General features: G+C 37.4%; 1 protein-coding gene and 1 long non-coding RNA gene across 6 annotated transcripts; one reads left to right on the top strand and one right to left on the bottom strand.

Moving 5' to 3' along the window:
• Nucleotides 1-20,042: 20,042 nt before the first annotated feature.
• FTO (FTO alpha-ketoglutarate dependent dioxygenase) lies at nucleotides 20,043-235,563 on the bottom strand. 3 transcript variants are annotated; one of them, XM_084215061.1, is made up of 9 exons: nucleotides 235,453-235,563; nucleotides 199,634-199,711; nucleotides 194,127-194,784; nucleotides 187,732-187,875; nucleotides 181,619-181,698; nucleotides 181,153-181,296; nucleotides 175,875-175,994; nucleotides 142,960-143,084; nucleotides 20,043-20,589 (listed from the first exon to the last, which is right to left on the bottom strand). In XM_084215061.1, exons 1-9 carry the CDS (start codon nucleotides 235,489-235,491, stop codon nucleotides 20,436-20,438), a joined length of 1,542 nt encoding a protein of 513 aa, XP_084071187.1. In that variant the 5' UTR covers nucleotides 235,492-235,563; the 3' UTR covers nucleotides 20,043-20,435. The 3 variants fall into 3 exon arrangements, with proteins under 3 accessions (XP_084071187.1, XP_084071188.1, XP_084071189.1); XM_084215062.1 differs by lacking the exon at nucleotides 235,453-235,563 and adding an exon at nucleotides 206,202-206,420; XM_084215063.1 differs by lacking the exons at nucleotides 20,043-20,589; nucleotides 142,960-143,084 and adding an exon at nucleotides 156,157-156,258.
• Nucleotides 235,564-235,655: 92 nt separating this feature from the next.
• Nucleotides 235,656-241,895, top strand: LOC311159277. 3 transcript variants are annotated; one of them, XR_014616504.1, is made up of 5 exons: nucleotides 235,656-235,718; nucleotides 239,064-239,136; nucleotides 239,792-239,883; nucleotides 240,658-240,802; nucleotides 241,699-241,895. It is a non-coding gene; the product is annotated as an uncharacterized lncRNA (long non-coding RNA). The 3 variants fall into 3 exon arrangements; XR_014616505.1 differs by lacking the exon at nucleotides 235,656-235,718 and adding an exon at nucleotides 236,231-236,349; XR_014616506.1 differs by lacking the exon at nucleotides 235,656-235,718 and adding an exon at nucleotides 237,220-237,340.
• The last annotated feature ends 46,463 nt before the right edge of the window (nucleotides 241,896-288,358 follow it).

Here is a 288,358-nt window from a genome sequence, read left to right on the forward strand (position 1 = left end):
TATCTGGAAAACATTCTTGTTAATCCCATAGCACCTTCACTCCTATGTCATTGACTGGTTTTTTGCCCACTCTACATGTCTTGACAGGGTGAATGAGCTTATACAGAAGTTTGTGCTGTCACAGCTTGGATTTAAGGTCTGGTATCACTGAATGGTGGGGGCTGGAGCCACCTGGTCCAAACCCCATTGTCAAGCAAAGCCACATGGAGCCAGTCACCCAGGGGCACTCGGGTGTTGTACTGGACCTTGTACAGTTCTTCAGCCAAAAGGAAGGTGAACTCATCTGAGCCTCCTGGAAAGGGAATGGTTATCAGGCAGAGCAGATCAGCAGAATGCATGAGTTATAAAAAGAGCACATCTGGTATGCACTTAAAATGAACATTTCCTCATCAGTATGTGACAGTGACCACTCACACTGCAGTCACCTGGAAGTGTGGAACCACAACAAGCCCTCAATGATCAACAGAGCCCACTAAGCCGCAGCAACAAAGCTTCAGACTTGCACCTGTAGACATCCTTGGGTGCTGAAAACTGTTTGCACTACTTTTTCCCTACTGTTACAAGTGCCTGTCACCTTTAAAGAATTCAACTCATTTTTAAATCTAGTTATTTTCTTGACTGGATGTTTTAAAGTTCCTTTGACTCCAACAGAAGTGAACAGCTTGGATTCTGCCTCCCCCATATTCAGTGCAGGACTAAACTGACAGTCCTGCCTCGATCTGTTGTGCTGGTCAAATGAAAAACAGGAAAGGAAGAAAACCTATCTGTATTTGAAACACTTATTCCTTTCACATGTTCTTTTCAGTTACATGTTGTGTTGCACAACCCTCTATTTCCAGGCCATCTTGGATGTTTTCTGTTTCCACTCTGTATGCAATATAACCATGTTGGAACTACACTGGAGCCCACCAGGATTGAGAGCCAGGTACTTCTCATAATAGGAGGTCAAACTAAATGAAAGTCAGAGCCCCACCAGTTCTCACAGCTGAATTCCAACATTGGATATGACATGGCCAAGGGGAAAATATTGGATTTATTTTTATGAGTTAGTCATAACCCTAATGCCCTTAAGAGGTACTGTGAGAAGTGAATCCATTCATAAGGCCAACAAGGTCAGTTTTAACTTGTAAAAATAAATCCAATATTTTTCACTATGTCTTATTAGGTTTGTACAATGCAGCAACCACTGTGGTTTGTTTTTAAAACGTCACGTCCCACAATAGCTCAGATTGCTTTTTAGCATGATTCCCCTTTCCCATGTTCCTCAGCTCCCAAGGTCTGCATTGTCTCTTTCACTGCCTTTGTGCATCAAAACACATCCTGTTACTGAAAGTGTTCTTGATTTTTACGTTCAGCCCCTGCTCTAACACAAGTCCATTGTCACATCCCTGGCGTTTCTCTCAGCTGATCCCATGCAGCCTCAGCCTTCCCTGACCTGTCTTGGTGCCTCCTTGCCAACTGAACTGAAACCATCAGAAATCCAGAGCAGCATTTGGAATTTGTTGGTTAGACTGCTCTGACAAATAGTCTAATAGCCTAAATTTGATAACTTCTTTTTCTTCCCTCCTTAAGGCTCCAATAGCTTACAGGAGGATGGAATAGCTGAGATGTGACGTGGAATACTTGGCCCAGCCCAGGAAATTTGCCATTTCAGACCATGAGAAGTCCTGCAGACCACAGGGCTGTCTCAATTTGAACAGACAGCAAGAGCCCATTGCACATCTCCTTTTTCTCCCTGGTAGCCACACCACAATCCACAAACAGCAGGAAAAGGCAGCACTTTGTGCCCAGTGCAGTTTGAAGAGCTGAGCCTCAGAAAGCCAAGAGGAGATCACAGGAGTAGGACAGCAAGGGTCTCAGAGGTGGTGAGAGGAGCAGTGAGATACTCACCCCTTCCAAACATAGATATTATTTGAAATAATAAATATTATTTCAGGGGTGATGCTAATACATCAAGAAACCAAAGGAAAGCAGCACGTTAAAGATTATGGACAGAGCAGAACAGTTTGCTCTCAATATAATTCAAACGTTTTGGCCAGCTTCCACTTCTGGGCAGAAGCTTTAGGGGCATTCATAAAAACCTAATTAGAAAATAACATCTCTCATGAATTATTAGCTCTTCTCATATCTGGTTGTAATAGATTAAAGTCACAAAACCGGCAAAATATACTAAATCAATTAAAGAGAAAATTTTTATGTCAATCACAGTCTATTGCTTCTTCTTAAAACACTGAAAAAGAAATGGTTTATGCCAAGAAGCCTCTCTATAAAATATCTGCTTTTCCCCTACAGGAGTGTTCAGAAGTTTCCAAAAGCCATGAAACTTGTTTTTTCTCTCCTCCTTATCACTAAGCAAAACAAACCAAGTGGAAAACAGTTATAGGAACTAAAAACCTGTCTCTTTTTTTGGTTTTGCCCATGTATCCTTCTGTATGTTCCCATTCACTTAAGTACGATGAGCATGTATTTTTACTGGTGAAGACAGAGCAGAATTTGGCTTTGGTTTATCCAGGTCATGCAACCAAAATTTGCTCACCCTTTATCCAAATCCTGAACAAGATTCCTTCCCAGTAACAATTTTCACTCCCTTTGTAATGGGGATATAATGGGAACAATGGAAATGATTTCACCAACGATTGCCCAAGGTGCAAAGGAAAACCAGACCCTCAGCTGTGTCTCAGTGAGAAAAGGCTGTGCACAAACCCAGCAGCTCTCCCTGCTCCCACACAGCCCCCAGAAGTGGCACAGCCACGTCTTCATCATTTCAAACCTCCAGCTCCCCGCTCGAGTAGCAGCCCCACATCATACAGTGCAATTTGAAATCTTGGCAGTTGGCTTTCAATAATTCCCTGTTAGATTACTGTCTGTGGAAGAGCATATAACACAACTGCTACAAATGCTGGGAGCAAAATCTTCAATAACAACTTAGCGCATATGATAACTTTCCCAATTTCCTGCATCTACACCACCTATCTCTTTACTCTGGTCTGTAGCAGCTTGTTTCTTTATTGAACATCTGCCTTGGGATCCCCTGTCATAAAAAGTAATAAACACATCAATCCAAAAGAAAGAGTATTGCATGGCCCAAAACTACTTAACCAATCAAATTGGCAGCTGGTAGCATGAAACTAAAGGGATAAAACTCCGAGGTGCTTTTAATACAGTATATTTCTAATGATATTACACACCTGCTGCCATTTTGCACACCTAGCTGCCTGAGTGCTTCTAATGAGTTAATTATAGTTTCTAGCACCAATTATAGATTTCAACCTTTGTGAAAAGACAAAGCAATGGGATTAATTTGTAAATCTGCTATCTCACTGATATTTGACAGCTATTGCTTTGATTCTCCTTCCTACAAAATACAGATGGATTGTCTTGGGAAAAAAAAAGCATTCTTTAAGCAAATAATAATAAAAGAGCACAATAAAAATGCCTTGTAGCTTATTATCTACAGACCCCACAACTTGTAACTGTGACTGTAATTATAGCTGTTCGAGTTTCCCCTGCAGGTTTTGCTAAACAAACAAATGAAAAAGATACCCAAAAGGAAAAACCAAAGCAATTTGTGCTCTCCAGTTATCATTATATAAATATCCATAGATTACTTGCATAGAGAGAAGATCAGATCTAATCTTTCACCAGAGTTTCTTGTAAATTGGAAATTACATTTACTTCAGGTGTATACTGTTTGCCCAGTTCATATCCAGCTGTAAATTAGAGCAGTTTTGCCTTTTGGGAGAAAAAGCTCACTTTTGAAACGTGTCTTATTGACTGTGTATAGATTACCAGCAGCTGATCCATGGAGTAGATTTGAAGGTAGGACTGCCTACAGGCAACTTTCGTTATTGATTGTAGATTGATATCCAGTTGATTTTTTAAAAAAGCAAAATAAAATAAAGATGCAATGTAATTGCCAACTTTTTTGTAGGAATAAGAGAAACAGGGTGCCCAGGGAAGTGATGGAGTCACCATTCCTGTAGATATTTAAAAGCTCTGTGGACATGGAACTTAATGACATGGGTTAGTGGGGGGCTTTACAGTACTGGGGATACTGGTGGACTCAGTCCTAAAAGTCTTTCCCTCTCCAAATAAGTCCATGATCCTTTGATTACCTCAGACAATACTGCTGTTTGACAAGCTATTTGTTCTTCATCCTAACACCCACATTAGCAGGCCTGGGTCACCTTTCTTTCCAGTGCTCCCCTTTGTTCAGGAAGGTGAAGAGGGGAGGAAGGCTGTGGCCAGCTGGTACCTGAGCCTTCAGCACCTGCAGAGCCACAGAGGTTCTTGGGATGCTCCTGGATAACACTGGGGTGTGCATTAATGTGCAGCCTGCCACACATGTCCCTTAGCAAGAAAACAATGCTCATTTTGGGTGCAACATGCTGAACAGTTGACTACAGGGTTTGCCCTCAAAGCTCTCTCCCAGTAAAAGCCACAGGTAGCTCCCTGAGCCACAATGCCCATGAGTTCCCACCTGCTATGGAGTTCAGGCTCATAATTTCACACCTGTGTAGGTGAGGTGATTCCTAGTAGGACTGAGGGTCCCAAAACAGCCTTTTCCTTAGAGGCATGAATAACACCCTTCTTCCATTCTCATAAAAGCACCAGAAACTTAGTCTGTTATTCGATTCATTTTGGTTTAAATTGGTCCTTGTCTGAGCACATAGCACAATTGCAGACACACTTCTTTAGGAAACCACATGAAATGATTTATTCCTATGAAAAACCTCTGCTCAAAAAGTTACAAAGCTGAGATAGCAAGGAATAGCTTGGATCCAGCAAAGCACTTACACATTTTCCCAATTGAAACTCATGCAATTTAAATCTAAATATACCCCCAAGTGCACTGGTGGTTTGGGACTGAAAAGCTCAATGCCCAATCCAATTCTACTCAGTGTCACACTGACTATTAAAATCAAACATGAGTTAAGAATGTGCATCCATTGTGGATAATTGCTGGAAGCTTATGGGAAACTGTTGTACAGCCAAAGCATTTTAAATAACATTACCCTAGTTTTATTAGTGTAAAACAGAGAAAGCCCTGGTTTTCTCAGGTTTACCAGAAAGAGGTTGTGTGAACAGCAGAACTAATGAAGACTAATTTCCCATAAATTCAAATTCCTGTCTCCAGGATCCTGCCCCTATGCCCTCACCACAGCAGCTCTGCTGTCTCCCTGTTGTTCAGTGTTCCCTCTAACAGGAACAGCCTTGCTGTGGCTGACTGACCACAGGGACAGAGATGGGCACATCCTGCTGGCTCCTCCTCGGAAGGGACACTGCTGTCTGTCACTCTTGTTCTATTCCAAACTTCACAAAACAATTTCAGAACTTCAGTCGTTGAGACTTTGTGTATTTTTATTTCACATTTGATTAAAGTTAGCCATAAATTCAACAGCCATAAGGACAAAGAGTTAAGAAGCACCAGAGCAAACAGAGCTCCCCAGCCAAGGGTACAAAGCCTTGCTCCTACAGATGGAGGAGTCCTGATGAAAAGTCTCCATGCCTGAATTTGATCCTTCTATTAATCACAAAGCATATTCAATTATTTACTCTGCCAAAGGCAAGACACTGTGCAAAACACCATATTAAACTCAGAAACATGGAGAAGCACTCCCACTTACCCTTCTGCTTTCAGGCATGTCCATCAGCTCCTTCCAGGCTCCCTGAGTTCTTCCCTATCACATTCCCAGCTCCCTTCTGTGCCACAGACTCTGACCACTCTCCTGGAAAGCTGGGAAATAAATGAAGTTTTCACCTGTGCTCCCATTTCCTGCCATCTCAGACTTGCTCCAGCTGTGGATACCCATGTCCACTGTGGTTTGGGCCTACAGAGGGGTGGCCTCTTGTGCATCAATCAGTTGCAATTTTCCATAGCAAAGAAATCTGTTCCTGCCTATTTGATGCCATTACTTTGATTCCTACCTAAGCTCAGCTTATATGATAACCACCTTCATGGCTTAGAAAAGGCAAATTGAGGACATGAGGAGACTACTAAAGCAAAAAAATAACCCAAAATACCTTTATTGCAGATATTTCCCAGATATCACTTAATTTTATCTCTAGAAGAAACTAATAAAGCATGTTCACCATTTGTAGAGTGCATAATATGATTAACTACTCCTTCCTAGCTGGCACATCTCAGGTTTCCTGTAACAGCAATATTCAAATGAAAGAATTTAAGAGGAGAAATTGCTGTAGCAGCAAAGATTATACACTGGCACACAGCTTGTGAGATAGCTATGTATTTTTTCACTGCTGGTCAGTTCACTTGTATCCCAAATATTCGATTTTGACCTTTGAATAAAAGACTTCACTCCTTGATACTAGTACTTCTTATGCAACTCCGTAACATACACCCCAGTAAATACACAGCATTTGAAATATATATATAAAGTATTTTATATCTCATTCCTCAGGAAAACCCACTAGTAGGTAACTGATAATTAGTCACAGCTGCTTCATATTTGGATGTTTGTGGCTGTTCACTGGTGTTTGAGGGTTTTTTTCTTTCTGGCTGCATTTTCTCTAAACTGCTGGCAGGGCCACTTGCTTGAGGAGGGTGGAAGTGAAGTGCAGCCTTTCCCTTCAGAGTACATTATTCAGTGATGGGCAGGCAAAATTACTTCACTGGTGTTTATCTGCCCTCCTAATGGACACAAGGTCTAAACCCCTTTCCCTGTATGACTTTCCTGTGCTTAAGTACCTGAGTTCCCTGGCTAGAGTTTATCTGCTTTTTAGCACTGGGCATGGCACAAGGATTTATGTCGCTCTGTGTGACCATACCAGTCATCCATCACTATTAATTACAAAAAAAATCTTTCTCCTTGTGTTTAAAAGCCCTTTGAATCAGCTTCCATTGTGGAGCTGTATCACAGATGGTCAAATGTTGGTGAACAAGGAGAAGGCAAACATTCTCGAAAACATCTTTGTGATCCATCTAGGCTGCTGTGTCAGTGAGAAAGTCAAGGGATTTAGGTGACTAAAGATGGCTTTCCTCAGCCAAATTTAGCTGAAAGTTACACAAGCAAGTTACCTCATCTCTCTCCAGAGTCAATGAGAAGAGATAGACTTTTTCAGTGACAGTTCATGCTAGCATGAAATAAATACCGAAGGCAGGTGGAATGATTAACCCTCTGGAGATGCTGCTTGCTAGTCATTCATTATGGAAACCATCTCAGAATATGGAGCTAATCATCAAAAAATCTTTGCTAAGATAAGATGAATGCTCATTTTCCCAGTGGTTCTAAAATTACAACCTTGTATGTAAAAAAGAAAAAAAAAAAAGATAAAAATATCTGAGGAGAATTTATAAATTTCTGAACACAGTTATGCCACTTTGAAAACAAAAGCATTATTTTCTTCTACTGAAGATGGGGAAGTCATACTAAGAGTGAACATGACAGATAGTTGTGTCTGCCAAAAAAGAAACAGCACAGGCTACCACTTTGCTTCGTCTAGAGAATTTCCTTTAAAATGGTTACACCAAGGTAAAAAGAAATTACTTAATTTCTTTTCATAATAAGAAACAAAAAAGTATGTTTAAACTGTGGCAAGTCCTTCCTAATGAGGGATCTGTTTGTACATATTTTGCATTTTTCTAACTACCAAACCCATCCTTATCCCTACAAATCCAGTGGGACCAAATTCATCCCATATGCCAAGAGCAGCCCTCTGCATGGCTCTTGCTAGCTGTCTGACTGGGAAGGAGTTAAAATCCTAATTTTTCTATTGCATTTCACTTTAAAGATAACCCTCTTTTATTACAGCCTGGCTCAAACCCTTGGCTTGCACTGACACTGCTCAGCAGAGCGTTTGCTTTTCTCTTTACATCACATTTTAGCCAATGCTGTGTTTTATAAGATAAAATGATAAATGGCCTGACTTAAATGACCGCAGGGTATCTACTTTCCTGCTACTCTATTTAAAAGGTTTCTGTGAACATTTTACACACCTTATTGTGTGACTGTGGCTGTCTAATAGCAAAGGAAACAATAGCCTCTGATGTCCACAGAGGCAGGGCATACCACACAGGTGCCATGTTTTACAGCACCACTATATCTTGTCATTCAGAAGTGCTCCCTGAACAAATTGCCTGTCATATTTAAAGATAAAATCTGACAGTGCCAGAGCTGACAAGTAGTCCTCAACCCTGACATACAACACGGAGCTGAATTTTGCTAGATTCACTGTAGATGGATTTGTCTTTAGAGATTCACAGCAAAGCTAACTGCTGGCAGAGCAGCAAAAATTATTTCAAAATATTGCTAAGTGTCAGACTTTATTAAACGGTTGCTTTAAAAAATGGGGCAAAAGCTTCTGTGTTAGGTTTAGAAAAGAACGATACAGAAATGTTTTTGCATATTTTACTTCTCCATAAAATAATGATTTACAGTATTTCTAAATAATAGAAAATCCTGCAGTACATTTCAGGATTGCTCCTTAGCAATGGGATTTTCATTTACACTACAGGAACTTGTATTCCTTTCTCTTTTGCCCTGTGAGGCTCTGAAAGGTACACACAGTAAAGGAGAATTTGGAAGGAGTGACACAGTGTTCAGCAAAGCCCATCCACTGCTCAGGTGGTGACTGGGGGCAATCAGAGGCTGCCCTGGGAAGCAAACGCTGATGTTTACCCCTGGCAACACCCAGGGAACAGAGGATGGAGGCTACAGAGCTGCAGCACAAGTGGCACTGCCAGATGGGCAGAGGCAGGGCAGGTGCTCCACAGATATGTTGAAATCCCAGCCTGCAACTACTTTCAGATCAGCCTCTTTCTGTTCTCTTTTGGGGTTCTGAGGGGTAAAGAGCCACATACAGATTCATCTGCTTCTGCAGCTCTTTGTAACCATTTTATGGCTCCATTAGATACCTCTACAGTTAAATCCCTCCCTGGCCACAGAATGAAAACTTTTGAATGTACAGCTGGAGAGAGTTTTCTCTTCCTGTTTATTAACCACAAACGAGAAGCTAAATGTTTGCTCTCAAAGGGGAATAAAAAGGCACAAAACATTACCTGCAGTTCAACATGCCACCTTGTGTTAAACCATCTCACAGAGACAACCTCAATGTCGAGATGATTTTCACCCCACTGCCAGCTGAGTGCTGAACGATGCAAAGGGGATGTGCCAGCGCCAGTGCCTGGCTGCCCAACCCTGCCACCCCACTGCAGCTGCCAGAACCACGAGCTGCAGCCAAATAAACTGAGAACATGCCAGTGGGAAAACGAGGCAGGACACAGGGGTAGGTGAGGTCAGCAGGTGAGGGCAGGCAGGGGAGCAGAGCAGACAGCCAAGTGCCATCAGCAGTCCCAGGAGAGCTGTCACAGCCACCAGAGGCAGTGACTCTCAAAATCACAGAATGGCTGCAGTTGGAGGGGAGCTTAGAGACGTTCCAACCCCCTGCCCTGGAGAGGGACACCTTCCCTAGAACCCACCTGAACTGGCCTCAAACACTTCCAGTGCTGGGACATTCCCAGCTTCTCTGGGCAACCTATTCCAGTGTCTCATCACTGCCAGAGTTATGGTCCTTCAAGGAAAGGGACCCTCACCCCTGGGTCAAGCCAGCAGGGAGTGCAAGTACCTATAAAAACCTGGGGAAGACACCAGGGGGGTAAGAGGGAGAACTGTGCCCTCTCCCACAGTGGGTGACAGCAGGAAGGTGAGAGCAGGGGGCTGCAGCCGCCCTTCTGAAGGGGTTCAGGTGCTGCCATGCAACTTGAACTTCTGATGAGCCAGGGCTGATGTAAGGGTCTGGGCCAGGAGGATTCTGCAAGTGTCCAAAATGGATGATTGACATCAGTTAAGTCAGGATCAATGACTGGAGAGCCTACTGCTACATCTTGCATCTAAAACTGACATGTGCAGAGGGCTGTGGAATTACAAAATAGGAAATTAAGTGGTTAGAGACAGGCAAAATCTCAGCTACAGCCCCCACCTCCAATTTATTTTTCAGCCACAGACCTGCCATGAAAATCCAGATTTGAGTTTAAGAATAGTGGATGAAAATGCCTTTCTGTGAATCAGTAGTCTGGGAATCAGAGGGGCAAACTCACTCACCCTGCTCTTGTTCAGACACACACGAGCTCTGGGTGGCTCTAATGCCCTCTAACCTCTGGGATCTCCTGTCCCTGCCACAGGATTGCTGCCCACCATGGTGTCCTCCTGTGACTCTGGGGCAGCTTTGCTGCTAGAGTGTGCACAGTCCTGCACAGTGTGGGGAAATAAGATGTGTGAGCATGAGAGGGAGAGAGCTCAGGTGTGGACACAGCTCAGTGTCTGCAATGACATCACCCCTGCCCAGCCCTACCCCAGCCCCGAGCTGAGACCTGTGCCATGGGACACAGCAAAGAAACACCCAGGTATGGATGAATTCTGAATTCTAATTGCAGCTCTACCTTGATTTTGGCAGCCCCTTCTGAGTGCCTCTTTTACTGTACAGCTCAGCTGGGTCCCTGAACTTCAACCACAGGAGCACAAAAATATCTGCTGCTGTCACCAGCTGCACTTAGTCCAAGAAGAAAATAACCCAGACTTTACTAGGGTGAGCCACACAGGGATGCTTCTCACTGTCTGCAACAGAACAGCCCCTTAGAAGAGTTTCCTTTTCTCTCTCACAGAACTTTCCTATAGCATGGACATGTCTACAAGTCATTACACTACAAAAATCTCCCCAAGTGCTCCATCATCCTGTTTCCTACAAGGCATGACTTTGCCTTAGAAACGGTGTTAGCAAAAGATGTAATTGTCATTCTCCTGGGCTGCATCAAATCTTATTTAAGGATGGAACTCCTCTCAATTTCTCTTAGAGGCACTTTACCCCAGAGAGAACCAATCCATTATTGGAAGGAGATGTTCTGACCCCATTAGCTGGGCAGATGTGTGTTTGAACTGCAGACCTCTGAGCATCCTCAGTCCTGAGCTAGCTCAGGCAATGCTGGTGGAGGGGATGCATCCTCAGAGATCCCTTTGCATCCTGCTCTGCACCAGGCAAGGGCTGAATGCACACTGCAATAGGCACCTGAGAGATCACCATGTCCAGCAGTTCATTGAAAAGAGGGGATTTAAGGGTATGCAGATAAATATAAAATGCTGGGAAGCGCAACTTTGGATGTATGCTATGTTTTAAAAAAAGCATTGGAGAGAAATTCCTTATGATTTATAATCCTCATATTGGCATGTACAAAAAATCTGTGTGTTATATTGAAATTTTTTTTAAACTGCTCTGTTCCAAACTTGCTTAATGCATATTTGACTCTGGCCCCCTGAGAATACCAGAAAATGCATAATACAAGCATTTGCAACCTTTAAAAGTGGAAATGTCATAACTTGGTCTTAGTTAGTCATTTGTGGCCCTGACTCTAATGAAAGTGCTGTTGTCCAATATGCTTTGCTCTTCATTGATTTTTCTTCTATCAGCTGGGAGTTCTGGTAAAAGAACAACAGATCTAATAATATCAGTAAAGCAAAGAAAGTAAGGAACAGTGAGCTCTTCAGTATCTACTGGTCAAGCCACAATCAATTTCCAGATTTGAACTTTTATTTTTAAAATATGTGTTTAATACAAGATCTTGTTCTAAGTCTATCAAAGCTCGTATAGTTTCAAGTTCCTGAATGACTGCTTTATCAAGTAGCCCAGACTTAGGCCCCAGAGGTTAAGCAATAGAGGAGAAACAAAAATAACTTATAAGTTTCTGCAGCTAGTTGAACCCAGCAACAGCTCCTTAAACCACTTTTACATTCCTACAGTTTGACATGCCATAAAGCCACGAGATACATTGAAAAGCTATGAATTTGCTAAGGAGGGTTTTACTTCCTCTAGTTGTTAGAGGCCATTAATTTTATTACATCTTAGCAAAATACTTGTAAACAGAAAATATGAAGCCTTATGAAAAGCGCCCTTTATTTTCACCCTAATAATTCACATGCAACTAGGAATATGGTAACAGAAACCTAATTAATGAAGAGCTGCTAGTTCCAAAATCTTAGAGATAATTAAGCAGCAAGTTTCATACAGACCATGAAATGCCTGAAATGGAATGAAGCATAACTGTGCAAAGAAGGCATCATATATATGACATGAAAACTTGCACATATGTCTTTAGCAGATAAAACCATTCTAAACACTCTAAAATCATACTCTGGATGCACTGAAAAGGGGTGAAAAGACAACAAGTCTGTCTCCTCAAGGAGAATTTAAGTTCTCATGACAGATTTCCTATAGAAAGAATGGAATTAGGCTAAAATTCAAAATTCAACAAACAGTGAATCCTGATTAGTCTCTGCCTCAATTAAGATCAGCTGCTCCTGAATGGAGATGCTGGGAGAGCCCCTTAACCCCAACAGAAGCTGTTGTTCTTGGGTTTCCTTGTGCTTGAGTCCCTGCAGCAGAGGCCCTGATTATTGCATCTTCTTTTTTTCTGAAAGGTCACTACTGCCACGTGTTTTACCTATTTTTAGGAAAAGTTAAGAAAAAGTATGCTCTGAGAGTAAAAAAAGGGGAAAAAAGGAACAGTTCAAGGCACTCTAGATCCCAGGGACACTCACCCTAGTCTTTCTTGACATGTATAAGATATATGACAATGGATTGTAAGAAATGTTTCAGCCTAACACAGGTTTTGCAAATGGGTCTCCATACAGCTTTTACTTAAATCAATTAAACCTTTTCTAAAGCCAAGGAAAGAAAGTTCTAGGCTGAAAAATCAAATTTCTCATCTCTTGGATGCCTTGCTGACTCTGAGCTGGAGTGTGTGTTAATAATGCTCTCTGTCGACTCTTTAACTTGGAGACTCCATTCCATCCTGGCCAATTTTATTCACATTTCCATCACCTCTTGGCTGGAATCTACTAATGCAGAACAGTTTGCACACAGAGCCTTTGGCCTTAAGGGAGCTCCAGGAATTACAGAACACTGCAGTGCACCTCAGCCACGTGGCCATGGGCACATCAAACCACTCTGCTGATCTCTACAGCAGCTCCTGCCAGAGATCACAGGGCAGCTGCAGTCTCAGTCCTGGCCTTGCTCTCCCACTCCAGTCTGGGATAGCATGGACACAGCTTTCCACTGGGAGAGAGACACAGAATGACCATTCCTCTGACACAGCAGAACCCTTCACAGAATCTGATGTGGGTGTATATAAACCTGAGAAAAGAAACTCTTTAGACACAACAGACGTCCCAAACCTCACTACCTCTCAGTCTATGTACAAGACATGTTTCTTTGGCATTGCCTTGTTATAATGACTACACATGTTCTAAACTGCAAGCTCCACTGCAGGAAACATGGAACAAACAGTTTACACTCTCAAACAGGCTGATGGGTGGTGGTGGCACTGAGTTCCTACCACTCACACACAGAGTGTAACAGTCTGTGTCAGACATGGGAAGGGTAAGGCTGCTCTGCCAGGAGAATGTGTTCTAAACCTAGCAGAGCCATACTTTTTGCTGAAAGAAACACTATTACAGGGAGTAGAAATCAGTCAGACTCATTTATGATATGAGTCTTACCAAAGGCACAGAAATTATTCTGCCTTCCTTGCTAGATTTGCAATATAACCAGTATTTATTTCTATCAATTCAAGAATAAAAACAAACCCTCCACCATCTATTTTATCTATTTACCACTTTTAACTTGCCAGCATAGGCAGATGAGGATAACTATGCACTTGGACTTGACACACAGTCCAAGTTGTGAGCAATGTGCCACTGAGGAGTAAACTCAGCATCTTTGAGTGTGCTGCTTTGATGAAGTTTATCTCTCACTATTTGGCATATAGAGAGCTTACAGAAACCAATTTTGTCACCTATGCACCTGAAATTCCATGCACTGCAACTATGAGGTATAGAAAACATGAACTAACACCTTCTGAAAGGCAAATGACAGACAAACAGATTCTTAAAGCTGTTTATTTGATAAATGTCAGTAAATTAGTAAATACATAACACAAACTACATATCACTGTATAGCTTGCAGAGTTCTATAAATAGGTCTTAATAAAAAGTAGCAGTACCAAATGAAAAAGTAGTCAAAATAACCTAATGAATTGGTTTGAAAAGAAATGTACTTGAGGAAATATCTGATACATAATTCTAAAGTTTTCTCACTTAAAGGTCACATCAGCCTAACAAAGAACAAAACTTGTTGATAACATTACTGCTAATACTGAGACAAAAGGGAAAGAAGGGGCATCAGTCAATAGAAGAGAAAGAACAGCAATAAAAGAATTGTGGAATTCTTTGATGTTGGATAATCATTTATTAGGATGTTCATCAAAATAGCTGGTAACACAGTGCTCTCAGTAAAGTACTACCAGACTTCCAAAGAAGTACCAGACCAAAGTGCTAACAGGTGCATAACCAGCATTCCAGTTTGCTTCAGCAACTCACCTTCACCTTGGAAAAACAGCACAAATACCAACAGGGTATTGTCTCAAGAGAAACAGGTATTTTCTTAAGAGTTTCCTAATACAGCAGCTGTACCACCTTGTGGGGCATGCAGTGGAAATACTTAAAACAGATCTAGAAGAGGAGGGATATTATTAGATTGCATCATATTCTCCATGGAATAATTTAATTCCTATAAAATCTGTCTTTCCCATTGAGAGCTCAGAGACTTGGAATGTAACAAAAGATTCACTGGAAAGTTTTAATCAAACCTGAGGCAACCTGAAAGGTCTCTATTATATGAGATATATTGTTGTATGTTATGCAATTAAATGTTGTGCTAAATATGACATGAGTAGGACAGATTCCAGCTCAACTTTCAGATATAACTTTGGAGGACAGCAAGTTCCATGAGAGCATCTTTACTCTGTAAAGTGAGCTGATTTCTGGAAGTGATAGAGATATGCCAGCGACAGAGGTTACATAACGCTCGTTCCAGGGCTGGCACTCAGATCCCAGCTGCACTTTTGACCTCTGCCTCAGTTTCTCTGTGTAAAGCATCCTGGTATTTTTAGATAAAGAGCCACTTTTACAATAACAATACAATTAGATAAATCAGTGAAGCTGTTGAGGAAAGGGACCCTGGAAAATTTCTTTTCATATGTTACACCTTGAGGGTTACAGTGAACTAGGAAAAGCTAAAAACTTGTGACAATAAAAGAGGTGATTTCACTGCATTTGTTTTTTCTTTTTTCTTTTTTTTTTTAATGCAAACATTCATCTTCCACAAGAAACAAAGCTTCTCAAGACATACTGGAGAGCAAAATGCTCAAGTCATACATGCTTAGTTTCAAAGTTATGTTGCTATTCCAAGAGAGAAATCAATGTATACTATATTAAAAGCAATCATCACAGTCCTTCAAATGATTGGAGAGCTTAACTTTGAATGCAATTCAACCTAATAGAGGCTTTAATGGCTTTTGACAGATTGTTCCACTGATCAAGGGACATATATGAAAATAACTGCCTACCAAGCCCTGATTTGATTTTAAGAAAAGAAAACTGAAGGTTAATGGTAAACAGAAGTTGATTGTTCACATTTTCACTGAAATAGCTCTATCTGACCTGTTCTTAGAAGCAGTGGAATAAAGGATAATGGGAATCTTATACACCTGACTTTTTACTTTAGCCTGTAATCAAGGGGACTAATCAGACCAAGATGTGTTGGCACGAAAGCAAGTATTTGACGATAGGGAGGGGGAGGAGAACAACTTTTGTGACCAAATTCTTGATCATCATGGACAAGTCCTGTAAAACCAGTGGAGATTTAGGGGATGTAAACCAAAGCATAATACATCCTTTTGGATTATGAATGTTATCTCCCAAGCAACAAGAAGAGAAACAGGAGTTCCCATGATATGTGAAGTGCTCGTGCCTAAATATCAGCATTTTAATGTGCTAATTTTATTGGGTTTTTCTTGGCTTTTATTTTACGTGCTATGCAGCCAGTTCTGTAGCCTTTCTATGTACAGCCTTTTTATAATTGTATAAATTATCTTCCCTTGTTCAATGAATGCCCTCAGGCTAAGATGAAGAGGACAGATGAATGTCAATGAAGGTGCAAGCCCAGCCACACTGAAGGTGAAGAGCCAGTTTGGACAGGACAGAGAGCAGAGCTTCTGTTCAGGATTGCCTCTGCCTGTACAGGTGGGGTGAGCCAGGACAGGGAAGGATGGCAGTCCTACAGAACAATCAGCGCTGGTGGTTTGGCCAGAGTCCTCCATCACTCCCTGGCAGCTCCCATCCTCCAAGGGCAGATTATTGCAGTCCTGAACTTTTCACTCTTATAGCGAGTGCAGTGGGCATCTGTTTTTGATGAGGAACCTCATGCAGACAGAATTCTTCTTGTCTGGCCCTTCCCTGTGTCAGATCACCATCCTGGTGGGACAGGACAGAAGATGAGCTGCAGCACCTCAGCACTTTGAATCTCAAACGAGAAGCAGAATGTTTGGAGGTACTCAGTCTGTAGCAGGACAGAGGCGGAGGCTGAAGCTGGGGATGAGAGTTTCTCATCCCTGCTGCTACAGTGGAATAACCATTCTTCCCAACTCTGCCATCTTGGTGTGAGCTGAGTGGTCAGATCCCAGCAGAAAGCTGAGGACTGGCTGCCAGGGGCAGGAAGGGGTTTAGGGAGCCAACATTAACTTTGCACCAGGTGGAAACAATTAAGGGAGAGATCCTGACCTGCACTGTACAAGTTTGAGCTCAATGGCTCCCATATGAGTCCTGTTAATGAAATTGTGGCCTTGAAAAATCACATCCCTTGGGTCTCCTGTGCATCCCAGCTCGTCTCTCTTGCCCTGCTCTCAGCCCAGCTCAGACATAAGCCTAAGCCTGGCCTGGTTCAATATCCAACAGCCCAAACTCCACTGCAGGGCACAGGACTAACAGAACAGCACCTCTATAACTGAGAAAGGAGCAATGCCAGCTCTTTACACACTACAATATTTTAGTCACCTTTCATGATGGATTTTTATAATATTTTGATTTCTGTGCTGTGACATGAATGGAATCCCTGAATCTGCCCAACTGCATTAAGCAGTCCAGCATGATTTTATATTGCATCTTGTACCATTACCAGTGAATCTAAAACCATATTCAGATGATAATAAATTTGTTATGGTGCATGTTACCCATCCTGCAGAGTTTTCAGCCAGTGATTACTCATGGCATTCTTATTTACCCTTTAAATAATCAGAACCTTCTGTAAAGCTTAGAACATAAGTATTATGCCTTAAAAATCTACTGTATTGAGATTAATTTTATTTATTTACATAACCTTTTCAACAGAAGAAAAGACCTATGGGATCAAATATTTTCATATACACAGATATGAACAAAGCATTATAAAAACATCTCTAATTACATTGCATAACACAGCAGTTTTCTATCAAATACTTAAAAACAGTCTGTATCTTTCATCCCCCAAATTACAGAAACAATAGAAGTTTTTCATTTTCTGCCAACATTTTCTTTCTATCAGTGTAAAACCAACTCTGTATCAGATTTATAAAAGAAAGCCCTTGCCTTGAGCATTTCATTTGTACCGGTTCCATGTTTAGTCAGTAGCTTTTGTAAAATTGATGAATATTGTCTAAAGGCAAGTGCAGACAGGCAAACAGATCTGTATCTTCTGCAATCCATTTAGCCTGACACACACGTGCAAGTGAACTATTTTACCTCAATTCAGTCCTGGCTGATGAAAAGTAAATGTAAGCAAAATCGTGAACTTCACCATTTTAAAAGAGCCACTGAATTTAATGTCAGAAGTTAATTTATGCTCTCACCTCTTCCTTGAAAAAACCTGACCTTGGTCTTCATGCTTCTAAAGCATCCAGGCTTGGCAAACAATTGCTATACACAGAACATTAATTGGAGACTGTGTCTTCCAGCTCTTTCAAAAAGGAAATGGGTTATCTAATGCTGGAATATAAATGGATTGCTAAAGAATCATTGAAACAAGCTAAATGATAACTACTTCAAAAAAATAAAGAAACCTTCAAAGTATTTTTCAGCTTCTAACACATAATCTAAACACAGCAATTATTTATAGTTGATCTCTCAGGTTTTTTTATATATATACACCTTTAACTGTGTTCTCCTTTTGGGGTACCCTTTGGCATTTACTGTGTGCTTCAAATAGTTCCACCACCTTACTCATGTTATTGCTATCAACTCCTGAGGGCTTTGGAGATATGAAATCTTCTCATACTTCTGCATTTCAACTGAACACAATCAGGTTATACTGATTTAGATGATGCAAGACTGGAATGCAACACAGACCCCTAAACCACTTGATTATTGGTATTTTGGCAGTCTTATTCCAAAGGTGTTCATTTGTCCAAATCATTGCTAACCATGGCTTAGATAAGTGCTATCTGACTGCACTGAGACAAACACTAGTTCAGCTCATTCACTGCCTTAAATCTTCATGCATAGGCAAGACCTGGGAACATGTATTCCATAAATTCTGTTATTACTGCCAGCAGTCTCCTAATAGATTTGGGATTGTTTTGGTTTGGTTTTATTTTTGCTGCTGCTGGAAATAATTATTTGCCAATCATTTTTTTAATAGCTTTGCCTCCACTTCAGCTACAAACTACATCATTGATGTGCCTTCTGTCCCCTTTGTGGTGGTCAGATTTCTTTCAATAGCTGGATCCCCATGGGTTTTAGCAGTGCTTAATTAAACACAAAGTAATCATAACACAACAGCATAAATAAACAGTCCCCCTAAACATTGTGCTAACACTGTTACAACATTAGCTTGTCTGAATTCATATTGCTCATTTCCAAAGCAATATCTGTTTCTGAGAACTGCCTTTTCAGGAGCAGAATTCCCACATCTTCAGCGAGCTTTTCTCTAAGCGATCTCCAAAGCAAACAGTGTTTAGTGTGGCACTAATCCAAATATGCCACTGCTAAAGCCAGCTTTAACTAGCGCAGGGAAGAGAAAGCTATGCCCACAGCAGTGCTTCCAAATGTTATGAAATTATGGCACAAGAGACAACAGATAAACGTGTGGATCATGGTAATATTATCAAACCTAGTTTAAGTAATAACTTATTCTTCAGAGAGTCTTTACATTCCACAGGATAACAAAAAGTTTTCGCAGAAGCCCAGCACTACGATGGAAACACTAGATTCAGGTATTTATACTTTTGCTGGCACAGCTTTACCTAAAGTCTTATGAGGTACAACCTCTACTTGAAATAATTGTCCTGGCAAAAGCTGATAGGTGTGGACAGAGTTTTATACCACTAAAACTCAATTTTTACTGGCACAGCTTCCTTAGCTCCAGGGAGGTCTGGCATATGTTATACTGTCAAAAGCACAATTTTCAGGAGTACAAGCCTCATCCACACACACAGCACTTTGCCAGTACAGAAGCTGGTGTGTTCTGGGTGAGCTCAGCCTCAGCAGAGACTTTAAACACCACATTAACACAAGAGGCATATTCATTTCTTGGTGGCAATGTCAAACTCTGAACTTTACTGGCTTCTTTGGTAATACAGTCTGAGTGCTTTTCCACCATAATGATTTTCTGCTTTTTTATGGCAAAGTTGGACACCAGTCCAACCAGTTCAGATAAAATAGCAATTTACCAAATCAAAATTTTCTATCTCATTCAGGAGAACCCTGTATCATCCCACACATAATTGTTCTTTTTATAGCACGTTACTACAAAACATCACAAACAGCTTTATTTCTCATAGCTTTTGGGTTTGTGCTCATAGATCTCACTTGATGCTGCAATACCAGTATCACACAATCTAAATCTAGTTTCTCAGGGAACCAAACAACCCAAATGGAAGGTCTTACTTAGGTCCACGATGCCTTTAGGCAATGCACCGGGAAACCTGACCTTAGAATAGGATTCACAACATGCAGAAACAAAGCAGTGATTAGGAACTGAATTCTGAACTCCAGGGAGCCCAGGGGGTGCAGATTCACATCAGAAATCTCTCTTAGTAGTACTCTGTTGCCATGAGGCAAAACAGTAAGAAAGTCTTGGGATCTATGTTAGAACGCTCCTACAGAATTCCTTATCTGAAAAAATTCTCTGTGCAGGCTGTGGAGTCTCCCTCACTGGGGACATTCCAGAACTGTCTGGACACAACCCTGTGCCTGTGCTCTGGGAGGGAGGTTGGCCCAGATGATCCCACTGTGGTCCCCTCAAACTTGACCCATTCTGTGATTCTGTGAAATACAGATATTTCTGGGCTGTAGGGAACTAGAGTGGAGGAGGAGGGAACTAAGGCTGGTGTTCTGGACTTCAGGTCTTAAAAAACACACACTTCCATAAATTTGGGGCTGGTCTTTTTTATTGTGAAACAGTAACTAAGCTACTGTGTAAAGACTGGTAAAATCTGCATTGACACATAAAATAACATACAATCAAGAAATCATAAAGCTCAAAGGATTTATGATAACGACAAAGCTTCTCCCCAGATGACCAGCATCAATAATTCTAGGCTGGAAGGTCACTTGCTATTCTATCCATTGAACAAGATTTTGTAGATAAGCAATTACTTCTTCTAGATCATATGGCAGAGGCATATTACATTCATCATCATCTGTCCAAAAGGGATGGCATTCTGGTCTCTGGTCTTCTGGCAAGCTCTCTGCTGCATCTGACTGGCATCTGAAAAGACAGGTAAGCAGATAAACCACTTAAGTAAAACTGCATCTAGAAACTGAATACTCAGCAAGGATACATTTGAGCATTAATTTAAAGAGAAAGATGATAAAAAAAAGAAATACGACATCTTCTGACACTGAGTGGATTGCACATTTCCAGTGAAGTTGATTTCTGTTGTAGGCTTTGTATTTTCTATAGGGATTTCTCAAAAAGCCAATCACAGAGAAAACTCAGTTAGTGTTCCTTTATATGGTGAATTATTTTTTCATTATCTCAGCTGTTATTTAAAGTATGTGATTAAATCATTATCAGATTTAAATGTTTGCTGGTTTCCAATGTATTACTAGATTATTGAGAGAGATTAAACTGAATTTACTGCATTAAGGTCAGGGGGGATAGATTAAACAACATTAAAGAAGGCAGACTAGCTTTGTAGATTCTGGAGATTTACAAGTGTATCAACCTGCTTAGCACTGAAAAAGGCAATATAAAAAGAGAAAATTCTATAAAGAAAAATGGAAATGGAGGTTAATAACAACTTCCAATGATGAATGGGTGGGCAAAACTTCAATAAAATTAAATTAAGAGGCTAGTGTATGTTAGTCTCCAGAGAAAATGTTTAAATTACAATGTTTTTTATTAAATGGATTATTCATCAATACTAGTGAAGTCTAATTATAATATTCAACTGAACTGCAGCCTGCAGAGGAAAGTTTTATAAGTGGCAACCATCACATCTCTAAAGATTAGACTAATACATGCCACATCAAAAACATTGTCACAGCTCAAGGAGGATTTCTTCCCCCCTCTTTTCCCTTCCCCTCAAATAATCTGCACATTGCTGATTAATTAGTTAATATTTGCAATGGGGGAAAAAAAGAAAAATGCTGAGAATTACCTTAATTTTGGTACATACTGCAGGTCTATATAGCTCTTTAAAGAGATAACAACCAAACTGCAGAAATGCACTTTTATCTCTTGTATGACATTTTAAAAAATTTGTCTTCTATAAAGCACATAATTTTTGTAAGAACTTCAAAATTGTTTTAAACATATATTCCTCTTCCACCTCAGCAGAATGAACTCCAAGAACACTGACACACTCAACTTCCTTGTCCACGCCATTGACCTTCTGGAAGAGACTGTTGCCAAGTGAAAGATGCCTTCTTCTCCTGGGAATTATTAATAGCAGTGCAATCCCCATGAGAAAACATACTTCAGCTTTACACCCATGTTGGTGGGTGGTTAATTGCTGCACCAGCATCCTGGGCACTCAATCCATCGTACATTACACTACAAGGACAGTATTAACACAGAGCATTCCAATATATCTTCAGCTCTCCACATCAGCCCCTGATAATAGCATCTGTTAACATGCACTAAGTACTATTATGTAGCACATCACTTCATAAATAATAAGATTAGCCGACCTCAGGGCCCTGGGAAGAGTAATGTGTTTAAATGTTCTCATTATTTATTTAAAACAAGAATTAAAGGAACAGAAGCTACTTGTGACAATCCTCTTAGCATAAATATTAAACTGTTTGCATTGATAAGCTGCACTGTACAGAATAACAGAGGATTTGTTTTGCTGGCTGCTTTATAATAGTTGTTATAGCAAATGCAGTTTAGTGTGTGAGTTCTGAGAGGTACTTAACTGATTGTGCCATCGTGTTCTGAAGACATTTTCCAAATTATATAAAGGAACAGGAGAAAATTAATATGCAGGGGAAGCTGAAACTAATTACAGCATAACTCTATAAGGCTTTTAAAAGCTTGCTTTATTTTCTGTCTTGGCACAAAATAATACACTCAGTTTGGTGGGTAGTATAAGACACTCCAGTTTAAGCATTTCCATCTTAAAGTGGATAAATTAACCATGTAGTGATTACTGCAGATGACAAATCACAAAGCTCAGCCAGTAAATACTGCAGGCATGTTATGTGAGCTGCAAAACTCAGCGAATAATAATAATAATAATAATAATAATAATAAACAACATTTTCTCTCTCCCATATCTATTAACAACAGTTTTCACCGAGAGAAAGAACCTTTAGCTTCCTCAGCATTTCAGAGTCCTCTTTTTACCTGCCGTTTTATCCCCTTGTTCTCTTACACAGCTTTTCCCGCTTTTCCCTCACATGTGGGTGTTTGTGCTGCTGTAAATGTGGTGGCAGTCACAGTGATGCTGTGCTTGGACAGCCCAAGAGCCACTACTTGCTACTTTCCCTTTTCTATATTTGCACCAGCAGAGCCATTGCTGAGAAGTCTCCCCACAACCAAGCACGTGCCTGAACTTCCAGGAGATCATGCAACCCTTCCATGGGAGGGATGAGAGGAATGGAAGTGTGCCAGGTCCTCAGACTTGCTGTGCCAGTCTGATGACAGAAATGCATCAGTGTGCTATGAAAGTATAAAAAAGGGAAAGCAGTGCCACAGCGCTCCAAGTTAGTGATCCCATGGTGCTTTGGTCCTGTTGGATTTCTACAGCTTTGCTCCATACTAGCAAGAGCAACAGGGAATGATACATTCTTTTAATTTGTCAATTCTTTTTGACCAAAATTCTGCTGACATCAAAAACAGCTTAAATTTTTCATATTCAAAGCTATGGGGCTGGTTCTAGGCAGTCACCACTGCACCTGGCAGTTCAATAAGCAATCCACCTGAATAGCTCCCACACTCTGGAACATGGTCAAAAATGTCCTTGCTCACTCAGAACTAGGGTGCAAAACCAGACCTTTCTAGATGAGCATATTTCTGATTAAAAAAAAAATCTACAGGAGAAATTGTTCCTACAATGGTCTTTAATTTGTAGCAGTGGAACAGAGCTGAAGATCTTGCCAAAAGCAGAGCAACATTTTAAACTGAAGCACGACAATTGAAGACATCTAAATGATTGCACAGAATGATTTAAAACTCTTTGTATCTGACAGTTAAAATGAGTTAGCAACAATACCTCCTGATAAATAAATAAAAAAAAAAGGCTGCAAACATTGAGCTGTGGTGGCAGTGAGAAAGTATGAAGAGTTACAATATTTTAAGTTAATGAAAACATTCCATATCAATTTAAAACTGTTATTTGAGTTACTAGAGTCAAAACTCCAAAAGAAAATAGAACTGCCTATTATACGTAAAAACTGTGTAAAGAGTGGAAATCACACAAACTTTGAAATACAGAATAGATTCCTTCAATACTTTATCTGCAGCAGGAGAACAGGAAAACTGCTGTGATATATTTCAGAGCAATTTAGCTGCAATGCCTTGACAGTAAGTGTTCAATAACATATTATAGAAAGAACTGTTTGTTTATGGAATGCACAAAACTCCACGGCCCCTACTTTCTTCCTAAACAATCAAGACTTGTGACAGTTTCAATTTGAAAATTCCATTTTTAGTTACTGTTGAAGAGCACGTTCTCACCACCTCTACCCTCTAAAGTTCTCAGATTTTTCATAACCTTTTTCTCTGTTTTTGACAAACGGACTTTGCTCATTAATATTTATTTATATTTATTAATATGTTCACCTAAGTGATGACAAGCATTTGTTTTTATGTTTGACTATTTGCATAACAGCAGATGATGCTTTCCCTGGAAGGTGGCTGGTATCTCCATGGGCAGGTGTGCATCCACTGAGACAGACACTTGCCTGGTCATGGTTCCCTGGGCTGCACTGATTTTTGATCATCAGGGTGTCATCTGAGGACACTGATCACAATGCTAAAATTAACCAAGCTAGCTAAAGTGTGTGTTAATTATGAGTATGCAAGCAGTCAATAAAAGGTTAATGCAAAAGTCAAGGGATAAATTTATTTCAGTATTGCATCACTCTACTGACTAAATGACTAACATTATGCTTTGTTTTTAATCGATATATTTTACAGTAATGCGTGAGTCATTGATTTGAAAAAATGTCTTTTTTCTAACAGTTAAGTTTTGCAACTACTAAGCATCAAGTGTCAATATACTTAAACCACTCTTTCTTCAGAGCTGATACCTTTTTGTTCCATTGTCAGGAACAGGAAGGCAGAGAAAGCAAGAGGCAGCCTCAGGTTCTGCGTGATTAATGCAAGTGATTAATGCAAATAAGAATTATTACCCAGGAACCTAAATAAGGCACTGTGAATTAGAGTCCCTGGATTCTCTTGCACTGTTTGTCTACTCCACAGGAGCATAGTCAAATCAGATCAATAGGGGTCAGCCAGTGGTTCAGACTGCACAGGCATATGAGAGTGAGGAGAGGATATGAACAGCCCTGTTTCTGAGATAGTACTGATTTATTTACCTATGCTCAGCAGTTCATAGACCAATGGAGATGACATGGAAATTCATAGGGTAAGATGAGGAAAAAGGGTCTGGCTGATTTCCCCATGCACTGACACGGTCAGAAGGGGAGGATGGGATATTTGCCCTGCAGGTGCAAAAGCACACACTCACCCATACCTGCTTACTCCAGCACTCCTGAAATTTTATGTTTTTCATATGGGGAGCTATTTTCGCCCTCCATTCATACTGAAATGAAGGTGTTACTCTACTGTTATTAAAAACTTCAGGGTAACTTTTAAAACCAGGCAAAAGAAGCATTTGGATCACTTTGCTAAGACAAATGCACTCCTAAAACTCAGGCTGATATTCCCCAGAATGGCACAGCTCTGCTAACATGGGAGCCTGCTGTTCTGAGTAAGAGGAACAGCAGCAACTTCTTTAGACACCATCTTCCACTCTTAAAACTCACAATGACTTTGCACATATGAGTCTGATCAAATATGGGTTATTCATGTTACAGAGCTCTGCTGTGGAACAAAAATCCTACCAGTATAAGTGCCTGGGACAAAGGGATTTGCCTTTAGGTTTGGATTTTTTCATCCTTGTCCCTCAAACAATTACTCCACATGGAAATTATTGTGTAAACTATGTGTAGTTACTCTAACCTCAGTGTTGGGACAATCCCATGTCATTTCAGGATGACACTCTAGGTTCCAGAGAATATACAAGACAGAGAGTACTCCAGCCTGGATCACCTGTATCCAAGGGAAACCAGCCCTGTGCTCTCCCAGAGCTTTTTCTGGAGAATTAATCCAAGACATGAGATCTGCATTGGGAGTTGAAACTTAATTTGTTTATAGTCCAAAAATATTGAAAGCTTGACTTCTGATTTAGCTTATTGTAGAAGAAATAGCATGCATAGAATCAGTATTTCAGCTGGAACTTCACCAAAGGTGTTTTGTAGGGTGTTTGGAAAAAGGGTTGACTAATGCTCCATCATGACACAGGGTTAGGGTGGAATACTTTCTGACCTCTTTGTTTAAACTCTGTAAAACATAAAGAAGCTAATAATTAAAAATCCTTCACTTGGTATGAACTTTTTTAGTTTGCATCCCAAAGACTATTAAAAAAACAGAGGATGATGAAAATATGAATATACTGAAATATAATTTTTATCATTAAAAAATGGACATTTTGAAAGTTATTGAGTCCGATCTAGAGAAAAGATTTTCTAAGTTTTTTAAATTAACCAATCAGAAAATTCCCAACTTTGACAGAAATCGCTTCTTTCCGTTTTTCCCTGCTTGTCCCTCCTGTGACTCTGCACAAGTAAAACCTTCCCAGGTTTACTCTACCTTTTAAGAATAAAAAAACCACAAATTAAATCAATATTTGACTTTGCAAACTAGATTTTAGAAGTGCTGGTCCCAAATAGGCAGTGAAATGAAGTGGCCAGATGGAAAGAGAGAAGTGCTTCATTCTTTTGGACATCTAATCCCCAGTGCATTCCCAGGAAGTCTGTCCCATTTACAATAAGTCATCCCTGATGTCCTTTCATGTGCTGTAACTACAGTGTGCCCAGCCAGAAATAATGGCTGAGACCAGGACTACATTTATAGAAGGGACAAAAAGAGTTTGTTTTCAGGTAAGAAACTTGAAAACAGAATGCCAGTTTTAGGAAAGGGATGGAGGCAATACCAGTTAAATATTTATCTAAGGAAAAAAAAAAAGTACCAGCTGCACAAAGATGCAAGAACAACTACATCTGCTGGCACATCAGATGATCTCTGCCTGCTTCTCCCACAAGTTGATTATGGCTCATGTCACTGGTGCTTTTGGCCCTGGCCACAAAACCAACCTTTACAGCCACTGACTCAAGAGCTTTACACCTTCAAAATAAACCATTCCATTGGAAATGAGGACACTGCTGCAATATCCTGAGGCATCACTGGAGACAAAGTGGGATAGCCTGAAAACAGCCAGCCCTGTGTGCACTTTGACAACGTGAATCTGTGGCAGAATCCATCTTTAACACTGGCCTGCAGAGTGCATTTTGCTGTTCCACAGAAAAGCAGGGAAGAGATCAATGAACCTGACACTAAAGAGGGTGAAACAACCCTGTTGCATCAGCTTGAAAATGTCAGAGTTTCTATTATTACTCAAATAGCAAACCAGGTAAATAGGAGAAAAACCCTCCAGATGTTGAAATAAGAGCAACCAAAACAATAGTGGAGTCCAACCTAAAGACTTTTCAAGTGGTGCACCAGTGTCCTTCACATGCATTTGTAGAAAGAAATGAAACTCAAAATCATTTTAAAAAACATTTTGCTTTTTCTTAACTGTAAAGAACTTAAAATACTCCCTCCCCACAATATTAATTAAAATCTGCCAAAATGTGCATCAGTCTTTCTAAACTATTTAGGTCAGAAACTGAGGAAAAGGATAAAGGTTTGTTTCAGCTACAGAGTGGGGATTCTAAAGCCCTGCAACCTCAGAAACATTCCAGCTCTGGGTGGAAAGAATGAAAGAAAAGAGGAAACAAGAATTTCAGAGACAGTAATCTCTACTGTGGGGTAATTAATAAACAGAAATCTACCCAACTTGTGATGAGTTTATCAGTGACCTTCCTCACCATGTCCACCAGCTCTCCCCTACAAAGGGCAGTGCCAGAGATGGCCCTGCAGCACAGAACAGTCCTGGCATCCATGCATGGTGTGAGTTTGACTTCCCCAGACACAGCTTTTCCCCTCCTTTGTGTCCAACAGACCCAGAAACCGTCTGTGAGAAAATCAGTGCACCTCCTATTCCCACAGGAGAATGTCTGTGTGGGGCAGCCTCAATTCCATGTTTGTTTGATTTTTTAATTAAGAAACATCACTACTCGCTATAAAGTGTAGGGGGTAGGGAAATCCCCCAGAGAAACACTGAATAAATAACATGGCATTTGCTGAAAGATGAAGTTTAATCCAATTTAACTTATAGGTCTAAAAACTGCTCCCTTTCAGTCCTGTTTCTCAGATGCTTTTGTTTCCTGTTTTTAGAATAATATGTCTACAAGGAATGTATCCTGACTGTATGAGAAGCACGTTTATACATATTTATATGCACACCCCTTCACACCAATACTTGCAAAAAATCCCATTAGTCCAGAAGAGACAGCATTTAGGAGGAAATTTTCAGCACCACAGACATAGATTTAGTTACATACTTTTCATGATCAGCAACGGGAAGGGAGTTATTCCCACCGCGTTAAGAATATTTGGCTTTGACTTCAAACAACGTACAAATATATCAACCTCAATATAATTTATATTCTCTCAGAAGGAACCTAAAATTCTCTAAGCCTTTGCTGAGACATCTGATGTTCCAGTCCCCTCTGTTGCAATGTATGATCGGCTGTTTTATTTCACTTGCAATCCTTGCTTCCCTATGATTTTTTCAGACAAAGAAACAAAATGTCTGCTATATGCTGAGTATAAACACAGCTGACTTGTTTTCCCCAAAGTATCGATTTTATGCACTTTTAAAATAACTATTTTCATTCTGTTTGCATAATCAGCTGGGGCATTGTTCCTCTACATTTGCAGAAACACAGATGGAATTGCTGATTTGGAGCCTTTGGAGAGATTTTATAGTATTCTCCAGAATCTAAGCTTCTATTAAAATAAGGTTTCAAGCACTTCTGGTTGTGAAGATAGCCTGGACAATGTAATTTGATGCATGGTTATCTTGTTGAGTCCACAACCAGACAGACAGACGCAATAGCACCAAGGGAGCTGTGAATTTCCCCCACTTATTTTATTGGGTGTTTACTTGGGGCCAGATGCTCCCCTCTGTTGTGCAGAACAGCGTTAAATGACTGAAAAAAGAGAGGAAAAGGAAATGGAAATAAAAACCAACAAAGAGGAGAAAAGGAAATCCCCACAGCCCACTTCCCAGGGGGCTACAGATGCCCTCCCTTGCCAGTATTAGACTGCTGGAAGATCTGGGGCTGAGCCATGCATATGGCACATTTTTTTGAAAGACACTGTATTTTCCAAGATAATGTCATCTGAGAAGTTAATGATGCTTCCAGCATCATTTAGTCTTCCACTTTATCTTTTGTATTTTTTTCTATGTGAAAGTCATCTAGGTAAGCAAAAATATAAACACAGGAACTTTTAAAACGACACGGAAGGAGGATGGCCCTCCCATTTAATGCCACCTCATTTAAAATAAGCAATCCCATTTTCCAAAGAACTTCAGGTTCCGGAGGCTCTGCCCTTCTGCAAGAAAGCTAAAACATTTTCCTTGTTGAGTGTATGATTTTCCATAAGGCACCTTTTCATGTTAATAAAGATCAACTGCTGTATGACAAATCCCTGTTATATAAGGAAAGTAAAATCAAAGGAAACATGACTGAATGCAACTAACAGCAACCACCTTACTTGATCCTTCAATCAGTCTGGAGAGAAAGGGTCTGTATGTTAGCATCAAAGCAATGTAATCCCTCCTGCACCCTCCTGCTGGCTGCAAATACAACCCACCCCCAAAATCCCCCAGCTTCCATCAGGACCAAAGCAAGGGTGACCCACAAGGGCAGCACTTGGGAGCTGGATGGAACTGCAGACCTTAGACAATTGTAGTAAGCACTGTGCAAGGACTCCAAGTATGATTTTAAACAGAACAGTCTTTGTGCATGTCAGGCTCCTAAGGGAGGGTGACACCAAACGGAGATCCTGCCCCAGGAACCACCTGGATCCTCTCAGGCTCTTCCTAAGATGCCCCACTTGCCTGCTTCGCTCCATTTCAGTGAATTTGCACATTTCAATAGCCAAAAGGAAGCCATGACAGATGGATAATAAGCACCAAACAACTCCAAGAGTCTCTCAAGACTGAAATTAAAATCCTGTTTATCACCATAATCTGAGGCACAAATACATGTATGCACATAAAGACATCTCTCTCTTTACACATATATACACTCACACACACATGTAAGAGGAGTTTATACCACCTCTTCTATCAAGAGCTATGGCCTTGAACTCCTAAGAGGCTTAGGAAACAAAGAAACAAACAAAACTAAAGGTTTATTGTGCTGCAGAAAGACATTGTCTTCCCTGTGTTGTGCACCTTGGCTGTAGCCTGCAACCAGAACGTTTATAACATATATTGGAACTCCTACTGTAAGAGCAATGCAATCCTGTGGGCTGAAACACACTTTCTTTAAGGTCAACATGAGGTGAAATGGATGCAGGAGGGAACAAATAATAAGGAAATGAGAAAACAGATACAAGAAAGGCAGAGAGGCCCAAGAAGAGTTGGAGTTTAGGAATAAAAAAAGAAAGCCTCATGTAACTAATCACATTTTAACCACTGCAGAATTTCTCCGTGGCTGCTGCTTTATTCAGTGATATTTTCGATAAGTCACTGTAAAAATATTCCACCAAAAAAAAATCCAGTGCTGGCAGACAAATAGACTTGATATCCCAGGAAATGCTACAGTACATCCAGTCACAAAAAAAAAAAAATAATATGGCAACAATGTGCTCAACAAGCTGCTTCTCTACAAGTGGAGTAAATCTTCCTGACTACCAAGCAAGACCTCAGAATTTTTTCTATTACCATTTGGATATTAAATAACTGCAAACATTATATAGAGATTTGAAATATCCTTTTCTACTTTCTCTTGTAAATTATTATCATTGCCCAAATACAATGTGAAGAAATATATTTCTTTACTTACTTTCAAGTTCATTATCACTGTACCTCAAAATTTTTGAATCAAGGTAATCTGCAATATTTTTTAAGACCAACTAAAATTCCAGTACAGACTGGATGTTGATTTAAAGTTACTAGACTGGAATATGCTTTAATTTATGGAATATGATTGCATTCAATCAATTTAAACACAAGATAAAGTACATGCATCTAATGCTGGCCTACATTGACAGCCATTATTTTCAGATGTGCTTACAAAAAGTGAAAGATTCTGATCTATAACATCCTATCAGTGGACTTGAATTCTCTCAGCACCATGAAGACTTATTCACCAAAATGCTGCAAGCAGGCAAAACCTAAAATGTCTATTGCAACAAATGCATACAGCTCTTCATCTTACTTCTGCAGTTGAAAGATCTTTCTGACTGCAATATCAATGACTTTAAACCACAGACTAAGACTTTAGACCTTCTGGTGGTGCCAACTCACTTGTTTTATATGCTATGATATATAGTCCTGGCTTTGAGCTCTCTCTATCACTACTGAGGCTTTTGATGCTTTGTTCTCTTTTTACTTTAGGATGGAAAATAACAAATAATGCTGAGTTCTCTTCTTACTCTTGAATTCTTCTGATGTCTATCTTCAGAACTCTTCTAACATCCAATTTATGTCATTCTTTTTCTTTCCTATGCTGTGAATTTGAAACGAAAGAAGGTAACATAATATCCTAAGATCTATGGGCAACTGAAATGGCCTTCAGAGTAAGCTTCAGAGTTACTCATAAAACTATCTTGCCTCCACAGAAAGTAAAAAATTGCTTCTCAACAGATAATGCAGCTACTCCTGAAATTCTTCTTGAAGTTTTGCCACAGGGAACAGTCCAATCATAATAAAGTATGTGCTGCTAATGCCTTAGGAGTAGTTCAGATGGGTTATTTTGTTAGTATTTGAAAGGCAAAATTCAAATTCATTTATGTGCTTCCCCTTGACTTATTCTTTACCATGAAATGGCAACAAAACCCAAAGTTTGCTAGCAAGAGAGGCTAACATCTGCTCTGCTGATTGACCTGCAAGGCTACTCATGTTATCATATATTCATCCTAAAACACCATATCAGAATTCCAAAGACCTCTCATATTAGTTAATTAAAGACCTGATTCCATCTTCTCTCAGTTCTGAGCAAAATGCATAGTCACACATGTAAATCTCATTTAGCCCAGTGGAACTTTCAAATATATTTTGGGTTCAGCACAGGTTGGAAAGCTCCACCATATCAATCTACTATACAATGTGGACACCTTTTTCTCTGCTGAAATGCTATTACTCCAGCCTGTCATAATGCCAAGAAATGAATGTAAACTTTAAGGGTTTTGAATTCTGGAAATTACAGACTGTTGGAGTGCTACTATCATGACAAGGGGGATGGAATGCTCCTGGGATCTACAGGCTCTGCAGCAGATCATCAAGCAATAGAAAATCTGGTACAGCACTCATTTGACAGATAACATGAATATAAAAAGCATGACAATCAGTACACTTTTTCTGGAAAACAAACATTGATGGGCAAACAAAATGAGAATAACAAGGCACAGCCTTGATCCCAGCCTTTTAGAAGTAGGTTGAAGAAAACAGAGAAAAGAGTCTGTGGAGACAGGTGAAAAACACATGATAATGATTTATTCAATTTGCTTCACTTATCAGATTTAAAACTAATAGATTGAGAGAAAGTATCTTATATGGAAGAGCTCTCTTGTCTAGAAGTGAAGGCTGAAATTTAAAAAAGAACTCAGAGAAATTTGAATACGCCTGTTTTTTACAGTGAAGTCAATCACATGCTGGGAAAAACTGTTAAAGGAACAGAACTTTCCTAATTTCTGAAATCTTCCAATCAAGAAAAGATTCCTGCCTGGAAAGCACGCAGTTACACAGCTAGCACAGGCATAAAGGAACAAAATTTAGTAGCTTGTGATAGAAGTCAAAACAACTGACGTACAAATCCCAAATACAATGATGCTCCAACTTTTATATATCCATCCTTTCATAAGCTTACTTTGAATAGCACTTTCAAAGCTCCTTGTAATAGATCTTGCTATAAAATGATACATTCTAAGTGGAAAAGATACTCCAGGAGAATGAAAGAAGACAGAAGAGTTCTCTTTTCAAAGCCCCAAAAGAATCAGTTTAGCCTTTGAACCCAACCCCACCATGGAGAGAAAAACCCTTATGCAGCTGAAAAAAACCTTTTAGGAAGCATCAAATTCCCCATTCCCTTGCAGTTGTTATGGACAGGTTTGAGTCTAATGTTTAATATACATAGGCTTAAGTGAAAAGAGAATTGACCAAAATGTACGTACACACACATAAATTTAATATTACATTTTGTGATGCAATTTATGAAAAAAATTGAAATATATGAATACATAACTAAGCAGCATGTTTATATCTTCATTTACTTATTTTTTCTAAAGATATCATAGAATCACCAAAAATACAAGGTCACATTGGATCAAAGGACATCATCTTGCTTGTTCAGAATGTCATTATGGAAGAAGCAGGAAAAGCAGCTGTATTACAAGTTGCCTTTCCAGCTCTCACAAACAAACTATTAATGGAGAAAGCCAGTCCTTGATGGTACATTACAGGACCAAGGTCACCTGGGAAGCCATAAAGCCTCCCTGGGTACCCACAAGACCAACTCGATTAGTCCCAGTAACCTTCTGCCCTTGCCAGGGGACTGATGGAAAAACCAGTTTTTCAGGAGGCTCTGAGCTGGTGGTCAGACTCTTTAGAGGCAGTTACACAGAGGAAGTGCCTGAGATTCACCTGCAGCACTAAGGCACACTCACTACTGTCTCCTGCAATTACCAGGAGCGTTATAATCATGTTGATATCACAAGTTCTCTAAACATGAAGGCAGTCTAAACTCAGAGCCCATGTCAAGACTTCTGTCAGCTAAAGAGGAGCACAACTTTGGCACAGAAATTTGGGAGGAAGTGGTCTTGGAAATAACCTGTAAATAACATGCCAGACACTTTAAAGCATTGTCTTTACAGTACAGACTAAACTCATGCTTTCAATATGTGGCTAAATTACAAGCTCTGTGTGTTTTCCCTGTGCTGAGTCCTTTCTTATATTCCCACGAGAGCAAGAAGCAGTTTGACTTATTAAAACCTAATTAGCTCACTACAGAAAACAAATTACACATATAATATAAAATGTATTAGAACCCAGTGCAGTTTCCTTCTATATTATTCCTTCTTTCCTTTATTATGATTGAGTAATCAACTGCATTAGAAGTTGATTGAATGGTCAATAGAATGGTCACTGCTGGTGATCATTTCACTGCATCAACAACTGGTTACTGTAAACTTGCAGACTGCCAGAACCTCATAACAGAAGGTGATATGGAAAAGAGGGGGGAATTTCTAGGTTGTAACCAGTTCTTCCACACCAATATTTGATTTCAGATTCTCTTTATTACATCCCATGTGCTAGTGAATAATGAGGTTCTTTCTGTATTTACCAAAAGCCCTTTAGTAAGATATTTTGTTTGTCATGAATCTATGAAAAGCCCTTTAAAGTTCTTCCTATGTTGGTCATGGTAAAAATATGGTATTTTCACTATAATTGTCTCAGTAGAATTTTACAAATTTGGGCACAAACAAAGAATAAATGGATGTGGTTTATTTTATGAGTTTTGGGAGTTTATTTGTGAGAAAAAACAAATACTGAATAATGATGAGAGACTACACACCTCCTTTTATGGACTTTCTGTGCAACTTCTGACTCTGTCCCCAAATTTGAGTATGATCTGGGACATCTCATTTAACTTTATGGTGCTGCAGTGTTCTAAACTGTAAAGAACAAACAGCTCCATATCAATAACTGATTAGAGGATGTTGGTTATGTTTAATTGTTTGGCTTTCTGTTCTTTAAAGCAGTCTGCACTTTAAAGTGTTCATTGGATGTATCTCTAAAGATAAACCAGCTGTGAGTTCAGGAAATCAGAACCAATGAAAATGTCATTAATGTTACTTATGGAGTTTATAAATGTTTTATCTATACTAGTTAAAGCTGTCACCTGAAAGGAAACGCTGTTTTGCACATTCCCATAAAATTCTTTTATTTAAAGCCCTATACAATTAATTCAAAGTTCTAATTATATATGAACAAGGGCACTTATTTCAGTTTTATTCTAAAACAGTATAAAATTAGGACAGCTTTTAATTTTGGTAATTAAAAAAATTTATTTCTGAAAATTTGAATTTTGAGCATTCAAATAAGCATAGATGTAATTTCTGGAATAATTCCTCTTATTTCATAACTACTATGGATATAAAAAGGGCATTTCTCTGACAAAGGCTAGAATAACTGAAGTAATACCATTTGCTCAAATTCTCTGCAAAGCTGAAGTGAAGCAACAGCTTTATATATGTCTCTATGCCTTTTTAAAATAATTTTTTCTATTGCCAAGAGAGTTTTCTTTCATTTTTCTCCCAAGTATTTAACTGGGTTTCATTTAAGGAATTCCTTAAAACCTCTCTGCCTAACTTTAAATATACCAAATGCTGTAATTAAAGCATATCAACTGCTCCAGTAGATAGTACTTACCTGTAAGCTCATCTCCTTCTAGGACATATTTAACTACTTTCTATGCCCTCATCACTGCTCTGTCCAAACACCAAACCCCCTTCTGATGTCACAATAACGTGCTCTCAATGCATGTGAAATCAGCACCTGAGCTAGTGAGGAAAAATAGAAATCCTAGGCACACTATACTTTCTAAAAAAGGACTTTTAAAGCTTATTTTAAATAATTTATGATGTTTCTGCTTATCCACAATCTCTTCTGGTGAGAATGAGCACAGTGACACCACATTGTCTATCAGAGCTACTCACAGGCACAGTTTTGGTTCATAGCATGATGCAAAGGATGTTTGCAGCAACTGGCCAATGATAAATTCAAATATACCAGTCTAAAGTATTTCTGAGAATTTATCACATCATATATTATGTATATGAATCTCTGTTTGATATTTCCCATTACACTTTTTATTTGCATTGAAAGAGTCTAATTTCTTCATTAGAAACAAAAACTATTGGGACGTGTGATCATTTTACAGGTAACATATAATCATATTTCAGATTTACATTTCCTAGAGGGGAAGAGATGCATAGCCCAAATTTCATGCTAGCTCTACACTGCCTCAATCTGACTGATTTATCTTCAAACATCTATATCAGTTTTACATCAGCATAATTGAATGGTCAGTCTTATTTACACCTAAAGACAGCAGTGAGCCCACAGCCTTTCTTTTCATGAGTCAAATACCTTGTCCAAAGATTCAGTAAAAGTTCATACTTTCAACTCCACGTGTGTTTATGCAGATGCATGACACACACATTTTAAACAGTTATGCAAATGACAAGAACTGATGCCATTTAATCTGGGTTGAGTTTTTAACCCCCCAAAAAGGCAAGGACAAGTGGACTGTTTAATGCAGTCCCATCAGAGTACAGCATGATCTAGACTTATAAGAAATTTCAATTAGTTATTCATTGCTTTCAGGTACTGTAGCCACTATAGAAATTCCACTTTAATTCCATCTGACTTCAATTGTGTTCAAATTACAGTAAAAAGGAAGAAGACAACAAGCTGTAAATATGAAAAGAGACAGAAAATCATTGAGAATCATGCCTTTATGAATATTTGATGAAGAAAGGTTAGATCTACTGCTGGTAAATTACTAGAAATTATGTCCATCATGTGACTCTGTCAGCAAAGGTTAATACAAATAGGTTTGGATTTAGTTGAGATGACAAGGAGGATTAAAAAAGATTTGTCCTGTCCTTGCTGCAATTAGTTTTTCTCCTATTATTATTGTAACGGAGTTTATTGTAAGGATTATGGTAACAGAACTCCCGCTCAATGAAATAATTTTGTTTTTCATAATACTGTGCCACTTTGGCAATAAATTTTTCATTTCTCCTAATTTACTTCTTTATTGTGCATTTGCTGAAGTGGAGATGCAATCATTAACCCATTTCTTGCTGTATTAAGTCTCACTTTGACTGAAGGGGAATTTTGGATGTCTTCCCATGGGCTGCACTCCTGCCCTTCTCCACTGCAGAGCAAGGGAGGAGGTGGTGATAAGGTGGCACATCATACACAACCCTTTAGACAAAACTGGTGATGACATCTGATCTTGCCTGCACTAACAGCTCTTCTGAGCTCGTGGTGATGGAGAATGGGAAACCTGGAAGCTGTTACTGTACATGCAGGCACACAAATAAAGAGGAGGAGGTCTCAAAAATCTCACCCTTCCTCTTATATTGCAACTGATTCAAAGCACAAGCTAAAGGAGATATTTTCTATAGAAATAAGCTGTTCATAAAACTATCAAGCAGCTACGCAAAAGAAATCAGAAGCTTAAGCAAAGTTTCCTACCAAGATGCATTGCAAATTTTAGCTTACATTCAAATGTTACCTTTGGTCCTGTTTGCTGTATTTATATTGCTTTAAATACACAATTTTGCTCCTCTGGAGTTGGTAGCTTCTTTGTCCTCTTTTCAGTTTGAATATACACTTTTAAGATTCCATGAGTAGCAGAAATTTAATTCACCATTTTCTATGTCCGATGAAAATAAAACTTTCTCGGTAATTCTTCTGATAAAAACATAAATTAAGACTCCAGAAGTACACAGTATATTTGAAGGGTCCACAGAATTGCTGGAAAGTGTTAAAAGTGGCTAGTAAATGACTAATTGGAATTGGCATGTGCAGCACAATTGAAGGCAAGCAGTCATCCTTTGGTGGTGTCCACTGAGAGTTACATATACTTCTTCCACACTTAGCACCACGTGAAAGAAGGGAATTTAACACATCAGGAAGCTCGCTGGATTATCAGAACATCTGATCAATACCATTGACAACAATTCTGCCTAAAAGCACTGGGGCAACCCTAAGTAAGCTATGGGAAAGGCATTCAGGGCCTTTGCCAGTGCATTCCCTCTGACCCAGCATTCCCACCTCATCCCCGAGAGGCAGCGGGACTCCCTTTCCCCAGCTCTCCCACCTAACTGCTTTCCAGCTGCCTGCTTTCATAAATGCACCCTTCACAGCAGCCCTGACCCAGCTAAAACCAAAACAAAGACAGACCCAAAAACCCCAGCAGTGCCACTCTGAAGCACAAGGAACAGGGATTCAGGTCACAGGGATGCAGCCCTGCCGCAGCCACCCTTCCGATCAGCGGCAGAGATTGGACTCGTGTAAATCTCAGCAACGTTCTCAGCACCGTGGGACTCAGTGGGATACAAATGGCTTCTTCATGTACCAGCCTTGCTCAGAGAGATTTGAGTTACCTGTGGAGCAACTTTCCCACTCCCTGACATACACCTGGTGGTCCTGAAAGACATCGTGACAAATATCCGCTCGCCAGATTTAATGCTCTAAAAAGCACCCAGATTTTATTGCTCCAGTTGAAGTTAACTCTCAAAGACAGAAGACAGGGATGCATGTGTCTCCAAGTACCTCAGGTAGCATTAGGGAAATGAAGTGCAATGGAAAAAAAACATTAAACTCATAGTATATGCAACATATCAAGTCAGACTGCTGTTCCCATGTACTGATAATGGCCACCTATCTTTGAAAAAAAAAAAAGAAGAAAAAAAGAAAAAGAGGAAAAAGAAAAAGAAATAGAAAACTTGTAAGAAAGGAAAAAAAAACCATCTCAAAGTAGAAATGTACTACAGGAGTCATGGATCAGTTTATAAGCTTTTAAACATGTTGACTGCTATTAAAAAAATTCAGAAAGGAGTACAACAAAGAGTCACAGCTATAAGCTAAAATATGCACATAACCACTGGAAAAAGAATTGTGTGTCACTGGGCAGGAAAAATGAATTTCTCATGTTATCACTGACTTAATTATGCGTTTAGCCCTGACACCAGGCAGCCTGTGAGAATAATTTTATGTATCTTTGGATGGCAATCCATAGAGTGAGGGTTATTTTAAGGATATGATCCACATTCCTGAAATGCATCAGTCACTGAATTTTGTAACTTTTAACTAAAGATGTGAATATTGCTCCATGACTGTCCAATTTGTCACTTTTTCAATGACTACCAAATGATTCCTCAGAGACACAGTTCCTTAAGTCTATCTTTTTACAGTCGTATCAAAGTAAAAATAAAACAACCTCAGGTCTTCAGCTTTAAAGACAACATAATGAGATCAGAGATTCTGCCTGAAAAGAAATTAACTTATGGCTGATTAATGAAAGTAACCTTAAATAGTAGGCATCCTGCCAAGAATAGGATACTATAACAAATGGGTAGGAAATAACAGGCACCTTTCAAGGGGCTAGGGCACAGCAGCCTAGAAATCTGAGCAAGCTGCTTTCAAATTTGATCCCAGCAACCTGGAATGACCAAGTAAGTCATATCTTTTATAATGTCCTTCATGAATTTCCCCCTTCCATGTATTCTATAATGACGTAGATAATGGATTCAATTAGTTCTTGATAAAAAAAATGCTACAGTATGATAAAAGCGCTGCATGTTGATGCAGGAAAAAAGCAGAAATAATATTTATTAATAATAAAAAAATCTTCTCAGCCTTATGAACCCTAATGATCCAAAACCTCATGATTTGCTCCATTTTACATCAGCAGAATGTTTTGTCTATTGCTGCAATTCATGTTAACTATCTTCAACTCAATTACTATTGGTCCCTGTTCTCTTTGTCTAGCATAAGATCAAGGTCCAAAGAGATGAGCTTCCAAAAGACACTTCACTGGTCTTTCTGACTTTTATTTGCTACCTCTTCCAGCCTCAAATGTGCTTGGTTTCATGTTCATACAGCTGGTTTTTTACACATTTCCCTCAGGTTGTAATTATATTTTAGTACATCAGCCACTCCCCCGTCCAGCTAAAAAATGTGCCTTAATATTTTATTCCACAGGACTGCTGACTTTCCTTTGCCGTAAGTGTTGAGTCCTCAAACAGATGAAAACCAGTTTGTTTGGGTTTTTTTCTGTTTCATTACCTTTGCCTATGATCAGCTTGTTTAACCTTGGTTATTAAAATTAAATTGTCTCAGAAAATAAAAGTGAGAGGCTGAACACTGCTGTTCCTTGGTGCTGTACTTTCTTCCCCTTAAGCTTAAGGATACTTATTTAATCTACTTACTTAAGTTAGCAATTAATGTTTCTAGGTGCATAAACTATATAGCATGATTAGCTCGTTCATGCCACCTTTTAAAAGCTGGTGACCTTCTTTTTAACCTTTAAAAAGAGTGGAAAGACCTTCAAAAAGGACCTTCTTTTCTACCTTCAAAAAGAGTGAAAGCACAGTTGTGGAAATAATTTTAATGGAAAATTGGAGATCAATATAAAATCTAGACATCTGGATCTTGTCAAGCCCAAACTGTTAACAATCTCACCATGTTTGCACACCCTGGTTCTGAATCATTCACCAGGCACTCATTGTCAGACGTGGGTCTCAACAGAACTCCTGATTCTCTTACACACAGCCTGTGTGAGCAGGCCTGGAATGTTCAGCAATGAAGCACATGTAATACAGACATGAGTGTATACATAGAACTATTCAGCACTTCCACAGGAGGATAGATGCTCTAGCTGCTGTCTGAAATCAGTGAAACTATCTATCACCACAGAAACTGCTAAAAGGTGATTAGAAATTGATTTCCCTGCAATCAATTAAATCATTTGAATATGGCCAGGTGAGGACAGTAATTTCACTCGTCTGAAGGAATGGCCAATGTGTTATTCTACAAATCAGGGGGCTTCACCAGTGGCTGTCAGAGGAACTCAAGAGTTTGATATTGTCAGAGGGGTTGTATTCAGCTCTCAAGATTGCTCAAGTGTGGCTTTGTATTTGATAGCTGAAGAAGAAACCAGGCAACCATACATTGCTTTTAATGTGCTTTCTTTAAACCTAATGCTGCGCACACAAATCTGATACAGCTTGTAATACTATGACATGCTGACAGCGAGCTTTTTCTCATCAATCTTATATTAGCTTCATTGCTTAATTTCCTGTGTAAATGTATACTGTGCACTTTTGTAAGTGCATTCATTACATTCCCCATCTTATGAAAAGCAGTGACTTAGTTGTATTTCACCTGTAAAGAACCTAAGACACTAAACAACCAAATGTTTTGTGCTTGTGACCAAAGGTAGGATTTATTTGACAGATACCTACAACTGCAGGAAAAAGTAAGGTTATCCCAGGTTGAATGGACACCTAGGAAGGCAAAACAAAAATTTGGCAGCTTGGGGCTCAGAGCAAAGAGGTTAATAGTTTGCATGACAAAAACCAACAATGTACCATAGAGATTCTCGCAAGGAAGCATTGGAGCCAGGCTCTTCAGAGAAGACAAGGGGTAACAGATCAAAACTGAAACAAGAGATATTTTAACCAGATATTTAAAAAATAATTCTTCCCATGAAGACAGCCAAGTAGTAGAACAGGTTGCCCAAAGAAGCTGCACTGTCTCCATCTTTGAAAGTTTTCAAGCTCTGACTGGCTAAAGCCCTGAGCAATCTGATCTGACCTCATTGATAATAATGCTTAGAGCAAGAGGTTAGTCTGTACAGCTCCTGAAATCTCTTTCAATTTCACTTACTCTATACATCTGTGAACTAAAGTTTTTGACCTCTTTTCATTAAAGATATTTTAAATGCAGATTGTGTCTTTCCAGAGATGCAATCTGTTTCCATAATAATATGCAACTGAAACATTCTTACGTTGAAGGTAAAAATGTTGACTTACTTCCAACTTCCCAAGGAAGGATGGGCAAGAAAGAAAGAAAGAAAGAAAAAACCCAAACCTTTATTGACATAAACCAACACAGACTGGCTTAAGTTTTCCCAAGTATTAACATTATAATTAGGGAACAAGAGGTTTTGTTCCAACTTTGGGTTTCTCACAACATCCTGCCTCAACAGGATCTCTTGGAATTTGCAACTACTTTAGGCACAAATTGTTCTTCCAAAGAGATGTTGACTTTTGTGGTCTATTAAACAAGTAATACAAAACTGTACAGTGACGCAAGTGCTTCAGGCTAAGCTGTACATAAAACAGCTCCTTTCCCCTGGGGACTCTCTAGAAGTATAGACAAGATTAAAACTAAATTTCAGTGTTTTAGCAATAAGTGGTCAGGAAGAAAAAGCAATTCATACAAGTTTGCTCATTGTTTCATTTCCAGGTGAGAAATTATTTGCCTACCTACAGAGAGACTGAGTAATTGCCAAGGGAAAACTAGAAACAGTCCAGTCTTTTGGGGTGCATGAAATCAACATGCAGTTATACACCTTTGGATCCTTCTTCCAAAGTATCTCCCATTTACAGAAGGTTGCTAGAGTAGCCCTGGCCAAAAATTCTGAAAAATCTACATTTCTGTCTGCAGGGCAAAAGGGACAGAACCACACAAGTGCACCAGCAATCACAGCAAGGGTCATTTTAGCCTGCTACAGCCTCCAAGAAATCCTAATGGATTTATAGCTGGCTTCAGATGGAGGGAAAAGAAGGGAAGTTAGAAAGAAAGAAATCTTCACAACACAGTGTTTCACAGAGCAGAAATTCCACTGAGGCTTTTGTTTATTTACCTTTAGATTGTGCTGTTGTGCACTTTTTTCCTCATTGGTGTGGAATGACCTACCAAACTCTCTTCTGGAAGGGCAAGTTCACCAATACTATAAGCTACCCACAGCAGTGAAAATTCTGTCTTATCTGTAGAAAAGTTTTCTGTGTCCTGTTTTGGCAGACATGCTAGGTACAAGGATAGTCACAATTTGCATTTGAAGTGTACAGGTTCTATAGGAAATCAAATTGCAGAATATGAAGTATTTATATTAGGATGGTTCTATTCTATGTGAAAATTAGTCTGGAAATTGCTGATGCACTGACAGCAACAAAGGGCTCAGAAGAGGATGATGTCCCAAGTTCTTAGACATGCTTTGGCCAATTATGTTTGCTACCAGTGGTCCCCATATGTTGAGAAAGCTGTCCCATATGTGAAGGGTGGATATGGTTAACAAGAAAGATTTGTGAAGCTTTCATTTACTTTTTTCAAATATACATCTTTCAGTTTGCAATGCCTCATATTAATGTATATGGTCTTATTCAGACAAGACACCCATTCACTTGGACAGTGTTGAGTTTTATGTAGGAAGCATGTTCACAATTCATTTATCTTAAATGGTAAACAGTAATTTTGGGGAGAAATCCGGCATGATTAATCCATTAATCTTTCCCCAAAATGCTGGATTACCTTTGTGTTTTAATGTAGACCTCACTTCAAACTCTTCTTTTCTTTCAAAGAACTGCAATCACTTGTGCCAGTTTCAGCAATAATAAGTGTTATTTCTTCTAAAATACCCTATTTTAATCAATGTTAATCAAATAAAGATATGTAAGTTCAGACTTCTATATTACAAATGTAGTAAATTCAATCTCTGGAAAAGACCAAGAAGTTGTGTTTTGTGAAATATCTTTGTATACTCCAGTCAGCAAAGATTTAAACTGGTAAACACATTATACACCAAAATTTCAACTTTAAAATAAGTCCTTTCCACTGGAAGCTCAGTTTGACAACTCCTGAAATGTTATTTAGAGGTTATAATTGTTCAGTTGATCACCACCTATGCTTCAGAAATCAAAACAGTAGCATTGAATTTTTGACAACTGCAATATAATATTAGGCGTGTGCTGAAGTTAACTCTTGTAGGATTCAAAAAGGGAAAAAATACTTTCTTTTTAAGTCTTTGACAATTAAAAGTTTTTCTACAGAACAAAAATAACTCTACTTATAATGTAACTTCCATGTTTCAGCTTCTATTTCTCCCAGCTCAAAGCACTTTATAACATTGGTCCAGATAGTTCATGCTTTATGCTTGGAAGCACTTTCATTAACTATTTATGTAGGTACAGAAAGCAAGATTTGGTCCATGATAAATAATAAATCTTCAATAGATTTAGCTGGGATCTTTTCAATGAAGCATGTTTTCACCAGAAATCCTAATTTCTTGAAATCATAGAAATTGATGGAATGGGTTGGTTCCAATTTATTAGATGTTTCAAAGATATTTTGGAAAGACATTTCCAATGGTAAAAAAACCCTCATTCTAATATATTTGAAACAAGTAACTTACATTTAACTAAATATATCCAAAAGATCTCTCAAAAGTCATACATATTTTTGGAACAAAAAATACTTTCATAACCTGAGCTAAAGTGTGTTTTGAACTGAAGGTTATGGTAAATTTTTAAGAATTTGACTTTTTGTCCTTACAGAAACTGTCTCAAGTACTGACATTTTCCCCAGGATTTACAGCTTCCCTTTGTATCAGTATTCCTCACTACTATTTATATTTTCTGTAGAAATTATTTAATTACTTAAGATTACAGAGTAATTGGATCTCAGGACAGTGGGAAACAAACCTATTCTGTTTTCTGGAAAAACATGGAAACTGTACTGCTCTATATTTCTGTGAGCATAAATGAATAAAGCCTAACTCCCAATCCAAAGGTGTGATCCCATTTCCCTAAGCATCCCTGAGCTAGCCAGGATACTCTGAACAGTCTATCCAACAGAGCCCAGAATAAAGTGTGTTTCTCTGATCTGGCCAATTAAACTGGGCTCCCAACGAGGTGATGGACATGGTGTAGTTGTGCTTCACCAAAACCTCCTGCAGCTCATTTAAAGCCATCCAGGGAACAAGTATCTAAGGTGGATTTACTGCAAACATTCAGTCTGATCAGCCCACCCAGATGAAATAAGAAGGGACACATGGAGCTTCTCTTTCATCGTTTCAATGATGGTAGGAACTGGACAGAGCCCATTCTGGCTGAGTGCTCTCTAATCACTGTAAGTGCTCAGAACCTAAGAAAAGGAGCAGACTGCAGCTAAGGAAAACCTCCAAGCCAAACATGGTACAGAAAGGAAGAATATCACATGGATGCCAAGACTGTGCAGTTGAGAAAGGCTGATCAGAAGGAGGAACAAGTCCTAGCCTGTCCCACGTCTGCAGGCTGCTGCCTTGGTCCTTCAGCCTCCTGTGGGCCTGTCAGGCAAATATTTGTGTTCCTACTGATTCCCCACCAAATACAAACTTCAGTTCTAGATCTGCTCTGAGACAAAGCCTCCTAGGATATTACCAGCCACCTAAGAGATTGCCAGGATCTCCCACAACAGCTACCCCAAAGTAAAGCAGTCATTTGGGTATTTGGGTAAACAAACAGAAAAAAATTAATGGTTCTGGACCAGAAGAGAAACAAAGATGATTCCTGTAACAAGGTAATCCTTTCTACCCTGTCTTGCACAATTCCAGAACCTGACTAGCAACTCTTCATATATGATACATATTCATATCTAAATCATAAATATTATGACAGCAAACACAAGAACCTATTATTTGCACATAAATGGATTCTGGAAAAAAATGAAGAAAAAAGGTTGTATAACATTTCTGAGAGATGGCTTAAAGAACAAGAACTTAAAGAACTTGTACTTTGTGATTTAATTCTAGCATTTATGCAGTTACAAATAACCTGAGGCACTACAAATTGCCATGGTAAGGTATCAAAAAGGCTGAGTCAGGACCAACTGCTGCCATCAAAGACCCTGAAAAGCAATCAGAACAGAGTCATCTGTCCACTGGATGTTGTTTTGGTGCTAGCTCATTTATTAGGGTGAAGGGAACCCAACAAAATCAGTGATTCTGCCAAGGTAAAGTTAAGGGTTTGGCTTAAATTAACAAAGCATGCCAGTAGATATATAAACTTAACTAAACATAAAAGTCTCAACTGAGCTAGAATTTTCAAAGAGCTCAGGTAGAGAAGTTTTCATTTTATATACAAAAGGGAGGAAAAAGCAGTGATTTTGTCATGGTGAGAATTTCTGAGCCCCTCCTTCACAAGGGCAGCAAAGAACCCACTGGCATTTGCTGGGAGACCACCCACAGCACCTATAGTATATTGGAAATGTCAAGAGTGAGCTGCATGTGAAAATAAAGAATGTAAGCCCTATTTCCTATGGAACACCTCAATATGGCATGCATAATGTCTTAAAATTTTCCACTGAAATATTGGCTGCTACCCTGGTCCAATCTGGATTGTCACTCAAATGTCAGGACAGAAAGAGAAAATGCTGGGCTGGGTTTTTTTCCCTTGCTTTAGACTTACCAATAATTTTACTGTCAGTCACCACCTTTTTCTTGCCTCTAATGGTATTCCCTAAAAATCTGAGAGGTGGCATGAGCAATTCTGAGAGCAGCACTCAGCCCACCCCAGGGTGGACAAGCAGCTGAGGTCATTACACTTGTGTGACCTTGTGGCAGCTGGTCCCCAGGTTGGAGTGATCAGACTCCCACTTCCAACATAGAAACTCATTTCTGGAATTGCAGAATAAGGTACTACATGCTATACTGCTGTCACAATGGCATAAAGAAAGGATTCTTCTCTAAAAAAATAAAAACAAAGACAAAGAGCTGACAAACAAGGGCACATGCAGCTGCACAAATGTAGCCAGACAGTGCAATTCTTGGGAAGTCAAAATATTGCTACTGAATCATTTTCCCGAGAAAAATCTTCAGAGAGACAGTGGTGAGATGCTTTTATCACATATTAATAGTAGGTTATGCAGAAAACACCACAAGGTAAAGCTGCAAGGCACAAATATGACATTGTATTATGAAAAGTCCTGGTTTACATTATTTTCCAGTGGAGAGAAAACCAAACCACAAACCGTGAAAATGAGAGATGCAGGTCATCTGTGTTAATTTGCTGCTCTGACTCAAACCTCTAGATTTTAACACAGAAATGCAAAGCACAACTTTCCAACATTCCCTGGTAAGCAGCTGCTTTATGAATAACTGGAAGAAAACCTTTATGCTTGGTCACACCACCAGCAGGAGACAACTGGCTTTCCTCATGTAATACAGGGAATTGCAGCCAGTACTTCATTAAAACACAAGACACTTTGGCAGACATGGATGCTGAACATTGCTTACTGTTCACATCTGTGGGTAAATGACAGCAGGCTGAAACTGTTGCCTTCCACTAAAGAGCAAGTACATGATCCAGTGCAGTTAATCAATAAGATAATGGAATGAATCAATAGCAAAGATTTTTAGGAGGTCTTAATTAAACAAACACTTGCAGATACAAATGATGTCTTCAATCTATTGATGGTGCCAGGGTGAGGGGTTAAACACGAACAAAACCATCAACTTTATTTTACCAGCATCTATTTCTCTGAACTACCACATAGCATTTTGTCCTTTGCATTGGCCCATCACTGCGTCCCTATTCATTTTTACCACCACATTACACAGGCAAATTAGCACATAATAAAGAAAAAGAGACAAACTGAAAACCCCCCTGAACAATTCAAGATGCGATGACAAAGTAGATAATTCACTGCTCTTTCTTCTCTTTGAAAGGTGTGACTACCTAGTCAGAAGTTCCAATAAAGCCACTTTCCAGCTGCAAGGTGCACAATTAGAATAATTAAAGAATACCTAAATTGATAGACCCATTAATGCAGGAGATCTCCATGGGCCTCCTGCACAAACATGATAAGTCGATATTTTTGATTCTCCCAATGGTTCTGTGCCAGGCACTGTTTTAAAGAGACATCAATCTATGATGTCAGCATTTATCTAATGAACCTTCAAAAATCAATGTCAAGATGGCCTGCTACACGTCTGCACCCAATTTGTCCTTTCCCCGAGGGACAAGAGGTAAAACAAAAACATTGTTTTGCATTCTGCTGTAAGGGAAGGATTCTTTTTAATATTCTGCAGTATCATGGGAGGCATTCTTTTTAACAGATATCTTGGATGAAATCAAGCACAAATTAGGCAAACATTGTATCTATGAACCATTTATTGATAATGAAGGATACGTGCCCCTACTAGAGAGGAAGAGAAAACTAAGTGGGGGGGGGGAAAGAGAGACCAAGAGAGAAAAAGAAAGACAGGGATAGAACCACCAGAATCCCAACTCTGTTGGCTTCCAACCAGCAGGTTGAGGTGCCTGGTGCCTGGCACCACAATTTCTTCCCTGCCTTGGTCACTGTGTGCTCAGGTTCATACTGCATCTCTCTGAGCTGGGTTTCTCCCACATTTTGTCTGACATTCCAATACCACCTTCTCTAACACGTCCATGGGGAGACCATCCCTTAGATTTTTTGGGATTCCTTCTGCCAACCTTGTGCCCAAATCAACTGTCTTGTGAGTGTGTGGTTCCCATCAACCCTGGCTGGAATGGGGGGAATCCTGGGCGACATCCTCAGACTGAATCAGGCGGTGAAGGTCAGAAAGATGCAGGAGCAGCAATGGTGGAGCCCTGATGGGATTGCTGTGGCATGCCTCTTCCAGCCCCAGTGTTCCTGGACCTGTAGGCTCCTTGCCTGTCCCAAGCCCAAGCCTGAAGGCAGTTTGGCACTGGGATAGAGGTCCTCACAGCCACAGGTGGCACAGATTGAAGAGGTTTTTCAGGGAAGCAGCAGGCTGCTGTGGGCAGGCAGGCTTGTGGAGAGGTGAAGCAGGGCAGAACAGGTGTGGACAGGTAAGGCAAGCAGGGACAAAGCAGGGTGGATTGCAGGAAGAGGGGATGCAGGCAGGGTGAGAACAGGAGCAAAAAGGGCACGAACAAATGGAAAAGTGAACCAAAAACCAGATGGGACCCACTTATGACTCATTTAATTGCTTTTTAATATGCTAAGGTTCCTCCCACAGTCCTATCCCTAGAGGATGACCATTGCCTAGTCAGGAGAATTGTCCCCCAGCAGCTGGAATTTCCCCACCTCTCAGGAGAGTCACTGCAGCCCAGTGGGGGCAGTTTTCTCTGCCCTGGTTGGCTGTCAGGCAAAATCCCCAGAGAGACAGAGCTTCCCTCCATTTCCTAAAGGGGTCCTGCTCAGAGACTGGAATTTTGGCCATCTCCACCCTGCCACACATGCCAGCTGACCTCTCCACGTGCCATGTGTTAGGGCTCTCAGCATGTGCTCTACAGCTCCTCTAGCAACTTTCTACCTGCTGTCAGAAAATGGATTCTTAACCCACAGCTTGAGAAATAAAATCAGACAGTGTTGAGGCATAAATAAAAATAAAAGTAGTTTCTCACAAATTGTAAGAGAAGAGAAAAATGCCTGTGACCACCCTACCTGGTCTTGACAATGGTAATGGATGGAGGGAAACTTGACTTGGCTGTAGACAACAAGAATAGATTTCCAAAGACAATAGGTATTCCAATCCCTGCTATATTATGTGTATATATATATATATATATATATATATATATATATATATATATATATATATATATATAAACAATAGGTATTCCAAAGAGAAAAGGAAATTATGTGGTTTAAGGCCCTCTAAAATTGCCTTTGTCAGACTTGCAGTACAATGACAACCAGGTGATTGTTTTTTAAATTACTCTAATCAGGGTTCTTAAGGATAACAAGATTGCCTTAGCTATTAATATAATTCTTTTCCTTGTTGACAGTAGTACATTCCTTGGTAGAATTCTTGTTTACACCTGAGAGCCAGGGTGTTCAATCCCCTGCATGGCTATTAGCTAGGAGAGCCATTTAGCTCTGCTGAAGCAGTTCTTTTAGCTAGCTATTTTTTTTTTGTTAGTGTTTAGACTCAACTCATCCTCACTATTCTGTCCACAAAATTCCCTGAAACGGATATTTTGACACTGTATCAGACAGAAAGTTGAGGTCTAAGTTAGCCTCTCCCTCTCTCCTGTTTGAATAATCAACTGGTCTCTCTAGCTGCTCCGAGGTAGGGCTGCCTCCAGCTTGTAACTGGAGGTGACAGGTACTCTCCAGCAGATGGGCTGTCTTGTAATCTTTTCCTTTATTCACAAGCAACTCTGTCTCTTCCTTCTGTTCAGACTATTTACTCTTGTTGGTAGCATGTAAACAGTTAGCTATGCCTTAGACAGTTCAAAGATGTGCTGTGTGGGTGAATTAGTTGTTGCAGGATGCCTGTCTGCCTGCCTGCACACACTTCTTTCAAACACTGCCATTTGCAGATTTCTGCCCAATTAACTGATGATGATGGAGCCCAGTCCTGAGCTCCTTGCCCACAGAAACCTCCCCTGAATTCAGGAAAAGCTCTCAGGAAGCAGAAAACTGAGAATTACTCAGAAGATGCCACAGTTTCTCCACACTAAAATGCTGCATTCCAAATATTTAGTACACTTGCAAAACATTTACACTCTTATCTAAATACAAAGCATGCAATTTAATTCCTTTCATAACGCTTGTGTTGCTCGATGACTTGGAATGAATTCAGGTTTTTTTTTCACATATAAAAATTATACAGAATTTTTTCTTCAATGCATGTATTCTAAGCAACTAGGGCAGCACTGACAAACAGGACAGCTTCTGCAAACTACTGATGTCTCATGACATGTTCACTAATATTTCATAATGGCTTTTTTCCTTGCCTGTCTGCTGTAGAAGAGCTGCTGATTTGTCTTTACTCACAGATAACACAGTGGGGCCAAGTTTTCCATTTGATGTAATCACATGAGAACTGCATTTGATTGCTGATATCTTGGCAAATGGTTTTTGTATTTTAATACCAACAATGTTCAACTCATCTTTTGGGAAAACTAACTCCCCATGTAATGAAGTTTCCCTCCACATAAACGTACACTCTTGCATGTTTATGAAATGCTCCTTTTTAAATTCTTCTTTATGCAAGTCAAATTTTCAAATCTGCTCAATTGTGCCAATCTGTACTTTTTGATACATACCCTCATGAACCTTCCAAGGGAATCTGTTTTTACTGCATTTAATGTACCATGCTTCTTTTATTAAATGCAACTCAGTTTTCAAAAAGTATGCAAAATAATTAAAAGATACTATTCAGTTCTTCAAAGAGATTTCTATAGATACATAAAATTATAACAGCATGGGAACACAGCACTTGCTGCGCAAAATGGACCTCCAGTTAAATGAGTAATAAATCAGGAGCCATCTCATACATTAGGGTCACAAGAGAAGAAATTTTCCTATGCTTTATAGCACCTACATTTATTCTTATTTTTAGAAGGTTATGTCAAGTTTCCAAATTTTATCTAAACGTGTCATTCTGGTCTGCTAATAAATAAATAAAAATAAATAAATTAAAAATGTAATAGATAAAAGTCAGTAGACACATTATGCACATTTTACTGGTTACATTCTTAGGTGATACAGCAAGCTTCTCCTTCATCCTTGGGTATTGCCCAGTGAAACTATTTTATTGATATTTGGGGTTTTCATCTCCTGGGGGATGCCACTAAAGGCCTGTGCCTCCATGGCACTTTGGCAGGTCAACTTATTAATAAAGACTTCTGTGGAAAGACTGAGTGGGACTTGAGCATAAGTCAAGTGAAATCACACATTCTTTAAAGAAACTCTTTCAAAAGGCATGTTGTACTCAACACCCATCCAGAGTAATTGCTGAAGATATGATTTGCCCAAAAGTCCTCATTTTACAAATGGTGGCACATGCAGGCAACAAAATAAATCACCCTTAAATGTCTTTATGAACCTATGCCTCAGCAATGACAGTACAAAAACTGATCAGCATTGACAGTACATGATCCCTAGTATTATGGCAGAATATTCATTAATAGCTCAGAATTCTTTAGGAAGCAGTAAGATACTCCTTCACAATCTATCAAGAACTGAGTGGTCTCCATCTTTCTTGAGAGATATTTGAAAAGCAGATCAAGACTTAAAACATTATGGTGTTTCAACTTTAATATACATGATTTACATTCTTGTTGAAAAGGTTAAACTAAAGCTATAGCCAGACTCAGCATGTGTGCCATGGTCTCTGGAAGCATGTTATAAATGCAATCTAAAATCAATAGGAAGAAACAATTACAGCATCTGAATACCATTTGGGTGAAATAAGCTGATGCTGGTGAAGCAACCCGCAAATGTCTGTCAATACCTTCAACAAAGTATTCCACAGCGTTTGCACAAAGAGGGGTTGAGTAAATATCAATACAGCAACTCCAACTACAAACAGTAAAAATGATAAAATCAATATTATAAAATAAAAAGGTTAGCACACAGATGAACACCGTGATGTAGACAGTGCTGTGTTAGGAGTGTTGCTAAGTTCCTGCACCTCAGTAAAGGAACAGGCAATTACTGCATTTGTCCAGTGCTCTGATTAATCAAGAAATCAAAGTATACAAATGGTATGCAAACATGAGACCATAGGCATTCATATGAAAATGTATTTATGTCCTACAGCAGGAGGAATCACATATCTACTGCACCTGCTAGTCCTGTGCACTGTCAAGAATCCATCTAACTGGCCCACAACATGCCAGCTCTGTCTGCTTAATGGGAAGACCCTCAAGGACTTCACATTTGTCCATAGAAAAGGCTTGAGTGAGAAAAAAAACCAAACCATTATTGCAAAATATTTACATTAAAGCATCAAATCCCAGTAAATTCTTTAAAGACCCAGCAACTAAAAGGGTAAAACTGCAAGTGACAGCCCATCTGCAAGATGCTGTCTGTGGCTCTGACCTGCATTTAAAACAGGGCTGCTTAGCCTTTAGAGCACCTAAAGTTGGCTCTGCTGTTTGCATTTCATAGAAACTACTTTTGAAAGTAAACAAGAACCTTTAGTGAATTATTTAGCATACAAATAAACCAGCAAAGAAGCCTAAGTAGGCCAATATGAACTAACTCGATTGAAATATTCATCTGTAAATAACTTTTCAATCTGCTGCTTTCACGTACAAATACTACATGGAACATTAGACACAACTAGCTTCTAGGGATATTTAGGCTCACTGGAGAGCAATTTTTATGTCTACTGGCATCTGTGGGTAGTGATATGGACTGACTGTTAATATAACCAACATAAAATTTATGTGAACACTCACTGCAATAGCAACACACTGTCAGACAGCTGGTGGTTGATGCGTAGCACATGCGGATTTTATATGCACTGTGTAAACTAACCTTTGCAGAAAAGATTTAGCAGGTTTATTAGTTTAGGAAATCGCTGTAATTATGGATAATTCATAATGGCCCCTTATCCATTCTGTAGCAATAGCTGCTTTAATTTCTACTGTGTTTCTTTGAGCCATAAATAAGTGCGCTGATATCTTCTGCACAGATGTGGTATTCAACCTGTTCAAGTTGGTTGAGTTCTGCTTGTGTTTTAATGCCAAAAAATAGTAGATAAGCCCATAAAAGGCACTTTGCTTGAAATAAATTAGCAAAAAATGAAGCTTGAAAGTTCTGAAACTCTACTAGCAGCTTCTTTAAGAGAGGAGAGAGTAAAACTCCGAATTTTTCCACAAAAAACGGAGTGAACTACATGGTCAGAGATCTGACCTGAGATAGAACACCAGATTTGCATAATTAATCACTGGAAAAAGAGATATGTCTGTGACCCACGTGTATTATTTACAATCTACTCAGTTTGTAATGGAGGGTTTGACCTCTGTGAGCCCTTCTCATAACACTGTGACTTTCCTGCTTCTGTGCACAGCTCCAGCCTTCTGTGCAGTAGAACACGTGTGGTGTTTCTGAACTTCAATTCCCACTAAAAATTCCTGCAAAACAATTCCTTGTGTTCCCATTGCTTATTTAGTGGACAGCACTTTTCCTGAATTTTCAGCTATCCCATGTCCTACTAGCTGGGAACCATCACATCTCTCTGACCAAACCTCCACAAATCCAGCTTTCCTTCCATTCCTTCCCTTTGGACACAGGCATTCTTAGAGGAAACATTTCACAGATAACTCCTTTACTTATCAGGAACTATAGCAAGCCTATAGTAGGCATATAGTAACCACAAGGCCTATAGTAGCCAACATATCAAATCTGCTAGTTTTACAAAAAAACCAAAACAAACCAAAACCAAACAAATCTGCTACAATTGTCACTTGTGACCCCATTGGTATCTTCTTTAGACAATGACTATAGACCCACCTAAATAAAAAAATATGATTTGAGGTGACTTTCAGAAGATGCTTAAGATGGTTGATAAAGCAGCTTGAAGTATCAAAGGAATCAGCAAGCATAGAAACAAATACAATCTCTAGATTCTCCTGATTCCAATTTATGCTTCTTCCTTTCTGGAAGAACCCTAGATTACCATGGACAGTAAAGAATTTGGATACTGAGCTTTGCAGCAGATGACTAAGCACAATGGCTCAAGGTGTTATTTCCTTGTGTACAAAAGACAAAAATGTGGAGTGCTATGGAAAACTATCCAGCCTTGAAAGGCTGCTGCCACAAAATTACTAACACATTGCCTTTCCAGGGAGGGTGCAGCCTACATTTTTTTCTTCATTTAGATTTTATAGTAACCTTGAAAGTGACATTAAATGACATAATTTCACACAGAATCATGGTAGTCAGTGGAGCACAGTAAACATGCCATGCTTGGGATCAAGTCAGTCAAAGATGAGATGCTTCTCCTGGATTGTACTGTTTTCCCATCAGCTCAACTTACACTGTGCCTGAAGAATGTGTAGCAGCCAAAGCACTGGACCTATGAGTTTAGTATGGACCTTCTAAATAGATTCACTTTTTTTTTACAGAATAAAATACAAAAGTGTAAGTAGTCTGCTTGCAATCACCAAGGAAATACAGAAGAATCACAGTTAACAAAGGGAGATGTAGCAATCACCACACATATTGAATTTCAGGTTATCTAAGCCTATCATTTTCAACCTCTTGATGACAAATCACCACACCATTCTACTCATTTCCAGACCAGGCTGAAGTGGTATTCATTGTGAGATCCCGACTTCAGTAATAAAAATATCTTGGATAAGCAATGTTTCCAATCCATTGAATTAATACACTCAATTTTTTCATAAATGCATGGAATACAATATAAAAAAAATGTCTTCCAATACCCTCTGCAAATCCATGAGTTAGTAAAGGACAACTACTGCTTTAACACCATCGAAAACATAAGCACTGCAGTAATTATGTACCTTCTGGGTAGAGGCACTACAAAAAGAGAAGTAAAACATGAAGAAAACAAACTTTTTTTAAAGGAATTCCTAGGCAGTGACAGGAAACAACTCTATTTTCCTCACCCAAATCAGAGCTAAGATGAGAAAATGGAAATGGGAGAGAGGAACTCCAAAGTTAGAAGTTTTGCTGTCAATGCAAGACACCTTTTGGCAGTATCCTCTTGCTCTCTGAGTTCTGACTAATATGTTTTGAATGAGATAAAAGCTCCTGCATTAGCATTCAGTTCAACCAACAAGAGAACTGACTATAGAATGGAATTGCTTTGCCAATGGCATATTGCACATAAGCCGAGTGAAACCGCAAATCTCCGTGCCAGAGGAAAATCTGAAATTCCCACTGCTTTTTTTAATATTGCATTTATTCTATCAAATAATGGCCAAATAATTCCAAATTGCAAAACTCAATCTGATTCGTAGAACTGAGCTGAAACAGTTGGTTTTTGGTCAACAGAACATTGGGCTGTTTTCTTTGTGGTGATGTTCAGCTTGGTGGGACTTGTGGCAGGTGAGCCTGACCTTCACGTTCACACCATTGCTGACATCCCTGGTGGGATGAGTTGACATCTGCCATAATTTATTCAGCAGTCATTTAACTCCTGCAGGCCATTGCACAGCTTTATATTATAAAGTCCAAAAAACATCAAAGATATAGTATTTTTGCCAAGAAGCTGAAAAAGCCAAACAAAATGTCAGTTTGATCTACCCTTCTAGAAGGTGATTTCAAGTGCCACAAAATTACTTTTTTTAAAAATAATCAAAAACTTGAACTTAAGATCAAATTCAAAAATTAAAAAGATCTTGTTTGAATAAAACAGAGACATTTATCACAAGAAGCTTTAGCTTTGTAAAAATTGCACTTTTTGGTGAAGAAGTATTTGACCTTAATTTTGATTAGCTCAAATGATTGTGACTCAGCAAAAATATGGTAAAATTGCCAGTTAGGTACTGCTGTGCTAATTCTTACCACAAAACTTTCAGAGTATTTGCTACATCTTTATTAAACAATTCCTATACTTGAATAGGACATGAATCTTGATTTCTTTAAAAAGGCTTTACTGTTCAAGATTGAATGGAAATATAAACCCTACCTGCTCAAAAATAGAAGCTGAAGACACATTAGAAATGGTCTTAAAGAAGCCAAAAGTGTCTCTCTGGGGGTGAGGCCAGGCCTGAACAGGGAGGATGACACCATCTCAGCAACAGTTGTGAGACAAACTAACGTTTGTTTAATCCAAATTTCTAAACTTCTTTTTCTCCTGAGATATTTCTTACAGTTAAACTGTTCTCTAGGTACTCCAAATTTCTGTAGCAACTAGAAAAAAATCAGAAAAAAGCCTTACACTAGGCTAAAGTGGCTATAGATGGTTCTTAACAAATGCAACACTTGTTATAGCCTTGGATAAGGAGGAAGCATGTAAATCAAATGAACAACTTGTCCAGGCTGGCAGGGCACAAGAGGAGACCTGCAAGCCATGGAAGGCTTGTCTGAACAGGTACCCTATCACAAGGGGTGGGCAGAAGGAAAGAAAAGAACCAACCAAACAGCAAAGGATAAAACAGTGCAGGAATGCTGGGGATAAGATCCAGCAGGGTAGAGAGATTTTGACTGAAGCCTAAAAAGCATTCTGTGATTGAGGAAAAAAAAAAAACATGGAAAAAAAATAATCCTGAGCATGTGGGATGTAAGGAAATGCATGGTTGACAGGTTTTTTAGTCCCTCTTCCAAGGATCAAAATTACTTCAGAGACTGCCTACAAAGGGAAGTTCCTTAAAAGTGGAAACCAGTGGCTAGACTGAGAAGAAAAGGAGAAAAGCAGAGATTATAAAGTAAACAAAATAGAAACTCAAGCACATCATCTGTCTTTGGCTGTAACTCACTTCTTTCCTGAGAAATAAACTTCAAATTATCAAACATGAATAATGAAATAGAAGTCACAAAAGAGTGACTGAATTCAGAAGTGGCCATCAAGGTTAGATTACATCCCTTTGTCTTAAACAAACAAACCAAAAAAGCAATAGAACTACCATTAGCTTTCTATGAAATATTTTTTAAACTGCAAATCACTTTTTTTTCTTTACAAAAAGAAATGCATTTGCAGTAGGAGTTAACACAGTTTTGAACATAAGAAACAGCAAACAGTTTGGCACTGATTTTTAGCACTTATGGTTGACTGTAAAAGCTAAAGTACAGTATTTTTAAAAGCAGAATGTATTTAAGTCACAAAGTCTTCATTGTATTTGCAGATGGGGACCTCTATTGGTATAAAATAATTACCAAAAAAATGATGCCTGGAAACAGACCCATTGGCTCCCACAAAAATCACAATGGCCAAATTCTCATTTTCATTACACCAACGTTAACATATACCCACTTCAATTAAAACTGCAGGAATCAGCCCAATCGAATGCAACTAATATGAGAATTTGGTCCAGCTGTGAAAGACATCAAGTATTCTTAAGGAAAAGAAGCTACAAAGAAGAGCTAATATACTTTGAAGTGAACCTTCTCACGCTCATGCCTGGGGCCCTTGTGTGCCTGTGCCTTGTGTGTATTTTTACTGCAGCCCCCACGTTACCAGGCAGGGCTCTGCCTTTGGACTGACACCTCTCCGTGCTGGGCAGGATTTGCAGCCCTTCCTGACTATCTATTTGTCACTGCAGGTGAGTGGTAGCACTCAGGCTGATCCCCAGCCACTTTCACAGTTACTTATCTGTCTTTATGGATTCTTCCTGTGTGTCAAGTTGGTGCATAACAGCATTACTGTCAGGGTGACAAAATTGTCCCCAGAGTGTCACAAATGACTCCCCGGCCTTATGGCTGCGAGCAGGTAGCAACACATCGACACTGCCTTCCTCAGCTCATCTCTCTCCAGCCCTGCCTCTTATTCTGAACACACATTCCCCTCCATGGATGGAAACCTCAGCTAAGAATTCAGGCAGTTCTAATTTTGGTGCTTTAAAATTGCCACCAAAAAAAAAAAAAAAGAGAGCAGAGTTTGCTTTCAGGGTGAAATATTTTCCTCTGGAAAGTCTGTTCATTTGCTGTATTAAATAGCAGACTTTTGGGGAAAGAATATGCTGCAGAATTCCTGTTTTCTAAATAGAGAAACCATGATTTCAAATTCAAAATAGTGGCTAAAAATCTGCACACACTGATTTTTGCTGAATTCTATATGCTTTCCATGCTCTTAATTTTTTCACGCGTTTTATTGTCAATGAAAGCCTGGGGGTTTTTTCCTATAATTCTGCTGCATTTTTTACTTAATTGTATTCTGCACACAGCAACACCTTTTTTAAAATAACATGTTCTCCAGTTCTACATTGGGTGTTTATCTGTGATAAATTTAAAATCTCATTTGACAAGTGCCGGTATAAAACCCTTTTTTCCCCCCCTTCATAATGTAAAACCATTCCAAGGAGAAAAAAAAAAGCATCAAGTTAAAACAATTTATATATCATTTGAAGAAGGCTGAGAATCTTGATAAATATAGAGGAAAAAAAAATGCAGCAGCAGCAAAGCTTGTTCAATAATCTAAAAACTACTTAATGGTCACATAGTACAATCTAAGATTTTGGTGATTCTTATATGGACTGTGGTTTATGAAAATAAGCTGCTTCAAGTCCACTGTACTTTAATTCTTCAAAAGACCCTCAAGGTAACTTTTTCCAGACACTGACAGTGGGCAGGACTGTGTGAAGGAGAGTCCCTGTGTTTCTGTCCCTTCATCACCTTGCTATATCAGCTCATCTCTCTGTGCCTCGGTTTCCCCAGCTGTGAACTGAAGATTGTTACACCAAATTTTCCTATAAAAATGCCCAAAAAACTGCAGAGTAGTGAAACCAGTCAACATTAAAAATACACTGAGATAAAACAAAAGCTTTTTTTTTTAGGGGGGGGGGAAACAAACATTTAGAGAACGAGCCAGGGTGTGTGTGTGTGTGTGTGTGTGTGTGTGTGAAATGCATGGTCAGGCAGTGCTGCCTTGAGAAATGCAGCTGGACCAAGGGCAGCTGACCCCCAGTGACACTGCCACAGCCGAGGACAGGAGTGCTCCCACCAACACGTGTCTGCCTGTCCCTGCACACCCTCCCCACCCCTCGGACCATTTGTCCTTCACCTGACAAACACACATTGTCTGAGTTCTCAGATAGGTTCAATATGATTCCTGACACTGGAAAAACAAAGCTAAAAGCAATTTAGAAATACCTGCCCACGAAGTCAAAAGGCAAAATATCTAAAGCTTCTCCTGGAATCTCTGACCTCAGAGGCTGACATGGTTTGATGGGAAATTTAATGTAATAGTCTGAGAAAGCCAAAAGGCCTATTGTCAGCAATGAAGTCTGAAAGTTAGCAGAATTAATATAACTGTACAATGGAAGTGCCCTCGAGGGACAAGGCTGCAGAACCAGGGCAGAGGGAAAAATGACTTTTGAAGTCATTTCACTATGACATTCTGTCATCACCGCTAAACGGAAATAAAAAAATCATCTGAATCACCACATGCTTCGGTGTGTGCCCCTTCCTTATCTAATATAAAGTAATAACACTGACGTCCCGTGCCCCACCTAAGCTGGGAAGGGGCTCTGCAGGGACTTCAGGAGCTCCATTTTGAATTGCTAAATGCAATAAGAATAAATGCAAGTGGGAGTCTGTTTAGCAGAGAATGATGTCTGGTCTGTAGCCCATCAAAGCCCAATAAATCTCAATGCTTCAACAAGAGATGAAAATGGTTATCTCATCATTTCAGTGCCAGGGTGAAATTTTCTCTGAGCCAGAGTATTTTTACAGATGATTTATGTCTGGGAAGGATAGTTGTTTAACAAAATGGCAGATAATGATAAATAGAAAGCAAATAGAAACAGCAGCAAGGGAGTGGTTCTTAGTTGCAGCAGCGGAATAAACAATATACTTACATAAAGTATATGTCATATATAAGTGCCATTATTCTAAATCCTATGACTTATACGTTACTTGGAACATCGCATAAAAGAGCTGGTAATATGATTTACAGGATAGGAAATTTAACATGTATGCAAGGCAAATAAGTATCAAAATTCTTCTTTCTGTTACATTTCTGTTAATCCCACTTCACTGAAATTACTCTGGATTTACAATTGTATAATAAACAACAAGTGTCTATGTGTTCAGTGGATTTAATACGTTATTTTATTAAAAGGAGAAGGATCAAAAGGTGGGCTAATTTTGATGTTGTTACAAATTTATTTTTAACCACAATACTTATCTTGTCTGTGGGCTAAAATACAAATACTGCTACAGAAAAAGGAAAGGCTGATACACACACTACCTGGACATGTTTTTAATAAAGTCATCTGAAAACAAAACTTTTTTTTCTCTTAAGATCTGGGTTTGGATGACATGATAAAACAAATATTCATGGAGTTAATGATGAGAAGAAAATGCAGCACAAAGCATAATGCCTGTTTGAGTTTTTTTGAATTACAGATACTGCAAACAATGTCAAATTGGAGACGGAGATTTGAGGTCAGGGTGCTCGTTTTCAGTTTCTTTTCCTTTTTCTGCATTTTTCCTGTGGCTGTACACAAAGGGAAAAAAAAATCTAATTACAGTTTTAAATGCCCAAAATGCCATGTCCACCAAAAGCCCGATGCTCATTAGTACTAGTAATTAACTTTACAACTGTCAACACAAACACCACACAGGCTGACAGATAGATAGTAGCTCTGAGGGTGCTAATAAATCCGGAAATAACAACTTGACACGCAGATGCACAAAAGGATGCAGGTGATAAAGAAATGTTGACATCAAATCTAATTATCTTGGAAACGGCCAAGTCCTGCACAATCCCCAGTAATGCACTGTTATTGCTGGTGATGAGCCCCACTGGAACGGCTCTTAACCACAGCCTACAACGCAGCTTTTACAGCCCCTTGTCATATCTAGTGAGGACAATATCAAAAAGGAAATTATGAGTGTCATGACCCCTCCAAGTCAAAAATCTAGTGATGAATATAGGCTCAGCAAGGCATAGCAGATTACCCCCTTACGAGTTTTAAAGCCAGGATGATATATGACATTTTTATCAGGCACTTTCTCAGGAATGTCACCAAGAGGGAAAATAAAGGCCCTGAAAAGAGACGACTAGGTGAATTATGCAACTGTAATTGCCGATCATAACCTGATATGAGCTGAAATTGCTCTGTTTTCATATTGAGATAGCATAAAATAGTCGGGAAATGCAATGGCTTCTTAATGTGGCCTAGATGAGTCTAATATTCTGATCATTTTTCACTCAGCTGCTAGGTAAATAGTGCTTCTTTAACACAACCACCGTGGCCCAGGGCAATCTGGGGGCCCAATTTTACACTTGAATTGAGAAAATATGTGTAAACTACAATTTTTCATATTTTCTGCATACATAAGAAGATGAAACATCTTTATCATGTGTATTGTCTGGCTGAGCTTATACAAAATATTAGTTTATCTCTCCTACTTTGGTTTATTCCATAAGCAAAACACATAGATCTAAAGGACAGGCAATATTCTATATACAAAATAGGTCCATCTTTTATGCAGCCTTGCATGAAGAATTCAACCATTTTGTTTTTGAAAAGCTGGCAATTAGCAAGTGGAGATTTTGCAAAATAAATTACTATATACTAAAATCCTCACACTTTTCTGCAGATTGGTGTTTAAAAAAAAAGAAAATAAAAGGCCATAGAAATATTAATCTGTACAACATGAGATACCAGTTTAAACAATAACCTCTAGGAGAAAAGGAAGGTGAAGGGCATTTCTTTATTACCATGCCATAAGATAAATTTATTTTATCATAAATCTGCTGCATTAAGGGGTTCATAAAATAGATTTGCTTAAAAACCAAAACTGAGTTAAAATAAAAAACCCCAAATCAACCACAAAATCCAATGAAACAAAAAGCATGCTACTACCCATTCTCAGATAATAATCAGCAATAATACCTGGGGCAGAAAGGTCATAAACCATACTTCCAAGACAGGAATAATTCATTGTACTACTATGTGTTTAAGAATTAGTTTGATAGAGTCACTATCTAGACTGTGAGATATTGTCTATCAATCTGACCTTCTAAAAATGAGCCCACAGACTCCCAGTTAGATCAAAACCTCTGCTTTTATGATAAGCAGTGTCTTTCTTACGATGAATTTTAGGACCAGGCTTAGGATGAGTGCAGCATAATTTGCAAAATATGGAAGTGAAACAACAAAAATTCTTAAATAATTAGGTCTTTAAATTTCTGGACAGATTTTTCTGACAAAGGAACTGAAAAAAGCAACCTCATTTTGTTTGCTTGCTTAAGAGTCAGTTCAGAAATAAACAGGTGCAAAGGAGGTTAAAAGATTGAAATGTCTTTGTTTGCATTTCTGTTATCTGTTCTTGGTTGCTATATATCCACCTTATCAAGGTGCTCCAACACTAATTGCAGAGCAGCACTGACTAGCAGCAATAACCAGCACTTGGAAAAATCCCGTGTGATCCTGGTGACTGCAGATAAGAGCCCCTTAACAAACTTGGGTATATCTGCATCAACTTACTTCCTAGCCCCTTCTACATTTTATGCTTCCTAGAGGCTGATATTTTGTACTAAATATCATAGCAAAGTGATACCTCACTCTACAGAGAGGCTTCAAGCACAGATGATTTCCAAAGGCTTGAGGGTGTGGGATATTTGGAACTGAAAATAACACTGAACACTGTGATACTTCAGTAATCACACAAGTCTTTGTAAAATACTTGACTGGAAACCAGAAGAGGATTGAAATATAGTTCCTAGCAATTAATACTGTGTGATCCTAAATGTAGAGTTGTTCAGATCTCAAAAGAATTTAAAACTGTAGACCCATCCATATTTATTACATTACCACTAACCCTATTATGAACAGTCTTTATGTAATTAACATACCAGCAGGGAATTTAAGAGGTAACTTGGCATTAATTTTCAATCCCTATTCTCCATGAATTTGGTACTCAATTGTAGTGATAAATAGGAGACACATGGTTATGATTACGCATTTTCTGTAATGATTATGCACCACAGTAGAAAAGACCTCATAATGCTGCACAGGCTCACAGTTAGCAAGAAAACCCATTTACTGCTGGATTTTCATTCTCTTCCAGTAATTCAGAAAGCCCAGTGACCACTCTCCATTTTTTCTCCTTTTTCACAAGACCTGTTTAGAGATGACTTTTCCCACACTCACTGGCACTTGGCAGAAAAATAACTTCCAGCCTTCATCACCCCCTGCTCGAGCCAGCCCCGTTGCAGGTGTGTTTATTCCATCTCCCTGTCTCTGTATCCCCCTTCCGGAGAGCGGGCGCAGGGGCTGCAGCCGCTGCTGTTGCTAAGCAACTCAGCCCCAGCACTGCATCACCAAGTACAGATTGCTCCCATCATTTTCAGCCTCACAAATTTGGGAGCTGGTATAATTATAGGAAGTAGTAGGGATAACAAAACCATTATCCATAGAGCGGTAAGTTAGCAGATGGATCATAAGAGCTAAAAAAAAAAGCTACTGTAACAAGAACACTGAACAATTATTGTAGTATTATTTTCAACCATTTAAAAAAAATAATTACAGCCTTCACAAAGAAGTTTATATAGTCACTAGGTGTGTATAAAGTATTTCTGAATTATGATGATTTTTTGTGGGTCTTTCTGTGCAGGAGAACACCACAATATCAGTGCTGCCGAAAGCTAGCACAAGATCTATTAGTAATCAAATTTCAGCCCAGATTTTATGGTTAGTCTAACCGAGTTAATTTCTCTAATGTTAGCAATTCATGGAAGAGGTCTCTTGTGGCAGCACAAACCTGGGATCCACAGCAGCTGTCAGAAGAGACTCTAAGGAATTCCTTATTAGCCGGAATGCAACCAGGCAGAAAACTCATTACACAGTGCTAAATATACTTAATCACATCTATTAGAGAAAAATGAACTTGATAATTACAACAAATAACTAAAGAGCAAAAAGTGTTCATGGAAAAACCCACACCAGGATGTGTAAGAAGAGGGGCTGCCTACTGTCTGTGTGGGAGAAAGCCTTGCTGGAAACTCTTCTGATTCTGATGGAAAATTATTACACCACAATGTACAAATGATTTAGGTTCCCCTTGAAAGTGAAGCATTTACATTTAATAGCTTGCATAAATGTAACATAATAAGTAAATTAATTGCTTAGATTTTAAAAATTAATTTGGAAAGCTCTTCTGAGAGTTGAGACAACAACATCTGAACATGCTTTTTTGGGGAAAGGAAGTCTGCTACAGACATTCACCACAAAATTGGTAATTTCACAATAGCTGGTGTTCATTGCAGTACATAATGCAAATGCTCGAATTCTTTCCTTGTTCTGCAGCTTTTATTTTGCTTCAAGTGGGGTGATGTGGTCCCCAATTTTCCCCATCAGGCTACTTGTATTTTAAAACTGCCAGTTTTAAACTAAAGCTATCAGATACTGACCTCACAATGTAATTATGGGCTGAAGTCAAACATAAGCATCACATAAAATACACAGGCACTCCAAGCAGACCTGGATACCATCTGCCAAAAGCTCCCTTGCTCTGTCATCCAGAAGTATCCAGAGTCTGTCTGAGTTGTGTTTAGTCAGTGCACATGAAGTGTGGGCACTCTCAAGTTGCAGCAATTGCAAATCCTGATGCACAGACACTTGGAGAGCACCACAAAGCAATGACTGCAGCTTCATCTCTTTAGAACAAGTCTAATACCCAGACTTCTTTCACTACATACCAAATTCCACTCACATCTTATGAAAAGCAGTTAACCTTTAAGCAAATCCATGAACTTGGAGTCTTTTTGAGCACAAACTTTATTTAACATTCTTTCCCAACTATATATATATATCTATATCTCCTTAATTCAACATAATTGAAATAAAGAAATCAGGCATATTGAAATCATCAAATAAAATCTGAGAAGGGATACTCCAAGGTTTTCATGTAATTTTGACTTTATTGGAAGAGGACAGCTAAGAAATGCATGAAGCAAGCCATCTGGGTTTTCTTTTTCTATTCAGCCATAGAACATTTTTACCTTTATTTCTATTTAAAACCCTGGATAGCATCTAGCAAAAATAAGACCAATTCTGCACAGTTGTATCCAAATAAAGAGAGATGCAAAGGTGACAGAAAGCCCTCACCTAAAGGCTGTCAAAGACATAGAAAACCTCAACACTTTGCAAGCCAAAGTGAAGGACTCAGGTAAGTCCCAAGTGAAAGGTCTACTCTGCCAGCTTCCTCTCTTCACCTCATTCCTTTCCTCCAGCTGTCATGAAGAGAGGCAAGAAACTGCAGAATTCCATTTCCTAGGAACATAACTTAAAATGGTGGAAATTAGGAAAAAGGATTTGATTCATTGTGTGGCCCAACAGCAGTGAAAGATCCAAAGACTGCATGACAAAAAATTAAGAGCAGATGGACAAGACTTTGAACTGATAGAAGAAAACATTTTTTACTGCTCCCTTGCACTTGTTTTCCTTTGTTTTAGCTGATTCTACCTTCTCTTGGTCATTTCTGCTGTCTCTGTATCATGTCAGAACCAGTATTTTACAACTAAAACAAGGCAGTAGCTACAAAGCTCAGGCAGTAGCCATTTCTCAGAAGTTAAGAACCACATATACACAATTTTAAAATATGCTCTTTTCAATGAGCTACACTTAGGGACTGATGTTATTTAAAGGAAAAATGTAAAAGCCATTCTAGAAGAGTCTAAAAATTGAACATTTTCTGAAATTTTTTTAGTTCTAAAGTTTACAGATCAGAAAATGCTCTTGTGGAAAGAAGCAAATGAGCCTGGCAAAAATTACTGACTTTATAAAGTCTATTATTTTACCTATAAATCTAAAGAGTGAACCTCACTACAGATAATGTGTGGTATTCCTCTGTGTGAACAAAGGTATCACAGAACTCATATAATTGCTTCCTCAGTTCTGTACATCTATTAAATAATTTGTTTTTCTTAGTACAAACTGAAATTCTAATTTTAGGTTGTCAGTCATAACTTGGCATATACATCACACCATGCTGAAATCAGAATTAATACACACACACCTGAATTGAATTACGGGCACAGAATGGTACATGAATTTTTAAGTCATTTTAACAAATTTCTACTGCATTTCAACAGATTTAACTCCCACTTAGTTATGCCAATGCAATAAATGCCCAGTAAGTTTGAGATGTGGAAAAACAGTTTTTGCCTTCAAGCATCCTCTCTCCATTCTTTATGCTTTCGGGATGAGGCACAGTTCACAGTGGATTGCTGAATTAGGTGAACCTTTCACCTGAATTTTCATAGCTGTTTCTATAGTCTTATGGCTGAGATACTCTTTACCCTAGAAAGTTAAGTTGGCAACACAAATATAACATTAACTGCTGTGAACTGAAAGAGAGCTATGGTAGCAGTGGTAAGACAGAAAAATGAAACAAGTTTTAAAGGGCATAAAAGGCCATGATCTTCCTTTATGTGCACAGAAAAGGGCTACAACCAAATTTTGTTCAAAAAGTAGAAATTACTGATTGCCCCTTTCGGAATATCAGCCTTCCTGTCCATGGTTGGGAGTTTGGACAATAAAATCTGGTTCTGTAACATTTCTCATTTACACAGCATGAGCTCTGAGCACAGACAATCCACACCTATAGTTGTGCACTGCAGTGACAAAGACAGAGGTTTAATATCCTTTTATAACAATCATGTTCAGGAAGGCTAAACACAATGAGAACATCATCAAATGCCAGAATTCTGCTCTTAGTGTTTGGGGGATAAAGGTACATTGCAATCTTTTCTGTCCTGCCATTCAACAAATAATAATAAGCCTTCCTCACTTTAAACAGAAAATGTTTCCAATTTATTATAAAAGTTCATTAGCATTTACTGAGAAGTGAATTAATAGAAATGGAAAGCTTGCTTTAGAATTAGTGTGTTAATAGTATATGAACTGCAGATATTTCCTTTTAAATCCAGATTATTCTTTCAGGGATATAAACTCCCATTCCTATTTAATTCCCTGTTGAGGGCCTTATAGATTTTTTTTTTCTCCCAGGGAAGTTTTTTCCATTCTAAATACAGAAAAAAAGAAATCTGTGGAGATGTTTACAGAGCAAGTTTATGTTGAGAATAAAGAGCAGTTTGAAAGCCAACAGAGAGTGATGAGCAGTGACAAACACAGGAACAGAGGAATCATTCCTTTTGCAGTCTTCATGGACAGTCCAAGGATGCCACGGGCACTAACTTTTGCTAAGCAAAGAATGTTGTGATAGCATCAAAGGCAGAAAATCTGATTAAAATGTCTAAAACAGAGCTTTGTTGTTCCAAAGTGTGGAAAATCTCATAGCTCCAGACGTCCCTAACTCGGTTACGAAGCTTTCCTTTGTTTTTTCCTATTTTCCGACACAGGGCTGCACCAAACACCCTTGAAAAATACGGAGGAGTTAGGAACAACGCTGACAAGCAGAGCAAGCAGGAGCAGCACAGTGTGGTGGCAGCTGCAGCAGCACGGGGCTGGCAGGGGATGGAGCACATGGCTGGCACTTAGCAAACAACAGAGACAACCACTCCAGACCACGGACGGGGGATCGCTCCGCGGGGCTCCGCCGCAAGAAGTGACAAGAAGAACTGCGTCTATGACTTTCTCTAATGTTCATAACTCAAAACCCACGACCTTGATCACTTTAGCAGATGGTTTTGCTCTGCTGTAGTTGCAATTAAACAGAGTGTGCCAAAGTGAAGAGCAAATTACCCGTGCTATCTATCCCAGTTAAAAAAATCTGCAGTCTTCCAGTATCTAGTGGGACAATGTCCAAAATTTTTCAGCCACAGCCCATGCTGGATTGCCATTATATTTTATGTCAGTCAGTACTTCAGAGAGTCCAAGACCCTTGGCATATGTTCTTAGTTAACAAAATGGAAAATTAAACTTTGTAGCAACCCCCTGCCACTCCCAAAATAAAAGAAAAATTCTATTTACATCAATGAGCAGGAAGTCTGATCTTTCAGTGCCAGCCAAAAAGCCTGCAATATAAGGATTTTGGCTGAATAAAGGAATTTAAAGTAAGCAAACTAGCCTAAACTCACAATCCTGCATTTCAGGTGCTGAGGAATATTAATAAGGAATATGAATTTTTAAATAAACTCTGATATTGACAAGCAGAAGTTTATTACTTTTACAGTGCTTTAATGCCTGCTCAAAAATGACCTGATTTTTTGAACACATTATCCTCATGGAAGAAGTGCTCCTGAATTTCTTCAACACACAGAAAATACCACGATCATAAACCCAGTGTTTGTACAAACAAGTAAAAAAATTGTATTGCAATGAAACAGGAAGAGGTACCTAAAGACTGTGGCATTTTCACTAATTAATGACTGTATAAGACCTCATGAAGCCTGAGGGGTTGAAAAAGACAATGTCTGAATATGAGACCTAGTCTTTGGTTCCCAGCTACCAGAACAAGTTTTCTCTGGGCTATACTGAAAAGGAAACATGAGCAGCATCTGCTCCTTGGTTCTCCAGCACTGATGGATTTGGAATAGCAATGCACAGTAGTTTCTACAAACTAAATGCATGAAAACTGCAATGAGTAGACTGAAAAAATCATATTTGAGAGTAGATCTGAATATGAAGAAGATATGTAGATAAACTACCTCGCTGGCAAACTCGTGTCAGGTTTTTTACAGTCCAGATGGTATAGGGCAAACCAAAAGGGGGCATTTATGTCAGAGCCTGTACAACAGGAACAAGGATGCTGATATGGTTTCTTTTTTATATAGAGCTGGGTAAAGAGATCAGAGAACACTGGAACGTTAGCCAAAACAAGTTATCCAGCTGCACTGTGTTTCATCACATATCAATTTTTACTGAAAGAAACCCATACAAATTTAATCAGTTCTTCATATGGTAATATTTAACATTTTTCCCCAAGTTGTTTGATATTATTGTTTTAAAAGTTCCTTTTCCCCCGTCCTCGAAACGTGATGTGTGATAGTGGTGAACACAGGAAAAACATCTAAAACATCCATCCCTGGCAAGACTGAAAGCCTCATTTACAGTAGACTCAGTAATAAATGCACTGGCGTCTGTGTCAATTGACTGTCTCAATGAAGAACAGGTCACCATGGGGAGCAGTGCAGGCAGCCTCCACATTTGAACTCCCACATCCCCATCCCATGCATGTTTGTAGCATCAGTAGAAATTAAATTACCCTAATAAACCTTTCTGCCTCCCCCCTCCCCAAGAAACAGGATTATTTTCCTGATATCATAAACCACATGGGTTTTCCTTCTTTTTTTTTTTTTTTTGAAGGCTATCATATAGCATTTGTATAGCACTTTTAATTATTTGAAAATATATAATAGAGTGGAGACATGAATCCCACTTATATAAATGCCTATTAAAAGGCTATTTATTCTCTCAGTAACCATAAAACGTAAAACACCTCTTAAAAGAATATAATTCCTTTGTTTCTAAGCCAAACACATATAATAAGACAGCTTGCTCCTTTTAAGTAAATAAAAATGATTTGTATTAAATAAAATGAAATATTGTAGGCACTATATAATTTAACAATAAGACACATCAAAGTATGCATTCCTGCGAGCTAACCCATGCCTCAGAGGTGTTGCAAGCCAAATTCTTTAAACGATCCAAGAAACATGTTGTTACAGAAAAGCAAAAACCACAGCACGTCACAAACTATTGGTCAGATGAGATGTAAAACCAAGCTCCTAACCATCTGTGGTCACTAAAATCCCCTGGCAATTACTGTGCCCGGAGAATGTTGATTTTGCCCAAACTGGAATGTTTTTAGTGCACAAGTCTTATGGTCTATTGCTAATTTCTGCAGGGAGAAGTACCCCCTGTCTGCTCTGCACACTGCTGTGTCCAGTCCTCCAATGGTTGCAAGGACTCTTGCATGTGAACACATTTATCTGGATCTCTACAAGCTCTCAGTTACAGCCCACTAAAATGGGTGAAACTAATGGGATTTCTTGGAGGTACTTGATAGTGACATTTGATCCATAGTTTGTAACACAGTTTCAAATTTCTCAACTATAAGTATAAATAACATGATTATGATGTATATAAATCCAAATAAGATGATTCAAAAAAATGTTAATTATTGAGAAAACACGAAACCCCTTGACAGAACACAAAGTATTTTTAAAAACACAGCAAAAATAACCATCACAGAAAAGTTTATTGTTTGTATCAGTTTCATATGGATTTGCACCACCACATTGCCCATATTCCCCATACAGGATCTGCTCCGTAGTTTTGATTGCTCTATTTTTAAAAAACTTTTCAGTGGAAGCACTGTAAGCTGAATCAGAAAGCTGATGAGTCAGTACAGTTCACTGAAAAGGAGTTTCCTCTCCAAGAGAAACATTAACATGCAGTGTAGCTTAGGTTCTAGCTGTGCCAACTGTCTTGTAGAAAAAAAAAAAAAAACAACAAAAAAACCAAAACTTCTGTCTCTAGCAACAGCAGCAATTTCTTTAAGAAAAATACACCACACAGTAAGGAAATGGACTTCAATCCTACTGGCTTGTATCACCTGTGAGGAGTGAGTGAATGGTGGCCTGAAGTGACGCATGAATCAAAGCTGAGTTGCGAGTTAAGAGAACACTGACACTATTCCATAAAAAGAAACCTCCCCAAAACAGGACAGAACTAGAGATCTACTGCACCTGAAGCCTCCAGCACTTCAGCTCAGACAGCCTCTGTGGCCATGGAGCTGCAGTTGCTGGGACATCCACCCTACAGCCGGTCCCAAAGTGCTGGAGATGGGAAAGTCCCTGCTTGCCACAACAGTTGCACACTCCACCCGCAGAAGGTCCCAGTAACAACCACAACCATTTACTCTGTGATGCTTGAAAAGCTTTTTAATAATAAAACAACCCTAACTGAAAAGTAATGAAGCACGTGGGAGTTTTTCCAAGTAACTGTGACCCCAAAACATTCTACTTTGTTGATTAAAATACACCTGCCAGGTGAGTAGGAAAAGCAGACACCAGCACATCATCCTTTTCATTCTATTGTTACAGAAACAGCAGAAAGCGCATTAATGCGTTTCAAACATTTCTGTCAAAAAAGCCACGTTAAATAATAAATTTGAGGTGATTTTTTTCTTACTGTTATGTCAACAAAAAAAATGACTGTGTTTATGAAATTCTTTCTTGTAATGTTAATTAATAGTTCTGGACTTTTGCTGCTATCTTGCAAATTAACCTGCACCTGCAGCTTCCTGTGGCTACAGACTTCACCACCAAAAGTCATATGGTGCTAAAATAATATTTAATAAACACTTTTTTTATTAACCTGTCTTCCATCCACAGTATTATTACAGTCAATAAATGTTACAATAACATTATTATGCGGCCTAAAAATTGTTATTAATTTGCATTTGATCAACTCCATGTGTCCAGAAGCCTTACAGGAGTGCTAAGTGCTTCTAGAACAGAGCTGAAGCTCTTCTGAAGCAGATTCGCACCCATTCAACAACAAAAGGCTATGCCCATTGAACAAACAGCAGCCAAATCCTCCTTAATTTCATTGCTCCAGGCGTGCTGGTGAACTATTCACACTGATTGGCATCGTTCAGTTTTCAATAAAGGATTTGCTGAAGTGACAGATACTTGTGGAAATAAACTGCCAACAGATTTGCTATGTCAGTAATTAAGTATGTAAAGCTACAGATGTTGAACAATAGTGCCTTCCACGAAGATGTATGCCATAATATCAAAAAAGTAACCTGGCATCTGGTTTCTTTATTTAAGTACTTTTCTTAGGGTTTGGATCTTAATTTTTTACAGTTGACAGCAATGTTATTTGAGCCAGTCAGTGGCATCTGGTTGCTGAGGGGGGTGGAAAATAAGGAAAAAAAAATGGGGAAAAAAAAGCAGCTCTGTGCACTTTAATTAATTGTGGAGAGATTACATGGTCTTCCAACCGTGTAGTTTGTCATCAGAGCACATTACAGATTTATATTAGATGTTTCTCCACAGTGTCAAGAATAATTAAAAAGGGATAGGAAATGATGCCAGCTAGCAATGCTTTACATCAGCGGTGAAAGTTTTATATTTATTACAGCCAAATAATTTTAAAAGAAGATGTCAATTTTGTAGTTATACTGCGCAAGGAATAAATATTAGGTGGGTAAAGCAGCCAATACATTTCAGCTGCTTGAATAATGAGAGGTTCATGTTTAATCTATCAGACCTACCAGAATTGGTGTGACATGTCAGTTATTAATGAAGCAGCATCCCCTTTTCTCATAAAAACATCCTCTCAATACAATAACTAACATATGCTTTTCTTTTCTTCCTAAAAGGAGCTCTGCCCAATTTCTCCTTTCGATTCGTGTAAGAACAGACATGCCTACTGTACACAAATTCTTTTGCTCAATTAATTTGCAATACCTTTGGTCTTGGGCTGTGCTAATAGAACAGTGCTTATGTGTACTCAAGCTCTCAATTCACTCATCATAAAGGGCCACATTTCTCTCCTCCCCTGTGCACAGACTCCTTTGTACTTGCAGATGAGAGAGGAGTATGGACCTAAAGGCAGTTTGCAGCCTAAGGAGCAATCTCCACCCAAATACTATGGGTTTCATTTCTGTCCTCATATAGGCTCATTCACAAACTGCATTTCCCAAATCCCCCCAGTATGTTTGTATTTATTTCATGCAGTTTGACTAATGGAGTTTCTGCTGCTTTAAGCGTTCTGTATTAAGAAACCAGTGCAAACAAGTAGCTTCCTTTTGCTATGAAACAGCTTTCAACCTCTGAGCTCAAATGGAGATTTTCTGTCGCATATCAACGCCAAAATGAATTACTAAAACCAGCTGTAAACTGCCCCCTTTACCTCTGTTCTATTTTTTTTTTCTGAAGCACAATAAGAAAATAACTTCAGAGAAATTACTACACATAATTGTGATCAAATGACTTGGCCCTTGCTGTTGTTTTTGCTGAGCCCAAAAGAGGAAACAAGCTTTCATGAGTACAGTGGCAGCTTTCCCATTCAGTTAATCTCTTTCATTAAGTTACATTTTATAAAGGTAAAAATGCAAGAATTCACATCCTACATCTACAGCACCATCCAATTATGGTCAGAGCTCATGAATCAAAGAGCTGACCTGGAGGAGGATGGAGCATCACTCCATACAAGGTAGGCAGTGAGCCCCAGCAGACAGAGCTCTGGACTGAAATTCCCATGCTTTCAGTCCAGAATTCTCTCCTTGGCATGCCCCGGAACTCACCAGATTGCCTTGAGTAAGTCTCTCTTTCCTTTATGGTTGTGACAACAGAAAGGACCAATAATTTCATTTCCTTTCATTTCAGATATTTGGGCATCTTGTTCATCACCATACGTTATTACCCCAATTAGAGATGAAGTTCTATATGTTATTGTAATGTGCATAGATTTTGAAAAAATACAGTTAAACCCAGTTTTTCATTCTTTAATTGCTCTGACTTCATTTGGGATGTTTAACCATGCAATAGAGCATTGCTGGGTTAAGACACCACACAACTTTTCTGCTTATCGAAGCTGCTGTGCCATGTTTCAGAATTGTTCCCTAGCAATGGACACCACACCACCTGCTTTTGCTTGGTTTTGTTTTCTGCTGAATGATCACTTCATTTACACTAGAAAACATGGCAATGACAATTCCATAATGTTTTGTATCTATAATGAGTCCATTTGAAAAACTTAACCAGTGTGCAATTTGCCTAAGTGGTGGTTCCCTAAACATTGCAAAGCTTTGCAATGGAAATTTCTATTTACTGCTGGCTTTTAAGCACCTTTTTAACTGTGGTTTTTCCTGTGTATTACCAAAATGTTTGGGAAACTACCTGTCTAGATGCCCTTCCTCTCTTTTTAATATGACCACAGCGGCAAACTGCTGCAGCTGCTCACAGAAGAAGCCCCCAGGAGAACCAAAACCAGTCAGTGAGTGAGATCTCTTTCTCTGAAGCCAGACCATTGGCATTTTTTTTGGCACTCCCTTCTCCCTAAGAGACGAGGAAATATTCTGGGCAAAGTCAGGTAATGGCTGTGAAGAATTCTCAAGAGACTTGCTCTGATTATTTCTAGGCTGATAAGGAATTTGATTGGATTTGGAGAGAGAAGATGGGAAGAAACTGTTGGTCTTATCAAATAGGATCAGATTTATTTTAAGATTATTTGGAGCACTGAGAGCAAGCTATAGTAAATAAAATATGAACACAAAAAAAAGGAGGAGGAAATTGTTCACAGCGACCTACTGCATTACATACTGCATTTCATTTAGCTGATGTCTCGCAAGTGCCAGTCAAAACAAAACAAAGTTCCAGCTTCTCTCACATTTCTCTACACTTTTTCTACATGTGCCACTGACAATTCAAAGCCTCTTCAGTCTTCAGAGAATTCATAAAAATATTCCAATGGATTTGAGAGGTGCTAAAGAGGCAAAGAGTAGACATTTTCCTTTGTGCCTAGACTCAAATGTCCTTTTATTTTGAAATAAAGAATAAGTTCTCCAATCTCAGTACAACTCCTTTGTCATGAGAGACCACCTGATAAAAACCCACTTCCAAGAGGAAAAATTCAGCTGTTTACAACTGACAAAGCTTTTGCTTCTGAATCAGTGTATGGCTTGTGCCAATATAAATATCCAAATAGTACTTTCTGGAGAATTAAACCTGGACCTCGGAGTCTCCTGAACTACAGCTCAGCAACAGCAATACATCTAAAATTAATGCTTAACACACTGACTTACCATTTCAGATTCAGGGACTCAAATATCATGAATGTGTCTGGGAAAATAATCTCCCCATCACGTTACTTTGTCCTCTGAGCTACTTTTGCCCTCCCTCTCTCTCCAGCTCAGTGACAGACAGACAGCAAGGGCCATTAGTAGAGATATGACTGGTACAGTAGCTCCTGCATACTTTGATGATCAGCTTTGATCATCTTGCATCATATTCATTAGAGAACTTTTACCCTTTCCATTCTGTAGAGGGTGGATATCTCCATTAAAAGTCGTCTTCTCTGATTACCATCAGTACTGGGGAATTCATGATGTGCAATGTGGCTTTCAGATCTCAGACACACAGAGATGACAATGTTTGAATTTAATGCTTCGATTGCATCAATATACAACTGCTTTATGGTCAAATCAATCCACTGATTAACAATATTTTATCATTGACTTGAAATTTTGCCCAGGCAGAGCACAAGCAAGCCATATTAATATTTGCTCTGATTTATCCTACCCTAATCAACACTCAGCTGTCACCTATTTTAACTACTGAATATTTAATAACTAGTATTAAAATAAAAGAGCATTATCAAAGTTTTGGACATCTTCCAAAGCATATTAATTTCTTATAACACCCAACCAGCTTCTCTAAAAACACGCAGAAGCCATTAGTTTGCATGAAATCAATGAAACAGATACAGCACAATAATGGATATTTCTTAAATTATTTCCCACAGCAATGGCTACCTTATTTCCACCTTCTCTTTGCCTTTGTAAGGAGAATAATGTAGAAAAAAAAAAAAATCACATCTTCAGGTTCCTAGTTGGGTTTATATTATACATAATGACATTAAGTAATTATTCCATTTCCATCCCACTCTGCTAAACATTAGTCTTAGATAAAGACAAATCATGATTTAAAACTACTTTTGGGATATTTTGAGGGAGACACTTTGGGTGTGGAAACATTCCCAAGCCACAGACATATTTAAAAGGGCCCTGTAAGAAAGCCAACACAGTTTTCAGAATTAAGGTATTAAACACGTTGTAACTTGTGCTACAAAGGGATGGTGAATATTAGCAGGATGGTCAATAGGGTAAGAAACAAATCTTACTTACAAATCTGCTTTCTTTTACACTTGTACGTTCTCTAAACAACAGATGAATTCATTTACAAAAATATTTACAACTTAATTTAGACTGAAAAAATCTAAATATAATCAATGTTGTTGACATTTTCACTGAAATGAAACAAATTAATCAAAGTATTTTAATTATATAAATTAAAATCATTCATGCAACTGCCAAAAAAATGAGATTTCTTAACTAAAACCATTACACCAGAAATTAAAAACCTCTTTCACACAGATGTTTTCCAGGAGTTAAAAACATGCCTGGGCTGGCTACTGCTACTGGATACCCAACTTCTCAAAGCTAAACTAAATCCACTGGACTTTCAGAAGAGTATTTTTCAGCTCTTTTCCAAGAAGTGGTTATTACAACAAATCAAGTGAAATGTATTTTTAATAATGATAATGCATTAGATATTACCAGAGGTCTTCACCAAGAGCGTTTTTTCTTGATAAAGGATACTTTTTTCCAGAACAGAGTTAACACCACTGGTGTTACCATGGGTGATCATGCTATCCCTACCTGCTCCTACCTCCAGCCAGGGCAGATTTAGGTACACACAACTGAAGTTCAACTGAGATGATTTTAAAGTCTCCTTAGGATCTGAAATCATAAGCAATACACTAATGATCCTGTAAAACTATAGATTTTTGGGGGTAGAAAAGTGGAAAATGCCTTTCTTTTTCAATCCATCATATAAAATGGCAACGCATCCTGAATTTTTTGTGTGTACACCCATCAAAATCGATGGGAAGACTTTAGTGGGATTTGACCTGGATGTTCATCACCTTTTATATCTATATTTTTATAAATTATTTTCCTTCTTTTACTGTTCTCTGCACCGCACCACAGTTGCCAATACCCTAGTTTTTATGCTAGGTGGTTTAACATATGTTAAGAGTTTTCTAAAATACTTCGAGATCCTTGGGGATAAAAGGTGCTACATAAATTTATTTATATATTTATATATTTATTTATTTGTAATTTTAAACAACAAAATTGTGTGGCCCCTATCACACATGAACATCTAGATGTTTGCAGACAGCATTTTTGTTGTTGGGCACGACTTATAACTTTGTCTCCTTGAAGAAGACACACTAAAAAGCCAAAATTTCAGTTAAAAAAACCCAAATAAAAAGAAATTCAAAAACATAACCCCACAACCCACACATTTAGATTTCAGTCTGAAAACCTGATGGACCCTTACTGAATTCCCAGTAAATCCTGTTCTAGACACTTATGAAGAAATACACAGATACAAAGGTAAATACTAATTATGCATTATAATGTTTAAAGAGGGTTTATGCTGGATTTCAAAATAGGCACTTCAGAAGTAAACAGCATTATATTGTATTCCTTGATTTCAAATAGTCCAAACATTTTAGCATTGGATGTGCCTTTCCACTCACAGCCTTTGCAGTGCACCTCTTGACCTTTCAGCACTCAAGAGTGGGGCTGAGATAACTAAAATCTGGGAAAGGCAGTAAAACACCGAGCACATAATAAATTAAAGACTTGGAAAATTGTGGTAATAAGCCCTTTGGGGTAAGTCTCTTTTAAAGCAGTAGCACTGTTTAACACTACTGGAACAATTCTTGTTTTATTTAAAACTTGTGTTAAGGAGCTTCACCTACTGCTTAGATACAAAATGTGTTTCTGTTACAGTGATGTAATTCTGTTTCAGTGAGTTTCTGGTTTATTTCATGATGTCTTTAGATCTTTGTCTAAATAAAAAGACAACAGTTTGGTGAAATGCTTAGTCCCATATACAAAGAAAGGCAAGTTACTCCTTGCACGGAACACTTTTCAAGGCACGAGGTTTAAGTAAGAAAACCATATGAATCAGTTGACTAAAATGAAAATTAACTTTGGCAAGGAGTCTTCTGGGATATCTTGTTTGTGCAAAGCCATCTATGAATGGGAACCACAGTTTCGGTCTAGATCTCATCTACATTCATTTTCAAAAGTGAATGCTAGCTGGAGAGAAGACTGCTCTCACAGAAAGGAAGATCAACCAGCACCTGGAACTGCATGATGGAACTACCATGGTAATGAGAAAAAACCAGAAATTACAAGGAATACCTGACACCTATTAATAATATTTGCGTGAAGCCCTTAGGGAATCTAAGTCATGAAAAAGACTTTTTCATGGAAATTTAGGAATGCAGAGATGGTGGTCATGTGCATGCACAAACTCTGGGGGATTCTGCTTTAAACTATGGAATTTGAGAAAAACTGAGGCACTGGAAACCCGAGACTATTCCTTAGGTCTTTGACATCTATCTGAGGGGAGGCAGGAGACATACATCTGGGGAAAAGACCCAACCAAAAAGCTCCAATACTGAAGCCATTGTTTACATGCACTTAATGGAGGAGTTGTAGTTACTGCTACAAACCTGCAATGGATAAGCAACCAGCAATTTTGCAACACATGAAAATCAGAAATTAATAACTGTTAAATAACTTATAAAAAACCAGTCCCAGGTGACTGTCTAGTCTATACTTCTGCAATGGGGCAGCACTGATGTAATTATCAGCATTCATGTTCTCAGAACAACTGATGTGAAAACATGCTAAAGGTGTCAGTTGACAAATGATAGCAAACATAGATCAAAATGAAGCAAGCAAATTGGCAGGAAAAATGAGTGACTGAATTGCCTGAGGGATCACACAGGTGTTAGATATATGACCATGTGAACAGAAATGCATACAAGCATTCACACAGAGCATCTTTTTACCAAGAATATTTTTTATCTCTTCACCATTATAAAACTGTCAACTCATATACATTTATTAGCACTCTAAAGGAAAAAAGCAGAATGACTCATTGCTATTTATTAGTTTGATATGTTAACTAGCAAAAGAGAAAAAAGTCCAGATATATTAAGTATGTGGAGACTGCCTACTCTTAATAACTCTAGGAAATCTTTGATCTATGTTAATCTCATGTTATTGTAGTAAGCATGAAGGACCATCATTCATCTCATATGAGCAAGGCACTCTTGCGTGTCATGATAGATTTTATCAAGAAGAAAATTAAGTCAAAGGTGGCTGTCAAGGCACTTGGGTTTTGAGTGAGTGGAGAACCTCAGAATGGGATTTTTAACTTGAAGAATTTGATGGAGGAAGGAAAGAAATTTAATTAACCACTTTACATACACAGTACTTCATTGATCATCAAAAAGCTTCCTTCATCTAAATTTGCACAGGAAAAATTCTCACCCAGGTAGTACTCCAGGTAGAGGGAACATTGCAGTTCAATGCACCAATGAAACAATGGAGTAGTTTGGGGTTGGCAAAGATGTTCTTTCATTATTCCTATTAAATGTTATGGAGAGATGGGATTTGAGCACAGCAGTAAATGCAGGGCACAAGAATGTTGACAGGATATTAGAAGGAATCCTGTGGTGGTAAAGTCAATGCAATTCTCATCACTCCACAGAAACAGGCCTATGGTATTTTCTGAGCAGTGAGTACAAATAATATTCACTTTGGCTTTTAGCACAGCAGCGACTGGCAATAATACAAAAATTCTTTCTAAAATAAAAGTCATAAAATGGTATATTCTTCTTTTTTAGTTTGGCCGGCTATGCTAAAAAACACCCAAGATGTTAAAATTAGAGGTTCATTTTTCCTTTCACTTGAGTATCACTTTGGGGCTTTTTCAGTAGCCAGTGTTGCTTTACAAGATGACACAGGAACGTTTTCCCTGACAAGCAGCAGACACTGAAGGCATTCCACTCCTGCTGAAGTTAACCAGAAAAGCACCTCGCTGATCACTGCTGGGAGGAGTTACTGTCCTCACTGTCTGCCACAGATTCAGTACAGGTCAGGTGAGCCTTAGACTGTGACTCAGTTCACCTGCCAGTGCTCTTTAGTGCTGCTGGCACACTTGTTCCAGGGCAGCTTCCAAGAACTGTTTGCACCAGGACTTTAGAAAGCAGCTGTGCAGGTATTCTGAATGTTAGTGAACAATTGGAGCTCGTTGATTGCTCCAGGAAAGCAACTAAAGCAGGGCTGCAAAGATCTAGAATTCTGACTGCTTATTTAGCACCAAGTGAACACAAATATTTATACCACTGTCTTCTGAACTCATCGCTAAATGACACTGCTACCAAAATATCAGCGATGCAAGTTACCCTGACATTGTACTAAGTTCCTCCAACTGGAACAGCAAAGCCATTTGGACACTCAATTCTGCTATAGAATATGTTAAGCCTGCACAATTTTGGTTTTTGAGGCTTAGGTCTGAATATCTATATTAGAACTAGTAATTTTTAGCTTCTTTTACCTAATGTATTTCAAGATTTGAAATTATTAAAAGAGAAACTGTACCTAGACAGAGGAGCTGACATCCCATTGGTAAGGGACTGCTTTCAGCTCTGTGTTAAGCTTCAAGAGAATGTGATGGGCAGACAGCTCTCTGTACCTGCTGCACAAGAACAAGCCTCAGCTGCAGCCACTGTCTGCACAGAGGACAGTGCACAGTAAGCTTCCCATCACACCACCCTGTACATGCTCTCCCCAAAGTCACAAGTACCAGACGATTCGCATAAGAGAAAGAATATGTGTTGAAATGATGATGAAACTAGAGGCTCACACACATATTGTGTTCATGCTACTAACATAGCCTAAAATTACATTAACTAGGAAAATAGGTCTTTATTTACCTGTGGATGCTTGAAGACTTTTTTGCCTTCTCCACCCATGTTAAAAAAGCCCAAACACATCAATTCTCCTCTTCATTTTCCCACACTAATGCATTATTGACTACAATGTACCAAACTTGCACTTACAGTCTAACCCACTATTACAGCACCTTGTATCAGTACTTTAAACATTGCTTAACAAGAAAAATGTGTCAATATACAATGAAAGCCTTCATTTGTGCTTTCAAATTGAGGAAACTGCCGCAAGCTATGTTGTAAATTACCCCCAAGAATGTTTAACTGGGCAAAATAAAGAACAAATTTTAGTGACATCAGACGTGACTTGATTAATAATTAGCAACATTTAACAATATATTAATTTTATCTCCTTTCTATTCAAGTGACCCTTTCAGTCCTGAGCAATGTTTGCTACCATAAATCATGTCTCAGATTTGTCAACGAGCTTGGAGTAGCTTTGTTATTTGGGAAAAATTACAAAGTGAACTCCTGATTCAAAAATGTTTTGATTATGTGGAACAGGGTAGGTGTGAGCTGCCTGATCTCAGCTTCACTCCAGTCTCTCTCAAAACTGAAAAAGAACTACAATTAGTGTCTATGCAGAAGTCCATCACTTCAATAACTGATGCCACTGACTGGTGGGGCCACACCAAACTGACCCAAACCAGGTCCTAATGCCAAGTTAGCACTCTGCCTAAAGCAGCTGTCAAGAAATGATAGATTGGACAAATCTGATTGCTCTATCAAAACATTCATCTCAAATCTTGATTAGCAAACCTATTGAATTATGATTAATTCACGAGAATGCTGCTGACAGATAAGGTACTTTATCTGACAATGTGTAGTAGCTGCTTTGCCTGAAGCAAAAAAAGCTCTGAAGCTGCTGGTAAAATAAACAGTATCAACTACAACACACTGCAAAGGATAATGAGGCTACACACACCTTTTAATTTAATAAAGGCTGATCTATGGGGATTTAGTTTCAGCCACAAAAAAATAAGGAAGGGAGCATAAGGGCCAGGAAATGACCAAAGTGGCAGGAGAGGAGATAAAACTGTCAGATTGAAAGTATAGAGATGCATGGGATGGGTTACAGGGACTTTTGGGGCAGCTAAGATGAATCACAAAATCCCAAATTCCTGGCTTTGAGAAAAAATCTGATTCCAAAATTATGGCATATAGCCTTGGTTTTACTGTCGTCTAGGAGAGTGTGACACTTATATGAGACGTGACATTGTTTACTTTACAGTTCCAGTGAATAAAGCAAGGGGTGAAAAACTGAAAACTGTATTCAGCACATGGAAGTAGGAGAGACTTGCTTCAGTGTTACTAAAATTATATTGAAATTATATCTTGCATTATTTTTAATTTTTCATAAAATTAAATAAAAAAGAAAAATCTATTATTGCTTTGAAACTTTTAGAAACCATCTACAACAACAGCATTTTTACAATTAATGAAAATAAAACGTCATGGATTCATCAAGCTTCTTTCAATGGCACCTCTGCACACTCCCTATGAATTTTTTCCCAGGTTCAGTATATCATAACAGATGTTCCATTACAGGCTACAGTGAAAACCTACCAGTTTCAACACCATTTCACTGTCCTGATACCTGCATGTGCACAGGGCAGGTCATTAGAAAGCTCCACATTATTTGAATTTGTTGCACAGTCAGTGAAAAATAGGTATTGAAATACTTGGTTCTGACTTAATGAAGAATCCACCTTCTCCAAGTCACTTGTTAGCTTATCCTGACCTAATAATTTTACAAAAACCCTAATGCACTATAATTATGTTTCTCCCCAGCCAGTATTAACCTTTCTGTGACTCTTTCTTCTTTATTCTCTCTCACACATATTTATTTATTTTACCTAGCCTCTGTTAATCAATGTGAACTGCAGATGGGGTCAAGGAAAGCTACTTCCTCCTTTGATAGCCTCCAATGCTTTCACTCCTGGGGATAAAAATGCTTTAAATGGAGTTATATTCTAGGAAAATCAATATATGATTACTGCAAAGATTTGTATCGATTGCCCTGTTGCATTGCAAAAAGGCAAAAGAAAAATTGCATGGCATATTCCCTTCATTTTCTACTCCAGAGAACTTGCTGCAAATATCTTGAGCGAGTAAGAAGTATTGGAACTTTATTTAATAACCTAAACTTTTCTTTGTTTAACCCTGCTACTTGAAAAAAAAAAAATCCCCACTGACATCTCTTTTCTAATGCCTAAAACCAGAGAGCTCCTTGCAACCCTGAAACACAAATGCACTGCAGCAAACAGCCAGCTTGCAATAACTTCACCCATTTTGCATATTTCATAATAACAAAAAACCCCTCCAAACCCCAAATTCCTATTTTCACTGCTTTACCAGAATTGTTCATGCTCCTTCCTAGCACAGACACCACACCAAATATTCAGGCTGGATCGTGTTTTCACAGACTATAGTGGTGGAGGAGCTGGGTTTCCTGACCTGGTTTCATTTGTCTTGGTGTAACCCGAGTTAGACTTGTTTTTCCCCACAAAAGTCCTAAGAACTGGAACTATGTTCAAGTTCAAAGAGGATCTTATTAAAATTCCTTACAGGAATATAAATTTTTTTTTAACACATCCTTTTTTTGCAAGAATGGCCTAAATGCTTTCAGCAAATTGTTTTCAGACAATGGTCTCTGTAATCTTGTTTCTTGTAGTGTGTATTTTTCATTTCCATTATGTGGAACACTATCCAAATAGGATACTGCTTTGTCTGTTTGAATGGATAATTAAAAGTTGTTAACTAAAGTAACACACCACAATATTTCAAAGTCACTTTGAATGAGTTCTCTGTTCATCAGTTTCCTGAAATGTACCATTATTTATTTACCTCTTAGTAAGATGCTCAGCGATCTAGTGCCAGAAAGCAATATGGAAGGACTAACAATGATGTTTCTATCAGTGAACACAGATGCAAACACAGAACTATAATTGAAGGTACTGAATTTTTACCAAAAGGTGCAAGTATGTTCATGCAATTTCTGGGAATCTTGTGAAGAAATAATAGGAACTTAAAATTTATAACTATCAAATTCTTTGCTTTTATTTCCCTAACTCCACTTGCAAATCAGTTAATCTAGTTCTAGTACTCTAATATTTAAAAAGGAGTTGCTAGTCAACATCTTCTGCTTTCTGTTCCTCTCCTGAACCCTACTATATTTCAGTTTTGAAGAAATAAAAATATCATACTAGATCCTCCTGTTACTTATATTCTTCTGTTTCAGGAATACTGCAAATTTTTTCAATTTCAATTACATTAAAAGGTATTTAATGGCATGCTCCATTACTTATCTTGTAGAATCCTTCAGGCTTTTCCCATGTTGCTCATTTTCATTATTAATAAATTACTGACACTAAATTTCTTTTTTTAACACTTTGCAACTTTTCCTCCAAAGTAGGTGCTAAACAAACTACAAATTAATGCTAAACATTCTCATTAATGGACAAAGTGACATCATGTACATAAAGAAAGGGCAATACTAAACTACATCTGACTCACAAGACTAATTTTCAGGAATTTTCCTTCTACGGATATGCATGTGCAAAAACCAAATAAACTCTGTTCTGGGTGAAGAGTTTCTAACAGCTCAGTAATTTTGATGTCTGGCCATTTAACTGCTCTGGTGGGAGACAATAAAACCAAGGAATATAGTTTGTTCCCAGATTATGATTTATGTTAATTTCTAGGTGAATGAAGGGTCCCAACTAGTCTATTTCTATAATTGTACTTTTGACATTTCTCAAAAAGTGCCTGGGGAAGAAGACAGGCACACCTTTTTATGGAATGTATACATATAAGGAGAGTAAATACATACATGGAACTTGAACTCCTGTGAAAACCTGTCTCCTTTAACCAGATTGTTAAATACAAGGTCTTAACTGCTGAGCTTTTCAGAAATTTGATTCCCTTTTTTTTTTTTTTTGTTTAAATTTGTTTTCCAATTCTTTTTTCCTGCTAGGCAATCTTACTCCGCGCCAGCCTCGTGCACTGCTGCTGTATCCAGGAGCAGAGATGCCACACAATGCCCAACATTCCCTCTGCTCTTCTGTGTAAAACAGGTTACAGACTAGACATTTGGATGAAATAGTCTGATTTTTTTTGGATAGGTGTTCTGCTTGCAGAGTAATACATGGAACATGCACTTACAGTCACAAAGCTAAGGGAAAGAACACAATTCCTACTATGACATATAAAATATATACATATATATATATGTACAGGAAGCACGACATGCCCTGTTCTGCAAAATGAATTACAATGCATAGTGTAATTCACATATGCAGAAACTTGCTCCTGATAGAATAAAGTAAAACATAATTTTCTGTTTTATTTTTAATAATTCTACTATTACCTATTAAAAAGTAAACAAAATAATTTAAACTGGATAATGTGTATCCAGAATGACTGGCTGTCAAAACATCCCTTAGATCTATAGATGACTTTTGCTGAAACAAATGGAAAATTAGATAACATTCTAGGCTTTTTTTTTTCTCAAATTACCTTTCCTGTCAATTTATGTCAGATTCAGTATGTTGTTATACAGGAGAAAATTAATTACCAGCAAAAGAGCAAAGGTTCTTTTTATTTTTATATAATTCTAAAAATTCTAGCCAAGTATTTACAATCAAATTTAAAAGTGTGCTACTACATACCACTAGTTAACCTCCACATTAAAACTTCAATGATCAAATAATTTAAGGTTGTCTTTTTAATAGGACATTAAATCTTTACTGAAATTAAACCCCTGCCTAATGCACATGGGTACACTGTATAAAAGAGACACTATAAGGTACACATATCAGACATTTAGTGCAGCTTTGGATTTCCTTGAGCAGAGACAAGCAAAGCTCCAAGCTATCCATCTAAACAAGACTGTTAGTTCTGAATTACACACTCTTACCTACCTAACAAAAATAATGCCATGAAGAAGAAAAATAGCCTCAGTCCAGCTTTGCAGCTACTCCCCAAACTCCTTTGAGAATCAATCATTAGCTAGTGTTAAATGCCTTTGTTCCACCGACTTCAGTAGAACTAAAGCAGTTGACAGTGGGTGATGCCCTAGACTGACATACAAACTAACTCTGCTTTCTCATAAGGACAAGATGTCTATGAAAAAGCAAGATGGTACAAAATGTGGAGCAGAGCTTCCCTCTGAATCCTCTGAACCAGGTGGGGATCTGTAAGAAAAAGGTCCTCCTCAAGCCCCTTCCCTATGTTATTGCACATTCTAAAAAAAGTAGCAATTATTCAGTTAGGCAAATATAACTATGTCTTAATTTGGAGATTTTCATGCTTTGCCATCAAACTATGGCAAATGGCAGAGCTTTCCCCCGAGTTTTCAAACGGTATCGATGGTCACCCACCAACGCACTCCAGCCCCAGAGCACAGCAGGCACTGCGTGTTCTGAACATGACTCTGCAGAGCAGGGAACTCTCTGTCATTTGGTGACCACCAAGGACTGACCACAACACTCAGAGGATGGTAATGCTTGTTAAAGTCAATGTGAAGTGCTGCAGCCCACAAAACAAAGTCAGTGGGTACGTGGAGGCTCTCCCAGACAGGAGGGCACCACTGGATGGTCAGTGAATGCCAGATTACCATCTCTGTGAGAAGGGGTGTTGGGCTCTCCCAGAATTAAAGTTTAACTTTAATTAAAACCAATTAAAGATATCATTCAAAATCTGGGGTAATCACGATCAGGCAACCTAGCAAAATACTGAGGGCACTACCAAATAATTCCATAATAAAGGCCTAGATTTAAAAATTGCAGTAATGCGTATGTATAAACACGTACACACACACACACTTCTTTTAGTACTGACTCATAAAAGGATTAGGTTAAAATTGAATATAGAATCAAATACATGAAAATCTAGACCCCCATTTGCTATATACATATGTAATTGCTATTCTTGTGTAATCTATGAGTAAAAATCTGGTTCTGTTGCATTCAAAAACAGAATTTCTTCAATGTACAAAACTGCATAGTTTATTAAATAAACACAAACTGGGATATAATGGCATACATTTGTTTTCATTACAAGTAGTAATGCAATATTTCTCTGAGGCTTACTACATTAGCATTTCTCTCCATGTTCCAAATGCCTTTGAACTTTCTGAAAAGCTACATCTGTTAGCTCCCTCGTATACAGCCGAAACTTACCAAGTGAATTAACTTTTAATATAAATTGCTTTGTTCACTATTAAGATTGATGTTGGACACACTGTACTGTAAGTTGCAAACTGCAATTACAATTCACTGCAATTATCTCTGGTTGTTAATAGCACAAGATAGCATGTCACTTTCTACCAAGTGTATAATTTATCATCTGGTTGGGGTTTTTTTTGGTTTTTCCCTTCATGAACTCTTGTGGTATTCCAAATGTATAATCTTGTTGTATTTATTTCCCAGTGGTCCAACAAAATGCACAGCAAGTGCTGACTAGAACAAACTAAAAGGCAGTGCTATTGACAAGCCGTCACTTGAGCAGTAATGAACACTCTGCCTTTACTTTCACCTCACCAAACTAACAGCTTTAATTTATGATAAAGCAAACGAGAGACAACCTCCAGTTTTATTATACCCTCAGTGCTGTTTCAAATCAAGTAATTAGAAGGTCAAGAGGCAGGTCTAGAAAGCCAAACACAAATGCAAGCCCTCTGCACTGACATTTTTAAAAAATCTTGGCTGTTCAAAGAGCATTTTATCCATCCCTCTTCTGCAGAGCAGTGCGAGGCAGTTTTTACCACCGTAACCAATCTGAAACAGTGTAGTTCAATTCTTTGCTGAGTAATTCAGCCCATATGTTCAGAGAGATACCTAGCAGACTATGTCCCTTCTCTGGGCTTCTCTTTAAAAGAAAGGTACAGGTGAGCTTTATAAACATGCTTTTCCGACAGAAACTTTCCCTTTAAAGTGGCTTTTAAAGTCTTTTCAAAAGTACAAGAAATTTCACAGGATACCATAAAAAAAAGTGAAATATTTGAAGCAAACAAGAAAAAATAAATCTATGTTAGAGAGCTAAATTCTCTAAAAGTTTACTTGTAACTTGACAAGTAAACTATTCCTAGAACTGCTGAAGAACTAGTTTTTCTTGAATGTTTAGACCAACTAGAATAAAAGCACATAACTATATTTGGTCTTTGCAGTATTGTTATATAAATATTTACAACTAGAGAGATATAATTATGCTAATGCCCCATGTCTCCATTTTCATTATATGATATAATCTTGAATTTAAATTTCAGTCAAAAGTACCTCATAATACCTTAGAAGCTATTGAAAAGTGTTCCTCAGCTGTGTACAATGAAACCTACACAATTAGGCATTCTTATTAGGCAACTGTATGCCTTAAGCTACATCAAAGGATACTCCAATGTATTATTATAGCTCTGTTATATGGTGATTGGAAAATTACTTCCCATTAAGAAACTGTTTTTGCTGAGCCTTTGATGAGTTGTCTTAGACTACCTTCACAATTTCAGGTAAATCACTGAACTCCAGCCAGGTCTGAATAAAAGGCAACAGCTGTTTAACACAAATCAACAGTTCTAGGAAAAGATAAATTGGGATCCAACTGAAAAAGTCTGGGGAATGAGTCTGAGTGCACCTATCTGCACGGCCATCGGGACCAAGGCTCGTCCGTTCCTAGAGTGCTTGTGGAATATATGCTAGGAATCTTCACAATGCCTCAAAGGCAGAACTTTGGTCTCATCCAAAATATTGTTGTTCCTCCAGCAGTGGAAAAACAACTCCCACTGACAATGCCACACCAGGGTCAGAATGGAGGGCACCACTGCAGACTTGTGCCACACTAACTCTTGCACCATGTTTTTCTGTAACTCAAGTCTTGTAACACTATCAAGCCATTTAGATCGTATTCCCTTACCTAAATAGGATGGTAGAATCCATACAAAAAAAGTTTAACTGCCTAAATTCAGAATTACAGTTCTCAACTTCCAGTATTACTTTTATGTAGCACAGACATTAGATGAGTTTAAGAACAAAAACCACACCCAAATTAAGGCAAAAGTTTCACAAGCGCTTGCCTGAGAAAACACTAAGATTTTACAAATATTTGTGCATCATGGGAGGTTTTAGCCTCTAGCATATGTTATATTTTGGTAAGTATGTCTTACATATTTAATGGGTTTTTTTAGGATTCTGTTGTATCATTTTTCTAAAAGTAATTTTTGCTCTATCATTGCATGTTCACGTGGCAAGTGCAATTATGCTTAATGACATAAGTGGTGTAAATGTGTGATTATATAATTAGAACATGTAGCTATGCTGTGAAGGTCCTTGTGGAACAGAAGATTCCTCAGAAGATACTGTACACAGACCTGAGAGAATTCACATAACTCACTGAACTGCACTTTAGTTTTTACAGACAACACAAAAGAAATAATTTCAGAAGTTCTCTTAAAAGAGCTGTTCAGACAAGAATCCTTTACTCAAACCATTATAAGCAGCTTCCACTTTCCCCCTTCAACAGTTGTCAATATTTAAATTTAAACCTTTCTTGTGCTGTCAGGGATGGAAAAGTCTTGAATGGCTGCAGTGAAAGCAGAAATGGTGCTAAATGGACATTCTGGTGAATAAGGACTTCCTTCTCTTTCCACATCTTTATTACCAGTCCTTCATAGCTGGTGCAGTTACGTGTAATTCACTCTGAATTCAATTTGGTCTAAATGTCCAAATATACTGTATATATTCAATTATATACAGCCAAGTAACATCACACCAATATCTCTACAGAAGTGCTGAGCAGCACTCAGCACTGTCAAATTGTATCCTGGCTCATATGAAAGCTCTGAAGCTATTTTACCACAGTGAATCCCTTGTCACTGTACTGTTTTGCCCTGGCAATGGTCTTCAGAGTCTATTTCCTCAAGCTGGTGTTTACAGCATGAGGTTAAATTTATTTCTCTCTATTCTGTGCATTCCCATCATACATTTTCCACCACACAGATGCTGCCTTCTTCCTACTGCACTGGTCAACAGCACCTGCAAAGATCACTTTGCTTGTCATCTTTTCCCACGAGAAACTCCAATTCTGAAGCTTCCACTTTCCAGGTACCCTCAGGGTGAGCATATTCTTTCCTAAGATGCAATTAAAACTGATGGCATCCCTTTTGCTGTCCCCTTGCCTGCTCCCACCTAACATTTACTACCTCCCTTATTCAAGCAGAGCACATTCACCAAATGGTGAATACAGAAAAACTGTAAACCTTGCAAGGAAGCTTAAAAAACTAAGCACACGATATATGCACCCAAAAATTCAAAGTGCAATGAAAGAATATCAGATGTCTCTGCTGCTCAGCATATTTTTAGATTGACATAGTCTATGTGTAGCAGGCAAAATCTGACTCAAATTGTGAACTTTGACAGGTGCCAGTAGATTAGTGTGCTTGTGTATGTGTGAGAAAATAAGAGACTGAATGTTTGACTTAAACATATTAGGAACTCTTCTTTGTAGCATTACCTGCTGAAACGCCATCCAAACTCACAAGATTCAAACCAGATAATATTCAGTGTTAAGCATTTCTTTAGCAAACCTTTGATGGGTTCTCAAATTTATGACCTTTTGACAAAAGGAGCTTATGAGGATCATTATGAGATTATGATTAAAAAAAAATATAAATAATTGATTCCTTGGTTCAGATGCAGCCATTGCAAGGCAAGACAGCATTTATCTTCAAACTACTGTTCAAAGATTGTTAAACAGTAGAGGAAGTACTGAGGATATAAGGAAATCTGTGAATCAGTGAAAGATGTTGGTATGCAAGAGTGAAGCTATACCAGCTGGGCTCTGCTTCAGCTGGTTACCAGAGGGCCAGGAAGAAATTAGTCTCAGCCATCAGTTGAAAGAACACCTGGACATTAACCTGGGGCACCAATTCCCTTATGAACAAGGTAATCTTTGTTTCCTCACCAATACTTCTAGAAACTAAATAATGACTTGTAAAAAAAAAAAAAAAACAACCAAAAAACTCTTAGTCCCAAGTGTCCTTAAATCACTTCAATAAAGAAAATAAAAAAAAAGTATTTATGAAAAGGGCAGGGGAAAACACAGCAGGCTTTGCTCTCACTTTAAGATGCAAGTGAAGTAAACTGCAGTAGCTTCTCTCACCTTCTTGACAAAGGCATGCAAACATGGGGCTGTACCTAATTTATCCTTTAATTATTCTTATTTAATTCTCTAATGAAGAGTTGATGCTTTCCTCAAGGACTTGGCTCATTGGATGAAAATGAAGCACAAGGTAATGAACTTATTTTTGTATAGACAGAACCTCTACACTGAAGATGACACAAGCCCTCATAATAAAAGCCATACTGTATTTTGGCTAGTGGCTTGTACTTTCTCTTCTTTGGCAAACTTGCCTTAGGATGCAGAATGAGGACACAGTTTGTGCCTGCCTGTATAGATCATCCCAAAGAAATGAGTATTGCACAATTTCCATAGACATTTACAAAATCACACATATGGCTAAGTAGAAACTACTAGTGGTGCTTGAATCATATTCTGTTAGGCAGCACTGATATTCAGACTGCCAAATACCACCCAATTCCAAATACAGCACTAAACCTCTGCTTTAAAACTCCAGCAGACTCTGCCCATCAGAAACCTTCACAAGAAAAAGCCAAAGATTTAAACTAAATCATTACCTCTCCCCCATAAGAAAGAGCTTTTTTTAAAAAAAAGCTCAATGTATTTTACAGAAGAAAAATGTTCTTGTAACAAGATACTTGATTGCTTTCCAATAAAAAATGAAGAACATGTTATATTATTTATTTTATAAAAAAATTATATTTTTCTTTTGGTTTCTATTATCCTGTGTTGAAGGGAAAAAAAATAGAATTATTTCTACTGCCAAACTGGTATACACAGAGAAAAATGTATTTGCTACTCACATTGGAAACAAAGACGAAAAAAATAATTGTCTTCAATGATAAAATTCCATACTTAAATTATTTTTATGAAACTCTCAATACATTTTGGAAGCAAATCCACATTCCACCACAAAGTTGGCATGATCCTGCTCACCATTTCTTTTTCCTCTAGTATTTTTGCTAGGGGCACACATCACTTTTTCAATGCTTCAATCTTTCTCTGGGCAGCCAGCAGCATCCTGGCAAGCATTTGAAGATGGACATTCTGTCCACTCAGTTTTTATCAACAAATTATTGCAGCAAAACTTTACATCAGTGATGACAGGTACCCTGCTACTAGAGAAGGAGGAAACCTAGAAAATGTTCCCCAATAAAGACTGGGGAAGGGAAGGCAGGAAGGAGACAAATACCCTGCAAGCTGAAGAAGCTACAAAAGCTCAGAGATGTGAACTGGCAGCTGGAAATGGGCTAAGTGCTTCTTACTCGTTCTGTTAGAGTGCTTCTCCCTGGCCATGGAGCTTCCTGAGTGAAATGGGGGTTACTAAAGCTGTAAAAATCTTAGAATTATATCTTTTTCAGCAGCAGATTCCAAACGAATAGAATTCGTTTTGCACAATCATATTTTCTATTAACTGATTTTTTTAAATTTTTTTTTTTTTACCTCTGATGTGTGCAATAAAATGCACAGAGTATTTCTTTTCCAAGGAGATAATGTTGTCCCCTCATTAGTGTCAGTATAAGGTCAGTCTTTGACTGTTATAATTCAAAATTAAATAACAGTGACTGCTAACAGTTGATGGGGGTCTCATAGATATATTGGGATGATATCAAATGCTATTCCTACCCATACAAGTACATGTCAAATAAGGAAACACATTTTGCATAAGAGATTTCCAAAGGTAGCCTATATCTTAATGTGCACTTTTATGCCAATTTTCTTTGATGTTTTGCATTAGTGATTACCACTGTTTTTCAGATGACAAGGAACAGAACTGAAATACTGTTTTCTCCCACAGCAGATTTTCTTTCTCTGGTAATGAAATACAAATCCTACTCCAGCCAGATATTGGTGCCTTCCATTTTTGGGTCAGCCTTCATCTGCATGTTATACACACACTAAAGATGTATATTTTATCTCTCAATCAGTTCTTATAAGTACATGAAAGGCACATCCCAGAAATTCTTTGCTACAGCTTCTGATTCATGATGTATCTTACGGAAGACGTATTTTAGGTTGTCTGTCCTTTGATTTCCCACAGAAACTAATAAATAATCAACAAAAATATGATTAAAGATGTTGCTTGAACTCTCAGCCAAAATGAATACTAGCTAGTTGAAAATCTTTCTGATCCAAATCTGTTTATCTTAGAATTCTAACTCAGATTTTAAAAAGCCTGATGAATGGTAGGGCTAAGTTTTGACATGATCTTTTCATATACAAAATATCTCTTGAAATAAGAGGGAAAGGTTATGAAACTTGAAATTGTAAAGGGATGAAATAGAGCTTAATAAGCTAGAAAAATATTTATTTACCATTGCAATCCTCTCTTTAAAAAAAAAACCAACTACAAAAATCTTTGGAATCTTATTATACAGATACCTGATGCATTCCAATAAACACTGCTCTAAGTCTTTGCTTCAGTAGCTAAAAATCACAGCCAAAAGTAGATATTAGATTAAAAGTATTCTAACTTATGTCTAACTTCTGTATCAAAAGGTGAGAAATGACTAAAATTAGAGCTGCAAACTGAGTATTTCCTGTAATTCAATTCTCTGTAAGTCCATCTGTTTATCCAAAAGTCTATCCCAAATTTCTCAAACATATTCAACAAATTTGGCCGTGGGCTTAGACTGAATTTGAGAACATACACGAGACTTTTTCCTTGCCTTTAAAAGTATAGGCAGAATAAAAAAGATCTGGTTAAAAAATATAATTTCTCAAAAAAAAATATGACCTCTAGCCTCTTGAAAGAAATATTTACTTTCAAGTAGGCAAACTTGAGATATTTTCATAAACCAATTATTGGTATCTGCAAATGCTCAAGATCTGACATACAAATCTTATATTTTGTCATGAAAGAATAGTTTTAGAGGAACAACAAAGTAAATAGAAATGGAAGCACCAAAAAAATTGATTATTTGTCAGAAGCAAAGAGTGCTAATTAAAACTTTCCATTGTTTTCTTACAAAAATCCGGCTAATTGACTAGTAACTATTAAAAAAATTTGGTTTACAGCTCAATATGATAACTACTGTACTTGACAGAAATGCATTTTGTCAATTCTACATAATACATCCTTGTTTAGCCTATTTTATATATTTTACTACTTTGGAAACAATTACTAACTATTTAAATATTTAGTAAAAGTGATAAAAATATTATTTAGATCTACCTTTAGGAAAAATTGAAAATTTATAATATGATAATTTCTTGAATAGTTGTTTTTTAATTAAAATAAAAATTACTGCATCGGATATATTATGAAAAAAAACCCTAATTCATTTGTCTTTCACATCCAGCAAGCATTTCAAACCTGCAGCTCAAGTCCTCTTACATACCAATATATATAAAGGTTGGAATAGGAAAAGAAGCTTTCCTGCATTTTCAACTCTCAATTGGTTTCTCAGCTTTGAATGAATTAGTCAGTGAACCATAATGAAGGGAAAACTCTCTCTGCACGCTGCCACTGCTGCCAAAAGCCAGCTTAGCAGTTTGGCAGCCTTGCTCCAGGTGTTTAACTCCTTCAGCCATCTGACTTCAACACTTGAGCTGTAAACAAGTGTGCTGCTTCATTTCTGGGTTTCACCGATCCTAAGACCTGTGCAGCCTCATGCTGATTTCCACATATTCATTTTAAAGCAGAATGATGCATATATAAATATCAGTGTCTATTCATTTCTTTAGACTGATTTTCTTTTTACTTACTCTAACTTCTATATAACATATTTAAACTTGCTTTTATATTTATTAAGAACAACACAGACCCTTACTTCTCTGCATTTTTTTTTCTAGTACGTTTTCAACAGGACCTGAAGAGGACAAACAAAAAAATGATTTCTTGTAGCTTTCTCAGCCAGCCCTGCCCAGCCCTTTTAGCAGGTAGTTCTCCCAAATAAATTTTACAATTGAGGTGAAGAAGTCTCCTCAACTTCACAATTTCAATAACAAGAAAATTTCATTTCTTCAAAGCATCTGCAGTAATTAAACAAACACAAGCCCAAGCAGATCAACACAATGCCTCTTTCCTCAAAGGCATGTGGATGCAGCATGGAAATTCATGTCCAAAGCACAGGAAACCCATATGCAGCTACTTAGTCCTCCAGTGAGACAGCTCAGCTCATGGTAATGAGTGTTAGCAGCTTAAAAATCTTGATGATAAAAAGCAGATGCCCAGAAAAAGTTTAATTTGATTTAGCAGAGAGATGCATAGGAGAGGCTAGATGCCTGACACAGGGGCTGGGTCTGTGCTAGCCTGAGCTGCCAAACACTGACCTGCAGGCAGTCAGAGCACACCGGGACGCGCTCGCAGGGCAGAGAACGTCCCCGGTTCTTTGCACGGGACTTCAGGTGGCAGCCGCTGAGTGACAAAGCTTGCACACAATCAAGGGACCTAGTCATCTTTCAGCTCTTGTTTATCCTGACAGAAAATCAAAGTACTTTAAGTTCACAAGCAGGGATAATGCAGCGCTCCCAATAACTCCATTTTACCAACATTATTGTATTCTTAGCACCCTTTCCATTTGTCTCAAAGCAACTGTATTCTCAAAAAAGCAGCTTGCAGAGCCAGTGTAGGCAGTGTCCAAGAGAACACAAAGATTAAACTGACCCTCATGCAGGAAACCTCTCAGTGTGCCACTCCAGTAATATACTCTGAAATACACAGAGCTGATTTTTTTACAAAAAGGACATAAGCATTTCTATTTATCACATTACTGAAATGCTCTCTCATCCCCCTCTTCTGTGGGGGATTTTTTCTTTATAGTCTACAGGCAATACACAAAATGATTTTACAGACTTTCAAAGAAATTTTGTAGGGGAAATAGGAGGATTCAGGTAAGCAGAACAAATATACCTTTACAGCAAATAGTTGATACTCTTGACACATTTTCATTCAGTATGTAATTTATGGGAATAACAGCATTGAAATACTGTCACAATATTATCTGCCCTAGCAAAAAAAAAAAAAAAAAGAAAAAGAAAAGATCTAGAATTACTGAAAGATGATCAGACATTTGGCCTTAAATGAAGGAACACAAACAAGTTTAATATCTCCTGCTGAAAGAATGCTCATACTCGAGTATCTCAACCCAGCCTCAATGCACTAACACATCTCACTAAAAATCCTTTGATTATTGGTGGTGTTTCCAGCATCCATTAAACATAATCTGTTAGTGTAGTGCAAACATACCATTTAGCTTGTAAGTAAATGTGATTTTAAATATACCTTCTGCATGGAGGCTGGAGACATCCACTCTCCTGTCTGTACAAGCTGCTCTGCACAGTTAGCTGACTAGTGCTTTCTCACATTTCATGAAGAGACTCCTCCACACTCACTGAGGGAATTCCTGAAAGGACTATGAAATTTCAGCCAGAGCCCCCAAACCAGAGCACAAACCACAGAAAGACTCAGCCCTTTTCAAGACATCAAACAGCTCCTAGTCTATAATTTAAAAAGCAATTAAAAATTACAGAAGGCACAATGTCTGTGTATGCGATCACAACAACTGCTCTGTGGGTTGTTTCATCCCAAACCTGTGTAAACTAAATTTTAAGGAAGTATTTCTCTCTCCATGGAAGTCCTTAGTGCATATTTCATATCACTTATGGCATTTAAGAGGACAACATAAACAACATTAGGTGTCTCAGTACAAGCAGTGCAGACCTGAGTGTCACACACACTGGCACATGCAAGCACAAAGTAACTTCTGTGAATTACAAAAAAGCAAAATGATTTCTTAGCAGAGAACACAAAGACCTGAAAGAAATTGATTAAAAATATTTTTCTTTTTCTATTCAGCAACTAAGGGGATAGGAAAATGTATATTGTCAGTTTTCTATATAACAGTACAGGTCTTTTATGAACCATTATTTTAACAGCTTTACCCCAAGTACTCTATACTTGCAAATATTGAAAATGCCATCCCACCACACACAACAGTTGTAGGTAGAGACGAGTGAAAACAGTCAGCTGAAAATAAAGCTGTTGCATATGTGCAAATTAGCACAGAGTTAATTGGAGTTCTGTTATAGATAGAGGGAGCTGAAGGCATGTCTTACTGTGCATCAGTGATGAGTTTCAATGATTGGTCCTATAAATCAAAATCAAACTAAGCTTCACCTACCTATTATCTGTTCATAAGGAGTAAAAAACCATTTTTTTTCAGTACAGAATACTCACAGCAACAGACTTTAAGATACAACTGAACTTAATGAATATACAAATATATTTACTGATTCTACATAGTAACATAATTTCTGCCTATGCTCCTCCATCTTCTCTTGAAAAAATAATTCTGGGATACTCTAATAAATACTTACACATCAGAATATATAAAATACATTAAATGCCAACAGAAAGGGCCAAGAATGCAAAGTAGTGATGCCAGTTTTTGTGAGCAGCCACCTTATCAAGTGTTCCATAAACACAATAATTAGCTGGTGTTGGCTGGTATCTGCATGAAGAGAAAACAATGAAACCAAGTATCTAGAATTTGAATTCTAAACTTGAACAGTCCCAATACCCATTTCTACATAATTGATCTCTAGCGTGCATCTAATTTTCCAGAAGATTATTAGTCATTTGATCTGAGATGTGATACACACACTCTCTACGATTCTGGACAGTGTTTGAACCTCTGCACCTGCTACAAGCAAAATCTCTATAAAACTCCTGAATGAAATCCCAGCCCCTGCTGTTGTTAATAGCAACATTCTCACAGACATCCATGGATTTCTTCATGTCAGGAAACTCAAATGATGGAAATATTAATAAAATTGTCAAATTCCAATGAAAACTAAAAAACAAGCCTAATCCCTGAATCCTACTGCCTGTTTTGAAGGTAAAAGCCTTGAGCAGCAGATAGGGAGAGTAAAAAAACATGGGAACTGCATCAACACAAATTCTCAAGCAAAGGCCCTGAATGGATTTAGACATCTTAAATCTCATTATTATTCACTCTCAAGTCAATACTACTACTAAGACACCATAGTACCCATTTTGTTTAATGCAATCCATGGTATTTCCACTGCATACTGTCCTTCAAAAATGTCTGAAGTGTTTCTAAACACTCAAAGCTAAAAAAAAGACTAATTATTGCATTTATAGAAACTGTTTAATAACTATCTTAGCAAAGAGGAAAAGGCAGAAAAAGAAAGAGTTGGTCATCTGTGACGAGCAGTAATCACACACTCCCTCAGCCACAGCCACTCCTATCTCCAAATATGAACTATTTGTCTTCAAGAATTCTTCTTCACCTCTATGAGCATATTTAACTGTTTGACTTGTTCTGCAAGTTGTTTTAAATTGTTTTAATGTGAAAAAAATGGCGATAATAAAATTATCCTCCAGATCTCACAACTGTGTTGACAGTTGCAATAAGAGAAAGATCACATGAAAGTGCATTTTCACCAACCATGGACAAACCCTTGGAAATTGGGCATGTTGTCACTAGAAGTGAAAGCTGACTGAAGTATTACATTCATGCTTATAAATGGCTATAGCAAAATGACAATTATCATTCATTCCAATTCAGAGCCATCCAGAGAAAAGAAAAATATCTAGCATATAACCTTAGTAAAAACCACAATACATTCATGCTCCTGTGCTATGATGCCAAGGTAAATATTTTTCCTCAAATTTTACATCCCTGTGTGGATTTGGTGGGGATCATTCTATCATCCAAATTAATGCCATTACAGTCAAATTTTTTAGAGACACAACAGAGTTCTTCATTACCAAAGTACCTCAGATGATGCAGCATAATGCAACAACCCCTGTGTTCCTACAGAACCTGGTGTTCCCTTGCCTCTTCTGGAGGTGGATTTGGGGCAAATGGATTTGCACAGGTGGATGCTGAGTCTCAATGGAGTCTTTTTTCCTGAGACACTTTACCCTTTAGCTCTGCTTGACTTTCTGTGACACATTTCAGAGCTGTCCTAGATGGGTTCAGAGCACAATTCTATCAGTTTTAAAGAGAACCCACACACCAGATTCTTTGGATCTTCTTGATTTAGTCTAACATTTCCTTGCTAGCTTTCTGAAGTAGGCTAAGCTAAGGAAATGCACATCCTCCTCATTCTCTAGACTCTGAATAACCCCATGAAACATTTTCTGAAAGACACAGTGACTCTGATGTGCTGCTGATTTTAAATGAAGACCGCATTCCTATGGCTATGGCAAGCACACAAGTTTCCAAAAGGCACATTTATTTCAGATCTTATCTTGAAGAATGAACAGAATTTTGACTGACTCGAGGCCTGTGCCAACAGCAGCTAGCACTGAGCGTGGAGCTGAGACCCTGGGGAGTGAAAGGCAAGCGGGGGGAACTCAAGGTGACTAACTGCCCACTTTGTACTGCCAGCCAGCACATCCCAAAAATAGGGCACTGCACTGGCTGGGGAAGGATCCTCTTACAGCAGACAGAGGATATTACTAGCACAGTGTATCTCAGCTACTATTTGTCCCTACAAAATAATACTTTGGGCCAAGCACTCAAAGACAGTTAAGGCCATCCTTGGTTTTGGGCCAGGAGGTTTAACCCCAGAAGTCACTGCTACCACACAATTTGTGGTGTAAACTAGAAGGTTGTCAAAACATTTCAATGTGCTTACAAATCAAATAAATTGCTTCATTTGCAACTTTACTGGAAGTGCAGAAGCATAAGGCTACTGATTTTTATCATGTACTTCCACAGTTGTGGAAGCAGAATTTCCAACAGAAGAAACTTCATTTAAATCTTGCCCTTCCTTAAGGCAGGTGAAACAAAGTGTACAATAAGGCCAGTGACCATATCCCTACTACCCTTCAGAAGTATAAAGAGACTCTTGTACACTAAAATACCCACTCCTCCCAAATATATATGTATAAATTACACATAGATATGCACACACATATGTACATAAACACTGTATATATATTTAGTTAAAGACAAGTTTAGCTAATGTGATTTTGATTGCTTTATCAAATGTTGATATCAGACAACAATTTTAGTTTGGTTTCATCAGTTAGAATTTAGACTTACCTAGTCTGAAGGAGTGTGTACTCCATTCTTTACAAGGCACATTTTATTTTGATCCTGCATGTGCTAAATGCCAGCAGTCACTCTGAGGAATATCGCTGTGGTCCTTTTCTCTTATGCTGATGGCTTTTAAAGCTACACTCAGCTCTGCTATGGAAAAAGGTTTCATAGACCAAATGAGCTGCCTTTATCCAAACACGAACTATCCTATAATAATAATTTTTTTATTTGAGATGCCAATACACTAGTACAAAGTCTAGAAACATGTTCCTAAATCTGTGTAACCAAGACTGCGCTACCTCAAGACCTTGCAATCCCCCCAGCTGTGGGCTGGATGTAAAGGACAGTGTGTGCCAGCCCCCAGCTCCTGCTCTGTCAGGATCCCCAGGAGGAGCTCTCAGGGCTTGGGGAGAGCAGGACCCCCAAAGGAGCCCAGAGAACACTGGCAGCCTTCAGGCTCTCAAGGAGATAAGAAAATAAACGCTCATTTCAGACCTTTCTTCTTCTTCCCTGCCCTTCTCCCCCATTCACAATGATGGCAAATTTACACTTTTTGCTTGCAAACACCATCTTTAGTGCAATGGGAATCCAAAGAGAAGTTTTCTAAATGCCCCAAACCTGAGAACAACATCTCCATGTTTAACAGTGCTGATTCTACTTCCAGCCATGTTAAACTCTCATCTTAAAGACTTCAAGTTATTAGAAGCTTAATGTAATAATCACAAAGAAACAATTATTATACAATTAGAAAGACATGTGTCAACTGTGTTTATACTTTTTAAGAAACTATTTGTAAATTAAATGCTATGCTTTGAGTTCAGACAACGCCCAGTAGATTATGTCTGTGTCCTTCAAATCCTGCCTTTATAAGTACAATGCACAGCTTTTACATTTTATCACTCTTATAAAACATTCAACAAGATTTTCTTTCAAAACCAACACTTTTTGGAACGGAGTAAGAGCAAAAAAAGGACACCTTCTTAGCTGACATCATAGCACTACCTAAATAAAATGGATACCAAGGCTCACATTAACATGATAAACATTAGAAACACAGATTTTGATTATTTCAGGAGTCTTAAAAGGTTTTTCTGAAGAGTGAGACATAAAATAAAAGAAATAAAAATGTAAAATAACCCTTTTCTGTGCTATAAATCACTAAGCTGCTTTTCCAAAATCCATTAATAACAACAGTGATTGTATTTCATGTTACAGTTATCTACAAAAAACCATTCTTAATTGCTCTTAAGGCATCATGTTTTATTTTAGCCAGGTTCACATTTTATTATAGAAGACTAATGGGGCATAGACTCCAAGCAGAACTTATATGGACCAGTCAACTATAAAGAGGGTATAAAAATAGTTATGGAGGCAAAATAAAAATTAAAAACTACAGCTAAGCTTTCAGATTTACAGGTCTAATAAAATGTGTCATAAACTTTTGCTTTCATTCCAAAGCTTTGTTGCAGGAACACGCAGGATCTTTTCCCATTTCAAAAGTGTATGTTCAAAAGTTAAATCTTTCTATTTCCATTTTTAGTTTATAGTCTTGCTTGGGTACATGTAATTTCTTAAAATTCATTGCTATTTCATTAAATATCCCTGCTGATCAGAATGCAAGAGTGATAAGCAGGAGAACCATTACAGGATAATAATAATAACTTAATGGCATTTCTTGTTAATGAGGTAATAACAAGAGGCCTTCAGGCTTTCTGCTTCAAAGTTTATTTAACCAAACTACTTTAATTTTATCTTATTAACCAGACCCCTCAAGTTGTCATTGCCCTAATAACAATTCTAATACCTACTGGATTAATTTATTAAATTAGCTAAGGAAAAAAAAAAATAAACTACACTTAAGAACTTTAAAAACCTCATGGTATTAGACTGAGATGAACTTGTCTGGATGTAACACTGAGTTTGTACTGATTTGAGACCATAGGTGTTGCTCTGCTGTTTGCAGCAAGATCTCCCAGGAAAGACTGAGATCCTCATCCTCTACCCCATTTAATTATTTTCTAGATTAAAGAAATTACCACTTGTGTCCTTATAAATTCCAGCTCATTTATGTCATCCTGCCTACTTACATTTGCTTATTAGTTGCAGCTGGATACCATTCCATTCTTTTTCCAGACCTAACTGCATTGATGCAGCTCAACTCTATATTTCCTAATTTTTAATCTGCTCTTGTAGTGTTCAAGGTCTATACTTAATTCCAGTGCTGGTTTGTTTTCATGGTAAAGCCACATCTTCAAATGGCCCACACATCTTACCTGCCCAAGAGCTGCAGAAATAACACTGCCTGGCATGACAACAATAAATAAGGGAGGCAATATAAGATTTTATCTTTTTTTTACCTACAAGAGTAAATGACTGCATATGAATTTTTTGGAACGATCTGGTGGCAAAGAGACAAAGGGATCTGACTGAAAGCATCACGCTAACAAGGTGCACAGTCACCCAATGGGCTTTGTTCAAGTTTAACTATAAACTCATTATAGCCATGGGAGTCCCATCTCTTGTTCAGAGTGAGCAGCTCTTAAGGACAGTGAGTTTCATGTTCTGTTTTGGCAGGTTGCATTCTGCTAAATATAACAAATTTTCAGGCTGAAGGAGCTATGAAAATCTGTATCACATGAACTGAGTGTTTCTCTAATTGTTCTGCTCCATTTCTGGCTGTACTAGAATTAACCAAGGCAAATTATTCATGTGGAAATATTCTCATTTCCTAGGTGAACAGCAAGTCCTCCACAGAGAAAACTGCTTCATTATGCACATAGGCAAACTGACGTGTGCAGAACTGTATGTGCAATAGATAGCTCCATTTCCCCAGATATCAGCAGCTAACAGGTTTAGTTTTAATTCCCCGTCATACTTGTCTGCCACAAACACTTTTAAATAGAGGAATCTTGAACTGGCTCAGGTTTGTTCCCAGCAGGCATACTTGTAAAGATAAAAAGACTAAGAATTTTTTTCCCCCCTGCTTACTCCCTATTTTGGTAGTTTCTAACAAGAAGGGCCAAGGAAGGAATGGAATGTTTAGCCCAGCACCACAGACTGATCTTGCAGAAAAAAACCCACAAGAGCAGTCAAGCAAAGTAACTCTGTTCCTATTTCTGGGTTTAAATTTTCATGCCAGGTTGTCTTTAATGTCTGGTTCTCAAAGTTTGCCTACTCTTAATCCTTCTTGCTAAAAAATTTGTTTTGTTTTTTTTTTCATCCTACAGCTTCTGGCAGCAAGTGGTATGTAAATGTTCAGTAGCCCATCTGAACCCTGTTTCAGAACAAAACAATTTCAGTTTCTAAGTGTCTGAATTACTTTAACTAAATCTGAGGATTTACCTATTGAAGCTTGAGCAGCTCCCTTTCAACTCTGAATGAAGGAAGAATTATGAGACTGGAGTTATTCAATGAGAGCTATCTGTCCTGGCACTTAATCAAAGGGATTAGGATTTGGAAAGAAAAGCCTACAGGTGATCCTCCAGGAAGCATACCAAGCAGTTATCAAAAACATACAAGTTCAAAGCAGCTCAATTTTCATATGTTAAAAGTATTTGGATGAAGCCTCAGGCTTGTTTCTAGGTAAAGAATTGTGTTAAAGCTGTTTGTACTTGCATACTTAGTAGACAAGGGAATGAAATAGCATGTGGTGAAGCAGTACTAGGTCCATCTAACCCTGATGTAACACAATAAATCAATCTTGTTCTGTTAGTGAAACATGATCCGATACTGAGTCCAAGTTTCTGTGCTCTTTTCCCACTCTGGCAGTTGTAACAGACACTCATTTACCTCTTCAGCAAAGGAAGTTGTCATAGCACAAAAGGAAAGATGTTACACGCCACATCAAGTGCTTTAATAATTGTTATTAATCATGTAACTGTTCTCAGCCTCCACTCAATACATTGAGTTTAAAATATATTCAGTATCTTTGTAAGACTATTTTTTAAATTCTAATAATCAGAGATCTGTCTTATTCAACTGGAGGTGTTAGTCATCAAAGCTAACATTAATTCACAACTACAATGATGTTTATTCACCACAAGCATTAAATCACACTGGCATAAAAGGGCAGGTTAGGGACCTGTTCTGTCACATTGCCAAAAGAGGGAATGCTTGAGTAGCAAGGCTGGACCAGCTGTGGATCCAGGATAAAGTACTTTGAGGTTCTAAGCCTCCCCACCACATCTCTGAGATGGCTTTCCTTGCCAAGCACAGGCAGTTACTTTTTACATGGAACACATGGAGGCATGGGTGTCCAGAAGGAGACAGAAATAGAAAGAATCCACTGTACATACTAAGTTCCTACTGAAAACCTCCATAAATCATACAGGCAGTCACCATGTGAGCTAACACTGAATCATTCTCTGCAGAGTTTACCCAGGCTGCAAATACCATGAGAGGTGCAGAGAGCAGAGTTATCCCCAGCAGCAGCAGCTGAGGGTCCTTGGCACCAGTGGTCTGGAAATTGAGACAGTTCCTACAGTACTGAGAGCATGGCTTTGGGCCACAAAAAATTCTTACAACTCAAGAGGTTTTAAAAATGTATATATACATCTCCCTAGACAGATATTTATACATCTGTATATATACATCTCTCTATGTGTATTTATACACCTATATATATATTTCTATAAATCATTATCTCAACTCAAGGGCAAGTGCTTCACAGCCCAGTCCACAGGGAAGGAGAATGGCACTGAAAGGGAAAAGATTATTTCCATGGAGAAAGAAAAGAAAGAAAAGAGAAAGAAAAGAGAAAGAAAAGAGAAAGAAAAAAGAAAGAAAAAAGAAAGAAAAAAGAAAGAAAAAAGAAAGAAAAAAGAAAGAAAAAAGAAAGAAAAAAGAAAGAGGGAATATGTGCAGCATCCCAGCTTCCAGTCTTTACCTGACAAAACTTACAAAACTTGTTTGTGTTTCTTTTCTGTTAATATCATGTCCCATCCTCTGTACATACCATAGGTATAATCACAGAATATTCTGAGTTGGAAGGCACCCACAAGGATCTTTGAATCCAACTCTTAACTGAAGAACAGGCAACCAATTAACTGAAGTGTGCACATAGGAAATAAAGAGTTCTGCATCCATCAATTTCTCTGGCAAACTCATGAAGAAAAGTTAGGGTATCTAACTGGGCCAGCTCAGTTAGCACAAAAGCAAAAGATAAAAATTCCGTGAAATGACAAAATGTGGGAGTTACACAGTGTACGTAGGAAAAATATTTTTAAAGTAGATGTTAACTCTATATGCTCACAAAAATCTGATTTGTCAATATTTACAAAACTACTTGGTAATAATTTTTAACCAAGATTTGGACTGCGGGCTTCTTCTGAAGTCCCAGGCTTAGTTAATTAGAACAAATAAGGGAAAACAAACTAAGTGTTTGGAGAACATTACTCTGAGTGGATCATTACAGACTGTTCAGAATAAATGCATTCCTCACTCCTGAAATACAAACCTTGTCACAAACAAACTGTAGCAGAGCTACTGGGCACAAATGAGAAACAATACCTTAATACTGACTCTCTGGGGCTTCCTATCAGCTTTTATTGGTAGTTTGCAAATTACCTGGTTAAACACTCTTCAGAGACAACCTTGAATTCCTTACTTGGGCCAAATTCACACTTCAGAGCAACAAGATTTAGACTAAAAGCACTTAATAATGAGGAACTGGAATAAATTTAAATCTATATTCTGATTCTGTCTCCATAGAGTCTCACATGTTTATGTTCATGTCTGTAGAATCAGGACCTCAAATGTTCATAGGTAAAAAGTAAGAACAAAAACGTGCAACAGTTTTGTTGTGTCTCCTTCACAGTTACTCTTTAAAAAGGCAGAGTTACTGAACAGGAACATATATTGAAATAATAAAAGTCTGCTAACTATACATAGTTTATTTTGAACTTATGCTCATTTAAGTTAAACTAAGGGAGTAAGGGAGCTTCAAGGCATTTCATTATGAAAAAGCCGTGTGCTAGAATACAGAACAAATTTAATATTTTTAGCCTGCTGATAGACAAAAGAGCTATTCTAAATAAATTCCAAAGTCTTTAAAGATCCCAGTTATTTTAGAGAATTGCCAGGTACCCTAATTCATTCCCATATTTCACTTGGGACTTACACCTGTACCAATAGATACTACTCACAATCCTGACATTGTGCTAGACACCACGAAAACAAAGAACAGGAATCAGCTATGAAGAATCTAGAGTCAAAAAAATAAAACCAAAAAAAACCACAAAAACCCAAAAAAACCCCGGACAAATAGGGCAGGAGGAATTCTGTGTTATGATTACAGCAGGGCAGAGACATTAAGTACCTTCCCTAAGTACCTATAAAAAAGCAGAGAAAGCTGGAATTGAATCCATCTCTCTTATCTCTCTTTCCATAGCATAGAAAACAACCCTATCAAAATCAACAATAGCTGAGGGCACTCAGCACTTTGTAAGATCAGCCAGCAAGAAGTTAATCTTTCTTTAAAATAAAGCTATTGGAAGCCAAATATCAGTGTCATTCATAACTGTGCAGCCTCACAAAGATTCCTTATTTCAGTGGAGATCCTTGGAGAGGAATTTGACTCTGGAAAGAGTCAGTTATTGAAACTGATAAGTTTGGCAAGGAATTTTAACTAACTTCAATGGAGTTCCTTTGGATTTACACCAGCATAACAGTGTACTTGTCCTGGTACAGCTATACCAGTTAGCTCTCATAAAAATAGAAAGGGCTGTTACCATCACAACATAAACACTGGAATACATCTTGTGTACGCTACTTAAAAAGAAAAAAAAAAAAGATGTATTGCATGATTGCTAGAATTCTATTTTTATGTCTTTTTGCCAAAAAGAAAATATGGTTTTAATATAAGTTTACATCTGCATGGTATTACATGCATGTAAAACAGATGTAACCCAATTACATTTTCATTTAAATTGCTAAATAGCTACTTAAGTAAAAAGCTAAAATAACATACAAACAACAGTTACTATAATAACAAGTGTTCTTAGAATTAAATGAAAGGGATCAAAGCTACAGCACACAAAATTTGAGCTGGTCTTTGAAAAAGATACAGTGACATAACAGCACTGTATTGATTTACTCAGTAATTTAATGTCTCTACAACTCAGCCAGAAGACACATCTCAGTTTAGCAGAGACACATGGAGGAAAATTCAGGGAGTTTATACAGAGACTTTGGGTCTAATAAAGATTAGACATACTCTACTTGAGTTAATGTAGCAAAATCCCAAATTGGAAATTAGAATACCAGTGCAATGCATTCAACTTGATTATAGTTTTAGGCAGACTTGTCTGAACTGGCTGGACTCAGGAATCACATCCTAACATTTAACCTGAGAGTGCTTTTTTAAAAATTTTTAGCAGAGAACTGCAGTCTTCAGAATAGATACCATATTTACTATTATTTCTATGTATGCAAACATAAATTTACTAGACATAAATCTGAGTGACCAATAATAACAATAATAATATGGTGAGTACAGTGGAAAGATTAGAATCAACTCTGCTTGATTATTTAATGAAGCGAAAATAAATCTGATTTTCATTCAAACTTATTTACCAGAAAGGGCTAAAATTTCAAAGCCTGGACACAAAAGGGTGACTTGCATTGTTAAGGCACATCTAAGAATATGTGAGATAGTCTGGAAAAGGAAATACAAATACAGCATTTTGTACTCCTACTGTCACTCTCAGGAACTTAAGATAGTGGTAATGTTTTGTATTAAAATACTTGCATTGCAAATACCTGTGACTTCCACTGGAGTACCACTTGAGGGGAAAAGCAATCACACATTTTTATCTGCAATAAAACCTATCTTTTAATTACCTTATTTGTTCACACTTTTATAGAGTTTGCCATCTGCATGCTTTTCCACCCAAGGTACTTGTACAGACTTGTATAGGTGGATAATAAGATTATGAAATTTGTATCTACTGCCATGAACCAGCTCTTATGTTGGTTTTGTGTGTACACCCACCCTTTCCTAGAGACTGTTCTCTGTATCCTATTACAAGTCTATGTACTTGTTAGGCTGCACATGACTAATGAAAGTTCAACAAGCTGATAAGCAGAGCTTGGTAGGAACATGCCAAAGCAGGCCTTTTTTTTTTTTTTTCCTAACAAATTATTTTTCTATTAAAGAAGCAGTTAAGAATAGTAATAAAATCAGAAAACCATAGAGTGCTTTGGGTTAGAAGTGACTTCAAGGATCATCTTGTTCCAATCCCCTGCATCCTTCCAGCATCCCAGGTGGTTCAAAGCCCCACCAGCCTGGCCTTGAGCACCTCCAGAGACTGGGCAGCCACAGCTTCTCTGGGAATCTGCTCCAGTGCCTCATCCCCCTCACAGGGGGGATCTCTTCCTAACATCTAAACACCCAGATGTCACTGGAAAGTGCTTTTGTGTGCGAGCTGGCTCTGCTGGCCCTGCAGCAGCAGCAATCTAACCAGAGTGACTTGAGGTGGCCACTCCCTGCCCAGTCACCCCCTTGTCCTTTTTGTTGTTTTAGTCCTGAACTAGAGCAAACTCCAAGGAGTAACACAACTGCTACAACATGTGTTTCATCTGCCAGCAGTCTGAGTGCAGGACAAGGTAAGTAAAAGCACAAGGTATTCAACCCTCCCACTAACCCAAAACCAGATGTAATTTGCAAGAGAAACTTGGGGGTTGTTAAAATGATAAGAGACACATTTGAAACAACTTCAGTTCCAAGGTCAACAGAAGTTCAGATTGCTCAGCATTTAATTACAGGTACTCAGAATGTGTTGAGCTCAGGACCCTCAAGTGAAATTCCCATTTAGGGTCCTCAAAATCTTCTATTTTATTAATAGCCTACTCTTCTCTTGCTTTTATGCATCCAGAAATGACTACCAGAAGTTTAATATTAACAGAAAACTACTTAATGAATAATAAACATTTTGATTCTGTACAAAAATGTGACCTTGAAACCAAAAGTTGAAACCAAAACATGTGCTTCGAGGTGCAAACCAATTTTGGGGGAATATGCAAAGGCAGGAAGCAGATCTGAGTGCTCCCTGTGGCTGCTGTTCATCAGAAGGAGACAGGACTACTGGAAAGTCCCATTATTATTGTCAGGGTGCCTTAAAAAGATAGATCTAATAACATCACCTATATTACATGCAAACAGTTTTTAGGGGGGTTTTTGTTGGGTTTTTTTTGGTCTCCTCCTGCATCCTTTATGCTCCTTTACCTAGAACAAAGAGGAGTCACAGTGATGACAGCAGGCTGCAGAAATTCCTGGCTTCCAAGGACCTCTCCTTTTGTGCACTGAGGCTGAGTACATATAGGCTGAAGTACATTTTTACATGTTTCAGTATGGGATCTAGATCATCTGGAAAAAGACAGATCTTGCAAAATCACAGCTTATTCTTTGCCCATTTTAAAGAAATTATCTTCATTAAAAGAAACATGGATTAACTTGCCAGGCAGAGGTTATTCTGGTGTTCTCTTCTGTGCAGTCTGATAGAATAAATCAGCTTTATAAAAACTTCCATTTTCACATAATATGAGGCCCTGTATTACTATTTTTGGAAAACTTGTGATCTGAATGAAAAAAAGAACTGTGTGTTTTTTCCATTGGAAAAAAATCAACAGGAGTTACTTTATTGTGAAAGGTTCAGTGTATGCAGTCACAGGCATTAGAACACTGACACTTCTAAAGGAAGAATCAGCCTCTGACCCTATTTTGAAGTGCCAATACCACTTTAGTGCTTGCATTTTAAAATATTTATTTCCTTCATAGATATTTTATGTGGAGATCTCAGTCCCTCAGCAGCAAACATTCTTATTCTCACATTAGCAGAAGCCCAAGACTAACATGATGCTTTAATCTGAAAGGCTTTCCTTTGTGAAAATCAGACTGTCTTCTCCTGTCTTAAATGCATAAAATCATGTCTGCATTTGGTAATGGACAGATGTAGAACCATAAACATGAAAAAGCAAATTCTTCAGCACAAAGCTGAAGAAAAACATTTTTGTATTCTTGTCTCTGGGAGGGAAATGAATTGTATTTATGCTGTGAGATAATTTACATCAATTTCCAACTTAGCTCTATTTCCTCTATGAATATATAGTTCTGCAACTTCTTTTTTTGGAGGGGGCCATGTAGAACACTGATTATCAGGAAGTCAAGAAATTGACCCTGTGAAGAATTATTTAAAATTTGTTTTTCAGTTTCCAAGTGAGTTTCACACTTTCAAGTGAGTTTCTGCCCCTCACAAACAATAATTACATTTCTGAATGCTGCCAGAGGTGAAGCCAACAGTTCTTCACAGAACTCTGGTAACCTTGCATCACTAAGTGCCAGCATGGTGGAGCTGCTGGGTTTTTGTTCTCTAGAATCTCCTACACAATTGAAGTCAATACTGCCTGACAGGATAAATAACAACCAGATAAACACTCCAGCCCCTGACACAAACTGCCTTTCCTAACACAAGGCATCCTCAAGATAGGCATATGCTTTTGTTCATTAATGGTCAGTATACTCCAATAGTGTGGCCTTTTGATCATATTTTATGTCAACTAAGAATTGTATGAATTTTCCTATCATGTTCAAGTCCTTTCTTTCCCCCACCTAAATTTCTTTTTTGTTTCAGTCATCTTTTCACTCCTTGTCAGCAAAATCCTCCCAAAACATTTTTATTACTATGAGTAAAAAAAAGGTATTTTAGGTCTCAAGTTCCTTTTCAATGTTTCCTACCAATTTTATTCCTCTTACACACACTGAATATCCACTTGTTACCTTTGTGTCAAGTTTCTATCAACTTCCTTTCTGATCACCTCTGCTTGGACCACCTTTGTTTCCACAGAAATCACTTTAACTAAATGGTATAATAATTGCTTTGAAAATGTTTAGAGCCTTCACTATTTCCATGCACCTTCATTCTCTTTTATTGCCCTTAATCTTGCTGGGCCCAAAATCCTAAAAATGTGTTGTGTCTGAGTATTTAAGATTAATTTGACACTCATTTGATATTTTCTTCCACAGTTTGATATTGTCATCTAGCAGGTCCTTGTCCCATTCTTGGTCCACTCCTCTTCTCAAGTGACCAGTTCCTTCATATGGAATGCACTTAACTTTTGCTTTCCAACATAACAAACACTTTGCTGTATATTGATTTGACCCCACTGTCAAACTCACATCATGCCGCTGACAACTATGCAAATTTCTTATCAAATTAAAAACTTCAAATGACTGATCCATCTTTTACAACCCCTTAAGTCCCTGCGTTTCCATGTTGGGTTAGGTAATTCAGAAAATTACTTCAAGACACACAAAATTTAGAAATATAAAATGTGCCACATGTAATGTTCTCTAGTAATTTATTTGGAAGCATACTTAGGCAATTTTAAGCTGATCAAGCTGTTTCTAAGAAAATGAAGAAATTTGTCTTCCTTCTTGGTGAAATTCAATATTGCAAGAGATACTTGTACTCTTGCTCATAAGACATAAGATGTTCACCACCTCTGTCTTTCCTGTCCTTGCTCTATCCTGTGTTTTATTTTGATATCATGCAAGTCAATTGGTTTGATAAAGTAAAACATGTGACTTTTTACCAAACTGATAGAAACCTACTCTATAGACTTCTATCCTATGTAGAAAGTGGCTACACTCAGGAGAAAATGCTTCCAGAGAAATGCCAGACCCAAGTCAAGGAAGACATAATACCACCTTTGTCAATTTTCCTCTATTGGATGAGATAAAGTACCAAACTAAGTTTACCTATTTTCATTTAGATTTCTGGAACCTGTGAGGATGGAAAAGGAATCCCAGGAATTTTTTCTTTGACTGATTTGCATGTTACCCCAAACAAGCAGGTACTTTTTTTTCCTCCATGTACGGCACAATGGAGAAGATGATCAAATCCGAAACTATTAAACTTAAGAATTCACTCATACACATAAATTTCACTTGATTCTTTAAATATAAATCTGTTGAAACAAACCTCCTTCTAAAAGGCTAAAAGAAATGTTTTTTTATTTAGTAGCACATGGAAATAAGCCTAGTAATTTCAAAGACATAAGATGGAGAGAGTAGCAGGGATAAAATGAAAAGAATATAAGTGCAGAGAGATCCTTCTGGGACCCTTAAAGTTTTACGAGAATAGCCCTAATGAAAGATCTCTGAATGTGCAAATGTAAATTAATTGAAGAAATTGAATCTTTACCTGCATAAATTTGTTGAATGTAACAATTAAAATCTATTTAAATGTTAATGATCTAAAATTTAAAATGTGCCCCCCATTAACAGCAATGAAACCCTTTACAGTTTAATCAATATTAATGAAAGAAAAATGTTAAGGTAACAAAACCTGGTGCATTAGAAGCTGTTGGGGAACAGGATATTTTTTTTAATTAAGTTTTCAATAATCATACAGATTATAGCATAGCAACAGATAGACGCATACTGTCTAAAAGAATATCTGCAATGAATAAATTCAAGAAGAGACAAATAATGGAAGGTCATTAATCAATTAGACTGTGCCACCTCACATACACTAAACTAAAATTTGATATGAGAAATTGAACAAGTAACTCTTGAGGAGCTGAAGAAGAAAGATTGAGTTAAGCCATTCATCACTATATAAAATACATGTGTCATGTGTGCATATCATCAGCAGGAAAGTCACTGCACCCAAAATTGCTGAGCAGGAATCCTCTAAGGCAACAAAATGAGTAAAAGGTGGAGTAGCTGGATCTGTATACAGCATACATTTGCCTAATGTTATGCCATTAAGGACCATGCAAAATATTTTATCTTTATATGAAGCAAAGTGTTTACCCCAAAATTTAGTAACTAACTACATATGGCAATCAGAGCAAATAAGAAAGCAATAATGAATGTTAACACATTTCCATGCTTTGCAGATGACTAAGATCTTAAATATATAATTTTTAAAAGTTATTGAAAGAAAATCTTTAGTAACTAAAATTTAACAACAGTTGCTATCTTAATAAAAGACTGCTTTGTGACAGAAATATACAGAATTGCTGCACAGAAGTTTTTGGAAGTCGCTATAAAATTTTTGATTGCTGATGGTCTGGCACTAAAATGAAATGATATTCACTGTATGCAAACAAGCCTCCTGAATGACATATTAATATGAAATTCTATATAATTCTTCAGTGGCCTGTTTAAAGGAGGAGTCTTGTTAGAACAGCTCCTGAATTCAGCTGCATTTCTTCTATATCCAATGTATGCCAGACAGAATATAACCTCAGTTTAGAACAGATACTCATGAAGTTTCTTTACATGTACACTGATATCTCAACACCAGTATTCTGAATAGAAAAGGGATCATAAATGTCTTCAACCTTTCACCTAAGGCAGGTAAATAAACTCTGATCTGACTTCAGTTCCACCTTGTATTCTTAATGACACAATTTTAGATCTGAAGAGCAGATACTAGACTTGTAATACTTTGTGAAAACAACCATTATTAATCCTGTGTCTGACATTTCACTTCACAAAAATGGTACTGGCTCTTTTAGACAAATTAGAAGTCAAAACCACACTCAAACTAGGAAGAAAAATGAACTAATTTATATGAATATGGTAGAGTTTGGATACGATTAGGTGGCAAAGCTTGAAGAACTAAACACTTTTGGTCCCTGCCTCAAAGCAGATACAATACAATTGAGAAAGACAAAAAAAAAAAAGGAAATGATGCATAGAGGACTCTGTTTGAAAAATTAATTAATTTCATGAATGAACAAAAAACCACAATCCAACTGAACCCCCAATTTACCTAGGGAATTAGGCTTTTACTCTTTTCTTATAAAAGCAACAAGCTATCAAAAGGAGATAGAACTTTTGGTTTGGGGGGATTTTTGGTTTTGGTGGTTTGTCTTGGGTTTTTTTGGGAGGGAGTGGGGTGGGCTGTGGTTTTAATCTTTAGTATGTAGAGCCACAGCTCAGAAAAGAATGGCAAGGATGTTAAAAGTCCACATAAATTAAAAACTACTGCATAAATTCAGGGAGAACAAGTATCTATGCAGGACCATTAAAGATACCACCTTTGCACCAGAAATTCTGTCAGCCACAAATTGTCGGGGCTAGGTCAATATTCAGAGAGAAAATCACTTATTCATTCTTTTTTTTTTCTTTTCTCTTGCTGTGTGCTATTGTCCCTCCCTGTGTGGCACTGAGCTAGAAAGGTTTTTGGTCTGACCTGGCTTGGTGTCGCTCACCACGGGGGAAAGAGACCAGCACAACAGATTATTACAGAAACTTCACAGCATTCTTCTTCCCCCACTCTTCTAATTGATAGACATATACTTTGCATTATTGTCTTAAAGCCACAAATGGAGACATTATTAAAACAACAAACAAGGATGCTACTTAAAAATTATTAATCTTGACTGGCATGATTGTGATATTCAGAATAGAAGTACTTGGTATTCAGGCCATGCATGCACCACGATGCTCTGAAAGGAGGCACTGCTGGGAGCAGCTATGGACACTAATGAGCTACAGCTGAAGTGTAAAGATGCAGAATTGTTCCTGGTATATGTGAGCTGGGGAAGGAAGTTCATACAATGAAGAAGGTTTCTCTCCTGAAGGGGGAGGTGGAGTCTCTAACTTGCAATTTATATGTAGGAGACATTCCCAAAATTAGTGTCTGGCTTATGTAAATCTCTCATTCTCAACCCATGGCGCTCCCTCCTCTCTACCACAAGACAGAGTTATCTGTAACAATAATTTATCTACAATTCAACTGTAGAATTGCTGAATCCTTCCTTGAATCATACATGCACGAGCTTAGATTAATAAACTATTCAATTTACTTGCCAATACTTATCAAAACTCTGTAATGATAAAAAAGGACAGAGAATAGAACCTAAAAATTGTTCCTAAGTTTTGTAACTGTTTGTAAAAAAGAATTTTTAACTCATAATAAAGGATAAATTCTGTTCTTTTAATTATCAACATTTATCTCTGGGACAAGAACATCAGGTATATAATATAGAAGATTCTTTTAATATAGAGGACAGATGGCAACTTCACTCCTGGGACTTCCTTAGACTGCCCCAGAAAAAAAAACCAACCAAAACAACCAACAGCCCAAAATAAAACCAACACCAAAACCCCCATAATTTTAAAAGGCTTTGAATATTCCCAAAGGAATGATAGTCTGGTTATGGGAAAGCTGAACTGTCTTGTTTGCAAAGCAAATAATAAAATATTTGAGGACTGAAGAGAAACTCCTAGAGATGCTAATTTAGAAAATTCACTTTAAAGAATACTTCCTTGCCATTTAAGAATAAAAATTTAGAATTCACTCACACACTTTCAAATTTCACTTGGTTATTTATAATAAATATTTTGAAACAAACCATCTGGAAAACAGAATTATGTTAGCAAAATTTAAGATAGAACAACATATAAATGCAGTCTGGAAGCCAGGGATGCTTAGGAAAGGTGGTGCTTGTTTTGCAACATAAACTAACAAAACCAAAGAAGACTACACAATTCTTCAAAAAAACACTTCTGCCTAAAACCATACATGCATCCATCTATGCATGTGACTTTTCATAGGCATGTTCCATACTTCATTTGCAGGGTGTTAATTTTGTAAGCATATTTTCTCCTTGAGTGTTAATACTCTTTATGTCCTGCTGGGTAAACAGCCAGAACCAAACTGGTGTTCTGAACTGTCCCTGACAAGATTTAGCCTTCCTACACCTGGTTTTCAGCAGAGTAAAACCATTTACTTTCAAAATTTTAAATTTCTCATTTAACAAGAAAATAAAAAAACAAATAAAAACCAAACAAAAACAAAGAAGTCTGAATAAAATAAGAAATATCATATTAGCTTAAGGAAACTGGAGGCTGTCCTTTTTGCAATGAAGCTGATTGAATATCCTGCAATTGCAGAGTAATGTGATTATTACTGAGGGTTTACTCTTCCCTAAAAAATCCTGGAATCTACTTGACTAAATCAGGCTCATCTCCATTTCTGGTGCTTTGGGCCACAAATGATCATTTCTGCCTCTCCCGTTTTTCTTTACATTGGCTTAAAAACCACAAAGCAGTAAGTTTCTTTTTTTTTTTTTCCTTAACCTTTTAAGGGGAAAAAAAGGTTAAATGTAAAGAATGAAATAATGCAAATATTTTTCCTCCTTGATTTTAGACCAAAGTTTCAAAACAGCAGTATTTTATATTGCAAGAAGTGTCCTTTAAATAATTAAAGGATTCGGCTCCTTCCCTAAGTTAAAAAATATATAGAACAAGCACAGCCATCAATACAGGATTTGCCCCTCTCTGAATTAATCCAATTATTCAAATGTCAGTTATAACTGTCAGAGAGCAGTTCCTTGGGCTGGACCAAACTGTTAAAAATTAAAACTGTTTTACCTCGTTTAGTCTCTCTGCCTTTTTAATGTAAAATCCACGGTCTTGACAAAAAGTTGTGGGATTTGACACCCAATGCAACACAACCCTATTTCTGTCATACATGCATAATTCACTTTGGAAATTTGCACTTGCTTTAAAACATTACTAAAATATACATGTAACATATGCTAATTCAGCCGCACTGGCTTGCAAGCTCCAGCCACTAGGTTATATGTAAACTTTGCCAAGTGCATACACTGTACATAAAGGGATTATAAATGAAAGAAAAGATCACTGTCCCTAGCTCTCAGTTTCCAGCCTTGGCCAAACTGACAGCCCCAAATCCCAGCAACATCTAACATGCCCTTCCTGTGGAGAAGACAGCCTGTTCTCAGAGTCTTAATTACATCCCAGCTGACTGCCCAGCGTTGCCAAAATCAGGCAACAAACGATGCACCTTCACTTGCAATATGGTCTGCTAAACAGACTCCCAGTCACACAGAAAGAAACTTTCACAACAAGGAGAAATAAAGGCAGGAGCGAGAGGGCGAGGGAGAGGGCGAGCAGCAGCCCGGAGACAGCAGAAGCCTCCCGGCAGAGTCCTGGGGGAGCGCGAGCAGCAGCACGCAACAAACACGGCCATCCCCGGCTGCCAGCAGCCTCGCAGCCCAAGGTGCCCCATGCCAAGGACTGCTGTTCTCCAAGATGGGCCACTGTTCCTCAGACTGGCTAGATTAATGATTGCTAGGGAAGGCTAACCAACCCCTCACTGCTCAGGCCATTATAATTACAGAAGAACAGCATGCCGCATTCTGCAATCGCAAATGGTATCATATGTTTTCCTGGCCGGCTTGCACGAGGAGCTTTATTTACACAGATGAAGTGTGAGAGGACGTGGATTTAAAGCAGAAGTATTTTACAATTAACAGAATTGTGTGTATTGGTGGATACCCAGCAAACAAAGTTGCGCCGAGATCTGGTTTAGTTTGCAGGGCAATAAAGATCAAAGTGTCTGTGGGGGAAAAGGCTCACCCATCCTCACCGAGCCTCATGGTTGTACAGAACATGCAGCATTGAAAAAGTCCTATACCCTCAATGAAATGAATTTGACCCTACAGAAGTCTAATAAAGCAGTTCCACTAAGACCACAAGACTGTTTTAGAATCTGTAAAAAAAGAAACCTCCCTCTTACTAAATGTGCTAAGGAAATGTAGAGATTATTTCCTAGTAATACAGTGAATATTAATATCAAAATTACACTAATTAGATTCCAAAAGACAGACTTCATACTATTTTTCACAAAATTTTACTATATGCAAGTATATAATTACATTCTAGAAATAGGATATTTGCACTATGATTTTTAATTAATATATAGCTTACAATAGTAAAAAATATTTTTGGGTTACTCCAAGTACCAAGGAATCTACTCCACTGATAAAGCTTGGTAGTTCTATCTGTAGATATACTTATTTTTAAAATTAATATCCTTCTCAAATACAGATATGTACAAATACAGCCTAATACAGCATTTATATAAAAAGATATCTAGTCCACCAGTTTAATACTTCTTCAATCTAATTCTCATTGTTTGAACTTTTATCTGATGGACCATCTATTTCCAATATTTTTGTGAATTATGTTTTTAAATCTATGAACCTGATTTTGGGAACCTTTCTAAAGGAGGTGGAGTGAAAGAAACCCAAGAGGTCATCCTATACTGAGTAGATGACCGCACACAGGACTGCAAAAAAATTTGGCTTTTCAGTACAATAAATATCTACAAAATCTTTTCACTTGACAGTTCTACACTGAAGGACAAGTATCCTTCAGGGGCCACACAAAGGACTATACCCTGCAGCCTTTATAGCAATGCAGGAAATTCATAGTGCTCCTGAACCTTGCATTAAGCAGAGCTTTCTTTTACAGAGCCTGAGACATAGAGTTTAAGAAATAACAGAGGGTGAGGCTTTTTGCTTACTTTAGTTCGTTAGTTTGGTTTTAAATACAGGCCTCTAGGAAGTGAGAGAAAAACCTGCTCTGTACATATTTTTATACTCATAAAATACATTCCAATTACCTCAAGAATACCAGTAATACAACAGACAATTATTAAAGTGAAACTGCTAAAAAAACAAACAACACAAACACATACCACAGCCCCCCAAAATAGTGAATAAACCACTATGTGCAAACTACCTTCCCAAAAGCACACCTAGCACTGAAGGATGATTTTGCTAGCTCACATTTAAATCTTGATAATATACTATTGGACACATGTATTTTTTTTTTTTTGAACACATGGTGTCACATACTTTTAACTCCAGCCCCACTGCTCTTTGCACAACAGAGTAAAATAACTCAACACACACAATCTTTTTAAACCTTCTGCATGCCAAAACACCAGGGTTATTTCCCCAGACTTCCCACAGCACAGAGCAGGAGCTGGTGAATGAGTCAGCCTCAGAACAAGGTGCTGTGGAGGCTTGGAACTGAATATTATCCATCGATCAGCAGCTCCCACTGCTCACTGCAGCCCGCCAGGCTCAGGGGGAGCAGAGCACCAGCAGGGCTCCAAGGGGATGCCATGGCTGCTTTCCTGCAAACTTCCATCCTGACAGCTGTGCAAGGCGTTTTTATTGGATGGCTGCAGAGGCAGGAACAGCATGGGGCTGCTCTCCACAACCCATTGATACAGATTTGGTAAATATGTTGGCTGCTGTGGAACGTGAGGGTAAGAAAGCAGGTACATCAACCCAAGAACTCATTTTCACAGAATTTATCTTGTAGGTTTCAATATATTATAATGGTAGGAGTAAAAGGTCAAAATAGGAAATGGGAGGCAAAGGCAGGATGTCACAGAAACACCATCACAACATAGTAATAAAATTAAGGAAATAAATGTAGATTTGTAACTGGCAAGTAAGTGTTTGCACTATTCCATACTCCAATGCTAGTGAAATATTTCTTGTGTTCAGAGAAGACTGCTTACTATCTAGACATTTGGATAGATACTATACAGAAGTTAGCAGACACATATTTTATTTAGATTTGTAAATAAAGATGCATGTAACCATCCCTGGCTGTTGTTACTGATGTTCAGTATTTTGATGCTGCAAAAGCTGATTTGTTGAACATCCTATTTCTGTGAGTAGCCCTAAAGGCCTGGCTATAATGTGTGCTTAAAACAGAGTAAATTCAACTCCAAATATGATGGATTTGGCATCAATCAAACAAAACAAAACAATCATTTCTTTATTTGAAAAAGAAACAGTACCATTGGCTGAAGATGCCACTAAACCTACTGCACTTTACTTGTGCAGCCACACATCTCTCACCTAAAACCACTGCTTAGGTGGGCACAAGGGGGACACCAAAGCTGCACTGGGGATGCAAATTCCCAGACATTAAAAGATGTAAGGAATTAAGAAATTATTATGACCAGGTAAAAAACTGTGAGACTTCCCTGGAGATGCCTGTCTCTTCTGTAGACTGTGGAAATAAGCACACAGCTTTCTGCTGAGTCACTCTCAAGCTCAGTATTAGTCTCTACTGCAAAAATATAACAGAAAAGATGAGCTGTATCCAAGCTTTTTCTGGCATGAACAGAATTGACATTGGAAATCCAAGCCTATATGACCAAATCCTATTCCAAAGAGAAAACAGACTGTATTTTTATTGGCTGCTGTTAGTTGTAAAGGACAGATAACACCTAGCAATCAGCAGAAGTTCTCTAGAACTCTGTTTATATGTGGTAGGAACAGTATTTGTGAATGGAAAAACAACAGTTCTTTAAAGCAAAATAAACTGCACCAGATACACCACCTGTCACGCACAAAAAAAGATGTAAACAAGGTAGTTCATGGTTATCCACTACTTCCAGGACTAAAGTAAATCACAACATTATTCCAGCCAGCAGATGCAAGAAGCCATTAAAAGCAAGCTAAAAATATGGTTTTATACAATAGTTTATAGTAAAGCTTTCAGGTATTATTTAAAAATAGAATAGAATTTCAACTACTGATCTATCTAGAAGGGAATACATCTTGATCTTGTTTTAAAGAAACCTTTTTTGAAGGAAATAAATGACATTTTGCCACCTATGATTGACCATATATATCATCACCCAAAGTCCTGAACTCAGAAATTGCATCCACTGGTTTAGATCAACAAATTGCAGCCTCGGCATCTACTGGCATTATTAGTTGCTTTTAGCAGAAGGAAGTCAATTAAAGTATCTTTAGGGTGGAAAGACAGTGTTTAGGTGCTTTAAAGAAACATCTTCCTTGCAACCCAGCAAGAAAAACTATACTGAAATATGAACTACCAAATTTCCTAGCATTTATACCTTTACTAACTTATTGTGCAGAAAAGTCAGAAAGGTTCAAAACATAACTCTCTGACCTGGAAATAAGGAGCACAACCAAGTGATGAAGACAGTGATGAACTTGTAAAAGGTCACTAGGAATCAAAAGCTTTATAAATTATCACCTGTTATGTAAAAGATTTTGAAATTAACAACATAACTAGGTAATCTGAGAATTCCTAAAGAGGAGGAAGAGAAAATTATTATTAATAATAATTATAATAGTTGTATTTTGGCTTGCTGTGCCCTTTTAGATGATGAACAATAAAGATCCCGTAGAAGCTTCACAACACTGGAAATACAGGGCTGAAAGTATGCAACAGAGGGTGGTGCAGAGCCTTGAGCTGACAGGACAGACTCGAAGCCATGGCAGCAGCTCTGCCTGACTTCTGCTGAAAGAACTGAACACTAGTGTTGGGTTCTTCCTTCCAGCAGAAAAAAATCATAGGAAGGAAGTAGTACAGGAAGGCTGCTGAAGCAAAGCATTCCAATAAGAAACAGAAAGAAGAACTTTTAAGGTGTGAGGCTAATTAGCAATTGACTCAATTTCCAGAGAAATGGTAGATTCCCATTTCCCACTATCCTCAAACCAATGGACACCATTCTGAAAAATGCATTTAAACCCAAAGAAAAACCAACTCAGGGCTCAATTCAGGGATAGCCAAGGGAAACACAACTCCTTAAAATATACAGGAGCTCAAACCAGATGGCCTAAATGTCCCTTCTGGACTTAAAATCTGTGACAGAAAAAGAACATTGAACAAATAGAGAAGATAGAAAATAAACTACAAATCTTCCTTTAAAATGTTTGGTCCTTCAGACAGAACTGAACTCTACCCTGTAATCTGAGCCCTTCTAACTCTACCAATGGCATGCAATTTTTTTTATGTGCTATTTGAAAACGTATTAAATTTTCAATCAAAGTATTTGCTTAAATTAAGTGTAGATGCAATCACAAAGGCAAAATTTATCTTCATTGCTAAATGGTAGAGACTTTAACAGGGCATTCCTTTCAGATGAAGGAAATACATCCTCTTACTACAGTTTTCTATTACTGCAAACCTTGAATTCAGCTCTGAACATCCACTGAATTGTGCTTTTGAAGAATGCACAAGATGAATGTCATATTCACTCAGCATCCATAAATCAGCTTGAATAATTTAATACCTGTTGAAATTTTCTTCCAATTTATTACATGAAATAATAACATGAGAAGTAATTACAATAAAGAAAAAAAGTTCAGGTGCAACAGCGTTAGTTCAACATCTAGGATCAAGTGTCAGTGGAGATTAACAAATTTCATTCATTTTATCTCCAGCACTGGAGACACGCAGCTCCCAGCTTTAATAGTCAGGAATGTCTGTTAGTTAAATGACTTTGTAAAGGCAGTCAAGTGAGGGCAGACAGCGACAGTTTAATTAGGGAGCTTGCTATAACTCTATCTGGGAGCTGTAGGCACTGGACTAGAACAAGTGTAAAACTGACTCAATACTGAGTAGCAACCCCTGCCCCCCAGCCAACAAAAACCCTCCGACACAAAAAAAACCCAAGAAGATACTTTTCACGGCAGGTTCTCTCATTTATTCTGGCGTCAGGTTGGCTACAGGTGAACGGGAGCAACGTAACCGCTGCAGCAGAAGAAAGGTGAGGTTAAGAGAGCAATCATTTATCTTGTATTGATTTCTGGACACTATGTCCTAGATACATTCCAAGATAGAATGACAGCTTTCTGTTTTGTGTCGGTAAGAGAAGAAAATGACTAGCACCAGTACCCATTGTTTTCCTATCATATTTCCTTTTAGAAACATGCCACACTTAGATTTTTATTCAGACAAGGAAATCCAAACAAGTTTATCACAGAAAAGGAGGGTTAGGGGATGGTTAATCAGCCATTTGTCTTTGCTGCTGGATAGTTGGGAGTCACAGGGTCAAAACCGAGCACAATTGGACCATTTGGTTTTATCTCAGGTAACCCTACATCTCTGGTAATTGAACCCATTTCACTCGGTCAGAGTTCCTGTCACTCATATTCAATGTCTGTCATTACTGAGAAATGCTTCATGACATATTACACTGACAGAACCACCACTGCAAGGCTGGAAAGAATCCCCAGGCACCAGAAGTAGAAGACAATGGAAGCTTCTTTCAGACCAGTGATGTTTAACATTTTATGTGCTGACATTGTGACTGTAACCACAATATAACGAAAGCCTAGCAAATGGAAGATCAAAAAAAATCCATAGTTTATCTGCTTCAGGGACTAGCAGGCAACATCAGAAATAAAATGAACTGGCAGCTCCAAGGTTACTTGCACATAACACTAAAATCCTTTGAAAAAGCTGCATGTATAAACACACACTTAATTCTAGACCTCAATATGGCACTGATTTCATTTTGGATAGACTTTACAACTACTACACCTCCCTTAACGATGAGCATCCAAACCCTTCTCTTTCTGCTACTGCTTTTTTACTTATAAGCTGCAAACAGTAATGGGAGCACAACTTGCACACCTTCTGTTTCACTGAAGACGATGGAAACAGCCAAGCTTTCCTAACCTCTGAAACACTCCTGTAGACAGAAATTCTAAATTCAAAACTGCCAGCTACCCTCTCACTTCTCAGCTTTACATTCCTTACAAGTGATCCCCTAAGTTATTTTCTCTGTAGATAAACTACTTCACTTTGCTAGGTCATTGCTGCAGCATCTGACAGGCACACCACTCACCTCTGCCACACTTGAATTCATCAGATACATTCAAGCCAGCTTCTTTGGGCCACACAAATTATTTGCAGGATCGGATCTTTCTCAGGCTCAGAATCCTACAATTGTATTAACTGAACAGAATGTTTTCTATTAGCACATTGCTTAGAATTCAGGGGATGGAAAGTTGAGAGACTTGAATTGGGTGATAGGGGAAAGAAAAAAAGAAGGCAACAAAAAACATTGAAAATTTCATTGTCATCTTGATGGGTTTTGCTCAATTTTGCCTTCTTATAAGAATGTAGAAGAAGGGTATTAACAAATCATTTAACTGCATCTCTTCAAGTAACTGATGTGAAAATTGATTTAACATTTCATTTTTAAGAACCACCTTTAAACTAAAAGTTACTAGATTTCAAAGACCCTTTGATAAGTACCCAGCCCACATGTTAAGACTGCATTACCTATACAACTGATTATTTGTAATAGTCTATTAAACTGCTTAATGATACCCTGACCAACCAGCAGAGAGGAATAATTTCTTTCCCTCCTGAGTGCCCTGAACAAAAAATAAACAGGATTAAATTCTGCTCCCAAATTTGGTAGAAGCCCAGAATTTCAGCTGAGATTATTATATTAAACACTTATTGCTTGAAGGCTGAAGCAAAAACTAAAGGAACATCAATAATGTGAACAGTTAGATTCCATCCTAAGATTATAATGAATTTCACACAGAATAATGGAAAAATATCCCTAAACTAAATCTTTCATATTTTATTAAATCAATTTTGATTAATTCTTAGGATTAAACTGAATTTTTGCACTGCTCTGATGCAGTATGTGAGTGAATATTTTAAATAAAGGGTTGCTTGGAATTCTGAGATCAATAAGGAACTTTAGCATTATTCACTATCAGCTACAGAAATTGGAATGGAAAAGATAAAGTCATCTTGAACTATGAAATTGCAGTATGAAGAGCTGAGAAGATACTGCCTGAAGTTCATGAAAGTTCTAATATCAAGTGCATTACTTCTAAAGCAACCATTATTTTCACTTTAAGAATAAACTGTATTTCATTGTGAAGTACAAAAAAATCTTAAATAGATTTAGAAACTACAATTCACAGCAGTAAAAGCAGTTAAGATGTCCAATAAGAAATATATTACAAACAGTAGCACAATAATTCAGCCATTAATAAATCTGGCACAATAACCATTATCTTGTCATAAAGTAAGATAATATATCACCAATCCCTCCATGCTGGACTTTATACTGTATTTATATGCTAAAAGCCTTCTTAGAAGCAGATGCTTCAATTCAAAGCTCCAAAACCCCACTGATATGTACTGGTGCTATTCAGCTATTTCTCAATACTTCTATACATAAAGCAGGGAGCAGGTTTGGGAGCGCTGTGGCCAAAGAATCAAAATGAATGATATTCAGGTTATAGCTTAGCAGGGAAAAAGAGTGTTGCAACAATTTTTCTAATGCTGAAATACCATTTCACCAAATGTTCCTGTCAAGGCATGGTTTAATTACCTTGGCACCCACGCCACTTATAATCACCTGTCATTAGCAACAAGGCTTGCATCTGTTTACACGTCTGTCAGAAATGCCAGCCCAGCTCGTGTCTAAGGAAAACACAACTTTTGCTGGTGCTTGACCCCAGATGTGGAAAGCTCACCACAAACTTACTTACAGCCAGGGCAAAACATGTCACAAATTTCAGCTGTAAAGATGCTACAATGCTTTTGCCATAATGCTTTCCCAGCATGGATTTTGTAAACATGACGCTTCTCTCTTTTTCACTGTCACATATATTGGCAATTTCATCTAGAAATTTTAAAATGTACAATAAGGTAGAATACAAAGTTTAACCTACACCAAAAAGAACTTTCTGGAGGTACAGAGCAGTTACACTTTTGCTCTGATTCTTAAGTTATTTAAAAATCAGAAGGAAGGACAAGACAAGACCAATTCTGAATGATATTCTGGCAAACCCTCCTGACTAGAAGGACTCCTTGTGTATCAATTCCACAAACATACCTGGAAGTCAGGCGTGCACACACATGGATGTTGGGTGGTAGGTCAGTAACATCCCAAATTGAGGGGCAGGGTCTATTTTGATAGCTTTTATCATTCTAGGACTAAAACTCCCGAGGCAAAATAAATGTAGTTTCCATTTGTGTCCTGTGCAACTGGAGCACTCGCTCAAAGCTATTCTGGCTAGTTGGCAAATACCTTTAAAACAAGTAAATCACAAAAGCAATTTTATGGCTCAGTCCTGCAAATACTCTCTGCTGCAGTACTTGCTCTTTAAAAGCCCAGCAGGTCAGCTGTGAATCCAGAAGTGTTCTAAAGGATCAAAACTCTTAATAGGTGTCAGCACTCCAGGGCAATGCCCCACACAGAAGGGATGCACACCTGCCCTTTTCTTCATATAAGCACATGTATGGCACCCCAGGTGTCACTGCATTCTCACTCCTGCTTCAAGGACTGCAGACAGCTTTTTGTGTACACTATTTCTAGCAAGTTAAAGGACCTTAAACAAGTCCTTCAGCTGCTAAAGAGAGAAATTTTAGTGTACAATATTTTCACATCTTTATAATGCTGAAAATAAAAGCGTGCAGGTACTACAGCTATGGGGAATACTACAATTTAAATACACTTTCTATCCGTGTAAGACACATGAAACAAAGCCAAGAACTCTTTGGCTTTACATCTAGTGAAATCCAAACTGTTCTGAAGGATTATAAATGGTTACTGTTTGTCTTGGCTCCTACCTATATCAGATTCAGACTGAAGAATCTTAGTGAATTATAAAGGATAAAGTGGATATTTCTAAATTACAAGACTGCAATTCCAGTGGCTCAGTGTATCAGTTTTCTGTTTCATCTAAGTTTGCTGTGGAGAAAATTGTGGTATCTGACAACAAAGGATCGAAAACATTTACTTTCATGAGCCAAAAGCTTCTTGCCTCAATTATTTTGAAGATTAAACCCCCCACCCTCTCCAACCAAACAGATGAAGATCAGTTACATTTTGTTAATGACTCCAAGGGACATAGGCTACTAACAGAACAGTTAGAACAGGATTTAAAGAGCATACAATCAGAAAAGAATATGATTAAATTAATCCAATGCTGAGTTTTAATCCTGGAGTCACATCTGTGGTTTGTATACAAGTTTTTGATTTGTACTATTAGAAGTTCAGGGAAAGTGAGAACTGCCATTGCATCTTCTGATTGATGGGAAGGCATAACACTTAGGAACAACAGCCTATCACCTGCTGAAATGCAGCACCCTTTGTTTACTTTGGGCTTTTTATGTGACATAACAACTTCTTGGCCAGATAGCCAGGCCAGGTTAGTGGCATGTTAGCACTGCTCACATCCAGAGCACAAGGAGAATGCAGCACAGACCAGTAATGCCAGCTTGTGTTTCACCCAGAGTCAATCACCAGGGCTGGATTAACCAGGAGGAAAGACAATCAGTACACATCAGAATGAAAATTCCTTCCTCTAGGTTTGTACCAAACCCCTAACTGAATAAGCAACACCACAACCACAACTTCAGCTGAAACACAAAGCTCACAGTACTATTAACACTGATTTCCTACTGTTTGCTGGACAGTGAGAATAATAAAATTTGTGTTTGACAACCTGAAACCAGTTAGAAGTGTTCCAGAGACCAGGGTAACCAATGCTGAGGATCCCCGCTTCACAGAACCCCACACAAGTCAACCATGACTGCTTCCCCTGCTCAGCAATAACTGATTTCATAGAAAATCTGAGAATCAGAGTGCTTAGTACAGAACAGGACAGACAAGGATCATTTTAATGCCCAAACTGCACTATAAATTCTGTAGAATATGGACCATAAAGTGTTCTTCCAAACGCTCTCTCAATCAGCACATGGTCAAAAACATGAACCACGTCATTAATAATTTATTATAAATTACTCTTTATATTATACCCCCTCATAATACATGATGAATATGACCAGACAAGATTAATTAAAAATCCAAAAATGGAAAAGGATGAGGACCAATGATGCATAGATGGCAAGGCAAGGAGGAAGCAGAGAATAAAATTTTCTAGGGGAAAAACCCAAGAACTTCCCCTTAGGGCATTTGCTGAAAGCATTGAAATCCATAAGAAAAATATGAAGAAGTTAAGCTGGTGGGTTTACTTTGGACTGAATGCCAAAGAGTTTTTGAGTAGTATTTCAAATATGACTTCTATTGTAACTGGTTAGACAGAGAAGCTCACTGACTACTAATGATCAACGACCATGTTAGTTATTCCATTTCTAGAGTGCCTCTCTCTGACTGTGGCTCAGTTCCACACACATAAACCTAGAGTTTCCTCCTTCCACTCCATTATTCAACAGCAATTACGTGTTATGGAAGAACCACCCACTGTTCCTAGCCCTAATTTAAGGTGATACACAGCTACCTGGAGTATATGGGCACTTCCTCCCATGAGATGTATTCCACCACAGGGAAAAAAAAAAATCCCTAACCTGTATTACTTGTAAAAGCTCATTATGATTAAACTCTTCACTGTCCTATAATTAAAACAACTATTACAAATAACTGTCCCCTAAAAGTAAGCTCGTGGATACAGATTTCAATTGTGAACCATCTGGTTGTAGTTTTCCACCTTCCAGCATGCGTGGTGATAGCAGTCCTACACTCTAAAATCAAGTTTGGAATAATTTTATCAATACACACAGCATTCAAGTAACGAACCCCAGGAGTCTCAGCTTCCTAAGATATTTCAGCATTGGAAAAGACAGATGACTCCTGGAAGGTAAGCTAGCATTTCTGCAGCAAACATTACCCCAGTCTAGCACAGGACATAAAACTTGCCATTTGCACCATTAGGTTTGCCAGGACAAATGAGGGGCTGGGGGTGATGTATGGCACAGGAAGGCAACCACAGCTGTTTGCTTCTGCAGAGGAGGACCGAGGTGCTCTGCACCTGAGTCTGCAAATATTTATTAAGCCCTTAACAGTGAGGTTGTGATGTTCAGAACAGCCACTGCTGAAAACCATTATCTATGGATAATTAACTATGTCAGGACACTGAGGTCCTAACATGAGGTCCTCATAATTCGCCACTAAGGGAAAGACAGTACAACATTATTATAATATATTAGTAATATTTAACAACAGGATCATACTATTTGTGTTTTAATAATGAAGGCTGAACACCATAGCCAGGTTTAAATTAATATCAGTTTCTGATAGTACAGTTTAAGCCAAGCTTAGCAAATTCTCAGTTTGTGTTACTACTAAGCTATGTGATACTGCAATACAAAATGACATCTAATTAGAAAATTATTTTAATTATAAATAAAGCATTTGTGTACTTGCAGGTTTAATTATTATTAATACATTTTTTCTATCATTTAACAGAGGTCTGAACTTGTTGTGAGAACAAATGAAAAAAAAAAAAAAAGAAATTCCTATTTTTAACTTGACCAAAATAATTCACTTGAACTTTGGAAGCCCTTGCATTTTTTTCAACCAATTTTTAGAACCAGCTAGGAAAAAAAATTTCATCACGCAATAAAAAGGCTTTTTGACACATGAAGACAAAAGCTTCAGGCCGTTTATTAAGACTACTTCCTACTGTGTTGGGCTTTGTTTTATCTCATAATTAAAATCACACCTGAGCTGGGCCATCTGTGAGAGTGTATTAAGTTTCTTACAAAACATGAAAATCCTTTCATTTTTTCCACACAAACGCCAATAAATCTTGTAGGGTTATTTTTTGTGTGTGACACAGAAAAATAATATACTTAAATAAAGGCCAGGCTTTGAGCAAAAAAATGAGCAGGCAAACAAAAAATTATTTTTCTGCATTCAACTTCAACTGCCCCTCATAATAATTGATACATTTTTTAAAATTGTTTGCTTAAATTAAAAAAAAAAATGATAGCATGCTGTTTTCTTACAGTTTCTTTTGTAGGATAAAAACAGGAATTAGCAAAAATTGAAGGAAGATTTTTCCATATCAGTTAACAATTAAGAGTGTGCAGAAAAAAAACAGTCAACGCTTTTTAAGATCCCCATCTATGCTGGCATGCTAATGCATATGCTAATAGATCCCAGTGAGAAAAAAGAGAAGTTACATATTTCATAAACAGGTACATCATAAAGTTCAAAGGGGAAGTTGGTTTTCTTTTGCTATACTTTTTTTGTTTGTTTTGGCCAGTTTTTTTGTTTGCTTTAAAATACTCTGATGAGATACCAAGAGGATTTCCTAGTGCAGACAATGCACACAGCAAGACATCCTAAGTACAGACCAACTCCATCAAGAGAATGTCTTCAACAAAGTAATTCTCTCTTCAGTCACACTGAATGACAGGAGGACCTGAATTCATGCTAAAAGTCAGAGAAATACTTAGAGTAGCTTGCTTTGAACATACATGATTTTATTTATATTGTTTCAAGCTGTTTTCCTTCGAAGAAATTACAAAAGTTCTTTAAATGTTCATGTTTCATACTTCTGCTGGGTCAGGAACCAAATGCATACCAACATCTTGTTTCTTAATCATGTAACTTTGAATACACAATTAAATTTGCACAGTATTATGGTAGTCAAGCAATCCTACTCAAAGTTTCAAACTTCTCAGCCAAGGCAAATGGTAAAATGGCTGTCTTAGAGAATAAACAGGTCAGAAGGCCCTAAAATGGCAGTAAAGGACAGTGATTCTCCATCTCAAGAGTCTAAAAAGAGCCAGGTGTGGGAACATTTTGATATAAAATATTATAAAATCTATTTCACACCAAAATATTTGAGTACAATAAGAGAGAAGAAGTATTGATGACTTGCTTTCATGGGCAAACTGAACAAGTAAATGGTCAACAGCATTCAGCACTCCAGTGGATTCACTAGATTTAAACTGCACAAAGGCCTTCCCTCCATGCTACTTGAGCATAAAATTAACTATTAACAAGCAGAAAATTATAACCCCCATTCTTTTGTTTATTACAACAATATTAAAGCCACAATTTCTTTATACATTTTGAAGCATCAAGCTTCAACAGTGATCTGCACAACCTATCACAGATTTTAATCCCTTTTATGTTCATGTATATTTGAGCTACAATTATTTGTATCCTTGGAAATTCATTTGCCTGATAATGCATTTAACTGGCAAACATTTGAGTTTGTGTTCTTTTAAATTACTTATTTTACATCAAACAAAAGTCTAAATTCTGTGTCATAAATAAGAATGAAGTCAAAAACCAATCCCTCAAATCCTTGTTTTTCAAGTGTTTTTTTGGAATCTAATGACTAATACTGAGGCTATTTTGAAAATTCAGTTTTTCTTGATAATAGAACATATTGAGTCATGTCAAGCAAGAAACAGCAATATTTTTTAAATGTCTGCCTGTGAAACTAAGTGGTTTGGATCCAACTCTTAAGTTGTTCTCTCTCCAATGATGTTACAGAAAATTCAATCTGTTTTTGCAAAAACAATTTTTCAATGCTTCATAGTTTTCTTTCCAAATGCAGATTCTTCCTATCAAAGATGACCAAGGGCTAAGAAATAAAGGCACTTTTTTCCTGGGGGGGGAAAAAAAAAGCTTTTCTCATTCAATTGCATTCATTGCATGAAATTTTTTTTATATTTGAAAGATAATTACTTTGGCAATGACTATTTTATGTGGCAAATGAAAGCCACAAAGATTTCTCAAATCAGATGTGTCTTTTTCTGCAACAGTATCACAACCAAAGCCTGAGATTCCGCCGCCAGAAAATGTGAAGGATATTTTTCCGCACCAGCGCTCCAATTCTGTTCTCAATCCTACTAACTCAAATCAAGAGCAACTCTCTCAAACTCAGCAGAATTGCAATGGTGCAAAAGGGGAGCAAACTGGGAGGGGACGATGATGACAATAATCCAGTTGCTTTCACATTATTTTAAACAAAATAAATGTCACAGCTTTGGATACTCAGCAGTGAAATGATCTGCTAATAAACCAGTATTTGAATTCTCAGATCTCTCTCCTGCCCCCCAGCCTTTTGTGCATGCACAAACTCATGAGAATTACACACTACAGCAGCTGCAGGTACCCCTGGCTGTGATGCAGAATCCTAACTGGGAGTTCCCCACAAGGGAGGGTTTCCTGGGCAATATTTATGGATAATCTCTGTTTACAGGCTGACATCCTACAGTGTAGGAGATAATAACACACATGACCAGGTGAAGCAACCCCACATTAAATGGGATATTCCAGCAACACCTAGAACTTCCCCCTTCTCTTCTGTGGGAGATAAGGAAAGGATGACACCAAAAAGGAACTTTGAGAACAACACCTCTGGGTCTGCTCTTGAGGCAATCCTGTTTGTACACTCTGCCCAAGGCTCTCCCTAATGCAGCCCTTCCCTCTAAATAAACTAAACAAATAGAAATACAGGTCAATTGAAACGTTGTGGTTGCTTCTGGGAATAAACCAAAATATGTGCTGTTGACTCTGGGAAAATGATGGAACACTAAAAGATATCACAAGGCACATTTACTGTAAATTCCAAAGGAAAAGAAATAAAGAACATGCATTAGAAGTGCAGTGATTTTTAGGTTCTAATGAGCCTTTTTCCCCCTTTTTTAACATATAACAAGTCTAATTTACAACGTCAGCACTATTTTGAAAATGTTTTCTTCCCTGCGTAATGAATAATCAAAAATAATTAAAACTGAATGAAGACTGTCAAAACAAGCAAACAATACAAATTTAGATGAATTATCCTACTGTTTTTCATTATTGTGTTTGTTCATTTTCTCCTCAATTGAATTCATAACATTTACTCATTCACAATGGGTATTCATTCACATCTGCACAGTGGTTGCCTATGGAAAAGTATCAGCTTTCAGTCTTCCTTCTCATGTGCCTTCCCAGCTGTAAATGAGGTTAGGAAACAACACCATAAACACAGAAGGCCTTTCGAAAGGTAAAAGAGTGGAAGAATAAAAAGCCTCTCAGGAAATTTGATTTGCACTTGGGTTTTATTCTTAAAGGAACACCCAAAGCTTAACAGCATTTAAAACTATTGAAAAACAAAATATTAAAGGAAGAGACAGCAGAATAAGGCATTATATTCTATGGTAGTCTTGTGTTATTGCTACAAAGAGCAGAATAAGGCATTATAGCAATAACAAAGTCTATTACTAAAATATAAATAGCACTGAATCCCAATGTCATTGTTCTGAGCAATGAGCTGCTTTATTTTTATTATTTCCCCTCACTTTTATTTCTTTTTAAGAAATGAGTGTTTGCAATTCCTTCGACAAAAAAAACACCAGGACACACACACACACAGATGTCATAAATAATGCCCATATAAACCCATGCTAATTTATTTAATGTGAAACTCCAACACAAATTACTTAGCAGTGAAATTGCACCTCCTCTCATTGTGTATGCGAAATAAAGGCGAACAGATGTGCTCTTCCAGACCAAGCTATTGCTACAATTAAACCAACAGTCATTTTACAAACCAGCGAGCTATTTCATGTGCCTCTACAGTGCTAATCATCCTTTCTGCACCAGCCCAGCCCAACAGAACAGTGAGTTATTTATAGAGTTATCTATCTTGCACTTTGCAGATGATGCCTAACATTATGACAACAGTGAAAAGGTCTCCGTACCTGCCTACCTAAAACAAGTTTCTGTAAAGTAATGAATAGAGACAGCTTGGGGACTATCCACCTGCACTGCCTGCCTTTTACTGCCTGCAAAGTGAAACCACAAGGGACTGGCAGAAGGTACTTGTCTGACAGGGCCAGGACAGCCTTTCTCCTCAGTGACAGCCTGGGCCTCGCCTCTTAAACCTGACCCACCATAATTCCTTCACAATGCAGCAGCGAGGCAGCTGACAGTAGCAGCTGCACCTCCTAAGCGAGATGGATGGAATTTTCATAACTAGTTCCCCAAGTTACATTTTACCTTCAAGATAATTTATGAGCTGCTGCGGAGCCTTGAAGAGACAATATGCTTGCCATAAAATTAACTGTAACAGTCTTGTAGGTTATAATTAACACTGGGAGGGTAGCACCAACTGGATGAAACACATGGCATAATTGATGGTGAAACTGGAAATTAAGGAAGCTAACAATATCATTACTGTGCACATCACTTTAGTGAAACCTATGCTTTCCAGGGGTTAATTACAATCCCCTTCCAACGTACACACGCTGACGGGGAGTGGATGAGTGTCACAGCTAGGAGGAGGCAGGTTTGCTGGCAAGGCCACCTTGCACCTGGACCGATGTATATATTGTTTTTTTTTGCCTGGAAGAGATATACATGTCAAAGCAGCAGCACCAGCACCTGAACATCTGGCAGCAGGCACACTGTAGCTCAGAGATAGATGATTGCTCAAGCCTCATAGAATATTTCATTTTCACTGCAGCCAGCAGACTTAATGGCAAAGAAGAAAAAATCCTCTGTGAGATTTCGCTTAATGAGACACATTATTAATTTAAATGACTTGAGCAAAGAAAAACATTTTAACTTTATATTGCTGTAATTTAACAGCAAATTAAGATTTTTTTTTCATCAGTGTTTTATCATTTTGGTTTATTACATTAGTCTTTAGAAACATGCAGAACCACCTTTTTAGAATCTCACCTTTCGAGGGAATACTGAACTGAAGATGCAATGCTAGTGAGCTAGTTAATCAGAAATAATATTATAAACTGCTGCCATCTTTGGGAAGGTGAACATGCAATTCATGTACCTGTATCCAAGACTACTCTCTAGCCAAGGCTTAAAGAATCATTAGTGAAATGTATTTTTTTGAATCCTTCAAATGATTTCAATAAAACTTTTTTTTTTGTCCCTGGACAACATGCGTGAAATTGTATAGATAAATGATGCAACAGTGTCACCTACAGGCAAGCAAAACAGTCAAAAACCTCCTCCTATATTCCACCCTCTTACCTCTCAAATCCTTCTCCTCCCCTGCTTTCCCCTCCTCCAACCTCCTCCTCAATCCCTAATAATACACATCTGGATTTGGGGATTATCCCTATCTCCAAGTAGAAAAAGAAGGGCAAATAGCTAAAGTGCTTTCAGGACAGTCTAATATAAAATACTTAGATCTTTTATGCAGTACACTGTGCCTTACAACAAACATGCTGTGCAGCCAGCAAGTCATCTGCACTGGAGTGGGCACTTGGATTGCTTCACCTCTCCTGAGCTCTTGCTCAAATTCACATTAACTAGCTGGTAAAAAATAATTCTGATAAAAATATTCTTTATATCTCAGGAAGACCAAATGCTGACATTATTAAATACGAGAAAATAAAAATGAGAAAACGTTGACTTGCCTAAAAACAACTGGCAAAAATGTTAACAGAATCGTCCAAACTTGTACAAAAAACACCCTCCAGCATTATTTGGCACTAAATCTAATTCCAGCGTATCATGGGCATAATTGATGGATCCATTCAGCTTACCTTTGCAGAAAAAGTAGAACATGCTCTTATTGGTAGCTCTTAGAATTCTCAGAACTCTCATTTTCCAACAGAATACTCTTTTCTCTAGTATTACTGCCCTCACTTTAACATTCAATAGACTTTTCTTGGCTTCTCCCACAAACTCTGCATTTTGAGACCCTGTTTCTCAATCTTTTTGATACTGTTCAAAATACCTTTTTATTTCAATTATTTCTTATACCTGCATATCTCTGAAAGAGTTCTCAGTTGGCCAAGTTACTCAAGTAAGTCGCACAGAGTTATAATAGGATTTTCTTCTGTTATTATTACATATAGTCTAAGCACTGTTCCCATTTGGGGCTGTTGTCATTTATCAAAATAAGACAAATAATATGAAAACAATTTATGTTCTGTAACAGGTCCCCAAGTTCTCCATTTTTACAGAACCTCTTAAGCTTAAGAAATACCAACTTCCCTTTTTAGCTATATTAAAACATCAGCATAGTTCATAACTTAATAATTCCACAGCTATGATACATTAAGTATTGAAAATTCATATAAAATAAATTGAACAAATAACAGTAGCCAAATCAAACTCTTCAAATGCCCAAAAGATCTCATTAGCAGTGAAAATAAGGAGGTAAATCAAATCCTAGTCTCTGGTTCATCTTATTTTCTCAGATTAGTTGAAACATCTCCAAGCCATTCCCTGACCTCCTTGTGGACTGCACTCCCCTCTCACCAATCCTGTTCTGCTTGCCCAGGAATTCACCCTCTTTCCCAGCACATGATTATCTGCACTGCCACCATAACTTTAATGCAAGCACACTGCAGAGCAGTGCAACAGCCTGATCCTCTTTTTTACCCACAGCAACCCCTGGCATTCCCTGGCTCATCCCCACCATGGCCTGGGCTGCTCAGAGCACTGACAGCACCTTGCTCAGTCGCAGCATCCATTTAATTTTTGGCTGCTCCAGAAGGGCCAGCAAGGGTACCAATTAGTGTCAGTGCAGCAGTTGCTGTGTGTGATCCACACCTGCCCACCAGGGCTGGAGGACCCGTGCATTTCACACAGCCCATCAAACACAGACACCCAGTGGGAATCATCTTTGGCACTACCTACCTGAACCATATTTAAACTGCTGACCTGCAAACAAAAGGCTTTGTATTTCACTGCCAATCCCTGGAGCCATCAAGTTCTATATAGGTGGAAAAACTTTAATAACACAAGGCTGACAGCCTTTAAGACTTGAGTGGTGAACTTGTGTAAGCATCTGCTCACTACACTCATGGTATGACACGATCAGCACCATTTGGCTGGCTACACCATTTAAGTTACCCTCTGTTTTGGCACCATTGGTAATGCATACAGATTATTTCACACACCTCCAAATTAAATATTTAATTCAGCATAATGGCAGGTAAAGCTGTGACAATAATGGCAATAAAAATCATTAAAGTCCTGTTTGGATAAGGCTTCTATTTTTTTTTTCCAGGAAAAAGAATTCTGTCTTCAGACTCTTTATTTTAAATGTCTAGTTTTAGACATAGTTTTGAGTTCACAATAAGTTTGCCAGTAGCTTAATGGATGTTACACACCATGACATTAGCACATTTTGCTGAAGGCAAAGGAAAGAATAGATGGATATTCTATAGAAATAGACCTCAGTGGATAAAGTACAATAAATCTAGGATAATTTTTCATTCAATGGGCCACTCACACCTTATCCCTAGTTTGTAACACCAGGTCTTTATCTAACATGGGCAGCTAGAGAGCACAGTAAAACACACTGAACTCTCCCAGCCTTTCTCCTTTTCCCCTGCCTCTGGTAGACCATTCTCTCCTACAGAAAGGATGACAGCAGATGCTAATGCTACTTTGTGGTTCAACTGTCTGATGATGTGGCTAACACTCGGTCTCCACAGATTATAAATTTGTCACCTCTGTGATCTAGTCAATCTCCAGTACCCTGCAGCCTGGAAATGCAATAATCTCCATTTCCAGCATTCAGGTCTCCCAAAGGTAGTGAACAAATCATTGTCAAGCCACTGGAAAAACAACACTATCTATCTTTCTTGTACTGCAATTATGAAAGCTTACATAAATAAGGAAATGTCACCCATGCTGACTTTAAAAGCCTGTCCAAGTAAAACCAAACATAAAAATCATAAATAACTGAATAATCTCTGATAGAGTGGAAAAATTCTTTACCACTTTTTTTTTTTGAAGCTTTAATTCACTATAAATAAGGACTAAATTTGTGTAATTTTCCAGTTTTGGAAGTGCCGTTGAATTATTTGAAAAACTCATCTAGCACAAGAAGGAAAAAAAAACCCATTAAATCAAAAAAGAAAAATATCAAAGCAGTTTCATTTGGTAGTTACTCAGGTATAGGATGATGCATCTGTCTATGGATTTCAGAAGTGAACCATTAAAATTAAAATAAAATTATAAAGGAAACAGAGTAAACAATCCCTAAGAAGTGCCTTAATGACGGAGAGTGACACACACAAAAGCCACACACAGACACAGAGATGAAGTTCTGCAGCTTTTCTTAGCCTGCCCTGTAATGCCATTTGCTTTAGGTTGCTACACCATGTAAGATTTTTTGCACCATATATCTGTGTATAAAGTGACATCACAAGGTAAGAGGCAGGATTTTCTCTAAGTAGCCACAGCTTGTAAACACAATCTTTCCAAGGGTAAGGGGTCAAGACAGTTTCAAAGGAGCAGCTAAACAGCAGCATTTAATCAAGCTGCACTTCCATTGTTCTGAAGAGTACTTGTACCTATTGATCCCAAGCTTGGCTGCTTCAAAGACTCCTCCATACAAGGAACACAGGTGAAAGACAGAGGCAGAAAACAGGAAGGGTCATGAGGAGCAAAAGAAAATGGCAATAAGCAACTGGAGAAAAGTCAAAGGTCAATCAAGGCAGCTGATGTCTAAACATAACTACAGCAGGAGAGCCGACAACTTCATCCACGTTGCAGTGTTTTCTCCATTCATCTGAAAGCTACAAGGTTGGTTTTCAGTCTGACTCAAAGCATCTTCCTGATTAACATACAGTATTCAGGATTACTAAACCACAATTTACTTTCTGCATATTGTCTAAATTCTGAAAACCTGGTTTAGCTTACATTGCTGGTGCTGAACAGTTTCATTTTCTTCTTTTAACGAGTGTTCATACACATACATCTAAACTATGGGTCTCAAAGAATCCAAATGTAATTTTCTCTTTTTCTCCCTGTGATTTCCAAAATGGTCAATGAGAATTTTGGTGTATGCTCATTGCTAACTTACTGAGACCCATTGTCCAGAGAGGACAACTGTTACCAAAAAACACACTGGAGAGCATACAACTGTATGTACTGAGATCCTTACTAATATCAGAAACATGGATACTGGATTCCACAACATGGAAAACAAAACCAAAAAAAAAAAAAAAATCTGTCATTCTCACTTTACACAAAACAACCACAAGTCTTAAACAATGCAAATACTTCTCCCCACTCTCTGACACACTTTGGTACCTCTGTAGGATGCAAAATCTTGGGAACTGGTGTCGTTCCTATTGCAGTATTTTCTGAAGAGTTCACATTATTTCATACCCTTATCATCCAGCCAGGTCTGTGAGAGTTAGAAAAGATCCCATATTTTTCAACCAGTCTTTGAACTGGTATTATCACATTTGATTTGAAAAATAGCATTCATGAGTTCCTGAAAATGCACAAAGCCAGTGACAGAAGGGAAAGAAAAGCTCTGATTTTGCTAAAGCCCTTGTTTACTTCTCAACCCATCAACATTTCCTCTGCTACAGAGGAAACACTGTCCCTCTTTGCATCAACACCACGTTCTCCTCCTGGAGCTAGAAAGAGTAAAATCTTCTTCAATTACTCTTCAATTATCATCTAAAATTCCAAGGTATAAGGAGGTTAAGCATAAGAAGAAAAAATGAACTTTTTCTTCAAAACAGAAAATAAAATATATAAAATCTTCCACTTTGCATCTTATTTAACATGCACACTATTTCGGGCTTCCACTCTAAGATTCTTTATTTTTCTTATTATAGAATTGAAGAGTGTCATCCAGATTAGGACTCAATTTCCTCACTAGGTCCTTATAATTTATATTCCTATATAAAAATCGACATAAAAATCCAGATTTCACTGTTGAGAGCTAAGACTACCTCTGCAGTATAAGTGTTCATTGTAACTAGAAAAAAATACATACCTTTAAATTGTTATAAAAAATTGTAAGACCTAAGAAGGGGTTTGACAAAGGCAAAAAATGCTGAGGAATTATAGCTCACATCTGACTTGAAACCTGAAACTAACATGATTTGTCACAAGTAAAAGGTTCTTTTTCCACTGCCATGCAAAATGCAAGAATATAAAAATTCTAAAAATACAGTGACCCAGTCTACAAAATATTATAGGTTATAGAATGACCCCATAAAAAGAGATTTTTTACTGTGTTATTTTAATGATGCAAGGTTATAAGTTATTGATTTTTACAAGATATAATCAATTAACACTTTTCTGCTGTTTATCTCATAAACCAGAAGAATTTTGTGATTACTTTGGTACAGATTATTTATTGAATGTTTATTCTGTTTTCACTATGTCAATTTGTCATTAGATGATCATTTAGAGAGAAGTTAAGATTTCAGAATTTGGTAATTAGAATTTGTGTTAGTAGCACAATTAGGAAAATTCAACAATCATAAATAATTTTATCAAATTTTCCACTTCATTATGTCTGTCTCCAAAACTTTACATTTATTTTCCAGTATCTGGCTGAATTTCCCCTAAGAGAAATGGCACAATTTCACTGAGGGAAATAGCAAAATGGACATCAGAGCCTGTGTTATAATAAAACCATTTTGGACTAATACAATTTTTCCATTTGAAAACCCCACACTTTAGCAATGGTTTAACTAACCATATTTTTTCCTAGAAGTTCAATATTTTCAATGCAGTTAAACACTATCCTTTAAACTAATCTCTTGTTAATTTATTGAAGACAAATTAGTTTGGTAGTAAATGTATGTCTGTGAAAAAAATAACAGAAACCTACTACCAATTAAGTGCAGTATGTCAAGCAAGCATCAAAGACAATGCTATTATGACATGATACAAGTTCTATTTGGAGAAATAAGAGCTACAATTTTATTTAACCACAGCCCAGCTCTCTCAGGCACTTCCTGATCAGGAAAAGTGCAACACTCTTGAATTTCAAGTACTTTTGGTTTTCCTCCCTGTTTCTTTTTGATATAACAACTTTTCTGGTTCCAGTTAAAAAGTAAAATAAAATATGTCAATAACATCATCAACAGGGAAAAATATTAAAGCCTTTTTAAAAAAATGAATCAGGTGCAGATATTGAACTGTACTTTCTCATCCTTTGTCTCACTTTTCAAATGATAATTTCTTCCACAGTCACCATTAAATCTTGATCTATTCCAGCTCTCTGTATGGGTCATTGATTCTAGATGTACCATGGTTATTTTTAAATGTTTCCCTTTCGTAGAGAAAAAGAGGGCTGTCTAGAGCCAGATGGGTAACTTCACACTTCATTTATCAAACCCAATGCATTAGACTCCACCCTCTCTTTCCCACTATTGCTGTTAAATTTCCATATAATTTGGTAACAATTTTCATTATCATACAGTGACCCTAAAAAGTCTATCCAGGTTTGCACGGTCAGTCCAAAATTCCCAGCTGTTCCCTCCACCCTCTGTTTATTACAGTAGAATCTGAGGTTCCCCTCACTTTATAAGCTGAAGAGTGACCTTCTGTAAGCAGAGGTCAAGAAGGGGTCAGTTCAAAGGGCTAGAGCAGCTCTTTAACAGCTATAACAACCTGTCCATCAGGCACTATCACGCAGTATAAACAAATCTGGGGCTTTGGAAACTCTGGACCATTTCTGTTAACACTCAGAGGACATTCACTGAGTCCTACCTGAAGTATTTTGGATCACTACCACTCAGAGAACAACTTGAATCCCTGGAAGACCTGCTCAGATACTTAAGATACTGATGACATCTTTGCATCACAAGTCTATGAAATGGTGAGTGCAACACTAAGCACACTGCCATGAGTTTTGGGCTGTGAAGCTGAAATAAAATCTTAAAGTCATTTCAGCTCATTAATAGGCAGAAACACTGGTACAAATTAAAGTAAATAACACAAAAATGTGCTTTAACTGAGTAGGTACGTACCAGAAGAGTTCATATGCCTTTCTCTGGGAAAGGCTAAATTTCCAAAAGTTCAGTCAGTTTGTGTTACCAGTTCCCAACATGTTTTTGGTTTGTCTTTTGGTTTGGGTTTTGTGTCGTTTTTTTTTTTTTTTTAAGGTCAGGTGTTAATGACACAAATAAAACACAAGAAAGAACAGAATGACTACATAACTCTACAAAGACCAAGTGCAGAGTGAAGTTTTCTGCCAGCTGCCCTCCCATCATTGACCTAAATTTCTTGAAGTTGTACTGTTCATAATCTGCTCTCTAATGCACAATGTAAGGTAATTAGAGTCATCTGTATTTAACTTCCACAGGAAAAAAATTCTATTATCTAATCTAGCTGATCCCCTGATAGCCTGTTGAAAGTAAAGTACTGTAACCTATTGCCTGCCCTTTGACAAGTGCTAATTATTTCCTGTCCAAGCACATTTTTCTCATGTAATTCCAAAGTACACAATAGACTGATCTCTAAAACACGGGCAGCCCTGCTCGTAGCACGGCGGACGTTTTATAACTTTCAGCACCGTGTGCTCCATGGCTGCCACAGCCAGTGTTTCACTGCAGACACCGAGCTGAGGCTTTGATGGAGCCAAGTGAGGTGTATGGTAACAGCCTCTTTATGCAGATCATATGGATGAGACTCCCAGATAGGTCACTGGGATGGGAAACATCAAATAGAAAGAAACAGGATTATGGATATTTAATACTCAAAGGACACTTTCTTTCAGAACTTTCAAGGCACAATGCTCTTGAAATTTTCTTTCAGGTGTTTAGTTTTAAGAAGGCCTGCACTTCATCTGCTTGTGCCTCTGCCACCCCCAAGAGCTGCAGCTTTGCTGTGTCAGAGGCTGGGCTACGTCTCCAGCTGCAGCCCTGCTCCAGCCCCGGAGCTCCCCGTGAGCAGCAAGTGGGGCCAGGCACACTGAAAGCCACAGCACTCCTGAATTACTCATTACTGCCATGACTGCTGATGACTTTGTGTATTAGGAAATCACTGTCGGACAAAATGAACTCTGAAAAGGTATTCCACTCATCAGAAGCTTTCTATTCTGCTTCATAACAAAAATGCACACGTCCCATGGAAAAGCTTTAAGTGATTTCCTGTTTCCAACGTAGCTAAACATTTGCATTATTTAGTAAGCATGGTGATGGAAGGCAAAATAACAAAAAAACATCCCCCCAAAAAAACCAAAAGAAACCCCAACCAATTGAAAAAACCAAATTAAAATTCCCAACAAAGCCACCATAAAAAATCCCTTAAATTGTTCAAGAAGAAAAATGTAAATCCCACATGATAATATGGACAATATTTTAGACCCAGCTTACTCTGAAATCTTAAAAAAGCAGCATACTTTCCATACTCACTGGAACACAAACTTATTAAGCACAACCTGTAATTTGCAAATTAATTCTGTGTAATTATGTTCAATTTTTATCTAAAGTCTCTAAAACGTTCCAGCTTCGTTTTGCTGTTTAATTATTTGCGCAGAAAAGATACCCAAGTGTCAGACCCAAAATCTACAGATAACATTTTAAAAGCAATCTCAGAGTCTTCAGAAACTACACCAGCAAAATACAAGAGATCTCCCTTAACTTTAATTAGTGCAGGTAAAAAAATCACGCCAGTTAAATGCTAAATTTAAATAACAAAAATATGATTTAAAAATACTTTTGACTAAATCTGTATTTAATTGTAAGGAACGTCTCTTGGTTTTAAATAAAAGCTGTATATTTGGCAGAAAAATTTAATAGACTGCTAGATATTTTATATAAATATCAAAAAAAGAAAATAATATATTACAAAATTAGTATAGACCTATAGCTTTTAGACAGTGGTGTGAAAAAAGGTGGCATCAACTCATTGAGCAGCCTAAGAGAAGGACAAGGTGGAACATGGTGGAAATCCTCTTTCATCCACCTGCTTCTGAACAAACTAAAAGTACGGTGTATCTGGTGCTTCTGAAATGCCTTCAGCTGATGACACCCCAGCAACACAAACCTTTCCAAACACAGACATAAGCAATTTTAAAACACTGCTGACAGCATCCCCTGCTCCATGGCAGTGAGCTCTCTTTAAGGACTGGGGTACAGTAAAACAGCCCACGACAGGAACTCCAGCAGTGCATACACGTGTGTCCATCTCACCCAACACCATCCAGTTAACTCCAGCAGGTCACCACAGGGAAATGGGAGGGGCACGAGCCAAGAAGTGCAGGTTTAGCACAGCATTCCAGCAAAGAGCATGGCTCATATTGTCAGCAATAGGTGGAAAACCTGAGGGCATCCTCAGAGCTGAGTGCTGCCGACCTGAGTGCTGTTATCAGTAGCCTGCACTGTATGAGTAAGAGAACAGCCTACCCACAGAAACAAGGACTATCCCGTTCAAGGAATTACTGTCTGAACAGTGAAAATTTAAAATTTTTTTTAAGTTACTTTTCCCCACTCAAGGGGATTTATAGGAGTACTTCTCACCTTGCTGTCCATTCTTTACGCAGCTTTTGTCTCTCCTTAAGCAGGAGCAGGAAGCAGCTGATGGTCTCATTCCTTTGTTCCTCAATTTGTTGCTCTTTTCTAACCTCAGAAAGGACCAGACTTGTCTTAAAGGGAGGAAACACATAAAAATTATAATCTAGAAATAGGAAACAATGTGTAAAATTAATAAAAAGCCCATAAGCAAATAAGGACAGTAAATCAATAGCTTTTTTTATTACAGTTCCACTGCTGACAAATCAATACAGTAAATGATGGTTAGAAATGGCCACCATATATTTGGTATTTAATCAATATACATGGCACATAAGGTAAACCTTAAAATCTCATTGCCTTAAGTATCACACTAAGACACTGTGCATTCTAGCCCATATTTTCTTGAGCCATAGTTATTTTCTAAATATTATCTTGCATCAAATAATATCAGAAGTATTTTCCTCAATGTAGCATTTGTTTGGGGGCCTTCACCCTCCCCTTTGCTCCCTGGTAAAGCTGTTGAAGAAAATACCCGTTTGTACTATATCTGCTGCATGGAATTTCTGCTGATGCCCACATGTTCTCTTTATCGTTAAATACTTCAGATAAACAATTAATAAAGTCTTTTCACATATGGAATAAATGAAAAACTGTGCAAAAATACATATTTACATATATACATGCAATGGATTTAAATAATCTGTGAAGCAGGATGACGCTCAGTCTCTGCAGACCGTGTTACTGGCCTTCCCATTGTGCTGACAGCTAATGTTGATATTGTTGAACTGGGGATGTTCTTATCACCCTTCTCCCTCCTGCACCATTTTTTCCTCTTCTCTCCCTGCACTTCCCCATGTCTGCCAAGCTGAGAAGGAAATGGTTGATGCTCAGCTACCAACCAGTCCTATATCCACCAGTGCCCACATGCTCCTCCATGGGCAGAAGTGTCTCCATGGCAGAGACCGAGAGTCTTTTCCTTAAGTAAAGATATTATATTGCCTTTTTCACCCTAATCAACCTCCAATAGACATGGAATTATTTTTTTAGATTCTAACCTCCAGTCACACGTTCTGCAAACCTATCAAAGCATCGAAATGTTTTTGGAAAGGATGACAGAACAGACGGAATTCTTGCGCAAACCTGTTTTCTTTTCACAGAAAAGGAGGCAAAAAATAAGTTTCTGACCTAAGAAGTTGTGCATGTGAGTTTGAAAACACAACCAAACAAAACCAAATGCTGGAATTCCTATTCCCAGCATAACCTGCCTCATTAAAACAAGGTGACAAAACACATAGCATTTTGCCTCCTCTTCAATATCACATACACATTACATTCTGTCCCGCCCAACAAAAATTCCTATGGGAATTCTGTGAGAGAAATTATGGTGTTATCTTCAGTTTGTGAAAACAGAGAGATCTATCCTCATTCTGATAGGTTTTTGGTTTTTTTCCGCAAGAAACGATAACACACAAATAATACATTTCTTAAGCTATGTAAAGCAGGAGTAGTATCGTTACTGCTATGGTCATTCCAAGAGAGAAGCATGACAGGGTTCACAGAGACAGAAAATAACTTTATTGCACCAGCATCACAAGCGAAGAACAAAAAGCATCTCTCTCCCCACCTCCCAGCTCTACCAGTTGGCCTACCAAAAGGCATTAGCCCATCATATGGGACTTAAACATCAAAAAGAACATTTTCTTGTAAAAACCCCAAATGTTCAAAACTCTGTCTGTACAGATCACATTCTTGACCCTGCTTTGACATTACAAAGCAAACAAAAAGCCAGAGAGCATTTTCAGATAAGGATTCCATGACATGGGTTTCCCTTGCACTGACCTACAACATCTTTTCCACAAGCTCTAATATCCGCCAACTCCAACAATCCTGACCTTAGAGCCTCATTTCCAGCAGCTGCACAGTTTGAAGCAGGATTTGATAGAGGACTTCAGCAAGTGAAACACACTCACGTGAGCTGATGTACATTCTTTAATGGTGAAAATTAACACTCCTTGTCATTCACAATAAACACACCTAATAAGGCTTTAACTTTTATATTTATCATGTACGAGACTTGACAGAGCAGTACAGCCAGAGTTTACCTCTCTATTAGAGGATGATCAGACTGCAGCCATACAGCAAGGCCACAGTCCACCAAGTTTTCCTTTCAGAATCTTTGGATGGCCATTTGATTCACAGAGGGACAGGAAAATCCACTGTGATGGTGAGATGTCTGCTTCTCCCCCAGACTTCAGGAAAGTCCCAAGTTTAATGATGCCATACCTCACAAAGCTAAAAGTAGTTATTTGCTGCAAAAAACATCAAGATCTCCTAAAATAATGATTCACAAAATGCAGAGCATGGAAAACTGGGAGTTGCTACAGAATTTTCAGTTAAAATCTGATTAAAAGATTATGTCAATGGAGTATTATCAGTCAAAGATGGGTGATCACTTTTCCAAGTATTCACAGTCACACTGTATGGGATATGGTATGAATTCTGTTGACCTGGTCAAATTACAAGTTTGGTCTAAGTAAAGTCCCCTCCACCTACAGAAACATCATAATTCCGGAAACTGAACATAATTTATTTTTTCCTGAGAATATAATTATATTGCTCCAGCCTTCTGTTAACACCTTTCATTTATGTGGTGATGTACATGGCTCAAGTCAAACGCATAGTTTGACACTGACATCATAAACGCTTCTTTATTGAGCCCTGTGAGTACAGTCACAGCTACCTGGAGGGTGAAATAGTATTATTAAGCAACATACAACAACAATACATAGCAATTTAACTGATTTACTTGTTTTCTAACGGTGCTGAAAGGGCAGTAAGGTCACCTGAAATGCCAGTGCAGGGCTTGATGTGTAGCTTTTATAGAGGCATTTCTTAATAACTTGCTATTCCTAAAATAGCAGTAAAAATCTCAAATTGTAACAAATAAAGCAGCATTCTGGGTAAAATAATATTATAAAGCATGTTCCTTTGAAAGCTGTCTTTTCCAAACTTGGTTTTGGATTTATTTTTAACAAGGGGATTCAATATATACTTCAACTGATAAAGGTCAAGGGTTCAAGAAACTCGGTCAAAGATGTTATCAGCTGGGAAAGCCATTTCCTCACATCAACACTGATAAAAACCCATCAGAAACCCGGCTGATACAACCCCTGCTCCAAAGAGCAGGAATGACCTTCTTTTGAACATCACTACAGTTGCACATCCCATCAAAGAAAATCTGATCTTGTGCCTCAATTCTTTTAATGACAGATAATTGCCTCAGAGGCCCCCTGTGCCCAATGCTGAGTGAAGCCTTCACAGCTCTGAGCTGGACTCAGCCCTGACTCAGGGGTTTTCAGCACACTCGGGGCTGCAGGACAGTAGAATAAATAAACAATGCAACCAGCCCTACAGCCTGTCTTATCTCATCCTTGTGTTCACAGAGATTCTTGAGGGTGGTAGTGTTTACAAACTGGTGAAACTTTCTTTCTTCTTCTTCCTGAGCTGTCAAAAAACATATCCTGGACAACTTAAACAATGAGATTACGCAAATTGCTTATCACTTGTGGGAAGCAACTCCTTGTCTCATTGGCCAGCATACCTCTTCAATAAGCAGTACTGCTAGTATTTTCAGTAAATCTTACCCAACTCTCCTAAATACAGATCTATTCTGTATTTAGGGTTTTCCTTGTAAAACCCAAGTGGCACAAGTCTTAAAAAAACAAACACGCAGCTCAGCTCTCAAAAAGCCTAAAGCTACATACACACACATATATATATGTATAAAAACATATATATTTGTATATGTGTATGTACACATGTGTCAGGAGCAAATCCAGCCTTTTACATTAAACATAGTATTTAGGAAACTGCCTTCCTCCTGGTACAGCAGCAGAACTAAATGTAGGCATATCAGGCAAGAGCCATCAGAGCATCTTCTCTCATTATGTAAGAAAGGGAGGTTCTAAGATGAGATTTCAAGAGACCAACATCCCATTTCTCTCATTATCACCAACAAAATATATCAGTGACGGAGGACTGAATAGAAGCTGTTAAAACCTAGTCTTTCTATTCACCCAGAATATACACACAAAATGAGATCCATAACAAAGCCAATCTAGGTATTGTAAGAGGTTTATAATATTTTTCCTTAGCTATGCAGCAGAAGAAACTCTGTTTTAACATCCATAGGCCACTACCCTGCTGAACTGTGTGTCCTGGGTGAATATCACAACATGCCTACAGACAAGCAAGAAAAACCAGCATCTAAACACTCCAAACCCCACATTGGTACATTTTCCATCTTATAAAGCTAGATTTTTTCTTCGTTCAGTACAGACCTCATGAGAAGTCAGACATAAGGTTAGAAACACTGAATAACTGGAGACATGAAGCTTAGTGTTCTGTCAAACAAATTAGCCTTCAGTCTGAACTAAAGTGACACTTGGGACAGTTTGCCTCTTGGTCCTACTTTGTTGGGTCAACAAATCAGATTTTTCACTCCAAGTTAAGATTTAATTTACTCACCACCAGTTTAAATAGGATAAACTTCTGAATCTTTACCAACCACTTCTATTTTAACATAGCAGTCATCTCTAAAAAATCAATAACTAATACAGAAAGGAAAAACAAAGAGTAAAATCTGTAAGTAGGGCTAAAATGTTATTCTGTATTTTTCCTGTTATTTTTGTCATTTTATTTGCTTTCAGTGAAAGACGTTTTCTGATGAAATTCTATGAAACTAGAACATGGTCCCTTTTAGAGGGGAGGGAAAAAGAACCTGAAATCTATTAAGCCATGTTAATTTAACATGTTGTAACTCCTCCATGATAAAAAAAGCTAGTAATTGATTACAAAACCCTGCTCATTTCTTCTCTACTTTTAAAATTTCTACTTAAAATATGAGCAAATGTGCCCATTTTCATTGATACAATGGAAACAGCCAGCATGGTTTAAGTTATCACCCGGTAATTTGGGCACATTAAACCCAATTCTCTGCCTTTTGTTTATTAATTCACTATGCCAGATATCACAGTTTCACTCAGCAACCCTCATGTTCTGGATGATATTGAAAAATGAGTCATGTTTGTCAAAGAAAGTTAAAAAAAAAAAAAAGGTAAAGAGGAAAAAAGTGTTGTTTATAGAAGCCAGCTGCTCTGGCTTCGGCGCCAGCAGCTCCTCATCCTGCTATTTTACGCTTGCAACCCCCACTGCCCCCACTGGCACAGGTACAACTAAATGTTGACTTCAATGCTTCAGAGAGCACTCAACTGATTCTGTACATGATTAATTGCCAAAGACATGGCTGACCATATGGAACAGAGAAAGCATCAAGTAATTCATACTTCTGTATATGATCATTTGGCCCCTGTTGTTTTAATGTACAGGAAAGAGCTAGTATAGCACAGACCTGGTGTCTTGCCCTTGACAGCCCATTAAGAAATCTCAAAGCACCTAGTTGAAGTTATGCTGTTGGCTTTTCAATAGCAGCCTAATAAAACAGAAGCAAAGCTTTCCAACTAGTCTTAAATCTTTCACATACAGTACATTAACCACTGCTGCTACAACAACTGGTTTCTTATGATAGGAAATGGGATTTGATTTCTAGCCTCTGCATACTTACTGAAAGCCTTTTTCTGACCTTTGGAGGGTTTACAAAATCATTGTTCGTTTTTCCTGCCATTTTCCCAGTTTCTTGCCATGGTGATCCTAATAGATTTGTTTAAGGTTCAGTACATTCTACTCTTACTAGCTGTTATATGCAAACTGGGCAATGAAGGTAGGCTCCCGGGAACTGAAGGGAAAGAAATTATTATTAACTATTTTCTTTCTGAGATTCAGAGAAGTCACTGCAACATCTAAACCAATTTATTTTTAAGGAGCCTATAAAACAAAACAAAAAATTCCTCAAAAGAAGCAATATAGTAGCATGTGCTTTCTTTTATCAGACTGGAGACAAATCATCAAATTTCATTTGAGAAGGAAGGACAATTTATTTTAAAGCTGTAGTATTCTCAAGGATTTCTGACATAGACCTCAAGAAAAGAAATAGGTGCAGACTTGGAATAGATGTCAGTATCATTAACTGCTCTATATTAGTTTTATCTACTGTTAACATCTTTTCAGTCATACGGAGTCAAAGAAAAAACATTTAAATAATGTTTCCCTGTCAAAGCTCTTAAGATGACAGTGCTAAAAAGTTAATCCCCATCCTCACAGATCTTCTGGCAGTCTTGACGTACGTTGGCAAGGATGCATTTGCTGGCACCTTCCAACAGAAAATATTTACATGGAGTTTTCTTGTCTGAGGATTTTCTAGTTGAGTAAATAATCCTCATGGTCTGAAGGGTCTTATATGGGAAATTCTAATCATTGGACATTTATCAGTGGTAATTTCCCAGGCTGAGAATTCAGATAACGCTATTAATACTGCAACAAAACACATGAATAATCTGCAAGCCAATACAAAACTCCCTAACTGTTCTGGTTATTGATTGAGAACTTTCAACATAACATCACGGGGTTTAAGACAAACATTATGTCTGCTTTTAAATAAAGCATAAAAAATAGAGAATTGTACAAAAGAAACGTCATTTCTGTAGCATAAAAGGAATGGAGACTCAAGTTCCTGGTGTGAAGCCATGGCCACAAAGATTATATTCTGCCCTACCATTATATTCAACGGTGCACATCAAAACTAAACATGTACATAACCCAATTATAGAGCAGAATGCTTAAAGTCAGACATATGCTTAAGCTCTACGTACAAGTCGACATGCATTAAAATGTAGGCAGCCCTGCCTGGCTTTGAGGTATTCACTGCTGACAACAAAGGATGAATACCTGACTTGATAGATGAGTAGTTTGACCTAGAAAAACCTACAGCGAGTAGATCACTTCGACATTTCCAAAGAAACTGCAGGTTTTGTCTGCACTAGAAAGTTGTTCCATTTATCTATACCTGTGGAGCTAAAGCAGTACATTTTCTAGCTATATGAGTTTGAAAGCCATAAATTAAACCAGGTTGAGCTAATTTGGAAATAAGCATTACCTTTATGCCTATATAAGAATATTTATATCAGGGTCTTGAACCGTATATTGAGGAAAAAAGAATCCAAACAGAAGTAATGCCCAAGTAATTTTTGGTTACTCTGGCATGCCACAACTGAATGAATTTCTAATTGAGAGAAAAAAAAGTTATTTTTACTGGATGATTTAAGCAGGTATGATGAGTCTCTGTAAGATTTTCAATACATGGTTACAAACTAAAAAATGTAGAAAGATAAACATTTTCAAAATATTATTGCTGCAATAATTGGTTTGGCAGTGTTCTAAAGGTGAAGTATAAGCCACCTCATCATGAAAGAGCAACCAAACCACTTAAGATACTTGGAATAAGAGTGGCTTAGCATCTTCAGATGTATGGGTGACTGAAAGGTTACCCTACAGCCACATTCTCCCAGAGCATGGCCCCTCCACCTCTGAATCATCAATAGCACAAAGACTAGGCAGGCCTAGCAAGCATAGTGGATTATATGAAGTGTAAAACATTGTGGGGGGAAAAAGCTTTTGAAAGAAGTCAGGAAAAAGAAATCACGCTTGCAAGAAGATCCAGCTGACAGGCCAGTCCCTAACAAGTGAATATGTTTGAGAACATTGTGAATGCAAGAAAAGAACACGCCTTTTGTTTCCAGACCTACAGTGTCTTTACCCCAACTGTTGCCTGCATGGCTGAACATATGTTTTCTGAACAAGAACTGAAGCAGAAAGTGTTCTTTGTTATAATTCACTCCTTTGTATACACCTCCCTTTTTCCATCTTGGTCACATGCAAACAGTAGTTACGCCGAACACTTAAGTTCTGAAGGACTGCACAGCAGTGTATGCTTCAGTGATTATCTGCTGCTGCTGAAATCAGTTGAGCTAAGATGCACTACAAGACTCACTTGGCTAATCTGCACTCTGGATAGCTTAGATTTTGCAGTGCTGAATCACACTGAGTACAACCTGCACACGCTCACTCGGCCAGCACACTGAATTTCCATCACCAACAATTATGTGCAGTTCTAATAAGCACTGAAGAATTATACAACAAATGATTTTATGCATTCAGAAGAACTCGAAAGAGTACCCAGTAATTTTCTTAGCATCTCAAAATTAACATCATCAACTATTATGAATAATTTAGGGTGGAGGAGAGATGAGAGGAAAATATGATGGGCTTCAAAGCCAGAAGTAGGTAATACCATCTCACAGGCACTGAAATGAACTGCAGTTCAAATTAAATACTCGTATAATTTTACTGATTCTAATGAAATAATTCGAGATGTGAGGTATTGCTTTGACTCATCTAATTTATATTGAAGCCCTAATACTCTAAACTACATACCAGCTTCTCTTAAAATATTTATAGATGCAAAGTTGTACCTAAATCTCTGCTCTTTGTAGCACTCAAAATGCAAACTGGAATCTCTAATAGTAACAGTAATAGTCACCAAAACAAATTTTAAACATAGACAAGCTATGAAGATAAATAGAAAACAGTGAACGCTAGATTCTGAAATCATGATTACATTTTTATTTTTTAGTGTTTAATTACATGTCACATTACTGATTTTCTTGAACATCCCATCTCAATATCTATTTAGTATGGAAAAGCCTAGAATTCAGCATTTTCCTCCCATCACTGAAGCCACTACCTGTTGCCATCAAGCTACTTACTGCCTTAGTCACAATACCTTTTAACACGCTGTCGAAAACATAGTTGTGCAGAAATTTAAAGTGTATTTCCAGTGTCATTAGTTTCATTGACATAATTTAAAACAGAAAGCCTAGTTACAGAATGGGTTAAACACTGCAGAATGAAGAAGCTGCAAGCCACAATCAAATGAAACAGCAAGCCACATGTCCAGAAGTGCCTGTGGGCATGCTTTGTCTAAGACACATGCCACAGCAGAATAGCAATTTAGTACATATGCAAGATAACCACATACAGCTGAATCATATCTTCAAATGACATAAGGGGTTCAATACCATCCTCACAGCACTAAAGGCACCAGGTCTGTGGATATCCCTGCGAGGATGGGATTCTCACCGTGCTTTTTCAAAAACGAGGTTTTGTCACACTTGGCTCAAGTAACAACTTCATTACCCCCAGTGACACCATGGCACACCATTGTGAAGATTTAAAATTCATAATCATTTAAGTGTAGTAGTGATACCAGCTGTCATGGCAAAACAGACAGAAAGAGAACTGAGAGCACACTGCTGGGAAGAACATAGGAAATCAAACAAAACCAGAGCCTGCTACACTACATGTATTTAATGTATGGGGAATATGACATTGCCAAGCAGCAAGGAGAACAACAGCAGACATTGCCAGTAGTTGATGACAACAGCACATGGAAATACACTTTTTTGGAAGCTATGATCATTGTACCTCAACAGAACACTAGGCTGTCTGATTTCAGTGCCCCACTCTCCTCCAGTTTTGTTACAGTACATAACTATATTTGACATCAAACCATGGGCTAGGTACTTCACACACGGGCCATGAAAATGCTGATGATGTGCCGTGTAAAATGTACAACAAAATGCAATGTACTAGCAAGTTTTAAAAATGGTGGAGCTGACAAGGGAGAGTAAACAGAAAAGCCTATTGATTTAACTTACTTCAAACAGTTGCCCAAAATATGTACCATCACTAGTTTGAATTCAGTATTTACACTAAACACAGATTCGTTCTGAAAAAGCAAGACAAGTACTTACTCTTAATTCTCTTGCATTTAGAGCATGTTCAGGAATAAAGTTTTGCACATGTCATTCTGGCTAATTAGAGTGTAAAACTACATAAACCTGTAATATATATATGCCACTTATATATGAACATTAATTTTCTATTACAGGTTATAAAGGGGAATATATCTTACTAGTACATAAAGATAACACAAATGTTACAAGAAAAAAGATAATTGCAAAATCACAGTGTTGAACTACAGTTAATAAGTTAGATCAAACTTTACATCCTGTATGCTCAAAAGAAAACTACACTTTTATTTTCCAGAATAAAAAAAAAATAAAAATACACAAACCACCACTTCTCCTAAACTAAATATTAAAACTCCATCTAATTTTATATGTGTAAACCTACGTTTGCTGCATTGTATGCACACCAGGACACCAAACACCCACAGTTACTGTTCAATCACATTCCAGGAATTTCAGGGCAGCATCGTGGATCTGGAGCATTAACCCAAGGAACACTCAGGCACACCTCCACCCCTTCCAAGGACACACCAACTCCCACTGAGGTTCTCATCCTCAGCTGCCAACTTCCACTCTGCCAGGAACTCAGTAACATATATTGCTATTTATTTTTCTTCTGAATGCAGTGTATCTGTAAAATCTACACTTTATAAGGCCGTTAATGCCAGCTGTAGGCAGCTATTGATTAGTCTGATTGAGCTGTGTTCCAGTAAAACACCATGCTACAACACTGAAGATTGAATGCCCAACTATCTGAAAATTTCACTACATCAAAAAAAATTATACAGACAATTTTCATTAATATGACAGCATTCAATCAGGGAAAATAAACTTTAATAATCTGATTCATGTGCCTAACAAAGAAAACAAAGCGTGATCACCAGATCAAACATAGACAAACCTATGCACACTGATTTCTCTCTGAAACAAAAATCACATGCTGCAGATTCTGGCAACTCAACAGAGTCGACATTTGCATGATGTGCTCACAAATTAAGACAATATAATTTGGAAAACAGACAATGCTGTTACAGCTCAGACACCCTGTAACAGTGCATTCTGTTACCCTGCACCACGACATTCCCAGCTCCTGCCTCAGCACTCACCAACTCTTCCTTCTACAGGCACGTGAAACAAGATATGGGTTCTCAAGTTCAGCTGCAAAGTCCAACTTAAGAGAGAGGTCAGAGGTGGCTGCCTAATCACCTCTGCTCTCTTCCAGCAGGAACCCTTAATCCACTGGTAAAAAAGCAATGGCAAGGATGCATTAACACAAACTGCCTGAGCATCCTTAACAGACATGTACTGAGGACATGCCACAAAGGACGTGTTCTCCACCAGCCCAAAAAAGCTTTTATGTCTCCTGGGCTGCTGCAGAAATGAAAAATAGCAGTTTGTGGAGAAGGGTTTGACCTGTGTTCTCTCGTAGAAAAACCTCTACTGTTAAAATACATCATGACAAGCTGTGCCAGAGCTCTAAAAATCTCCACGTACTGTCACCGTCTACCTGCTTCACCTTCTGCTTCACCATGATGCAACAGGGCAAATCACCCTTCAGAGCACATGTTAGAGGTACAGCCCAGGCAAACAACCACCTGAACTATTCATGTTAAATTAATAAACTTATTAATAAAAAATATTTAGCTTCTTAAAGAGGAAAACATGTCATTTGATAAACTAGTGTCTCTCCTCAGCATTTGAATTCTGGAGTTGGTGTTCTTTATTTTTTTTCCACTTTTAAATTTTTTATTTAGGATGTCATTATGCAATCTTTTTATGTGTACCAAATCAATCTTCAGGGATAAGTAAATTCCTCCAGGAAAAAAAAAAAAGCTATAACATTTTCATTAGGATATGGACTGCTTTTTAACAATATTTGACTATTTTTTCCTATTCAGCAACAATTCTGTCAAGACTGCATGCTGAAAGACTCATATTTACTGCCATCTTATATGCTATACATTTATTTTTGTTTCAAGAAAATTTTTCTTAAGTATTTATTAACAGAACTACTTAAATATCAGACTACCCCTATGTTCTTGAGTTCTACATTATCTTTTAAGGTTGTCAGATTTCATCCTGTTTACAACTAGTCAAATCAGTGATTGCCATACTGGAGAGATCACTAGATGTAGTAAGTTGCTCTTACTAGAGATGTACTGTAAGAAAATTAAAACCCAAGACAAAACGTCTCTGCCAAAAGCCCAAGAGCATTGCAGTTATTAGGAGGAAAAGAAGTATTTTAAGAAGCATTTGTGAAAACTTGTCACAGCATTTCCATTTAAAATAGAACAACCAAATACATGAACCTAAGTTCATATTGAAGAGTTTTCATCCTGAGTAAAAAGTGAGATATTCCCCCCTCAATGGCTCCATTTTTAACCCTGTGCAGCAATTAACAGCATCACTTCAACTTTTTTGAAGTTATTTTGGCCTAAAAAAACAACTAAAAGTGACAGCCAAAATTTACCATCATCACTGGGTTTGAAATCTTGTGAAATCTTGGATCTCAGGGCAAATTCTAGATAATCAAAACAACCTGTAATATTTCAATATATTTCTTCCTTCATACATCAGTGAAAGGTAGGAAAAAAACTTCAAACTCCTGAAGCCATTTCAAAAGGCTGTGCTTTGTTAATTTTTAACTGATTAAAAGCACTGACAATACTATTTTAATTTGACATTTTTAGAAAGTCTTAATTTTAAACCTATTCATCAACACAGAAACAGTAGCTGGCAAATTGTTATGTAAAGGGTTTGGGGTGGAAAAGAGCAGTTCCAGCTTTGTTTACTACTTTTCAGGCCATCAGGAACAGAAGGAGAAAAAGCTTCATTTTCTATTATTTGAGGTGAATCCATTAGCTCGGTTAAAAAAAAGAAAAAAGAAAAAAAAAAAAGTATCACAGGTCAAAAGAACAAAATGACACACAAAATCCATTGCCAAACTGGCTGTCGGTTGGATGCACAAGAGCAATGCTAAACAACTGTGGTATGGAGACAAAATATGCTTTCTTTGGGACACTTTTACAATAAGTTATTTAAGCCTTGTGAACAGCCTTGCCTTGCACCCACCCCTCACACATTAATGAAAACAAAGGGGGCCCATTTACATTGTAACCCCGCAGTGGGGTTAAGCATGTGACCTTAAAGTATGGTGCTCTTGTGCTCAGTGGAAAGGTTCTTGACAATATAAACAAGAATTACTGCTGTTAGAGAAAGGGAAGACAATTAAAAACAATCTAGGATGCATGTTGTACAGCTGTTCAAGTTACAGCTACGGCTGACCCCTAAAGATGCTACAGGTTTCACTTCAGAAACTTGGGACATTTTAGTTTTATTAAAGTAATCCTTCAACAAAAAGTGACTTTGTATGAAAAACATGAGGTTTTATATGAGTAACACAGTGAAAATTGTGTATTGCTGGCAAAACATGCCATTGCTGCAGTTAAAAAGACATTGTGGTCTGCACATCTCTTTCCAATACTTAAGCTTGCCAACAGCTGAGCAAGAAGGAAATCTCTGTAATGAATGGTAAGAGAACCTGTTGAGAGAAAAAACACTGTTCTTGAAACAAATGAGACTTTGACAGGTCAAATGACAATCAAATCTGTTTGACAGACCTTTGTACCCAGGCGAAAAAAACCCCAACTGGGTGATTTCAGCAAAACTCGGCAGGCGCAGTGGCCCAAATTAGATCAAATTGCAGGACCAAACAGCCACAACATTTTTTTAAGCTTAATTTTGGATACCAGTGATTCCAAATGCAATAAAGACAGACTGCAATTATGGTCAGTAGTTTCTTTAAACATGCCTACAAATTTTCTAATAACCAAGAAAATACTTAAATTTTAAAGAGAAAATGATAGAACAATCTTTTTTTTTTCCCCCATCAGTCGCTAAAACTAATTGTCCTAATACTGTCCTTTAAAAAATAGGGTTAGAGAGGAAAAACTTCTGAGAAAATAACAAAGATCTTGGCTAAGTTTCATAAAACCACAATTTTCCTGCCTGTTTGATCTTTGAACAGTCAGCATAAGCCACTGAAACTCCTCCACAAATGAAAGGCATTCATGGGAAGCCATCAGAAAGCATTGCTTGTCCTCTGGGACCCAGGACAATAAAAGAAAAGTTTGTGTCTGCCACGTGGGCCTGCAATTCAGCTTAAATGAACAAACCATTGCAATATCCTTGGGCTTTGTGAAAACGATACTTCCTACTTTTTTTGGAAGAAAGGAAGTCATATATAAACAGAACAAAGGGAAGAGGCAACACAAGTAGAGCCTCTCATAATAAATATTACAGTGAAAGTTTTGCTCATCAAACTAAGATTAAAAACATATTTTAATCTCCCAAGTTTTATGCCTTTGATGTATGTTCAAGAGGAAAGCTTATATATTTTGTAAGATTTACAACATTTCTAGTGGGAATAGCTTCGTATTTCAGGTTTTTTTCCCCCTCTTTCTGAAATTGAGAATGTATGGGGTTGATTCTATCCCTTAATGCTGTGTCATATCAAACACTTCTGTAGAGAACAGAAGTTAGGATGTCCTTTGGACATTCTTCCCCCACAAATAGGCTAGTGTTCTATTGAACAAAGCACTGCAAAGTCATTTTAATACTGTGATGGTAACCTATGCAACTTTGGTCTAGGAAAGCTGGCATTTTAAGAAGTGTATCAAAGTTCAAACACTTGCACTAAACTCCATAGCATAGAGAAGCACTAAATTGCATTTCCTTGTAGTGCTAAAATTAGGAGAATTAGGATATATAGCTTCAGGAGAAAGGATAGTAATTTATTATCTGTAATTTCACCACTTCATGCCCATAACAGTATGACATGGCACACGAAGCCTTAATTTTTAGAATTACAACACAAAAAGCATAAACCTTAGACATCAGGGGCTCCCTTTGTAACATCTTCTGTTGAGTTTTGCACGATTTTCTTGACCTCCCATACAACCTTTCTGAGCAGCTTTTCTTGTTCTTTCTTGACATAGCACCCATCGCCATGACAAAGGAACCTGCTCTTAAAATCACATTTTCTTGCTGCAACACAATCAAACAGCTGCTCATTCCCACAGCCTTAGGTGAAGGCAAAGCCAAATACATCAATGATCCCCTCAGATGGTATCAGGCAAAATAGGTGAAAGTTTCAGGGTAAGTAACAATGAAAAAGTGGCCAAGCAGGCTTTCCCTGGTCTTGCAATACTTTTAGCTTTGGTTTGCTACCAGTCATGAACTTTGGGGGGGCATCATCAGAAATTCTCAATTTTAGTTTCACAGACACAAAGTTGCAAGAGCAACGGTGAAACTTCCTGGAATTGTCATTTTAAGCAACTATTACAGTGAAGATAACTGTACTATATATTGGTAGGACCTAGTTTAACAATATTTAAGGAAGATCTGTGAACTTCAGAGAAATATGAAACTGCTGTGAAACTGTTATAAATGAAGTAAAAATAGTGGGTGGTAGACAGGTGTGTACCCAGGAGGTGGAAAGGAGAAAATGGGTAAAGGAGGAGGTGACAGAATCTTCCCAGAGCTGATAAAGACTCCTCTCTCCTCTGTGCCATTCCAAAGGTACCTGGACCACATAAATGTCTTTCCAGATCCTTTCCACATCTTTCCAAGCACTCCCAACCAGCCCATTTGATTCCAAAGACACATAAAAGAGAGATGCAGAAAGTTGTCCAGAAATGGCAACCTGCAGATAAAGGACAAAAAGAGGCAGAGATTTCAAGGACAGCAAGAACCCACCACCACAGATTTTCTTTCTTAAGGAAAATAAGTGAAATGCTGTAAGAGAAGAAGGGGATCTCCTACCAGAAAATTAATATAGATTTTAACTTAGGAACAGTCAATAAGAGATTATTTCAACACTATAGGAAAAACAACAATACATTTATAATCAGAAGTGCCAAAGCTGGAATTACACCAAAGAAACTTCAAGGAGCCTGACAGGGAACACAGGTGTCTTGTCAATAAATACTGTGCCAGAAGAAGGTTCAGGCACAACTTCTTTAGTCATTTGCCCAAAGCAAATAGCAAGCAAATGAAAGTGTGAGGAATAATAGAATTCTTGTCTCCTACTCTCTATTTCCCTTCATGTTGCCATATGGTATCCATATCTGGGAGGATAAGCAGTACTTTGTACCCTGGTGTTTCAGTTTTCATGACACTTTACAAGTCTCATTGCTCATTTCACCGCTTTCCACGAGCTACTCCTAATGACACCCAGCCATTGCTTCCTTTGCTTTCCTGTAAAAACAACACACTCAGGAAATAATGAATGTATATTTGTCTCCTTCAAGTAACTGCAGCTCCGCTTTAGCCATTTACTTTGCAATAAACTTTTTTAAGAGAGCTGCTTTTCTTCCCAATCAAAAAAAAAAAAAAAAAAGAAAAAGAAAGACAGAAAGACTGTATATCTTAAGGGTCACAATACACTAATTTTTAAAAAAAATATACAAATAACATCCCATAGCCTCACTTCTGAGCTATAACCTACATTAACTCCTCCACCTCAGCGAAGAAAAAATTAAATCACAATGCAACAAACTGAGCACTCCATAGTTAATTTTGACTTTTCAGCCCAAACAGAAATATCCAGTGACTGGTATAGTTCACAAAAAGGACTATCAAATTGCTTCTAATGGTGAGTTTCTACAAAGCATACTCTGCTAGAGGGAGTTACTTAAGAAGTAGTTGTGGAAACAAGAAAGAATTGGCCCAGAGAAGAGGAGTGTGAGCTTATTAACAACAGCACCCAAGTCCCAGCTGAAAGAAGCACCTGAAAAGGCAGAGCTGCTTTGTCCCCTCTGAGTGGGACCCAACCACGGGTCCAGGCTGAGCAGTTTCACTGGAAGGGAAAAGGAATCCTCCAGAACTGCAGGCCAGGACCATGAGCAGGTAGAAAATAAACCAGGGGTGAAAATGACTCACAAGGTAAATGTTTGGCAGGGAAATCTCTCTCTTATTCTTCCTCAGTGCCCAACCTGCTGCCTGGTCTATATGAGAAAATCCTGTATTTTTCTGCATGACAGCAGCCTCTGAAGCAGGTATCAAAACTTATGATTAAGAAGCAGAATTGAAGACTCAAAATTTTAAGATACTTTAAGTCAAGATAAGGCAAAGCTTTTGAAAACAAAATATTGTTCATAATCAATTAGGAGAAAGGAAAATCCTGGGAAATTTTAAGTTTTTCACCTCTCCCCAAACCCCAAGTTTTCATAGAATTTTAAAGTCTATTCCATTCACAAATCTTTGCAAATCCCTGGAAACTATCCTAAAGGCTAATTTTACCCTGTGATTAGAAAAATGTTTGCAATGTGTGCTACAACTTAGTCTAGGAGAGATATTCTAAATTTTTCACCTCAATATAATAAACTTGAATATGAAAAACATACACAGAAATAAAAGTTAGATTTTTTTCCTAACAATACAATAAAATTAATATAGCAAAGGGAAAAGATTCATCCCTGTTCATAAGAATTCATTCGCCCAGGGAATTTTTTCATCTGTCCTCTCCTTTACTTACCTAGACAGAAAATAGATTTTGCTAGCTATGTTTAATTTCCACAGCTGTCACTGTGATCTAAAACATTTATATTGGAGCAATCACATTTATCCTCAGGAAACCAGGAACTAGAGTACCAGTTCAAACACTGGACAGTCTATCTGCTATCTTCTGACCCCAGTGGTGTCTTAGATTTAGGAGATGTATGGTGTAAATAAGCAGCAAAGTATTTTCTGATTAAAATTTATTTGAAAAATACAATTAAACAGCAAAAATGCAATGAAACAGCAAAAGTTGACATGGTTTATATATGATTATTGACTGGGTTAGTACAAATGTAAGGCAAAAGTAGGTGTAAAATGAAAGCAGGATATAGTTAATATTTCTGGTGTAAATCTCTAAGCATTTTTAATATCTAGTAATATAACTATGGAACATATATTAATGTCTTTAATTTGAATGTCTAGTAATAAATTTAATTGTATAAATTCTGATTATGGAACTAGTCACAAAAAAGAGCATCACAGGCAACACATTCATAGCCTTACTATAGCCTTACTTGTAAGTCATGTTATTTACTTAAGCCCATTATGCAAATTTTCAAATTCTTGTTTTTAAAAAAAATTACAGCACTTCTACAAATATTTATGGTTCAACCCAAGAAAATAAATGGTTGTTTGTGATAAATGTAAGAAGGAATAAAAATATTTCAGCAAACTTTGAAATAGGACTATCAAAATTCTAAAGTATCATATATTTGTACAGAACATAATCTCCACTATAAAAACAGCTAAGGACATTGTTCTAGCTACACCAGCTAAATCAGCAAACAGCTTTCTCCATCTTTCATGAAGCAAATCTTATTTAGTAAGCTGGTTGTTATTATTCTCAGTTTTTAGTTGTCTGTTCTTTCAGTCTTGCTTGCTACCCACTAATTTATTTCCCTCCCCCATGCCTTTTTTTTTCTTTTTTAGTATTAGAATTGGATTTACACAAAACCAATAACAACTTTCAGTAAACACATATTCTTCTTTTAACCAGGCAGTTCATCACTTAAAATTTCCCACATACACACTATTGCAAATGTTCTATCTGCAGACTTTCAAGCTCGATGTTCTGAAAACATTGTGAGGCCATAACACAACCACTCCTTCAAGAAAGCTGATTCAGGACTATGTCAGCACACTAAAAACTATTTTTGTGACATATAAAGTGAAATTATACGTTCACACAGAACTCACATTTCTAACTAACTGTATCATTGATATTAGTAGGTTATATATTTAATATCCCCAGAGCAAGACCCTATTAAATGCTGCACAAAGTTTAAGAGATGAAAATTCAGATCATCATATTAGTACCTTCAGTTCTTTTAACCCTAGCATCCTTTGCATTTCCAAGACTCTTTATACTTCCATTATATTTATTCCTATTTCTTTCACTTGATTATTGTTACTCCCTCTCTTCTGCAACTTATTTCCTCCCAGTTTCTTGCTCTGCTCACAAAACCACTTTGACCTTTAATTCTGCCTCCTACCGAACTACTTCAAATGCTTTCAATACATTTTGTGGTGCCAGACTACTCACAAAAGTAGGAAAAACCCCCACATTTCTAAGCATAAATGAAACTATTAAAATGGAAGTGAAACATGAAAGGCACAAGGAATGAAGCCAGTGTAGTATTTAGTATTTCCACTAACCACAGGCCAGCAGTTGAATGGCAGTCAGCACTTCAGCAATCTTATAACAGAGAAATCATGTAGGAAGCCACAGTGCAGTGTGCAGCATTCCCCCTGGAGCATGTGCAGGAAAAAAAGCGCCCCTAAAATTTTAGCATGTCTGCTTTTTATCCCACAACATAGGAACTAATTGCCCTCAGTGTCTGAGCTGGATTCCTGGCATGCTGGAGCAGAACAAATACTACTTTCTCACCTATCCGTCACAGCAAACATGAAAGATTATGACAAAAACAAACCAGCCAATCTTAGCACCTCACTGAGCTCAGAGCAAAACACCAGGGAGCAGAGCAGAGAGAAAGCCAGCACACACAGACAGTGGAACAATCATCAAATGAGTGGCCAGACAGGAGCTACTGGCCTCTATGCTTCCACTCATTCAACCATCATCCTAGCTGCTGCAGAGCAGCATTAAAACACCCACAGGTGGGTACCGAGGTTAAGTGTTTAAGGATTACTACAATATGTTTCATCTTTCTGGCAGGCTGCAGGACTTCATCCAGCAGTTCAGGCATGAAGCCCATCCTGGTAACTGAGTTAAAACTGAGCTTTTACACCAGTGAACTCAGGTTTCAGCTCTGCAGAAGAGACACTGCTAACATTTGTTCAGACTAGTCTGATGCTGAATTCTCTTAAAGCAGCGAGTCAGGAGCAGTTATACCTCTACTGGAAAAGGCAGAGGGAGGCTTATCACACCCTGATGCAGCTTCCAGGGCTGGCATCATTTGAGCTGAGAACAATCCACAAGCTCAAAACACTGCCCCAACCAAACGAGCCACTGTCCTATTTTTGGTCTCCTAGCTTTATGGAATGTTTCCTTTGCTCTCTGACCATCTCCTCTCCTTGCATGCAGGTCCTGAACACTGCAGAGGGCTATGCTGCATCAACATCATTCTCCTCTAACTGGCTTGTTGCAGTTTCAGGCACTACAACAGAGGTTTTGGAGTGGAAAAAACACCAGTGAGGGAACTCTTGCAGGTCTTCCATCATGCCCACTCTTTTCCAGATTTGGAGTAGGTGGAATGGCCACAGCCTGAAGAAATCTCCAGGTGGAACATGCACCTCAGATTTGCAATTGAGGAATGGTCACCTTTCCAGAAGGGAGCAAAGCCAATGTCACAGCACTTTGGGGCACACTGGCAATGGCTGCAGGCCACTGTAAAGGCTTTGCAGGTGGACACAGCAACTCAGCACACCTGGACATACAACTGAATTCTGCTGGAGCTGCAGGAATGGTTACACAACCCCAGAAATGTGCAAAAAACAAAAGAGCAAAAATCCTTTGGTGGTTCCCTCTCAGTCAGCTCCAGCACTTTAAAGAACACAGCTGAGAAAAACACAAAAAAAACCCACGGTATTTTGAGAAAGGACAGAAATATTAGGGCAAGGGTAACTTCTGCACAGCCTTTGAAACAACTGAAGGCTTTCAATATAGCTCCTCAATTCTGAAACCACAATGATTAGGATACAGCTGGCAGCTGGACAAGAATCTCTGCAATATCTCCACATCACCTGAAATGACAGAGATATATTTATACCTCATAAAGTGTGTGTACACATACACAAATATATATGTACACACATTTATAATCTTTAATAAATCTTTCCAAAAAGGCTTAGAATGAGACACAGGTAGGTATCTACTTTTTCACAGGATTAAGTAGGGAGAATCTTCTTCCATGTGCTTTTTACTATGATTTTTTTTTCTGGTTATGAGATTTTCTTTATTTTTTAATGGAGGATTTCTGGAGGAGCTGTTCAGTGCAAAGAGAACTTATGTTCTAATGCCTACAGCTCCAACAGACTTGGGTCCTTAAGGAAGAAGCATGCTCCTCTTCTCTCCTCTCCTCACCCCAAATTGACTCAAAACTATTTTCATATAAAACAGAGAATGAAACAACCTTTAGGAAAAAAAAAAAAATCAAAGGAAAAAACCACTGAAAAACCCAAACTCCAAATAAAAGAATGTACCTTTGACCTCTGGTAATTCAAATAGAGTGTTAATCACCAAAGGATTAACACCCTCTGTATTATAAATAACATAACCAGTCATCAGGAAATTATAACACCCCATATAATCAAGAAACACTGAAGTCTATAATACAAGTATGCCCAAGCAGCAGGATGAGAAGTCCTAATATGAGAAACTTAACACATTGTATCAGTTAAGAGAGATTCTGCAAGTTCAGCCATTATGGAGGGCAGCTTAGTACTTAAAAAGGCAAATATTTTACCCTCCATGTGTGCACACGGCTGTATATACCTATATATATATGCATCCATGTGCCAAATAAAAACACAAAAAAAATTTCACAAGCCTTAACCATTATATGCATTTTTTTTAAATTTTAAAAAAATCTATGCATATATATTCTCCTTGGTTTTTTCTGAATGATTTTATGCATGTGGAATCAAACGAAAATATTTTCCAACATAATTTAAATAGCTTTCTGCATTCGACATGATTATTTTTTGCTTAAACAAAGATTATTTCTCCCTTATTTGATTATCACTTTCTTATTTTAAATGTAGTATTATTATAGCACAGAGGTATCAATTAAGAGAATTCTATCAAAAGACTATGAAAAAAAATCAAAGAAATCACTCCCCACAGTATTTGGTTTTGAAGAAGACACACAGCTACACCCTTATCTCCTGCCATCTTCCCCATAACCACTTCCCACTTGCAAAGCCTCTCCATCCTATTTTCTCTCAAACCACGCCACTCCTTTTTGTCTGAGAGCCTTTGCCATCCTTTCCTGCTTTTTCTCAACCTCCAAGCTTTTCCTGCCAAGCTCGTTTTCTATTCCCACTGTGCCCAAAGGTCCACTCCACCCACACAGGCTGTCTCAAGGTTGGAAGCAGTTCTGCACTGACTCCAGAGCTGCTGTCCCAGGGCTCCTCACTCACCTTGCCCTCAGTCCTGCCCTTCTGCCAAGAGAAGGCTCCCAAACCTCTTCCCATGGCTGCACTGGCACCCGCTGCCACCCTCCCCTTGGCCAGCTGCAGCTGCTCCCCTGATTGCTTCTTCCCCACCCCTCAGTATTTCAGAAACCTGCAGAGGTGAGGAAATAAATAACATTAACAAGCCAGGGGAAGGCAATGAGATGGTAAATAGAACTCAGCACTCAGTGTTCCCAGCTGTGCCTTGCTGATCAATCTCCTCTATCCACACAGAAGGGTCCCAATAGGATCCCAGTGTTTGCCCAAGAGGAAAATCAGAACTTTTCCTCAACACGGAGTACCTCGTGAAGAATAAAGAACAACTCATCTCAAGAAAGAACAACTGAGTTCAAATTACTCTTATTGGTAATAGTATTTTCTGCTAAGACTCAAAGACCAGTGGAGAAAAGATCCACATTCTCACAATCACACTGCTTTAGTTTTACTTCTTTCAAAGAACAATAAAAGAATGTAGAATCATGGAATCTGGTGACATATCTACCGACAGCCAAAGCTGGGATGAAAATGAGCAGCTCTGTCATGTATAAAAACCTTAAATTTAGATGGGGATAAAAAGAAGAGTAGACTTTCTCAGTTTGAGAAGCATTTAGAATCTAAACTGCACTAGAATTTCCCCTTTAAATCTTTAGGAAAAAGGACAAACTCCTCTAGCCCACTTCCTCCCATTGCAGAACAACTAGCAAATCTTATCATTTTCAAGCCCACTATAAAAATCTCCAACCTTGTGTCATTCCACAACTACGAGATACAGTTTCTAAATGAAATACACTTTAAAGCTGTACCATGAGAAAAAGCACAGCTTAATTAAGTTAACTAAGCTGATTAAGCCATGCTCTTTCACCTACTACAGGAAGTATTTAGCCCCAGAGCCATCCTAAAGGCACCTCGCACAGCATATGACATGTTTTCCAGAGATACTGTATATATTTAGTCACTGTGGAAGGGGAAAAAGCAAACACCCTATATGTCAGCATGCCAACAAAAGAACAGAAGAAGTACCAGCTGATAAAGCAGCTGTTTACATCTCATTCTTGTCTGGAAGGCAGGTATTACATTACAAGGGAATAGACAAAGTTAAAGAACAGTACCTCACCACCTCAGATCTGTTATAAAATAATTTAAGTAGGAACACATTCTCCAAAAATCCTGATCATTGATATTATTGCTAGGATCTTTGTAAGTTAGCATACAACTCAGACAAATTGAAAATGAAATAGATTACAGCAGCTTTATTTTAAAATAATTAAGAATAATCTTTCTCCTTTGTTGTATTTAAATGCATTTTTATCATTAAAAGAATTCTTTAAAAATTTCAATCCCTTAAAAATCTATAAAAGCAATTTCTAAAATAAAGACATAGCAGTATTCTTCTCTTGGCTTTTCCTGGTACAAGGCTGCTGCTCTGTGTCTCATAAAGATTTCTGGCAGAGTGAGAAAACCTGGTCAGTATCAGAGTCTTTCCTGGGACCTGTCTGCAGTGTCGACAAGCAGCTAAGCTGAATATTAATACACTCTCCATCATCAAAAGCTGTTGCATACCCAAAGGATGAAAAATATTTTAATCAGCTTTCAGCTTGTCTAGTAGAAGTCAGTTTATTCCTTTGGGATTACACATCTATGTGCTCAATTTTTGTCTTCTTGCTCTCTCTCCATACATATTACTTTTGAAACTAGCAGCAAAGAGCCTAAATCTGCTGTTTTGTTGGGAAAAGCCAGCTAATGCTGTGATTCAATTACAGTATTTTACATTAAAGAAGATGAAAAGCAAAGAAAAAACAGCCCTGTTATCAAGTTTTTTAACATTAGGATTTCTTAAAGGAACCGGTGAGACTTTTTTTTGTTTTCTTCAACATCCCCACAAATTTTAAGAGTTTTGATGACTGGTTCATCTGTTGTCTTACCATCTTTTCCTCTCCCCAGTAATTACTGCCAATTCACAATTCCTTTAGCATAACAACCACCAGTGGAAATGACCCATGAATACATAAATATTTTATAAGTATGTGTATCAAGTGTGTCCTACATGAAAACCAACATAAGATCAGTAATGGAGAAATGTTTTGAAGAGCCTTGACTGTACAAGTGCACCTGCATGGCAGCCCCTCCTTTCTCTGCTGTCCTTCCTCTGAGGGACAGCACCAGTCCCTGTAAGGTTGCATTCATGAAGAAAACACCTACAGGAGAAGACTTTTGAAAGTGAGAAATATTAAAATCTTAATTTTGTTTATTTTTAATGCTTTCAAAAGCATCACAACATTCTGGACTAGGACCTAGTCAGGAGTTTTGTTGGTCTTTGCTTTGAGCACCCACATAAATGCAACACAGAACTAATTTCATCTTGCCTCAGCCCTGCTTCCTGGGCATAGATCTATTACCACTGGACATGCAATCATGCTCTTTCCTCTTGCCCATAAGAGAAGACATGAAGAAATGTAAGGCTCTGCTGATTTTCAAATTTTCTATCCCCTCATGGAAGCCTGAAGAGTACAACCTCTGTGTGGTCCTACACAGCATCAGCATCAACTGCTTTGTACAGACTAATCTTAAAATAATTTTATCATCCATCAGCAACACAACCAATCATTACTTCTGAGCAAAAGAGTGAATTCTGTGGTCCTGCTACTGCAAATGAGTCACAAAAACTTCTTTTTCTTGAAATGGAAGCATGACATTGGACAGAAGGAAACCAACAGGATCACAATGAGTTAACTTCCTCTGCCATGTAAAAAAGTCTTCTAATTCAGTTATCCAAGCTGAGTCCCATCACAACATCACAAAACAATTGACCTTCTAGCTAGCTGGTGAAGCTCTAATCCATTAGCATGTAGGACACAGCTTGAAGATGGAGCTAAAATGTAATTATTAGCAGTGTGTATATGCATACATATATACACAGACACATAAAAATAATCACTTCAGTTTATTACACAAAGATATTGATCCCTAGGCAACTAGACAACATGAACTGATGCACTGTTCCCAGCTATTAACAGTGCACTTTGTGGATCATTGCATGCTAAGCACAGAGCTGGATTCATCTCCAGCACAGCTCCACTGCTGCCATTCCTGTCCCCCAGCAACAATCCAGCCTGTTTCATCATCCCCTGCATCCTTCTACTCTATTACAGAAATTCAGAATGAGTCCTATGAAAACTACTCTGATTGTGATAAACAACCACATTATTTTACTGGAATAATTTAAAAGATTTGCTACATTTAAACTTTATATTAGTGCCTCTGTTGTGAAAATTATATAGAGTTCAGATTGACTAGCAGTCCAAGGAAAACTGCCAAAATCTGATGTTCACTTGTAACATCTGAGAAAAGCCAGTAATTATCTTCCTACAGCAGAATAGTAAACATTATTATATCTACAGCTTCAGGATCATTAAGCAGAAGCATGTGTAGTGACAAACAGAAAGTGCAAAAAAGATCCACACAAAAGCTCCTGAGAACAAGACTTAGGAGCTGCCAGGAGACAATCAGGGTCAGCCAAAACACAGTAAGCTCTTTCTTAAACAGACAGAATTTGCCCATCTGACAAAAAATAACAAAAAATAATAAAAGCTCCTATGTGGCCCCTTCTACACTTTCCAGTCATGATATGGGGAGGCAGAAATTTGTCAGTTCCCTTCAAATGCAGGATGCCCTCTCCCTAGGACCTAGCCAATAAGTAATTGTCAGATACCGAAAAAAATCATAGCCTCATTTAATTGAGGAGGAATTTAAGATCAGAAACTGTCTGCAACCTAAACCCAAAGTTAGACCTCAATGTTTTGATTGCCAGACTGATTTTGAAAACCACACCTAAGTTACTTGCACAAGTTAAACAGAGGGTCAGTAAAAGAATCAGCACCTAATTCATCAGGGCATAATGCTCTCCATAGCAACTTCTGAAGCCGAGTTATATTTCTTTATGTATAAAATGAAAGCTGCAGTTTTGAGCAAAGATGAAGTAACTGTTAAAGAACACATTAGAAAAACACTGTTCACCCATGATCTTGTTAGGAATTAGAAGGACTGATGATCAGATAGGAAAGAAGAGATATCAATGCAGCACCAGCAGCTTTTCAGAACACGTCACCTCCTATGCCTACCAAAGCCATTTGGAAAGCAAAGCAGCTGTGTTCTATTTTATAGTGGTTACAGAGCCACTAAAATACAATAGCAATAAAACCACATTTAGCAACACTAGCTGTATTAAAAAAATACAGCAATGTAGATGGTGACATTTTAGTCATACTGCCATTTGCTTTCACTTTCATTCAAAATCACAACTTACCCTAGTTTATAACAATCACAGTACAAATTATTCCTGCCAAACCACTGTAATTCACAGTTTTAACATCAAACCAAATCCTTTTTTATTCTGTGTAGCATGTCCATAAACATATATACACAAATGCAAATGCATAAGCTCTGTATCTGATCACTTCTAGGATTGAATAAATAAGAACAAGAAATAATTTTAAATATTGGTAATAATTATTTAATTTCTATATAGCATATAACAAATTCTAAAAATACAGATTAATTTCTTCTCAAGAAATATTATTCCCAGTCTTCAAATACAGTGTTTAATTAAGTTTTTCTCCTAGGAAATAGAGTTCTGAGAACATTAAAGCACATCATAGAATCTTCTGGGTTGGAATGTACCTTAAAGACAATTTAGTTCCAACCCCACTGCCATGGGCAGGGACACCTTCCACAATCCCAGGTTGCTCCAAGCCCTGTCCACCCTGGCCCTGAACATTTCCTGGGATGGGGCAGCCACACCTTCTCTGGAGACCCTGTGCCAGGGCCTTGACAGCCTCCCAGTAAACAATTTCTTCCTAATATCCAGACTGAAGTGCTCTCCATCAGTGTAAAACATTCCCCTTGTCCTGTCACTCCATGCCCTGGTGAAAGACTGAGCAAAGAATAACAAGACTGGTAAAACTATAGCTCAAGACTACAACATCATTATTTCCACAGCAAATAATAAGCCTCAATAAGCACACTATTAATACAAAGATCTTTTGTTATTCTACTGTATACCCATCCAAAGTTTTGGGAGAATAAATTTGATTTCTGCTGATTGTGGTATATGCCTTTATGCCTTAAACTCTAGCACAGAACTCATGGCATTTTACATGCAAGTGCAAGTATTTAGAACACACAATTGCATACATCTAAGAGTATAAAAATAGTGAGGATCACAGAAAGAAGCCCTGTTAGAGTAACAATCAAGCACAAGAGCACAGAAGTCTAGTTACCCAAAACTGCAGCTCACCAAGATCCAGATGTGCGCGCAAGAACACCTACAAATGCTGAAACTGCAACACCTACAAATGCTGAAACTGCAACACCTACAAATGCCAGAACTGCAACACCTACAAATGTCAAACCTGCAACACCTACAAATGTCAAACCTGCAACACCTACAAATGCCAGAACTGCAACACCTACAAATGCCAAACCTGCAACACCTACAAATGCCAAACCTGCAACACCTGCAAATGTCAAACCTGCAACACCTACAAATGCCAAACCTGCAACACCTACAAATGTCAAACCTGCAACACCTGCAAATGTCAAACCTGCAACACTACAAATGCCAAACCTGCAACACCTACAAATACCAAACCTGCAACACTACAAATGCCAAACTTGCAGCTCAGGTGCAAATCCAGCTGCGGGAAGGCAGAGGCAGGACCACACCACGGGCACAGCCGGGGCCATCAGAAATGCAGCTCCTGTCCCACAGCACAGACAGGGTCCCAAACTTCTCCTGGCTCATGCATCACAACCTCAGTGCTGTCAGTGTGATCCTCCCAGAATGCTGCTGAGTGCAAGGCTGCCCTTTGAACAATTCCAGAAATGCTAGAGCGGTTCCTATCAATGCAGCTCAGATCTCAAGCGGCTCACGCAAGGGTTAAAACCAGAAAGTGCTATCCACTGGTTTGCTCTGATGTTCCTGGAGATATTGTCACTGGATGTATCCTCAGAAGAATTCTATTCAACACCTCTGTCTTTAAGTACAAAGCTGTAGGCTGTAGCAGCTTTAGGAAACATAAGTATCCTTTTTTCTGCTGCACAGTATCTGTGTGTGAAATTCTCTAAAGGGGTTTAAGTATTTACCCTGAACACTATCAGACAGTTTCTAAAATTTTCCTTATCCTGTTGCAGAAACACTTCAAAGAGAATCATAAACACAGTCTTTTGTGCTTTCAGCACACATGTTGTTTTGGAAGCTTAAGTCTGAATTCCCTCAGAATTGTAAATAATTTTTTTCCTCAAAGATGTGCAATACAACTTTATTTTTTTTTTCTTTTTACAGTTTCCTTGTGACTCTACTGCAGACAATGCTAAATCTTTTCTCCCATTTCTGACAGCTAAAAATATTGGGGTCATAGAAATTATTGCCAGAAAAAAAAAAAAGGAAAAAAAAAAGGGAAAAAAAAGTCTCCAGGATCAGGTTTTGTTGTTGTTGTTTAAGATAAAAGATACATTTCCAGAAACATCTGACTTCCAGTCTACACAAAATATAATCTGCCAAAAATACATTTATTTAAAGGCTCTGGCCTAAACAGATAAGGAGAGCCCCAAAAGACAATAAATACGGGTAAAATTTGGGTTTTGGAGCTGCCATGTTGTTCCTGCATTTCACAGCTCATTAGGCAAATCCCATCACCCATGGCCACATGGCCCTCCAATAAAGTGCGACACTGCAATATCTGAGCACCACGGGAAAACCAGAAGAGAAATTAAAATAATACCTCAGAGTTCCTGGAATCTTGGCTGACAAGGTCAAACCAATTCAAGTGTCAGTTAAGTTGCTATGCAATTTCTGAAAGAAGCTAAACAACCAACCAGCCTGTTTGTGATCCCATTATCTATTTTTTTTTAAATAATTGGTTAGTTGTTTAAAGTGCCAAAGTCTAAAAAAGCTGGGAGAATTCCTTGTAAAAGCATATTTTTTCTTAGAGCTTTTCATGGTTATCTGGGAACTGAAATGCTCTTGATTTAAATACATATTTAAACCCTTGCTTTAATTTGGGAGAAAAAAAAATGGCTCTGGGCTGAGATTTTGTAGCTCAAGTTTCAGGGTAGACTCAATTCTAACTGTCAGGCTGTAAGCCCCTGACAATAGTGGCTCATAGCTGAAACTATGACATACTTCATATATAGCAATAGGAGCAAATAATGAAACAGACCCCAAAAAGGAAAGAAAAATAATTTTACAAAAAAATAGCCTTGCTCTCTGATTTCAATTCAGTTGTGTAAACTGATAAAAAGCCTGTTATTGAGAATAACAGTAATAATGACACTAAAGAGGGTCTTTGAAAAGTTTTACAAATCAAGATGAAAGTTGTGCAGAAAGATACCAGCCTGCATGAAATGCCACTTTGATCATTCTGCTTACACTGAGTGTGCACACTTCTGCTTTTGCACCACACAAATTCAAAGGTGTGCTGCATTTCCCTATCCTCAGCTCTGTCTGAAGATGCCAGAAAATGAAACAAATGGTGTAACAACTACTTGTGCTTCAGTTATCCCATTAGGAAATTACTTCCTCAAGATCTATGCTTCATTCCTTTAAGTAGTGCCTGCACTGGAGGCAGTGAAGCAGTTGTGCTGTTAAATGCAGCTCCAAGTCACTCACACTTTTCTCTACATTTCAGTTCCACGCTCTCCTTCGTCTTGCCAAATTCCTGCATAAATAGGTGGGATTAAATGGAGCCTACCAAACATAATTATATATGTTGTGATTTTATACTGCAATGAAATTGATACATTTTAATAATGCCAGTCTTGGCTCTTTCCCACTGAAGTCAATAAAGGTTATTAAGGCCAACTGCCATATAAATACATTGCTACATTGCTAAATGGACTGTCAAAGCAGGAAATACAATTCACACCATACAGCACTGTAAGGCCCTTTTTCATTTTTTGAGGAACACTAGATGTGTTTAAAAAAAGCCTTCAAAAATTCAACATACAAGTGTAGCCATATATGTTTACTTTTCATTTCACAAAGAAAAATAATTTCCCTGATTTACATTTTACTTTTCTCATGTGAATCAACCTAAAACAAAATAACCAAAAAAAAAGACTGTTGGACTTCTGCAGTTCTTACAGATTTGGTGTGGTGGTTACAGATTTTCATAGCTAAAATAAATGTCAGATTGCGAGGTTTGCATGATATCAGACCCTGAGAGACAAATCGTCTCTCTACTGAATCTCAGAACAGCTACAGCAAGACTTGCTCACATCACATGAGATTTCAGCTTTTCAGACTTCTCTTTACCCAGAAAGCAAAGCCTGTACGGTCTTTTTTCAAATGGTAACTCTCCCTTTGAATTCTGCAAGCATTTATCCTGATGTTGCAGGCGATAACGTGTTAATCTTGGATGACTTTTAAAAAAAAACCCCTCCAACGTATGAATAGCCTTCATATTTTCAAGGGAGGGGGAGGAAAAAAAAGGAAGATTGGTTAAACTGCTTCGGATTTAATGGCTCATAAATTCATGAGGTAATATTGTGGGAAATGTGATGTTTTATCAGAATGTCATTCAAATGAAAGGTTTAACATTTACATCACAAGAGTGAGCTCTAAGTAAAACTATCCTCAGGGAAAGAAATGCCAGGAATAAACATTATGATAAAATTGTGCGCTTGCTATGATGTACAAAAATATTTAATAAAGCCCACAGGTTTGAAGACGCTGGGCTAAACTTGCAATATCAGACTCTGCTGTGACAGAAGAGTAATTACAATTAGCAGAATCAGAAATAATTTTTGAAACTTCTTTATAGCTGCTTTATTAAACAAGGGAAAAACCTAAAAGAACACACAGAAGGTCCCTGAGACTGACTTTTGTATCACTCTAGAGACATATATGAAAAAGCTACGTCAACAGTTGTTCACCTCGCTCACAAAGGAAAAATACACGCTTAAATATTTTCTTTGACGAAATAATTCCTTTTAAGCAGCAAAATCGTTCCAAAACAACAGCAACACTAAGACATTTTACTTTTAGTATTTTAAATTATATATTATCCTCTCTCTCTGTTTTTTTTTTTAAGAATCATCCAGCTAAAGTTACAAATTTGGAGGGGAAAAAAAAAAAACACATCAACTGCAGACTACCGGGTACCTTCAGAAATACCCTTTTGATTTAACTTATCCGTGGGAGCGGAGCACGCACCAAAACGGCGCACTTTTACTGTTAAATTGCTGCTGAATTTGTCAACCCGCGGTTGATTTCCTGCGTGATGGGATGGCGGGGATGGGGCGGGGGCAGCCGCGGGGACGCACGGCCGGCAGCGCCCCAGCGCGGCTCAACATTGCCCCCTGGCGGCCGCCGCCCGCGCCGCAGCGCCCAGCGCGCCCCCTGCGCCCCCCGCGCCGGGAGCGCGCCCCGAGCCCGCCGAGAGACCCCGGCGAACAGACAGCCCCCATTGACATCCTCCTCTGTCTCCTCCAATAGCCGAAATTAATTGTGATTAATATGTTATAAGTCATAAAACATTAAAGCGATTCTTAAAATATAAATTAGAAGCAGCTTCTGTCTTGGCCCAAGCTCGGGTTTGCTGATAAATATCATCCCGAGGCTTGCTGAAAGGAGATACACTGACGCCACCGTGTTTCTAATTAGAGACACATGGCGATGTCACACCAATTGCAGAAAACCTAGCCCGGGAGAGTTCCAGAGTTTGCTGTTTTTCCATGTTTTCAACGCACAATGGATATAAAATATCAAACATTCTTGTCTCTACCTCATCTAAGCCTGTGTTACAAGAGAGTAAGTTGTCATTTGAAAGAAAAACAAACCAAAAGATTTTTTTTAAATTACAAGGGTCGTTCAAGAATGTGAGCACATAAGAACACCAAAAAAAAGGGGAAAAAAAAAAGCCCAAACACATAAGCAAGTTATATTTTCTCTCCTTTTGTAGGAAAATTCAATGTTCAGTGATTGCTTGTGGCAACTGATGCCACAACTGAAATGCCCACTTTTCCGGGCGTGTTTTCTGAGCCTGAACCAGCCACTGCTGGGCAGCTCACACTGAATTCCAGCAGCTGAGCCACAGCATTGCCTGTCAGACCCAAGTTCTTGTTGCCCCTCAAGCACAGCCCTGACACAAATGGCACTCAGCATCCTCAGCTACAGCACCAACTCTTCCAAGCCAGTACAGGCAAACTGAGGCTAGTTTATGCTGCAGCCGGCAGAAAGGACCAGGAAGAAGCTTCTGATGCAGATGGATGGAGAGGAGGACAATGGGTCTGCCAGCACAGCCCCTTCTGAGAGCAAACCCAGAAACAGGCAATGCTCTGAAACTCTGACAGCACAGCCTCTCACCTGAGGCTCTGCAGGGAGAGCAGCAGCAGGATAACAGCGTTTGGCCCCGAATCCCTTTTCAAGGAATGCACAATGTGCCTTGAAGCACTCAGAAATCATTATTACATTTATTCTTGAAAGAATCCCCTCTTGCAGGTTCTAGCTTTGGTCTAAGAGTGCAGGAGGACCACAGACAGTTGTACTTCCAGATGCCCAGTTTTGTTCTCAGCTTTCCTCAGACACGTGCACCACTGTTGTCACCAGCAGAGGTGTCTGCCAGGGCGTTGTACAAAAAAGCTGACAATGCACAGCATTGCAATATATGGCTGTCATCTTGTGAGGTTCTAAAAGGCTCATATGAGGCTTTTATGAGGCTTTCAAACTTTAAAAACAAGCAAAGTCAAGAACTAACTAAAATCCTGGGGTTTTGGATCTGATTTTGCTCACATTTTTTCTGGCTACTGGGGGATAAAAGTAGTGACTAAGGCTGACATTGATTCTGCTCCTCATATGTTCTGAATAAAGTCTAAAACCCATTACTACAGCACAATTAAAAACATAATTGTGAGTGCTCTCAGAATTAGGCCCTAGAGGCTTTAGACTTTAAAACCAGTGCTTACCATAATCTCCAGTTTTCTCCAAAATTCTTCCAGTTTAGCCATAGGCTTAAGCCACCAATCGGTGCACTTCAAATACCTCTTGCCTTGGAACCAAAACTGCCTAAGCCACTCAAATTCAACCTGCAAGATAAAAACATATGGCACCATAAACATCCACAGACCTTCTCTGGGGCAGGAATGGGGTAATGCAGAATCCAGCTCTACCTGAACAGGCCCACAGGAAAGGAGACAGTTACCAAAGCAGCTCATTTCTAAACACGCCCTTACTGTCCATCTCTAAATACACCCAGCTGTTTATTTCTGTTCCACAGCCATTGGGGACCTGAGCTACTCTCTCCAAACCCAGAGAGAGAGGTGCAAAACTCAACTCTTTTTTCCCCCTGTTTTTTACACGGTGTACACGTGTAACAAACATCAAAAATTCCAGCCAAATATGCACCAAGTCCGGCTTACTGTGATTAACACCGTGGGCTTCAAATTGCTGCAGTCACAGGAGATGGAAAAACACTTGCAGCAATAACATTGCTAGAACGCAGCCCAGTTGCTCTGGAATGAGAGGGTGGCACCCAAGGAATCACACACAGCCTCTCATCCTTCACCAGGCAGCCCAGTTAGCAAAGATGCTGCTTTTCTTTAAGAGTAATCCATAGTCCCGGTCTTTAGAATCCCATATTTATCTTTGTTGTGGTAGCTATGTTTCACACCGAGTTCAAAGCTGCTTTAATCATTATTTGTACCACAAAGAAGATTTGTTTATCCCTGCTCAGCTCTGAAGATGCAAACAAAGACAACCTACCAAGGTGAAAGAATAAAGAAACTGCCCAAAGCTGTCACCTAACACTCCCTTTCCTGCAAGAGAAAACTGAACAGTTATGGAAATCTGAAAATGGTCCAGTTCACATTAACTAAAGGGTTGGTCCATGCATGAACAATTACAATAAAAAATATTTACATTTTCAGTGTATAAAAAGAATATTATAGTAAAATATAACATGATTAGTTGGCAGACACAGATCTTAAAATGTCTTTTAAAAAATCCTGACTGCTAGCCAGTGACTTTTTAGCATAGAAGTTTGATGATATCTTTCCTAAAAAAAAAAAAAAAAAAAAAAAAAAAGCTGAAGGAAACTTTGCTTCCTCTATAATATTAATGAGGTATGAAGGACCCAGTTATGGTTTGGTAGAAAAAAACCCAACAAAACCAGTATATGCAGTTTTGGGAAAGCTGAGCATACAATTCTTCAATTAGAATTTTAAGAAGTGGTTTTTTTCTCTCTTCACTTCTTTTTGAGTTTTTTGGCCTCTGCCATGTGCTGTCTGGCAAACAGATTCCATGAAATTAATCATGAGGCCATTAATCAATGAAAAAAAAATTTTTTATTAAAATCAATCTTAAAATATGACTCATCATAGATCTATTTCAGTCAATCTGATTTTTACCTAGTCATATCGATTTGTTGCAATAATCTATGTTATTTCTCTCTAATTGCAGTCTGACAGATTGACCAAAATTTAAATGTATCTCGATCCCATACAAAATATATATAATTTGACACACAAGAGTCATTTTTTAGGTCTAAGACATAAAGTGGAGCAACAAGCTAGTTCATTTTCTGCAGGATTAGCTGGTCTCATCAGAGGTCAGTGTGTACCTAATTGCACAAGAGGCTGTTTAATGATGTGGACTGCCATCTCACACAGCTATCAAACTCTGCTCTGCATTCATCTCACTGCATCTCTGTGTAGCTCTAACCTGGGTTAATAAATTGGGGCTGGGGGGAAAATGTTTCACCCTCCAAGCTGGCCACTAAACTGCTTGACAAGTGTCTGCTCTGAACTGTGACCTCTGAACAGATAAATGCTGATTCTGAGAAAGAAAATTATCTTGATGGGGCAAGGGTGACATGATTTTTCCTCTGTAATAACTTTTCTCTGTAGCAGGAGCTCACTCCTCTTGGCTTGTCTCCTTTCATGCACAAGAGAAGCTGGACCATTAAAAAACCCTCAACACTAAATACTGGAGAGACACAAAAAGCTCATTTCTAGACCTATTGGAATGGAAGTTAGAGAACATTCATCTTCTGTGACAAAACTCTCAGGTTAACAGCTCTTGCTAAGGATTTTGTCAGAGAGTTTTAATTTGGAGACTTCCATACATGAGAACTAACTTCAGTTATCATTAGAAAGTATTTAACATGACCGAAGATGACACAGCTTAAACATATTTACAAATAAAAATATAAAAGCTAAGGGTCTGAGGAATAATTTCCATCTTCTAATTGATTTTCACTTATGACTTACATCTGTGCAAGTCAGCTCAGGATCAGGCCTCGTGTCTAATCTCAGCGTATCTTCAAGTTGTCCTTTAAGCAATGATTAAAGGCCAATTTTAGGTTGTTGTCAATACTGGGTAGTAAAAGGCCAACAGTAGCATTTGACACTTTGTGAGGCAATGCTCCTCAGCCAATTATTTAAAAGTTTGGGATGTACTCAGCAGCTGTACATGTTCTGGAAAGCCAAGCAGGAGGAAAGCAGGAGGAGGAGCAAGAGGTTCCCATTCAGAGAATTGTGCAAGACCATTTCTTTTGGGATAAATCATTCCTGACCAAACAACAAGCTGGCTGTGACTGTGTGTGAGCTGTCAGGCTATTGTACTCCACAGCTGCCAGGTAACTGCATCTGTTCACCCTCCTACGCCCTGCCACTGAGGAGTTTGTGCAGACTGCCAGGCCATGAGCTGCACAGACAAAACTGCACATGGGCACCCTTAATTAAGGTTATCTTTACTTACAACTACAAAGTACACACTGGGAGTGAAGTGACTCACACATCTAACACACAGCACATACCTTGCAATTACTCAGATATTCCTTTGAAGGCTGTTTTAGTGAGGGAGACCATGACAACAAAGCTAGGTTTAAATTAAACTTCCACCTGGCTGCCCACTAGAGATGCTAAAATCCTCCTCAGGTTAGCATCTCACTTTTTCAACAGGAATACCTCTGTCAAGACATCCAAGACAGGGCTCTGAAAAATGAACTCTGGGAAATCTAACATCAAGTAAGGACACCCCCCAGATACTCTTTCAGAGGTTTCTCTGCCCACCAAAAAAATGGAAAAAAATGAAGTCTCCGCCTATGCTTCAGATCCTCAGTTCAAACACACTTTATCAGCACAGCAAGTCAATTTTCCTGCCCAGGAGTACAAAAGTGAAGGCACAGAACCATTCCTCATTCTTTCAGACCCGCTCTCAGGCTTTTTCCCTCGAGCAGACACAGATAATTCATCCAGGCCTCATTTGGCAGAGCAGTTAATTTCAGCACAGACTGTGAATCTGCTCAACTAGTAGATTTTAGCTTGGTACTGTGATGGTTCAGTTCTGGTTAATGTTCTCTGATGATTGCTTTGGAGGTAGCAGCAAGGGGGTAAAAGAAGGAACCCGTAGCATTTCAGGAAGATAAAGAACCAAGAAGAATGGCTGCACCTTGTTGTAAGAGTTAATTAAAACTGAAGAACTTTAGTATGACAATATTTAAAAATAAAATATCATCACCTCTAGATACTATCTCATTTCAAGCTCATGATCTCTGGTTCAGAGGAAGAAAAAAAAAACTGCAAGGAGCTTAATGAATAGCACAGAAAGCTGTATATCAGAAATACAGAGGCAAAATTGGGAAACTGGGTGAACTGGCAGTTCTCCATTAATCCTATGCAGATTTGGATTTTAGTGCTGTTTTGATTTTACATTAAAAATTGGTAAAAAAACTAAGAGAGTTAAATGAAAGGCTCATTTTCATGAGTAAGCAGCTTGATTCTTTTAAGAAACAACACAGTCTCTTGTTCTTCCATCTGCCTCATAAAGTTTCAACCTAAAACCTGCATTAGTGCCTGAAAAGACAGAGTTATCATATGAGAAGTTAGGAAGCTTTTATATGCAAGAAAAGTTGCATTACTTCACAGGTCTTTATATTTTCAGCTCAGTGATGTTTGAAAAAAAATATGTATTTACCACAGGGATAAGCCCCTAGACATTTTGTGGACTTGTGCAACAATAAATGAAATTTAAATAGCACTCTAATAGAAAGTAAAGATTTGACCTTGGGATAAAAAAATAAGAAAAAAAAAAGAATAGTAAAATAGGTGGATGGGTAGTCTCTTTTCAAATTAAATATAGATCCAGTGTGTCTACTAAATGCACAATAAGTACAAGTTAAACAAGGACTGCTGTTACAGTATATCCCATATGTGTAACAGGAAACATCCCTGTATGTCACATTGCAAAATTATTCAGGTGACTGCAAACACCAGGGGCTACTCTCTCACCTGATGTAAACAGCACATGGCTTTGATGTTAAAGGACCCGTGCAAATTTATCCCAGCTGTGCCTGTGGCCCTTGCTGTGCAAACCACATATGCGTGTAGTTTTATGGACTGAGCCTGATTAATGTTTTGTAAACCCCTGCATGCATCAGACTTCTTGTAATTGCCCCAGGAGCTGTTTTGGTAAAAGTCAAGGGCGCGAATCCTTTGCCAACATTAAGCTCCATTTTACCAGCTGTAAACACAATACAGATAAAAATGTGTTCTACAGAGTTTTAGTAGCACTACACAGTGTTGTATTCCTCAGTAGACAGAAATTTAAACATTTTACATTCATTTGAGTGGAAATGACCTTTGTACAGCTTCTAATTTATCTTAGTAGAAACACAGCATAGCTCCAAGCAAGAAAGCACTTCCAGCTTCAGCGGAATCCTGTCCAAGTGCATTAATACACTTGCATCTTTTGCAGCACTAAATGACCTGTTTAAATATGTTCCTCACAATTATTTCCACTGTATTTTCTTCAGAACATTCTTTAGAGCCCACACTCACAATTGTGCCACCCATGGCATTATGTAAAAACCTGGTTTAACAAAAACCAGGGAGGAAAAACTGAAAAAATCTACCTGCTCCTTCCCCTCTAATCCCTTCCCTCTCTTCCTTTCTGTTAGAGAAGTGCCAGAGTAGTCTGTTTGACCACCACACTGGCAGTTCTGGTGCAGTACTTTGTGAAACTTCTCTCACTTTACCAGCAGAGGGATCTTAAGAAGGAAAAATGAAAACTTCCACGATAATCCCAATTACTGTACCCAAGTTAAAAAGTCATAAAAGCCACATTTGCAAACTCATAAAAAGCAATGCCTTGTAAGCAGCTGAACACACTTAATTGCCATTAACTCCATGAGGAGACTGCACTGCTCAGACCTGGCTGAAGTATTTTCAGTGTAGATCATCTCACCTCATTATGTATTTCTTCTACTTGCTTCACCACTGCAGCTTCCAGTGATTTCAAAGACAAAGCCATTGAATCAGAATCAGTCTGTAAATTCTGGAGTGCCAGTTCACACTGTCCAAGTATGTATTCCAATGTTCCTCTGGAAGACTATAAAGATACAATAAAAACTTACATATAGCCACTTCAGAAAATTTGTATTTCTCAACTAGATTTCATCAGCAATCCTTGAGGTGTGGTGCAGCACATTCCCAATTCACATCTGATAAGCCTACCTGGGAGTTAAGGCCAACTACCAGCACAGAACCAATTGCATCTCAATCAAAAATAAACAGCAGCACTTAATGCAAAGAGTTTGAATCATAAGCATGACATGAAGCACAATTCTGATTAGACACCATGGTGCTGCATACATGGCACCAGGATATTGGCTTTGCAAGGGACCAAAGAGGGAAATGGTTTTGGTACTTACATCTGCCACCCTGTGAGTGGAGCTGAACCGAGGTGACAAACCAGCCAGAACACAGTGCTGATGGCTCATATTGAGATCATCTAGGGACAGAGTAGAAAACCTTAAGTACAGGGAAAAATTATACTTAATAAAAGTTAATCTGGTTGAATATGAATTAAGTACATTTTTCACACTTTTCTTGCTTTAATGCATAGAGAATTCAGTCACATAGCTCCAGTGTTTTGCAGAGCACAATAACTTTACTGTCCTAGAGTCTGAAATATTTCTACTTACACTAGCTTTCTCCTATACAGTTTAGAAGTGGCATTTCCCACCTCTCATAGGGAAAGTTCAACTAAACAAATTAATTCCTCCAAAGCTACTACTGGTGACTACCAAGTCTAGACTACTGAGGAGACTAAAGAGACTACTCAGAAGTTACAATCTCTTTTCCCAAAATCACTAAAAAATGCTCAAAGTTCTTGAAAACAAAATACTACAAAAAAAAAAAAAAAAGAACTTATGAAAAAACTCTTTCCTATAGACACATATGAGGATAAATTGCACAGAATCCAGTCTTGCAAGGGCCACAATACATTATCATCTCTGGACATCACAATATTAAAACACCACAAGCACTTTCAAGAAGAATTGTGTCAGAAAACAAACCTAAACACTTCCACTACCCCTTTCAGTGCCCATTCTTTGTGGCTGTATGTAGCAAACATAGAATTAGACTTATTACATTTTGATTTGCACCTTTATTCAAGCCCTTGGCATAACTTTCATTGTAGAGCCACACCTTGGAATTGCTTCTAACTGTCTCTAATCCTTTATGAATCTCAGAAAGAAGCCTGTAATTTTAATTTAAGAGTTGACAAAAAATCTAAAACTCTAATTGTACAAAAATAGTTGAAGCTCCATTGCTTGCCTGCCTCAAAACACATTAAAAAAAAAAAAACATTTTAGGTTGTAAAAGATTGTGGCAAAGATTTGTTTTCTTTTCCTCCTAAATATATATTAACTGAAAAGAAAAATCAGTCTTTGTTAAATTGGCCGTTGTCCATCTGGCATTAAAAGCTTTTATTCAGACACAGAACACTACACCCAGAATGCTATTTTGGTTTTAGAGCCAAACCAAAGCTGTTTCATTCCTTGGTCACCCATGTTGGAACTACCACAGTGCTCTTGTAGGGTTCAGTAAAAAACAACTCCTAAGGAGTCAGCCTCAGTTTTACATGACTAAGCACTGATCCATCTGCAAAAGCAAAACAGAGACTCTGCAGTACAGACCCCCTACCAATAAATCTTCTCAGTGATTCTCCTGTTATTTACAGATAGCAGATACATTTTGGACTCTGGATGTTGCATATTCAATCTTTAATTGTGGAGGCAAGTTCACATGGTACATCTGCCTCTCCCTGCACTGTACTGACATCTGGGGTTTTCTGCCTCTTGTTTTCTCAGAATACATCCCTCCAGCACAGAACCTCATGACAGTCCTCTCCTCTCCTTCAAACTACTGCCAGTTCCTCCCTTTGCTCTCTGATCCTGTTCTCAGTCCCTGCCCCTGCTCTGTCCCCTCTGGGCTGTCTTCTGACACCTGAATTACCTGGGCTCCACCAGCAGCACTGAAAGCCCTGCATCAAAAGAACAGACTAATGGATATGTCTGTGTACAAACACTGAAATAACATACAGACACTTAATTCTCATTCTACTGCTGAGCTATCAGGGAGCTGAGGAGCCAAAGCACTTCAAGAGGAGCAATGTGACACCCATGTCACTGCAGACTATTGACACATAACAAATAAAATGTAGAATGATAATAAATTCTTAGCCAATCCTTAAAGAAGTGGAGGCTAAAGGCCCTAAACTTATTACTTGGAGGTAAAGTATTTCCCAGGAAAACACAAACCACAACGAAAAATGGCTCCCAGAATTACCAAATGAGATTTATATAGTCTTTTCTATCTTCTCTAAAGTGTTCCTCATGAACTTTATAGACAGTTGTCTCTTATCTGTTTCAAGAGGCAAATAAAAGGTACAGTGGTGTTTAAAGCACTGGCAAAATCTTTGGTATTCTAACCACCACAAATATCTACAAACAAAAGTGAAATGGAATGGACTTTTGCTATTAATTTTCTTAACTACCATAAAAAACAAGAAAACCATGCACAAATAAAAATGAATTAAAAGTCTAAAAACTAGAAGAATAATGAACTTAAAAGAAATTAAGAGAGAAATATGTCAGAGTTGTCAAACTTCACAATCAAAGTTTGGTAATGACAAATACATTCCTGGAGGTCTAAGTCTTAGTAGTAGGGCATATACCATTTGGATTAAATGTGGACCCAAAAAAAAAGGAGGGGTTGGAAAGCTCCAACACATTCAAGATGCTAGAGAGCAGAGAGGGTTCAAGTTAGTTTGTGAAAATAGAAGCAGATTAAATATCTAGAAATAGTTTAACGAGTCACTTTATCCATGTGGAAGTGTTTCCCTTAAATACTTATCTTTAACCACAAGCCAACCTCTGCAATGTGTGCAACCTACTTCTGGTTAGTTATGAAAATAATTTTTTGATGCTTCTCAAACTATAATTTGCTGGGGGTGGGGAGTGGTATAAGATTCAAAGTTCATCTTCATGCTGTTTTAAAACCCTAACCTTCAAGCTAAGAGCTTGATCTATGGGAAACAGCTGCAGAAAAGTAAATCTGCCTTTGAAAGAGTCCAGAATGTATTTTTGTTAAGTATGTCTTGAAGTCATGGTAGAAAAATTAGTGAAAATTGTAAATCTGCTTGCAAATCTGGTCATGTCTAACTCAAAGATTAGGGGAAAAATTCCAATTTAATAGTGGGACCATGACAAGCCTAGTTAAGCATGCTCTAGGACAGAGCAGATGGGGCCCTTTGCTCACCTCCACACGTTTTGGATTTATTGCATGCACCCAACACGTTTCATATTAGACACCCCTTGCCTGTGTACTTGAGACAGCAGGGTTCAGTGTGCACTTCCTCTGCAGACCAATATATTATTCCAAATTGAGCTAAAGTGTTTCCGTTTCATGACTGATATAAGGTTTAGATTTGAATTTTTAGGCAGTAGGCTTGCAGCCATTCACCAGACTTTTTTCTTCATATTAAGAAAAGCTTAAAAATTATTTTTAAAAATATGTCTTACTGAAGGTATTTTTGAGTTTTTGTTGGTTTTGCTTAATAAAATACATTTATATTATTGCAATAGCTCAAAAGAAGAATGGATGTGATCACCTTATATTTAGTATTAGCATACATCTAAATTACAGCTCCTGATTTAATCTGAAGAGGGCTGCTGAGAAAGAAAATGTAAATTTAAATTATAAGACATTTACTTAATTTCTCCCCAGAATAACAAAAAACATTCAAAAAGTCAATGAAGGGAGGGACAGAAACATTATTAAATGTCTACTAGAAATGCTAAAAAGAAAAAATTGGGGTTTTTTTGTTACTTTGCTATACCCATTGATCTTGATTTACAAGTTACTGTAATTGCACATTACTGTAAGAAATATCCAGTTACCACACTTTCTTATACAGATTTGTGTGCACCACAGGAAATACTAGTGGTATTATAGGTACAGAAATTGATAGGACCTGACTCTTAAATTATAAGCAAGATATTGAATGTGATGTTTCAGCATTTCCAACCTTCATACAAAGCAGTAACACTACACCATTCCAACAACTGGAAGGACAGACCTACAGAGTGGCTGAGTTCTGTGCTAGGGTGGGTGAGTCAGTGGTGGTCACAGCCAATCCTCCCAGTCCTATCAGCCAGTGCTGTACAGGAACCACCACCAGCTGCAGGACTCTTCCATGGTCTATTTTCTAGATGTCTTCCACTCTGCCACTGCTTTTAACATAATGCCAGTAAGAGGACTCTGCTTACTGAAATGAGGTTCTGGAATACAGCAGGTACAAAAGCATAAAACAAATGAATCTTCTGTTTTTATTATTGCCAAGTTTCTTTTTTTACAGAGTTTTCGTATTTTGTCTTTTAGTTGGCATCCTCAAGATTCCCCCTCCTAAAAGTTAGTGCAAAAAATCTGAACAGTAAAAAAATACACTGGAACTATATATGTTTCCTTATACTGTCTTTCACTCCAAGTCAAAATGATAAAGGCAGTTCTGTAACACAAAGAAACCTAATAAAAGGGCCATTTTGAGAATACCCTCTAGGACTATTTAGAAGAGTAATTTTTTTTTCCCAAGTAATTGAAAAGAAACACAAAGACTATGGAAATGCAGAAGAGATTAAAAAAACACCTGGCCTACAGAACTCAAATCTGTAGCTCTTCAAAAGTACTAATAAGAAAGTGATTTACACATCATCTTCAAAAGAATGTTTAATATATCCTTTGTTTCCATCTAAACATGCTCATGATGTTACTCATTAAATAAACTAACTTTCTGATCTACCCTTCATATAGAATCTCTGAAAATACTTTAGTCACTATATAAATTCCACCAGGGAATAAAAAACACCCTTATGATCTGGTAACTCAATCAACTACAATCGACAGTATTTTGCAATAAAAATACTTAAGTTAGTCCCCTTCTTTTATTAAATACCTTCTGAATCTCTTGGCCAGCATTGCTCTATATGCTCAAAGTTTCCAGTCAGGAAGGATTACATAAGGAGTTTACTTGATGCCCTAGCTGCTATTGCACAAAAATAGATTATAATAACCTTCCTAGGAATGTTTAGCTGCCACTTAAACTTCATTTTCACTGTCCCTCTTTCATTCTATGCTTCTACTTCATACCCTTACAAAAAAGGGAGGCACATCCAGACCCCTATGCCAAAGGATCTCACATCTTAACACACCTGATCTTTCCATGTCTGAACATTCTTCAGAGCACAGTTAGTCCAGTACTTCTACATGACACTTCCCTGATGAGAGTACAGAAGATTTGATGAGGTAACTAAGAACAAGGAGTGGTACATGTTTTTATGATGGCCTATAAAGGAATTGGTTTTAGTATATAAACTGTGAAAGGTAAAGCTCAAAAGGCTGTTCTGCCCATAAAGGTGGGAGTATGACAAGTCATTCTAGGGACATTCCATGGAATATGCCTTCCCAGCTACAATCACATAAGCAGAGAGCTCTCCAAGTGCTCTCGGTCTTTAAAGATGATGTCTGTCAAGCCAAGACATTAAACAGGCCAACATGATGTTGTCAGAAACCTTGTCATTGTTTTTGTGTGATTTACAACAAAATTTATTTTAACAAAAATGAAAACCAAGAGAAAGAGAAGCCAAAAGAGAAAGCAAACGATTTTGTGTCAACAAACCTCAGCAACAGTTCTCACTTCGTTTCTTTCAATGAATAAACCTTAGCACATGAGCTCAGCTGCTCAAGCAAATTAACTCAATTTAATTTTCTTTTCTTAATCCTCTACGCTTGAGACATTGAGACTCATTCTTGGAGTAAGACAGCTGTGCTCATTATGATCTTAGTATAATCCCACTGCTAGAAAACAGCATGTTTGAATGTAGACATAGTAGCAGAAGGAGAGAAGTGTCATGTGTAAAACTGGTGACTAATAAAATATCCATAGATTGGCATGATGACTGAAACCTCAAGGATTGTGGTACCAGAAAAACTTAACACATTCATTCACATCTTACATAATACAGGTGGCACTTGATAAGCCAAGCTGAAGAGCAGAAATTTATTTGCTGAACATAAGAGATGCTCAGAAAAACTGCATAAAGAATACACAAAGAATCTAGAAACACAAGGATGGAATGGATACAGCACAACTGATGGCAAGATCTGGGGAAATTCTGGTTATGGCCTGAAGTCTAACTTGAATTAGTAATTCTGACTGCACAACTGACAGAAAAGGTGAAGAAAGACTATTTCTTTCTGAGCTGTAAAGTGAAAGAAAGATTAAGAAAAAAAAGTTCCCCTAAATACTTTGGAAGTAGGCAGAGTAAGAGAAATTTACTGTATACTCCAGCCAGATTTCATGTTTCTCTAAATAACAAAAGCCCTAACTGTAAGGAAGGTATGGTAACTTATTTTAACATAAGTGTTAATTTTCTCTGTTTTCAACAGACAGTTCAACTTCTTAGTCCTTGACAATTACCAAGCATCAAGTAGATGTCTCCTTGGTGAAGTGGCACTGCCAAGCCTGGTGTCTCTATGTCCCATGCCACCTTCAAGCCTACGTGCCAAACAGCTGGGTCTCTTCCCTTCAGCTCCTGCTCACTGCCTTCTTGTACAGATGAATCTTGAGAGAGAGAAACAGACCACAAAAATGAGGGAACAGGTAAGAATCATAAATACAAAATATGATTTAGACTTAAAGATATCCCATACTGGTAGAATCTTAACAGGCTTAAAGATTCTATAGTCTCCACTTGCTAAAATCATCACCTCCAAATTCAAAAGTATGCAACAGGTAAAAGAAAAAGAAAGCCATATGAGATCAAGAATTTATTTGCAACCAACCTTACCAAGATGAAAACCTTAAGTTAACTACCAAGGCTAATCAAGTCAAGGCTTGTAATGGACTTAAGGTTTCTGAAACTCTTAAGCACATGTAAGTTTTAGTTAAGCATCACTAATTTTTTTTTTTCATTACTAAAATTACAAGCATGGAAGAAAAAAATTAAAAAATGCAGCAACACTGATATAACAATAGATGACTCCTGAAAGAATTTCCAATCATAAACTGCCAAAACATTCTAGAAGAAATTTCATTTGTTTATGTACTTGCAATTTCACTAAATCATAAATTGAGGCAAAGGTGAAATAATAGTTACAAAACACAGTCTAGACCAACAAAGCAAATCTTGGAGCCATCTCTGTCATTCTTTTCTCAAAATTACTAGTCAAACATACTAGATAACATGTGCAAGAGCCAATGAAGCTTCAATGCATTTGTCACAACACTTTTCTTATCATTATGCAACATGAACGTGTTGAGCTTGGGGAAAAAATAATCCACTGCATAGAAATAGTATTTGGAGCTTAATCCCTCAGAACTATTTTCATAAGCTTACTTCACTGCAGTATAAATTGAAAGATACAGTCAGCATTTATAACAAGGTATTTGGGAGCTATGGTGTAACAGTTTTACAGCTAAAGTAACAGTGCATTTTGACAGAGGAGGGATGAAGATTTAATAAGTAGCTGGCACAGACCAGCAGTGAACAGTTAGAAATTAACTATGCACTATGCCCAACTCTTGCTTAGAACTTAGCAACTGGGTCCATTTCACTGTCCACTTAAAATGTGCCTTCATGTAATAATTTTTAAAACCTTTGTCTTAAGTAAATTCTTTAAGAAAAAATATAAAGATGTATAGCTCTTATTATAAAAGGCATGCACAAAGTGTGACTACAAACTCACACTTCTAAAATATTCATCTCACATGGTTACTGCAGGTTGTTTAGCTGGGGGCAGCCTTTAGAAAATTAAGACAATTTATTAACTATTATGTTAATGAAATATTATCTAAATTCAGGCAGCAGAGAGACAAAGCCTATTAAAGAGCCAAACTAAATGTTCTTAAATGAAAATTCTTACAGTCCCCAAGTTCCCTCCCTTCACTGCTGCAGTGCTCATCCAACTGAAGCTCTGGCTCAGGAGCAGCTCTAGGCCCTTCCATCAAGGAGCACACAAATGAGAAAACAAGAGCTAGCAAATACTCAGAAAAATCAATACTAAACTCTTCAAGGGCCTTTCATATTTTCTACCCTGTTCAGATAAATCGTAACTTAATTTAAGAAAAATGTTTTCTGAAAACTGCAAATAGGATGGCTTTCAAGGCATTTTTAATGCAATACATCATGGATATTATAAAAAGAAGTAACCTTTCTGGGTTAACTCTCTCTGTTATGCTGCCTTCCCATTCACTTTGGCAGCAGCACTGTTCACAATATGGCACCAATAAAATATAGAACTACAATCAGAGACAGCAATTTCAATCAAAGTTTCCTGGGGTCTCCTCATAAATCCAGCACCTTTGGAATGTGCTCGTTAAAATGACTTATTTTTTGCAGTTTGATAAATTTTTTATTGCTTAAGTACCGAGTTCAAATACAGCTCACAGTCTCCTTTTCTCTATATTCTCAATTATTGCACCTTATAATTATCAGCAGCAATTGAAACTGATTGCTCCTACCATGTTATTTTGGTAACAAATGGAAGCAAGCTGCTACTTGCTTTTAAATGCAAGCTACCCTGAAACTGAGAGCAAGGGAAAAAGAGACACCTTAACATTTGTGGCATATCCCCAAGTAGCACTGACAAACTTTGACATAAAAAGAAGTTTTTATTAAATTCTCTATGACACCTCAAGAATGATTGGATGCTGTATATTTATTGATATAATTACAGCTGCCATTTAAGTGAAAACATTTGGATGCATCTAAATCATAAGTATTTGAGAATAAATCATGTGAATAAATCATGGATCACATACCCATCACCTTCAGAACACAAATGTATTTTGTAGTAAGCCATACAGAAATGGTCAAGTATACAAGTATTTAATGGAAGTGTAACAAAACTATGTGCAAATTTGAATTCTGGTCAGCAGAGATTTACAGACTTGGGCCTGCAAGAAACCTTTATGCTGGAATCCCAAATAAAATGGTGCAATGAAGTAAAACCTTACCACAACATAACAATACCTCATCAAACCTGTAATTATGGTAGAACCATGAAAGAGAGAATGTAGCTGCAGAAAATTGGCCACAGCACTATGCTTTTAACGAGACAGATCAAATTTCAGAGATGTTCCAGCACTAAGATCTGATCTTAGCAGGTTTGGGTCAGGGTTAGGTTCAGAACAATATGAAACTTGTTTTCCTGGAACTACTTTGGTTATTGTTTCAGAGCACAGAAAGTAAAAGTAGCTTTGAAAGGTTTCTTTGCCATTTGGCTCCAAAATTGTCCAGAGTTTGAGACTTTTTGATGCTCTGAAACGTAAATGATCTCGATTCAAGTCAAACTGTAATGCCAAATTATATCATAAATGTAACCTTACATACCATTTCTTAAGAAAATAGAATCACTGACAACACATTGCTAAGAACAAGGACTGTAAGCATTTACATCAATATTAAATCCAACTGACCATTGTTATATTATTTTTTTACAGATTGATTGACTTTTTTCCAGAATGCAAAATAATTTGGGCACATATTCCTCAATTAAAAAAACCCACAAATTATCAGTGTCTTTCAATAGCAATTTATATGTGTTACATGCAAGAAGTGAAAGAAGCAGAGAGTGCTTTGCTTCTCAGCAGCTGATGGGAAAGAACAAATATCTACCCAAAGTTATTTCCTCTAACTCATTACTGAAAAGCCATAGTATAAGAGGTTAAATTCTATTAACATTTAAATTTTTCTTGCAACTGACGTTCACAAAACCAAAAAAAACCATAAGATTTTGCCAACAAGGTTCTTATCGATTCATGTTTCGAATGCTGCATCCACATAAATCAGGAACAAAAAGTCCTTGAAGATTAGTCATCACTGCAACTAACAGCAAGTTAAACCTTTTAACATTGCCTTGGCAGCAGAGCCAGTTGTGTAGAAGTTCAAGAGTTAAACAGCAAGTAGCCCTTACAGCAAGAAAACAAACTAGATATAGAATCTAGGAAAAAACTACTTACCTAATCTCTTCCTCTGTGGGAAATCCAGGTAAGAGAAAGATGGACACACTTCAAGTGTTTACATTTTTTTCCATCTCCTGAAAGTTTGTAACTGAAACAAGTCTCTACTTCAAAGAACATCTTTGGGACCAGCTAGTGCTCTGCTAAGTAATAAAACTTCCTACAAAAATTACATCGACCTGATGGAAAGCTAGTCATTAGGAACTTTTCATGGATAAAATGCAATTTTTGAAAATGTCCTTATTCTACTGGATTGCAATTCACTTTCATAACTGCAGCAGGAAATAAATATGGGCTATTACCTTACTATATTAAAATCCTGAACAATTTTTTTACCTTCATGCTCTCAGGTGATAAGATACTTGTAAGCTAATGTGTTATTAAAAATGCTGGTCAAAATTTAAATTCCTGTTTCTTGATAAATTCTGAAATGTAAATTAATTCTAAATACTGTTAGTGGCAGTAAAATTGAACATACATTCTGTAACCTATTCAGTTCTGCACATGAACCCTGACTACCCCTCATGCATTTTCATGCAGTATACACACTAAAAAAAAACCTCTCAAATTTTTATTCTCATCACTTGACAACCTATTCTTAACCTCATGTAATGTAAGTAAAAGTATCAAGCTAAATGTTTAATTTATTTAGTTGTTAGAATTGTACTTCATCTAAGTTGCTTTGAAAGAGTTTTACCCTGGAAACAAGAAAATAAACACTGATACCAATTATAATATCAGCTTCTTCCAATATCTTTATGTTGATGTCTAAATTTCTTCTCTGGCACATTGAAAACTGCTTCTACTCCAATTAACACTGATCAAAGTTTCAAACATGAAATTTTCATTATGGCATCAAACAATGAACAAATGAACAAGAAAACAAGTTGTTTCAATTACAGTAGTATCTGTTTTAATGCTATTTAATCCAGTAAGTAGGTACAAAACCAATACTGATATAAAAATGTATATGAAAGTAAAAAGAAAACCACAGAACCTGAGTTGTGCATCTCTAAAGAGTCTGACAGAGCTGCCAGAGCTCAGTAAGACTGCTTGACTCCAAGGGCTGCTGCTGCTCAAAATCTGACAACCTGGGGACTGTGCCTTTGCAGCAGGGCAGGTCAGCACCAGCCCTGCAGCTCTGGAAGCCCGAGCTCCCACGTGCCAAGGCTGCCACAGACCCTCAGTGTCCACTGGGGATTGGAGGAATTGAGAGCTGACAAAACAAACAAGCAAGACCTGGCAGAAAAAAGAATCAAGCCAGTTCCAACAAAAATCAACATGCTTAATTTGTGCTTGCATTTCCCACTGAATCAGTGTTTTCTCCCAGAAAATTACTAACCCAGCTCATCTACATCTTCTAAGGAAAAACAGCTCCAGCAAAAAAATTCTGACCACAACTACTCTTTTTGTTATGTATTCTGTAGTGATTCTGTGACAGTCTTTTTACACTACACTGAGAAGTCAATGCTAACTCAATACTAAATGAATGAAGTGCTAAGAAAAGATGTCGGCATAAAAACTAAACATATTTATGGAAAATAAAAAATCAAGACATGATTCCACAAAGATGTAACAGTATTGTTCAAAAAGATGTTGAGATCCTCATGTTTCACAGTTATGGAGACCTGGTAATATGGGAAATATTGAAAGTCTTTGTAAGTTGCAGAAACCATCAAAACACTGACATTATATAGAACTGGAAAGAATAATTTTATAAACATTGATGAGCTTATAACCACCACCATTGGATGGCTGCAAACAGAAAATCAGAAGAGCAAAAAAGACAATCTACTTCTCTAAAATCAAATCCTCTGGGATGCACTGGATACAAAACTTTAACACAAAGAGATATTTACCAACACTTTAGTTACAAAACCATACTCCTAAGTATAAACAGGATCCATTTCCTCCAATTTATGTCATTGCTTTAGAGATATAACATGACAACCCTGAGCACAGGTGGGAATGCACTGCTGGCACAGAGAGCTGGACTGCAGGACATCCCTCCACAGTGCTCCATTGCCATGGCAGGCACCTGATTTCCCTCTAAAGCCCAAGAACCCAACCTGAGCAATGCAAAACCAGAAAAATTTCAAGTAGTTGCTTTTAATTTTGTTTTTAATGATAGAACAGTCGATTTATTTACTAGAAAGATCTTGTTTTCTCTGTTTTCCTGTCTATTTCCAAACTTCTCAGAAAATATACAATTGTAAGTCTATTTATGAAAAAAACCTTGTATTCAGCAAAAAAATTATTGTATTTAGATACCAAAATAACTTTTAATCTAAATATATAAAATATTTCTATCTATCCACATCAATCAAATCTACAGAATTTGCAGTGGTTTTAAAACACCATAATTTTTACTTATTTAACCTACTGAATAAAAGAAGCAAAATCAACTGACGAGTTATGAATAAACATAGCAGGTTTCATTTTTGTTAATTTATAGCTCTCTGAACTTAGAGGGACTCACTTTTTTCCCCCTCCACAAGCAAACTTTATGTTAAAGTAAGAAAGTTTTAGGCATATTACAATAAATCCTCATACAAAGTATTATTACTTCAAGTTCACGTTTAGGTTTCTTCAACTTAAAATCCTACTGAAAAATATTTCTCTACAGTAGTAATGGAAAAAAACCCCAACACATCTACTTGAGACCATTGGCAAATAGGACAGAAAGAAGTTAATGAAGAAAGTCAGGAAATCTCTTCAACTCAATTTGCTAAGACAGTTGATGTTCAATACCCAGGAAAATGCAGGTGTGCTTATGTACATACACACAAGGAACACAGGAGACCTTCAGGGATTCCAGGGACTTCTGGGACTGGTCAGGTGCCATCACTCACCTTCACAGCTGTAACTGTACACAGCCACTGCTGACCTTTCCACCAGGTTCTCATCATGGTGCCAGCTCACTGCCATGTTCCCCATTCCAAAGTAAGGCTCTTGTTTCAAGTACAGCATTTGTAGTGGATCCATATAATTTAATAAAGTTAAATTATAAGATGTTCTGTTCTTTAGACTTGTGTCATCCTCTGGTACACAAACACTGCTTTGATCTTTTGAAACAGACTCTTGCTCTGTAACAGAAGTAGCAGAACTTTGCTTCCTATCTATCACAGTAGTATCTTGAATTTGTTTGTTTTCAAACAAATTTTGTCCTTGTAATGCCTTGACTGTTTCAATATGCAAGTAGTCATTAAGTCTCATTAATGCTTTACAAGCATCATGTATTTGAGGACTGCAATATTTTATATCATAACTTCCTGTGGGCCAAGGAACTGTAAATAATCTTGTGTTCAAGTACTTATAAGTGCATCCTGGGTTTCCAACTAATATACGAGACACTGGAGTAAGAAAGTCTTTTCCTTTGATCCTCACAAGATCTTGAAAGAAACAGTTGTGTTCTCGCAAGGCCAGGAAGCTTTCTTGCACCATTTGATGGAGCTCTTCAGGTACCGCATCAGATTTCCTGAAAATCAGCTTGGAATACTTGGTCTTCCACTAAAAGAGAAAAAAAAAAACAAAAAAACAAACAACAAAAAGAGGAAAATAATTATTCTTTTTACAGAAGTCAAGATATTTCAAGACAAGGCAAAGCTGTCAAGTTAAGAAGAATGACTCTAGAATGTGGTGAAGGTATGGATGCCATCACATTTCAGTGTATTGCACAAGCTGTGGATGTGCACCAGTGGCTTAAACCAGAGCAAATCTCCAAGTAAATAAATACAAAGACTCTAGAACAATTCAGCAGAACATCCAGCTCATCTGACGAATCTGTAGATAATGCCATTTTTAAGTATATAAACAATAGAATATCTAGCAGTAAGAAAGTGATTCCTCTCTTTGTAAAGAGGTTGCAAACACCCTTCCATTTCATTCTGATGCACAGAATCTACAGGGCTACACAATAAACTCAAATAGCTTTATATAAGAATACTTTTCAGGGAAAAAAATAACAAAAGCAAAACGTACATTTTTTAAAAATGTGCTGCTAACATTCTGGTGCTTTCTATTTTTACATTCCTCAGTACCTGCCAATTATCTCTCATTTTCCATAAAAGCTCTCTTTTGATAACAGAAAATGTCCAAACTTATTGCTTCCCCAGCTCCCTACCTGTAGTGTCCTTTTCCCTCATATCCCCTTGTGACCACACCAGCTCTGGTACCAGCTGGAGTTCAGAACCCAGCAGTGTGTGGAGGCAGCAACTCCCAGCAAGGTACAACACTGCTAATCAGCAGCTCCTTGCTTTGTATGCACAGTACTGCTTCTCACTCCAGGAAGGCTTGGATAATTTTATTTTGTTAATCTGGTTTTCTAAGGAAGTGAGTATCACATAATCACACCTTTTATTGGTTGCCTGTAAATCTGCTTTAACTACTGCTGAGACTGTTTGGCAAACTAGACAAAGGCTGGGGAATAAGTTCTCTTAAAGAGTGGGTTCTTACGTATTTCATTAAAATTAATAGATAAATAAAAGAAACAGATGCACACGAGAGCCCTAGTAAGGGAGGGGCTGTATGTGAGTGTGTCAGGCATCAATTAGCATTTGTGAAGCTCCTAAGGACTCACCACACCTATTTTCTTCTGTCCAGAAATTAGTCAGTAGTTTGGAGAAAAGGTAGGTACTGATGGTGCTGTGGGGACACATATTAAGGTAGACTGAAATCTGAAGGCAATGGGTCAAAAGCACATGGATGCCTAAAACTGATCTGCCAAAACTTTTATTAGTCTAATAGCTTATGTTCAAAGTGCTCTTAAAAAGACAAATAAAAGTCACCAGCACAAAACACCACACTGACCTACAATCCATCTGTGAGCTCCTTCTGGTACAACTCAAACCCACTTTACTAGTACCATCCACTTCCAAGTCTCATTTGAACCTGCCTTTCAGGAAATTAATTTTAAAATCCAAAGAACGTGCCCTTAAAAAATACAAACCAGGCAGTAAGTATTCCCATTTTCCACTGCATGAAAACAGACTTTTGCATCATAATGCACTGCTATCCTATAACACTGAAGAGCTGGCTTTATAGGATCATTTGTTTCTACTAAAAAGGAGAACATAAAAGGAAGCCTATTTTAAAAATAATGATTACATATAATAAATCTTGGTTTATCTATAAACCTCACCACTATTCCTTGTAAATGTTTACAGTGAAGCTAACTCCTTTTCTTTATACATTCTTATGGTTCCAAAAACTAGCTTCCTAGAGAGAGGAAAATGAACCCCTGTAACAGTATCTACAGATAATAATTTCTGACAATTGTATTTACATGCTTTGCTTCAAACACCAAAGCTTAAAAACAGATCAGTGTGAAGGTCCCTCTACAAGCCCAGAACACAGGATCACAGCTTTCATTCAAAGAAGTGAATCCAAACTTGATAAGCTGCATTCACCTGAGCTTGTCAAAAGCCTGAAATGATTCCTTTAGAGGTCCTGAACTGCCCCTTTTGTTCCTATCAGTGCTGTGTATCTCCAGCCTTTGAACAGTACAGTGAAAAAAGCCCTTAAAAACAACAACTAATGAAATCAGAAAGAGTAAATTACTTGGAGTTATAGGCTGCAGTCAGATGTGAAGGTACAGGCTGATGGGAATCATAAATATTCTTTCATAATTCTTACTTAAGAATGCTAGAATACTATATGTTGTGACATATAAAGATTATTACTTCATTATTTATTTCATTATGCAAATGCCCTGTATGAGAGAAAGAGCTCTAACTGTTCTATAGCAGTACCCCAGTATTTCTTTAAATAGTTGTGTATACTGGACATACTCATACCACATTACATATGCTATTATATGTATTTAAACAGTCACTAATAGTATACATTTTTAAACCATTTAGATGAAAATATAGATACACTGAATTTCTGACAATTATCTCACACACAAAATCCCAAACAATTATTAGAAACAGAAGGAGGGAAATAACAATATGACAAAAAGCAATTAAATCCCTGAAAACATGCACTAGAAAGGAAGAACACAGATTTTACAAAGGAAACAACACTGTATTCCCCTCCTGAGCTGTAGAGGTAATGCCTTGCACATTTTGCTGCCAGCCAAGTCAGAGACCTGTTACCTTTGGGTTGTACTTTAAGATCACATGCTTAAGAACTATTTTATCATTAAGGTATCCCAAAAGAAATCAGGAAGTGGAAACACATTTCTGACACATCACATGAAAACAGCCTGGTCTTCTTTAATCCCCAGCCAGTGCCTGTGCTGTGCCCTCCATAAGGAAAGAATTACAGGATCAGAACACGGGGTGACTGCTGGGTTCACACGGGACACCTTGTTGTTTTGGGGGGTGGGGAAGGGCAGTAATCATGTACTCTGTGTTGTAACTCTGACAGCCTGTACTAAAGGTCAGCTCACTGCTCACTCTGGAAGAAGTGGCAGCATTACAGTACGGAAACATTTGAACATTTGATGTTCAAACCTTGTTGTGACTGTTACACGCAAGATTTTAAATATGCTTTCACTTTTGATGGTGATACTCAACACAGAGAACCACCCTATGGACTTGAGTGACAGAATAGATTTAGGAATCAGCAACAAGGACTCTTGATAAGCAAACTGCCATGTGCATCATGAAATTATAGTCTGTACTTCAAATATTTGTGAACTACCTTGTAACAGCCCCTTTCTTGTTCCATACCAGCTTTAAACATTACATTGTTTCAGCTGATGGCTTGGGGCTCATTTCCAAAATCCTTTATCAGGAAAAACACATTGAAAGAGGATGTCAGTGGAAGTTTTGCTTGTAATGGAATTTCTTACTTCTGCTCAGGCTGTACACTTCCATACCCAACAGGATAAGACAGTTTTTTTAGTTGCATCCTACCTAACTTTTCCAACATGTTCAAAGAATACTGTTTCATAAGAGGTAGCTCTTTCAAGGAATAGAGCAGGTCTGTCCAGGAAAGACAGCCTATAAAACTAAGCTGTATGTGATATTTTACTTTGCTGATTTGTTATCTTCAAGCTCTCACCCTTCTTTTCCTCTCCAGCTGTAGTGCATTTAAGCATCATGGAACTTACAATTTCTACAGCTGTGATTCCATGAACATTTCATAACCACCACAGACTCCAAAAGGTGTTTGTGATGCTCATGATTAGTCTATATACTTAAAAATACCTACCATGAACACATATACTACATAAAAAGTATAATTCTCTATCTGCAAGAAGAATGCATCTAAACTTTATTAGGGATTGAACAGGTGTGATTTTACTGCTTATTTTGTTCCCATTGTCTTCTGCATTTATGGGTCACTGACCCTGAGCAAATAGGATGCCACCTTCTCTTTTCACATCAGCTCCAGGAGAAGCTGAATTTTCAAAGATGTGAAAAAGAAAAAGATGCTGGGAACAGCAGCTCTGGGCAGCATCAGAGGCAGAAGAGAACAAACAGGAGGGGATGTAACAGGACTAGGAAGGAGGAAAGTCAGCTGCCCACTTCTTAAAAGGGGAAGAGTTTCTTCATGAGCATTAAGACTGAAAAGAACGTGTTTGGGTTTTTGTATAAAGAAAGAAGAAATAATAAAATCCATCTGTTGTCACTCTTATAAATTCTCCCAGCTCTTCTACACTTGCACATCTTTGAGCCATACATCAACACAAGGCAGGCACTACTCCTGTGTTGTGTAATGTGAGCATGGTCACTGGAGCTCTTCAAACAGCCAGGTTATTCTTTATGCCTTTTCTCTTACCATGATCCAATTCGATCTGATTGAACCTAACCTGAGTTCTGTAGTGATCTAGAAAGATCCAAGACAGATGCAGAAAATTCTATTTATTCATCATATTCTTGCATACACTCATTTGGTTTACTACTCATGTGGCTGACCAGGCCTGATCTTACTTCTGTTTGGTTTCATTTGAGACATTCCAGTTTCCACAGTTTGTTTTGCAAGTCAAGAATTATTAATTACTTATTGTTGGAAAGTAGAATTAAGCCCCTCAAACTTAAAATTTCTATGTAAATATTCCCCCTATTTTGCCAAACAGGAGCTATAAAGTTCTCTTCACCACTCAGAAAAAATAAATTAAAAGAATAGTGACATGTATTTTGCTCAAACAAAGCATGAAAAACTGTGATTAAATGTTATACATTATTTGTAGTGGTGGCACACACATAAAAATAAAGTTCACCAAGTTCTCATTTGTGAACATCCCAGTTCTGGAGATCTTATTTCCCATCACCTGGAAGTGCATTATCAGCCATCAGGATACCTTTTTTCATATCAGATTTCACAGTGTCTCTTTGAAGGAAGATTTATTTGTTGTTCAGTGCAAACAGGCATCTTATTTTAAAATGATTTAAAAGAAATACGTTACCAGCTGGTGGAAATCAGCATCGGCTGGTGTCAGATATGGAAGTCTATTCTCCCCAAGTTCTTCAAGAAGTTTTTTCTTCTGTTTTGGAGGAGCAAAATTGAAACAGAAAATAGACTTAAAAACCAAGATATAAACAGAGAAGTATAAAAGTAGTTGTATTTAAATGGCAAAACCAGGTGCAATTACTTCTCTTACTACCTTCAATTCTGGAAAATTAAGAAAGTAAAACAAAAAAAATAATCAGGGGAACTTCTCTGCTTACAAAGCAGTAATTCAGTTTAGACAGTTTTAGAGCTCATGAGTTCTTTTACTCCCAAGTTCTTCTTTATACAATACAAATAATTGTGTTAATAATTTGCCACGTGCAAGAGATATGTGAAACATGCCACCAGAATTTTTGGAATCAAACAACCCTGATCCATGACAGGTCCATTCACACTTATCTACTCACAGATAAACTCAACACTAACTCAATGTAAGTACAGCTTAATCACAGTGCAAAAATTATTACAATGGAACTTCTGGCCTAGAAAATTAATAAACTCCTTCCTCTACTTCTTCTTTCTTTTAGATTGCAAGGATTGCTTTCTACAATTTTGTTTATTAACAAATTTCAACTTACCTGCAACTCAAAGATCATAAAACTTTATTTGCCATAATGCTTTAATATACAACAGGACTCAAATTCTTATTTTGATTGCAATATTTTCAACTACCTAAACACTAGCACAAGAAACAACTCAATATTTTTATGTTATAAGAGAAAGACCAGATAGAAATGGAATACTGTTTTTAAAAGAATATTAAGGGTATAATACAAAGGGAGAGAGTAAGTAAATAAAAAGGTATGACTAACACTTTCATAAAACCAAGTTCAAAACAAGGTGAAACCAGATCTTCACTATTCTGGACTACTATTTAAAAAAGGAAGAGAAAACATTTCATGTATTAACTAACTCCTGGCTTACAGCAAACACATAAATAAGGGAAGCTGAACTATGCAGTCCAAGTGTGAATTCTGTGACAATGAATTCCATTTATTCAAATTTAAGCATCGAGAAAGGCGACAGAGGCTTAAAGTCAGGTGGAAGTGTAGAGATTTTAAGGTTCATAGATCAGTCAAACTACAATCAGAGCAGGTGGCTCCCACTCATCTCCACGCTCACAATGTGCTGAGCACCAATTCTGAACAAGCCTGAGGAGAGCAGCACTGACATTTCTGAACTGGTGCTGTAATTTCTTTATGTCCTCAGTTTTCTTTGGGGACAGGTTGTTGGGATGTTGACATGAAGTCATTGGTGAAACCCAGCAGATTGTAACTTCAGATTAAGTTGGCAGAAAATGACACACTGACTTCCTGCATTTTCTAAAACAATTACACTCCTCCATTACCAAAAGCTTGCCAAAATTTTATTACATGAAATTGCTGAAAACATTAGACTGGCTTTGTTATCTGTAAGATAAACCATATTAAACTGCAGGGAAAAAAATAAGATACTTTAACACGGACTCACATCACTGGGAGGAAAAAAAAAAGCAGGAAGAAGAGAGATTTTGACAATTTCTTTGTCAAGTATCAGGCTCTTGGCAAAAAGCACACAACATTAAAATGCACTCTTGTGTATAGGTAGTAGTAGTTCACATTTGATTGTCAGATCTGGCTAAGTGCCGCTCTTCAGCTTGATGTGCAGACTAATACACACAGCTGGGTGGTAGAACATGCTGCTCATCTCTTATGCAAGAAGCTGTCACACAGATGTCAAAAACATCAAGCCACTCACAAATACCTCCAAAAAGTGAAAAAAAAAAAAAAAAAAAGAAAAATTGAGTATCTGGCTACACCAGCTGGCTGATGTGAAAGTCTAAGCAGTGTTACATAAGCATTGTTTATTGGTTCTCCAAACCCCCTCAGTAAAAAAATGCCTTTACTTGAAGGTGTCAGGCTACTAAAAAGGAATTTTCCTAGATCTGATTTTTAAATTTTAAAAATTATCAACAGTGTAACAGTTTATTCAGATGGCAAGATTATGTTTTTAATGTTTTAAAAAACATTGTGATTTTTACGTAGGCATTAGTGATGCCAAGACATGAAAGACAATTTGATATGCACCATCCCTGTCACCACACACTGCACTGCTTTAGAAACTTTGTTAAATGTTCATCTTGGGCTTTCAGAAAGGCAAAACCTCTGCAAATACTTATTTTGTGGGCTGCTGTGAGTGTTAGTGGAGCTATTTTAAGTGACTCTGCAATGAAGATCAGAAACACAAATGCCCAGTTTTAGAGTGCACCATCAACATTCTGCAGACATTAATCTCTGCTCATTAAATAATAATGAGATTATTAATGAGACGGTTGTAAAATTCAGCAAGTGGATTAATAATTGGAATCTCTCAATCACTATACATCTAATTGCTTATTTTTCCTGGCAAGAGATGTGGTGCTTTGTCACAGAGCAAGAGAAGTAACAGAAACACAGCAAAGATGTGACAGTGCAGAGAGGAGGGTGTAGCAGCTTTGGAACATCATCTCCACTCCCAGCCTACAACAGCCCCTCTGCATCAACTCTTTCCATCAGGAGTTCTTAAAACACTGCCCATTTTTTCATCTTAAAAAGTTTGCTAACTGTCTGCTGCAGTTTTTACACTTCTGAGACTACTTGTGACCAGAACTAGCAAAACAATTGATTTTTTTGGTTGTTTTTAATGCAGCCCAATGTTTACACAGAAATTGCAGGGGTAGATCAGAAAAAAAGAGCCACTATTCAAAGCATAAGAAAGTAGCACCTCCTTCTCCAACAGTTTTTCCCAATGGTCTTTTGTTTTCCAAAATGCTACCAGGTTTAGAATGCCTGAATGGTTTAGAATGTCATGAAAGAAAGATCTGAATCATCTGAATCACAGTTCATATGCAAACTTTTGGTTTCTCAAAAATCTCTCCTTCCTTACCTTTTTTACCCACATAAGAATGTCGACTAGGGCTTGTGTTCCTCTTTCATTCTCCTCCTTAATGAACTCTAGTAAAAGGGATTTCTTTCAAATCCTGCATGTAGCAAAGGGCCAGTGCTCTAAAATGCTTAATAAACAATTTTATAAAGCAGGAAGATGAAACATATAGCAAAAATTTTGTGACACAGTACTAAGACCCCATCAAGAAAAAAGTCACCACTTAACAGGAACTTCTAAAACATTACCTCCTAACAGCCTTTCACATGTAGGGGTTTTTATAAAAAATAAAATTGGGATAGTTTCTTAAGGAAGGAATGTGATTTTGAAGTTGACATTTGTTTAAACTACAAGGCTTTCCAAGTGTTAGCTATTAAAACTTCATAGCTACCAAGATCATTCAAGTGGTTCACTAAAATAAGTTACGTCAGAAATGAACCTACAGTAATAAAAAATACATCCTAAATGTACCATTACAGCTTTTATTTCTCCATTATCACATATATTAGATTTCAGACTTTTTTTCTTCAAATTATTTCTGTAAACTCTACTCATCAAAAGACCTTAAGGGACTGGCCAATTTTACAGCACCATTTACTGACATGAAAATGTTATACTGCCAGTCTACTCTTCATTACAATCAAGACTGAACAAAAACCTTGTCTGTGCCACATTCTACAATACAGCCTCCCAAAAATACTGGTAGACATTTGACCATACTGTACCACACTGCTTACTACAAGCTGATCTCCTTGCCCCTCTAATATGAGTCAAAAATATTTTTATATGAAGGGCAAAAATATGTATGATTATCATTATTATTATTATTCTATATAAGCTCATATTAAAATATCTATGATGGTCTAGTAATATTTCATGCCCCATATATCCACTTGCTAATTATACTACAGTAAATTATACTTGTTAATTAATATAACTGCAGTGAATCCTGTTCTTCCACTGAACAAACAGGTCCAGCTACAGAAGTAACAAAATGCAGTTCAAGTGACCTGGACATGAAAAAAATTACGTAATGAACAATCCACTGCCATGCCAAGACCTCGGGTCTTACATCAGCATCTGTGAGTGGCTGTCACAAAGACTGTTTGATATTCTCTGCTGCAAAGGTACTGTTAGGCTTTGCTTACTGATTTCAACCTCTCTTACCCTTTCTCATAAATCAACAGGCCCAGGTTTTGGTTCACACACTCACAGACCAGTCATGCACATGCACAACACACTCCACTGATGTAACTGAACTAAGAGTTAATTTATGCATTGAAGCTTAGCAATGTGTGAAAAATGTCTGCTGCCAGTATCCCCTCTCTCCCCATCTTGAAGTGTTAAGGGCCCCTTAATTGTTGTTTTAACCTACAGGAACATTGTTCCTTTGGCCAGTGGCTGTTAATGGAACAGAACTGGCAATTTCCTTACCTAGCTGAGTGTAGATTTGTCACACATGGATTAGCTCTGTAAGTAATCATAACAAAAATATGAAGTAATAAATAGTTCAAACACAGACACTGGGCCGACAAAATGTCCCTAAGGCTCCTCTATATAATTCTGAATAAACTTCTACTTCTTCTACCATCACTGCAAGCATATTGATAACATCACCCACGTTTGTTCCCTCCCAGCATTTGTGCATCCTCTTGCAGCAGGCACCAGTAAGTAAATGGGTCAGCTCTATGTATTAGGGGAAAAGTAAGAACATTCAAACTTTGAAATTATCAAATTTTAACCAGATCTCCAGCTCTTAGTTTCTTATACATATGGACACAAGATCACACAGGTACTCAAGGAAACACAGTTAAGACCGTGTTTAGTCCAACATGGCTGTGAATCCTTGTGAACAGATAAGGACACTGAGGAATGTCTGCAAGTCACTGTTTGCACAGTTTCTAAAAGACAGCCAATAGATTCTGAGACCAGATTTCTTAATCTAGTAATTCTTAACCAGCTCATCTCCAAAGAGTCAGGAGGTAGAAGCCTCAGTAACTGCTACCAATAACTGATTCTGCATCATTTAGGAAAAACACCCCTACACACCCAGTCCCAAGAAATCAAGGGGGTTTGACCAATTGTGAAATACTAAGCAACAGTACTTGACAGACAAGATTCAATAAAGATTAAAGACAGATAAAATAAAAACTATAACAAGGGCTAGTGTTGCAATGATAGATTTGGTGTTGCTGCTGATCTCATGTTCTAATAACATGAAGACATTGATGGTTCCTAACTTCCATGGAAATCTAGTAGCAGGACACATCTCTGTAGCCTTAGGAGCTCCATATTATGCTCAAGAATGGAAAATAATGCTGACATGGTGCTATTTATCCCTGAAGGCCTCAAGGAAACAGAAAGAAACATGAAGAATCTCCACCTTATTTTGGGAAATATTGCATATCTGCAATGTGGAATTGTACAAACCTCGCTGGGATTCAATATCTAATTAACACAGCAAAGTAAGAGCAAACACACTGACCAATAACCACAGAACAGACAAGGACCTCCAAACTGAAACCCAAGGGCTGACAGCTTGAAATGCAGATTTAGAACCTTTGCAACAGGCTCATAACTTCTACACAGATAGACAAAGAACTTTCCAACACAAACACTGGCAGGTCACACTGAAACAATTGTTCAGAACTACCAGCAAAACAAAGATAAACTAAATTTTCTTGCTGCTTGTCATCATTTCCAGAAAATAACAAGCCTGGTGTGATTGCTGGTCTCAATATATATTGATAAGTAATGGTGGAAGAAACCAATGTTTAATAGGAACACTTTAAAAAAGGGGGGGGGGGGGACTCCAAGTGTTAAAATATCACCCAGAAAATAAAGCAGTCAATAGTGAAGCAAAAAGGATATGAAAAAAATATAGATATTTCCTTAAATACTTCAGGTTAGCATCAAATGCAGCTTCTAGCCTGCCCTTGGTGACACTGCAGAAGATAGTGCTAATGCAGAAAGAGCAGGTGTTAAGTGCAAATGCATGTGCCATGCAATGGGCTACAAGGAAGATCAATAAGGAGCTAGAGCATTAAATTTCACATACTGTAGCTGTCATGCCCATTACACAGTATCTGAACATCTTCGCAGGCCATTACAAAATTGTTGATTCTTGGTATTTTTTACAGAACCAAATTATTTTCCAGAGTTTTATTAGCACAATAAGCACTATGAAAGTCTAAAAGCTTACAAACTTGTGAAATCTGAAGGCCTTCAAAGCCCTCCAAGATATCATATGTACATATTTGCAAAATGCATAACTGCATGCAGAATGAAAAGACAGGAAGATGGTTTAAAGCTTTACAGATAAAAGGAAATACACCTTAAAATCTAAACTCTCTTGTTTCCTTAGAGGATATGTCAAAGACAACAATAAATAAGTTTCACTTCCTTCAGAATGCCCACAAGGACTGGAGTCAACCAGTTTATAATACGATACAGTGGTTTTGTATGTTGGAGTACTCTCAACCTGAAACTCAAAAATCTAGGCCACCCTTTCTGACACATAGCCTGCATGTCTGTGTAAAACCATCTGAGTGACAGCAGCTCAGTTGCATTAATAAGGGAGGCTGAGGGCAAGGAATTGACATTAAAGAAAGCTGCCAACCCACCTTTGTTCTTATTTGCCGGCTTAACATGCTGTATTACTTCCCCTTCTACAATGGAATTGCTTCAGCAGTAACTAGAATTCAAGAAGGGCTGAATGAAAAAAAAAAATGAACAATGTAGGATTTAAAAAAAATATTCAAAGGCAGGATTTTAAAATTAAATAACAGACAACTGCAAGAGCTTATGACCCACATTTGGCACTACACATGCTGCAATTCCCAATTAAACTAGTGACAAAGGCTTGATAGTCTCCATGCAGAGCTGAACTTCCATGTGAAATATGCCTCAAACCACTGCTGCTTGAGCTAATTCATTATATAAGACTTCCACTAAATTTTTTACTCAGGAGTTTAGCTGAAAAAAAAGACTTCAGTTACTTAATAATTTTGGGAAACCTTAACTTTATCAGGCCCTCCATTTGGAAAGAACCGTGGCAAGTTCCTGAACCATTTATTCAGGAACCTTTTCTCTTTCTTTTCATCACAAGTATTTAAGCAAAACAATTTCCAGCTAGGAACGTGCAAAAAAACCTCAAGTACTGTTAAACTCAGAACCCCTACCTTTATTTTCATACCAAGCAGATGAACTTTGAGCATCACAGCAGCAGAGAGATCACCTTTAACATGCATATGAGAACTGTTCCTCTGGAACAAAGCACAGTGATCTGTACCAAACAGAAGCACTAGAACAGGCTCCTGAAGCCTGCGATTGGTAACAGATACTGTACTCTAATTTCTGTAGCTCCTCATTTCATTTCTCTTTTTTGTTCTTTAAATTAACAAATTAAGCGTTCTGTGCTTACAACTTCTCAATAGCCTATTACAAAAAGACTCGAATTTGTTTGCATTACACACCACGGGGATTAAAAAGGAGTTAATATATATCTATTCAGAACTATTGTGCAGAAAATAGCTGTGTTGTACAGGGCTTAGGCTGTGACCCGCTTAACTTTATTCATAGAATGCACAATCCATCACGTACAAAAACACAGAGGAAAATGCGAGGTGTCGGTAAGTACCGCTGTTAGCGAGAATTTCTGCTAATTATTACACCAAATAAGCATAGTCAACAGGCCAGAGCTGTGAGAGGGCATGTCGCAGGGCAGTCAATGGCTGCCGGGGCCGGACGATGAATACATCGAGTCCATTTCACCGTGCCCTTTGCCGATAAAACAATTCCCGACGCGCGGCCGGCCGCCGGAGCGCGGGCACGGCCGGGGCTGCAGCGCCACCCAGCGGCGGCGGCGCGCACGGCCCGGGACAGGACGGGACAGGACGGGACAGGAGCGCCCCTGTGAGCCGGGGAAAGCCGGACACGGCGGGGACACGGGGACACACGCTCTTCTTGCTCTACACCTCCAACACGCCCTGAGCTTTACACACGGCTTTATTGCAACGCGCTCGCGCAGTCCAAGCCAGTGCGTCTTAAAGCCTATACTGGGCATTAGAAGCTTTGGATGGTCATTGATTTCAGGAAAGTATTGTATATTGGGACGCACAGCCCAAAGCTGGCCCGGCCCCGGCCCGCGGGACAGGAGCGCCCCTCTGAGCGGGGAAAGCCCCGCAGCGGGGTCCGGGGTGCACATTCTGCTTCCTTCATACCTCTAACACACACGCCCTTAGCTGATAACACTTTATACACAGTTCTATTGCAGCCCGCTCCGACTGTCCAAGCCAGCGTGTCTTAAAGCCCATACTATGCACTGGAAGCTTTGGATCGTTTTAGTCATTGATTTCAGGATAATATTGTATATTTGTGCGCGTATAATGGGACAAGAGCGCCCGTCTGTGCCGGGGAAATCCAAACACAGCGGGGTCAGGGGGACACAGCTCTTCTTGCTCTACACCTCCAACACTCCACCCTTAAATAGCTGGTAACGCTTTACACACAGTTTTATTGCAGCCCGCTCCTACTGTCCAAGCCAGTGTGTCTTAAAGCCCATACTATCCACTGGAAGCTTTGGATCGTTTTAGTCATTGATTTCAGGATAATATTTCATTAATTAAAAAAATTTTTATACCCTCCCTATTTTTTAAACAGATTCTTATCACTACTATTTTTATCTGGAGTGCTTTCACAGCTTAATAAAGTGTACTAGAGCCTGCAAAGTTGCACATTGTTCACTTCCTTGCTTGCATGTTGACACTATGTATACTCCTGCCATCATATTTATTGGCATTACAATGGAGTTACAGCCAGCCCCCAGTCATGACAATGGAATTACAGCCAGCCCCCATCTCTGTCACCCTGATTCTATTGTCATTACAATGGAGTTACAGCCAGTCCCCATCTCTGTCACCCTGATTCTATTGTCATTACAATGGAGTTACAGCCAGCCCCATCTCTGTTACCCTGATTCTATTGTCATTACAATGGAGTTACAGCCAGCCCCCATCTCTGTCACCCTGATTCTATTGCCATTACAATGGAGTTACAGCCAGCCCCCATCTCTGTCACCCTGATTGTATTGTCATTACAATGGAGTTACAGCCAGCCCCCATCTCTGTCACCCTGATTCTATTCTGCTGAGCAGTGTTGCAGCTCAGTGTTGAAGTTTATGCAAACAAACTAAACTTTACAGCACAACCTCGCTCATGAAAAGCCATGAAAAGGTTAAAATACATTTCATAATGAATATAAATTAATGTGTGAATACCAGCACAACTGTCTGCCAAGTGTAGAAAGATTCACTTACATGCTTAGATCAAGTTAAAAGCATAGATTGCAAAAAAGGATGCTAGTACAATCCCTGCCATTAGTCTCTACATTTTTATTTTACAACATTTTTAAGGGAAAAAGCAAGAAGAAGTCTATTTCTCTAGCCATTTACCACATGGAGAGCATTTATTTATGGACACTCTATATATATTGATGAATAAGTTAAAAATGCTACATCTGAACCCCACATCTATCATCATGAAGTGAATAGCAATATATTAATACTTTATAGTACTAATTTCAGCAGAAAATCACCCTCAACCAAGCTGCTTCCTATTACTGGCATTAAATTGCCATGACTCAATCTCATGACTCACAATTTCTTGTGCTTCATTAAACTAAGCTGAAATAACGTACTTTAGTGTATGTAGAATTGCATACTACAAAACAAGGAGAAAAAAAATCAAAAATCCACACCAGGCAGACTTACTATGACAGGAAGACACCAAATGTCTGTTCTGACTGAAATGTAACTTGCATCACAAGGTGCTTAGAGGTTGTTTTAAAAATAATTTCTCCTCATTCTGAAGCTGCAAGAAGTGTGAGGGGTGAGAATGAAGAGAAGGAATAACAGCTTTTAAACCACTGCCCATGAAAACATTATTCAGGCTGCAACAGACTGACACTTGAAGAGTTTGTCTAATTTAATTTCCCCACCACAAACTCAGTGAAATGGAAATATAAAACTTTAACAAAGTTTTGTATGTTCTCAGGTCCTGACCATTATATGGTCTAGACCTTGGGGGTTATATGATGAACACAGAATCTTATTCAGTTATGTATCTGCATCAGAAAACCCTGAAATTATGTGATGAAAGAAGCTAGAATTCTCATTTTGATGGTTAGATTAGGACAATATGACCACATGGACTAAACCTTCCATTGTATTAGGCATACAGTTATAATGTGAAGTGCATAACTATGGCTAAAAATCCAAAAGGGAGAAGTGAGTGGTCAGCACACTGTAACTCTAAGTTTGGAAACCTTTACTATAAATACACTTTAAATATTTGACTCTACACCCTACCTTAGGACCTAAACTGCTGCCACAAGAATCAACATTGTCCCTACTTTAAATACAAAGTTAAAAAAGGAAAATAAATTTGTTCCTTATGTGTCATACAGAATTCTGCTCACGGCTTCTCAAATTGCCCTTCCAGATTCAAAGAAATGTCTTGTACTTTCTGGAGCACTTTCACTGCTCTGACACCTTGGAAAGCTCAAATGAGCAGAAGGGAGGGAGGGAAGATGTGCCAAAATAGTCCAAAGTCTGATGGTCACTGACCATCTAGCTTTTAAGAGCCTGTTGTTTTATTGTTTTTACAAAAATACATTCTTGTTTCTAACACAGAGGCTGTTAGAAAGAAAAAGAATTTAAACTAGAGTAATTCCTGATCAGCATGTCAGAAGTTTTAATCCAAAAAGATCCCAAACTAGTAGATGCCTTGAAAAACACTCGTAGATCATCTACTTCAAAACAGGTATTGTTTCTTAAGGATCCAGAGATATGCTGCCCCCTGAAAGCCAGGCTCATGCTGGCTTTCTAGATTCAATCTGAATTGTAAATGCTGCATAATTTCCAATTCTTGATATTCAAGAAGCAAACAAGGAATATGGTTCAAGTTTTAGACAGTGAAACGAGCCCAGTTGGGTTTATCTTCAGGGCAGTCCCCACTCAAAACATCTCAGCTCACATCCACTGGCATCAAGTCATCAACATTCTAGCTCTGTAGCCCACATCAATTTTACAGCCACAGAGGAATGCTCCTCAGAACAGCTATCACCTGCAAAAGTTTTTCCCCCAAAGAAAAATTTCTCCAAGAAGAGAACACATCACATTAAATTTCTATCATGTTTCTTTTGCAAAGCATATCATTCACATATTTGCAGGAATATAACATTTTTCCCTCTTGCAATAGACCAGCCTTTTCCTCCACAGGATTAAGATTCTTTCCTTAAAAGCTATAAAAATGTATTTGCCCTTATAGCTGAAAAATGTTTGACTGACCAAAGCTCAACTGGCCATATGCCTTAGATATTCCAGATATTCACGGTTATTCATATTCTCAAATGCTGCAGCTACTCATGGACATTGCCTGGATAACCCCAGTGGCTGAAGCCACTGCTAAGAAAGGAATTGCCAAGCATCTTTTCAAAAAGAAGTTTCCCTTATCCACTTCCAAAGAATTATTTTTGCTGTAAAATATTGAAACAAAACAAAAACCAACCTTACTGCTTATTTAAAGCAACAAATTCTAGAATTATGTTCTCTTCTGCTGTGAGAATGAATATAGGAAAAAGTGGCTTGATAGCACTCAATTTTAAATAATTTTCAATAATTATTGCTTGCATTTAATGATATGACAGATCATTAAATGCAAGCAGGCTTCATACAGTATTTTAAAAAAATCGTTTTATTTCTTTCCTACAAGTGAAAGGTTTTTTAACTGCATTTAGAAAAATAAAAACCTCTAAGAAAACTCATATGTTCCTCAGTATAAAAATTATTATGCTATGCTTCTGATAAAGTAATTTCCTTTTAAAATTATGTGTGAATCAAGCATTACCTATTTTAACAAGTCCAGTGCAAGGAATACCAACTGCTCTACAATCATAATTTGCCGGTTCCCTGAAAAACAAAACAAGGGCACATAAACAAATATCCTGCACTTCAACAACTCCAGAATCAATAAAATGGATTTACTTCTATGAAACTGCTCAGCAGTGGAGAGGGCAGGAGGACTCCTTGCTTTCATCAACTCTTTCAGGCACAGCCACAGTACAACATTCTTTAGGACACAGCTCTCCAGACAGCTCCTCTGTTGGAAAATTCAATGCAAAACTGAGGTAAGGCAAAGTAGAGTGAATCTGGGCTTTTGGAATCAGGTTAAAATCTACTTTGGTTAATATTAACCATTTAGTTATTATTCAATTAACAATTCTTGTTTCTGAACTCAGTAATTGGTTTTGCATTATGGTAGGTATGGAGTGATATTGGCACCTGGAGATTACACCTATAAAGTCTTGAAAATTGTCCTGTATGACAGTAGATCACATATCTGTCTTACAGAGAAACACTGCTAGTTATTAATAAAAAGTTGTCCTATAGAAATGTGTACTATATCACACTGGGGTTTACCCACCTTGCTGCAGAGACAGGCTCTTTTCTGCTGTCAAAATGCTTTTGCTATATGTAAATATTTAATGTTGTTACCATCATTCACTCAGGGCTCATATTGTCTGTTCAAGCATCTATTACTGTCTGCTAGATACACTTGAGGATAACACTTATTCATGACTGCTGCTCAGTCACAGGCAGGCCCCACTTCTCAAAGATTCTTCAAAGTCCCATGATTTATTAAACACAACACAAAGGCCTGTATCATTTGCAGGATTTTACTTGTGCAAGTGTAAACACCAAATGCACCCAAAATCCTGCAGCAGTTTATACTACACCAAGACTGAACTTTTATCCAGGGTTCTGTAAGCAATTGAAATCAAAGAAAGAAAATCTACATTTCCTGAACTCTCAGGTAGGAACTGTAGATCTCAACAGAAGGATACTGAGTGCATTGTAGTAAATTAAACTCTCTGAAAGGAAATAAACATCAGCGGTCAGTTTCACACCTAGTGCAGCCCAATTTCTTTTTGTATTTACCTAAATTAATAGCCCTGCATATTTTATATATATATATATATATATATATATATATATATATATATATAAATAAAATATATGTAATACAAGATTTCATCACCAATAGATATCATATATATATATATATCTTGTAATACAAGATATCATCACCCTGACATACCTTCCATTAAAACATTATAGAAATCAGCTTTCTAAGTCACAGAAGTCCTGTTGAGATAGACAAGAAGGATCATCAGAGTCCTCAAGCAGGACAGTCTCTCTAGGAGTTGTTTTGTTTCAAATCTCAGTTTTAGTTTAGACAAAATATTTTTTATTTGATTTTTGTTTATTTGGTTAGGAAACAGTAAGCATCACAAACAGACCATCCTAAAAAGTACAAGACTGCACAATTAGTCCTTCTATCCCAGTGGACCCTTGCACTTTATATGACAAGATCTGTTCATCAATGAGGCTAAAAGGAAACGAAAATGTTGGATTCAAAAGATCTGCCTTTCAGTTAACATCCTTAATGCAAATTAGGGTGAAATGTGAATAAAATTAATATTTAATCACTTCAAAAACTTCTATTCCTTTCTTCTCTTTCAACACTAAAATTTAATTATAAAATAATGTAAAACAAGTGTAAATCTAAAAGAATCATTTTGAAGATTTGCATTAATAGTTCAAGACCTATTGCCACGGATGAAAAGAAGGGGAATCCCAACATTGTGTTGCTTTAAAGCACGGTGTGATTCCATTCCTTGGCAAGAGACAGCAGGAGCCCAGGCACAGGGGAGTGCTGTGGTAGGGCAGAAGGGAGGATTGGGATGGAGAGGCATTGCAGGAGCAGCACAGCAAGGCTGACCTCTGCCAAAAAGTCAAGTGGGGAGAAGGAAAGGAAATCCAGTGTTTGAAGTGAGGGCCTCAGTAGATTGCTTCACATATCACCATGGAATAAAAAGTTCCTATGGCACAATCCAATATTTAGTTATGGTGCTGCATGATACACAGAAAACAATCCAAAATTGGGGGAAAAAAGCTTCTGACATCAGCACAATACCTCTTCAAAGTATTGCAGCTCTTTTGCAATCTAACCTGCAGCCCTCCCAAACTTTCATTCACAAGGTGAATCCTATGGGCATTATGGTTACTGTTGCACAGTCTATATATACAGTTAAAAAAAAAAAAAAGACATAAAAGCTCACACTTTGATAATCTGTGCCTCCATGACAGACAATTTCTCTGTAAAGGACCAAAGAGGCTCATTCCACCACTCTTCTCTATGCAAACTTTGAACTAAACTCAGGTTAGAAGTTCTTTCCACAAAAAGTAACGAAATTCAAAATCCCTGAAGTGTTTCCCATTCCTTTCTTGAACACAACTGAAGCACTTTGTGACTTGCAAACAACACACATGAATGAAAGAAGAGAGTGAGATTCATGGCAAGCACCAATCACACAGGGTAAGTATCTGAATGCTGAAAACCCAAATCCAAGAACTTCTTTCAAATCAGCTTTTGACTACTTTGTTGCTTACACCCTAAAACTTCCCCAGGTACCTGCTAAACTTCTTTTGACTAGAATTCTCATAAAGTTTTAACCAATCTCAAAAAAGTTTCAGCTTCTATGAAAAAGTACAGGTTTCATAAAATTGGTTACATAAGTCCCTTATTGAATTCTAATATTAACACCATTCAACAAAAATACAGCAGATTGTTTTTAAAGCATACCCCTAATGGACACCACTGCTCAATCTCATGAGCATAAGGCAAATTTGCCTTCTAAGGGGAAAACTCAAACCCAGTTGGGTATTATGGTTTACTGTTCCAAATACAGACAAGTTCTCCCTGGAACAAGCAGAGGTGGTCATTTCATTTCTGTCCCACTCAAGTCAAAGACATGAGAGTGAGATGTTTTTAGCAGACAGCATCAAAATAAGAGGAAATTGATTATTTGCAAAGTATTTTTCTCAGTACAAAGAACCCACCATCCTGCCAAAATTATAAAGGCTTATAAACTTGAGCATCACATTGCTAGTACTCTGTTAAATCCCTCTTCCTAGCTATTTAACTTCTGCTAGTTGAACTTTAAATAAAAGAAAATGGTCTTATTTCCCTCTCAAATAATGTTTTCTCGCTCCTTTCTACAATAGTTTTCTTTACATGGACTTTGTTGACTGTACTCCACCACACAACATTTTAAAACCTGAATCCCAATCAGGGCTACCCTCATTAAAAGTGTGACCTTTCACCTCCAATGAAGCACTGCTAACATAAATTACATTTTGTTGTAGCCCAAAGGTGATAGAGATGAGAGCAGGATAAACAAGGTATAATACAAAAGCCAGTTGGGTCAGCCTTTCATTACAGCCCTTTCAAAAGCTATTAATCTCCCTTGTAGTTAACAGGCTGCAAAGAACTACTTCTTCTAAGCTACACTGTGCTAAAAAGTAGCTGTAAGGACAGGTCATGCAAGATGCAAATAATTCTTGGTCCTCATAAAACAACTTCAGTTGGTATTAGGAGAACATCCTGGTATGCCACTTGCAATCTCACTAATCAGAGGAAATCCAACAATATCAATCTGGCCAAAATATACCACAAAAACCAGATAAAAATGAATAATGCTGAATTTAAAGCAGTTATAAAATAGTTCTTTAGATTTTAAAACGTGAATAGAAAATGCTATTCATCAAGTTCAGCTTAATTTGTGTTTTAAGTCAGGGTCCACCTTAAAAATAACAGAAAAAAAAAGAAAAGTAGGCATTACTATATTTCAAAGAACATGGCACAAGCCAAGTACAAGCCAGTCCTTAAGAAATACCATGACAGATTTTAGTAGTAGGCAACAATGACTTTGTCTACCTGGATCCTTCTTTTGGTACTTCATGGCCAATTACAGTAAAAGTTGCTCAACAGGATACACACATAAGAAAATTCCTGTCACTGAGCAGATGCAAATTTAATTACTTTAAGTTAAACCTTCCATCTTGTCTAGAGGTCCTTCAAAAATGCAACTGTAAACAAGCACTACATTGCAATCAGGTGTCAAGGGCTTATTTGATCTCTTACAAAATATGTCACAAATCACTGGCAGAAAGTGGGTCGAGAGGGAGAACAAAGGAAAAAACTGTCAATGGACTAGGTAGCTCATGTGAGCGTGCCTATTAGTGCACTGGATCTTTCTGCTCCTGTCTAATGCTGTCCATATAAAACCTTCTTAGTTTGACAGTGTTCTGTTATCCTGCATTTGATGTAATTTTTCTGTAGTAAGCAAAAAAGAAAAAAAACCAACTGTGAAAAGAACTGATAGAGTAACCAGAGAAAACATTGAAGATATCAAAATTATTTATTCTGCTAAGATATCAATTTTGTGCTATTCTTCATGTGTGATATGTTACAGAACTTCTAGAAAGCTCTGCATTTTTGAGAAAATAATCACATAAAAGCTGGAAGTAAATTCCTTTATATTGCAATAGGATTACAGATGGCCCCAAATAAGTAACACACATGATATTCTTTTAAGGAAGAAAGTCACAGCTTTGCACAACTGGCCAGAAGAAAAGCATGTGTATGCAATGCATTTTACCTTCTCTGAAACACCATGTATTTTTGGGAACTAGAGTTAAAATCTCTGCAATCCTCTGGTGGCTCTGAAATGCTGGCAGGTCACTGCCCATGAATCCCTGCTCTGCAGTGTAGCTCAGAATGGAGAGTGTTTAAATGGCAAAGTATTGGTAATGTTAAGGAATTTATGGATACACAGCTATGAGGACATAAGCCTTACGTCAGGAAGACTTGGTAGTATTTTATTTAATAAAAGAACCCCTCAGATGTACTTAAATGCACAGATTGTTTTCTCAGTTTAAACCATTTGCCACAGAGTTAAAATTATAATTAAAGAAATCATTAAAATTCACAAGTGAACAGGTCAACATCTCTCAGATTTCCTCTGAGTTCTGTGGAGTTGAGCAGCAAAGACTCACTGGTGTGCACAGCACAGCTTGTCTGCTCTAAGGAACATTTTGGGGATGTGGGGGCAACTAACCCAAAATACACTGGGCTACAACAGCCATGGGTATGTCCCTTGTAAGACCACCCAGACACCCAGGCAAGGTCAGTCTAGCTTTAGGACACATAAGCCTTGTCTAACTTTTATACTCTTACAACTTTGTCTCATACATTATTAACCTTTACCGATCAAATTTGTCTCAACACAGCAGTGAAAATACCAGAATTTAAATACGGCTGTCAGAAACTCAAAATTTGTATTCTCTGACTCAAACAGTGTAACTTCTTCATAAAATTTACTGGAGAATTTCCTTAAGTGCCTATTTATTCAGAAAAAACAAAACAAAACACAAAACCTCAATTATAGTTGTTCCATTTTACAGTGCTTGTTCATGAAACCAAAGTATATCCTTATTACCTGTAATACAACAACTTTTTCAAAACCAGTATCTTGAAGAGTCAGTTTAGAGAAGCCCTATGAAGTCTGACAAATCAGGCCAAGGAGTTCCTCTTTCATACAATCAAAATTACTCAAAATGGAGGCAGGGAGAATATTTTCCTCTTAGGCTTACAAAATCAAACCTTTCTACATTGCTCTAAGCCAAAAAAGCAGTTAAGAGCAAGAGTAGCTAGGAAGCTGCCTGCATTGGGCAAGGTCTGACTTTGCTTACTATACAGGCTGCTATTTTTGCTATTTAATCAGAACTGCATGTCATATTTATCAGATCGGTGAATTCAGTTAATTCTGTTTAATACATGTGCCTTACATACAGTTCCTTGCTACTGAGCAAAGAAACCAAAATGTTAGCTTTCCAACCCAGTTCTCCTTGCTAGCAGAATACCCCCCATCAAGAATGAATTTGAACAGGTGATACTCTCACTTATTTTAATAAGAAAAAATTTCCTCTTGGTTCAAATCCCACCTCCCCCAAAAAAGAGCTTTAAGTCTAAACGACTTTATTTCTATATTAGATAACAGACTAGTTGCAATCACTTTGCTTAGAATTGACTTTTTTTAAATCCCCCAGATGACTCTAACGTCACATATACGAACAAAAATGCACTAGATCTATTTATCTCATTCCAATAAAATTTAAATAGTGCAGCACATTATTCATCTATCCATATTATAAACTGTTGTGTACATTAAGTGGATAATATTATTAGCACTAATGTTTCTGTAGGCTATTCATTAAATAAATGGTAGACACAGTAATTCCATCTATTACACATGGAGCTCAATACCAGCTGCAAATGAGAAAATTGCAATAGACATACTGAGTAATAATCAGAACTAAAACGACAACTGTAACAATATATCCATTGTGTAAATGTTCTGATTATAGAAACACAGACTAATCTGTAATTTTTCATCACTGATAAACATTGGTGACCAGCCAGAATTTCAATTATGTCTTATCCAGTTACTAAAACACAAAATCTACTGGATTTATTAATTTAACAAGATTCAAGTATTTTGTTTACTACGGTACAGAAATATGTGCAGCTTGACATCCAATCACCATACCTGCCTAAAAAGTACAGCTAGCAAAATGCACTATACCTTTCCACGTGTGTAGATACAAACATGACATCCAGAGTTTTGCCAGCAAAATGTCATAAAGCTATACTGGCTTGTCAGTAGAAGTTCTATAAGGCTTCTTGTTAATATTTACAGGCACCACATAATCCCAGTTTAGAGCCTGCAAGAGCAACTGATCATGTCAGAAAAGAGACTGAGGTAACTTGCCAGTTTGAGAGCTTTGGTGATCCTAGTTAAAAATCTTAATATTCATGGAATAATGCCTAGAAATTATCTGTAGAAGCACAAAAGAATCATGTGGCATGCTACAAACACAATTGACTAACACTGTAAGGTTACCCAAGAAAAGTCAGGTTCACTCCTGTGAATAAATGCAATCAAAGGCCTAATATTTGGGATATGAGGCACTACATCCCCTGATACAAAATTGCTTCAGTCAAACACCTGGCATGATTTTCTGCAAAGAGTGCAGTTTATTAACCAGAAAAGACTCAATGTGGCAAACACCAGGGGTTATTAGGGAAAAGCTCCTTCGGAAAATGCCAGCTTTCTGCTTGCTATGTTCTGCCTCTGCACCAAGAGTCACACAAACTTGCCAGCACATGATGGAAGAGGTTGAGGTGTGGCCCACCTTCCTGATACTGACCAGATGGGGAAGATGCTGCAATTGGCATAAAGCCCAAGGAGAAAGAAATCTGTGGGGACAGATTTCTGGGGAGAGACAAACATTTTTGACAAGAGCAAGACAAGAGCTCTCCCCCAGACATCATCCATAGGGATCCTTCATTCCCCTTTGCTTACATTGCCCCTGCATATGCATAGGATGACTGAATACATTATGAAAGGGAATTAATCACACCACTGGCACTGTCAAGAAGTCGCTGAGCTTTTATTATGCATGCAAAGTTCTGCCATTTTGCACACACAGATGAAATTTGGACTTCTCAAAGAATTTCAAAACTAAATCAGAAAGGAGAGATTAGGCTAGAGCCACAATAGTAGAGAAGATTCCACATGCAAAGGAGCTTTTCTAAGAATAATACATCCATTCCAAGCAGTTCAGACTATTTCAGCCAGGTACCTCTCTACAGGACTCAATGGCCAAGGCCCAGCAGGTACTTATGCATGAGCAGGTCATCTGCTCTTCACAACTATTTGTTTGGATTTTTCTTCATTTTTATTATTTGTAGCTATGCTATCACTCCATGCTTTAAAAAAAATTTCCATTTCTTTCCTCAGTATCAATTCTCCCTCACTACTCCTCACAAAACAAGAATTAGCAGACGCCCAAGCAAAAAATAACTTGGATTTAAATAAAATTTGATGTACTTACACTGCTAAATAGCATCTCTTAAAAAGCAAACCACATATGTAAATTCACTTATATATACAGTACACAACAGTCACTCATTACATTTCAGTCAAATAAATGCTAGAATATTACACAGGAATCCACTAGATGTCTGGCTTTGTAATTCACTTTTTATTGATTCTCCATCATTCTGTTCTATGTTACTTTTCTCCTTATCTAATCTTCCTCCCAAAATATTACATTGCCTTAGTATTTTATCATCTTTCAGCATGTCTCTCTCTCTTGAGTTATTCTGTTCCTTCATTTCTCATTGAGCACCTTCACTACTGACTTCATTCTCCAATTTTTCTGAAATAGGAATTGAATTAGGATTAGGAACTGGATTATATCCTGCTCTTTACTTAAATTCCTTGGAATAAAAATATTTACAAGGAAACAATACCAAATCCCCCACTGATTATGAAATAAAAAAAGATGATAAATAAATAGATAAATTTGTTAATGCAAATTTCTAAAAACTCTTTAATGACAAATGCAGGTAAAATCGTGGGCAGTTAAGTATGAGCCAATGCAATATTGAATTCTGTAAACACTTGAAAATTGAAAGAGGAAAGTTCTGTAAAGCAATAAGCTTTTACTTTATAACTAGCTACTAGCCTTCTGGGATATAATCAGAGACATTCTACAACACTTCATAAATCCAAATTCTCTGGACTGTTCTTTCAGTTTTTAATAGAGATATCAGTTTATAACCATACCAAAAGATGCAAGAATTAAATTGATACTTCTATGGATATTGCTATACTTTAAATAGTTTAAAATAGCCTTGATTTAATTAATCAGCTCATCAGTCTCAAAATTGTTTCAAGCACAAATCCACTTTATAGCACTTGACACCACAGCATTGCCCTAACTCTAAGGAAACTGGGCTTTGCCCTAGCTTAAGTGCCATTTCAAGAAGTTGAAAAGAATTGTCTGCTTAAAGCCCTTTTTTCAGGATGGTCTAACAGTTATCTCGTCTTTCACATGCCTTATAAAAAACTTCTAAATAATTAGGGAAGACCAAGTTAATTATTTATGCTTCAGAAGAATACAACGTCAGAATTTTCAGGATCTAACAAGACACACTTCACTGACCTGATTTAAATAAGTTAACATTGATTTTCTAAATTTCATCTTCTATTGACATTAAACCCAATACCAACAGATTTCTACCTTCTTCATGAATACTCAGATCTTTAGGCCAAAAATACCTTACTGAGCTTGACCTGCAAACAGCCAAAAGTAGACCAAAGTTAGGGGTTTACACTCTTTTAAAAAGGCTCCCAGGCCTTTTGAAGAAACTTTTCCACTTTCTCTCATGAATTTTCACTTATGATTTCACTCATTTTGGGCACATTTTGGGCATAGATTTCAGTTTTTAAACAATGTAAAAACAAGTATCTGTTTGGCAACAGGATGTCAATTTCCCATCCCTTGGAGTCTCATATCTCTAACAACAAAACTTTGAAAATTTATTTATGCAAACAAGAGAGAAGATTATTATGCAAGGAACTCACACAAGAGACATCTAAATTTCATTGCCATCGTGCAAAACATGAAGAAATGCTGAAACCCACTCTACTCAAATATTGATAAAAAGTGCGATAGAAATCTTTCCTTTGTCCTTAATTCCAGTTTCTGATTAGCAGGGAGCAAACCTTCCTTTACAGAATTGCACAGAAGTATTAATTAAAGCTTAAAGTTCATTTAACAGTTTGAGATGTTCCAGCTCTGCAATTTAAATCAACTCTCTAAGTTATATATATTTCATTACACACAGCAATAGGCAATGACTAACAATGACTTCCAAATTATAAATGCTCTGGAATGCTACCCAGAAAAGGTCTGGAATGAGACACCAATTATTTCTAGATTACAAGAAATGCTGTTATTTGTATCAAGTAAGTCCATGATTGAACTCTCTGAGTTGCAGAGCCCACTGGTACATCAGAATTTCAAGACGTGACTCAAGCCATGTCAGCCTTTTGTGCAGCAGAAGGCCCTGGACAAGTGGAGAGCAGGGTTAAATGCAGGGCTTGAACTGTGAGAGTCTGAAGGGGTCAGAAGGAATCTCTTGGTATGGATCATACCTGTGACACCAAGGGCTCACACAACAAACAATCTCTGCCTTCCTTCATAACCTTGTTTAGTACTGTAAACCAGCTTCTTCTTTCTACCCCTGAGTATATTTTATCAGTAGCTAGAAATGTCAAATACTTCTGTGGTAAACAGAACTATCCTGGCCTTTTTTATTTTCCTTACACACCAGTACTAAAGAAGGTGACAATGTAATATGCCCCAGGCAACTCTATCACCATCCACGGTAGACAGGTCATTTTCCTTTTTATCAAACAGGAGAGTAGGTCATCACATTTTAGTACATGTTGACACCCCTGCTAGTAAAAAGAGATAAGAATTCAGTGCCCTTAAGGTGCCTTAACCTCCATTTTACCTAATACAGATATTCCACAGCTCTTACATTAAAGCCAGAAGACAGATTTGTTCCCTGAAAGAATGCACTGCAAAGGTCTCAACCTTTGTGACAGGCCGATATTTTGTGTTGCAGAGGGTAGAGGTGACAACAAAGCACTTCCCTCAAGGTATCTACCTCTCTTTTACTTTGGGTAATAGAATTTATTTTGTTCCTGTAACACCACAGAGCATCATGGATGTTTAGCCTCTCAAATACACTTGTGTGGCTTTTGAACACCTTTGGAAGTTGAAATAAAAAGCACATGGACACCTCCTGCCATCCTGAGAACCACTTCAGAAATTTCTTTGCTTGATTAAAACATTTTGCTTTCAGCTGGGGTATTCTTAATTCAGAACACAAACCAAAATAATGACCCTTAACTGCTGTTATCTTTATTCACTGTGCTTTCACTTTCAAATTCTAATGTCTAAAGAAAGTTAGAAAACACTTTTATAGTGCTCCTTTTATCTTTTAAGGCAATGGGAAAAGACATCAACTCCCAATAGTTAATGAGAACTTACTTTTTATTGCATTTTATGTTAACAAACTGGTTTCTCCATATCCTTTTTTTAATAGTGATAAAAAGATCTGCAGAGCAAGAGCAAAAACATTGCAAACTCTTAGTTATGATACAGACTGGACAGAATTCATAAAAGTATTTCCATTTGGAAAAATATAAAGATATGAACATGCAATAAACTGCATAATGATGCCTACTTTCTTCTGCACATGAGTGTAAAATGTTACTTCAAAATAGGAAAAAAAGCAGCCTCTGGTTAGAGAAGAAATAGGCATTCCACACTTGAAGTGAAAAAATAAATTTGTGGTTGAAGATTTTAAACTTTTCTCCCTCAGTAACACAACTACAAAGAGTATTATTAACTCCCAGCAGAAATTAAACCTTCATTTGTACAGTGAAAGAAATGGCAACATTTTTCTGAAAGGAAAAATAACATTCCTTTAGTTTGAAAATAGTTGGGTCAGTTTTTCTGTTAATTTTGGTAGCATTTTTTTTTAACTGTGGAGGCAGAAAAGGAGTTCTGAATTTAGAGACCATATTGACCAACATAATGACTCATCATTTAAATGCTATTTAGTTGTCTACTTAAATGCACTTAAACAATTGCATGTTTGTATATTTACACACTTCAAAAATTCAGTCCTTCTTCACAAAAGCATATTTCATATATATATATATATACATTACTCCATGAAACATAAACCAAAGCTTACAGCAAATTCATGGGCAGGATAAAGAATATAGAAGATAATAGTTTTAACATCTAATAACAGGCCACTTCATTCACCAAAGAATTCTGCACATTTATGGCACATGTGTACATATATGTACACAAACACACACCTGATGCACGCATTTTATACTCTATTTCAGAGTAACCCCATGTCAACATGCTGGCAAAGACTAAAAGAGTTGGGCTGTTAAGCAGCAACAGCATTTATCTTTAAGAGCAAGAGTACCAGAAAAATCTCCATGACACAATCTAGTATTTTAGATCATGACTCTGAACTGAGGTCTCTTGCAAATGATACTGCGAGCAGAAAAAAATAAAATATGGTTTGGAAAATACACTGAGGGCAAAATTATTATGAAAATAATCCTTTTTTGTTTCTAGGCAATCTAACCAATAACCACTACTATGACTCCACTGTTTTTACTTAATTAGCATGAAGATGTTTTGAAACTTGAAGGGGAAAAAAAAGTGATTTTTATAGCCAGTTTGCAAGATAATGCTACTTTTCTGGTTTGGAAAGAAGTCATTAGGTCATTATGAACAAGCTCTAGTGAATCTCTGGTTTTAGGATGATATTTTGTGATGTTATTTTAATATACCATTTCAATTACAAAGGAACTGATACATTTTGAGAGAAAACAGACAAGTTTCAAATCCAATAAAATAAACTTCAGTTACAGACAGCTGTTGCCCAAGTGAATAGTAAATATTCCACTAAAGTAGGATATGACACTTCCAAGCAGGAAGCAATCCAAAGTATTTGTTAATATATGATAGATTGCATAAGTGATTTACCTACACACTAAGTTCGTATTCACAATTAACCCATGGGTACAATCCTCATTCATTCAATTAAGTACAAGGTTCATCCCAAATCTCTTCGGGATTAATTTTCAGAAAATACACCGATATCTGCCTGTTAAATATTTTCAATATCAAGCATTTATTACTTAGCAAATTTCAGCCTGACTCCTCATGTTGGATTTTGATGCTCTTTTATGTGCTGTTTTCTGTACTCGAGAGAAAAATGACCATTTTATATTGCCTTTGGGTTTTTTTACGATAAATTCTATTTTCTCGTCGACTCTTTTAGATGGGGAAAAAAAAGTACCTGAAATAAACATTTCAGTCATTTTAAGTTTGCACAACTGCTTTACAAATCACACAGCCTGACCTCCTTCTATGATATTACATTACAGCAAGATCCAAAATAACATTCCAGTTTGACAGCTAACCTCAGGCACCACTGGTCTGGTATCTCGCTGCTTATACTGCTGGCTGAAAAGCTGATAGGATACGCAAGACAAGCTGAGAGTTTAACTGGCAGAGCTGTTCAAATCTAAATTGTGCTATTTGAAACTTAGACCACAGGAGACAACAGTTCACTTTTTACCATGGCAGCAGAATCAACCTCTTGGCCCCGTGAAACTCACATGAATACATTCAGCCCGCACAAAAAAAGATCTCCCTATATTATGATCAAAGACATATTCAACGCACATTTTTTATGCACATTCGATCGTCCTGTTGACAGTGCTGGAAGTTAAGTAATATGGACTGCTGCACATAGGTTTCAAACCTTGCTGGAGCCCAATGGCAGGCTACTTTTGACAGTGCAATAATGACAAGCACGTTGCAGGCCAATGCCCGTCACTCCCCAACATCCTGGCCCGCTCCGAGCGTTGCGCGGCAACAAAGCGGGCGGTCAAAGGTTAAGTTGGAAGAAGACAGCGATGAAGGGCAACTGTCATGCACCACTGAGTACTGTGAGGCAGCAAGGAGTGGTTGTCTTCTCAAGAACATGCAAAATGTTCTCATTCTGTCCAGGCAGACACATATTTGAAGGTCCTAAATGAGACCACTGCCAATTCACGGAGAGCCAAACTGACAGCATGCCATTCAAACTGTCTCTCTCAAATTTAGCTTTTTTTTTTTTTTTTTATATTTCAAATCACAAATGCATGCAAAGTATAACATTAAACAGAACTCCCAGCAGCTCTTTTAAGCAAGCCACATTTGGCAGGGTAGGAAAAGTGAGGGGAAAGACATCTAAACTTTTCCCCCCTCTCGTTCTTTAAATATTTAGAAGTTCAATTATTTCACAAGAAATTCTTCCATTTTTTTGTATGCCTGCATTTATTTCCAAAATTACATCTGCTGTAAACCTTATTCTAAATACTGGTGTTTCTTCCAGTATTAAAAAAGAGTCGAAAACCTTACAATTAGGTCTAATACCTGGAATTTAAATCTGCATTTGTATATTAATAACACAATAAAAGCATACATTAAAGCATGCAAAATAAATACTTTGCATCAGTCTCTAAATATTCTAAGCATTTCTGTTATAAATGGCCCAATAACAGTATATTCTATTTGTTTAAAAGCACTGTTTTGTGTGGAGTTATGGCTTGAACAGCATGATTAACAATGAAATTGCATTATTTTGCATAAAACATATACATCTTACTTTTAAACCATTGCCAGTACGTATATTTTTTTACATACATATTTAAATTATGTGATCATGGTCATGTTTGCCTCTATTAACATATAAAAGACTTCAGGAAAAATAGAAATACTTTTTTCTATTAGATAAACAGTGATGTGTCTCATCTTTCATATGAATGAACACTTGACACTAAATTTAATCAGGCTGACAAAGGATCATATGGGTAAGCTCTCCGTGCCCTTTTCATGAACAGTCCATCTCTCCTGCACTTACAGGGCCAAACATTGCCCTTTCACAAAAGAGTCAACATGCAAAGTGCTTGTTTCTTTCACTGGGTCACTGGCATCCTCCAGCCTGTGACATTACTGCTTTGACCACCTTCTGTCATGGCACCAAGCCTTTAAAGACCCTAATCACAAACTGTGCTCTGCAAACTGAAGAGAAAATAAATTCTCATTATTTATAAGGAATATGTTTGGATCATAAAGCATAAACCCATGTGTTTGTCACGTATACAGACACACCCAGAGCACAAACTCCTTTAGGTAGCCATTACATTCATATGTTCTATTGCACAAGTCATAATATCAACACCTATCAAATCACAGAAATCACAGATAATGACCAATCTACTGTCCTGATCACACCGAATTACTTTCAGTTAGCGAGAACCATAAAGTTATAATTCATCTTTTTTGGACTGAAGAACAAATTTCAAAGCTTTTCTACATGTAAAGCAGAAATGGTAAATTTGGGGAAGGATCATCAATGTGACAGCACCACCTTGTGAACTGGACCTGGCACTGAGTGCCAAAGGCAGCCTTGTCCTAAACACCTCCAGGGACGGTGACTCCACCACCTCCAACGCCCAATCACTCTTTCTGTGAAGAAATACCTCAGTTACATAAGGCATTTTTAAAACAGTTCAGAAAGGGCTGACCAGTATCTACAGTTCATTACAAAAGTTTAAGCTAAAAAACGACTAAGAACTTTGTGTCATACACTCTCATCAAGCACAACTTGCTACAGTCAAGTGATTACAACAAGTTTTCTAAAGTACCAGTTCCCATGGTAATAGGGAAAATTTCCTACAAGTTTCAACAATACTGGAGAAAAGTGAATGGAATCTAACTTCAAAATATTAATATCAAGAATGCAAAGAAACTCAGAAGAATAAAGCCTTTTAAAAATAATTCCCCATGGCACGCTCAAGCAAAATAGGCACCCTATTAGGCATCCTACTTACTAATGCAAGTAAAAGATTTTTGAAGTTTTTCAAAATGGAATACAAGACTGTGAAATAAAAACATTGGCTGTACTCATAATCTGCTTTTATTTCATTTATGCCTATTTATAAATGCTTTCCATAAACACTTCCTATTGAACCAAGACTGATAGTGTCCATATGAATATATCACGGACTATTTTCCTGGACAGCAGCATCAGAGGCTCAAGAAATGACAGCCAGCACATACCAGATGGTCCCAAGCTTGACAATGCAGAAGCTTAATGGCTTCTGGCTTAAAGAATGGGGGAAGTCTACACAAACCAACAGTTGTTCCTGTAGTTTTCCTCAACTGCCACCTTCTGCATGAAGTTTAAAAAGAAACAAACCACCAGTATGGTACCCATTTTACATTTCACGTGCCAGAGGCAAGAAAGCAGAGCACTGAACATCCATAAAAGATAACTGACTACTGAACTAATCATCACAGTAAAACATCCAAACCAAAACAGTTTCCCTTCCCCATTACCACAGATGCAGAGAACCACATAACTGATTGAACCCATCTTATTCTAAATAACTGACATGGGAATGGCTGGAAAGTGGGGAATAGAACTGCCTTTTGATCTCACCTCCTGTCAAGTCAGTTACATTATACTCAACAAATGTAGTACCTGAAATAACAAATTTAGTAAAAAGTTACTTTTTGGCTCTTACATGGATAGAAGACAGAATTGGATTCTTTACAAGTTCATAATAGCTGTAGTACATGAAAAAAAAGTTCTTCTATGTTTTAGAAAACATCCAGGCTTATAGAAACAGTTCCAAACTGATCAGAGCTTTTGTATAATTTCCGGTGGTTTTATATTATTATACTAAAATATGGCACTTGCATGGTCTCAGAATAAACAATAAAATATTTTACTTGAAATTAATCTAATTGGAACACCTTTCCACATTTTTTTGCATAAATGTCTTGCAAAAGTGATATGTTTGACAAATGCTCATTGTCTTTAAAACATCTGATTAAGAATTTCTGTTTAGACTCTGACTCTAAGTAACTTTTCCAACTCAGAAAGATGGTCATTTTCCTGATGTTTATATGTACTGTTTACAATGAAGGCCCAAAACCAATTTAGGTAGGAACCTAACATCATTAGACTAAATAGTTTGTTCTGGTTTTATTCAGTGATTACATACATACATACACATCATAGCTCAGTTCAGTATTTTACTAACTGCAGTTGTTTGCCATCACATGGTTTCGATTTCAGACAATAAAATATTTCCTATAAGCACACCAGCATCATTACCTGCTGCACTGACATCATTTAAACTAGAAGTAAACACAGAATAGAATGTGAAGATTTTTCCAGATCCTGAGTGCACATTCAAAATCAGTAATACTGGGCTTTTAAAGACCTTTAACTGCTTGCAAAAATCCTACCTAGTTCCATCAGAGTGAAAAAAAAACCTACTAAATGTGCATTTGAACATGTATTTTACCAGTTAAAATTATACCAGCTAAAATGATACCTATGTGTATGGGTTTACATGGCAGTAATAGCAATGTTTTCCAATCCACAAGTTGCTTGAACTTACTTTTTGGAGATGAAAACTTTATTTGATCTTCACCTCTTTTTTCTTCCCCCATAAACATATACAGCGTATGTACTGTCATGATCTATCACTGGCAAGAGCCAGTGCATGACATTTCTGCACTCAGAGGACAGAATATCCAGGAGATGTGGGATATTTTAAGTAAAATATTATGCCAGCAAAGAATGGAATCTCTTAATATTACGAGGTGTTTGATTTCAATACAGTTTTAAACCTTAGAACAAGATCAACAACGTATTTTAATCAGGTACCTTTTCAAGTATTCACTGCATGAAGTACCAGTTGCCTGAGGGTTATGAAATAATACTAAAAACTTTATAATCATTCATTGATTTAGTTTTGAGCATAGTATATCATTTGAATCCAATGGGAACATAAAGAGCTATTTGTGAGGTCAACCACAGTACAGACAGAGGCTGACATGATATCGATGGCAAGGTGGAAAGAAATTGCCAAATACAGCAGATCAATACCTCGTTTCACTGTTACACCCTTCTGCAGACATAAAATATCTATCTTTACAGCTACGAAAATAATAATAATGAAAGTGGGAGATAAATGCTTCCCTCAAGGTAAACTATTTGATTAGCTGAGGGCAAAGGTGACAAGAGCAGTTACACTAAAGTAACTTTACAGTCTTAAATAAAAATGGTGGGAAGAGCAGCAGATAAAAGGGCAAAATGAAGCTGAACAAGTTCTAGGAGATAAAGATGTAATTCTTTTGGAAATTGGGATGGCATGTATACCAAGGCAAAAAACTGTTAAGCTAAATAAGTAGAGCAGAGTTTCTTCCCATAATCAGACTCCAGTAAATAATCACAAGTGATTTGAAATTACAGCACTATAATTTTCTATCCAAAAGGCTTCAAATATGTGCTTAATCTGGGCCATACTTTAAATGCCAATAAATGCTCATAACCATGTTTTGCACTTCACTAGAGAACCAAACAGAATACAGTAAAACACTACAGTACTTTTCAGCCTTGGCTGGAGGAAAGAGGATCATATGATATTTTGGATGCTCTTGGTCATTAGAGGTAATTAAATAATTTAAGATATGGATGAATTATTAAAAGCATGACAGCCCAACCCTGCTTTGGCTGAAGGCTGCATAAGTTTGATCATCAACTGCAAGGCAATAGAAACAAGCTTTAGGCAAACACTGTTTGACCTGTCTAGCTTTCACTAACCTGGGTCAGCTGAAACTGAATCTTCTCTGATGCAAAAGAAAAAAAGTATGATAATTATTCATCAAATGTTTTCAAAATGACTGTTTTCTTTGTCTCAGTGCTGCTGTTTGAGAACACACTCATGTTTAATAACAGTCTAGGCTTGAAAACTAGAGTAAAGAGGCTGCTCACCAGGGAAAGTGAAACTTTGCAAGAACCATATACTGTGTTCATATTCTTCTTCAGAACAGAGGGGAAAATTTAGTGTTCTGAGGCAGACAAGGAATCAAAATTCCCTAAAGGTATTGATACTCCAATACCCTTTAGGAACTGTGAAGTATCTCCAAATGATACAAGTTGAATTGGTTGAAGTATAATGAAGAAATAAAGCAGAGGGGTAATTAGATAGATTAAAATACTGTTTTACCAGAGTAAAAATCTAATTTAGACAACAACAAAAATTTTCTAAAATGCATGGCCTGTTCATGATCCCTAAAATAAACAACCAGTGGGGCAGCTTGCCCCACTTGTAGGATGCTCCTTGCCCACCATGAGCTGGCAGGACCCCCATGGCTGTCACCCAGCAGGAGCCAGAGCAGTGAGCCCAGTGAAAGGTCAGGGCTCATGGAACCATCTCCCACTCACAGGTTCCACAAAGTGCTGTCTCCTGGGAACAGCCACTGCACTGAGGCTGTGCGGGTTAGAGACGTGAATTTCCATTTTAAACATATAACCATGAAAAAATAGACTATGAAAAAATAGACAAAACAGAGGGAAAAAAAAAAGAAAAAGAAGCCTTCCCATATTCAGAACTGGGACATGCTCAGTTTGCCACATGACTGTCTCATGTAGTGGACCACCAGGATAGAAGTAAACTGAAGACCTTTAAATCCCTGGCACTGAACTTCCCTTACACTGCTCCCATCCACAAGAGCCTCCCAGGCCATCATCCACATCCACCATCCATTTGTGTTTTGAGCAGCCATTCTCCTCACATCCTTAGCTCCAAGATCTTTGTGGGTTTCAGTATGTGAAGTATAGATCTGTCCTTATTTACAGCAAAAAACAAGTGACTGAATGTAAAACAACATTTAATAAATCTGCAGAGCCTAAAGTACCAATATAATTCCGAGCAGGAAGATAGACATGCCCTTCTTAATTAAGTGGGTGATGTTCTAGTTAAAACAAAAAGACAACCCTGGGCCATAGCTAAGATTAAGCACATTCTCTTGCAAAGGAAGCTCTGACTATTATCGATGTAAAGGCTTTAAATCACAAAAAATAAACCATCTAATAGTCTGTATTCCATAGTAAGTAGAAAGTCAGGACACAGACTGATTTGGATTAACACATTTTCAGTTATAACAAGTAATTTTACAGAGGATTAGTATCTTGATGGTCTGATCAATACCAGGCACTGCTGCTATTACAGATGAAGAGAAAATTACCCCTCCAGTAATAAAGTGTGTGTCTCGGTTCTCCTTCATTTGCCGAGTCCATTACTGTAATGGTTCCAGCATTAGCAGCTGAGGCAATTTAAACAGCAGGAATGTGATGAATTTAAAAGCAAGAAACATTTGCCACTCATTCTTTCTTGTATTTTATTCTGCATATGCAAGGCTTCTACCTGACCATTTCCAATATACAAATCATGTGTTATGTGACTATCAACACTATTTCTTAATTATTGTCCCATTAATAATGGGAAGGTCCAATAATGTGATTACCTCAAAAATTGCTACTGGCATGTTGGTTGCTGATTCTGCTAAAACTTGCACACCATTTACCTAAGCAGAAATATGACATGACAAGAAGCTTATTTAACTGCATCTAAGCTGTTTCATTAATTTTCCTAAATACAATTTCTAAAATAATCTAATCTGTCAATTAGAAAATTTTGTTTTCTTTGGTTCTTTTTAATAATATTTTTTATCTAAAGAGGTAGTACAATCACCTGAAACAATAAATCATTGCAATATTAGAACAAATAATGGTAACAATGGTTAAAGTTTTTTAAACTTCATTGTATGGTACAGGCACCATCTTTCAGCACTAATTCTAAAACCAAACCTTTAATCATGCTTTGAAGTGCTTTGAGAATACTTGCCTAATTTTCCTTGAGCATTAATATGTTGAAGCAACCTGTTTTACCTTGTGAAGATGTATTATTTTGCAGGCAGCAAAAACGAGGATGATGCAGGAAAAAAGACCTTCAATGATATCTCAGCTGAAACTCAGTATATTCCCTTTTTCTCCGTGTAAATAAAATACATACAATGCTTTGTGTTATTTAAAGCTTTATATTTCCTTGCCACTTTGTCCAACATGTCTCACAAATGTGATACTGCATATGAATATCTTTGTAAAAGCCCTTGTGAATATTCAGATATGTGCACATTGATGCATTTGTTATTTGTACAGCAGTAAATTTATTGGACTGGGGTCCCAGCTGCGCTGGGAGCTGTACAAACATAACAGAAGTGTCTGTGGAATACATTCTCTGCAGTAGATATTCAGAGTAATGTAAATTAGCATAAACAGCTACATAAGGTAATTGTGAACTGGATTTGGTGGTCTATTCCAAAGACCCATCAAGGTAATACCTTTAAAAGAAAATAATACTCCACACTAGCTGAGTACTTTCACCTGGTAACGGCAGAGGGTGTTAACATGCAAAGAGTGGTAGAGGAAGCATACACAGGAAATAACTGGAACTTGGCCTCTCTCATACTGAAACTAACTTTAAAAAAGTCCACTTTGAATAAACAAGTCTCAAGAACATTAAGTCTTACATTAAATAATAACTTTTTAAATTCATCAATCAAGATAATAAACATTCTAAAAGCAAAGAGCTTTCTTCCCAAGTCTAAAAGGAGCAAATACTCTACTTAGATCGCCAAACAAGAAGTTTGTTTGGTTTTACTTTGTATAGTACATTTCTACACCCAGTGAAAAAAAAGTGACCAACTCTGACCAACAGCGTAAAGAAAAAAGACTCAAAATAACTATAAACCGTATTAATTAAAATGGAATTCTGAGCTAAAACAAACAAGCATGAGCAATCCCTCAACAGACTGTTTCATAAAAATGCCTTTTCAGCTAATGAGCAACATCTACTCTAACAGTTCTGGTTTTATGCACGGAAGTAATATTTGCTATGGGGAAGACCAGAATAGCTGATGCCTTTCAACAGCTCCAAAGGTATCTTTAGAAACTTCAGAATAGTTGTGTTTTGCTGTCCACTGAAGACTCAGAGAAATATTCTAGAGGACATTAGCAATATGGTGTTTAGAACAGATGAGTAGTTGACTTCTGGCGATGGTTTTCCTACTTTTCTTTCAGACCAGCTTCCCAAGAATGAATGTGCATCCTCCTCCTCTTGACTTGCAACACCAAATACTAGCACAAACAATTGCATTTCTGCTACACAGTTAATCTTACTCAACCCAACTGAGTGATCTGCAAAGTGAAAATTGCTGTATGACAGCACTGCACTCTACAGAACTTCTACCACATGTACTTGGAACAGAAATGTTCTTCTATAACAGTATAAACCAAAACTTGCTATATACAAGAAAATTCGAGCCAGAGAAGTTTATCACATATAAGAAACATACTACATAATTACAAAGCAAAAGCCAATCAGTGGGATTCTGACAGACAGCATTTAACTGTACACAATTATAGCAAAACAAGAACGTTTATTCAGGATTTAATTCTGGAAAACAAGAGACATTGCCAGAAGACACATAATCCAAACCAGCTTCTTTACCCAACCACTTCCCTCGCAGTAGTAGGCCTCGTAAATCTTAGTCTCCAGAAGAGGCTGGGTAAACCTCACTAATATTTGGTTTGCTAAAAAATATTTTAATCAGTACCTAAATGGAAGTCTTGGCAGAACTACCACAATAAAGACACTGTTCCTTTGTCTTCAGCATTTCTCAGGTGATCAACATAGGAATGGCTAAACCCAAGGAGGGAAGGGTGACTTGGCACACTGCCTGGAGCCCGGAGATTACATCTCCAATTAAGTTCTAGAAAATAATCAGTAGGAGGATGCTTCCATGGGAAAAAAACCCACTTATATTCCTTCTAGCATATCTCCTCCTTTTCCCATTGCTGCTTTCTCCTTTGGCAGCCTTTATTCTAAGACATTCTACAGGCTCATTTTGCTTCACTCTCAAATAGTACCCAGTTTACCACATCCCTCTAAGGCATTCTATAAATATTGACACCTTTAAACACTCTGTAAGAATCTTTTATCTTTCATCCTTCTCTGTCTGTGCACCCACAACATTGAGCTGTGTCTACAGCAGTACTCTTGCACTTGACCTCAAGTTTCTCACATACATTGTTCTTGACAGCTCTTCAAGTGCCTTTCCTCCTAGACCCTTTGCCAATGTAGCTCACAGCAGCATCCTTTCACCCCTCATCCTTTCACAGGTATCCTTGAGCTATTATCTTATCAAGGCCCATTATTCTCCAAATGCAAATGATTCCCAAATACATTCAAGAAGACCTACTGACAAGACAAAGGCTCTTGGATGGACAGCACAAATGTACAGGCTGAAAAAAGAATGGGTTGAGTTTTTTTCTGCAACGTATTGGATGGGACATCAGCATATGTTTTGACATACATGGAAAGGGCAGAACACAAATGTAACACTGAAGTTGCTGTTCCTCAGCAACTTGGGATAGCAGAAAGACAAATTACAAAATGACCAGGTAGTCCTTAAGGAGTTGTATGAAACTTACTAGGGCAAAGAGGCCCTAAAGCTTTCTAGTAAAATACTTAGTTGCAAACTTACATCAGACCTTTTCTCTGCCTTTGCAGGGAATAGTATATTTCATACTGCATAGTAAATTAACAGCAATACCAAAACCAGCATGTTCCCTGTTCAGGTGTATGAGATTAGCATTTTCAAAGGCATTTTCTAAATTTATAATGGAATTAGCCTTCCTTTCACTAACACCTCTAATATCGGTAGCGTGTTTTCAAACAAGTCACTTACTGGTTCTCAGTATTACTGTTTTGTAAACAAAATCAGTAAAAGTACAACAACCATCAAGAGTTGAAGTAAAATATTGTACAATGTAGTAAAACAAGCCCTTCAAAGGCAGCTGAAACAGCAAACATTCAGCACTCCTGTTTGTTTCCACAGACAGTGAAATAGCATCTTCAATGTAAGCATGTAACAGCGTTGCATCTAAACACATGAAGAAAAAAACGTTATAAAGCTTGGGCGGTATAAAAGACTTAAAAATATTTATTTAGGTCAGGCTTAGTGTAGAGTACTTTTAAATTTAAGACTTAGGCGCAGTTATGCAGTGCATCATCCCACTGTGAATGTTTCGACAAAAACACACAGTCCTTGCATCATTTTTTTCATATACCACAGAACTCTCTTTTAAATTGAAATATCTTGCCCAGATGGCACACGCCTTTACCACTAGCTCCTGTTACCGCTGTGCGAGGCGCGGGCAGGGGGGATCGGGCATTCCCAGCTCCAGCAGAGCGCCTTGCCCGGGCAGCCCGGCGGAGCCGCGGGGCGGTGCTGGGCACACGCGGCCGTGCGGAGCTCACCCCGGCTCCGCGACCGCGCCGAGCCCGGGGCCGGGGCTCCTTCCTTCTCACAATGAACTTCACGGCGGCCTCGGAGTCCCCTCGCTCGGGGCTCCAGCGCTGGAGCTACCGGAGCCCCGGCGGGCTCTGCCCGCACAGCCCCAAGAGCGGCGGAGAGGGCTGGCCACGGGCACACGCACTCCTCGGGGCTGCGGGGAGCAGGAAGCAAACGGAAGGTACCTTCAGTTCTTTCTCCCGCTCCCCTGCTCTCCTCTTCATGGTGCCGCCTTAGCCGTGCGCCCGGAGCGGAGCAGCGCCCCGGACACGGCGGGAGCCCCGCGAAGCTCCGCCGGCAGCGGTCGGACCGCGGCTCCGCGGGCAGTGCGCGGCCCCGCCCGGAACTCCAAGTCCCGGCAGGCCCAGGGCGGCCCGGAAGGGGAAGGGCCCGGTTGGCACCAGCGGCAGCTGCTAGCGGAGCGCCGAGGAGCCCGGGGCTGGCGGGGGCTGTGAGTACGGGGGGAGCTTCTCCTCCTCTGGGCACGGCGCGGGGAGGAGCGGGGCGCTGCAGCTGCCCGGGGCTGTGCCGTGTCCTGCAGCGGGCGGTCCCCGGCCGGGCCGGCGAGGAGCGGGGCTGGCGGGAGCCGCGCTGCGGGCGGCGGTTCCAGAGCCGAGAGGCTCCTCTCCTCGCTCGGTGCCCGTGGGAAGAGGCTGGGAGCCTGAGCTTTGGTTCAAAGTAGCCCTGTAGGCCTGTGTTTTGTACCGGGAAGGGCCGCTGGGCTGCAGCGGAGCTGCGCTCCCGTGCCCGAGGGCGGGACGGCCCGGGCGGTGTAGGCGTTCCTTCCTCCGAGCGGCGAGCGCTGCCTTCCCTGCGAGCCTGCCCCGCCAGCCCCGGCAGCCACCGCCGCGACTGGCGCGGCTGAATCAAAATTGGGAAGCTTTGTAAAATATATAGAAGGCAAGACACGGTTGTTTGGATTTTTCTGTATTGAAATAGGACTTGCACTTCTGAGAGATGTTACTTGCCTCAGGCAACAGGATGATGTGATCCCATTTTTTAACATCTTCGGTATCTTCTCTCCGTTTTTCCCTGTCCGCCTCCCAAAACACACCACTGCAACACGTGATATTTGAAAGATGGTATGTGTGTGTATTTCTACCAGGTTATAAATGAGATTATTATCTAGACCAATAAAGTTCAAACTTAAAGACTCAGTAGAAGGAGAATATAGGCTGGAAATACATTATGATAAGCTAAGATAGGTGGGTGGTCCCTCCCACCTCATTTTTTAAATTCCCTCTACCAGGGAAGTGGGATTTTGTAACAAAAGGATCATCTTGACTATGTCTGACACTCAAATTCAAAAACCATGTTGAAACAATTAAGTTGTAATTCTTCTGATTTCACTGGAAACCTCCTCACTGGAAGTCACTTATAACCCCATTGGCTGAGAATTTTGAAAAGATTAAGTAATCCCCACTCAGTTTTGCTACCTTTGAATGATGTTGGTACAAAAGTACACTTCCGTGAGTTATATAGGAATCTGGACCTAAAGCATGAGCTTTGATAAGTGTTAATTTTATTCGTGTCAGACTTGTATAACAGTGCAGAGTTATGTGCAGTTTTTTGTAGTAAGTTTTCAGATACAGGTAGTGATCGAACCACTTTTGTAGGTAGTGAAGTGTATAAGAGAGTTACAGTTTCTTTAACTTTAGTAGTTATATCAAAAATTCTTGCTCATACCTAACTTGGAAGTTCTTACAAGTTAATCCCAGAGATATGGAGAGTATTCCTCTTTTTGTACATTGAGCTGTCTAGTTTTGAGAACTAATCTGTGCTAAAGTGATTGTAGGGTCTCCTTTCTTGGAAATAAAGCCTGATTTAAGTTTTTGAGGTTGAGGATGACATGTGGATCTGTCCAGATTCAAACACAAATTTATATCTCTCACTTTGTTATGCTTTCTTTTAGGAAATGCTGCACTTTTAAGTACCATAACTTTTGTAGCAATGTTGCTGTACAGTTTTGTCAGATGTAATTGCTTTGGAAATGCTTTCAAAAGTAATACAGAATGCTGTGGAGAAATCTCATATGCTTTTAGAAATAACGCTGGAACTGGACTGCAAGGAAAAGTAATTTTGTTTAAGTGTTTGTGATTGACACTCAGATAATATTCAAAGAAGAACTGTAACATATGTAACACATGCTTTGATGTTTGAAGTGTCCTCTCTCAAAGCAGCAGCATAACTGGTGGTTATTAGTGATTATTAAAGACATTGGTATGTTACCAATCAGGCAAATAAGTTGCCGAGCCAAATTCTAAATCTGTAATTATATTTGGCCTCCATAAAACCGGGAGGCATGTTTGTACTATTTCTGTCTAAAACCACTGGATCTGATAAAACCAATTAATATGGTTGTTTTTTTCATTTTTCTGTGGCCCACGACAGAAAAGATAGCTGAATGCTTAATTTCTGACACTTTGTAATAGAAATGAGACAATTCTTCCTCTTCCTTTTGAAAATTTGACCTTCTAAGTTTTCAGGACATTTTAGATTTGAAGTTGCTTTATTTTGTCACTTCAAATCACGTCATGTTGCCAGTAAAAATTGGCTTTGTGTGCATCTCTGCTGTGTTAGTTTGCTTACAGCTCAAAATTTCTGTGGTTTTGCTGCAGCCAGTAATGGATTACTACTGACAAAAGTTGTTTGTTTATTTGAGTGACAAGCGTGTGTTGTTTTGTCTCTGTTTTTAAATGAGTAGATTTCTCTCTTACTGAAGATAACAGGTCCATAGTAAAGTTTCTTCATCAAATAGTGAAAACCAGTAATGTTTGTCTGTGCCTGTTACTGTTCTGGAGTTTTTGAAGCCTAATTTTGATAGATCACAAACGTTGTGGAGTCATGCTGATAAAATACTTTTTTAGCTCTTGATGCCCAAAAAAAGCCTCGGTCATTTTTGATTTGTGAAAGCAAGGACAACCACATTCTAGAAAGATGTATAGTGGTAGCATCTTCTCCTTACTCCAAATTTAGCTGACCCTCTGGAGGTAAAATGTCTGTTTCCCTTTGATCTTAGGTGCTGTAGCCATACTGGTACAGGGTCACATAATAGTAACCACAATAATGAACCTGGACCTGAGTGAAGGCAATGACTGCAGATAGAGCTAATCTAACAAATTACAAAGAAGTTTGGGGGATTTTGTAAGAGCAATGCAAAAAGAGCCAAGGATGCTGAGGAGTTGGATTCCAGGGGACATGTGTTTGCATTGGTTGCCAATTGTGCCATTGGCTGAGTGGTGTGGACATCAACATCCCAGAGCAGTATTCTCTGTCACTGACAACATTGAAACTGCAACCATATTGCAAGTCTACAACTGTAGATCGGTTCACTTCTATAGTCATGATAAGGAAACATTTGTTCCACATGGAAGAAAAATGTGTTCCTGTTTATTCATAAACAGTGAAGTCTGGAAATAATATTTTATCATAAATTTTAGTGATGAAAAAACCAAAAGATTAAAAGCAAGACTGACTTGTTGGAAACTAAATTTCTATTAATCCCTTTTGTTTCTTTAGAACAAAGCCATAAGGAGTTATTTATGATGGAAGAAAAAGCTTGGGCAGCACTTTTGATTACGATTGAATTAACAGATATTTCATGGGATGTCTGTCGATTTTACCATGTCGCTTCTGCCCTCTGATGCAAGTCTCTAGAAGCATCACTGTTTATTTCCCAGTGCTTTCCTAGATGGTTCTGGGATGACTGAGGATTTCTATCACCTGAAGAGTGTAACAGGCTTTTGGGGGTAAGATTGTCAAAAGGACTTCATGTCTCTTTTTCTTGTTGTTTCAGCATTACTTGACTCTGTGACCAGCTTGGAATTTTCTGCACCAGAAGACAAGAAGGAAACAGCAATTGTTAAGAAGTATGTTCATATATTACACCAAAACAAATGTCGTACTTTTTCACATTAATACTTTCCTAATCTCACTTTGTCATGTAGCTAAGCTTTCTGTTGCTGCAAGATAGAATCGTGTTCAGATTTATGAGAATCATTCATAGGAGGCTTTCTGTCTTAAAAAGTAATTTCTTATATGACAGTGATTGAAGGAAGACTAGGAGAGTGCCAGACAACACTGGAATGACTTCATAACCCCCAGCACCTGTTTCAAAGAGTTCCATTCAAAACATGGAAGATGGCATTACTCATCTACCATTCAATGCCTTAAGCTTTTACCTCTCTTAAAATGAACAAACAATTTAAAAAAACACCCAACTAAACAAAAAACCCACAGGTCCCCTTCCCACATCCACTTGGAAATATGGCCTTAGCCCAAAGATTCCTGAAAACAGCAGAACTAGAGCTTGAAGAGCTATTTGTACATATATTAAATAGAATTGGAGCTATTGCACAGCAAAGCTGGATCTTGTGAATGGATTAAAATTGGCATAAAATTAAACTTGAGAACTTCAGAGTTTAGATTGTCCTCTGAGCAATGTAGTTAAGAGCATTCAGAAATCAGTAATTTCTGTGCATCTGCCATAACTTAGGAATTTCATTTGAATTTTGTTGTCCCCAGATAAGCCATGCCTGTTGCAGCTGATGTAACTGTGGGGGACCTGCCTGTGAGACATACAGGTCTAACTCCAGCTGGAATTGAAGGATTACAAGGTTTGTACCAGCTGGTATTTATTACAGATACAGACTTTGATCAGTGGCTTCTTTAGTTTCTTTCTAAAAATGTTTCTGATGTTGCCACTCACAAAATTAAGTTCAAATACCATTCAAAATCTGGGTTAAATTGTGAAAGATGCTGTGACCCATTCTATGTTCAAGTTGCTTGTTATAAGAGGGGAGTTGCTGTGAGAGGGTAAAAACTGAAAATGTCATTGAGCTGTAACATTCATACTTTCAGAAGAAAAAAAGGATTTTTTTGCTGAATTGAGGACAAGGCCAAATCCATTTCACAAAATGAGAGCCAAAAGTATTATGCAATTCTACTCAGCTGCCATTAGAATGGAACAACTGGGCTTAGTCTTGTATCTGAGTAAATTTAGAGAATTATGAGTTAATATTTTCAAGCTTCAAGATAATATGTTAACTTTGGAACAGATTAGAAAGAATCCCTTAGGTAATGCTTATTTTGAGATAGTATCTTTGGCAGAACCTGGTTACTTGGTAAACTGTTACCTTTGTGTTGTCTAGTATGAAAACAGGTTGCTGTATGATTTTAATTGCTTTTTTTTTAATCTGTAAGAGGAAGGAAAAAGGAAGTGATTAAAATGACTATAAAATCGAAAAAAAATAACAGATTTGTAAAAGTGTAAAATATAAAATTACTTGAAAAGTTGGGGGGGGATTCAGTATTTCCAAACGAGTTTTGACTTTGAGCTACATGTTGTTGAATGTATTGAATGTAATTTAAAGTTGTCTTGGTTTGGGTAGAATCATCATCTGCACAGAATATAAAAGCTCAGCAAGCCAGGTAACAAACCAGTCAAGAGGAACTAGAGGACAGGTTTCTTCATGTACATGATGATCACATCTTACTCAAGCAGCATGCAAATGAGCAAGAGGAGGAAACTAAAAGGTATGGGGGGTAATACTTTTATTTTAGCTTACAGTAATATTTGTGTCCTTTAAAACATCAACAAATTAAAAATGCAGATTTCTCTCAGAGCCCTTTTTAAACAGTAGCAAAAATCGGTCTTTGGAATTAATTATTTTTAATTTCTGGTTATGTCTGTGTATGTATGTCTTTGTGGTGAACTGTATTCCATGCACAGAGCTACAGTGCTGTCTGCCACTTTGGAGCTGGTACCTTATGTTTAGAGCTATGCTCTTAGAGTGTTCTGGGAACTGTAGAAGAGGCTATGGACGCCTAATGATTCATCAGGAATTTCATTCTAGAATCAAAATTGTGTGTACAGTGAGATTCCATCCCTGTTATTAAACTAAGTGCTGTGCTGGCAAACCAGTGTGGGCTCAGCAGAAGTGTTCATGGCATTACTGCCTTGCAGGAGGGCTGATTAATCCAAAGGCACTGTGACTGTGCTCACATTGTGCTGTCCTTAATAAAGTCAAGCTGCATCCGAACAAGGGGGTGTCAGAAACCAAAAGTTTCATAAAAGGGCATCTGAAAATATTGCTTCTGTAGATGGGACTATTTCATAATTTTTTTAAGTCCAAGGAATTCCTTCCTTCTGACTCAGTATTCAGTGGGTCAGGAACAAATTGACCAGCATGACATAACTTCCATCTTTTCTGTCAGGCTGTTGTCAAATCGAAGATGGTGGAACAAATGAATTGTTTGCTTATTCCAAAGGGCATTCCTTGTGTTTCTGTTAGATGCCTTACCAAATGCACTCATCATCCACTTATGTTCAAATTGGAATACCTGAATTAATGCTTTATGGCACAGAAAATAAAAAATACAGTGTTTGCTAGAGAAAAAACTTAAATCCTCAAGTTGAATTTCTTTTCCAGCATTCCTTGCCAAAACCCTTTTAACTAGAAGTTTGGAATGAATTTGCAGTAGAAGAACATTGAAAAAACTCCATGTAAACAAAAAACCTGCTTACAGGCAAGTAACATTCTGTGACATCCTGAAGTTATTAGGGATTTTTTTGTTTCACTTTTGTTCTTTTAAGTAGAAGCTTCTGTCCACAAGTATACAAAAATAAAACAAGTCCCTTTAAATAAATGAAGTGTGTCCTTATTTTCAATTTTCTTTCTGGGCCTTCAAAAATAGATTTCCTGTAAACTAGATACAGGTCTGAAAGATGTGCAACCGACTTTGTAAAGTCTTGAACTTGTCTGTCTCATCAAAGCCACCTTTTCTTTCTTTATATGCCAAGTTTTTTGCATTCACTTCTGGGTATGTTTTCTGTTCATGCATGTTACATCACCCCCACGTGCCCTCACTGCCTTTTGTTCTAGCTTACCAATGTTTATCAGAACCAAGGGAAATCAAAGGTACAATGCTTGAGATACCAAAAACAAAATTTGTATCCTTCTAAAGACAGATGACAGCCATACCCTCTGTATCTAATTATATTCTGCAGCTAACTATTCCTTCTCCAAAGCACACTGAAAAATATTTGCCAATATAAAATGGAGTATGATAATGAGAATTGTTGTATTTTTTTTCCAGAGTACCTTCTTAAATATCTCCACCTATATATTTCAGCCACTTTAGACATGAGATATATATTTAAATCCCAAAATACTAGAAATTGTATATAATTGGAATGTTGCATATTATTAGCATTCTTTCAATAGTTGAATGTTCTGTGGAATTGGAGCTTTTATAGTTTGCCCCACCACATCCCAAATCTGTAACTTTACTTAACTGCATGCAGAGGTTCCTATATAAGGTCATGCGTTAAAAATTACATTTAAGCACCATATGGAGTAAATATGTGTCCTCCCTTTACTAACCTTAAATGATAAGCCTTAGGAAACTGTTATTTGTCAGTGCTATAAAGCAGATTGCTGCACAGTGGTTTCAATTATCTTCAAAGACTTCTTCACAGGCAGTAATAGTTATATCAAAACCTGAAATTTATTATTCAGGTTCTATGCTGAAGTCTTCACAGTGATTATGTTCCTTTCAACAGAACGCTTTTTATGCTGACTTTTCACATTCTTTTTCATCTTTTTTATTATTTTCCCCAGAATGACCACCAAGTTAATACAGCTTGTTAATGATAAAAAAAAGTCTGAGCAGGTTGGTGGCGGCCCCAAGTGGCTGGGTCAGGCCCGGAGCTGGAAGAAAGGATTGTGCATTGACAAGAAAAAGTTAATGAGCTTGAGAAACAGAATGAGAGCCTCCCCTTTCAGCTGACCAGCAGCTCCAGATTCCAGGCCCCAGACCTTCTCCATACAGCTGGGTTCAATCTTTTATTAGCAGTGGTCTCAGAAAAGTGAGCGAGGCTGCTGGTATGCCAGAGCACACGAGGAAAGGTGTAATTCACATTTATTAAAAACAATGGTTTATACCCATGACAATTGCTTCACTGTAGCAAGTCCATACCCTTTTTTGTTCATTAGTGGGTAATAATAGTACCTGTAGGCAGAAAGATTGTTCTTTCCCCTTGTTCTTGCATTTATTTATAGCAGCCATGAAAACTTGCTTGCCTTTGAAGTCCTTATTATGAGAATCCACAGTAGTTGGGGTTAAACAAAAGTACAGATTTGAGAAGACAGTAGCTATCAGGCAAGTTTTCTAATAGTTAAAATCATTGGACTTCCTTAGTAAAACTTCTCTACATGTTAAAGGGTTATAAAAGTAGTATATGAAAAAGTTTAGTGTTTTCATGTTATAACAAAGTTTCACATCTGTAGTTTGTTTGCACATGTTTTTCCTTTTTTAATTTCAAGGTTTGTTCTAGTCTCTTGATACATGTGTGCACAGCACTGCAGACTTGAAAAATCTCTCACACGTGTGGGCTTTGAAAAGCAAATACTACAATGCAGCCATCTATAATGGTGCTTTTTAGTGTTGAGACTTTCTGCTTAAGGCAGGCTCCCTCTCAGGCCTCACTGTAGTTACATTTGGGAATCACACTTTAAAGCTTTCATATTTCCATAAGAACATTATCAGTTAACCTATACACTGAACTGATAATATGTTTTAGAAAAACCCCAACAGCTACAGCCCTGATTCAAACCTGAGTCAGCAGAATTGTCACCTTAACTTCCAGAAATCATGGATCAAGCTGGTGGCCAGTTCCACCCTCACACCAGTCTTCATTTTTATTACATTGATTCAGGTATATAACAGCAACAATTCTCATGTTTTTAGGTAAAAAATGTTTGTTTCTACCAATTTGCCTCTCTAATCTATTTGTAGTAGAAGTTTTGATGATTTTCATGCACCTATTTTTTTTACACTTCATATCATTGATTGGGCAGTTTTATTCCCAAAATCAATTTGTTTGGTTTTTATCTTAACAATGAAAAAATAGGGTGGAAATGTATTAAATTTATTCAGGCCCAGTGCTACCAGGTAGAAGAGGGCAACTTGCTTCTGGGAATACAGATCAAATGTTGATATGACAGAGTGGAAGGACTTATCTTGGTATAAAATCAGATCCAGATCTAAGATGTCCTCTGCAAAACTAGGATTGGGGCCATATTGATTTAGGCAGAGATTCTTAAACTGAAGCAATATGAGTAATTAAAAACAAAACAAAAAAAAAAGCCAAAAAAAGGAAAAGTTGTTGACAGAAGGTCCAGCTCAAATAACAATGTTCAGAAATTTCATAGAAGTTCTGATGTGTCTGTCTGTTTTCTAAAGCCTTGTCCAAACCAGAGGGGATTCTGGTAATCTGAGTGCTCTGAATATGCAATTTCTTGAACACATTTTCTTAAGGTGAAGACTTACTAGAAATTTAGTAACCAGTACTCAGAACTTGAACACAGTAGCAGTGTCTTCCATGAGGACAGAGAATACCTTGTATAATATTCATTAAGCACAGACTATTTCATGGTTTTTGTCTTGCAAATGTCCTCATCCTGCCCTTTTGATCAATGATGATAAACCCAACAGACTGATGTTGGGTTTGTGCCCTCTTTTTTTCAAAGACTGCTGAACTCTTACATTGCTCAGTCAAACCTCTCAAATCATTTTTAGTGCAGATCAGAAAACATGCTGGACATTTATCCAAAAATAAAATGCCTGGAAAAATTCAGGAGAGCCTGGCTGTCTCTAGGTTATAAAGAGGCAAAAAAATTCCACAAATAATTAAATATACCTTATTGTGTCTGCTTTATGTTTGGCTGCTTTAAAAATATCATAGCAAATTGATCCAAAAGATCTTCAATATAATTCTTACAAAATTTTAGGTATAAGTTCATAGCAAACAATTTAATGTTCGTTACTACCCATGAGTAATTTGGAATCTAGCAATAGTAGAAAACTATTGGCTTTGTAGGAGGGTAGAGTAGCAAATTAGGTGTAGCTGTGCAGTGCAGCAGTCATGCAAACATGCATGCAGAATGTGTTCATTATAAAGCCTCTATTAGTTAAGTCTTTTTCTTTCTCTTTTTTTGCTTTTGCAAAAAAATAAACGCAAAATTTTGCATCTTTGCATGTATTTTCCTTTCTTGACTGTTTCAGTTTCAGACTGTTTCCCTTAGTGGTGTTAAGGATCTAGTATGGCATGATCCTGCAGTCCTCACTCGTTTGATTTTGATGAAGTTCTCCTGGATGAGAAATATGACATCAGTTCTTTAGCTGCCTTTCAAGGGAGGGACCCCGTTATTATGTGTGAGCATTCTTTTGTGCATCAGTGGTGCTACATAAATAATACATCATAATGTTTGCTATTAAATTATTCACAGAGTCATAAGTCTCCCCTATTCAGAATTTCCTTTATATAGTTTAAATAGGTTAAAGGAGTTGTTATCATAAATAATGTGTCAGTCTGTGCCAACAGTGAATTTAGAAAATATTCTAAAAATTTCTTTTTTATTATTTGAAAGTAATCTGTTTCGAAGAACTTCTGTGCTTCGTTTTTGTATGAACACTCTTCTTCAAGTACAGCAGACAGAAACTGAAGATAACATCTAAATTTGCTGTCAACTACCATATTTATGTGAAAACTTTTAAGGAGTCTGAAAATAAAGATTAACTTCAAATTCAGCTTTAAAAAAATCTTCAAATAAAGCCACACTCTAAAAAGTAGTGCAGATTCTTATTTATGTTCGTCAAACTTGTATCCAAACCATGATATTTGAACTAGGTTACTATCTGTGAATTAAGTTCTGAAAGTATTTCCTTTATAGTCTATTTCTAATTTGAAACCTGATAGAAGATATGTTAGTATTTGAGAGATGCTGTGTTTGACTGAAAATACTAGGAAATAAATTGAAAAATGTCCACCAGTACATTTGTAGAATAGTGTGTGTTCTATAATTTTGCCACCAGAATACTTTATGGAAGACTCTTAATCCTTATGCTTTCCAAGTCATGTATTTTTTTTGATGAATGCACAGAGCCAGAACTTAAAGGGATCCATGAATGTTATATTTTGGACACTTCATTAGCTTGCTTCCTTGGGAGTGTTGTAACTGCTATCTAGAACAGTCTGTGTGAGTTGTTTCATTGCACAAATAATCCTTCAGGTTTTGTGTCGTTCTTATTTGTAATCTTTGTATCAGCAGAGAAGGAACTGTCAATACTGGAATACTGGAGAAAAACCTGGACATTTGGGTGACCAACAAGGCCATCTTAGTTCATCTTTGTAGCTTATGCTTTTGAATTTTGTTATTATTAGCAGCTTTTTCATGTGTTTTGTCAGAAAACACGTGGCTGTCATCCTGCTACGTAACCACGTAAAGACAGAGTTGTAATTCTTTAGGATCTGTGTGGTGCCAAGAGGATTGGGCTCCCACCAATCTGCTTGCTGCAGCACCATTTGATGTCAGCCTGCTGTTAGATTTCTGCCAACCTTTAGGAGAACATTCTTTATTTTGCTACATGTTTAAGAAGTTCTTGTGATTGAAATAACTGTAGTTACCAAATAGTGAAGCAGCCACAGGTAATCATTAGTCCACCATCAATAAGGAAGGGAGGTGCTGGTTATCCTGAGTCCTATATCCACGAATATCCAGTAGTGCTTTAAAGTTGCCTTTGCAGCTTCTCTGCAGTTTCTGTCTAACACTAGAACTGCATACAAGAGCTGAGTTGACATGCAGCACTCCTTGAGATGATCTTTCTAATGTGGCTGCAATCAATGGGGTTTTTTCCACATTTAATTAGAGTTTGTTTCGGGATTCTTTCAGGAATGTAGAAATCTGCCTTAAGGGACAAACTTGGCCTATGGATTATTAGACTAAACACATTTTAAGTACAAAATTTATCTACAATTAGCTTGACTGTTTGTAATGAAAAGATGGCTGAAATGAAGTCTTGTGATTTTATGTCTATGGTACACAGTGTACAAGGTAAAGCATTAATTGTAAATAAAATCATTTTGCAAGCAGGTATCTTCAAATTACTTAATAGCTCATAGTACTTTCCAAAAATACCTTTAAAGCCCATCCCAGGCTGCATTTGTAAAACAGGTATTTGCATGTTTGTGCTTTTTGTTGTGTGTTTTATTTACTTGATTTTTTAATGAAAAAAGCTTATTTGCTTACCAATTTTAATTGCTTTGACAATTTTTACTGCATTGTTACTCTGGATTTAAACCTATTAGCTGTGTTACTTAAATCAATTAGATGTATGTAGATCTGTTAGATAGTACTGCACATTCATGTTCTTCTCTGCTTGGGACTGTGTCTTGGACATTGGTGTATTTGTGGTTGAGAACAATTAGCTGAAAAGCCTTTCATTTATTTTGCCAGACAGAGGGCAAGTGACCCTGAGAAGTTTGGTGGTGATACATATTTTACTTGCTTGGTTTTCAGTTCTGAGTATGAAGGGGTAAAAGTTTTTGAGCCACTTATCCAGTAAATACAATAGTCAGGGCTCCTTAAGAGTAGTCTCAGTATTGTATCCATGTCCTGCTCATATGGAAGCAAAGACAAGATGCAAGGGATGTGGTTTAATTAGACCTCAATTTTATTAGCTTAGCCATCTGGGATTTACTGGCATAAATTTGTACAGTGGAGGTCAAGATCCTTTCTTTAATCATTTCCTTCTGGTGTAAGTTGCTATCAGTGCCCCATTCCCACACAGCTGGTCCCCAGCCTGTTCCTGGGGCTCCACTCTATATGCTTTTAATCCGAATGATAAGAGGTCTGGAAGAGAGATTGTCTCTTTGGTGTAGTCCAGACATTAACCCCAAAGATAATCCTTAGCTTTTTTAAGAGTCACTTTCTCCTAACTTCGTTTTCCATTTCAGACTTTTAAAACCAGCACAAAGATGAGGTTTAAAGGAAGGATAGAGTTCATGTTCCTTATTTCTGCAGTTGTGGTAGAAGGCATAGAGCTAGGATCAGTTTGCCCATTAATTCATGTTATTGCCTCCAAAGGGATATTACTTCCTTTTCTTTTTCTGACTTCTGTTCAGCTCTACTTCCATGTGTCCAGGTTCTGTGGCAGGTTTTTTTTTAGTTTGGTTTGGTTTGGTTTTTTGTTTGTTTTTTATTTTTTACTTTTTGGGCACTAAAGAAAATATTGCTTGAGCTATCTCAGTACAAGTTTGGCCTTATACATTACTTTGAGGGAAGTATTTGTTTTAGTGAAAATTACTAGTTAATTTCTATTAAATCTATATATAACCCCTATTTTTAAGTAATATTTGAATACCTGGGCAGATGTTCAGGGAGCAGAATACCTACCTGAGAGGCAGAAGTCTGTGTAGATCATAATTTTCTATTCTACTGGTTTGTGACTTCATTTCTAGAAAAATGATCCTTCCCAACAGAATCTGCCTCAGTTAACTGTTCCTTACCTACGAAATCTGAGAAGATCTCATTGTTCAACAGCAAGCTCTTTTTCATATACCTGGATGCAATGGACATTTCTTAGGTGTATTTTATTGAAATAAAGAAATTGTGATCAATGTAATGCACTAATAAGTAATTAATTGCACATGCTTTCTCTAGCTCTTACCATTGTAAGAATTGAAATGATCCAAATAAAAAGTAATTTTTCACTTCTGAATTTGAATAATTTGCTCCATAATATTAATATCTAAAACTTGCTTGAATCAAATGCCGTTTCATTCACTGTTGAAAAAATAGTTAATGTTGACTGTCAGAAGCTATGGAGTTTACATCTGTACATCATAAATTTCACTATCATCTGCTCCTTTTTCTACTTAAAAAGAAAAAAAAAAGTCCCCTGCTTAAAAAAGAAAGGAAAAAAAGGGGCCTTTGAAGGCATCAGACCCTTTTGTTTGATGTGTGGAACAAGATTAATAAAAACGTGCCACTACATTAGCTTTTAAATAGCTAGCATGAGACAGTGCTGCTGTCTATACTCACCACAACTTTAATTTATGTAGATAACATGTTTTAGGCACATGATAGTTTTAGCTTTGAGTTAGGCTGGTTTCTTGGGGAAGATCTCAGATTTGTGACTGTGTTTATCTTTTGTGTAAGGACAATTAACTGGGTAATGCCAAAACACAATAGCATTTGATATTTTGAAGAATAAAAGGAAAATATTTCACGTATCCAGCTGGTTTACAGATGTGTAAGCTTTGTAGTCCATTCTCTTGCTCCAGCGTGGCATTGGGACCGTATGTCCAATACATCTAAAATTGATAAATATTGGAAGAGAAAATGCCTTTTCAAATGTTAAGGAATTTTTTATTTAGAATAATTTATATTAATACAAATTATCATCAAATCTTTTAGTTGTAATCTTAGAATTTTAAGAATATCTACATAAATATTAAATTATTTTTATGTAGTTAACACACCTGCAGCGTGTTTGAGTACAGACCTTCAGGTGTTACAAGTTGCTAAGACCCTTTTATTAGCACAATTTGATTGTTTAAACTATAAGAGAGAATTTTTAAAAATGGTATTCTACTGGCACCAAATACTTCAGATGGTGGAAAAGTGAATGGAGAACAAATAATCTCTTTAAGTATAGGATGGAAGTTTTTTCTGTCATGTCCTGTTTTATACAACAATGAAAGATGTTCCTGTATTGTTTAAAGCTGCTGTATCTTTATGTTTATTCACCTACATTCTTATTATGGAAGAAGAAATTCATTTGGGCATTACACATTAAATCTCGCACATTTTTGGAATTGAAAAAGCTAATTTAGAAAGCTTATTTGCAAAACAAGTTCAATTTTCAAAAGCTCATGAAATATTTCTTTTTAAATTTGAAGACTAAATGTTTGAGACGGTGTGGAAATTATAAAAATTTTTAAACAACTGGTTGAGAAAAGCAGTTCTTTCAGCAATGGAATGGAAATTTCTCCAATTTTGAGAGGTAGCTGGAGTTTAGTCAGTACATTTCTCTACTCTCATCACATATGCCAGTGTAAATGGGAAAAAAATATGCACAGTTCTTGATTTTGAGTCAATACTGAGTACATGAAAATGAATCACATATTACACTTTTTTCAAGCTGCTCCAAATAAAGGAAGGAATTTTAGTCTTAAATTTTGGGCTTTTTTTAGAAGAGTCTAGGACGTCATCCCAGGCAGATTGTGAAGAATGAACTGGGTTGTCTGGCCACTATAATTTGAATCTTTGAGACATGTCTACTAAATGTGAATAACTGTAAAATCCAAAATTTCCAGTTTAGATGGCACGTAACATACTTAGCTATTTCAACTATTTTGTAGGAAATAGTATATTGAAAAAACTGAAGGTAACTTTATTCTGTCAGCAATCATTAAGCACTATGTATACACACATATGTATTTAGCATAAATTTTTCACTCATTTCATTAAAGAGAAGATTGGCTTCTGTGTTCTGTTCTTTCAAGTCATACTTTGAATATTATTTACATAGAAATTCTTAGTTAATGAGACTTTATTAAAGCACTTGTGGAATGTAGCCACTATAGTATTAACTAATATTCTGAAAATAGAGGTTCTATCAGCATTCTTCATTTAATATTAAAATTGGTTAAGTATGCTATAATGTCATCCACTGAAATAAATGTAAAAGAAATCAGAAGTCCCTTTTTAAAGTACTACTGGTAGGAAAATAGAACTGAGTGTATTAGGATTATGGAACAATTATATATCTACAATTAAGGGTTAACAGAGCTGTGGCAGGCTCTGTGATTACCAGAACTGTGGTCAACATTCATTTTTGCTTGCTGCTGTGGTGTTTTTTGGTCAGCATGTCTAACCACCATAACCACAGCAAAATCTTTTAATTGCTGAACAGATGTATTTCTTGGTTGTTTTCATCATGACTGAACTGAGGGTTCAGTCATGAGGGTTCCCCCAGCCATGCCTTCAGTTCCTTGGATCAAGAGAGTCTCCTGTTGACCACATTGGGAATATATACACTAAATATTGCCAGGGACACAGACCACTGTGTGTTGTAACACACACAGACATCATCTAGACAACCCAGGACAGTGTGATTTATTCTGTTATTTTCTGGATATTCCTTCCTTTCCATAGAGCCCAAATAACTTAAAGACCAACCATGATGCTTCATTAGCAAAAGGTGATGAACTGAATGAACAGCTTAAAGAGGGGCAGTTAAAATAGTTCCATCTCCAAAACAAATTGCAATCAGTAGCTATTTCAAACAGAGGGACAGAGGACGTGAGGCCGTGGGGAAGAACTAGAATCTTTTACTTTAGGTAGTGTATACAGACAAGGGAAAAAGAAATGTTGGGATACATTTCAATGGAGGAGATGTGAATAGACCTTTCAAACATATTTAGAAGACTGACCCAGTACTATATATATTTTTATCCTATTCAAAAGAGAAACTTCTGACCAAAGTGCTGTTTGTATTTCATAGAACTGTGAACCACACCTGATCCAAACCACCAGTATTCAGACAATATTTGAATTTAAAGTATAGGATATAATGTCAATTCTGGTATTAAAAAAGTGGTTTATTAATAGGAAAAACCATAATACTTGGTTTATTGACCATGTGTTGCTAGTTTTTAGTATTCTTTGAACCTGATTTAATTAGAGTACAGTGTTACATCTTACACAGAAGTTCAAATCAGTCACTTCTATTTCTTTGTCTAGTGACTCTGAGAGACTTTTGTCATCACTAACAAGTTGTCCAGATACAGAGCTAAGCATCAGATGGGGAAGGGTTTCTTCCCCATTTTCTTCAGTGTATAAGGAATAAAAATGTGAAAACCTACTTGATTTTTCTTGCATTTTGTAGCAACTTATATTTTGTTTTACCACCTGCTTTACCTGTTGTAAATACATGTATTTTACATGAGCCAAGTTTTCCTCATGGATATTTTTGCCAAACTTTCTAAGTGCTGTAATGTACAGAGGGTAGATATTCTCTGTGTAAGTGTCTCATGTCTTTAAACCAGATCCTGCTGTAGTGAGTGTTTTGGAATCAAGGGTGTGTTGTTTCTATAATGTCACTAAAAATATTTTCTATACAAAAGCCATGCCCTAGCTAATACTGATATTCACTGACTAAAAGGGAATTTAAAAATATAACACTCCAGGTTTTTATATTGTTTTGCATAAGATGGAATGTGATTAGAAACTGTTGATCAACTGCAACATGCTACTCTCAGCTTCATCTAAACAGCATGGAAAAGACTTTGGGCTAATGTAAATAAATCCATGTGGATTTATCTTATAAAGCTTCTAAGAGACAGCTGTATTAAAAGAACAAATAACAGCCTGACACTGCCTAAAAATTATTTGCTATTTCTGTCCACACATTTGTTGTAATTTCATTTTGTGCTGTGCATTACTTCAAACTTCTCTCTTCATTTTAATTACAGGAAAGAATAAACATCTAGAAAAAGAGAATGAACTCTTGAACATAATCTATGATAAACTGTGTAAGGTAAGTGAGGGTTTCTACATACAGAAAATGTGATTCTGGTCCTTTTTGAATAGATCTTAATATACTGTGTGATGTAATGTGTGTATATATATTTTGTGCTTTTGCACACATTCAGGCTGCTGTTCATCATGTGACTGTATATGGAAACTCTCAGGTGCTCTGCTCTATTTCATTGGCTCTGTTAAAAAACTTAACAACTTAAAACTTTTCTTTTTACTTAGAAGGTGCAACAGTTGTATAATCAGAAAATTTAGAGTTTTGTATGGAGAAGTTGGTCACTTGTCTCTCACTTAACTTCATTGCTGGAGATTTCCCCAAAATTTGAACATGTCATAAATATTTCTAATTATGTTTTTGTTTATTCTCAATCATTTATTTAGAGAAATAATTCTTACTAATAAATCAACTTAATAATCTTGCTTGAAATTTTCTATTCTACTTAAAAACTTAATGGGATGACTTAAAAAGATATTTACCAAGAGAAATTGAAAATAAGCTTTCATTATAGCACAGTAATCTATACTATGGTGTTTCTTTCACTAAAATGATCTGTCTTTTCATATACTCTTATTTAAACATTGATTCATCTTTCATCATTCCATGTTATTGTACAGGTATCAATAAATTAGAAAGAGAAGGATTATGTAGCCACCATTTAATGGTCAGCTTTTTTGGTTGCCTATTTGAACAATGCAATTTTACTAGAGCTTACCTGGGCTAGCAGTAGATAGGCCAATGTCCACAGGTGCCAATTAATTAATAATTTTTTTTTTTCAATTTTTAAATGGAGGCAAAGGTACATTCTTTGCTAAAGTTATTTTTGGGAAATTTATTTGACGTTGATGGGAATTTTGCCAAAGCCAAGACTGCAGAACTGGATCTGAAAAGTTTGCAAAGAACAAGTATGAATTTGTCAGTTGACTCTTATTATTTAGTCCGTATCCAAGAAAACAATTCGTTTGTATAAAAGGTTTGGAGGAATTGTTTTCATATGACCTTGTAATGCAAATCTAGCAATGTTTAAACTCCCTCCAAAGGAAATGGTGCCAGATGTGGTTGACCATTATAGTTACACAGATGGCTTCAACTCCAGTGAAATACAGTAAATATGAAAGAAATTCCACATGAATTCAAGTAAATGTAATCTTAAAATTTGAAGGAAGAAAGCAACACACGTGGACTCAATTCAAACTGACATACACATTAGCATTATATGGGTTCAGATAAAACCTGTCTTCTGAAATGTTCTTCATTTAAACATCTAAATTCTTAACTACCATAATAATAATGCTTAATGATTTTTCTGCCAGCACAGTCTTCTAAAAAACTGAACTAACACCTGGCTGCATCCTTCTGTGAAGTAATTGTACCTAAAGCTGATGAACTCACATGTAATTGGGTGTTGTGGTCATTCAAACTTGAAAACATTTTCAGAAGTGGGGAAACTGACAATATTTCTTTTCTTTTGAAGAGAGTTATGTTTTCCTTATGGAAGCCAATCAAACTCTGAGCAATTAGAGAACCCACTGTCTCTTCTGTACCTTTGCAATACTGTGGGGTGGTGGTGGATTCAGTGCATTACATTGCCTGTGTATTACCTTCAAAATTATGGGAGAGTGATGCATGTATTACTGCAGGACTTAGAACTGCAGTTAGTTCATGCATGCTGTGAAAACAGTCACACTACAAAATGCTCTATGCCTAGAGAACTGTGTACATGGCTTAGATATAGTATGAGAAAAAGACAAAATACAGGGATTTACAATGTTTTAAGGAATAATACATATAGGAATATAAACCCTATATACTTCAGTGCTTACAAATCATGCTATAATATTTGATTTCTTTAATCTTGAAGTCATTCTTCAAATATATGAGATGTAAATGCACTCACAGGAACTCAGAACTATCAGCATGTAGAGTCTGTGAACCTATGTGGGCTTTCCCTTCTGCAGCATCTCTTCCTCCTCTCTTTTCGTGGTCAAGGCTTGGTACATAGATCTCTTGAAGAGATAGGTGGATAAAAAAATAGATATCAGAAGATTTCTAATACGTTGGTGTATGTAAAATGTAAAATTTTTTGGCTGACGAGCTTCACCAAAGAGTTGAGGAACTGACTTTTTCTGTTTACAAAACCCTACGATCACTGATTTTTCACAGAGTACAAAAGTGAACAAACTGGTTTGTGCTTGGTAAAGATCAGCATTTTTTCAGAAAATAAGAATGCAAATATAGTAATATGAAGACTATTCCACTCACTGTCTAATTTATATGAAAACTCATTGCAAAACTTTGGCTTTTTGCCTACTGAGAGTTACACTGTAAATTACATAATGTACTTAATTTAGTTTTAATCTGAGTAACACTTTTTGTTGTGGTTTCAGCAGTTCTAGTTCTGTGTCCATGCAATCCTTATTGCACATAGATTGGTAGTTTACAAGTAAATAATGTTTTACAGGCAAAGAAGTTATTCTAATTTCTTGGCCCACCTCTGGTTTTTTTTTTCCTTTAAAGTAGGAGAACGATTACTTTAAATGTGCTTCTTAATCAGTATCAGAATTGTTATTTTACAGTATGAGAAAACCGTTGTCACTTTGTGGTCAACATTTTTCTTTGAACAGGCAACTGACTTTATGCTCTGCATGTTTCACAGATTTAAAAGAAATCAGGTGGATGATCCCAGCTCTCTACATTAAGAGGTTTTGTATGCGGAAAGAATGGTTTTGTTAGTTGTCAGTTGCTGAGGTTTGGAGTTGTGGATTATTCTGGGATATGCATCTGAATTCCTTTTCTAGTCCCACAAATGTTGCATGCTGCCAACTTTTTTGACTTTGGATCCCTAAATTAAGGCCAGTTCCTTTGCTCATCCCACAAACTCTTTCATGTTTTTTAACCGCAGCCTGAGGAAGGCGCCTTGGTTTCAACAGCAGCAGACCAGCATGTGTTTACTTAATTCCTAAGACATGATGACAGTGGTCTCTGTGCCACTAAAAGCTTTTTTCTTTATTATTTTCTGGTGAAGCTGATTTCTAAAAGTTTTTCACATGCCATATGTTTTATTACAGTGTCTTCTGTATGACCCATGAACAGCAATGGAAATCAAAGGAACGGCAAATGAAACTGCAAAAATTGCTAAACTAGAGATGGCTATCAAATCTGATTTAGCAGACAAAAATGCAATCCTTGACAAGATCAAAGTAGAAAGAGGTATTTTTCTGAAAAAATCTAATATTTTCTCAAGATGTGAGGTCATACCTATGTTGAAGTTCAGGAATATTGCCCAGAAAAGTGTAGTTTCTATTGCTGGTGATTTCAAAGCTGCCTTTTAAGTGAGCATTTGTACAATATGCTAAGGTTATGACTAGCTATTAAGTTCAAAAATTCACCAAATACAGATTATATGCTGAACGAGGCTCATATTTTTTCAGCTGCATTTATTCTTCTTCTGTTGGGTTAATACTTACTCTTTATTCAGTGTTTCTTCTCTCCTCTACATTGAAAGCTCATACAGAAAAGAGGCCCATCTGACAGTTTCCCTCAAACTATAAGCCACTATTCTATTTACTGTACAAAGTTACACGAAGCCTATATGGGCCCTTGGCCATGTTTAATTGTCTTTCAACTTCATTAATTCAGAAATTTTGAATATTTTCAGTATACACTGAGTTTTATTTACAGTTGTGTACATTTACAATAATACCTTTTTCTTCTAATCTACTCAAGAGATTATTTCATATGTGTTTTTCCCATGCTGTAGGGCAATTTCTCAGTGAATTTTTAAGACTTTGCAATCTATTTTTGTATCTCAACACTGTGTTATATACTGAAGCAATATATAAAGTTTATAAAAGAAGAGCTCAAGCTGGAAGTAACCTAAATATTTTTAGACTTGATTCTTCAAATGTATATTTTTAAAAAAGTGTATTTCTGTGAACAATCTGATGGAATGAAGTGGACCAACTTGTTGAGAATAATTCTTCTTATGAGTATGGCTTCAGTTCATCATGTGCTTACTATTAAGATTCTGAGTAGTTTTATTGTCATCTAATACTAAATTGAACATTTAAACATTTTTTTCACCACAGCAAGTGCTAGGACAATTGGCCTTAAGTGATACAAATACAAATAAAGATACATTAAGCTATGTTACTATGAAGTTACAACATATTGGCAGTTGTTACTGATAGCTTGATTATGTAATGCTAAATTTAAAATTATATTCAGAGCATGAAAATATCAGGGGCTGTACTATTATTTGGTTAAGCTGAATTTGGAAAATTAGGCAACACTTTGCAACTTCTGTTCTTCCGTGTTTGAGTGCAATCTTTTAAGTGCATGCCTAATGTTTAAGTGGCAATCTTTGCCTTCCCCAGAGTGGCACTTCATAGCTTCTTGTACCCCTGGCTGTATCACCAGGGTACCACAATTTTAATTGTCATTAAGTTGCTGCAGCTTGCTTAGATGTTCTAATACCCTTCAAGCCCTGTGTGTCTAGGATTTGATGACAGAATGGTTCAGGTTGGAAGGGATCACAGGGGGATCACCTCGCAGAATCACAGAAGATACTGAGTTGGAAGGCACCCACAAGGATCACCAAAGTCCAACTTCTGGCCCTGCACATTTTGCTCTTGTTTGGATAGAGTTTGTTTTGCCTTCCCTCTTAAAATTACCAGTATATAGTGGAGGAAAATAATGAATAAATGGAATGACTTCGGTGTATAGATAAATAGGTATTGTGAACAAGTGGTTTGGCCAATTAAGGAAACACTATCAAAGGTTTTGGCAAAAGCAGGGTTTAATATGAATTTGGGAAAACATGGCTTTACTGAGTTTGTTAGCTAGACTCACTTACTATACAGATTTAAAGCATATGAAGGAAGATTAAATTAGAAAAAATTTTGAATGATTTATACTAAATTCAGGAATGAAAAGGGGTAAGTGTGCCAAGATATGGATGCAAAAATAAGGCTGCAAAAAAGTGTAGCAGCACTTAATCACTGAGTATTTTAACATTTACCAAGCAATCTCATAGGGTTCACTGCATTATAACAATGACTTGGCTGTAGATTTGAGACAGTAACATTCATACCATGATCCCATAGCCAGGTAAAGTGATGTGTGCACCTATTTCTCTGTGTGTACAGGTGCCCATCAACCTAAGAGGTACCTACCATGGGTTCAGTGAATAAATCACATCAAATCCCTTTGTGCTTCCCAACAAGCAGGGTTGAGACCTCCAAGACTCTGGAAATGTGTGAATGGGGATCAACCCAGGCCTCTCTGTCTGCCATGGTCCTTCCAGTGGGGCAGATTTGAGGGTGGGTGAGCCCTGGGAGGTGCCCCATGCCCAGGGAGGTGCTGGCACTGCTGCAGTTCTCCAGGAGAGCACAGCAGGGCCTCACTTCTCTGGGGTTAAACCCCACTGACTTCACTAAGTCATCCCTGAGTTTCCATCCTGGACACAATGTTGTATCCACTGCTGAGGTGCTATTGTACATAATTGTGCTCAAAGAGAACCAAGTGAGTAAGATTACCTCAGAGTAAGTTATGTACTAAAGATATTTTACCTAAGAGAATGTTTGTATTGTGTGACAAGGCTTATTCTTTTTTATATGATATTAGTTTGCTTTTGAAACAGAAAATATTGTATAATTTAGTTGTAAAATTGCTAACTGAATAAGATAGTAGTGGAGCAGGTTTTCTTGGTTTTTTTTTTTTTCTTAAACTGAGCCTTGTAGAACTGAAAGAGCTGAAATATAAATGAACCTGGAAATCTAAGAGGCTGTATATATGTTGACAGGTACCAAGTGATTATAATAGTTATGTTTTCACAAATATACATCGTTAGAGAATTTCTTTTTACTGTATCAATTATTTGTTACTGCAGTTGACAACTTCTCATTGTTTCCTGTGCTGCATAAGCAATACCATTGTTTAAAGACTTTGCATAATGAATATTGGCCATAACTCTTCAAGTTTTGAACTTTAGTAAGTTTTACTATTCAAAGGTGTTATAAAGACTGTAAGTTTATCTTTTTATGTAGCATATGGGACAGGAGGTTAAACAAGAAAGGCTAGCAGATGATAAGGTGGAGATGGCTGAAGAAATTTAACAGGAGACAGAAAAGCTCTCACATCTGTCAGAGGAGCAGTTAGCTGACCAAACATCAATTACTTCTGGAAATAAGAGAGAAATAAGTGAAGGATTGGAACCAGAAGGTAAAATTGATCTTTATGAATAAGTAACTGTATTTTGTTAATAAATCTATGTCTCCTTCCATTTTCCTAAGCATTTCTTACTAGCAGTGGGAGCTGCCTCGTTATGAGAAGCTCCATGACAGAAATTATATTCTGGTGTTCTTTATAGCTGAAGCTGGGTAGTGGATATGGTGGTGTTATTTTCTTCCCAAATGGAAACTGTATCATAATTGAATGCAAAAATCTGGTATCTGACCTAGATTCATAAAATATTAAGGGAAACCTGGCTTCTATTTTAAATGTCTTTATATTCTCCCTTAGAACTGTGCTGTTCTAAAGACCATTTTAATGAATATGCTCCTTTTGTCTGCAGATAACAGCCAATGCTGCTATTGGAAATCCTTTCAGACAGAGAGAGGGGTAGTGTGTCTTATCGTATTCGTGACTTAAAGTTGTTAGAGGCAGATTTATTTAAAGATTATAAAAGGCAGGTCATCCTGTTCCACCTCTGAGCTTAAACTGTTTATCATTGAAATAAACCAAGTCCACAATACCAAGTTTACAGTAAAAGCACAAACAGAATGGGAAAATTTCATGTTCATTTGTTTGCAGTTTCTATGTAAGAATACATTAGAAAAATTGGAAAAATATGATGTTGAATCCCTGTTGTGTTTATAAGTAATTTGCTTCAGAGAAGAAAAACCCAAAATTCTCTGAAATAATCCACCTGCATACTATTTTTTCCTTTAAAGAAAGGATAAATTATTATTTATGTGTGCATGGTGTTAAACATAGTCAGAGGAAATCCACAAATTCAGTCCATATTCCTGTATAAAGCCAAAAGTTGCTCATACCTCAGTTCATCACAGGACTTCTATCCTTCCAGTCCTCAACTTTCATCTGGGAAGCACTACTTTTTATTTTTACAAACCGGAAAAAAGTACAGTTTAGGTGACTATAGAGGTCATTGATTTGCAGGGTTAATCTTCTGCAAGGAAGGGAAGATTTGCCTGGCACTTATTCTTCATTTGTTAGTAAAGCACCTATACTGCTATCAGGCTCCTCAGCAAAACTCAGATGGACTACAGTAAAGGGGTTTAACCACATGGATTCTTCCAATGTTTTTCACATCAAGGTGATAGTGCTCTTGAAGCAATAAAATCTGACAGAAATGACTCTATTATTTCAAGTCCATTATCCAGTAATATTAAACAGCTGAGTCAGAATGTATATGGCAATTATTTGGCCAGACTAAAAAATATTTTAAACCTAATGCTGTCTAAGAGTAGCTTTGCTGTATCAAACATCAGTTTTCAGTAAAGTTTTGTATGTACAGTATCAAATCACTTCAGTGTACTTCTTTCTCTATTATTATTTGTGGGCAAATGCTCTAATCATCTTCTCTTGATTTATTCTTAAGACCACCAATTAATTACCACAAAGACATATATAAAAAATAGGATTACATTAATACAAATATGGAAAATTTTCTTAGAACAGTATTTCAGTAGGATAGTTCTGGGAAAAAAAAAGAAACCAATAATATTTCATACTTTTTGATCTAACCTTAACTAAACAATGTTAAAAAATATAAAACTAGTAAGTAAAATTGATGACAGTACTTCTAACAGTAAATACTTCTCTGATCTGTCCCAGCCTTCTTTTAAAGGACCAGGGCTGTACTGTTAGATCCTATCAGACTTCATGGTTTGTTATGTTCTGCAGTGTGATATCCTAGAGGTAGCTTGATTTTTTTTTTTAATGCTCTTTTCAAGGCTGTGAAACACCCTACAAAGCAACTAGCAACAAGAAGCAATTCTTTGTATGAGAAACATAGCTGTTCTTATTCTAAGCTGTAGAAGAGGTTTAGAAATGCTATCACTCATATATTCTTCAGAAAGATGCAGAAGGTGCTTTTGAAGATGGAATTGCATTGTTTATATGTATAATTTTGAAAACAGTTGACACCTGTAATTGTGAGAACTAAAATTATTGTTGCTCATCTCTATTAAGTCAAAATATAATACACTTGTTCTATAATTTTCTGCTCATGTATTTTATTTTATCACAATCATTTAAGAGCACTTCTGTGAGAACTTTGTGTGTAGATTCATTTCAGTTCATCAATTTCTACTTTTCCCCATTGATCTGTTCTTGTGGTAACAAAAGTACATGTTCATGAAGGGTAGATGAAACAATAAAACATCTGAACTATTAAGACAACAAGTCTATTTGATACAGATTGGATTTTAAAAGGATGCATCGGTTGCTATAAATACTTGGGTTAATTATGGAATACAGCATGTCAAAATTGTTCCTGAATTTGTATTTTTTTAAGATTAAAAATCACTTCCTTTTATCTTTTGAGATAAATATCCTGCTGGTAATCAAACGCTGTAAATAAAACTTGTGATTTTTGGAGATGGTTATGCTAATTATCCCCTAGATCTGAGTCGTATGCCAAACTGTTTAAGCCATTTATGATCACACTGAGGATTTTTTGCATGTTGCAAATTAGACAGTTCATGGTTATTTCTTAGATATGTTGATCACAAAGGGTATCTAACAGATTTTCCAGTACTTAACTGTACCACTTGCTTCTTTCTCTTTTCTTCTTGTCTATGATGTATGATTAATCATAGATTACTTCATTTTGTTTCATTTCATTTACAACATTTATGAGCTTCACTTTGTCGGTATGAAATGCTTGTCCCCTTCTTTCCTTTCCAAAGTGGCATAATTAGTGTTAGCATCTTTTTTAACAGGCTACATAAAGTTTAGTGGCTGGATTAAATCAAGTCATTAACATAATGTGCTATACAATTTGCCCCTATCTCTTTTCGTTTCCAGTACATCAAAGTGCCACAGAGTGCCAGTGTAATTGGGCCTTGCTAGCTTGTCAGGTTCAGTCAGGCTGATGGCTGCTGCTTTTACTAAAAAGCTTCCAGGCATGATAATTAATAGAGAAAAGAAGTCTGAGAAATGTAAAAGTTTGGACAGTTCTTTATGAATATTTCATACATTTGAATAATCAGAAGTTAACATTATCAATTTGATGTATAATACATTGATTAAAAGCCTTGTTTCAGATCCTCAAAATAGACATCAAAACTGGGAATTTGCATTTTCTTTGGCATGGTCTTTATATTAAAAAAAATAAATTAAAAAAATCTTTTCTCTTCCATCCCCTCCTCCTTTACACTCCCACATCTACACCAAATCCTTACAGGACATTATATAGCATTCAGTTTTAACAGTAAAATTTACTGCTGTCAACTTCCAAGATGTCTTAAAATGTGCCATGAGACAATTACTGGCAAACCCAATTTGTTTGGTAGTGGTTCTGGTTTTTGCTCTCTTTTTTTCTTGCAGATACCACAGGTGCATTCTCTTGCTCTAATGGCAGTTTACTGATAGCAGCCATTACCTGTACCTGTAAGTTAAGATCTCATGTTGTTACTAATTTTGACAGGAAAATCCTTCTTAAACAGCAAAAAAGCAATACCAAGTGCTGATGGTTCTCCTGGTGAATGGCACAAGCTTGTGCTAAGGTGAGAAGTTGTAAAGTTTCAAGCTTATGCATAGCAAATCAATAAAAACTATTCCTTTTATTATGCTTTTTTTGGGGGATACAATTAGTTGAATAGTGTATTTCCACCTATGTGCTAGCTGTATTCATTAAAAAAGGAAATTATTTGGATATTGTATTGCAGTTTTAAATTTTGGCTGATATGATTCCTCTTTACACTTATTTTCTGCAGGACCTGAAGGTCTTTAGTGTACTTCAGGGAGATTTTTGAGTGTTTCATTTTTTTTTTCTCAACTTGGCCTGTTTTGTGAATTTAGTCTGAATTTAGAGAAGTAAATGTCAGGGTTTTAGTATTACCCTGTGTTACTGAGTTGGCTCAATTCTAATGTGCCAGAAATACTAATCCTTTGTATTCTCCTAAAGCTGTGTTGCTTTGTGTTTTCTTCTGTAAGAAATTGGGGAATTAAAAGTGCTGTACCAGCATATTTAATAAAACAAGAAATAAAATCTGTGAAACAGAACCATCTTATCAGACTATGATAACAGCAACTTGTTAAACTTTGTAGTCAGTACTTTCAAAGACTACTGATTGGTCTGAGATTAAAAAGAACCATTTGCCATTCTCTATCTTTGAGGTGGTTGTTTGCTGTGGGGGTCACTATAATCCAGAAACTAAAGTAAAAGTGAGTTTAAAGTACCCAGGAAATACCTAAGCTGTGTTTTGCAACTGATAAAGTGTGAGATGACAGGAGTTTGAGTAGACACTATGCTGAAATGATGGACTTACAACTTCTATCTACCCCTTGTCAATTACACTTTGAAGTTGTAATTGAAAGCATGTACTGCAAGTCATTCTTTGTGATAGAAGAAATGAAAGAAGATGGAGAAATAATGCCAAATAACACAAAACAGCAGCTTTTAAAATGATTGAAAACTACAGAATCTTAAGTAACTGCCCAGTATTTTTTAGGTAACGAATAAAACAAATGAGTCAGAATATGGAATTCAGTAGAGGACCAGATTTAAGGCTGAATGTGTAAGCCCACAGGAAAAGCAGCAGCAGGAGTCACTCTCAACCTAGCTGGTAATTTTTTTGAGGTTATGAATACAAATGCTCTTCAGTTGCTTACTGGAGAGAATATTTATCAGAGCTTATGGACCCTGGAGTAAGTTATGCTGACTTTGCAAGTAGAATTATTGTTCTAACTGGAGGTCTAAAAAGCAAAGGATGGGATTTAAAACTTGAGTTTTAGTTTGATTGTTTGTGATAAATATCACCAAGCATTATTTTTTCACATTAGGCATATTATAAGAATCAAGTTCTATTCTTCTTTGAAGGACTGTATTGTTCTCATACAATTCTGTAATGACAGGGGGAGGACACAATATCAAATGCAAAGTATTAAAACGTCAGTAAGAAACCCAATCCCATTGAAAATGTGCAATTTGATGCAGTTTCTCACTACAGATGCACTCCTAGCAAATGATGATGCTATTCTGACACTTCTGCTTTCTTCCCATACTAAGGAGTACTTTTTTCTTAAATGGATTAACTTTCAAATACAGATTTTTAAAATTGAATTTATTTTTTAAATCAAGACAGAAGGCTGTGATCTACATATAGAAAAATACATGCATAGCTCTATATACAAAGGAAGAAATCCTATTATATTTGTTTTGGACTAGATTTTTACATAATACTGCTGCTTATTTCATCTTATTTCTGTAACTTCAATGTACCAAAAATGTATCTTTTTTCCTCAAGGAATTTTCTGCCTTTTTTAACTTAAGAATTATGCTTCCCTTTGAAATAAAAGGTAGTTGTAAGTCTACACAAGCTATGAATTTCTTAATTATGTGACTGGTTGGTACCTGTGTAGCTAACTGGCTTTGAGATTTGATAGAGTTGGTGTTTGGTTTTTAATTTTTCAGATAGATCAATTGAAGATGAGTGATTAAACATTAAAAAAAGTGAAGTTTTCTTTTTGAGACAGTCTGCAGGAGTAGGTGTACCTTCATTCAGGACAGTAGCAATATGGCATATGAAGTTTTCTCAGCTTCTTGGGGAGAAAATAAAATTCAGAATTATGCAAGTTTGTATCTCACCAATGAAACAGGTTCAGATATATTTATATTTTTGTATTATTCATCCCTAGAAACAATTTATCTTTAAAATCTGTTAGTTACACTTGAGGAGAAACATTGAACAATTTAATGGTTTTTCTTCAGAAAGGGTGTGAGGCGAGCTGAAGAGAAAGCAAGCACTGTGCAAGTGATCAAAAGTTCTGTTATGAGCAAAGTGCAACTGTGACTTCATGATCAGATGTAAAGTTGTCATGGTTGTGGTGGGAAAGCACACTTCCCTCTAGAACCTTCTATTTTCTAAAACGTTTGGTGCTCTATACCTAATTAGCAATTGTCATTTTGGAAAGAAAAAGAATGCATGGCTGGTACACTACAGATTTGCATAGAGTCAGTACCTAATCATTGAATTGGCTCAAGCTGTAGCAAGTAATTAATGCCTTAGAAGATATTAAAGATGAATTTATGCTGGTCTGAAAAATGATGAATTTGGACTCTGCACTAGTTAAAAAGGCAGCAGCCAGAGATCCCTTCATTGTCACAAATAGATCTTTTTATTCAGTGTGTTGCTCTTCATTCTAGCAAGAGCTGAAGGGGTTGCATGGAACCTTGTCATCTTGGGCCATTGCATTCTTCTCCTGGCACATGGCAGAACAATGATGCTGGGAGATTTTCTGTGCCTTTCCCCCTTCAGTAGGGAGCCAGCTCCACAAGAGCTATTCAACAAGGAGAGATCTCTGCCCTAGGTCCTAGGGAGAGTCTGAGCTGTATGCACTTTAATGAAGTCCCATCCACGTGGAGAAGGAACAGGGAACATTTCTGTATCCCTCTTCCTGTCCTCACATCTACACCAGCGTGGGGGAAAGGTAAAAATAGAACATGTTATTCCTTACATGAAAAGTCACTGCATACAGGACTAGAGTAATTTTTTGCAATATGTATTTTTATGTGGGTATGATTCTGTGTTGCCCTGTTAATCATAATTACTTAATGAGTAATGTTTGTGTCTCTGTACACTTGAATTACATTGATGTTCCTGTAATAGCATTTTTTGTGGCTCTCTTCTGACATTGTTAATAAGATGATCACAGGAATTCAGCGGTTGATAGAGGAAGAGGATTATTTCTCACTCAGTAATATATTTGTTAATCAATATTCATAGTGATTGAAATACTGATAGCAAATGGATGATTACTTGTGATTATGGGAGAATGGCTTATAGTTTATCTTATATGCTCTTTGCTTGAAATAGATGTGAATAAGTGAACTCTGGAAATAAATATATAAAATGCTAAGGAGTACAGCATGCATTTTTTTGAGCATTGGTAGATACAGGATTCAAGTTGATCTTACAGTTTAGAAGTTCCTTTTATTTTGAGTTTTTCAAGGCAATATATTAGTTAAAACTGTGGATGTAAAAAATAGGAGCATTGGTCCTTTAAACTAGCTATTTTCAACTCAGCTTTTCTGTGCAGAAAGCACAAATTTATTTTTTAAAGCATTTCTGTGGGATACTCTTGTTGAGTATTTGATACAGTTGAAATTCTCTTTTTCATATCAAAGTGTTTGCCTTTTATTGTAACCAAAAAGGAAATCAAAAAATGGAATATACAGCTGCTTGAAGATGGCAGTCAAGACTAATTACAGAATTAAACCAAAGTTTTTTAATCTTAGAAATCAGCAAGGTGAGAAAAGTTGAGATTTCGAATTTGGATGTAATGTCCAATGCATTTAGTACTTACCCTAATCCTAAAACTTTTTGAAGGAGTTTGGTGATTCTTCCAAATCTTTGGGTAGCATTAATTACAAAGAGTCAGTATCAAATGGTAGAGAAAGCATTTTGACATAGACTAAGTATGTAACTCATGTTTTGCTTTCCTCACCTGAAATGAAAGCATTGAACCAATTTCTCTGAGACATTTTTGAAACTGATAATATTCTTCAATATCTGCCTCTGTGTTAGGTGAAATTTTGTATTATATTTTGTTTTGAATACTAAATGTAAAGACTAATTTTATACCCATTAAATAGAATTATCTGTGGGCAATAGTTGACAAACTATCCATTGTTCACTTGAGCATACCTAATAAATGAGAAAAGGCTTTAAAAAAAAGCAGCTTAGGAATAGATTTAAATAACATATTTCACTCTGCATCCTAGAAATATAAATGGTTGTTTAAAAATGAATTCATATCATATATTGGATGCTACATATATTTTCAGCATGGCTACATAATGTGAGTGGTTTTGTATTAATGATGAAATATGACATGAGCTAATGCTGTTCTTAAGCAGTTCTATATTTTTGATTCGTAAATATCTTTTTTAATCAGCTTGTGTTCTGCTTTGTATATGTTGTATTCACATCTAAGATCAATAAAACTGGGGCTCAAAATAGTCTTGACTGTTAAGCTCCAAGATAATCTGTTATTGTTTCTTATAATTTTCTAATATTAAGGCTCAGTCATTTGCTTCAGTTTAAGTAAGAAAGCAGAAAACCTGCATTTACCCCACTAGCCTTGAAAAAGTGTAATATTCTTTGCCTACTGTATGCAATTACAAGTGTTAAATATGTCAAACAAATTTTAAGATATGTAAAAGGAACACTTTATAATACAGGATATTGTATTTGGACTTGATTCATAAGCTACTGTCTGTGTACAAACTAGTCTGACATAGCTGCTAAATACTTTGGGGTGAACAAAACCACTCAGCATATCCCTTTAAATACAGATGCTAATACATCTGTTCAGTGCAAGAAGAAAAGAGTTGTTTCTGAAGTAAAATTAGACAATAGAGCCAATTTCATTTTTTATGCATGTGAATGTAGAGTGCTTGAGGTTATTAGTTGAAACTGAGTAACCTTTCCAGGCTTTCATCTCTTTCTTTTCAAATTTGAATATGAAAAGCATATTCAAGTCAGAGACCATCACTTTAATGACATTTGGCAGTCATTTGATTTATTAGATTTTAGAAAAAAAAATTCCTTTTAAATATTTCATCATTCTATGCTAATCCCAGTAATATTGCCAGCTGAAGCCATGTACCTGTATTAGTGGAGACAGAATGGTGTGGAATTTTTTCTGTCATCCTGGTAAAATTTCCATGAATCTACTGAATAATAAAACAGCCTTATTGAAATATTCAGATTTGGGTTTTTAGTTAAAGTGTCTTAGGATACATAATAAAAGGAAATGTCTTTTGAAAGGAGGGGGTAAAATTACTTCATCAAATATTGAAAGGACTTGACAGCAATGGAAATTGTTCTATATGATGGATATTTTTACAATAGGATACACCTGCTTTTCAGTTTGATTAATCATATAATTTGCTTGGGGAAATGTAAGCTATCTCCATAATGAATTACAGTATTGACTTGCAGTTTGAACACTGAATCTAGAAAGCTAGTCTTCTGCATCTGATTAATACTTCAAGTGATTTAAGTTTAAAATCAAATATTGTCAAAATATTTCCACGTAGGGGAAATATTTTTAATAAAGATATGAACTTGAAAGAAATGAAAGAAGTAAAAAGAAATTTTTTTGACATTTCTGTACTCTAATGTGTTGTGTTTGCTCTTTGAAGAATGTTGTATTTGAATGCTTACCTACACACTCCACTTGGAAACCAGAGTGGCTTTGCTTTCTTCAAATTACCTGGGGGAGTACTTGTGACTTTCTGTTGAGTCTGACATTCACACTTAAATACAGAAACCTTTTTACAATGTATCTGTACACAATACTGTTGACCTTGCTGAATAGTGTGAGACAATTTTACAAGGAAAAGAAAAATGTAATTTTACTTAAAAGAGAATAAGGGAAGGTCTGATGAAGAACAGTTGTGTTTAATTTTATGATATTATTAATTTGAGCTCTTAAAGGTATGTTTGATTTAACTAGTCAAGTTCAGTATATGAAGTTGAATTCCATACAAATGCAATTCCACTTTATATGCCTAACAACTTTGTGACTTGGTGGAGTTTTATTGAATGGGGTATAGTCTGCAGTAGGCACTAACAATTCTCTTCCATTTGGAACATTTTGGTACCCAATATTACTGAAACTGTTTCCAGCCCTTCCAAGATTACTTTGCTGCGGAGCTAAAAATAATGGCCACTGAAATTAGTGGTTCAGATAGCATCAGTACATAGAGATAATCTTAACCTCATCTTCTCCAATAGACTCTGACTATTGCAAAAATATTAAGCATCAAATGTCAATCAGTATCTGTTGCAAGGATATTCTTAAATGCAAACCATGGGGCTTAGGTTCTTCCTGTGTCTATGTCAAATCAATCCATCAGTGTTAATTGTACAAACTACCTGATGGTTCACAGGTATGTTTGGTTTGTGTTAACACTTCAAGAAACACAAAATAATTATTTTGGTTTTTGTTTTGTTTTTAAATAGGAAGTCGAAAAATCTGGATTAAAATTATATCACTTGGTTTTATGAAGTCATGAATTACATCAGATGAAAAAATAGAGCAGCTGAATGTAGAATGCAGATAAAACAATCCCCCTGCAGAGGACACTCCACTGTGCTGAATAAGAGGTTGCATAAAGGAGAACTCTTTTTATGAGCTGGACAATTTCATCTTGTTAGCTTCGCTAGGCACTTCTCCAGATGTTCTAGTTAGGCTGACATAAATGGAATACCTGTTGAAATAATGCCATAACCCAAAAAAAGCTACTTGAGGTTTTTCATTTTTCTTGCTTTTTGAATTCTCATTGCTTTGAATATAACAAACATTTAGAAGGTATAAAAGTCTTACACAGTATTTTGATTCCTGGGTATAATAGTTATGGTCTAAGCATGGTTGTATTTTAGGTATTTACTCTGCAAAGTTTAACTAAAAATGCAGGAAAGATATGATGAATACAGAATAAAATTTCACAGTTTTAAGGTGATTAAGAAACTTCAATACATTTCAAGCTGTGACATTTGAAAATTGGAAATTTTCATCATGCTTTGGAAAGACTCTAGTTCATAAGGGTTTCCAAAGTAGTAGTGGTGTATTTTATTATTTCTGTCAATCATAACTTGGCTGTGCAACTTTGCTTTTCCTATTTACTGCTTGGGTACGGACTATAAAACTGTTTGAACTTCAAAATATCCCAACAAACCAATATTTAAAGGTAGGGTTTGGCCTTAATTGCTTCAGGACTGTATTCTGCAGCATTATACTAATGTGGTTGTTATTTGTAGAGGTTTGCTTAGATAATTGGGTGTCTAATTTCTACTCAAGATTAGCTTTGCATATAGGGGGAAAAACCTAATGAGTCTGCTTTTTGATAATACCAGTTGAGAAGCCAGTAAGATAATAGTAATGAAATCTGCATGTGTGTTTACTATAGCTTTGCTGCATCTCTTATTCATGTCTAATTAGATTTGAGTATGCTGAATATTTGAGGTTAATTGAATATTTTCTTTAATAAAAATGAGATTTGCATGGGTAGAACAAAATTTACTTTGAGCTTAGAAGGAAACTAATAGTCTTTTAGACTTTTGCATGGAGAAAATCAGAGTAAGTCCGTAAGTAATCTAAAGAAATCACTAATTCTTATAATAAATAAAGCATTTTATATTATCTATAACTGGAACAGATTGACTGTTTTAAAAACATCTTAACTGTTATGGAAGGCTTCATGAGGTTCATTGCTTTAAAAACATTTGAAGTTTTTCCCATACCTTTTTGCACATTCCTCACTGTCATTGTTTGGCGTGTGAGATAGAGAAAATCAGATAGAGAAAATCAACAGAACCTTGTTGAAAAGCAGTATAGTAGAGTTCAGTAATCTGGACATACAAGATCCCATGAATTCCCATTTTCACAGGTGGTTCAAGCATGTAACTTGGCATTAATTGGGTTTCTTCAGCTATGACTTTTCACTGAGATTGGTTAGAAGATCATTTTCTTTCTTCCAGAGTCTTGGAATAGAACCTTGGGTGGGGGAGTTCAGACAGGAAGTTTAGGCAGTTTAGGACCATGGTGCAAACCTCTTGATTGCCCATGACATGGTGTGGTACCTCCTGATGGCCATGGTGACTGAGAGGAGCTGTTGGGATTGCTACCACTGAAAAGAGTTATTAGAATATCCAAGAATGCTTCCAAACCCTACAGGCCCATGCTTTCAAAGAGTAGTGCAGCTTGGCAAATTATACAGTGGTCCTAGGGAACAGACAGCAGAAATAGAAGAAAGACTTATAAAACCTGGCAAAGGTTTTAGATGAAATCTAATTGGGAAGCAAAAGCTTTTCTCTCTTAGAAACATGACTATTTGAGCAACTTGAAGTACAAGTGGAAGTAGGGAGGAGAGGTGTGGGAAAGATGGGATGTGCTTTTTATTAAAAATAAACTTCTGAAGATCCCTATTCTGAAAGTGGATTATTCAAACATTGAGGCTTTGCATCAGGAAACATTGTAATTCTGTGTGTTTATTTCTTTTCTACAATAAGCTCAACACTGTGGAGCATTTTTTTTCTTCAGTTGATGAAAATCTGCTTCATCACGTAGTTGTTCAATGGTGTTAGAATGTGAACGATGAAAAAACTGAACTAGAGCAGAACAGCAATGTTTTGAATTGCAGAGATTTCTAACAAGGTTCCAGGGTCATTGTAATCTGCAGCTTTTAGTACTTCTTTAGGACTAACTTTAAAATTATAATTTTAGAGGCAAACTATCACAAGTTAATTTTGAATTATTTTTGCAATTAATTGGATAGAAATATGAGATGTTCCATGCCTTGCAGCAATGTTAATGCTTGTAAGTTCAGGCAGTACTGAGGGGTGCTATGAAAACATGTTATTCATCAGGATCTAAAAATATATTTTCACTCTGGTTAATCATTTTCCCCAGACTTGAATGAAGTTGTGCTGAATGTGTTACTTGCTAGTATGAATCTTTCCATTGAGTGAAATGAGTTTGAACTCTTTGGGTTTGTTAATAATTTGCATTTAAAATTGTTTTAGGTACAGTATTAGTAAACTTAGGAAATTCCATTTGGGATGCTTATGGGAAAGGGAAGGATCTGTTGATGTGGCATTTCCTTTGAAGTTCTCTGGCTGTCCATCTGTCTCCCTGCTGCCTCCCCATCACTTCCTGTGGTGGCCTTAGGAGCACTTGGCCACGAGAGGAGCACATGTGGAAAGTCATCCACATGTCCAAAAGAACAGCAGATGACAATAACAGCTTCTTATAACCTAAGAAAGTAGGAAATTGTGAGTGGAAACTAAGGATTCAGAGACAGAGTGCCAGTGCTTTGCTTTCTGTTGGTAGAGAGAAAGGTGGCAAATTGCAGATTCCTTTGATGGAATGACTCAGCCCCTGGGCTGGCTGCTGTGCTGCCAACCCACTCCTGGCAGCATTTCTGCTGCCCATGTACGGGGAGAACTGAAAACTCCACAGCTCTGGGAAATTCTTCCTGGGAATAATAGAGATGTGCCTTCAATAAATCCCTCTACAGGAATTGAAGCCTTCCTATGTCCTCATGTTGCTGTATTCCAGTCTCTCACTCCATAGCAGAGTTGATACTTTCTGTTTATGCAAATAAGTTTATTTTGGATAAACTTATTGCAAATAAGCGAAAGACAGTAATGAGACACGTTAAAGATTTCTGTCTGCACAGGGGAAGAGGAAACCTTACTGTGAGGTGGAGAGTCAAAAAGAATTGTTGTGAGTACAGTGGCAGAATAACTAGGAAAAAAGTGAATATTAAAAATGTTGGAGTTTAATGACAGACTAATTTCTACCTCCAACTTCTACCCTCAAAAACAAATGAAAACTATTCTGAAGAGCTATGTGTGATTCTTAGGGGGCTGTATTCATTCTAGCTCTGTCCCAGCAAAACCTTTTCAGCTTCATTTCTTTATTTAATTTTTTTTAAAATCCTGTTACACCTTTTCAGTCTTTATAATCTTTCACAGTAGTTTACTGATATTTGCAGACTGATATCATTTGCAGGCATGCAGCTACTTTCTGTAGTATAAGATACACAAAAACTTCTTAAAGAATTTCTTAAAACCCTGCTTCTCATTCTTCCAGTATGTTTTCCAAACCAAGGCTAACTTTCACTCTAGGTCATATTAATAGTACAAAAATTAAAAGCTGATCCTTGTGTTTGTATTTTAAATTAAAACAATGAAAAGCTTTCAGAGCACTCACTCACACTCCCCAGGCTGTGGATTTTCTCCAGTCCATTGGTCTAGAGGTTTCTCTTATTGAAATATTGTGGCAGGAAAGGAGGATTAAATTACTGAGGCTGTCAAAAAGGACAAGCACTCTGCCATACATTATCATTATCATTGGCTTCCTCAGTGTAAGAAAATGCAGTAAATCACTTCAAATACAAAGCAATAAAGACCACTGGCTTTTAAAATCATGAGTGCTATTGCCATTAACAGAAAGTGACAGCTATGTGGCATGCTTAGATGCTGCTGGTATCTTTTTTGACAGTGTGCACATAAACCTGCCAGTGACACACCATTAGATCACATGACCTTTCAAATTTGATTCTAGCATTGTTGCTTTTCCTTGGGAAAAAAGAAAGAAATGTTTATTTTTCTTTGTGCTTTTCCTCGTGCTCTTCTTAAAGGTGAAAAACGTTTGATACTGATAGTAATTCTGATTTGCTTTGCAGTGATAAATGTGGTAAAGGCAGATAATTGTGCAGAAAGATGTCTCAGGTCTGTTCTAAAGCCAGATCTACACATTGACAGGTACAGGTTAGTGCTGGAAAACTCTGGTATAGGTCTTGGTAAATCATGCTTGTGGTTCACCTTGTGGTTTGTCTCTTTTGAGGAGGTTGAACTGAGTTTATACCTAACTAACTAGAAAAAAAAATTGTTTCAGCTAGAAATGATAGCTGCATTCTGATGGGACAATTGCTCTTATTTCTTTCTAGTGTAGGTTCATGTGGCATGGAATGCTGCAACCTCACCTAATGCTGGTTTAGTGCTGTGGTTTGGGGTTTGGTCTGGGGCTTTGGTTGGTTGGTTTGTTTTTAACAAATCTGTTCCACAAAAGAGAGAATCTATCACCAGTATTCTATCACTAATGAATCTAAAAAGCACAGATCTGCCCTGTATAGTGTAGTACATTTGTTGCTTTCTGAATTCAGAATACTACTAAGAGTCTAAGAGGTGTAGGAAGTGTTCCTTGGCCCTAGAATTTCCATAAAGAAATAGATAGATAGATAGATAGATAGATAGATAGATAGATAGATAGATAGATAGATAGATAGATAGATAAATGAATAGATAGACAGACAGATAGATAGATGGATGGATAGATAGATAGATATATAGATAGATGATAGATAGCTAGATAGGCAGCTATTATGTGAATACATATGAGAAAGAATATAAATTATTCTCTTTCAATTTCATAATAAGAATAATAAATTTATTCTTATTCAATTTTTTTGATTGTGATAGTATGTACATTACTTATATAATGAATGACATCCTTTGATTACATTTTCTCTTGAAGGTCAATCTTTAAAATGGAGTAATCACTAATTTACAGATTCATTTGATTTGAGGAAGAACAGGATACATGCTGATTGTATTTGACATGTTGGAGTTACTTGTAAATCTTTTAAATATGTATTTATTCACAAATCACTGATTCACTCCACAGTAAGGAGGAGAGATCTCTCTTCTTTTCATTTCTACTTCTGAGTTTCATGTCTTGGCCAGAAAACAGGTTTAACTGAAATGGAGCAAGGAACACCATGAAATGATTGCTTGTTGGGATGGAAATATCATACCCAAACAATTCTTAGGTTTAGAGTTTTTTAAAAAAAACTGAAAATACTTCACTTAATAAGCAAGCAGATGACTAATTCTACCATATAGAATAGGAAAGTGGATAATGTTCTACTAAAATTTGACAATACTGAGGATAAAATACTCTTTTTTTCCCCGAGGGATAAATTAAGAAAAGAAAAATAGCTCATCAGTGTGCTGCAATTTCATACTTGGATATTTTTAATAATTATTTTACAAGCCTAAGGTGAAGGTAAGGTAAGATTACAGCAGTGAGCTTTTTCTCTGAACAGAAGGGTTCATCTTGCACATCTCTGTGTCTGTAGGTGGGTTGTTCTCTGCAGTCATTGGTGTGTCTGCCTTGGCTCCTGGTGAAATTTCAGTTCTGCATTGGCTAAAGAGGAAGACAGGAAGTTCATCAGCAGTCCAGCTCCCCACTTGATCCTAGCAAGAGGACCACCAAGAAAGAAAATTTATGGAAAGATTGTGCCCATACACTGAGAGTTTCCCACTCTGTGCATTTTAAACCTGGCCTAGCTCTATCTCCAACACGTGTTTTCTATCACAAGCCTTACAAACCAGTATCAGAGCTTTTTCAGCTGAAACAGGAACTGAACTAAACTAATGCTTTAAAGCTCAGGAAACCAAATTATCAAGGATATAAATATCATTGAAAATTGCCTGCAGATGGTTTAGCCTGACACTTTATTGGTGTTTGTGCTAGGCCAAATTATAGCAGCATAGGCAGTGTATTATGTCTATTAAGTAGTGTATTAATTTATTTTTTTCCTGTCACAATGAATGTTGCTGGAAATGATACTCATAATGATTGGATCCATATTAGAACATAAATAAATGGATAAATCACATGCTATTTTTGTCTTCTAAAAGAAGAATCACTTCAATGAATAGCTCTTCAAAAAGATATACTATTATAATACATAAAATTATTGCTAAGCCAAAGTTGCAGCTATAGGCTAATTCTGTAGTTGAAACTGAACCAATTTGACCTTGAAAATAATGCATTTTGCAGCTGTATACCCTTTTAGTTTATGCTTACAAATAAATAAATGTTAGTTGGAGTTTATATGGAAAATACATATTTTTTAGAGTTCTATTTAGGTTGGAGAAGAACTTTCAGGTCATCGAGTTCAACTGTTAACCCAGCAATGCACTTTTAAATATCTCCAGGGATAGTGACTCCACCAGTTCCCTGAGCAGTCTGTTCCAGGGCTTGACAACTCTTTCAGTGAATGATTTTTTCTTAATATTCAGTCTAAAATTTGTTTGGAATGGAACTCACTCTTCATTAATATAATATTTGAAAATAAAGTTGATTTTTCTCTGCTTTCAATTTCATTTATTGATATGGAATCATTTTAGAAGTTTATTAGAAATGTTAATTTTGGTTCCACATTTGAATTAATGGCTGTAGTTGCAGAAAATGCAAAAATAATCAGTATCAAAAAAATCAAGAAAAAAATGCTGTTAAATAGAATGATATAATAAAATACATAAGCATGAGGTAGGAGGAGACTAGGGATACTGTTTGAAATCCTTTAAAGGTTAGTAATTGTTGCAAACCACAAAGATGGCTCTCCTCTTTTGACAATCATATTTTCTTTATGTTTCAGACAGTCATTGTCTCTGTCATAAGTATGGAGATTTTGTCAGAATATTTGCTTTTCTAATACCTGTATTGTGTGACACGGGTAGCCTTTTTTTTTTGTTTCTTTTTCTGTATGATGGGGATTAAAATTCCTTATTAATTTTAGGAAGATATACTTGCTAATATTTGTAAAACTTTGGAATGAAAACAGGATACAGAATTATTATTTCAGCATCTGAACTCCATCATGATCTGCTTACACATTCAAGTCTCTCAATCAGTTAACAAGACACATTTCTGGCCATCCATGTAACTTTTTGCAACTGTGTCATAGTTGTTTTTTTCCCTTCCACCGCTGCCTTTCAGCATTTTTTTTGAGTGTAGAAATTTCAGTGGCGTAGTGAACCCTGCCTGATTCCTCATGCCAGGCTGTAGCTGAAGTGCTGAGACCTGGAGCTAGAGTCTGTGCTCTTCTGACAAGTGTCAGCAGAGACATATGTGAGGAATGGAGGAATCCATTCCTCTAACAGTCACCCTGCTGTGATAACAAGAGTGAACAGCTTTGTGCAAGAGGTTTCCAGGCTGATCCTGACAGGTGCATCATTTCTTGGTGGGAAATGATTGTTATTCCAAGGAACAGACTATATGAAGTCATTGTTCCCCAAGTAACAAAATCTATTCCTCCATGTTACAGAATAGAGCATGCATACAGTGTAAGCTTCCCATTAATATAAATAATGTGTTGCTCTGTCCAGTTGCTCTAAATTGCCTGCTGGTGGTAATGCCTTTAAGTGTTGTTCTAAAAACAAAAATAAATAATCATTCAGGCTTTCATAGTAAAACATGCTTTAAGCTTAAAGCACTTGCTGTTTTTTCACTTTTCTTTTGACAAACAAGTTTCATTTAGTTCTCTATTCTTTCCTGCACTGCCTAGCAGTTATCTTCTCACAAGGTGCTTTTCAACAGGATGTTAAATGTTCATCCTATTCAGTAGCTTTGGAATTCCTGCAAGGAAGTGTGTACTTATACCTGGGTATTGCAGAAAAGAAATGTGGAAATCAGCTAGAGAGAAAGTCTGGGATCCCAGAGAGAAATATAGGAGAGTAACACTATCCATAGCTTCATTCATGTATTCATATTTTGTGTGAGATATCTTTCCTGTAGCCTTGGATGTAACATAACTTGATGCTAACCCATTTGAAATCATGCCTATTGTAACATTTTTAGGTTGTAAAGCTCACAAACGTTCACAGTTTGACCACTGTTGCCAAGACATACCAAATGTCAGCTCTAAATTCCTGTCATTTTGTCAGTCTTGGTCTTTTTGGCCCCAGCACAAGCCACTAACTCAAGCCAGCTCCAACACAATACTGGAATTGTGTGTTTGAAAGGAAAGCCATACTTGGAGGCTGTGGGTGTAAATTAAGTTCACAGAAGAAAAGCATATATTTTGTGTAGTTGTTTGTATAGCCAATTAAACAATTGTGCCATGGGGTGGTGGGAGGGGGAACAAAAATGAAACATTTCTATAAGCCTGTGGATCTATGGCTACAACTTCTCTGTCCTTCTAGCACAGTTAAATAACCCTAAAGAAGAAGGGAAGATTTAAAGGAGAGAGTCTTGGACTATTCTTGTCATGGAAAATGTTGAATTTAATTGATAAAGAGTTCTTGCTTATGTAATGGAAGAATAAAAAACAGAATTCGGTTTTGCCTTTTTTCTGGTTTTTAGAGCTGATTTTTAATCCCTTTTGAATGCAATTTGTTTTCTGTACCCTAAAATTTACAGTGCTCAGTGATACCCCAGAAGATGAGCAGAACTTGAATGTGAAGATACTGATTTTGCTGAATCTGTTTGAAAATATATTTCAGAAGCAAAGAAATACCATTGAACAAGACATTGGTGGTGAGTTTTAGAGACCACTTTCTTGTAAACTTTTGTATCTTAAAAATGATTTGTTGAATTTCTACTTTTCAAGATTTACTGTGAAAGTAATTGTTTGACATAGTGTCAAGAAGAAATTCTTTTCTATTAACTGAAGGTTTCCACATTTATTTGCAAAAGTCCGCAGAAGCTATTACTGTCATTCCTTAAAATATGTTTTAAAAAACCAAAACCAAACAGCATCCCCAGCTCATAGTAATTAGTTAATAAACCTAAGAACTTCAAGGACATGTCAGCTTCCTGTAATTCTCTATTTTGTACGACATACTTCATTGGAATAGGACTATAAATCTATATCTCTGTGTATATGTATTAAAATGTCAGTAATTCTGTATTGCTGATGTCTGTATCTTATTTGAAGTTACAGTATAACCCCCAGGGTGGTGCAGGGTTTGTGTCCTCAGTACCAAACTGTATCTGAGGCAGTGTGAGTGTAACACTGGGGGCTGGTTAGGGGTCACCTGAGCCTGAGCACCCCTCTGGAAAATCCTGGCACCAGCCCTTCACTGTGGCCTCCCAAGGCAAGTGAGCTGAGTAGGAGCTGTGGAATCCTCTCTTTTCAGAGTGTTTTTGTAGTGCTCCCAGGAAGACTGGAGAAGGCTACTCAGTTCTCTCTCAGACAGAGAAGGAAAATATTCTCCTTGCTCAGAGTTTCCTGTTGCCTGTGGTAGCAGGGTCATCATTACCAGTGGTGCATTTTTCTCCTCCCTCTTCATTTCATTCCTCTTTCCTGTTGTGGTGGAGCTCAGGGAAGAAGCTGAGAGTATCTTTGTGATGAAGCAGTCCCTCTGTGGGTGCATGAAGCAGCTCCAAGCCTGGACACAGTGCACACAAGGTACCCTTTGCAGAGCAGGAGTTCCAGTTAGCCCTCCTGGAATGCCAGGCCAGTGTGACTTTGCTACTTCTATTCATGGAGAGCTAAATATTGAGGGAAGCAGACAGGCTTTCTCCAAGAGTAGCATCCAATCTGTCCGATAACAGGTCTTTCAACAGGGTAAGTGGTGAGAGGTTTTTCCTTCTCTAAACCTCTTCTGAGCTATCCCAGCAGCCTAGAAGTTGCAACATGAAGCATCATTGCATGTCCTAGAGTACTTATCCTAATTATTAAATACATAACCTTGCTATTTGTCAGCTGTGTAATTTGATTTGAAAAGATATCCCATCAAGATTATTTGTTTTTATTCAAATTCCTTCTAGAGTCACGTTAGGCAGCCTCAGTGCTTTTTGTGCAGGACTGGGAAAGAGCCTCATTTTTGACTTAGCAGCATGTTTTAATCACAGCAGCAGAGATTCTGGCCCTCTGGGCTTACTTAGATATTGTGAAAGACTGCAATTTTCAATCATGTCAGCTAATTTCTGTAACATAGAAATTTTAAATACTGCTTTAAAACCCACATACACAAAGATGAAGGTAGTTAGTTTAGTCTAGGAGAATTATCATCTTTGCTCATACTTTACTGTTTTACAACACACAGACACTTGGAATTTAAATAATTTTGCATTGCAGAAACTGGAAAGAGCAACTTGCTGTTTAGATATAAATTGTCCAGGCTGACTTGGAGCTGTCATACACACAGTATGGAAAATGCATTAATTAGTATATTTTTTACTTAAAATTATTTCTGACTATGCATATATGTTTCCAGTAGAGCTTGGAACACTTTTATTTACAAACTGTGAAAAATTACTAATTTATGTACGCAATTATTATACAAAGAGTTTTCTTTATTTCAGAGTTAATTCCAGTCCTGTTACTTCCTTTGATGTACATTCTAGTTCTTAGAGTGCTCAGTTTCCAGTAGGCTGAGTACCTGAAAAGTAAGCTTGCTTTATTATTTATTTACCTCTCCCCCTTTTTTTTTTTAGCATATACTAGGAGCCTTTTAATCTGTCCAAACACGAAGGAAGATTATCAGAAGAGAAGTGAAACCTTAAATGAAATTGCTAATGCTGTTTTGTAATGTTTCCTTTCTAGTTTTTGGTTCACAACATGACAGTGCAGTAATTGGAAAGCTCAGAGGAGAGGTGGAAGCCCTCCATGCGCTGCCCTCAGTCGAGAGGGGAATGCAAAGATGACTAGGAGGCATGAAAGGAAGTTTGCCTGCAGAGGAGCCTTCTCCCAGTGTAAATACATGCTTGATAGTGCATCAAAGATGAGATCTTTGTAATTCCTACAGTATATTTAATGTATAATTTATACGAAAAGGACGCTTGATTTGTAGTTGTAAAATTTTGTATACTTTTCAGTCTGTTTGTTTTTATATTTCCCCCCTAAGGCTAAGAATATCTCCACAATGGACAACGTCTTGTAAATAATTAATACCTACATGATTGAACGATGTGCTTTATTTGCATTTTTAAGATTTTTTTCCTACATAAAACAGTAATAAAAATGCAAGTCAAAATTTTAATTTTTAATAAAAAAACCATAAGCCTTAGAAAACTGATTAAAAATACTTTTATGTTATCCCTAATCACCCCGTTAAATGGAATGCCTGTGATTAGCCTCATTAAGAATTTTATACTGTGAAGATTTTATTAAAAGCAATATATGAAAATTACTCGGATTAATGTGTTAATCTGCCTCTTTAAAATGCTAATATCCATTTTATGCACATTAAATCTCAGTATGTGTTTTCTTTGATGCATGCAGTTCCTATCAATTAAATATAAAAAATTAGGCTAGTTGCAGGACTTATTAAATTACTGCACCCTTTTTTAAAATAACTTTTACCCTTCTACTAACATTATAATCAGCTGTTTATGGTTACCATAATTTGAAGTAGGGGGAGGGCAGGCACAATCTCTTTCAGTACAGGAGATGATTTACTTGCAGCCAACATCTGTCAAAGCACAAAACGAAGCCATAGAGTATCAGATTGTGCTTCACCTGCTTTGGGCTTTAGGGATGGGCAACTGTTTTCATTTGGGTTTTGTCACTTTTAGAACTTACATCAAACATATACAATAAATTGTTGTATCTGAATAACTACTGTCTAGTGTGGAAAGTTAATTTTACAGCTTTTAACCAATCTCAGTGAAGGGTTTAATTGATATTTTTAATGGAGCTGTGAATCAATGCTGCAAAAGGATTGTCTCTTGAGAACGAGGATATAATACATTTCATTTTTTAATTTACTTTTTTATTTGTCATTTTCTTCAAAGGATTTTATAGACTGTGGATTTCCACTGTTTGCAAACAGGCTATGTTTCTTCATAAGCATATGTAAAGTATTCAGAGAGATAAGTAATTTATTAAAATCTACCTAATTTGCCGTGATATATTAAATCTCTGCTTCAGTGATCACAGACCATTTCATTTAGAGAATTAGGCATTCCCTCTTTGTGTGATTAAAGCTCTGGAAAATGAGTTCTTTGCTCCTATTTGTGAACATTCAAAGCCTGCTAATGGCAAGAAGATGGAATAGATTATGAGACAATTCATTACAGTTCAACAGAAAAAAACCCCTGCTATAATGCAGAAATGCAAGTATGAATATCTGCATATAGTTTGAACCATCTGTGCTCTAATGCCTTCAGTAATGGCTCTTCGTCTTCAGTAGGCTTTGAAATGACATCCATACAATATTAATTTGTTGATGTACATTATGAGGCCAATGGAATGAATATATTCTGACCACAGAAATCTCTGAATTCCAGCATGGTCTGCTGGTTGACTCCATTTTAGGGCTTACCATCTTCAGTAGGGCTTCTCATCCAGGCTTTGCCAATCCTCGCAGCGTTTCATTCCTCTGGAACTTGAGGAGACCACAGACAGCTGCATTCCTAAACCCCTCCATTCTCCAGTTAATGGCCATATGTTTGTTGTCATTTGGGCTGGCACTTAGTTCATCATTTTGGCCACTCTTTCTAGCTTTTTTTGGCTCTGTGCATCCATATTGTCAATAAGACTGTTATTATACATTACAATAATTTGAAACAGCCAGATTCAACACTGAGATTAACTGAGTGGCTTTTTAGAAATTTAGTTGTGGTATTCTGTCAGGAGGTTCTTATTATTCTTCTAATACTTTGCAAACCAAACTAAATATCCTGCACATAAACAAAGAAGCAAATTGTCTCGAGTTTTTGTGTGTGACTGTTTACTGACTTGCAGGAGAACTATGTTAACTGGTGCTTGTTTTCTTCTGAAATAAACCATGTGGTAAAATTAGAAAATCAGTGATGTTCATCTCACTTAAACATTTACAGTAACACCCTTAACACTTAATCTTCGCCATCTGAAGTTGGAAACTTAGAAACCAAGAGTTCATCTATTCATTAAACACAGATCTCTTCAGTAAGTTACTGCAAAATATTCCAGTTGACATTTGGTTACATTGTGTTAACTGCTCTCAGTGACTCCAACATTAACATGTATAATTTGCCTCAGGTTCCTAGACATATTTCTTCGTAAGGCTCACTGTTACTCAGTTTCAGATTTTAAGAAAATAATCCTGATTTCTATTCATGTTTATTGCTAAAACAGATATAATATTCAGCAAGGATTTTCCCAGCAGATGGATTGTATTATCTTATGCAACATAAACATATGATCATACCAGAAAGTTTTGTTCTTGCATTAAGTAGTCTGTATTTCCAAAATGCTCTTAAATCTTAATTCTAAATGCTACTTTGTGCAGGGAAATTGGGAGATGTAACCTAGTACTATTTTGTCTAGATTTTAGCAATGAATAGCTTGAAGAAAACATGCATCTATGTAATATCTAGGCTAAGGTACAAAGGAGCCATATTAAAACTGGCTACTACCATGCTTTAAAATGTTACTCAGTAATATTCATTTTTGTGGAATAGATGAATTTTTACTGTGGTGTAACTTGGTCACCACAGTGGTTCTGCATACAATGAAATGACAGTGTCAAATGATCAGTTTTGTTGTTAAATCTTTTCCCATTTATTGTTACAGCTTATAGCTTTATTGTGATAACTCCTGTGTGATATGATAACTGCTCCTCTCCAGGTTCCCAGGAATGTTGATCAGGATGGAAATTTTTTTAGCTCAAATAAACTTTATTTGTTTTAAATGTTGCTTTTAACCTTTTATAAACTTAACCTAGGAACAGAAGTTGTAAGAATAAATACATCATGGACCAGGTAACAGCTCTGTGAAGTCAATGTCTGGCTGTAGAGTAAGTCAAATCTTATCTCATTATATGAGTAGATATAACACAACAAAATTTATTTCTTGTTTCATATATCAACAAAAAAACTAATAGTAATATTGTTTTAAAATGCTTCTTATTATTTCAAGGCATAGTGAGACATTATCATAGTTCAAGAAGTCTCCAAACATACCAAGACTAAATATTAGCTGCTAAATTTATCTTTTTTGTTTTGTGTTGGAACTGAGAAATAATTAAAATACAGGTTTAAAAGTGTGCTATAAACCATATTTCAAATTTCAGAGCCAGAGAAGTGTTACATGTTTTAATTACAGGCAGATCTTTCTGCTGGTGATAACAGTGATTTATCCATCATTTTTTGAGATCCTGCAAAAGATAATAAATATTTTTATACAACTTCACCCATGTTACTATTTATGTTATAGCTTTTAGCAATTAATACTGGATAGTTAATGCTGCAACTGATACTGGAAGAAATAGTATGAAATTAATTGCAGAATATGAGTTCAGGTTAGTACCTTAGTATGCACATGATAAAAATTTGCTTTTGGCACAGTAAGCCCAAAGTGTACTGCTTTTTGCTTTTTGTTGCTTTTTCCATCTTTTGAAATGGGACAAGGCAACTTCTGAGGAGCTTGAATCATGAATCTGTGGGTTTTAGAAGCATTTTAAAAGGTTTTTTTTATTTTTAAGGTCCTTGCTGAATCATACTTCAAGCTTTCAGCATCTGGTAGCATCAAAGTCTAACTCCTACCAAAATTTCATCTCCAACAAGAGCTGCTTGAAAATGATCAGGTACCAGCTGAGGATGTTTTGTCTGTGGAAATTAGCAATTACAAACCTTTGAACAGAAATGCTTTGGGTCTCCATAGCAGTAGTTCTGCCACAACATTCTGTCAGTATGGGATCATCCAGGCTCAGGGGACCTCAGGGGGTGTTAGTCCAGCAGCTGCAGGGTTAGGCTGGGCTCAGGGGGCAGTTTCTGTCTGGGTGCCCTTTCCTGAGCTGGTTTCCAGGCCAGGCTGGATGCTGCCCTGAGCAATGGGGTCTAACATCAACAACTGACCCTGCTGGTGTCAAAATACATCTTACTTCAGTAGTCCAATGTCTGCAACTCTGCAGGACAGGTCTTGAGCATGATCTAGCAATGATTTGTTTGTGGATTTGGAGAATAATCTATTTTGTACTTGGACAAACTGTCATTCTTGTTGCATGCAAAATTATTTCCTACATATTCAAGCAACAAGAAATGAAGTGTCCTTGAAAAACTATTGGAAAAAATTAGGTCCTTCTATTACTACAACAACAACAAAAAAATCAATAAAGTGAAGTTTCTTTTTCTGGAAGAACTGTTATCAACCAGTGATTATTTTGATTACCTACTCATAAGTATAAATAGCTACAGTAGCTGATAGTCTTTGCCTTCAATGATAATGAAAACCAGGAGATGTTCTACCATATACAGGGCAATTTTCCCAGAGAAATGAAAGGAGGAGACACCAATCAGCATCTGATTCCAAACACAAAGTACAGGAACAAAAAGAGAACACAGCAAACTTAAGAAAACATCAGAAAATCTTTACAGAAAATCCACATTTTGAAAATATTCCTGAACCTTTCCTCTGTAATAAGCAGTTATTTTAGTATACCAAAAGCAGACCCATTTGGAAACTTTCCAGTTGGTATTGTCAGTGGTATAATTTACATCTTAGATGAAATGCACAAAAATGGATCTATTTATAAAACAGAACCACTTGTGTATCACAATGCAGTAGATAGAACCTCAGCAACAATATATATTGGCAGGCCTATCTATGGTTAAGGCAAACAAGTCAGTGTAGCTTGTCATTTATTTTAGAATGGAATTTACAGTGATTGACTCAAAGTCTGCAGTAACAGAGCTTTTTGCAGACATTTGTGGAAGTTCTGTGGGATTATATTTCCACCCACAACATCAGATATGATAGGGGATCCTACAACAGCATGTGGTATGGGAGCACTCACTGCTGGAGCCTGGGGAACCTCTCCTCTGTATTTTCTCTTTTTGGGCTGGCCTGTTGAGGAGGAGCACAGAATTTGGCTGTTAGGAAGCCTTTACATGTGAGACAGGCTGTTTCTGCATTTTCATCCTTCTCTGAAGGACAGTCTCCCTGCAGCAGGGAACTGGGAGTCAGATTTTCTGCTAATGGTGAGTTTTGTTTTCAAGTCAACAGAAGGGCTCTTGGAAAAGTTGACAAGAACTTCCCAGATGCTACAAATCAAAATACTTTTTGTGTTACTTCTGCAGTAAGTGGGAAGTCCAAATTCTATCAGGCCCATAACCCTAACTCTTGCACTTGGTTCATAGTAAATTTTGGTGAACTTTGGCAAGTTGCAGTGGTGACAGGAAAACAAACAGAGCACAGAAAGATGTACACAAAACAGAGCACACAAAAGAGATTAAGCTCTAAGAATTAATTTATAGTTAAGAGGGCAATAGATTTGCTTGACAATCCAACAGCATTGTTTCCTCCTAACAGAAACAATGCTTGAAAAGGTCCCAAATAAAAGCACCTGTGATGTTGCTGAGAGAAAGGCTTTTACTCAAGTCAGAGTTGAAATTATTTAGGCATTTACTGGAAGCTTCCCTCCATCTTTATTCTTGCCATGTAAGAAATGGGGTTTTGCAATTAATGAAGGAAGCATTTCCACTTGTGACTATTGTGCTTTATTTCAGCTAATATCTTTTCATAACATTTCCCACCTCTGCTGAGGAAAATCCCTGGAAGCACAGACCAGGAGGGTCAGCCTGGCTGTGCAGGAAAACCTGGTGCAGGAGAAAGCAGAGGTGGGACCTGTGAGATTTAAGAGCTATGTCCACCTGAGAGTAACTTCAGCAGCTGCAAAGGATTTGGTGATTTTGGTGATTTTTTGAGTGCCTGCAAGGACTATGGGCTCCTTCTTGGGGTTGCTGTATGTCAGTGGGGAAAGGGAGGGAAAAGATGGGTCTGGAATTTACATGGGAGACATCCTGGGAGACAAGGAACAAGAAAAAATAAGATGAGGAAATGAAGAGGAAAATGGAGAGAGAAGGTAACATTGTAAAGAAGGGGGTGTCCTATCCAAAGTGAGCTTTCCCACTGAGCATCTCTAACATGCCTGGGGCTGGATGCAAAGAGGAGGGGTGGCCCAGGTGGGGATCCTGCAGGGGTGTGGGGTTGCTGTGAATGTGGTTTTGGCTTTGCCTGTTTTAGTATTGAGCCTGATTTCTTGAAGCTTCTACATTAGAGAAAAAGGAGGTTTCCATTAATGCCTGCAGGATTTTTGCCTTGGAAGCCAACTTACCAGGGCTTCACTAGCAAGGCTGTCACATAGAGGTTGTTTTGCACAAAGGGAAGATGCAGGACACCACTGAGCTTCAGAGCCTGTTTGGTTGTCCCTCCAGGATGGCCCTCCTCAGCCACATCACCTCCTGTCCTTGTGAGGTCCAGCTCTGGATCCAAGTGAGTGGGCAGATGAACTGAAGTTGAGTCCTGGCACACAGCTCCTGGAAGGACACACAGACAGGAAAACATTAGGGGGAGACAAAGAAGGTTCTGGAAAGCAGCTGTTGGATTTCACCTGGAATTCAGTCCTGTCAAAACACATTAACAAGGCAGCATGATGCTTCTCAGATTTAGACGAAAAAAACCCAACAAAAATGCAACAAAACAAAAACAAAATTGCAAAAAGAAAAACAAACAAACAATAAAAACCCACAACAAACAAAACCCAAAAAACCCCACCCAGCAATTTGTAAAACATCAGAAATTATGGGATCACGAGGTAATCTCTTGTGGTAAAATGTCTGGTCTGCTCTTTTTACTATGCTTTTTATGATTAATTTTTCTTGTAAAGTAGTACTGTAGATACCAGTTACACACATGCTCTGAGTAGTAACATGAAAATGTAAGTTCATTTTGGGAACTGCTGGAGGGTGGCTGCTATTCACATCTTGTAATCCTTGTTTATGTTATGCTCTGTCTATTAAGTAAAACAGTTCAGGTGCAGTAAGTGAAATGGGAGATTTCTATTTTAAGGAGGGATTATGTTTAGAGAAATAATTGTTAGCTGCATCAGTGAGAAAAGCAAATATATAGTTCATTTTCTTTGGGTTTAAAACCAGGTGAGACATTTGTTGTAAATTATTCTGAGTCCCTAACAGAAGCTCTTGAATTTCCTTACCTGCCTGGATTACAGCAGGATCTCAGCCCAGGTAAGGAGGAAGGTCTGCAGTCACTTTCTGACTTTGTCACTGCACTGTGACATTCAGTGTGGTTTACTCTCAGGCCTGAAGCTTCAATGGAGTGTATGGTTTGTCTGATTTGGTTCCCATTATTTGACATCCTTCACTGGAAATCATGGTTCCACCCAAATCTGCTAAAAACTCACCCCAGGTCTGACCACTTCATTGTGTGAACCTCACAGCAAGACTAGCCCTAGTTTTGGGGGTTTGTTACAAGAGTTATTGTTCTGCTTTACAAGGTTTGCTATAAAAATATTTTCAGTGCTACTCTTCTTCTTTACTTTGCCCAATCTGATAATTTAAAAAATTTAGCATAACTTTGAAAGGTAAATCAGTTTGTTGCATATTAAATGATATCAATTATATAATATTTTAATTTAAAATTATAGTTGTATAATGTAGTGAGGCATATTTGAAAAATACGATTTTATGTCTGACTTTTTTTCCTTTGTTAGCATGCTTCATTTTAGCATTTACTGTCAGGGGAAATGTATGGCAAAACTCTCATTTTTCAGCTGATTCTAACTTGATATACAATATAGAACATGACTTTATTCTTAAATATGAATTCATTCTTAAACAAAATCTCATTATGCATGCTAAAATCACTAACAAATATTTTTCTATTTATATCAAGTTCTGTATCAATCCATGTTCTGATTTTTAGGGTGTTAAATTATTGCTTTTAAAAATTGCTTATTCGGGGAAGAATTATTTATCAAAATGTACGTGTGGAAATACAATCTTTTTGAAATTGGTCTCTCAGAAATCCTGTGACAGAGAACTAGAGGAATATCATTGTCCTTCTCTTTCATTTCTCAACAGCTTTGAGATGAGGTTGTTATTTTATCTTGCAGCATTTTTCTATGAATACACCAGATATTTCCTCAGCACGCTGCTTGGAGAAGAAAATGGAAATTTAAAAGTGAAACCTTCCATTTTACAGAATTGATATAGACCACACAGCAAACTTAGGTAAGTGCTGAAAGTACCCAGGGCATGCCAGGATATTACAGAGCAGAATGAACAGAGCCCCACTTGTGGATGGAAGTTGCCCCCTACTGTCTGATGTGACTTGTGCATACAGAATTGTTACTCACAACTTTTGAGGCGAATTTGTCTACTGTTTCTTAAAAGAACACGTTTTAATTCTAAATTTTAGAAGTT

Source organism: Fringilla coelebs (genome assembly GCF_963513975.1).
Source record: "Fringilla coelebs genome assembly, chromosome: 14".
In the NCBI taxonomy this organism is placed as follows: Eukaryota; Metazoa; Chordata; class Aves; order Passeriformes; family Fringillidae; genus Fringilla; species Fringilla coelebs.

Excerpts from the sequence above, each read along its gene's own strand:
- FTO (XM_084215061.1), bottom strand. The coding sequence starts at position 235,491 with ATGAAGAGGAGAGCAGGGGAGCGGGAGAAAGAACTGAAG. Across the intron at positions 181,699-187,731 it reads AGACATCTACTTGATGCTTG|ATGATCTCAATATGAGCCAT; the intron begins GTAATTGTCAAG and ends CTCTGTCCCTAG. Across the intron at positions 143,085-175,874 it reads GGAGAAAACTGGAGATTATG|ACAAGTCTGGTCCTTTCTGA; the intron begins GTAAGCACTGGT and ends CCTCCCTTTAAG.